This window comes from Bombyx mori, chromosome 1 (genome assembly GCF_030269925.1).
Source record: "Bombyx mori chromosome 1, ASM3026992v2".
Classification (NCBI taxonomy): domain Eukaryota; kingdom Metazoa; phylum Arthropoda; class Insecta; order Lepidoptera; family Bombycidae; genus Bombyx; species Bombyx mori.
The window spans coordinates 6588867-6858626 of NC_085107.1; the positions used below are offsets into that span (position 1 = coordinate 6588867).

The window sequence follows — 269760 nt, forward strand, 5'->3', positions numbered from 1 at the left end:
TTCAGCTCATTCAATCCCGATTCTGCAGGATAGCCGTCGAAGCACCATGGTTCCTGAGTAACGTGGATCTCCACGATGACCTGGAGCTCGACTCTCTCAGTAAGTATCTACAGTCGGCATCTATGGGTCTCTTACCACCCCCCTTTAGGACTGCAGTGCCCACAAGGGGGCGTTATCGCCCACTTTGAGAAAGGCTCACCATTTTGATAAAGCGGCACGACACGAGAACCCTCTCATCGTGGCCGCCGGTAACTACATTCCCGATCCTGCGGACTGAATGGAAAGCAGCCGCCGTCGCCCGAAACATGTTTTGTCGGATCCCCCGGATTCACTTTCGGTGCTTTTAGGCCTCTCAAGCACCGGTCCCTGTCCTCGTCGAGCTCGTCAATCACGACGAAAAGTTCGACGAGCGAGCTGACCCATAGTCACAGCCCACTGAGTTTCTCGTCGGATTCCGCGAAGCACTGCTCTTGCTAGGGCTAGTGTTAGCATATTCTCTTAGGTTGAGCCCGCGAGCTCACCTGCCCATCCGGGCGTACCTGAAATAGCCCCTTACGCTACCAGCGAATTTGTAGGACAAAAAAATCAATAATGTGTACAATTTTTCTAATGAAATTCAAACACAAATGACTTGGGTCATGAAAGAATAACGTCGTGTAATAAAAATATACTCGAAAAAAATATCATATTACGCGTAATTTCTAAATAATTGATACATGTAAGTCTCAAGTAATTGGGAAAATTCACGTTGTGATTTCTCTGGGTTTCGTTAACCTCTTAACACTGAGGACGCGAGCTTGGTCTATACAAAAAGATGAAAATCTTCATTTTAATAAATTTCTAATATTCATTAATAAAATTGTCATTTAATCACGTGCAAAACTCTGCTCGTGTGAAAGTATTGATGCTTATTATGCGTATTTCAACTCAATTTTGACACCGATACAAATTTTTAAGTCAAATTTCCCATTTTTATTTCGACTAACAATACTGCCGTTGCCTTAAAATTATAGAAACCTATTAAAATGAATTTAAGTTCCAAATTAATCAAATCTAAGTTAAAATTTTTTGATATGCAGACGTGATCAAAATTACAAAAAAAAAACATAAAAAAACCATAATGTTTATTGTTCACTTGCATTTGGAATATTACAAATGTAGTCCAAACGGGGTTTTAACGATAGGACGATTTACAAAACAACATTTATGAAACTTTTCTTATGAAATACGTACTCAACAAACTTTCTCGATTGACTTCCACGGTGAAGGAATAACAACATCGTGTAATAAAAATCAAACCAACAAATTATAAATTATAATATTAAAAAAAATATAAGTTGCGTAATTACTGGCGGTAGGGCTTCTTGTGAGTCGGCACGGGTAGGTACCACCACCCTGCCTATTTCAGCAGTGAAGCAGTAATGCGTTTCGGTTTGAAGGGTGGGGCAGCCGTTGTAACTATACTTGAGACCTTAGAACTTATATCACAAGGTGGGCGGCGTATTTACGTTTTAGATGTGTATGGGCTCCAGTAACCACTTAACACCACGTGAGCTATGAGATCGTCCACCCATCTAAGCAAAAAAAAACTTACAAAGTAAACGTCTGTCGGTTTAAACATAGCTAAATATTATGGATTATTTCGCAAACTCATTTGGCTTTGTTGTTAAGTAATACAAAATACCAATGAACAATAATTATAATGTTTAAATGATTTTGTAAATTTCAACAATAGCTTCGTTAAGTTTGTTTACAACACATGCTACTGATACTATAAGAACTGTAAATGATACATTGTTTTCAATAAAACCAAGGTTTCTGTTATATTAAGCTTTAATATTTTTTTTATCCACTTATGGTTCATCAAAACATCGTTTCTTCTGCAACTCAGTGTCTCAAACTACAATTTCTTTATATTTCAAAATAGTTACTCTTTAATGGTAGATTAATAGTACTGATGTGGTATGTTCAGCTTTTATTCTAAACTACTATAATCAAACGTGGCGGAATCCGTCTAATTTGAGAGAACGCGTTACAAACAAACGTGACCGCTTCATGTTTTTAATTAATCTTTCTACAAATCACGGCGGGTAATAGGTTACTTTGAGTTTTTATGGCCTCCAATGGATGTAACAACAAAAAAGACCGTGTTACTTGCTACTACGCCTTTTAGCCAAAAGTCTGGTTTACAAGTTAAAAAAATGTGAAAATCTTGCTGGGACTAATTAAAACATTTGCAATTCGTATTGACATTTAGAAAAAATAAGTAATTTCGAACTCCAGGATGAAAGATTGATTCCTGTTCCCTTTGTGTTTTGTACCGCTTTGATCTATGGAGAATGCTTTGAGGTTTTGTTTGAGGTCGTTGTCACTTTTTTACGATCGCACCGTCCTCCACGTGAGCAGAGTACATTCATACTATCTAGAACCACTGCGTTTATCCATAGGGCGTTTCCTGAGAACTTTTTTGCAACGTTTGTCATCCAGCTTCAGAATGAGCTTTAATCCTCAGTTTTTCCTGAGGATTATAATCTATCTTTCTTTTAATGAGGATTGCAGAGAGTAGTCTGAGTAAGCAATAGTTTAGCCTTACCAGGGGACATTGCTCTCGTCCACGAGCGACGATAGCCACTCACCAGCATGTTGTCCGTATACTCGGCACCCTACAATGGCAACAAAACAAAAATAAAAAAAAATATCGCCGCGCTATTCGCATTACCTAAACTATTATTATTTTTTATGTAAGTTTGAAAATAACGATGGCAAGCCTCTCTCGCTTTTTGCACAAATTTAGAACCGGATCAGAACCGATTTTTTTATTATGCTATTAAACCAAAAGACACAAGAAGCTATAAATTCTTTTAAAAAAATTTAAGCTACATGTAGTGTCATGGTTTTTATGTTAAGGCACATTATGTTAAGGACAAACTACCAAATCATTGAATATCGCTGAAAAGAAATGGCCAACCGAACATTTAACCTTACCTGACTTAGGTTCTGACTTTATTGGTTAGGACCTGGCTTAATTGGTTTTGACGGTAATGAAAAACTGATGGATTAAGATGTACCACATTGTTGAAATTCACTGTTTTTTTCATTAATTCAGTACTTCGACTTTAATGGCCGCCGCATAAAGACTGACAAATAAACAAACAGGCCGTATGAAATTACAAGAAATCTTCTTTTTTCCAATTTGACTAAGAAAACCTTTAATATTCCTTTGGGAGGGAATCGAAATTATACTATTAAAACCCTATAGTTATTAGTACCACAATAGATAGTACAACCAGTAAAGATCGAATTGAGGAAAATATGAATAAAAAATAGAAATTATCTTCTTTATGGACAGACGGATTTAGTGCACTAGATTAGTTAGCCATTAGACTTATTGTACAAATATTTTCGGCATATCCGGTTTCGTGAAAAGGTAGACGTACTAAAGGTAGAAATGGGTAGACTAAATATATTCTACTTTTCTGACACAGAAAAAGTAAACGATGCATCTTTCTCTTCGTTCTCAAAAAAAAAACTTGATCTATGCTGACAATTGTGTCAAAGTATAGATACACTTCAACAAATACTGTTTCAATCTGGAGCCTCAACATGACATTCATTACCACTCCCAGTTAAATCCGCCTCACCCGTATCCTCTTGAATTAGTAATCGACAAATTGTTTCAAAATCAACAACTATAATAATTAATATACCACTTTGATATTAATGGTAAAAATAAGTAGCTGGGCCCATGATAATTTAAAAGGCTGCCGTGGTTTCCACTATTCTGCTTATTATTAGCCTGCGAAATAATAATATATTTCGGTTTGAAGGGTGTGTCGATGTGCTCACCAATGTAACTGAGACTTTAATCGTATGGATATTGAGATGCAAGCTCTTCACCCGATTTCCGCTAATTGATAAACAAGTGATTACAATTGACAAAACCAACTTTGACCAGTGAGAGTTCCGCGTGCTGCACAACAACATAATTTACAGATGACACAAATAATAAACTTGGATTAACGAAGTCCGTCAATCTAAATTTAATTTGACGGCGTACATAGCTAGATGACGAGATAAAATTGCAACAGTCGTCTTTATAAATTATATCTATTGAGGAAAGACGATCTTTAACAAGATGTCACGTATCAGGAAGGAACAGTTTATGTCAGAAGACATTAATTATTTTCAACAATGCATGTACGTCAAAGTTTACTTTGCTAAGTATGCACATGATTACTTGTGAATCTGTTTAATAAGCACCTGTACTTTCAGTGGTTGAAATTAGACCAAATCTTTGGAAGTCGTCGTGGCCTAAAGTATAAGACGTCCGGTGCATTCGTATCGAGCGATGCAATGGTGTTCGAATCCCGGTATCAATTTTTATAATGAAATACGTACTTAGCAAATGTTCACGATTAACTTCCACGGTGAAGGAATAACATCTATATATATAAAAATGAATTGCTGTTCGTTAGTCTCGCTAAAACTCGAGAACGGCGGGACCGATTTGGCTATTTTGGTCTTGAATGATTTGTGGAAGTCCAGAGAAGGTTTGAAAGGTAAATAAATATGAAAATGCTCGGAATTAAATAATAATAATTTTTTTTTCCTTTGATGTGTCCCCCATCGGAAGGATTCCTTTTGTTTGTTTTAAGTTTATTTTATACAAAAGCTTAGGTCTTTTATTTATCGATTGAGGCACTACGAAGTCTGCCGGGTCAGCTAGTCGTGTAATAAAAATCAAATCCGCAAAATTATAACTTTTGTAATTACTGGTGGTACGACCTCTTGTGAGTCACAGGTAGGTACCACCACCCTGCCTATTTCAGCCGTGAAGCAGTAATGCGTTACGGTTTGATAGGTCGGGCAGCCGTTGTAACTATACTGAGATTTTAGAACTCATATCTCAAGGTGAGTGGCGGTATTTACGTTGTATTTGTCTATGGGCTCCGGTAACCACTTAACGCCAGGTGGGCTGTAAGCTAGAAAAACTATCTCTAGGCAATAAAAATAAAATAAAACATCTCGAGCTTTAGATTCATTTTATGTATTTTTTTCTATTGTTTTCTTGTGCATTTATATAGGTACGTATATAATTATCAAAACTGGTCACGCTACGCTGTGACTATCGTTGATTGCATGAAAATAATCGATTCGTTGAAACTACTCGCGCTCCACCTATCATGCTTAGATGATATTATGATAGAAACTTTTCCTCAAATGCCAACGAAATCCGAACCAAGTTTCATCACAATCGCTGAATGTTTTGAGAACGCATAGAAGACAAAAATATAAACATTCATGTTTACTAATATAAATGAAAACCTCAGAACTCTATAACCCCTTGCGTTATTAATAATTTTACTAATAATAATTATCCAGCGACGTAACACAGCCGTCCGCCGCGCCGCCAAGACCTGTGCGCTGGGGCCGCCCACCATTGGCAATTTTTGAAAAATATTGTGTAATCAAAAAGATTTTAAATAAATATAGAACATAAAACTACTAAAAAGAAAAACACGTTCAAAATGTAAATATATAATAATTAAGACTACTTTTACGGTTTGATCACGCGTTTAATGTTTTCATTTTACTATTTCTTTTCGAATAATTTACAGCGTATACGTACTAATTTACGGACTTTCTTGGTCTTATTATGGTCAAATGATACTTTAGTTAGTTAATCTAATCTTCAAAACGTTTTTGCCACGTTTTGTTTTTCGAATTTAATTCGAAGTTACAATGCTCATTCGCAAAAAAAAAATTCAATTGATATTAATCATCTTCTTCAGTTACGTAGCTAATTTTAGAATTTAAATGTGTGTATTTTCCATAGATCTAAAAAAGATAAGTTACTTAATTAAGCAATTGCAATTCAATTATAATGTGTGCGACATATTGGTTTTATCGTTTGCGGCCACACGCATTTTCGTCAAGAGTAGAAACATGTGTAGAGGGAACATGTAACTTCTATGAGGTTAAAATTGTTCTAATCGGCTATTTGGTTTTACTGGTGGTAGGACCGTGAGTCCGCGCGGGTAGGTACCACCACCCCGCATATTTCTGCCGTGAAGCAGTAATGCGTTACGGTTTGAAGGGTGGGGCAGCCGTTGTAACTATACTTGAGACTTTAGAACTTATCTCAAGGTGGGTGGCGCATTTACGTTGTAGATGTCTATGGGCTCCAGTAACCACTTAACATCAGGTGGGCTGTGAGCTCGTCCACCCATCAAAGGAAAAAAAAGAAAATTGGTTTAAGCGACATTTCTGCCACTTTACAAGTGACCCATTTAAAGTTTAAAATTTAGAAATCATGTACCAAAAAAAGTTCTTCGACTATATCAATTAAGTAAGCTTGAAGTTCAATTAAAAAAAATCGAGCTGTTGATGCTAAAACCAAATAAAACGCACCTTACGAGTATAATACAAAGGTCAATGTCGCGTATTAAGCGAAATGTCGCTTAAACCAAATAGCATTTCACCTCTCAATATAATACCTATCCAGTAGAGCATTTGAAGTAGAAATATCTAGAATATGATACTCATATTTAAACTACCTTAATAGATATACGTAATCGCGCGTGTTACGAATGCCAATAAAATCATTTCTGAGATATAATTACTGAATTATTTCTACATCAAAGATACTGATTAAAAACAGAAAAATGTTAACGAATTTACTTTAATATAATTATAACTTGAATGAACTTGTAGCAAGTAGGGCGTTGTGAGGTCACATAGGTCGGTAATGTGGGTACCACCATCTTAATATTCCTGCACTGTTGGTTCAGTATTCCAATGCAGTTAAGACTCATATCTCAAGATGGGCAGCGAAATTATATTCTGATATCCCAAGGTGGGCCGATAAACTATCAGTAACAAAATAATTCATTGAATAAACAGTGTGATTTTTTAAGTTACAAAACAGAATTTTTAGCATGTCATTTAATAATTAAAATGATAGAGTAAAATGTAACCTAGAATGATCCTTCTATTTATATAGGTCGTTAACGATTCTTAGGTCGTTTCGCGTGTTCATCGCCTTGACCGCCCTTTTTTGTTTTATTAACCATTGTTCTATTACACACTGATAGTTTAAATGCAAAATTGATAAATTAACGTCCAAAATACGACTGTGAAACTAAATAAGGCAGAAATTAACTTTAATTGATGTTATTAAAACTAAAATTAAACATAGGATATTGATCTTCCGAGTTAGACGTGACTGCCCTTTTGTTCATTACCTACATGACAAAAAAAATCAGAAAGCGTAGTTTTTTTTATATTATATTGATAATTGTACTGCTAGCCATGGTGATAATAAACAGTTATTTTATACTGGATACCTGAGATAATATTTTTTCTTGTTCCGCCAGAATCAGATGGAATGTAACAAAATATTTACTTTTTTCAAGTATTTGGGTTTTGTAACTTTTTGAAGTTATACTTCTTTAGGCGCGTTATGAAAAATTGATGAGAGTGAAGTTTTATGATGCGCGCGCACCGTGACACAAAATTAACAGAATGAAGTTGCCCACTAAATCGCTCATTACAATACGACCGACGTAACTTGGCGAGTCTGAATATAGCCGCAGGGGAACTTTCGCGCATGTACACTAATAAAAAAGAGTGTTATTAGCATTCATTTTTTAGTAACATAAATGACAAAATTCATATTAATACTAAATATTATTAAATTATTAACGTTAAATATTTATATTAATTATTTATAATATAAAAAAAGAAATAAATTTAATAAAAATAAAGTATAACTTCTTACGCGTGTACATAAGTACACGCACCCTTTTTTTTTCGTATAGCAACTAGTTGCACTAGATGGGCAGAAGAGCCTGCGGTACACCTCATATTGAATAAGTCATCATAGCTCACGGAAATCATCAACGGACACCGAAAACCTGAAGATTATTTCAAACCTCGTTTGAAGAGGGACTTGTAACTTAAGAAAAATATAACAGTTGGTCCCTGTCCATGTGGCAAAAGCATCGCAGGAATCAAAATTTAACGTAGGTAGCGGTTTTATTTCTTTGCTGCGTATGAGTTCACGGCAAACCTAGTGTTTTCAGGTGCAGACTGGACTCTGCTCTAGGGGTGTGTGGTGCAGTGATAACGACCAGATGAAATCATTACGGACGACGCCTGCAGAACACACGAATATAGTACCGTAACGATACAAGCTTACACTACAACAGTGGTTCCCAAACTTATTTTGTCTACTGTCCACTTTGAGAATAATTTATTTTTTAGCGCCCCGTATTTTCACCTACTTAAAAACCACTATAGCGAGAGCTCAGTCGGTGACTAAGAGTCCCCCTAGATGAAATTACAAATCGCCGCTCAAGCCTGTACACAACGCCTGGGTCACTAATTTTCTGCGTCTATTACCGCCCCCATTAGGCCTGCAGCGCCCACAAGGGTCGCTATTGTCCACTTTGGGAAAGGCTGCACTATAAGCATTAGACCGCCTTAAAGCATATAGCGTATCGGTCTAAGAGTGGTTATCATACTCCTTTTCAATAAGTCATGGAGAAACTCTAGTACGCACGAGCAACTAACAGATGTGCAAGGTGGAATTGGCCTTAATTAACCCAAAGCCTGCGACATTGCTTTGTTATTGCATTGTGGATTGCAAATTTTACGCAAAAGTAGAACGTAGAACTTAGACGCACTGCACTGGCTATCCAAAACACGATGGGAGGGACATTGGGAACTGGGGGTCTCCGTACACCTGAAGACTAGTCGTTAAAGAAACGGTAAGTCGCAGAACGACTTGCCTGTTTGAGGATCGGTGGCCACAGATATCGACTGCATAATAATAATCATGGCACAGATACTGATTAAGATCGACATAGGTTTTCAAAATCCATCAAAACACTTTCTTTTAAATTAAAAAAGAAAACTACGTTATAAGTCAACAACATCACGCTTTATTTCACATATTAAATTGTTAAGGCATTTCGGTAAAATATGAAAACAAGTACAGCCAATAATATCCTTTAAAACATCCATTTACTTCTAATACATCTAATATTCGGTTATAAATATAATATCTACAATTTGTAAAGCAGCAATTGAATATATTACAAATTATTTTACTAAACATTTGAACAATTTAAAAGTGTCAATAAGTTATAACAAACAAAATGACATTACAATGAGACATTTAATAAAAAGCGTATATTCATGGTAGTATATTTTCGAAACATCAAACTACTAATAATTTTAATATAAAATCCAGAACTCCATAATAAGTTTCACTGTAGCTTTAAATAATATTTTCATACACTATGTACTTTTTATTACAAAATTTATCTAATTAACATCGGTTCACCTTTATTTCGTCAAGTTAAGCAACGGACTTAAGAATTATATTAGTAAGGTTATTTGATATCTCAGATAATAAGGATAATGTAATGCAATAGTAATGAAAACTCAACTTTGAAATTTACAGTTTAAGAATCGATTGCATTTAAGGAACTAACAAAGGACGTTGACTAAAATGTCTTATGTTTTTACCATTCCAGTAGAATAATGGACTTTATCACAATAAACATATAGGGTATTGTATTCAATTATCAGCATCGAAGAGCAATAAATGGTTTCCCGAAATAATTTTCCCTACACCCGATATTTTGAAAATCGATTAAGTAAACCAGAGATACATTGAGCATGCGTTTTAGTAACGCTACTTTGGAAAATCGCGAATTGTATGTAATGCAGCGATATTAGGTTTGTTAGGAGTGCAGTAGGTACTTGTTATATTTTCAGAAAGACTAATCCTTTCTTTTCATTTTAAATCTTTCTTATTTTCAGTTTTTTTTTTTTTTAATTGTTTGACTGTGCTACTCTGTGCTACGCTTATTAACCGGCAAATGGAGAAAGTTTGCCGGTTAGTTAATGCGGGTACAGCAATACCTGACCATCGTAAACGGTTGTGATGTAAACGTAGGTACATGAATAAATAAACAAACGAAACAGATTATTAACGCACTTCACTCTGTACGATCTATGTTCGCTCGACAATAAAACCTAAGACAGTCTTTAAAATAATATTGCACTTTAGTTCATTCTTGCTGACGAAAGCAGGCACGAATCGAGACAGAATCAGACAGATAATTATTTAAAAAAAAAACGCAGTTAAGCTGCGACCTAAAACAACGACAACTGTAACATTTGAAAAAATCGATACAATAATCGATAATGTATATAAATATAATAAAATATTGCACTCGTTTCAATAAAGCATTATTCAAATGGTTTTCCTAAAAGTTCCGTAAATTTTAAATGTGTGTACGAGACGATAAACTTGACTGTAATTCGGCAGGTCAAGACTTGTTTTGCATTTCACTGATAGAACCGCGTATTCAGATTCGAACTATCGATGCATCTATTATTAATATCTAGAAAGGATTTCTTTTTTTTTTGTAAATAGCTATTATTGTTCCTTAGAAGTCTCATTAACTAATATTTCCAATCTGCACGACTGGCACGAATCAATGCCGAGTGTTATCGCTGAGGCAACATCGCCTTGTTTGGTTCGCGCCGGTTTTTTTCCGCGGAGCAAAAGTTTTAATTGTTCCTTCGACTGAGTTCGCGTGTTTACCACTTTATATCATCATTGTCTAATCGCCTTCATCCCCGGTACGCACAACTATCACGATTAGAACAATTTTAAATCAACATTAATTGCTTATTTAACGCAAACAACAGCGCAAACGATTCTGGTATACATTTTAAGGAACTAATAAAAAAATTATCGAATAAGACAATTTGAAAACGTAATTTTTATTTATTTTTCTTTGGTATAATTTATAAAATTTATTTGAATAGGTAGTACGATTTACGACACAATTTTCAGTCTCATTGATTATAATTTTTTTTAATGGAATGTTTAGTTGTGTAAGTTGTGTTCTATTAAATTAGCTGCACGAAGAATTCAAAGATTTATCAGATGAAACTTTTTTATGTAATGTTCTGGATTCTTTATTATTATTTCAAATCGTATTTAAAGTTCAGTAAAGACTACACGTTCGTATTTTACGAAGTGTCCGATATGTGTCGCAAACGCTTAGACGCGTTTGGACCTTAATTTTCAGGATCTATTCTTTATCCGATGATCTGAAACAAACATAATTAAATTAAATTTTAGGATGAGCCGGTCTGTATAATACCATTTTGAGGTTTAATTTTAAGTGACATGGAAAGCAACACGTAGAGGGGTACAATGCGATCCGTTGCTACACATTTTATTTATAATTTGCGTACAGTAGATTGGGGGAAATAGACGCCAGTCGGAATAGGAACAAATCTGGGATGTCACATTACGTTTAAGTTTTTGTTGAACTGAAAATGTCTTTTATTTAAGAATATTAAATAGTTTAATTTAGTCATCAAGGTTTTGTAACTCATTAAAGATATTAAAAAATTAGCTAAAGTTACGTAACAACTAAATATTGCCAGCCCTATAGAAAAACTCAATTGTTCCCTTATGCGACTCGATTCACCCTACTCTTGGGTGAATAGGGACAAGTAAGTTATTATGATTATTCTTTAGTAAACTATATCTTAATGCATTATAAATTTAAATTACCCGAACCATTATGATCTTCGTTTTATTACTATAGCTACAAAAAAAACGATAAAAACCAATGTCGAACTTAAAAAGTGTCCCGATTCTCCCCATTTTACAGTATTTAAAAAAAGTATTTTCGTCTGTATTACATGGCTTTATCGTATATTATAATGGCTGAATTCAAATTTAAAACTTAATGTATAATAGTATTATCGATTCATGAAAATGTAATACATTAACGTTCGCTCTTAACACATCAATCGCATGACACGTTTGTTTTGAAGTAAATGCTTGACGCATTATTTCCATAACCCAAAATTGACCATAACACGTTTAAAATAAAATACATCATATTGTTTTACGTAATTGCGATATAAAGATTTGTTATAAAATGTTTACAGCGGACGCGAAATCTAAAACGATGAGTCATGTTATTATTAAAATTATTACGAATTTCATTTGCAGCTAGCGATGTGTGAGCATTCTAAACGTGATCACAATACGAGAATTTTCCGCTGCACTGAACAAAACTTAAATGACTCAACGTCTTATTAATGCCAAATATTCTCGATACTAATCCCAAAAACAATATGTGCCGATAAGTCTACTATTAATAGAACAATTTGTTAAATTGTGTGCAAATTTTATTAGCCCTATTAGAGTTTCTATAATTATAAAATAAACTACGATAATCACAAGGGAGTAAAAATGTACTGAAATAAATGAATGTACAAAATTAAATTTAACTTAAAAGCGCTTTAACTTAAGCAAAAGGTAGGCAGCGGCTTGGCTCTGCCCCTGGGATTGCTGAAGTCCATGAGCGACGGTAACCATTCACAATCATATGGACCGTATGCTCGTCTGCCTATAAGGGTAATAAAAAAAAACGTAGCACGGATTAGTAAACTCTTAATTACCTTTAGATTCATCTACATTACAAATCGCGGTTTTATTAATTAAAAAATATCATTTTTTGTAAGTATCGATTATATAATAAAAACTAAACTTCTAAACGTTGACCATAAAAAAGAAAAAAAAAACCATAAAAATGAAAACAACATAAAGTTTAATCAGTGCCATTATCGACATCGAATTGGCCATGCATGGTCTTGTCACGGATATAATGCACTGCACACATTGTTGTGCAACACATTAAATACGTACCTTTATCAAGATCCGTACCAATACGTTTTACTCATGAACTTTAATGATTACAAAATAGAATTTTCTTCTCGCTTATTTAGATTCAGATCGAACTCGCCGAATTATTCCTTTGTAAATTATAAAAAAATATACCAAAAAGAAAAAAAGAAATGTATATGCATATGTCAAAGCGATGTATCAAATTTACAGACACAAAAATGTTCTAACCCTGTTATTTAAGTTCCACACCAGCATTGTTTATTTCTAAACAGTGTGCTTAGTGCGAGTTTTTTAACGTTCTCGACGGTGGCGAATTTGCAGTCTCGGCCGTCCTAGGCCCCAAGCCATCAGCCGCCCCTTTCTCAGTATCCACCATATAGACTACATAAATAAATTACTTCATTGCCTACTTTTAAATAGATTTAGAAATTTAGGGAAAAAAAAATAGCTTTATGCGGTATAGATTACACAATGCAGTGCAGTCCGCCCGCCATACGTTATAATAAGTTTTTTGACACGATTGGGACCGCCCCTAAATCTGGCAGCCCTAGGCCCGGGCCTTGGTGTAAATCCGCCACTGGTTCTCGATAACGTAAAGTTAACTAACAGCGCCCCTACCGGCAAACGTAAGCAAACGTTCCGACTCCATACAAATTTGAGTTAACTTTTACCCGATCGAGAACGTTAATAAACTCGCACAATGCACATAGGTCACATTTAGAATTGACAATATAATTTGCGACGCGTCACCACACCCTTATCGCACCATATATCACATCACTTAAACAGTTTAAAAGACATAAAAAGAAAAGTCTTATGCGACCGTTTCAAATAAAGGTAAACCAAATTTAGCATCGTTCCGATTTTAATATCGATGAAAAGAAAGAGCGTCACTAAAAAGAGACAAACGTATACATCTCTAGGATTTATTCTTCCAGAGAACGAGATAGAATACTTTTGAATGTTTTACATTACAATGTCAATGCGCAAAAAAAGTACAGTCGAGATCTGTAAGACAAAGAAAAAAGGACCCTATACGTATTAACATAAAAGCGATTTTGGCAAAACTTAGATCTGACTTTATGTTTCTGAAGCCGAAATCGATACTTACTGTTGCGAGGCAGAACGATGGCCTGATTGTCAGGTACGGTGCAGCAGTGCAAATTATTGTGAAACATGTACTGTACTGTCAAGTGCTTGTCCTCGCCAACGCACGGGTCATAGAAGCCTGGTAGTTCCGACTGCGCAAATGAAAAAAATACGTTAACATTGAGCTATAAAATAATTTATTAATCATCAAGCAAACTTGGTTGTTATTCAGACACGGTGCAGTTAATAGAATTTGATAGTTAATAACCGTGTTATTTTGACAATGTTACACAATTTATTTTAGTAGTACTATACTAAGTACTATACTAATATTTACAGGTCGAGGACCACATAAGGGCCCAAGTAGGAGACACGGGTAGGTATTGGTGTCCATAAGTTTTTTTTTATTGCTATTAGGGTGGACAAGCTCACCTGGTATTAAGTGGTTACTGGAGTCTATACTACACGTAAATGCGCCACCCACCTTGAGATATAAGTTCTAAGGTCTCAAGTATAGTTACAACGGCTGCCCCACCCTTCAAACCGAAACGCATTATTGCTTCAGGGCAGAAATAGGCAGGGTCCACCACCCGCGCGGACTCACAAGAGGTCCTACCACCAGTAATTATGCAAATTATAATTTTGTGGGTTTGATTTTTATAACACGATGCTATTCCTTCACCGTGGAAGTCAATCGTGAACATTTATTGAGTACGTATTTCATTAGAAAAATTGGTACCCGCCTAAGATTCGAACATCGTTGCATCGCTCGGCACGAATGCACCGGACGTCTTATCCTTTAGGCCAAGACGACTTCAATAGTTCAAGTGATAGTTACCACACAGCATCACGAGGGGACGCGGGAGGGGGATGGATTAAGTATAATCCTTTAACCATGGTATTTAAAAAAAAATACTATTATCAACTAATGCTCCGAATGACAATATCCCTGACAATAAAATTTTTAAATTAATGGTTAACTTCCGCACCTTGCTTGCCTCGAGAAGTTCAAGCCTTGAATCTTTGACCAAACATTGTACGGGTATTGTGACGTCGATGACATCGCTGTAAGGACTCGGCGATTCGGGAGATACACCGTCTCCTGTCTGTTCGGGTATCACGTGGCTCGATGTATCTGTGTATACAGTTAATTAATAAACAGGTGTGAAGGTAAAAAGCAACACGGCAGAATAGACAATTAATTTGTTAAGCTAAGCACGTCTATGTCGTTATCAGTTTTTTAATTCAGAGTCACGTAGGCATTCAACGCGCAGCCCTTACTCTGATGAACTCCGCTGCGATGGAAAGAGATCAATATACCCCGCACACTGCCTCTCTCAGAGGAGTCCATGGAGCATCAACATCAATCTATCGTTATACTGTTTGTTTATTTGAATGCTTAACACATCGCTTAAATTAGTTGTAGTCTGCCACATTCCGAAAATACTATCGAAACTTTTGAAAAATAAGGATGATTGATTATTAAAATTATAAATTTTCCAAGTTGGTGTGTTCGATCAAAACTGTTGTTGATTCTAGAATGTTCCGATCCTCAACATTTTCATATAAAATCAAAGATGCCGCTTGAAATTGATATTTATTGATTAATCATACGAATAATATAATTAAAAGTCAAGTTTTATCTCATAATAAACAAGGTGGAATAAAAAAAAATATGATAGGAGAAGTCCATTTTCTCTGCTTCACATTGTGGAATTAACCCTTGTAAATCAAAATACAATTTTATGTTCATTAAACTAATAACACAATTTGGATGACCAATTTTATTTCTGAATGAGCTAGTTTTTAATTTATTAACTCTCTGTCAGCCATAACATCAAAAATTTTAGCATCTTCAATCAAAGTAAGTAGTATTTGGATACTGATATCCTGCCAACATTACAACAAAAGAGATGGTTAGGGAGCATTGTTTTTAATTATGATTCATTTTCACTTTTAAACAAGTTCTTAGAAGAATTTAGGAGCACTACTACTAGTATTTAGTAATACAAAATTTCATAATAATAATTAACTTTAAATACGGTGCAACCTCGATATAACGAATTGGAAGGGAACAAGTAAATATTCATTATACCAAGAAATTGGGTGAACTGAGGTTGGTTATATTAAGGTTAGATTGGTCTACCATTTACCACCATTATGTGGTAAATGATAACACATTTTTATTTTATGAAATTACTGCATGTATTTCCTATTTAAAAACAATTAGATAGGTAACAATTTTTCTCAAACTTGTCGAGTCTGATTCACATAGTATCGGTCATATTGGTGGGAATTTTATAAAAAGTTTTTGGGTTGATAAAACTAGTTAATTACAACACTATTTTTACTAGTTTTACGACTTACTTTACTACTAGTATTTATACTTTTTAGAGTTAAAGATTCGTTATAGGTTGTTCGCAAGAAATTTTCAAGGTATTTTACATTGACTCTTATGGATAATTCAAGGGGATAACAATGTAATTGTTAAATCGAGGATGTCATTATATTACTGAGGTTCGTTATATTAAGTTTGCACTGTATTACGAAGATTCTCTAAATATTCACAAGGACTTGTCTAATGCCCGATTGTAACACGAATTTACTTTAGTTAAGTACTCCATACCTGCCGGTAGCTTTCCGTATAGAGCTTTTAATATGACGAGACCTTTCTTCTTATCTTCGTGGGACCGAATTCTGGAATAAGTTTCTCTCATCAGTTCTACAGTAGCGCGTGCTTGTCTTTGCATCTCCTGTAATCTGTAAGAATAGGTTTTTAGTTATGAAGTCGTCCTAGCCTAAAGGATAAGACGTCCGGTGCATTCGTATCTAGCGATGTACCGGTGTTCGAATCCCGCAGACGGGTACCAATTTTTCTAATGAAATACGTACTTAACAAATGTTCACGATTGACTTCCACGATGAAGGAATAACATCGTGTAATGAGAATCAATCCCGCAAAATTATAATTTGCGTAATTACTGATGGTAGGACCTATAGTGAGTCCGCACAGGTAGGTGCCACCACCCTACCTATTTCTGCCGTGAAGCAGTAATGCGTTTCGGTTTGAAGGGTGGGGCAGCCGTTGTAGCTGAGACCTTAGAACTCATATCTTTTTATTTTTTATTGCTTAGATGGTTGTACGAGCTCACAGCCCACCTGGTGTTAAGTGGTTACTGGAGCCCATAGACATCCACAATGTAAATACGCCACCCACCTTGAGATATAAGTTCTAAGGTCTCAAGTATAGTTACAACTATAGTTATATCTCAAGGTGGGTGGCGCATTTGCGTTATAAATTTATATGGGCTCCAGTAACCACTTAACACCAGGTGGGCTGTGAGCTGGTCCAACCATCTAAGCAATAAAAAAAGTTATAAATAACATACAAAAATATTAAGTCTCAATCTCAGTTTCCCTAATAGAGAATATTTTTTATATTTCCACAGCTATCGTAATACCGAAAGCCTAGGTATCTGTTAATAAATCATTTGAAGTTGTATCATTTCTTTAGGACTGCTAATAACGTGTTGGATATCTTAAAACGACTCACCTTTCAAAATTAGCTTCCATAGAACGTTGTCTCTCTCGTTCCTGACGCTCTCTTGCAATAGGATCCAGAACGATTTTTTTTAATATCATCCATGATACTAATGGAACTACAGTTGCGTAGAAAACTGGTGACGGCATCACTTCCTCACACAGATGGATTGGCACTACTATAGTTTGTGATGAACATGTCCACCTGTACACACAGAAAACTATTATTTTACATTACATTATCAAGCCATCAGTTTGAAGTGGTGTAATTAATTTTTATGTAAAACTAGCGACCCGCCCTCGCTTCGCTTCGGAAACATTAAATTTTATTATTGATAGTTGAGTCCCGCGATGTTACCCGCGGTTATTGTAATACCGCGGGTGACGCCGTGGGGTGAAGCTAGTCTTAAAAAAGTAGCCTAAGTTACTCCTTATATCATCAGCTACCTATCAGTGAAAGTCTCGTCAAAATCGGTCGAGCCATTCCAGAGATTAGCCGGAACAAACAGACAGACAGACAAAAATTGTAAAACATGTTATTTTGGTGTATGTACCGTATAATATATTCATATGCATGTAGTAAAAAGCGGTTATTTGAATATTACAAACAGACACTCCAATTCTATTGATATGTATAGATAACTTCATATTTAAATCGCTTACGATCTAGCTCATGGTTCATCTTGTGCCAAGTTCTTACTAAGAGTCCATAGGCCACTCATTAAAAAAAAGCCGCAATCCACCTTGAGGTTTGTCTCAAACGTATAGGATAACGACGGTCCCACGTCTAGAACATATTACTGCTGTGCCGCATTAATACGACTAGATTGTAGAACCTACCTATGGGGATTACACCCTACTACCAGTCATTACACCTGTTAAGTTCTGCTTTTTTGATCATTTTTATTATATAAGGTTATTCTTTCGTTATGGAAGTCATTCGTGAAAATAATATGTTAAGTATGTATTTCATGAGAAAAGTTTGTACCATGCCAGCAGGATTTGAACATCAGTATAGTCGATACATCACTTGATACAAGTGCATGAATTAATTTTGAATCCAAATTTATGCAAATATTATCATTCTGGCACGTAACTCGAAGCTTTCCACTGACAATAAGCTCCTAATCTACAAAATGATCCTGAAGCCAATATGGACGTATGGATTGCAACTGTGGGGAAGTGCATGCGACTCCAGTTTAAATATCATGCAAAGAATGCAGAATGGCATCTTAAGAACCATAGCAAACGTACCATGGTTTGTGACAAACACTGAGATCCATGAAGCCATGAACATGAGAACTGTTAAGGAAGAGATAAGGTTGACAGGGACTAAGTACAGAACTCGGCTGGAAAACCACCCAAATACCCTAGCTAATGAGTTGACAAAAGTCAGTTACATTAAACGACTGAAACGTCATGATATACAGGGAGTTGGTGACAGATAGTGATTAATGAGGAGTCTCCTGGTGAGGAGCCTCTTCGACGCGATGGCACACGCAACGGATCTGCTCATAGTCCAGGACTGATCGCAGATAGGCACATAAAAAAAAAAAAAAAAATTATCATTCAGCATTGGCTTGTTCAATTTAATAATTAAGCAGCATTATTAAGATCCTGTCAACACATTCTACTCTTATTTTGTAATATTTTGCTGTTGTATATTGATTATAATTTATATAAATATTAAAAAAAAAATCTAAGTGATCATCCAACACATCTTATTTTTCTGACAAATCTTAAAGATCTTTTTTTGTTTTGTGTTGCTATTTTAGTTGAATAGTATGTTTTTCCCAACCTTTTTGCTGGTAGCGTAAGGGCTATTCAAAACTCTGCACGGAGGGGTTAGCCATTTAAAGTGTGCACTTGGTAGCAAAACATACATATTCTAACACATACCTCAAATAAAAAATTAATTCTGTATTTTTATTATTTCTATTTATTTTTTAAGCATCATATTAAAGATCTTTACTTGACGACTCATGACTTACCTCAGCCTGTCTTATTAATTATATTTTAAACAAAAACAAATATAGAACTGAGTTTATATGTGGTTTGTTTGAACTGTTACTATATTTTTTCTAAGCCAATAAAAAACGTAATGGGGCGAATGAACGCAATGTAATAAATGTGTCTTGCTTGCATTTACTCGAAACTTAATACTGTTGCTGTTAAAACTTCAGTGAAAAGTGTTGTTCCAGATAAAGTTATTGTTTTTATTATCTGTATCTCATACTTTTAAATTTGGTTTTATTTCAGATGTATTTACTTGAGTTTGAGCATAACCCCGCTAGGAACACCCAACATAACTGCAGCTGACACACTACTGTTTTGTGACACTTTCTTTTCCGCACCATACTCAGCTATTGCACCAAATGTCCCAAATCTAAAACAATAAAATAGCAAAATTATTTCAAGTTTACGCAACCACTATTTACTTTATAATCACTTTGTTTCGCAATGCATCTTTATTGTTATTTAATATTCGCAATGGCATTGGTGCTACAAGAACATATTTTCACTCAAATGTAATAATATGATTTTGTTCACATTCATTCGGTATGTGACATAACTTACTTTACAGCCAGTCTCAGCTTCAAATCATGTTGGGGCAATTTCCTCATCACATTGAAAGATATAAATGAATGCGGATTGCCAATCTGGATTGCAGTGTTGCTGTGATATTTCTCCGAGTCCCTCACATAGATTGAAGTCATTGAAGAGCCTTGGTTTCCAGCTCGGTATGTCAAATAACCCACTGAGTGAGCATCTAACTGAAGAGCTAATGCTGGAATAAAATGAAAGGTAATTTTTGTTCTACTATATAATTTATATATAGCTCTACAATTTACATATCAATCAATTTATATAACTTTTTTTTATTTTAAGTAATATTTAAACTGTATTGCCTAAATGTTATACTTACTAGAAACAAAGCTAGGTGAAATTCCTCTTGATGTAAACTGTAACACTGTGCCACAATTTAGAAACATAAGTCTAGACAATGTACGAAATAATTTTACACCTAGTAAAGGACCATTTCCTATTCCACATTCAACTTCTGTCCAGCCTTTTTCTGAGCTAAGGTGCCTGTTACACATATTTATTGAACCAGTACCTGTAATATCAAGATATATTTGAAAAAAAAAATACCATTACACTTTGCTTTGAATAGCTTACTTTGTATAGATTTTTGATAAATTTTCATCTAATAATAATTTTATGACATTCTTGAATCTCTAATTTAATAAAAAAAATGCATTTTATTCAATAAAATAAATTTTATTATTCATAAATATTAAATATTATAGAAATTTACTAATGAAACATTACTCAAATGAGAATTATTCTGATCAGTATAGATTTAAAGAGAAAATTTATATTTTTATAACACTTAGAAGTTTTACCTATTCCATTCTGAGTTGATATGTTTCCTGACAGAGTCATTGTATTTCGAAGTGTTACTGGAGCATCAATGGATTGTTGAATTGTCATTCCTGACACTTCAATGTTAGGGATCACTGTAGTTTCTTCCCTGTTAATGAAATAGAAAGAAATAAAGTATTAGACATTCAAAATTAGGAAGGATTACCTGTTAATATTTTTTTGTCAGTTTTTCATTACTCTCACATACTCTCTTCAAGTGCCACTTAATTACTGAAGATTGGCACCCAGCTCTATAAAACTGCATGTGACTGATGTAAGTTAGATGTCTTCAACCATCTTCAAGCCACTAGACTGATATTTTGAAGCATGTTGTGAAATGCCATACCATATTTATATGACTATTTTGTTTGTGCATAATGACAACATTGCAAGGCAATATTTGTAGGGGAAAAAATAAAGATAATAAAATTAAAACATGCTCTCAACTACTAAAATTTAAAATTATTATAAAAGTTTGATTAAAGACCAGGTTCGCAAATAAACATACAAGCTTACATTATTTCATATTCATCATAATACTTTGTAAACATATCTGTGGCATTGATGGAGAGTGTGATTGTGCCACGAGGGTTGGCACTCTGCTGGAGCCTACGTTCCTCACGTTCCCGTTTTAACCTGTTAATACATAATACAATTATTTTTTATATTGAGCAATTTTGAATGAAATAACAATATATTGCAATGCCGATTTCTTCTAAAAATTTGTTAATTTTAAACAGACAGATAAAACAAAATGAGATTATTGTATTTCATCCATACAATGAAGTGTAAAAGAGCAAAGGAATTGGGAAACCCTAAGTCATGAGATTGTTTTGTATTTTAAAATTAGAATCATTATTTTTATTTTCTAAAATTAGGAGAAATAAATAAATCTAAATTGGTATATAATAGGTATCAAAATAATAATCTCATTTGATGAAAAACTTTAAGTACCTCTCATATTCTTCTCTTATTTCCCTAGGAGTGCGTGTGCGGAAAATAACCTCCCAACCATCTACTTCTAAACCTCGTTTTCCTGTTAGACATATTTTGATAAGATATTACTTTGTACCTCAGTAATGATTTATAAAGTAGATTACTATTAAATTTCTGTGAAAGATTTCAAATTTATTTTATAATTTACATACCTAGTGTATCATATATGGCCCTTTTGTGTGAATCAGATAAAACTTCATAAGCCTCTTTCACTTTGTTGAATATCTGCTCAGCCCATTTTTGTTTGTTGGGATCTGTGCTATGTTTGTCTGGATGAAACATTCGAGAGAAACGACGATATGCACTATTGATTTCTTCTAAAGAAGCCTGTTTAAAGAAAATTTTGGTGGATGCGGTTAACTTTGTTATTCCTTCGAACTGTTCCTGATACTTACTTTTAGATTTAAATTAGAAAGAAAAAAATACTGTTCTTAATTAACAAATTATGTATACTTATGGTGATTTTAAGTGAGGAGTGCAATCAAAATCTGGTCAGATTTTCCGATGCCACATTGAACTTTTGAACAACAATATTAAAAAGGGTGATACTATTCAGTGCTTAACCATTCCTTTTTTAATTTCTGCAATGATATGCTGCACTTGGTGCAACTTGCATCCATCTTAACCTAAAAGCTTTTCTACCAAATGACCCGGATGTTTATGAGAAAATAATAAGGTTTAGATAGCTGGGTAATCCATAAATATTATTTTTTTATAATTATCTTATTATATAATACGTAATTTCGATAAATATAATTTTTCCGAATCTCGACATGTGACGTAATATTTACCGTCTTTGATACATTTAGAAGCTGATAATAATTATCTTCAAGTAAAATGCTTTCGCCTTCTTCATCCATCTTGATAGGAATATTATAACAAAATTAATTTGAGTTTAATCAAAATATCAATCGATTAGTACAGTTTATTGGCTGATTTAGTTCTATTTGCCGCCGCAATGACATACTCTATGACAGACAGAGACGTCAGAGCTAGACTTATATCCAGGATTTCCTCATCCTCATCTTTTACAAAAATAAAACAGCTCAACGAAAGTACTCTATGGTTCAGATAAGACTTTTTTTATTGCATGAGTGGTCGAGCTGACAGCCCACCTGGTGTTAAGTGGTTACTGGAGCCCATACACATCTACAACGTAAATTCGCCACCCATCTTGAGATATAAGTTCTAAGGTCTCAGTATAGTTACAACGATTGCCCCACCCTTCAAACCGAAACGCATTACTGCTTCACGGTAGAAATAGGCGGGGTGGTGGTACCTACATGCGCGGACTCACAAGTGGTCCTACCACCAGTAATTACGCAAATTATAATTTTTACGGGTTTTATTTTTATTACACGATGTTATTCCTTCACCGTGGAAGTCAATCGTGAACATTTGCGAAGTACGTATTTCATTAGAAAATTTGGTACCCGCCTGGGATTCGAACACCGGTGCATCGCTTCAACACGAATGCACCGGACGTCTTATCCTTTAGGCCACAAATGTGGGAAAATGAAACAAATCTGCTGGACGTAGCTTCTCGGGTTTCTCCAAAAAGTCCACTGAAAAAATCTCAGTAAATGACCACTATTTTATTTCGATTAAATTTCATCCCATATCATCTCATTTAATTTAATTTCATCCCAGTTCATTAATGTTTCAAATTAATCATCTTCACTTCATTTCATTTCAGTTCATTTCACACCATTTCATCATTTTTCATAAAAATAAGAATATGAATTAAAATAAGACATGACTTATAGGTCTTAGTTACCAGGTCATAAAATCTATTAAAAAAAAATCTGTCCTCTTACGATATCATCATAGATTATACACATAATATATTCGAGAGATATCATAATAAAATGTGGAATAAATTCAATAAATTTCTCCAAGATGTGCCGTTAATTGTTATTGTTTTGAATGTCGAACTATAAATTATTAAGTTGTCGAGTCACAAAGTTAATACATAGGCGTTTTTATATCGAAGGTATATAAACATTTATTTATAATTTTTTTCCCGTTAAGTTAATCTTCGTAACTGTAAATAAAAAGTTTTTTCAATGTTTTAAAAATATGATATTATTACTAAAATGCTTTCAAAGTAAGCTTTTGCGTTCTGTTACAGTATGTTTGCTTTTATGGTAATTGGTTGTGTAGGTGGAATATGTTTTTGGAGTTCTTGTTAAACGGTGGCCAACTATTTAAGTCAGCTAAATATTTAGCGATGATCAGCACTAAGCGAACAAAACATAAAAAATATACCGATCTATCTGTAATTTTAGCTGTTCACCTGGATTACTATGCCAGATGAATCTACGTCCAATTATATTGTAATATTCTAAACTGGCTTTCGCCCGCCAGACGCATCACGCTCACGATTTATAATTTATAGTTTCCGTGAAAGTTTTTTAATCGATTGAATCCAATAAAAAGGTTGATATAGATTCAGGTAATTTCTATTCCAAATAAAAAGGAGGTAGATTTTTTTTTTATAACAAAACATACATTTCTGAGACCTTTAAATATAACATACATTGTTATACATAACATCTATATTATGGAATTTCAACAGAAAAAAGTAGATAAAAAATATTCCAGAATTGATGTTGATTCACATTAGTCAAGTTTAAATATTGTTAGTTAGTCCTTTTAATTACTGAAATCTATTTAAAATGCATTCACAACTGTAATTTTAGGGAAAGGTAACCACTTAACTTGAGGTGATTTATGTGCTTGTGCATCAGTAGCAATAAAAAAGTCTAAATTGATCACAGCATATTAAATTTCAATTGATACAAAATGCGAACATGGAAGTGATGAAATTAAAATATTTTAAACATAACACTTAGCTAATGCTTTTTGCAACTTATTATGACTAAAATAAATTAAAAAAAGAACAAGTTGATTAATTGTGTTGGTTTTGCTCAAATTGGTATTTCATGAAATATTACTCTTTATCATTGCCATGAGTGCAGTATGATATTTTGTTACTACCTGCCTTTTATTTTTATTTTTTCTTCTAATTCTTTATTGTACACACAGTTAATACAATACAATAATTGCGAAAACGTATAAAATGCTAACTCAACAATTGAGTTATCTACCAGCTAACCGCTCTTAAAGAGGGAGAGCTTTGCATAAGTGGGTAGAAAAGTACAATCTAATTAATAAGATTTTAAATAACTATAAATAAATAATAATAATAATAATAATAATAAAAATAACACTAATACATAATAAATCAGACTATACACATGCACAATTACACACATAAATAACATAAACATATACATACACATATATATATAAGTAATACTCACAATTACTTAATAAAGGCCTGCTGCCTTCTAAAGACAAACTTCTCAAATTAAACCCTTTTATTGACCATGCAGGTATAATACGAGGAGGAGGTAGACTATCAAACTCTCACTATGATTACAACACAAAGCACCCTATCTTACTAGACGAATCACTTCACATAACTAAAATATTAGTCACGCACTGTCACAAAATTCTTCTACATGCCGGACCACAGCTGTTGTTATCAACATCGTGACACAAATACTGGATAGTCAATGGTTGTAGTCTTTGTAGAAATATTACTCGAAATTGCATATCCTGCCTTAGATTTGCAGGCAAGACTTATCAGCCTATCATGGGAAACCTACCTCTATAAAGATTGCAAGCAGACTATCCTTTTAGTAATACAGCTGTGGACTATGCTGGTCCCATCATGATGGCGAACAAAAGGTCGAGGCTGTCAGTTGACAGAAGACATATATTGCCGTTTTTGTTTGCCTGGCAGTGAAAGCGATGCACATAGAACTCATCACTGACCTAAGTTCTTAAACGTTTCATTGCAGCAGAGGTAAGCCAGCTGTGATCCACTCCGACAAAGGAACTCATTTCATGGGTGTTCGCAATGAAATAGTTAGGTTGCTAAAAATCAATCTAACGATATTGTTTCATATGGTGCTGAAAACGAAATTAATTTTAAATTTAGTCCAGCCTACAGTTCACATTTTAACGGCGTAGCAGAATGGTCAGTTAAATCAATTAAAGAACAATTAACTCATGTATTGTCAATGGCTCATTTGGACTATGAAGAGATGAACACTGTATTGGTTCAAATTGAGGCAATACTAAATTCTAGACCTCTCACTCCAATTTCATCTGATCCATCAGATTTAGTTCCTATTACACCAGCGCATTTCTTGATTGGACGAATGCTCACTATATTACCTGCTTCCCAGGTCGATCATACTCCACTTCATATGCTTTCCAGATATAAAAGGATACAATTATTAAAAACACATTTTTGGAATCGATACTACAAGGAGTACATTTCAAAATTGCAGATCCGAAATAAATGGCATACAGATAGAGGACAACCACAATACATAACAATGTTTTTGCCTAATTTTAACTCTTTTTTTGTGATGTGTAAAATGTAAATAGTTTGTTTCTTTATAGATTTTTTTAACTGCTTATGAATAACTGTACCAAGTTTTGAGAATGTTCATATGGAAACATTTTATTATCTGTTTATCAGTTTGGTCATCATTAAGTTTGGGAATATGTATGTAGCTCTGCTTCCACTTTCTATTGATAGTTAGAGATCATCATTGCAATTTTGTAATTAATAAACAGACTTACAATACAATGCTAATACACTCAAATAAAACTATTGTCTCATAGTAATAATGTTTTTATTGTTTCTATTGTGTTTATTGCGATGGAACTAGACTAGTTTGAATATAATCATATGAAACATCTACAATCTACTAGGTCCCACTAGTATTTATAGTATCAGCATTTACATTTCAACTTTGAAATGCAAATCTAATCTTATCTACTGTCAACAGCAATTTCACATTTTCTCAAATAGATGTATTGCATCTTGTTCGCTGTTATGTCATTGTCTGTCATGACCATTTGAACATCATCATAAATTACGATTTAATGTTTTGTGCATATTTTAGTAATTTTAAATACAAAAGGGATTTTGTTGCAGGTATAGAGAGATAAGATGCCGTCAACCCACCTAAATCTCCGAGAAGATGACGTTGTCCGTTTGTCACTCGAGTTCCTCCATAACAGAGACCTTCACATCACACAGCTTTCCTTAGAAAGAGAAACCGGCGTAATAAACGGCAACTACGCAGATGACGTTTTGTTTTTGAGACAGCTAATCCTTGATGGACAATGGGATGATGTGTTGGAATTTATTCAACCGCTTAGTGCACTTAAAACGTTCGAAGCAAACAAGTTTAATTATGCTATATTGAGACACAAATACATAGAATTATTATGCATAAGGTCTGAAATTAAAGCCTATAACAACGTCGAGAACATTGTTGAAGAAGTTGTTAAGGTATTGAGTGAATTAGAAAAAATAGCCCCATCGAAAGAAGAATATTCCAATTTATGTTTGTTATTGACATTGCCGAGTATAACCGATCATGCTCAGTTTAAAAAATGGAATCCAAGCAATGCGCGTGTTCAATGTTTCAGAGAAGTATATCCGCTGGTCGAGCAGTTTTTGCCTTGCGATAAAAAATCATCGAGCGGCACCATATCAAAGTGCGCCAAGAATGATCGGCTAATGCAATTGTTAATCAAGGGAATATTGTATGAATCTTGCGTGAACTATTGCCAAGCTAAAGCAACTGGATCAAAGGAAGCACAGTCGAACGACGTTACGTTTTCAAGGCTCCTTGACGGCTCAGGATTTGATGAATCCGATTTGAGCTTACTGTCATGGCTACAGTCGATTCCAGCAGAAACGTTCAGTGTACCGTTCGAACAAAGAATGTTAAATGTTGATGTAGAAAAACTAGAACGGCCTTCATTGCACACGTCATGGACTGAACACATGCTCGTCACGCCTATTAAGCCGCGGACATTCCCACATTTGGCTATGCCGTTCAGACGGCCACGCTCAGCAGCGGACGCTATGACTAGGTCATTACGTCCACTTCCTGACGGTGCACCGAGACATCCCGCTCTCATGGCACTTTCGGCCATAGATTATGGTCCTTCGTCATCATGTTTTGCCGGATTTCATTTAACCGGAATAAAAGGCAGTAAGCTGATGAATACGTCTGTGGATAGGCTATTCGACAGTCCAACTGGGGACGGCATATTTGAAGACCTCAATGATACTCTGAAGCCTATCGCTGAGCAAGTGAAATTGTCCGAAGATAGTCCGCCCGCGAAACTAAATGAAGGTAGTAGCATCGGTGCGTCTAACGCCACGACACCTGAACACAGAGCCCAAGATTACTCTGCGTCAACGTCAGTTTCGAACACTGCGGCTTCGACTGAACGCTCATCGCTCGCGGAGCGTGCGCCGCCGAGAGTCGAGCATGCGGTCGTACACGCTACGGATGGTGATTTCAGACGCGACTTGCTTAAAGAATATCAAATACAAAAGCAACGCGAGTGTGACGACTACATCAGAAATCTCTGTTCGTCTGAATCGAGGCAACCGAAATCGTAAGTGCACTGTTATTAATAATATTATCACTACATCGTATAAAACAAAGTCGCTTTCTCTCTCCCTATATCCCTATGTATGCTTAAATCTTTAAAACAACGCAACGGATTTTGATGCGGTTTTTTTTAATAGATGAGTGATTGAAGAGGAAGGTTTATATGTATAATAACATCCGTTAAATAGTGGAGAAATCAATAATAAATTACAGTTCCCGAAGCGAAGCGAGGGCGGGTCGCTAGTGTTTAAGAATGGTCTTAATAGCGAACTGAATGTGAATTATATATGTTTTCTTAAACTCATTTTAGAATGGAGCAAGTAACCGATGCCCCAGCCGGATTTTCGACAGCTGCCAAGAGTCAACAACAATTCGCCAACAGACCGCCAATTGAGGAAAAGCCCAGGGAACAAATGCTTTACGGCAGGTAGATTAAGATTTTTAAATGTTTGCTTATTTTACGTCTACATTATGTGTAAAATCCACGTTAATCTATTTTCAGTTTGATAAAATTAAATTTGTCGCATTCAAATTCTTAGTCGCAAATTATAGCGGAACGATAAGAATGCATTATTTATTTTGATAACTGAATGATTACTTGTATGCACAGTGTACGTGGATAGCATCAAGCAATCATTTTCTTACGGTACGATGTGTCTTTCTCGGTACAGCGAGCAAGTAATTTGTTCTGTATCTTTTGGCGTGTTTTCTCTAACCAGCGTTTGCAATCTACTATGTAAACGAACCGTGCTATCTGTTCAATTAGATTCATCGTGAACTATCTTTGTAATCAGTTACGTGTTATATTTATTTTTTTATCTGAATAAGTGTTTTAATTACAGGAATCAGCGAAGTGAAATCAGTGAATCGTCAGACGTGGGAGAACCCTCTACGGTAAGCACTTTAGATGCACATTTGTTTTAGATTCGTAAATATAAACGAAGCGATTGATATGAAAGTAGCTAATTCCGATAAGTGGTATCCTAATTAACATTTTAATGAACATTTCATATGCATTTATTTGATGTAACTTAGTTACGTGTCTTCGCGCTGAATATGTATTAAATGACAGGTTTTGTAACGAGAATTAGCACCTTTCTCTTGAACACATGTTGCTTTGGAATATTTTAATTATTGTATATTGGTACAGTTTGAATGGTAAACCGAGCCCATAGACATAAAACAACGTGAATATACGCCCTCCAATCCCTACTGAGACAAAAGATCACAAGAACTGTGAAAGCTTGATTGCATTTATTAACATGTTAATGTATTGGAATAAGGGTGGTCTTGCCGTGCCAATAAATTGAGATTCAATGTTCCGTGGCATATCTACAGTTTTTTTTTCCATCGTTAACAGTTGTATGAACACATAAGACTGTTTAATATTGTTAAACAATGTTTTAACCATTTCTTCAAGAGTACATTTTTGATGACGTAAACTTAGAAATATACTAAGAAGAATTCGGTTATATTGACAGATCGGTCGGCTCGGTTTACGTTCAGTAGCGAAGTTTTGAGTTTAATTTCGAGTGAGCTTGTGCGATATCGTACACCTTAGGACCCTGCTGACTGCTTCGGATCGGCATTAAAAAACAATTTTTTTTATTAAATATATATTTTTCCCACTTGGGATTTGAAATTATTACAAGTAATTGATACACCTGACTGATTACCTTCTTTCAAATGATCAATTGAAACTGACCCCTTTTCAGATTTAGTGTTTGATTTAGTATGTGAATGGTAAAACAGTGCAATTGAAATGCAATGACTGAAGTCCTGCCATCTGTGTTGTCTTAATTGAAACTGAATCCTCTGGGTTTGCCGTTTTATTTGTTGAGAATTGCTTCTGCTGTATGATAATAGATGGCGTTAGTCGCACTGACAACTTTCATGTTCTCTTGTTGAGTTGATGAGATCTGAGATCCTCAGGAGCCTAACTTCCTCATGCTTCAAGCAAATGTTTAAAAAAAGTTCCACAAAAAGAAGCTACGGTTCCAGAAAATTCGAACCTTCGTTATTAAATACATTTATATAGGATAAAATCTGAATTGTAGATTAAAATAAAATAAAAACCATTTGATTTATCTATATTTAATAAGAAGTGTGAAGGAATAATGTCTTGATACAAAACTATAAATTCCCACTTAGATGGCTACGATGTAGTATCTTCCACATGTATTTAAAAAGTTTTTACCTATCATTTTTGAATTGAATGTTCTCTTCTTTACTATAACAGGAGGATTGTGACTTTTTATGCTGTCAAGTGGTTGTAAGAATTAAGTCACATAACAAATAATTATGCATTGATCGTACGTTGTGAATTAAAAACCTCTTCCTTATTTAAAGTTGGTTAAAACAGAGAAAGACCACAACAATTCTGCCAAGAGTGCAAATGATTAAGAAAAAAAAAAAAACAGATGACAGTATTATTGTTTAGGTGTCGTTAAACGGCTTCAAATAACTGATTAGTTTATTTTGTTTCGCGCAAAAACTATTCCAATAAGATTTTTACTGTCATTGCATATGTTGTTGTAGCTCAGGGCCCATAGACATCAAAAAGGGAATGTCGCTACCCAACGGTGGGAAATAAGGTCGAAATCCCAATTGAATTGTATGGCCGCTGTTCCGCCCTTCAAACCGGAATGCATGACTAATTTGCGGCTGCAATAGGTAGGGAAGGGTTAGTAGGTGGTCAGCACTAGTAACCAGTGCGTGCTCACAATACGCCCTACGACAAGTACGAGGTATTTTTGTGAAGGTAACATACACGCTTATGCCTCTGACGTAGAGATATATTCATTTATTTATTATATTAAACCAATAATCGGTTTAACTTTGCGCTTTAAAGAAGGGTGCCTATATTTTATCTTACTATATACAAATATTTATTTGTATTTTTTGATACCCGCTACCAGTAACCCGTATTACGTGAGCTTCCCTTTAAGGAACATTAATTATGTATCCCTAATAATGCGACACACCTAAGTAATATTTATTGTAATTAATACAAACTCGGCATTTGTTTTGTGTCATATTAATTAGTTTAGCCTTGTACTGGACAATGTCACGCCCACTACTCAGTCTATTAAATGTGAACATAAATAATTTAATAGGATAAAAATCTGTAATTTGTAGAGCAATTGATGAACGACCCGTTTAAGTAGTCATGTTGTGTACAGTCTTACTAACATATCGCTGAACTTACGCTGAAATATATTGGATAAAATATGATCTTTAATTATAAAATCTACATACATACATACATGACATTTAATGTTGTTTCCTTATGCGATAAAAATAAAATTCCTTTAAGCACATTGGGTTTGACTTTTGCTATCATCAGCTTCCGAGGCTGTAACAAATTACATTACTTACCCCCAAATTGGGGTACTGACAAAAACAAGATCTGTCGCTGCCTCATACCCAAAGGTTATAAGCATATCAATTATTATATTATATATGAATAAAGCCCATTTGTCAAATGTTGAAGCGGATATTTCTGACAACATACAAAGGCGACCCCAAGTGATGTGTAGATAACTCGACTGCTCTGTATGGTGCCGCGGTTTGCACACGTCCAATTTTCGTCCCACGGCTCCTTTAGTAATGCCGCGTTTTCATTATCTTCCAAATGGATAAATTGCTTTAAACGAATGCTTGTTTGTTGCAGTGTTCATGGTATGATGATTAATTACGGTCATGCGTGTGTACCAACATTACAATAAGATTTTTTTTAAAAGGATTCGAACGGGATTGAATTGCCTATGTGGAATAATTGAACACAATAATATGCACAGCTTTGATTTGGAAATTGCGGTTCTTGTCAGTTGAATGTGCTTAGAAAATGTAATATGCGTACCGATGATATGATATGATATAATTTATAATCTGAAGACACATAAAAGAAAATATATTCGTAATGCTCCATTTATATACTCGCCAATCGTAGGCGATTAAATGCGAATATGAGTACGTAAGCGGCCTATTCGGGTGTATTTTTATATAAGCCGCGAGTGATAATAAAAAAATATCGAATTGCAAGCGTTTTTCGTTGGGAGCTCAAACCCGCAACCCGTGGTTTCATGCATTTCAACAATGCATTTGAATACATCTTTTTGCCACTTACCTTGTGCTGCTGCTTTGGAATACAGTTCTCTCTACGGTGTGTTCCTAGTGCTAACAAATAACGTCTAATTAGTCTTTAGCTATCTGAATAACTGACTATCGGTACTGACTACGCTACGGGCTACCCTCAGACTGTAACCTTTTTTTATGTTTGAGAATTCACTGGTGGCCCGCAGGCCTTTCCAGTTTTACCAGGGTATGTGGGCGTGCGAAGGCTCAGCCAGAGATTATAACTTATGAGCGACAGGGACCTAGCTCATACTGTGAAAAAAAGGCGTATAACTTGGAGCAGTTGAAATAAGCTCGTTTCGAATTCTCGTATAAAGTAGACGTTCAAAAAGTATAATGAATGCCTGTGTAGGTCGTTCTAACGGTATCCTGCATCTGTTTAAAGAACAATGACATGGACTAGGACCAAAACATTCATATTCAATATTTTCTAGATGATACCTACGCAAAATATCCGATCTACTATTTGAAATGATATAAAGGATTGCTATAAGTATAGTTATTTGCCTATAATAATAATATGTATTCGTATTTATTTATAATTTTTATATTAGATAATTATATCTGAAAGCATTTCATTCTAAAAATAGAAATGGGTATAAATTATAATAATGTATTCATCGGAACCAATTACAATTTGATATGTTATTTTTGCAGTTGATTTTATGTTACACTATTGAATAATTTAAAAAGCCGAAGCTTTGACGTCTGATGATGATTTAATAAATTGATTTCTATTCATGATAAGGATCCGTTATTGCTTTCGCTTACATCTCAAGTATTTCCCTTCACTGTTCGTGGACAATCTTAGTCTAGTAGACTAGTCTGGCCATAAATAATGTTACAATTAAAAATAAACAAAATATTACATTTGAATTTGGTATCTGTCATTTTTATATGATTGCTCATTGAGTTTTCTCATTTTGGCGCCAATACATTGTACAATATTTTGCGATATTAAAATGGAGTGGGGTGACAAAGAGAACCGAATCGCTGTGATTGCATTACACAAAGTAGGTGTGGAGCCAAATGCAATTTCTAAAACTCTCCATACGCTTGGTATTAGTAAAATGTTTGTGTACCGGGCTATTAATAGGTGCAATGAGACCTCCTCTGTTTGTGACAGAAAAAGATCTGGCCGTCCACGTAGTGTTCGTACGAAAAAGGTAGTCAAAGCAGTAAGGGAAAGAATTCGAAGAAGTCCTGTCTGAAAGCAAAAGATTTTATCTCGGGAGAATAAGATAGCACCTAGAACCATGTCGCGTATTTTAAAAGATGACTTAGGACTTGCAGCCTCTAAGAGACGTACTGGTCATTTCTTAACTGATAATTTAAAAGAGAATAGGGTGGTAAAATCGAAACAACTACTGAAGCGGTACGCAAAGGGAGGTCATAGAAAAATTTTGTTTACGGATGAGATTTTTTTTACAATTGAGCAACATTTTAACAAACGAAATGACCGTATTTATGCTCAAAGCTCTAATGAAGCTTCCCAAATAGTCGACAGAGTGCAAAACGTGGGCACTATCCGACTTCAGTGATGGTTTGGTGAGGTATTAGCTATGAAGGAGTGACTGAGCCATACTTTTGTGAAAAAGGTATCAAAACATCGGCACTAGTGTATCAAGATACCATTCTTGAGAAGGTAGTGAAGCCCCTTAACAACATCATGTTCAATAATCAAGAATGGTCCTTCCAGTAAGACTCGTCGCCAGGTCACAAAGCTCGGTCTACGCAGTCTTGGTTGGAAACGAACGTTTCGGACTTCATCAGAGCTGAAGACTGGCCGTCGTCTAGTCCCGATCTTAATCCGCTGGATTATGATTTATGGTCAGTTTAGAGAGTACGGCTTGCTCTAAACGCCATGATAATTTGAAGTTCCTAAAACAATCCGTACGATTGGCAGTGAAAAATTTTCCCATGGAAAGAGTGCGTGCTTCTATTGATAACTGGCCTCAACCTTTATAGGACTGTATTGCAGCCAATGGAGACCACTTCGAATAAGCTTTTTATACTTTAAATTGTTTTATATTTATGTATTAAACTAACACACTGTAAAAGTAATAAATGTTATTTGCAATAGACATTTTTTTCCTTTGTCTCAGTATTTATGGCAAGACTAGGTATATATTTGACAATGTTATATATTTTTTATATCCGTTCTTATAATCTAATACATAAACCATGGTTCTCTTGAACTATTTACTTGGTTCGTATTGGTTATTTATTTATATTACTTTATCTTATTTTATCTATAATACTTCGCATTGGTTTATATTTTGCCTTAAATAATAATAAAATATCGAACGCATTTTTAAATCTTATACGATATCGTAACGTAATATGCATGTGAATAGTTCAGGAAAACATTAACTTTTACTGTTGACGAAACTCAAATTTTAACTGAAGTGAAATCTCAGAATTATTTATAATTGCTAGTACGTGCGAATTTATTAAAAACGTAGCGTTCGAACACATTAATGAGCTCAGGAAAGAAAAACTTACATTAAGAAACTTGGTCAAACGGTATTTTACTTTTAAGTCTAACAATTTTAATGTTAATCCGAGCTACGCCACTTGAGTGTTGTGACTCACCTTGGCTTTCACTGCACGATCTAGGAATGTGCAAATGTAATAAAAGAATAATCAGTTCGAATATGCACATAGATAATTTTAACAAAAAAAAAAAAAAAAAACAAATTTTTATACACATCCTTTTCACCGTAAATATTTTTTACCTCGATGCATTCAGTTTTATGTAGGAAAAGTAATTGCTAACCAACCAATCTCAAGCTTATAAAATAATTTAAGAATTTCTGTGGCTATTCAGTAAAATAAGTTATTAAGGTACTTAATGGTGCTCTTGAACAAAAAAAAAAAGAAAGTTATTTCGTTAACTTAAATTAAGTTTGCCGAAATAAGTTAAAAAAAGAGAAACTTAAATTCAATTCGGTTGACAATAGTTAGTTGATTTTTTATATCTATTCAACTTTGATTACGGACATTTTTGAGACAAATTAAACCTTGTTGAACTTTAAAATAAACCTTGTTGACATTAAATTAAAAGCTTATTAGTATCGCTTAATGTCGAATTCCAAGCATAAAGTGCTAACTACCAATCTACTAATACGAATAATGTATTATTTAATAAAATTTAAATGCTAATCATTTAGAATTTCTTTCACGCTCTTTATGATAACATCGAAACCATAAAACTCTTAGGGGACAATGGGATAATAAGACTGAGCGGGTAACGGGAGTTTACATTAATTGCTAATTTTGTAAATATGTTTGTTGCAATTACTGAAAAATTATTTACATTTGAAACAAATTAATGAATAGCGCTTAAAACGTAAACCATTTTAATATTCATATTCATCTCCGATGCCCTATTCGTACTCTTGACGCTTGCGAAGCCTTATAAGTCAACTCGCACAAGAGGCATTGATTGATGGATTAAAAATATTTACTTTGTTTGAAACGATCGCTTTATATGTACCTATATTATCTATTCACAAGTGTCATAATATAATTATTTAAAGCTTTAAGAATAGGCTGTGAAAATTATAAGCGTTTATATGTAGTTTAACGCTTCATTCGGAAATTATCTATTTCGTGAAGGTTTTGACATAACGGCGCGGCGCCGTGGTCGCCCGGTGTTATATCGAGATTGTCAAGGCCTTAGGTACAAACTAAAATCCACCAGAACTCGAGAAGGGCCAGTCCGCTAAAGTTCGTAAGTTGAAATAAACGATTGCTCAGAGAACAACGAACTGAAGTTTCTTTTGTGTGCTGTTGACAAATGATTGTAATTTAGCTAATGGATTTCATTATTAACAACGTGAACATCTTGAAATTTTAATACCGTTTTTTTGATTTTTCGTTCTAATTACGAACTCCATTACGGGTTCTATTATACGTAAAAAGGGAGTGATAAACAGAAAATCTTTCTGTAGAACCTTGGTCAGTGTCCTTTAAATTTCGACGAAGCTTTAGAGATAATCGGAATGTGACCAAACGTTCGATTTTTAAGGAATCAAAGTGTTCCTCCCTCTTCGTAATAACAAATACCGCATGCTTCACAGAATTACTGATACTGAGACACTATGGTCAATGAATATGTTTCAATTTATTAAAACCTAACGTGAGAAAGTATTGGGAAAAGATTAATAAGACACATTATGTTGGTTATTCGTCCAAATTTATTTTATCACCTTTACTGTATGCTCCTTCAGAAACAATAAACGTATGCCAATGAATAATCTAAAAATCCAAATATTTTTAAACGCTTTTTCTAGAATTTAGTTCAGCTTGCGTCGCAAATTCTCCTTTGTCTCCTACCGAATGAAAACGTATGGCTCGAAGTGGTAGTTTGAATTTAGGAAAAAGAAAGAAGTCGGCTGAAGCCATTTCTAGTATATAAATATATAATAGTGTTGTTGCTAGATGGTATTTGTTGAGTTTTGGTCAAAAATTATTTTGTAATTATTGACTTTTGCTACGACGCATTATAGTGATATAAAAACTAAGAATTTTAATTTCACAAAGTCAGCTTTTTTCGTCGATTTTCCTCTCTTAAACACCGCATAACGTTCAAATGATATTCTTAATTTCCTCGTTTGACCTTCGGCAAGAACTCCGAGTATACAATTCTGCGATAGTCAAAGAAAACCGTCAATATGACTAACTTTTGATCGACTTTGCCGAGGTTTTTTCGCTTTCGGTTCAGTTGGAGGGCGCCATTCCGAAGCTTGTTGACCAGTTTGCATGTCAAACGAATGTTGGATATGAATTGTCTCGTTCTAGCATGTCCTCAGCCGACTATTACGCTATTGAATTTTTAGAGAATATTCAGGTCTTTTAGGAGGGATTGGGAACATTTATCGTACTCAAGTGATTATTTGACAGTTGACGAAATTGACAGACAAATTTGTATGAGAATTTTCAGACCCTTTCGTTCACATTTGCGAAGTTAACTTCAGTTACAGACGTTGTTGGCCTACCAGAGCGTGGCAATTCTTACATTACATCTCGACTGCTTTTGAAAGCTTTGTATCCCTTATAAGCACGCGTTTTTGATAAAGTCGATACCGTAAACCTTCTGTAACATTTTCAGTGACTCCGAACACGAAATTGCATTAGCGCTGCAAAATTTATGACAAACCATATTCGATGTTTTTGTCTATTATGAAATTCGCAATACACACTATATATGACTTTTCTTTCTTAGCTGAGTAGACGAGCTACGGTCCTCCTTGTGTTAAGTGGCTACCGGAACTCATAGATATTTATAACGTAAATGCCACCACTAATCCTGAGACATGAGTTCTATGCCCCATCCTTCTAACCGAAACGCATTGTTGCTTCACGGCAGAAATAAGCAAGATGGCTCGGTGGTGGTGGTATCTAACTCGTGCGGACTCAAGACGTCCTACTACTGGTAAGATAGTACTAAAAACAGCAAGGTATTTACTTAATCTAAATAACAAATGCAACTCAAACTCGGTGCCAAAACGGAAAACAGTTATGGCAACCTAATAACAAGAAAAAAGTGAGTTTGGAACCATAAACGAATCATCCATTCCCAATACTTTTTGGACTTTATTTATTTCTGAATATCCAATATTCCATATCGCGTTACCTTAATTTAGTGAATCAGCTGAACTCAAAACATTATACAAGCTACGGCTATTTAAATAGAAACACGAGACTTTGAAATAGCCGGCGATGTTGATAGAACCTCCGTTATTTTGTCAATATTAATATCAGAGTAGTCACGAAACAAAAGTATAAACATGTACACATGACCAATTTCTATCATGTTCCATTCCAATATCGCGCTGATGTTTGTTTGTCCTAGAAATTGTGATATCCACTGATGTATCTCAATATAGAAAAACATATTGTTATTTTATTCGTATCTAGTTTCTATCATTTCGAAATTTATTTCATTCCTACGCGTATTTCCTATTTAGTAGTTTTCGTTGTAGACCCGGTTTATGAGTTTATTCACTAGTCACCGTTCAATAGATTTTCCTGTTATAAATTAAGTACTTACGTACATACTTAAGTGAGTACTCGTAATATGAAGAAAGTTGGAATCACCAATGTCACAGTTATATTTATAAAATTGATCGACTTTCTGGAATTGCTTGTTTCGATTTATGGTTATGTTTCGAGTAATTGAGTAAAGAAGATGAATTTATTCAAAGTTACTTTAAATTACAAATTTTAAGTTACTTTATCGATTTTTTGTCGATAATGAAAAGTAATAATTATAATATAAATCGAACATCCAAGTTATACTACTAACCAAAACATTTAAAGTAGTATATTACTAGGCATTAATTAAACCTGTTACAAGTAATACTTCTTATATAATTGACTTATTGAATTTACACGCATGGATTAAATGATTAGGCACACCTCATTATCAAATTAACGATACGGTTTTAATTACATCCAAATATTGTCACAAATTAATAGCTGTCCGTTTTTTCAAGTCACCTCCGACTGCTTAACCGACCTTCGTGTGAACTTGAAGTGACACCCACACACCGTTCGTTTTGTCGTTTATATTATTGACGGTGCTCGCTGCTGTATTGGATCATTATTTACATCTCTGTCAACTAAGTATATATGACAATGTAATTGTAGGACAAGACGAAAATTGCAGTCTCGTTGCTCGCGCGCATGCCTATGAGTCACCTCGGCAAGCGTTCTGCGCACAATGCCTTCCGAACAGTCCAGTCGCGTCGCGGCATACTTTGAGGACATACATGTCACTTGAACTCACGCAGGAATTGTTGTTACGAAATATTAAGCTTAAAATATTTTCATTTTCTAAAGTTGTGAATTAAAATTCATATATACCGAGGTGTGCAGGCGTTAAGTGAAGATGACTGCGGTGAAGAAAGTCATAGCGATGCGGCAACTGGACTCGATGTTCGGTAACTTGACTTTGGAAGGGGAAGGCAGGCATTCTCCACTCGTTAGCTCTGTGATTGAGCACGACCCTCGTTGTGATGTCCACGGCCGCTGCAGTACTCCTTATAGGTCGTCACTTTACCTCCACAGTAGGGAGTCAACACCTGGATATTTCAGAGACGCGATATCACCGACAAATGGGCTAATTATCAGGTCTGTAGGCTTTAATTATAAAAATAAAAATCTATCAAAGCATATATCGTTAATTAATTTGAATAATATAAAAAACACAGGCGGCGTGACTCTTGCAAATCGGGATCTCCTGCGCGCGACTTAGAGCATCCTTCGACGTTTCCGAGCATTCTTCGTCGAGACCGTCACAGTCCCTCCGTGACTCCCCCGCGAAGAGATACCCCGAGTCCTACACAAAAATATCACAGCAAGAGACACTCAATGGGATCATTCCCAAACTTGAGTCGGGGCAATATTTTCAATTACAACAGACGCGAATCTATATCCAGCAACGGAGTCCGAGAAATGAAGCGCGACTATGTTGGCTCAACAAATTCTTTACCTAGAAAGCACCGTGATCTGGCAGCCTCCACAAATTCTCTAATAAGAAAGAGTCGAGAACACATTGGGTCTATGAACTCTTTGTCCAGGAAAAGTTCAATAGATACCAAGAAGTCTTCAACAGACTCTCTAGATTTCTGGCACAATACATGGGATTCGGATAAAGACAACTTGGTCTCGTCTCCAGAGAATGACGACAGGTTTTCAACGGTCCACAACAATAAGGTAATTATTATAAACAAAAAGTCAGTATACAATACAATAATAATTTGACAGATGACCACATGCTAGTGTGATATCGTATTACCTCATCTATCGGTATAAACAGGTAGGTATTATGTTTGCTCTGGAAAATCGGAGTGCAAGATTAATTCATGCTCATTATTTTATGTTATGAATGATGTCACCTCTGAATCGGATCGTTATTATGTCGGATTTATCGAAAAGCCATAAAAATATCTAATGTCTTTTATCAGATTAATAGAAAATTATTACTTTTTAGAGACGGAAACCATATTAAGTGGTGTATTAACTTGCGAAATAACCGTTATGCGTCCACCATGCGTGACGACGGCACGCGAGAATATCTCGAAGAAATTACTAATTACATATTCGATGTTTCCTTGATTGTGAGCTACCATGAAGTTTATACAACACGATCACGCCATACGTGAATTAAATTTGTTTATTGCGTTCTAATTTACAATCCCTACGTATTACGTAAGGGTGAAAATAGAAATTTGCAAGAAGGCCTCCCTGGAAATGAATGTGGAACATTTTACTATGAAGTACGTTATCGGAATGACGTTTCTATCTATACTAATATATAAATCTACAGTGGTTTTTACGAATGTTCCGTTATAACTACTGAACCATGCATCCGATCGACTTGAAACTTGGTATCCATGTAGAAAATACATGTACTTTACTTTACTTTTTTTTTTATTGCTTAGATGGATGGACGAGCTCACAGCCCACCTGGTGTTAAGTTGTTACTGGAGCCCATAGACATCTACAACGTAAATGCGCCACCCACCTCGAGATATAACCTACACCAGTTGCGGGGGCGTTAATGATGAGAATTTTTGTGGGGGTGAGAAATAATAATGTTAGTTTTAAATGCACAGCGAAGCGGATGAGTACAGCTAGTATGACTACAAAATAGAGGGACGGTAAAAATATAAGTATTCAAATGTGAAAATTTGTCATATGCAAATAATTTCATCCAAAATGATCGAATCAGAAACGGTATATAAACGTTTCGCTGTACAAGGCTCGTCGATAGGACAGATCGGCGCATTTTCGCTCGCAGTGACCTACACGACCATAAATGGACAAGGAGCCGCCAACGGTTACCTGTATCAACAAAATAATGACAATATTTGCATTTTATCTCGAACGCTACTACGAGTAGGTACAACATCTGTGTAATTTTTCAGATACTTAAAATAATTGTTTTGTGTTAGTATAAAAGCTTGCGATTATTTGATTGTATTTTGTTAGAAAGACTCCGTACGTCGCGTATTAATGAAAAAAAAAACAATTAATATTAATATAATTAAGGCCGTTTCACTGTTTTTATTATCACCAAGGTTTTCTTTGTAATCTGATATAAAACAGTAATAGTAGTTATAACACCCGTATCGAATTATCGAGAACAACAATCGTTTTGTAACTCTCGGGCGTTGTATCATTTTCAAACTATGATCCGTAAACAACATCGTAACTATTCGTTAATTGATCAGTTCCAATTTTGTTCTGTAACCGGCAAATAGTGTTCGATCCCTGATAGAGCTACAGTTAATGAAACAATAATTAAGATATACGGATTTGTGTATATCTTTCTTCAATCTTTACGTCTAGACTAAAATATCAGAACTAGTATTGAAAGAAATGTGAGGAAGTGATCGTAAAGATTAAGAAATAATTAGAGAACGAATTAGATTTTTTTTTTTATTGTTTAGGTGGTTAGACGAGCTCACAGCTCACCTGGTGTTAAGTGGTTAATGGAGCCCATAGACATCTACAACGTAAATGCGCCACCCACCTTGAGATATAAGTTCTAAGGGTCTCGGTATAGTTACAACGGCTGCCCTACCCTTCAAACCGAAACGCATTACTGCTTCACGGCCGAAATAGGCAGGGTGGTGGTACCCACCCGCACGGACTCACAAGAGGTCCTACCACCAGTAAATTGTAATATAATAAAGTAATTTGAAAAGATTGAAACCGCAATGAACTTCATTGCTCCCTGTAGTTAATTTCGGTCGATCACGTTGCGAAGACGTTACATTGTTATTAAATATCAATTTATGAATGTACCATCGACCATGTGTCAATGTTTACCTCTCTGTACATTGTGAACGTATGTTTCGGATTTTTCGTCGAATACACCATGACTCACCATGAAGTCACAGGGTACTGTCATGTTTTAACATATTATTCGAATTACGTAACATTCTCTGTAACCGATGAAAAATGAGTTTCTGATCTGTAATTTTTTTTTTTCCAAACACGATGTTCAGTCATGACGTTTATTTTGTTATTAAAATAATAGTTGATAACTTTCCTTCTGCATCATCAACGATATTAATCGTATTAAGTAAATCAGTATTTTATTTTCGGCCGGAGCAGCTAATAGCGTTACCTAATACGTATTTTATCTTATCGGATAAAAGTAAAAATATAATAAGTTGATCTTCATAATAAATGAAGCATGGATACACAGTACCGCCGGATTCATTTCAAGAGTGTCTGTTTCGTTTGTCTCATTTATCATTTCGGTCATTCATCCGTGGCAGATCCACGCAAACTTCCACCTATTGTTTCTAAAACATTCATCACAATTTATGGCACCGACGTAAGTCTGAACAATGTTAAAAAAAATACGATTTTTTGTAGTACGTGCCGTGCTTCCACTGAACATAATTATTCGTTTTCAAGCGTAGGCAGAAATTAAGTTTATGATGAGTTTCTTCTGCCATAAACTTGTTTATTATTATGATCTATATAAGGCACGACCTTGAGTTCCTTCGTAACAAATATGGTGACTAATTATGTGTTTGAATTTTCCTGCGTTATTTCTAGAGTCGCGTGGGTCTAGTGGGCATTATTATGGTTTATTGTTTCGTTACGCGCATCCATAATCATAAAACGATAGATAACGCTTCATTAAATTACTTCGAATTGCGAAACGCCCCTTTTTTACGCCACAGTTTTAACTGTTGTGGCGTAAGAAAGAAGCGAAAGTTACCTGAGTTCGTTACGAATTTTACATTCACTCAGAAACACGCATTCAACAATTAATAAGTCATGGTGTCCAAATCAATGCTTCACGTACGTTCTGATGTTTCTGCAAACGATATTTCATGAGTGGAACGAAAATTTGATGTTCATGTACCAATGACTATTATTTTGCTATTATTTTTGATAAAATAGAAGTACTTTTAAACGTTTAAGATATTTCTGCAAATGTATATAGAAGTACATCTTTGAAGAAAATCTTATATTTTTTTTGGTCTTCATAACTAAACTTGATAAAGAATATTTTGTGTAAATAGTATGGTTAATAATCTCGTATAAGGCATACGGAATAATGAGCATGTACTCGTTTGACATATAAGAACCTTTCTTTACCAAAATCCCGAAAAAAAATCTCAATAATATGTTAATTTTTGGGGGATGTTACGTGATAATAGCTACGGAACGCAAGTGAAAAGATATAGATATACCAAAGATTACACATTCAGTACAAATTGAAATAATAATACAAATAGCTCGAATAGATAAATGTTTTGATTTGATTTCTGCTAAAACTTTTACTGGTGGTAGGACCTCTTTTGAGTCCGCGCGGGTGGGTACCACCACCCTGCCTATTTCTGCCGTGAAGCAGTAATGCGTTTCGGTTTGAAGGGTGGGGCAGCCGTTGTAACTATACTTGAGACTTTAGAACTTATATCTCAAGGTGGGTGGCGCATTTACGTCGTAAATGTCTATGGGCTCCAATAACCGCTTAACACCAGGTGGGCTGTGAGCTCGTCCACCCATCTAGCAATAAAAAAAACATTGATTGTGAAATGGCTAAGTGTAACTACGTGTATCTACAGAGCTGAATTGGGTACAACTGAAACAATTGATTGATTAAAATGCCATGATGAGTTTGAGTGAACCATGATCAGTATATACAGGGACGCGTATACGGTTATAATGAACGAATACACCAAAAAAGTCAGACAGTGAATCTTTAACGAAACTGATCTCATTGTAAAGACAAGTGATCTGTGTAATGACCGTGACGTGTATTTACATGTGCTCGGGGTTGGCAGCATTAATGCATTTCCTACCTATTTTAGAGGTGTCAGTTATGATTGATTTGTGCTTTCAAAGTTTAGTTAGTTAGCTAAGAAAAATAGAAGAGTATGGTCACTATAACCACTTATAACCAACGAAAGCCGGCTACACTCTAAAATTGCAAAAATCCGAGTGAATCGCGTTAAGCGAACGCATTGATTACGAATAAATAAATTAACATATCATTTTTTTTAAAGTCTTTACTGACTAATTCGCGTTTGTGCGGTTGCACCTCTTTTAAATGGTCATGTTGAAATTTTGTAGTTGTTGCTGTTGGGGTGCGGCTTTCGATTTAGTGGAAATAAGGAAAGGATTAATAGGTTGTGCGCGAATTAATTCATCAAATATTTGTAATTGTATTTGGGGTAGTAAAGCATGGTTAGGTTTCAGGTTAAGTATGCGAGTCTACACGCATCTATGTTGTAAACAATATATGTTAGATCCGTTAGGAATATAACGTCTTTTAGATATTTAACTTTATAATTTACCTAAGTTTAACTACAATACTACTCACACAAATAAGTACCTAAACAAGTAAATCTTGCTGTCGGTTTTGTGTCCGTGAGATATAGTGGCGTAGTGTGTTAAATGTGAGTGCGCATGGGCAACCCCTTTCACTTGTATTCGCATTGAGCGGATCGAGCGGAACGCTGGTGCCTTTCTCTCTGTTCTCATCTCTGTCTGACGTGTAGCGATGATGGTATCGTGCGGGTGGTGGGTTGGCGTATGGCGCTCGCAGGTCGCGCCGACAGTAGCGCGCAGTCTACATCCGCACGGAACGGACACCGCCGCGCTTGGATGCTCTACCGTGATTTGATATGAAGTCCAAACCGGCACACTACGTCGAAACGCCGTTCAGACCGTGGCCGCCGCTTTCCCGGACGCAGCCCAATTTTTACTTTCGACCACCTGATCCAATGGATATGAGAAATTTTAAAACGTCATCATCAAAAGGATCCACGTATTCAGACTTTTCTGCCCTTAGTGCGTACAGTGCAAAGTCGCGGGATTATTACTTCATGTCGCCGAGTTACCGATCTGCGGGGGCGCCGACGCCTAGTAATCATTCCGATCTCTACACTCGCGAACGGCCGCGTCATTTAAGGAATCCGAACCCATCACCACCGTGTCCTTGCCCTTGCAGCAGATCGCGGTCGTTGGAGGACGTGAGGACCGATATTGTCACTGAATGGGAAGACGATGACGAAAACGGGAATCGGATCGTTGCGCCGGCTACTAAATTCAATCGCACAACTTATAAGAACAACAACACGCCCATACAAAAGCAGAATTTTCTCACTCGACATTCGATGGAAAATCTTGCTGACCGACCACAACTATTACCGCCCAAACGGATTTCGGCCTTCCAGGTAATTGAACTAACTTTCTACGACAGAGTCGATTCATTGTGCGTTGACAACGTTGAAAACGATAACGTTGTTTTCGTCGTACTTTGAGATATATACATCGGTACTCGCAAACGGTTGTCGGATATATCCAATTTAAATACGCTTTCTAGGCTATTAAACGAGATTATTGCCAAGCGAAGTGAATAATTTGCGCGAGAAGCTTGTAGCGAAATTTGTTTAATAGTAGTATGTGTTTATAGGTGGTTTGATAAGTATTCCCGGAGCGTTGAACGCGGTTGTTGCGTTGTTGCTCGTTCAGCTCCGTTGATCCGCAACTTTCCGTCCTGTAACGGATGTTCGATACGTGTGTTTTAAAACACACAAACAATATATATTCGCGGCAATGTGTAAAGTATGTAATGCTGTGAATATAGGTCGTTGCTTTGGGCTGTTTTGTTGTGCCGTCAAGTCGGTGGAACCTTGTGCAATGCGAGTGTGAATTCTGTCGTGGAAACTGTAGCACGACACGATTAGGTTTTTTTTTGTTTCAAAAGAACGTTATGTAATCGCGAACGTTATATTTTTGTTTAAAAGTCATAATCATGATGACCCAGAAACTTGTATACTGTTCGAAGCCAGAGACCGCCCGTAAAACCGGATATATAACTCGAATAAAACTCGTTTATATAAAAAACACATTACTAGTAATTACTAGAATAGCTAATGATAGCAAAAACAAAGAATAAACTTCTCATTTATCGTAAAGTAAAAAGCAGTACGTAGTAGCAGTTTATCATCTATAACGTATTTCTTATGCAATTCGTAATCTCGCTCGGTGATATTAAATACACATTACTCGCTAGGATTTCTATTTAAATCTTATTATAATTGCTAATTAATTCTTATTTTATAGATGCCTATACAGATTAAATCACGAAATTAACAATCATAATATCTTACGCAACATCGCTTCATATACGAAGCTGCGTTTCTAATTTTTTAAAGAATAAAAATACACAATAACCTTATGAACATCGATTATATATCATAATAGAACAATAAAAAATACATCGACAGTTACGTATGTGAGATAAAAGTTTTTAGAAATAAACTCTTCGCATTTATATAGATGTTTGATTGTTGACGATTAAATGATATGATTCTTATACTAAGTATTTTAATGCGCCAATTAAAAAGTTACATATATAGTTCAGATTAGCCATGCAGCCGTTACAAATACCTAATTTTAATAAAAAATAATTTAATATAGTCGTCAATGTGTTACGCAAAAGGCCTTTCGAAACGCGCTCATTAATTTATTTTATATTAATAAAAGAAATACCTATTTTCAAACAATGAAAGTAAATATCATTACGGTTAAAGTACAAAACTTTCTTTTGTACGAAATACGAAGCACCGCACGAACGAAATTAAAAGTTACTATCTATTTGGACCGCTTCGAGTCGGATTGTATCGCTACGCCCTACTGCACCATTACCAAATGTAGCCTCTTTTTTTGTTTTGTTCTAGTAAGTATAGAATAATGAAACGCGTACTTACATACTTTCAATTTTATAACGGCTTGAAACAATTAATTTTGATTATCGCCATATTTCGTAGAAAGGTAAGTAAGTGATTCGTGAATTTGAATTTTAATTAAATAATGTAGGTATATCTCGTTTTATATCTATTTTAAAGTAATTTCATTCTTTAATTTCTTCGATGATAAAATAAGGGTGTGTTGGATATGTATATAATTCGTCAGCACCAAAATGTAGAAAATATTGTACCAGGCTTGGAGAATCATAGTCCCTCCGTAGACTCAGAATTTCCAGTTAAACGAACCGTGAGATTAGGATGATTTACATTCATAACGGCTCTTTTTTACACGGTGTCAAATAAAGCTAGTATTCGGGATATATGGGCATCTTCCAGTACTCTACGGGAGGTCAAACTTGCGCTTAGTAGAGCATAAATCTTTGTCCAGGCGTGAAGTTTCGCTTCGCTCTGTTAAGGACTCCCCAAGATTTTAGAAGACGATTAAATTCTGAACACCTCCCGAAATATGGGTACAAAATTGACGTTGAGTTGTGTTTTTGAGAAAACAAGCATTCTAACATATCAATAAAAAATCGTTTTCAGTAAATGCGAGAAATAAATGATTCGGACGAAATTAAAATATTCCATTAAGTGGAGTTGATATTTTCAAAGCATTAACTATATTTAATAAGTTATGTAAAATAAAATATTATGTATTTGCTAGTAGTAGTATTTTATAATCATATATTATGAATAATTAATTAGGTACCCGTATTTAAAGAAGCTGTCATGCAAAATTTAATTTTCATTTTACTAAAATACTTTGATTTAAATTTCCATTTTCTTAACAGCTTTCTTGTTTGTAGAAATCGTTGTGTTGACGTAAATGAGTGAATTTATTTTCAGTAATTAAACGTCATGCTAAAAGTAATGAAAAAACAAAATTAACGTTAATATACGAAAAAGAGAAACAAATGGAAAAAAATATGTATTAAACGTAAAATTGAGAGTAGACTCAACCTAAAATACATTAAATTAATTGAGTTAATATTTTAGGAATCACATTATTTGAAAGGGGCTTTAGGCGAAAATAACGAGTTTATTTCACAGTACTTACTTCATTGAATAGAAACGTATTGAGCTGAACGGAAATAATATATTATTTAATATGTAACTACTATTACGTGAACATCATTAAATAAACGTTTACATTCGAATCATCCGAATTAAATTGCTTATCATTGAAACTCTTACTTTTTCTACATGTAGATATTTTGTTTGAATACATATAGCGTATTTATCAGATTTACCAATTCAATTTGGAAGTGACTTTTAATTTTCAAGAGTTGTCATGAAAAATATTTTAGATACATTTTAAATTAAAATCCACTTGCCTGACAGCACGGCCATCCCAAAATGCAAGTTTAGAACACAGGTTTTGGCAATCCGAAAGCTGACAAATTCGTTAAAAGGTTTTTTTTTTGTATTTTTTCGCTCTCGTATCGAATCGCGTCCAATGTCTACACGCCGATGTATTTGTTTCTAACTTTAACATTGCAGTTATTGTTTTCGTGTTTGTCGTTGAACATCAAGCGCAGGCTACAATACGAAATAGAACATAAAATGAAATTTAAAATCGAATCAAAAAACTAAAAACATTAATTACATAACGAAACTATTTCATATTACATTACATTACGTGAAATCATGCTTCCAATCTTATTCGAATTTTAATTTCATTAATTTAATATCATGTATCTAATTTTTTTTCATTGTTCAAAACAACCCAAATATTAGTAATGAAATAAACCCCGTCGTACACGCAAAGTACAAACATAATAAAGTTAAGGCTTATAAGGAGTCTCCCTTACTTACACGATGACATGTCACGAATCTCATAACATCACATATTTCGTTAATAAAGCAGGCTTGGAAAGTTTCGTGAGATTCTCGTGAAATGTAATGTGATTTTGGGTTTTAAAATTAATTTACAATGAGTCAAAGCAGTGTAAAAGAAATAAATATAAATAAATATATGATTCAACAATCATGGCAAATAAAGAAGTCTTTGTTTTGGAAGTCCATCTATTTTATAACAGTAAACACAGTTTTTAATAGTAATAAATCATTGCTTCAAAATAGCACAAGACACAGTTTTCAGATTCACTAGTCTTATTAGAATCATACCGTGAATTTGCGGCATGAACGTAGAAAAAGGAAATTTGTGAAAAACGCCACCCACATTTTCAAATGCCTTTATGAAAGTTTCATTGTTTTAAAACAATGTAAATCTTACCTATATTGAATGGCTAATGAAAATATTAATAAATTTATGTTATCATCAAAGGTTATTACTAAACAATTTTGCTAAGATAAAAATATCGATTGACATTTATTGAAAAAACATGTTTAAAAAACCAGCTTCCGCGTACGTATCAACGCAACGAACGCAACACATTACGATAAAGTCGTTCTTGAATTCTGGCTCACCTAAATTTATTCATAAGACTGCTTAGACATCTTCGTTGGGCAAGTACCGCTCTGGGAAATACAAGTTGTAACAACCAATAACATCGATTTCCATAATTCAATGATACGGACCGACCATATAAAATTATTCATAAGAAAAAATAACTAGCCTATACTTTGTTTGAAGATTTATTTGCACAAGCAGTTTCGCCAGTCGGACCAAGTTATTTTTTTATTAGTTTTTACCAAACTTTGTGTACATTTTGTAAGGTCTCGGGCTCCGCATTTGCGATGCCGTTGCTGTGGTTGATAGAGACTGCAACGTGAATTATACTTGAGATGTTCAGACATGACACGTTTTTTTTATATTTGAATAGAAGCCTCCTTCAAACCTTCTCACTTATTACCGCGTATATTTTTTCTTATTGGAGAAAATATGCTGGCGATGCTATTGCATACAAACAAACGTACTCCCTTTGATTTTAATTTATGAACCTCTTTCTTAGATGCAGACAAGAAATGGCGGCCCACAATCATCTACTCCTGTCCCAGGTCCGACAGCTGTAGGGATTGAATCCAGTGATTCAAGACCGACTTTCAAGCCCGTGACAGTGCTTGAGGATTTGCAGGCGGTCCGGTGTGCCGAATTCCATCCCAACGGGAAGCTGTACGCTGTTGGGTCGAACACCAAAACGTTAAGGATATGTTCGTATCCGAAGATCGAGGATGTCAAGTAAGTTAATTATCCTGAGAAGTTTAACTAACAGCTGAGATTATCTTCTCACGGAGATGAGACCCAAAGTCATACAAATTACCGGATTGCAAGATACTGTCATATAGCTATTTGTGTAGGTATTGAAACGTAAATGTCAATGAATATATTATAAGTTGTCCGATGGTAATTAATACGTAAAATAGGTTATTAATTTGCATTGATACTTTGTGGCTACATTATCGATACTATAAGATAATAGATTTTTTGTGCATAGTGTGTACATCCTGAACCTCTAAGAAGGACATAGTCTGTCTTGATTTGTCAAACCTCATGGGATAAAAACAGTCTGTATAAAAATATCATATTGTTTGCAATGACCTTTCTATGGTTTATATGAAATGACGTGACAGTACGATATAATTATTATCATGGAAACCAATACAAGCGATGTTTACTAAAATGTCATGAAGCAGTCGTGCCATGTTCAAGACCCCATAACAGTTAATTACGACCGTTTGCTTATGAAAATGGCTTAACGTGACTAATAGAAAATGTTTCTAACAGAAAATATAGAAACAACACAACAAAAAACGACACGACATAGTCGTCGAAATTATTAGTCGAAATTTAATCGGATTCAAGGTTAACTATTTTATATAAAGATCCCATGATAGCACTGTAAAAATAAGATATTCAAAATAAAATAACACAAGGGACATGTTTATTTTGACGCGTAGTCTCGTGCCGCACTTAGTACAATAAGAAATAGACAAAGTAAAATAAATATTAATAATAAAATAAAATAGTCCATTCTTCTTCTTTGTCGTATCACTCTTGTCAGAGCGGTCGTGATTGTCAATTAGTATCATTGCTGTGGGCAGATGTTGTGCGCATCATGACCAATCGCCACTTCTTCCGGCTTGTGGTGAGCCTTGTACACTCATATAAACAACCGCCAACTGCCGATTTTACTTGGTCGGTTCATCGCATGGGCAACCTTCCACGCAGCTTGGTGCCTTCTACTTTACCTTGAAGGACAAGGCGCTCTATGGAGTAATTTCCTCGCCGGGAGATATGTCCAAAAAATCGTCCATTAGCAAATGTTTATATTAATCCCACATCTCAGAAGATGATCCTCAATGTCACACTAGCTGTTGGTGTATCCAAAGGAATAATTGCAAGTGAATAGTTGCACTAGAAACATCTAATTAAACTATATTGAGTTGCAAATACTAAATACTGATCATATAGGTACAAGTCATACGTCTAATAAGTGTAATATTTAATTAATGTGTAAAGAGTCCTTTTCACGGTGAAGAATAATACTCGTACAATGGTTAATCAATTTTACAGAGCTATCAAATTGGTAGTCGCTCAATTAAGTTTTAATTATATTTTTACACATTATACTTCGTTACATCTTATATTTTATGTTTTTTTCAAAATGATTTATTGTAAAAATAAACGATTTTTTTATCACTGTCCTCTTCACCACTAACTATTATGCTTTAAACCATACAACCAAAAACACAACCACGAATATTAAATAAAAAAGGGTAATATTCCATTAAACTGTGTAACAATATATCGTATCTATAAATGGTAGACACGATATCCGTTCTCGACTTAACGTGGTGTTTCTGGTTATAGTCACGGTGAGCAGTAGCACTCTGTGACCTTTCGAATCATGACCAAATATGCAATCGTGAACGAATTAATTTCGGCCATCTTTTATGTACACAGGACTTTTGTACATGCTATTTTTTGATGCTAAGATTAATTTTCACGATCACCTTATAAGAATTAGAAATATCATTAATTTAATTTTTGATCCGACTGAGGCTAAGCAGCTAGTAAAGAACATAGGCCATAATAAATACCATAAAGAGGAAAAATAAAACTAAAACAGGACAGATGATGTCGATTCGCGAGGAACCTTCTGTTTGCCGTGCAATATAAAAGAATTTTATGATTATTTTGACACAATTTTATATTAAATCAATTTGATATTTGGTTACTATGAAACTACTGCAAGACACGAATACTCGTAAGCACAGATTAAAAACTATTTCGTAATGTGTTTCGTAAAATGACCGTTCATTTTTAAGACCATAGACTAAGATCGTATGATTGGCTGTGTCAAACGTTAACATTTTAACGTGAAACGATTGTAATTAGTTTTCGTCGATAAACTGCTAAATCTGATAATAAATACTACATGTGAATTTGCATTTGAGTTCATTATTTTGTTGAGATTGTATTCTTAATATCGCATTGTTATTTATAGGCGGACTTCATAACAAAATCAAGTAATTTCGTCTGCGTCTCTGCCAATAAATGCGTATTATAAATTACTAATTAAGCATTCAAGGCTTAAAACGCTATGCTTGTGCCATTTGTATGTTTTAATCCCGTTTTTCGTAAATAAAACCTTAATCCGTATCGAATGAAGTCGTTGTGAAGCTAGGGACAAGATTAGGCTTGGCTTTGTGATGACCCATGTATCCCATCTAAATGTGGATTATATGTAAAGCTGGGCCCGAGAATCTTATATGATAATAGTCTGTTCGACTTTTAATCAGAAGATAGTATGGGTATGCGACGTGATGCGACATTATCTAGCTAATGCATTTTTTTTATTACTCGATTTTAGTGGTTTTTAGTGATTTTTAGATTCATTTTCCTCTGAGCTACAATTACAAACTAATAGTGTGTGTTGTGACTAGTAATATGAGGGTAATATCGAATGAAATAATTGCTTTACATGAGATAGGCCCCGAGCTCATCTACTTCTACGATGTAGAAACTGTTTTTAAATTATCTTTATCCATTCTTAGTAATCTTATCTGTTAAGTAATTTCGTTGACAAAACCTCTCGGATCTACATATAACGTCAGTCACATCGGAAACTTTTATTTCGTACACATGACCTTTTCATTTTCATTTCTAAGAGAGCACGTGTCGACATTAGTGTACAATAAGTCAAACCTGTTACTTACTATTCATGTCTCGAATGTAACTCGCGATATAAGGTTCTATGTACAATCAAAAGCGACGCGAAAGCAGTGACTAGTCGATCCGAGTACGATGACCCGTGCTTAAATTTGCAAACAATTACTATGCAGAGCGACATCTGTTGTATCTTTCCGTTATTTAATGAAAACCGTGGATTTCATCTAGGTAAATATTGCCTTTTATTAAATAAATATGCCGCGTTGCTTATAACAGAGCTAATATTTGTGGACAAACAGTTTTCATCAGTGAATGCAGCTTATAAAGTTTATATGAAAGTATGTCAGTCTCATTTGCTGTTTATTTTTTAAAATATGTTATAAAAATTATAACAATGTAGAACCGTCATAGAGGCTTTAATTGAAATTGTGTGATTGAGAACATCTCACGCAAATGATAATAAGTCAAACGTAAATGGAATTCTTTATGAATATGATGCGTAATGTGCAAAGTTTTGAAAGCTTAGTTTTAGATTATACTAGAAAGTGTCAAACGTTCGCTAGAGTCGAGCCACTCTTAATATGTTCTGTTACGAAATACTTCGCGAAATTATTATGTCTGCTGTGGTTTAATATCAACGGTCTTGAACTATAGTACTGCAACCTCCTAATGTACATTAGCGAGACGATTTGTATACTCAAGTAGACTTAAATTTAATTCATTGGTTTAAAAGTTCTCGTCTGTTCGTTTAGGTAAATAGCTTTACCCAAACAATTTACGTAATTAGATATGCTATAGGTATTTGTTATGTTTTTATTTGTATTTTAAGATAATTTTATTTCGATTAAATCTTTAATGTCCAGACATATCGGCATTTTCTGCGCATTTTAAATAAACAAACCGAATAGGCGTCAGCTTTGAAATGTCACGTTTGAGAATACAAATCTGAGAAAGTTATTTCGATATCAAAAAGTAATACGTTCGAGCACATATACTCATAATTATAAATTTGAATATCAGCAAGTCAAATTAATCGTAAAATAAACATAGCGCATTTTCGATTTGCACTTTGTAAAATTTAAACTTTGAAGTCGTCGTGGCCTAAATGATAAGACGTCCGGTGCATTCATATGTAGCGATGCATCGGTGTTCGAATCCCGCAGGCGGATACCAATTTTGTAATGAAATACGTACTTAACAAATGTTCACGATTGACTTCCACGGTGAAGGAATAACATCGTGTAATAAAAACCAAACCCGCAAAATTATTGTGCAGGACGAAATCGATTTTAAATAGTTTTATATAACAAATAGAATTAATATAGTTGATAAGTAATTACGTAACAAAAATGCATAATCTTAAATTATTTTATATGCAATATGTTTGTGTATCAGATCAGAGAATGTAAATAGACCAATAGGAACGATTTGTGGAGCGCTTTCACTACGGTAACATACAGATCAAGGGACCCCCGAAAGTGGCGCGTCGATAGCACGTCGCGAGATGGGGTACTGAAATAAATATAAAAGGATGGCCATTTACAGGCAAAACACAGTTCTCAGCAGATCATCAAGACAGAAACAGTTCTCAGAAGCTCTCCGACAAAGAAACATCAGCAAGACAGAAACAGTTACCAGCAGTTCTCCAATAGTACAGTTATCAGAAAACCACCAGTGAATCAGCTACCAGTGAACCAGACAGTTACCTGTGAAACCTCGCTACAGAAGCCGATACCCATCGAAAGAAACAGCCGTCTTCTACCAGCGCACAAACAGACAGCAGAAAATATTATCACACGACTCGGAAACAGCCATACAGACCGGGTCGTGTACATTTCATGGTCCATTCGAGCCGGATAGAGGACACATTTCATTATTCTCTCGAGCCGGGTAGAGGATACGTTTTGAAAAGGAAACTGGAACAATGCCGATAACGCGGTCAACAGGAAGAGGACGGATCGAAACAAAACAGTCGCCGCCCTCAGAAACCACAGCTACAACACAGAGCATGTGGACAGAAACAACCGCGAAAACCGTCATGAGTCTGGTAGCCCCCACAACAGAATCATCGTGCGCAACAGCCAACACGGAAGCCACGACGAAACTCGCAGAGAAACCTGGGAACTCAAAAACAGAGGCCGTCAAACAGTATATAGTCAAACAGAATGACGTGCCAACAAAACAGCGCGCCGGTACAGTCAAAACTGACCGGTCGCGAAACAGAAAAGAACAGAAGATAGCCAAAGCTAGAGAAGAGCTCGCCCGCCTACAAGTGGAATTGGCAGCCGCCCGACTGGCCACGCTCGAAGCTGGATCTGATGACGAAAACAGCGAATCAGAATACAGTAAGTCAGAACTCGATGAAAGAGTGGGCACGTGGCTGGAAACCCAACCCACAAAAACAGAAAATGACGACCAGCCTAATGAAAAACCGGCGGGAGCCTGCGACAAACAAGACTTCTCAGATCTAACCGCAGCAATAACACTCGCCGTCAAAGCCGCCCGCGAACCAAGATACACAGAGTTGCCATTCTTCAACGGCAATCACCAAGACTGGCTATCCTTTCGCGCAGCCTATCACGAGACAATGAACTCCTTTACAAAAACAGAAAATATAAACAGACTCAGAAGGAACCTGAAAGGAAGGGCAAAGGAAGCCGTTGACGGATTACTTATAACAAACGCTGATCCGTCCGACGTCATAAGAAGTCTAGAAGCGCGATTCGGAAGACCGGAAACGATAGCCATAACGGAGTTAGACACGCTACGAGCTCTGCCAAGACTAACAGAAACACCAAGAGACATTTGTATATTCTCCAGTAAGGTGACCAACGCCGTAGCTACGCTTCGTGCATTAAATTGCACACATTACTTATATAATCCGGAAACTACCAAAACAATGTTAGAAAAACTCACACCAACACTACGTTACCGATACTACGACTTCACCGCGATACAACCGAAGGAGGATCCGGATCTGATTAAATTTGAAAAATTCATGAAAAGAGAAGCCGAACTGTGCAGCCATTATGCACAGCCTGAACAGGCGGGGCACTACTCGCAGCCCGCACAACATAACAGACGCACACAAAACGTGCACATAGTCAGTGAGAAGCCATCACGAGCTAAATGTCCGTTATGTAGCAACACCGAACACACCACAACAGACTGCTACATATTCAAGAAGGCAGACTCAAACACAAGATGGGACATCGCTAAGAATAAACACCTGTGTTTCCGATGTCTACAGTATAAGAATAAAACCCACAACTGTAAACCGAAGACGTGTGGCATCAATAATTGCAAATATACTCACAACAAGATGCTACACTTTGACAGAAAAATTGAAAAAACAGACAACAGTGACAAGGAAACAACAGAGAACATTAATTCCGCTTGGACCGGAAAACAGAAACAGTCCTATTTGAAAATAATCCCAGTCCAAGTACAAGGACCGATAGGCACGGTTGATACATACGCGCTGCTCGACGATGGATCGACGGTGACACTCATAGACGAAATCATCTGCAAGAAGACTGGAATAACAGGACCAATCGATCCGTTACACATACAGGCGATTAACAACATAAAATCAACGGAAACAAGATCAAGAAGAGTCAACGTCACGCTCAGAGGCCTCAACAGTCGAAAAGAAATAATACAAGCGAGAACAATTAACGACCTACAAGTAACAGCACAAAAAATACCAAAGGAACAGATAGATGAGTATTCGCACCTACGAGACATCAGTGACATCATCACGTACGAGAACGCGAAACCTGGAATACTGATTGGCCAAGACAACTGGCACATGTTACTAGCTTCGAAAGTTAGACGAGGCAACAGGAATCAGCCAATAGCGTCACTGACACCTCTAGGCTGGGTATTGCATGGAGGTCGCACTCGTACCCTAGGCCACCATATAAACTACATAAATCATGCTAGCGAAACCCAGGAAGATGATAAAATAGAAAATCTGGTAAAACAGTATTTCGCTATGGATGCGCTATGCATCACACCAAGAAGACCAAAAACAGACCCAGAGGAACAGGCGCTTCGCATCCTCAATAGCAATACAGTCCACACAACAGATGGAAGATACGAAACTGCTCTGCTCTGGAAAATAGATAATGTCAGTCTACCAGACAACTACAATAACTCGTTAAAGCGACTGATAAATATAGAAAACAAACTCGATCGTAATCCGGAACTGAAACAAAAATACACAGAACAGATGGAAGCACTCGTCGCGAAAGGCTACGCAGAGCCCGCTCCAAAAACAAAAACAGAGAACAGAACGTGGTATCTACCTCACTTCGCCGTCGTGAACCCCCTGAAGCCGGAAAAACTCCGAGTCGTCCACGACGCCGCCGCCAGAACAAGAGGGGTAGCTTTAAATGATATGCTGCTTAAGGGACCGGACCTACTCCAATCACTACCAGGAGTGATAATGCGATTTAGACAGCATAATATAGCAGTAACAGCAGACATAAAGGAGATGTTCATGCAAGTGAAATTGAGACATGAAGACAGAGACGCGCTCCGCTATCTCTGGCGCAAAGATCGCCGAGATGACAAGCCCCCAGAAGAATACAGAATGACCTCGTTGATCTTTGGTGCGTCAAGTTCTCCTTCCACAGCAATATATGTAAAGAACTTGAACGCCCAGAAACATGAAGCCACGCACCCGGAGGCGGCAGCCGCAATACAGAACAAACACTACGTAGACGACTACTTGGACAGCTTTAAAACTTTAAAAGATGCAGTACGCATAACAACAGACGTTCGTCGAATACACGAAAAAGCTCATTTTGAATTAAAACAGTGGAAGTCAAACTCGCCGAGCCTACTTGAAACCCTTGGTGAAAACGAAAATGGAAATCAAGTGGAACTGTACAAGCCTGAAGAAAAAACTGAACGAGTACTCGGGCTCATATGGAAAACAGAAAAGGACGTGCTTACCTTCGACCTCAATCTGACAAGAATACCTCCACCGCTCGTCGAAGGCAAGACGCCGACCAAGAGAGAAGCACTAAAAGTCGTAATGTCGTTATTCGATCCGCTAGGCTTCGTGTCCCCAGTCACAAATAGAGCAAAACAACTTCTGCAAGAAGTGTGGCGGCGAGGAACATCATGGGACGATGAAATAGATAACGACCTGTCGACACACTGGCAGGCCTGGGTGAAGCAGCTGAGAAACCTGCACAATATAGCCATCCCAAGATGTTACTTAAACTACAGCGACACGACCACATTACAGCTACACGTCTTCACCGACGCAAGTGAATCCGCCTACGCTGCAGCACTATACTGGCGAACGATAAGTCCGAATAATAGAATCGACGTGTCACTGATTATGAGCAAAGCAAAGGTAGCGCCCCTGAAACTCACTACTATACCGAGACTGGAACTACAAGCCGCCGCTCTCGGAGCACGCCTCGCTGAAGCTGTAATAGCGGAACACGACAGAAAGCCGGATTCGAAGACCTTCTGGACCGACAGTAAGACAGTATTAACATGGATAAGAACGGGATCACGCTCGTACAAACCATACGTCGCCCACCGCCTGGCTGCTATAGAAGATAGTTCAACAGTAAACGAGTGGCGATGGGTACCCACGAAGCATAACGTGGCCGACGACGCAACTAGAGACGTGCCAATATCGTTCGACAACGAACACAGATGGTTCAGAGGACCGGAATTCCTACACCAGCAAGAAGAATCCTGGCCTACGGAATCAGCAACAGCAACAATAGAACCGACAGGCGAAGAAAAGATACATCACACGATCGCCTTCAACCTTAAAAACAGACTAACTGAAGGTTTACCAGACGTATCCCGGTTCTCGAATTGGGAAAGACTCCGATACACCACAGCCAGAGTCCTACAGTTTATACAACTTTGTAGGCGCAGAACAGAACAGGTACACCATAGAAAAAACAAAAGAAACAAAGAAGCAGACCCCGCGTGGGTCGAACGTAAACAACGAACAATGGTTTCGCCGAAATCCTTTAAAACCAAAACGGAAGATAGAAAATACCATCCGATCTCAGCTGAGACATTGAAAACGGCCGAGGAACTGCTTATGCGCGCGACACAGGAAGAAAGCTTCGCTCAAGAAATCAAGGACATCCAACAACGAGGAGGCGTGAACCAGAATAGCCGCCTCCACAAACTCAGTATTGTATATGAGAACGGATACCTACGAATACGAAGCCGTATCGAAGCAGCAGAACGAATACCAACAGAAATAAAGAGCCCGGTGATCCTGGACGGAAACCACCTCACAACTAAGTTGTGGATAAAATATATTCATCACAGATTACATCATGCTGGAGTCGAAGCTACAATTAACGAGTGTCGTCAGCAATACTGGATAGTGCGTATACGCCCAGTGACTCGCACCATAGTGAACAAATGCCTACAATGCAGAATGAAGACACAGATACCGTCGTACCCGAGGACCGGAGATCTACCACCGTGCCGTCTAGCCCATCACAAAAGACCATTCACTTTCACGGGAGTTGATTACTTCGGTCCGCTAACAGTCACAGTCGGACGAACCAACCAAAAGCGATACGTAGCAATATTCACTTGTCTAACAATACGAGCCATACATCTTGAAATAGCCGCATCACTAAACACCCACTCTGCGGTAATGGCGCTCCGAAGAATGATAGCACGACGAGGTTGTCCGACGCAGATATGGTCGGACAACGGCACCAACTTAAAAGGAGCAGACAGAGAACTACGCCGAGCCATCGACGGTGAAACCGCAAAGGAAGCAGCGAACAGAACGATCTCCTGGAGATTCATCCCACCCGGAGCACCGTTCATGGGAGGTGCCTGGGAAAGGATGGTGCGCTCGGTAAAGGTCGCGTTAACGGCAACACTCCATGAGCGAAGTCCGACGGAGGAAGTGCTCTCGACGTTATTAGCTGAAATAGAATATACGGTAAACAGTCGGCCTTTGACTCACGTTTCGGTCAGCGTGGACGACCCCGAAGCCCTAACCCCGAACCACTTACTACTAGGCGGGCCGGGGCGAGTACCAACACCAGGGACATTTGATGAAAGAGACACATTGACGCGAAACAGTTGGAGAGCAGCACAACGACTCGCTGACCTGTTCTGGACGAGGTGGGTTAGAGAGTATCTCCCCGAGCTGCAGCACCGGCGGGAGCCTCATGGCCGAGGCATCCCCGTGAAAAACGGAGATTTAGTCCAGCTTGTGGACAACAACTTGCCACGAAACACATGGGTGCGAGGAAAAGTGATCGCGACGTATCCAGGACCCGACAACGTGGTGCGCACCGTAGATATCAGAACCAAAGGGGGAGTTCTACGGAGACCAGTACGAAAACTAGTGATCCTGCCCATAGAAGACGACCATCCTGCACCGAGAAGAAATGCGACGGACTCGCACGGCGGGAGTAATGTGCAGGACGAAATCGATTTTAAATAGTTTTATATAACAAATAGAATTAATATAGTTGATAAGTAATTACGTAACAAAAATGCATAATCTTAAATTATTTTATATGCAATATGTTTGTGTATCAGATCAGAGAATGTAAATAGACCAATAGGAACGATTTGTGGAGCGCTTTCACTACGGTAACATACAGATCAAGGGACCCCCGAAAGTGGCGCGTCGATAGCACGTCGCGAGATGGGGTACTGAAATAAATATAAAAGGATGGCCATTTACAGGCAAAACACAGTTCTCAGCAGATCATCAAGACAGAAACAGTTCTCAGAAGCTCTCCGACAAAGAAACATCAGCAAGACAGAAACAGTTACCAGCAGTTCTCCAATAGTACAGTTATCAGAAAACCACCAGTGAATCAGCTACCAGTGAACCAGACAGTTACCTGTGAAACCTCGCTACAGAAGCCGAAACCCATCGAAAGAAACAGCCGTCTTCTACCAACGCACAAACAGACAGCAGAAAATATTATTACACGACTCGGAAACAGCCATACAGACCGGGTCGTGTACAATTATAATTTGCGTAATCACTGGTGGTAGGACCTTTTGTGAGTCCGCATGGGTAGGTACCACCACCCCGCCTATTTCCGCCGTGAAGCAGTAATGCGTTTCGGTTCGAAGGGTGGGGTAGCCGTTGTAACTGTACTGAGACCTTAGAACTTATATCTCGTGGGTGGCGCATTTACGTTGTAGATGTCTATGGGCTCCAGTAAAACTTAACACTAGACTTGCGCAAAACATCACTTCCCAATGTAATGTGATATGACATCACTTTTACAGACAGGTGATATTACTCGAAAACATTACACATCACTCTTAACATTACTCGGTGCGTTCAATAGATACTGTGACGACGAATACATTGTATCTATACACCCGAATCATTACTTAAGTGATGTGTATCAACACATCACTTAGGTAATGATTCGGGTGTGACATTACAGTAGTGTATTACAATACAAAGTATGAACTTTGCATTGTAATACACTGTTATATTACTTGACAGAGATTGACTTACTTAATAATATAATAATTTTATTTTTTACTTAATATAATTTATTGTGGGATGAACGGATTTCATATGGCGACTTAGACTGCAAATTGAGCTCGACAATAATGTTAATATACGAGAGCAGTAGATGCATTTTATAACACAAAAATTAATATGAAATATTACTAAACAATTACGAGCGACTAGCGATTTTACAAAAGTTGCGAATACAAAATTAAGTAAGTACTTGCGGGGAGCTACCGGCTGGCCGCATGAAAAATATAAACACAAATACCTATATTAAAATTCAGACGTACCATAGGTATAAAAATGTACCTAGCGGCCAGGACATACGGTTCAAAATCACTAGGAATAATTCCGTGTCGCTTGCTCATTTATTTTGCGTCGATCGGTCTGTCTCGCTCGCTCGGTTCCGTTCGTGTATTAAGCAACATTACACGACAAAGAAAGAAACATGTTGGGTGATAGTGTGATGTTTGTTTCCTTCGCGTAATGTGTGATGTTGCATTACATCGTAGAGTAATATTACCCGAGTAATATCACTCGCATTACTTACACATGTCTACTTAACACCAGGTGGGCTGTGAGCTCGTCCATCCATCTACACAATAAAATAAAAAAAACTACTGTCGGTAGGGCATCTTGTGAACCAGCGTTTGTAGGACCTACCTATTTCTGTTGTGCCGAATGCCTTTCGGCATAAAAGGTGGGGCAGCCGTTGAACTGTAAAATTGAGACTTAAAATCAATGTCTCACTTGTACTCACAGTTTGAAAAGATAAGATTGTTTCTTTTAATGCAAATATATAATAATAATCATACTATATTTTACTAGTTTGAAACAGGGTCCGGCTCGCTCCGTTACGGTTACTTGCGGTAATGAGTAGAAATTCTTCTAACTGAGCGTTATTTATGTACAACCGCGCTTTTATTTAATGGAAAAACACTTAGAGTAACACCAGCGTACATACCGTTTGCCCTCCATTAAGTACACGTATAATATTACAAAACAATTGATCTTCTTGCGTCTCCTTAATAAGTGCCTAAAATTCCGGAGCACGGCTAACAAAAGCTTTTCGGATTTGTATCACGGAACGACGTCACTAACTCTATGACAGAGAAATGCGGAACTGTAATGATGTCGTGATTACGTCAGAAATTTGTCACCTCTATGGGCGGACGAAAATTTAACAACAATGTTCGAATATTTGAAACGAATTGATTCGATTCACCACACTGTTTCAACAATATGTATTAAAAGCATATTATGTTTTTAATGTTATAAAACAAAACGCGCAGTTCTAAATTCTAGAATAGTGTTTTTATTATAATAAAATATTGATAACTTAATATCTAATCACAGTAATATAATGTTTGACCTTAGAGCATTTTACTATCAAGTAAATTGAATTCAAGTGTTACGTCTTTTGACCTTTATGAATCTTATTAACTAAGACATCTCAAGGCAGACTCAAGGAGTAATCTAAGAACGTAATCTCAAAAATTTCATTCTGTTCAAGTTTTTATTTTATAACCCAGAGCAGATCCATCACTCAAATTACGTTGGCCTTTAATTTTAAAGAAATGTTTTGTATGTCATGTATTATTTATCATCAAACAGTATTTGAATGGGACTCTATGGTTTGATTCCTTAATATATTATGTATTTTTGTACTATGTTTTCTAGAAATACGTCCCGCTAAATACAATATATCTCGTTTAAGCAACTAAATATTTTTTAAACACATAATTACGAAGACCATGTGTAACAATATTTTATCCAGAACAGCCCTCTGAGTTTCTCGCCGGATCTTCTCAGTGGGCTGCGTGGTGGTGGATCGGTGGTAGATTCTGCGAAGCCCTGCTCTTGCTAGGGTCAGTGTTAGCAACACCTCCGTTTTGAGCCCCGAGAGCTCACCTACACGCTAGGGTAACGCTGATATAGCCTCTCTAGGCTATCAGCATGAACAGAAAAAAATTGCTAATAATATATCGAGTAACATAAAACGATACTACCGTTCCATTGTTATAAGCGCCTGTCGCCGTGGCACAGAAATGTTTTTTTTGTGAGCCCTGAATGGGGTGAGGCTCGACATATGCTCCTATGTTTTTAAGACAACGTTGTAGAAGTTTAATTTTCAGACTTTCAATTCCTAAATGAAGTCAACATTGGTGCAGCAGGTTTTGCGTGAAATGAATCAACGAGGAAACAAACAGACACAAAACGTACCAAAACGGTGTTGTTAAAGCTTAATACGTTGAACGCCATCATGGACACCGTTTTTCCGACAGAATACTGTCGCCCAGGGCCGCACCAATATATAAAACATAATTCAGAAATCGGCGCGTTTTTTTTTTGCCAAAATTGGGGAACAACAGACCTATGAAGATGTCCAAACCTTTTCCTAGCGCGGCGGACACGCTATGACCGTTGCGGCTCATTAGCTTAACAAAGCATTTGGTCTTGCGCTCAATCTGTCAATAATCTGTATATTAATACGTGAAGCAAAAACTTTGTACCCATTTTTACGAAAATTGCGCGGACGGAGCAGTGTAAAATTTCCCACACTTATAGATAATCTAGAGAAGGAGTGTAGAATGCTAATGTTTTTTTAAAATGATGCATAAAAAATATATTAAATCAATAAAAAAAAACATTACACACACTACCATGTATTTGACACAACACATACATAAAAATATACTCTTTGCTCATTGTCAATTGTCAAACTTTTGTTATTATTTAAAGTCTGTGGTCAAATTGAGAATAGATTAATAAATAATATTTATCTATAGTGTAGTCTTGGCGAAATCTGTGGTTATATAATTACCTATATTATAGAAGAATAATAGTGTTTGATAATAGAACCACAATAGGTAATGTTTAAACGTAAAATTTCAATTAATTATAGTCGAATTTCAACAACTGCGGGACTACTAGTAGTATGAAATATAGTATGAAGATTTTGCTAATTAAGTCAATAAATTTATTCAGGGACAACAGCGCTCCCACAGCGCCGACGGTGCTTCTCAAAAGAACCAAACACCACAAGGGGAGTATTTACTGCCTCGCATGGAGTCCCGCTGGTGATCTACTAGCCACAGGCTCTAATGATAAAACCGTAAAATTAATGGCGTTCAACACGCACGCTTGCAATTTGGAAGGACAAGAGGTATGTTATTTCTAACATAATGATTCTCTAATTTATTATCTTGAGTTTGCTGACTGCATCTGTAACATGTTGTATTTTCCTTTTCAACAATCTGCTACGCACGACCTGTTTAGTTGCGAAGTAATTAGTGGAAGATGCCGTTCTTGACATGCTAATTAAATAATTGCGAACATGTCTCGCACTGAATCATAAGTTCTCTCTTAATGACGTTAAGGGCGACGGATGTTTATATTGAATTTAATTGAAAGATAATACAAACATGATTTATTTATTCAGAACAATTCTGTTATATGGAAATATTATGTTTTATACCCCAACGAAGAAGTAAAGAAGGAAAACGTCATATTTTCTACCATCCACTTCTACCGCTTAATTCGTACTCCCAATTTGATATTCCACAACGTGCTTTTTTTTTATTGCTTAGATGGGTGGACGAGCTCACAGCCCACCTGGTGTTAAGTGGTTACTGGAACCCATAGACATCCACAACGTAAATGCGCCACCCACCTTGAGATACAAGTTCTAAGGTCTCAAGTATAGTTACAGAGATCATTACCGCCACGAACCATCAAACTAATTAATCTGAACTCAACATTAAAACCACTAACGTTCTACTTCTGTCGTGAAATGTACCAATTTCGACAGTTAAAAAAAGTCGGTTCCTATCGCGTAAATGAGTTTTCGAGCATATGTAGGTACCTACTAGGGATGTGCGCGGGCAATTCATAATTATCGTCTTCAATAATACCACCGCTCGTCCACCCAACAAATATATTCATAAATATCGCATTGACTGTAACGACGTGGTCACAACTTAAATGATATACCCAGCGCGTCCAATCAGAAGCGAACGATTTATTTAATGGAGATCAATCGCCATAGTTAAAAGCGATAAATCGATTCACGTACAGACCGAAATAATTGTAAATACATGATTCTGTTTATGTCGTAACGTGCGAATCGGAGTGCGTCACTAAAATGATGATAACATAATTTGCACTAGATGATGACCGAGCTTTGCTCGTTTTTTTTTATAACGCCATCATGTTGTGTCTTTAAAGCGGTTAGTTGCCCTCAATTAAGAAAAATAGTATTATTATTCGCCAATAGATGTCGGGAAGAGTTGATTATTGAAAACACAAATAAAACAACATTTTCTGAAAATAAATCGTAGCTAGATCGATTTATCGCCCCCGAAATCCCCTGTATACTAAATTTTATGAAAATCGTTGGATCCGTTTCCGAGATTCAGATTATATATGTATTAATATACAATAATTGCTCGTTTAAAGGTATAAGATGAAACATACTATGCACAGTAAAGTGAAACATTCCATAAATATCCGCATTTCACGAACTATGTCATGTTCTATCACTTGTGCCTTCGACTGTACCAGACTCGTTCAATCAGTTTTAATTAAAAACGTACCTTGATGCAGTCGAGTTAATCATCACGTGTTGACGTCACGAATGCGGCGTGAATATCGAGCAAACGTCATTCGAACGATAATCAATTTTGGTGTTGTCACCGATCAATACAATTTTATCAGATGAAATGGTTAACGGCAAACGTTCCATTTTTTATTAAATCTCACAACGCCTTTGTAATTAATTATATGTTAAAATAAAACTAATAAAATATATTTAATGTTATAAAAACAAACTAATAAATGTGTGTGGTTGAAAGTAAAAAAAAAAAACGCTTCAAAAGAAAACTGAAATACCAATTTATTTCAGGTTTTATTTTATCCTATTGGTTCTAGTTAGAATATTAGAGCGAAATTAAAAATATGTAGTATGGTTATGGTTCTTTTATGCATATGCAAATTTTTTTGTTCGTTGTCTTTATTGAAAATGACTTCAAAGATTCCTTTACATACAAATTAACATACCAAGCCAATAAACGCACATTAGGTCAAAATAATATTTTTCATCAGTCCTTGATATGTGGGCTAATTTGCGAGTTAATCGGACATATTTAGTTTAAAAATATGTTGACTAATTTTGTTACATAGATAAACAAAAATATCGACTCATCCGCAGAACAAAGTCCGATGTGATCATAGAGCAAAAACGAGTTATATAGCTAGGCGCAATAAGGGATACGAACTCTACGGACGTGTGTTTTTGGAATTTTTGTATCTCATTTAGTTTCGGAAATATATAATTGAATAACGTTCTATCTGTCGTTAGCTCCGCATAAAAACGTACGGAGTGATCAAGCGTCGGCCCGCACGGAGCGGCCGCACTGTTCGTTCGTCAGTCCGGCCGCTGTTCGTTGGACTTGTTGGAGAGAGGGCGTCTTTGTGTCAAACGCTTAGGTTTTTACTGTTTGATTTTAAATTAATAATGTAACACGTATTTTGCTCGATAAAAAATATTTTTAGACATGTCACGATCACGGAAAATGTTGAATATACTTAAGGCTGATACAGAAGACCCTGACCTTAGTTCATCATTTTCTAATGTAGCCGCTGTTTATATGGAGAAACATATAAATAATATTAAGTTGCCAACTTTTCAGTTGTATTATTTCATAATTCACACGCTATTAAGTTCTAAATTAAAAAATATTATCTATATTGCTTTTTTGTTTCAATAAGTGCTTGTAGTCGATCGATGTTTTTATAAGACGTTTTTTGACGAATAGGTAATGAAACGCATTTTTAATGCAAAAACACAATTGGCGTAATGCATATTCACAGGAGTAATCAATCTTTCTATAATAATTAACTGTTAAAAATAAAAGCGTTATGAAATATTAGGACGATATTTTACGAACACTATTGAACCTCTAAGCGTTCTATGGGACATTTTTTAACGAACTCTGTGACGCGATTTGTTGGTTCGTTAGTAAGATGAGACGTTGTTACTGGGATAATGAAATCAGTTAGGACGTTAATCGTGTAAAAAAGTTGTTAAATATAACGATTTTTTATTTAAATTTTGTTAAATTATTTCTGAATAATTAAATTGTTTTGCAAAACACATAAATATAAATAGTATTTTATAAATTGTCATAAAAATATGAGTTTTTTTAAATTTTAAGTTGTAAATGATGATGATACCTGTAAGACATACAAACGTCACCTTTGCCTCCTGGTCCAGTAGACATCAGTCAGGTACTAGCTGATGTATTGGAAAAATGCTACATGAAGATAGTGGGACCAAGGAAATTACCTGCGACAGCTCAGTACCTAATCTCGTGCCTGATGTATCTGCCTTGGATGCTTACAGCAACCAACCTAGTATATTTTCTTTGAAAGTGCCTTTAAGTTACGCAAATTTACCACATATACAGCTTGAAGATTTAGAAGATCACCACAGATGTACTCCGTTCAATTTAGAACTGTCAGTACCAGCACTCATGCAATCTCCTACTAATATCCATTCGATCTGCAACACCGTATTCTGCCCTAATCATGTATCATGACCATGAAAAATACAACACTAAAGCCATAAAAGAACGCCAGTATCGTGACATTGTCAACTCAAACTTCAATCTAAGTTTTCATACTCCCAAAAAGGATTAGTGCGAGGAATGTCACGTTTTTCGATTGAATAAAAATCCAACTGACCAAGAGAAAGAAGCTTTTCAATAACCAGACAAATAAGAAGGCAAGGCATTTAAAAGGCCTAGATAAAAAAGATGCTGAGGAGTCAAACGGAAACATGGCTACTCCTGTTTGATTTTGAAAAGTTTTACAGTGTCCTCTAAGCAATATAAATATATTTAACTATAACAGAAAGCTATCTTCTTTTAACTTTACGGATTTTGATATGGGTAAAAAGAAGGCCATTTGCTATTTGTGGGATGAATCTGTGGAAAAACGTGGAGCAAACGAGGTAAGCAGTTGCCTCTTAAATTTTATACAGACTAATGTTGAACAAGGGACCAAGGAGTTCCGCTTTTGGTCAGACAATTGTGCTGGCCAAAATTGTAATCGCTTTGTATATTCATTATACATTTATGCCGCAAAAAGTTCAACATATACATTACACACCGGTTTTTACAGAAAGGGCATACCCAAAATGAGGGGGACAGTATCCACTCTGTCATCAAGAGAGCTTCTCAAACCAAAACTATATATACCCCTCATTAATGGCGTTTATTAGTAAGATGGGCCAAGAATGAAGGAGAACCCTATGTTGTTCGAAACGTAACCCAGGATGACGTATTCGACTTTAAAAGTCTTGTTAATATTAAGGTTTGGATCAAAGACATTAAGGGCAAGAAGATTAACTGGAATAACATCCCAACAAATTTGTTTTTTAAATATGATCTAATTCAACCTGACTATAATATTTTAGTAATTCGTAGTAATACGAGGAACTCGGTACAAGCTGAACTAAAAGCTGCATATTCTGGACCTATTATGATTCCTGCTGCGAAGTATAAAGATTTAATGGATATGTGCCGCTCAGAACTTATTCCCTTAGAGGAACTTCATACTTTAACTCTTTGCCACATCACATAACTGTTACTGCTTCTGAAGAATCGGATGATAATCTATCGGAATAATTTTATCTAGTGTCTGCTTCCTCTTTTTAGAGCTGAATTCTTCCTACTAATTTAGCGAAGCAATGTTAATTATAATATTTAATGTTTGTCTACATGCCATTTCATTGCTATTAAGTATGTGCACCTGTTATAAGTCTAGGTTATTATGTAAGACTGATTGATTAATTATGAAGGCTGATTATTATAGATTAGTGATTAGTAGATTAGTTCTACGATTAGTGAGTAGATAGTTTACTGGTGGTAGGACCTCTTGTGAGTCCGCACGGGTAGGTACCACCACCCCGCCTATTTCTGTCGTGAAGCAGTAATGCGTTTCGGTTTGAAGGGTGGGGCAGCCGTTGTAACTATACTGAGATCTTAGAACTTATATCTCAAGGTGGGTGGCGCATTTACGTTGTAGATGTCTATGGGCTCCAGTAATCACTTAAGACCAGGTGGGCTGTGAGCTCGTCCACCCATCTAAGCAAAAAAAAAAACTTTGAGACTGCTGATTTTAATGTTGTTATTATAAAAAAAAATAAGTTTTATTATCTTCGTCCGCGTCTGCGTCCTGCAATGTTCTAATTGATACATGAACCTGTAAGTTTTTTTGTAATTTTTAGTGTTATGATTGCTGTTTATGATGATTCTTTATACCAGTTTTGAGATTTTTTCACTTAATAAACGATTTTAAATAATTACTATCTTTTTTATTTAGTTATATAGGAGGGCAGTGATGATATGAGGAACGTTATGTGTAAATATTTCAAGGTTGTTATTTACGTAGGACTCATTAGTAGTTAGTAATTCCAAAGAAAACCGACTCATGTTAATATAGAACGTCATTTAATTTACATGTGTCCATAAAACAACGTGTAACGTTCACTAAGGACCCTCGCTGTTTTGCCATAAAACGTCTTATGTTAATATAGAACTCACTATCTCCAGAAATAAAAGAATAACAGTTATAAACTACACAGTATTTAACAAAGCTGAGACGTAGTAACAACATACCAAAAAATTTAAACAACAAGTCGCACCCTTTAAAAGTTACACAAGTCAACAACTTCTTTAACCTCTACTGAAAACTATCAATCCTACAGATAGGACTATATTCTGCGGATGAGTCGATATATATTAAGCCAAAAAGGATTTTAAAAACATTGGTACTAAAATTGGACAAATAAAAAGACCACAAAAACGTATCCAGTGCAGTGATGGGCAAAAAGTAATCAGATTAATAATTACAAATTACAGTTACATTGTAATTGGTAATTGAGATACTTTGTAACAGGTTACTTACGTAACTGATTACAGCGAGTACTTATTGTAATCAGTTATAAAGTAATTCGATTATAAGTTAATCTAATTACATTAACTGTAACAGATTACTTATGTATTTGAAACAAGTTACTTATAATTACTGATAATTGATCACATAACTATTCTGTTATGTTATGTTAGGTAACCTTATAAAAAATGTCCTACTAATAACTTTTTTGACAAACACAAAAATGAAACACATTTTATATACTTTTTTTATAATCTTTTATCATTTTACGTTATTTTCTTTAAATTAATCATTGGCAGATTAAATTAAATAACATTATTTTGCTGATTTATAATTTAAATTACTTTTAATATGACTCTTTTTTTCAAACATTTCGTCTGACAGGCGGTTGGTTGGCTTTCGGACAATTAATCATAGTAGCGTACGAAAACAAAAAAAAGTCAAAAAGAAAAAGCAAACTCGTCCCCCACTCCGCACACCTTCCTGTCTAGTTCACGATCAAGTGAACCTTACCTATTTATGTTTATTGAAGTACATAAAACCTACCTATCTAAAAAATCGATGTATGATATATATAAATATGAGTTTTTAATTACAAGTGTTATATCCAAAGTAATTACGATTTATGATGTAATTGATTACTATGTAATTAGGTTAGATTGTAATTTAGTTATATTGCAATTAAATACATAGTATTCAATTACTTTCACATCAAAAGTAACTCTAATTACAATGTAACTGATTACTATATAATCAGATTACATTGTAATTAAATTCTTTTGTAGTTTAATTACTAATTAGATTACAAAAGTAACTAGTTACGCCCATCACTGATCCAGTGTAAATTAACTTTGGTCACGTCATGTTGCAAGGAATCAGCTTATTCTCTATTTTGTGACGTCACGAGATAATGAACCAAACTTATAAAGCTTTTCGGTCTAGTCAGCATTACGTACATAACTTCTTGGAAAAACATTTTAGTTAATCTGATAATTTAATCAGTTCTGAAAATTGCTGGTAAAAATAAAAGGATAGTTCAATTATATTGTCATTGTCGTTAAAGGTACAACTATATATCATAATGTCTTTTTGTATATTGCTTTGCGTAAAAATGGTTCTATATATAACATTTTTCAATTTTTAAAATAGATAATCCCAATTCAACGCTAGGTTACATTGATTTTTATAATGTACATAATTATGTATACAAAACATTAATAATAATAGTCTTGAAGTATTGTTTGAAACTAGATTAAGGACACACATATGTTTTAGAACGGTAGGAAATTGTTTGGGTCTGAGTTACTGAATTTCGTAGATATGAATTACGTGTACTCATGACTTTATGGATTTGTATTTTGACAACTGACGGCTTACAAGATGTTAAACGGTTTTTCAACGCGAATGAACGAACTTATAGATAAAATAGTCACAATTACATATTATGCTTTAGTGCAATAGATAATCGCATCGATTAGTACCGACTGCGTGTCCCTTAGCGGCAGAAATGGGGCAAGTTGGTGGTACGTTTCAATGCAGTGCAATATTCCGTGTAAGCAGCAACCACGTACTCGTATCTTTTAAAAAATCATCGGAAATATTTGACCCCTACTACTACTACTACCGCACTACCCGAACTACTTGGATTCTAATAGTAAGAAATATACAGTACTATCTGGCCCGGCAAACGTTGTTTTGCCATATAAATTATTTATAGGAAAGATAAATAACCTAGGAACGAATTCTCGAATCCACCTGAAGGTATACAGAAAATTTCATTAAGCCCTTTAAGAGGAGTTCAGTAACAAAAACACGTACAAAAGAAATATTAAATTAAATTAAGATAGTAATTATTTCAGAATTCATCCAATAGTTTCAGAGATTATCTCTTAAAAAGATATATCTATACTAATATATAAATCTACAGTGGTTTTTACGGATATTCCGTTACTTATGTACTGAACCATGCATCCGATTGACTTGAAACTTTGTATCCATGTAGAAAATACACGTACTTAATGGATAGGTTAATATTTATGTGACTGTTGGACTCCATAATAATAATAATGATAATAAATAATAATGTTAATTTTAAATGCCCAGCGAAGCGGGCGAGTACGGCTATTTGTATATAAAATATTCAACTTCTGACATAAGTATAGTAGATAAATTTATATCTCGCAATATATCGTAAAGTTTTTCGCGCGTAATGCATCCTGGATACCGAATAGCGTGCGATTAACGTGTAACATGTATCTATTCCAGAAATTTTGAATTTTATTTTAATATTCATGCATCGATATCATTAGGTGGAATTGACGGTACACGACGGTACTGTCCGCGACGTGTGTTTCATCGAGGACACGACAAACAAGACCAGTCTGCTGGTGAGCGGCGGAGCCGGCGACTGCAAGATATACGTCACCGATTGCATCATAGGGAAGACCTTCCAGGTATGTTAATTAATTAAATTAAATTAATCGATTAATAACGGGATTAAATAATTTAGAACAAATATTTTGAGCTAAAACCGTCATTTTTATTTTGAATCGAATGCGACGAAGTAGTCGTCGTGGCCTAAAGGCTAAGACGTCCGGTGTATTCGTGTTGAGCGATGCAACGATGTTCGAATCCTGCAGTCGGATACCAATTTTTCTAATGAAATACGCACTTAACAAATGTTTCACGATTGACTTCCACCGTGAAGGAATAACATCGTGTAATAAAATTCGGATTCGAAAAATTATAATTTGCGTAATTATTGGTGGTAGGACCTCTTGTGATCCCGCAGGAGTACGTACCACCGCCCTGCCTATTTCTGCCGGGAAGCAGTAATGCGTTTCGGCTTGAAGGGTGGGGCAGTCGTTGTTACTATACTGAGATCTTAGAACTCGTATCTCAAGGTGGGTTTGCAGCATTTACTCTGTAGATATCTATGGGCTCCGGTAACCACTTAACAACAGGTGGGCTGTGAGCTCGTCCACCCATCTATGCAATAAAAAAATAATAAATAGAGAATTGTACTCTCAACACATAGTCCGCGATACCATCCACGCAGTCGAGGATATAGGCAGGACTGGCCCAGGATAATCCAGGAGAATGTTATTAGTGGATGCCACGACCTTCACCGTTGACTATAGCGATGAGTAATATGCTTGTGGATACAATCGTGCATTTCTGATTGAATAGTACAGTCTTTTTTTTGACATCGTTTCTCAAGATGGCTGTCGGGATTCCCCGTAGTAATGCCGTTTATAGGTCCGGATGACCACTCAACACCAGATAGTTCGTGTATTCGTCAGTCTATTTAGAGCAGAACTTAAATTGGATAAGACTTAATTATCGTAGCCGATAACTCAAGGCGAATAGAGTTCGCGCAGAACTCCCGAACCCATCTCGATCCCGAATAATGGGCAAGGGATGGGACAAAGACGAAGTCTTAGCTGGCCTGATCAATTTAAAGTTTTCTACTTGAGTTTGTTGGTAAAGAGTTTTTTTTTTGTTTTTGATCCTCTGTCATATCAAGAGTCAAGTAATATGAAGTTCAAAGATTGTGAATTAAAAAAAAAAAACGCGCAAAATCGATAAATAGTGCTCCTTAGTTATTAAAGGAGTAACAGTAAAATAAACATTATCTACGATCAAAAATGTTTACAATGCAAATCAACATTTTGCCGACTAATTAATAACATGAAATTCTAAGCTATTTAGATTAGCTGAATGAGCTGAACTCGTTAAACTGCGGTCTCATTATTTACACGAGAGGTATTTGTGAGATAATAGACGTATGTTTTTAACTTGGAAATTTATTTATTGATAATATTATCAATTGATAATTATTTATTAGTTTTCGTTTGTGAATGGCTCGAACTGATAATTTTTACTGCTTTCGAAAGCGAATGAGCAAACAAAACACCTGATAGTGACTGATCGTGATCATCGTTGCTCATGGTTAATTGACATCAGCATTACCAAACTATAGCCTGGTGGTAAGGAATATTTAGTACTTAAAAATGACGTTTGGCCAGCGTTCAGAAAACACTGCGCAGAGGTTTATTCGGATTATTATTGTTATACCTAAGTCATCTTTGGCCAATAGCGGTACTGATATATCATACAGACAATACTATAAAAATTAAAATATTTAGTATCGCATTACATTAAAGCCCTAACTAAAAATCGTATAACACGAACGTTCGGGAAGGTTCGATCACAGTGGGTATGGTTGGAGGTATATACACGCCCGAACGAACGCGGCGCGAATGATATCTTGTTACCTAATATAAGATTTTGATTTCGGAGAATGTAATAACCGTGCCTTTGCATATATATTTATTATCAAATTACAGTTTTTATTTTGGCTTTTAAACCCCTGCTTGTCATATTGACATTAAAACTTATAAACCTTGTAACCTAGGAACTTTCACCATTGTCTGTGACATTGGCAAGTGCTAACACATGTTATAGAGCAGCCGACGGCCTCTTTGCAACATCTTCATATAGTTTAATCTGTTCCTCTCCTTGTTTTTTTGTGTCCGTCTGTAAGTAATCCTGGGATATACAAGTCATCACTGCCAAAGCATTACAAGGGGAGCTGTAATATTTTAAAAGGAGAAACAAGTAAAACCTTTTTTTAAAACATCTGTAAATCCATTTGCGAATACGGTTCCCAGGACGAAATCCATTTGATTCGTTTCCGTTCTGCTGTGGGGGAAATTATTTGATTTCTTCAATGAAATATTGAACGGCGCTGACAAATTATGCACTCGGTTTAAAAAATGAAATCGTGTTTCTCACAACGTGAGCTAACGATAATATACAATATACAATATAAATATACAATATTTATGTGGATTTATTTCGAATGAAAGACTGCAATCGAATTAATACCGTACTAATTTCGTAACATTAAACATGGCTATCGATTCTATGAGCTAATCGCTATACAAACTGTTTAATATAAACTTACTTCGAGAATATATAAGTAGTTGGAAAATAAGTTTTTTTTTTTTTTTCCTACCTAAGCTGAGAGCCTTGAGAGGCTATATCAGCGTAACCCTAACTTTTGTAGGTGAGCTCACGGGGCTCAAACCTGATGACGTTGCTAACACGAACCCTAGCAAGAGCCGTGCTTCGCAGAATCTACCACCGGATCGGAAACGCGACCCACTGAGAAGATCCGGCGAGAAACTCAGTGGGCTGTGTCTGAGAGTTAATTTACTCGTCGAGCGAAAATAAGTTCCAAACGAATGCAATTTTATGTGAAACCAAGTTACGGTAGTTCGATTGCCTTAATTATAACAGCTTAGAAATTACTGATATATTCTAATTCTAACTGAATCAGTACCGCAGTACATCAAGCAAACGTTTGTGTGAAGAATGGTTTGTTTGCTTGTGGTCTGAGTGTTTAATATCCACATGATTACCTTTTACCGTATACACATAAGTATGTATATCAGTCTCTCGTTCCCATAGTACCGGGAATCCTAGTTTGGGACCCGGTAACCAGCTGTGATTTGTGCCTGACTATTTATTTACTCTGCAATTTTTCATACCAGTGTATTTGTTTCTTTTGCACATACCAACATTTCTAACTCCCAACTGTGCGACAACTGTGAGCAATGTGTGTACATGCTATTAATAAACCATCTAAATACTTGGAACTTGCAATTTGAAAACGCATGTAGTGTGCACGGATTTTTCCTACCTATTGTTAGTAACTAGGGGTGTACGAATATCGTTCGAATCGAATCGAATATGGATTTTCAATTGTTTTCGCGTTTCAGCGATTTTTCTAACACTAGCCTTAGTAAGAGCAGTGCTTGCTGTATCTACCACCGAATCGGAATCGCGACCCGCTGGGAAGGTCCGGGGAAATGCGCAGTGGGCTGAGTCTATGAGTTAGTTTTCACGACGAACCCTTCATAGCATTCGACGGGTACGACGAGAACGGTGACCGGTGCTTGGAATCTCTAAAAGCACTGATAGCAGATTGTGGGAGAATCCAAAATGACACGCTTGGGGCGACGGTGACTGTTTACCGTTTGGTCTTCTGGCTCAGGTATGTAGTTTCCGGCGACCACGGCCACTTATCGGCTCTAGTTTTAGGTCGTCGTGAAGAGCTTTATTCCTCACGTATCACGTTGCTCCGACGGCAAAATGGGACTGAATGACCTGTAGGGTGCTTATGTGTGCGGTCCGCGTGAGCGAACACTACACATGCACATGTCATGTTCGAACGTATGCAAATTTTGTAGAGAGTCACCTTATTTCGAAGGGACGATTTATTTACAAATTGTCGGATATAGTTGTTTGAGTAGGAATGCGGTGTCTTGTATTTTTGTTCCGCGGAAGACGCGCTTGCGTTCAGGGTTGAGGTGGAGGGTTGCCTTTATAAAATACAACTTAGATGTCGACTTTAATGGCATTCACGTGGTGTGTGAGTTCCGATAATCACTTAACACCAGGAGATAGAACATGACTCGTTAACGAATAAAAACAATGTGTTGACATTACGATTTTGCCACTGAATACAAAAAATATCCAAGACGATTCTAGTCTAAGATCTCACGTTTATTGTATTATAACATAAATGTATTTTCGTATTAATATAGCCGTATAGTATTTGTTTAGGTTAAATAAAGACAATGGGTCTCACTTTCTGAATTATCAGATGTTTTTCTTGTCCATTTGCCGTTGCTTTGTCGGCTACGAAAAACCTGACCGTAATCCGTGTAACTGATGTTTTGAGGTCACAGTTGAATAGACTCAAGAAGGTACAATGATCGTAATAAATACTCGTCCGAAAAACAAGTAATGTACTCGTAGATTGTATAGAAATAATACATGCTTTCATCTACGCGCTCAGGATATTCGCACAGATTGCATCCATTCCATTTCTAATATTGAGTTTTGAGGGGCGCACGTATTTCGGAATTTGCAGTCGGTATGTAATCACGGGTAGTGTGCGTCATGATCCGGTGGTTTGCTTTAACCGATTTTCGTATCGGCATGTGTATGAGATGCCAACTTTGCACACATATAGGTACACATATCTCTAGAATAATAAAGATTCATTTTGTAGGCGAAAATAAAGCGATATTATCAACATGACGTTCTTATTTAAAATGTAATTTAAATGCTTACGTAATCAATGCGACAGTTTCCATTAAATTATTGCTTTTAAAATGACGAATCAGCTTTCTTGTTCCCGTCTGCCTTTTTAGGTGGCATGTATACTGGTAAATGTGATATGTATTGATGATTACAACAACAACAATAATAATAATAATTACTGGCAACAAATCTGACACGGTCATCCGGCCCCAAATTAGGATGTCCAGTGTTATGGCTACCAGAAACTGATTTACATACTTATGTACGGTTACATATACATATATTTGCAATAAGCACCTAGACAAAGAGCAAACCTATTCATCACACGAATGTTTGACCGATTTGGGAATCGAACCTACGGCCCTTGACGCAACAGTCGCCGCTGACTACTGCACCACTGAGTCGGTGACACTATTACACTAAACTAAACATTATATTTAATTCGTTTTAATACCACTTTTTTTAATCTTTTGCTGTCTCAGTGGCAAAACATTCAATTCACTTGAGAGTAACCTTCATATAAGTCGAATTGGAAACGAATAGATTTATTTCCCGCACTCTCGATTGATCTATAAGAATTTTAATCATATTTTTAGTACGCGTCTTACGCTGTCGTACGAGAAATGACGAGATCAAATAGTTTTCAAAGCTCGTACAAGCATAGATGGGGCGGTACGTATATAAATTAGCCAATCTCACGAGCTCACGTAACCTTATTCAAAGTCTCACTCTGATATAAGAGCGAAGTAATGTAAATGTAAATGTGTCAAGAGATTTGTGTATTTTAAAATAAATAAATAAAAACTATTCTAACTATTCGTATCATCACAGTACAATATAACAGCTTTAGTCTTAGATTATCTTAATTTCGTAGGAATGCGGTGGTAGGACCTCTTGGGAGTCCGCACGGGTAGGTACCACCACCCTGCCTATTTTCGCCGTGAAGCAGTAATGCGTTTCGGTTCGAAGGGTGGGGTAGCCGTTGTAACTATACTGAGATCTTAGAACTTATATCTCGAGGTGGGTGGCGCATTTACGTTGTAGATGTCTATGGGCTCCAGTAACCACTTAACACTAGGTGGGCTGTGAGCTCGTCCATCCATCTAAGAAATAAAAAAAAAAAAAAAAAATTGCAGTAGGTATGAATCTCCATTGGAAACTCGCGCGATATAAGGTACCTTGTATAGGCATTCCATACCTCATCGACAACGAATGTCGAGCGAGATCTGTTTGTGACGCCTGACTCAATTATCATGCACTTTACCGATGCGCAACCACTCTCGTTTCCGCGCTGCTTTTTTTAGTAGTAGTGATTCACAATAAATAACGAACAGCTTACAATGCAACTGTTACTAGTAAATAAAACATAGAAAGATGCTCGTTTGACGTCGCCATTGTCGAGACTTGTATTCTTAGTTCGAATTTTTAACGTTTTCGATAGCGTAATAGTTAACTTATATTTGTATGCAATTAAAACAGCGCTCCTAGCGGCAAACCTAGTTAAATGTTCCAAATCCATACTTTTTTTTATTGCCCTTGTAGGCAGACGAGCATACGGCGCACCTGATGGTGAGTGGTTACCGTCGCCCATGGACTTCAGCAATTTCAGGGGCAGAGCTAAGCCGCTGCCTACCGCTTAATACTCTCCACAAGTCTCGTTTGAAGAAGGACATGTCATAGCGCTCGGGAAACACCGTGGAGGGGAGCTCATTCCATAGCCGGATGGTACGTGGCAAAAAAGACCTCTGGAAACGCACTGGATGACCGCAGTGGTTCCAGGTAGTATGGATGAAGTCTACTCCGGTGACGGGCGGTGCGATGGTAAAAATTTGAGTTAACTTTTACGCTATCGAGTACGTTAAAAAACTCATACTAAGCACACTGAACTATAATACAACTCGGGTTTTATGTATGTATGTGTGTTAAGTGTTTCTTCTATATTGTAGTTATTTTTGTATTTCAAATGTGATGGACATTTCGAAAATAAGGAAATACGAACACGAATGATTCTTGAAAGTGTTGTAAAATCTACTTTACGTTTTATTATTTATCTTTTGTTCTACTTTTGAAATGTTTTTTTTTTATCATTCCATGAACTTCTACATTTATTGATTCTTTAAAACAACGTACATTAGGTGTCATTATATTACGTATTCAGAAGTCGTCGTTTGTGGATCACAATCGCGCGATTATAATGCAGTATGTGTCCTCTAAACTAGCCTTATGTAATCTCAACAACACTTTCGTTCTTTCTTAAGGCAATTCATTAAGCAATTCAATATTAATAAAGTTGAAAGAAATGGGCAAATATTGTCTCATATCAGCTTTTATTGTTTAAAACCTTTAAATTTATTAAATTTGAGACTAGACTGTATGTTAATACTTTAAGTTTTGAATGCAGAACCCGCATTTCACACGTCTATGTACTCCAAGCTTTAACGCGTTAGTGACGGTTTTTATGTGTACAAAACTGTTCTGGCGAGGTTTATACTAGAAAGAAAAAAAAAAGAAGACACACCGTTAAATATGTAAGCGAATGACAAAGTTACACTGCGGTGTAATCCCGCGTGAACCTTCTCTAATATCTGTACGGTCAGCAAATCAAAGGCAAACTTTTCGTTTACTGATTTTAATTTTTTTTTGTTTTTTTTTTTTTACACAGGCTCTAAGCGGCCATTCTGGACACGTTTTATCGCTGTATAACTGGGGTGGTGCTATGTTCGTGTCTGGCAGTCAGGATAAGACAGTGCGTTTCTGGGATCTCCGCACCGGGGGTTGTGTCAACATAATATCCCCACCAGCGGGTCAGCCTAGTAAGGTAATGTTACTGCTTTAAATTTTTAAGTGTAAAATGCGCTTAAGTGTCAGAAATTGGTGTATGTTGGTAATCCAATAATTCTTCTATAAATTCAAATAGATTTGAAATTAAACAGTAAATTTTGAAATGCTTAAATCCTCCAAATCCATATCCATCCTTTAAATCCATACCTAATAATATCGTTTTTTCTCTTATTGTTTAGCGAATGTGTTCACGTTTAGTAGTGGCCGCAATTATTAGGCACTCACGCCAATTCCGAAAAAAACTTAAAAGTAAAAATCCTTTGTTTTCATTTAAAACTTCATAGTAAATAACCTTTACCTGAAAAATACAGCTCCATTTACCCGTAGTATTCCATGACACATTTAGATAATTGACACATAGCTGTATTAGCGTTTGGCCAAAGTCTAAATTAATTGGGCTTCCATTTAAAAAATAATCGCCTTGTGAATAAGAGTTGCAGGAGTTATTATTGAGAGAAAAAAAAAAACAGCTAAAAGATGGTTACCTAAAAGTAATGTAAATACACTTGTCATTGTAGTAAAAGTAAAACGAGGCATTTTATTTTATATGAACACAGATGTCCCAGTAGTCAGTAGCGCTTTTACGCCTATTCGTTTATGTTCGAATAAGCCTTGTGGAGTTTTATCTACTAGAGTTGACATTCGAAATGTATTAACAACATTGAAATAGAATAAAAAAATCGAAGATTAACTTCGTTTAACTTCATTTCGGTTTTTGACTTCAACATCCTTCTCAATAATCTATTTTTACAGTATCCAATTGTTTAATTCGCTATCTGTAAACTTCACTAGCTGAAAGTAAAATAATAATTGTCTCTGTGTTTACGCTATCTGCAATGGATTCATCGGATTAATATTATTGAACGTAATTGAGAGCGCATCGATATAGTCCCGTCCCTTTCCTCTCTTATATAAATGTCATTATAAAGTCGAGTTTGAATCGTGCGCATCAAAATTGTGCGATCGCGAAAAATAGTAGTGAATATTGAGTGCAGCTAATTAATTACTTAAACAACTGAAAGTGTTCATCACGATAAAAAAAGGAAGACAGGACACAGACCTACGGTGAGTTCCTAACAAATTACCAAGTATCATATCGATTGCGCTCTAAATCTATAAACTAAAGAACCAAGCCCAAACAATCTGATTTTTATTTTGTGGAACTAGCGATGATCTATGATCGTACGAGCGAGTTATTTTCCTGTGGTTAATTTATCGCTAAAACAATCTAGAATTCTTAATTGAAGCACTTCTGTCTTCGATCTCATATCTCAAAGTCGAATCGGGAACTTGAACTTCGATATCAGCAGCGATTATGTTTTGCGGGTACTTTAAAATAAACGGTGCGCGTGCAACTTTGTGCACGTGAATGAAGTGAAACTTCTTATTCAATGTGTAGTATTGTGGTTTTCGTTATTTTTCATCTTTAAATGAGATTGTTCCTGTAATTAGCGAATGCTGAATGAATATATAAAGACTCATTAAATACTGCATTAAAATATTGGACGCTACCCGTTGCTAACGCTCGCGCATGTGTTTGATTGCCATGCATTCACTCATGCTCTGTCTCTTTCTAGTATGGTAGCGTTAAACTTTTAACGCAACCTTGTTGAAAATAGCATTAGAAGTTTCACTTCAAAAAAAAATACGATTCTAAGGGTTATTTTATTTTCGTGTATAGGGTTCAGCGGTCGCGTCACTCGCGGTCGACCCGAGCGGGCGGCTGCTGGTGTGCGGACACGATGACGGAACTTGCGCGCTACACGACGTACGGGGTTCGAGGGCCCTGCAGCGTTTCACGCCGCACTCGAGCGACGTCCGTAGCGTTCGTTTCTCTCCCGGCGCGTACTATCTGCTGACTGCCGGCTACGACGGCAGGGTCGTGCTTGCCGATTTGCAAGGTAACAATCTATATATATATATATATATATATATATATATATATTAATTAGAAGTTGTCGTGGCCTAATGAATAAGACTCCCGGTGCATTCGTGTTGAGCGATGTACCGGTGTTTGAATCTCAGGCGGGTACCAATTTTTCTAATGAAATACGTACTCAACAAATGCTCACGATTGACTTCCACGGTGAAGGAAAAACATCGTGTAGTAAAAACCAAACTCGCAACATTATGATTTGCGTAATTACTGGTGGTAGGACTTCTTTTGAGTCCGCACGAGTAGGTACCAACACTCTGCCTATTTCTGCCGTGAAGCAGTAACGTGTTTCGGTTTGAAGAGTAAGGCAGACGTTATAACTGATTCACGGCAGAAATAAGTGGGGTGGCACCTACCCGCGCGGACTCACAAGAGGTCCTATCACCACTAAACTATGTAATCATGTAATTAATAATTATGTTATTATTATGTAATTTATTTGAGAAATATGTGAATGTACGTGTTTGAATGTTGATGGGTCGTTTTGTATCGCAGGCGATTTGACTTGTCCGTTGCCAAGCGTGCCCGTCGCTCGACATCCGGACAAAGTGATCTCGGCCCGATGGCATCCCGACGACTTCTCGTTTCTATCGACCTCGGCCGACAAGACGGCCGTGCTGTGGACCATACCGCCGGTCTAATAACGATACGATTATTAACATCGGAGCTGACACTACGGGTTTCTCGAATCGTAGCGAGAGTATCGTGTGCGTTCATTTTCCGGAAAACGTATCGTACGATCGCCCACTCATATTACGATAGACGATAAACATGACGTCGATCCGATATTCTCGTATGTAAACATTCGTGAAACTCGGCTTGTGTAAAACAGCCCTTTTAGGATCTTATAAAGAATAATAAAGAAGTTGCTTGTAAAACAATGAAAATTAGTTAATCTCGAAAGCAAAGGTGCCGTTGGTTGATAATTTGATATAAGCAATCATTACAAAAAAAAGTGGCTTTAAAAAAATTTCTATTTCGTGTTAAATTTGATTGGTATAAAGTTTATCGATGTTTACGAAAACGCTTTAAAATCTTACTTTCTTCTTTTTTTTTCATCACCCTTTAGTAGTCGTATGTATTTTCATTTATACTTCCTTCCAAATCGACGTTTTTTCCATTACACTAAATAAAGGTTTCTAGATTATCTGATTGGAAAATTGGTGATGTATCGTAATAATATGAGGTGAATTTTCGAAAAATGACGATGAGTGTAGGTACATTAAATTATCGTGTGCAGTTTGCTTGTCGATTTAATTTGTGTCGTGCCTCGAATGATGCGGTCACGAATCTTTGTTTACGAATAGTTCGATGCTTTAGGGCTGCATCGAATTGCATACGATTACGTTGCTAAAGTCGTTGATCAAAGAATATTCTATTCAACGGGAAATATTGACTAGAGCCCGGCGCTCACAGAGTTTTGTTTGCTTACTTAAAAGCCCAATTATTATCCGGCAAATAAAAAAAAAATTCCACCAATAACCATCATAGTCTTGTAACGTTAGCTCGCACCAAACACAACTGCACTTATCACCGTCTTACACTATTTTCGCATGAATTAAGATATTTAAATTCTTCAGAGCAACTAATAATATTATTTCGAATAAACGGATCCAGACTTTTAAAACAAAAAAAAAAAATCTATTCATATTCATTCCACTACATAAGAAAACGCATTTTAGCTTAACAGTTAATAAAGCGCCCTTAAAAGTTTTTAAACGAACGAACCACGATTAAAGTTTTTTCATAAAGAAAATTGCACTTTGCAATTCAATTTGTTTCATAAGGAGCCGTAATATTCCAGTTTGTAAAATCTACTTTCAAGACTAATGCGAGTTCATTAACTACTCGTCTGCAGATGAAAGAAGATTCTCGGAGGGCTAAGCTGTATTCACTTTGAGGGGCAAAACTTAAAAAAAAGCTTTAAATCTTTTCTATCTCGTCTATTTACATATGTGGACTGTTAAATAATACAAGTGATGATTGTCACAAAACTTAATTATACGTAAATAATTGTATGCGTGTTATTATATATCTGTATCTAAACAACATTTTTTTTTCTTTTTCAATTTCATAGTTGTACTTGTTTGAGCGCGCATTGTAAACGAAATTTAGCAGTATGTTATCCCACAGAAGATATTATGTGTGTTTTCAATACACATAATGTTTTTTCATGATGCACGTGCGGTAACATCAAAGAAGTACAACTTCTGACGTTCGTGTCACAAAAAAAAAATAGATTAATTTTATTTCTTTTATGATTTAATTATTATAATTATTTATTTAGTGTACTAATTATTTTTAACATTAAGTAATTGATGAATAGTGTACATTAAGATTTTAAAAAAATTCACAAATATAGTTTTTACCTGAATTAATCGAAGGTATCTCGAAGGAGACATGAGACAATAGAAATAGTTGACACCATTTTATCTGTAGTGTTGTTTCTTTTTCCGAGTATAAAAATCGTATCATTCGATGATATGATAGTTTTATCTGAAAGATTTAAAATATTATTTTCACAAACACTGACCTTAATCGATTAATAATTATTTACATTTATCATAATATATTATCGAATGACTTTGTTTTCGATCCGAAGACTTTTGTTGTTTACAACAAAGAGATTTTTAATTCTGTATTGATTTAGCCATGACATTTTTTTTTAAATTTTAAAATAACGTTATTTAATGTGACTTTTTAATTCTAATTGTATCGATCAAAAGAGAATGTGATTAGTATTCGACACTCGGTTTTCAGTTCGGGTGTAATATGTTACTGTCCCTTAGATTTAAAAAAAAAATAATTATAATGATTTGTGTGACCTTTCTTCTCCACTTAATTTTCGATTAAGGTGAAAAGTAAATTAATCGATACGTAATTAATTATTTTCATGAACAAAACACCGATGTTGACTTGACGTACCCTCGTAGTTTTTAAGAACTCCACTGGTGAATGTAATTAATGTAAATCTTAGTGAATATAACGTTACTTAATTATAATTAAAATTTAATTAGGCCACGCGAGACACTGCGCAAATGTTTACGATAAATACGCATTGTCTATATATATATATAAAATATGTTTTTTTTTGTGCTTCTTTATTATTTAAATTATACTTAATAGTGTCCTGTTAAGAAAAAAATGATGTTGTATTTATTGTTCGTTTTGTGCTTTGTCTGCTTTGAATAATGATGTTATGTATTAAAATTTTATTTACTGAATATTAAATATAAATTAAATTTTTGTATGTAATAACGAAAGTAAATCGTTCAGATAGCATGAGTGTAACGATCGAAATATGTAATTTTATAATGTTGTTAAAACCGAATTTCTTTAACAAATTTGTATCCATTATCAATTAAGAATATTAATCATTTTTATTTACGATATTGTTTTTCATTTCGTTACAAATCCTAACTTTTATATGGGACTTTGGTGTTTCGTGTGAAACTCTTCTCCTAAAAATGAATAGTATTTTTTCATTTTTTTTAATTGCTTAGATGGGTGCACGAACTCACAGCCCACCTGGTGTTAAGTGGTTACTAGAGTCTATGGACATCTACAACGTAAATGCGCCACCCACCTTGAGATATAAGTTCTAAAGTCTCAGTATAGTTACAACGGAGTAGTCTAACAGTTTTGACTGCCACTTGCCTAATTTAGTAGCAGTAGTGGCCTAAGAGGCTATGCGATGGTGTAATTGAACCGACTATACTTGGATGGGTACCAGTTTTGTTTTTTTCGTAATAATTTCACTGTGCTTAGTGCGAGTTTTTTAAAATTCTCGATCGCGTAAAAGTTAACTCAAATTTGTATTGAGTTAGAACAATGCTCCTATCGACAAACGAAGAGAAGCTGTCCCGACTCCATACAAACTTGAGTTAACTTTAACGCGATCGAGAAGTTAAAAGGCTCGCACTAAGGACAGTGAACATTTTTATTCACGAAACATTCTCACGATAAACAACAAAGCCGTGAAGCGTCTGGGCGTGATCGCGCCTGTTGTACTCGTATTGAGCGATCCGACTACGCCTTTGTTCAAGTCGCGTAGGCGATTTTCTTAAGTAAAAGTTCTTCTTTCTTTAAAATATGATACCCTCGAACAGCGTCTGCGATAAAAATAAAACTACCTTTACGATAACTTTTTTTTTTCCTACCTATGCTGATAGCCTTGAGAGGCTATTTCAGCTTCACCCTAACGTTTGTAGGTGAGCTCGCGGGGCTCAACCGGAGAGTTGCTAACACTGACCCTAGCAAGAGCAGTGCTTCGCAGAATCTACCACCGGATCGGAAACGCGACCCACTGAGAAGATCCGGCGAGAAACTCAGTGAGCTGTCTATGGGTTAGTTCGCTCGTCGAGCCCTTCGTCGCAAGCGACGGGTTCGACGAGGACTGTGACCGATGCTTGTGGTGCCTAAAAGCACCGTTAATGGATCAGGAGGATCCGTAATGACGTGCTTTGGGCGACGTCGACGGTTTACCATTCGGTCTACTGGGTCGGGTATGTAGTTTCCAGCGGCTACGATGAGAGGGTTCTCATGTCGTTACGATAACCGTAAAGTAGGTATTCGAACGAAACCTTGGAATTAATTAATGAAAATAAAAATAAATATTGGCAATCATAGGGACATCCGATAGAAGTGAAAACTTGTAACTTAGAGTTTTTGTATTAAAATTTTTGTAATTTCATTCTATTTACAATCATCAACATTAATCTGATTTTCGCATCTATTGATACTTCGAGCAACAATTTCATTATAGACATGTTCATATTATGGTCTATTTATTATTCAAATACATTACGGGCTGTATTAGATCATGACAAAATATAAATACAATTTAATTGAAATAACAATTAATATTCAAATACTTTTTACAAAACCTTTTGAATTTTACTTGTAAAGATATAAATAGTCCTAATGTTGCAGTTGTATTTAGCTACAGATTTATTGCTATTACGCATCTCGGTGACACGAACTCACAAGATTTCACCCATCCAAAAAACGCTAATGCGCAGAGCATACGGTAAGGTATTTACGATGTGTTATAAGTGTATACGTAATATTAGCATGTCGGTGACGCGAACCCATAAGATTTTTTCCTACCAAAAAGTGCTCAACGCGGCTAGAGATGTTTTCACTTAGAAAAACGCGAGATTAAGCCTTAAAAAGTTTTTTTAATTACATAGGTACAAGAGTACCTCATCTGTAAAAACGAAACCTGTGCAAATGAGAATTTAGCATATTGTGAGTCCGCACGGGTAGGTATCGTCATCTTGATTGCTAAAAAGCGTTTTTTGCATTACGAACAGTGGAGAACGATGTCCCAAGGCGATGGTATTCGTAACTCTTTCGTCGTGCAATCTGTTCTGCTATGGAATGCACTTCCTCACGAGATCAGGACTATTACTAACCGTTGCACGTTTATGTTAAGGGTTCGGCGAATGTTGTTGGAAAAGTTAGCGGAATCATCATGAACTTATTAAGATGAAGTTATTTGTTAAAGAAATTTATTAATATATTCCTTTTAATACTATATAACTATTGTATGGATGTATGTATGGATGTATGTATGTATGTATATACTTTTTGTAACTTAATATAAATTTCATTGCACCTACCACTATCCACTCTGCACTACCTTTGGTTGACTGGCAGAGAATGCCTTAGGCATTAAGTCCGCCAATGTAAATTTTACATGAAGTGTAATAAATAAATAAATAAATAAATATTCATATCATGATATCTACATGCTGCTGTAAACGCTTAAGTCAGATGGTGAGTTTGTACAGATACGAAGAAAAAGCGGAAACCGCTCAGTCGAAATAGTTGAAAACTTGCCTACTGAACCCCTAGTTTCTGAACAATAAAAATAAATAAGTTTCATTACTTATTGTACAGTTATTGAAGGAATATGGAATGCAAGTCTGGAAATGATTCAAGAGTGTCTCAAAATGACACTACGTTTATTATTCAAATTGATTGAATGACGATTCACCCACGGTCATCCGTTAAAGGAAATGAATATTAAAGGGACCAATGTATTCATTAGTTACGGTAAAACACTTGAAGTTCCCTGTTGTTTCTTTTATCAGGTTTGTCGATTACGTCATTTGTGTGTCGTCAACTACTTTCTTTTTCACAACAAAGAATAATGAATAAGCCCACCTCTGAGTCTCATTTGTTTAATGTATCGTAACACCCCTCGGACGCCGTATTGTATCGTGCCAGAAATACAGGGCGGTGGTAATGGTGCGCGCTCAACAAGTCACAAGACGCCTTGCCATCTAATCAGTACCTAAACGTTTTTTTTAATGAAAACGTATTTAGCGTCGTTGTGATCCGAAAGTCGATGAAACGAAAAAGCGACAGTAAAAAGAGACAAACACATAAATTCATAAGATTTAACGTGGGAGAAAATGAGATAGGAAACATTATACGGTGTTTCTTATATTCGTGGTTCTATTTGTGCTCTGCTTCGTACTTAATATTCGTTCTTAATACATTCTAAATAAATCTATGTAATATTACATTAAATTTACATTTATAATAATTATCAAAATTTGTATCACTATTATCATTACTAAAACCTACAATTATCCTCTTCCCGAAATTTTATATTCGTCTGATTATCTTGAAGTCAAAGTTTTTGAAAGGTTCACTTCTACCACGTGTAAATTGCACACATTTTTATTATTAGGGGTTAAAGTATGAAATTGCCGATTTGTACTGAAAAATTGAAATTAGTTTTTTTTTTCATTTAACATATTTATTTAATCAAAATATCTACCATTATTATCTATGAATTGCTGCCATCTAATAGAAAGGTAATTTATGCCTTTGCTATAGAACTCTGGTCATCTAGATACTACAAACTGTGTGAAAGCATTTTGTACTGCTTCCTGGGAAGAAAACTTTATCACGTTGAAAATTGTCCAAATCACGAAAACAATGGTAGTCCGTTGGAGCAAGGTCTAGCGAATACAGAGGTTGACGAATGGTTTCTAATTGCAGTTCTTCTAGAGTTAAAAGGGTTTCTCGTGCTTTATGAGGTCTCGCGTTATCATGGAGCAATATTGGTGAAGATCGATTCATGGCTCGGGGCTGTTTCACTGCAAGTTTTGCTATAATTGTTCGGAGTTCGGCACAGTAGACACCTGTCATTATTGCTTGACCAGATCGGAGAAAGCTATAGGAATAACACCATGCTGAGACCACCAAAGTTACCTTTTTATTGGTAAGCTTTGCTTTAGGACATTGTTGTGGCGTTTGACCTGGGGTCAGCCATTGCACTTTCGCTTACGGTTATCGTAAACAATCCACTCCTTATCACATGTCACAGTTCAATCTAATATTCCTTCATTTTTGTATCGATTCAACAAGACAACACAAGTTTCAACACGCGTTTCTTTCTGCAGATCAATCAAATCATGTGGCTCCCTTTTTTCATAATTTTTTATTTTATTGAGTTAATGAGTTAATATTGTTGGTAAGGTAACATTAAAACATGCCGCTAACTCCTAGGTAGTTTGCCTCGGATCGGCTTCCACCATACCTTACAAATCAAAATTTCCATCACGAAAGCGTTTAAACCAAAATCGCACGGTGCGTTCATTAACAGTCCCCTCTCCAAACACAGAACTGATATTGCGAGTTGTTTCTGCAGTGTTAGTTCCGCGTTGGAACTCGTATTCAAAAGTCTCGAATATTGGAATATACATCTTTCTTGTCTAAGCTGAATGAAAAAAACAATTGAAAGTAGATAATCGAATGATGCACATTTTTTAAAAGAAGAACCTCATAGGTACCGTTTGAAAAAAGTTTCACTCAAAAATCTCAATTCATGAGGGTTCTATGTCAATTCGAAATATATACCTATTACAATAAAACGGCAATTTCATACTTTAACCCCTATTATTGTTGTTGCTTCCAACCACTTGCAATTGTATTTTCGAATTCACTGGGTAATACAAATATAATATTTTTTTAATCTACGGAAGCTGTTATTTAGTAATTTAACTTTTTTTAAAATATATCGCTTGTTATCTGAGCCTAAAGCGTAGTCTGGTAGGAACGTCCCATTAATGTTAATTCAACGCTTTTGTGTAAAAAAATTAATCAATTTAATAAATTTACTGTCTTTTCCCTGCGTCATCGCTTCATATTTATTAATCTTTGTTAAGGACATAGTAGGGCGACAATGCTGAGGGTGATTTTTTTTAAATACATCGGTGTATGGGTGTAATAACCTACTAGGAATTTTCTGTGTGCCTCGTTTGGTAGTTGAGGAGTAAGTACCAACTGAATAGCGAAGTAAAAAAATCCGCACTGGAATTTACAAATCTATACTTTTATTTTAAATTAATATATTTTTCCTAATACAACCACACGTATTCATAACAATACGTACCATAGTATATATCGCTCCAAATCTAACAATATATAAGTAAAAATATTCTGGGTTAAAATTATAAAAATATTTACAAAACAAAACAGTCAAGGGTTCCGTGCGACAAAATTACAAGAAGGGTTTTATGTCGTGAATAATTAACACTCCGTTCCACTCGTTCTCAATGTTTACATTGGAGTGTGTACGAAAGTGCCCCATAATAATACAATGCCTGCTAGGCTTTTTATAACGTGGAAGTCATAAAAAACGGTTATATTTTTATGACACCATTCAAGCCCTCAGCAATGCTTCATTAGTTTAATTCGCGATGACTGACGAGAAATATTTCAATATACAAAATAAAGAAAATAAACACCGAATGCTCATGAACACTCCGCAGAATAACTAATTCAGTAAATTTTAATTTTATTTCAGAGAATGGAAAAAACACATAAACGCTTTTATGTAGTTATTCGTTTTTTTAATTGTAATTTAGACGAGTAATCATTTAATGAAGCCCAAGCACTAGTTACCGAGACCTCTTCAACTCGTATTTCAAGCAGCAATTGCAAGCAGCAAAATGGAATTTCAAAATAAATTTTATTTATATAACCATTCCATTTTCAATTACTTACATTTTAAAAGGATTTCGATTTCTTTTGTTAAATGTAACTTCAAAGTCAACTTTTAGCGACGTTTCAATTTTATTATGTTCTAAATGCTTTGTATTATTCCGTAGGTCTGCGAATTGCGAGATTTAATTCAATTTTCAGTCTACAGGAGAACGTTCAATCAATTTCGCTTACGTTACGTGAACGTTTTCAATATTTAATACGAGAAAAACATTATTTTTTAATTTGCGGATATACATTTTGAGGAAGTCTTAGTTCAAAAATTTGTTCTTTCATTAACTTTTCCATAAATATTACAAATTGTTTAATCGTAATGATTTGGTTTAGGACCACTTGATTCAAATTGGTTCCAGACAAACACCTGGTGGCCGCAGTAAAACTTACCTCATTTGCAGGGCGATTTATCTGCTCTATTATAGTTGTCTCTAGATGAAATGAAACAACGAATACATAGATAGACACATTTATTTTTAGCAGTGACAAATATAAATAGCATAGATATTTAATACTAATAAATCAGCACTTAAGACAAAGTAAGATGTAGGAAAAGGGTAACACAAACTTACACACTAGATCTAAGAATATGAGTTACATGATTACTGAACACGCAGGTATCCGTCAAATTAGTTTTGAAAATAAGAAAAAAATACCAAAAAATTGCAGTTACTTAACAAAAATATTAATTGTATTAGATTAATAAAATTGCAATTCAGTATAAAGCATTTCTGTTGCCGTTCAACTCGAAAAGCTATTTGGAGGCTCATGTAGCATGCCTTAATATGTTGCAATAAATCGCCAATGTTCGAAAATCAATCAGTAAAATGAATTCAAATTTCACAACATATTTATGTGTTTTTATTGTTAAGTTCACAATGGCATTTCAAAGAGTGACGGAAGGCTCATGTACCACGCCTTAATATGTTGCAATAAATTGCCAATGTTCAAAAATCAATCCAGAAAATGAATTCAAATTTCGCAGCACATATGTGTTTCTATTGTTAAATCCACAATGGCATTTCGACGCTCGATGATTATTCTGTTGTGCATAGGAGAAGAGAAGTCGAAGATTCCTAGTCTGACAATGCTTCGAGTAGAATGAATGCGCCATGATTCGTAAAGGAATTCAATTAAATATTGACAATTTAACAGCACTTGCAGCATGACAGTATTTCAGTATTTTGTTGGAAAAATCTTTGTCCTACGCACATCGAGAAGTTACATAAAATTTGTCATTACGATATACATATATTTAAATTATCTACTTGGGTTTAATAAAATAGTTAACAGATACATAGTAAAGCAAGAACTATATCTTTATATGGCAAAACATGATAAAAATACTTAATGATAATAAAATTATTCACATTGATAAAACCGAAAATCTAGTAGCATAACAAGTATTAGATTATACAAGGGTACCTATTACACAATTGGTCAGCACCACTAGTTTTAATTACCAAAAATAATTCAGCAGGTGATGCAGATAAGGTAACATTTTGAAATCATTAATCGGAATTTCTTAATTTTTAACACACAAGTAATCAATACGAAACAGCTCTAAAAGCCATCAAAGGATTCTTTTGTTTTTACTGTTACTTCACAGGGTAAGCGGCGACTTCGTTCTGCCTCTAGCAAGCTGCTTTCAGACTACGCTATACTATAGTGCCATATAGTATAGCAGCCTATACTTAGCCAATAATATATAGTACAGTACAGTGTGAACGTGTCCATAACTAAGTATGTATTTTGTACCGCATGTTTCATGGGGAGTGCTCTGAGGAATTGTTCGAGATGATACCAACGTCTCGTTTTTACCATCGCACCGCCCGCCACCGGAGTAGAGTTCATCCATACTACCTGGAGCCACTGCGGCCATCCACAGTGCGTTTCCAGAGATCTTTTTTGCCACGTACCATCCGGCTATGGAATGAGCTCCCCTCCACGGTGTTTCCCGAGCGCTATGACATGTCCTTCTTCAAACGAGGCTTGTGGAGAGTATTAAGCGGTAGGCAGCGGCTTGGCTCTGTCCTTGGCATTGCTGAAGTCCATGGGCGACGGTAACAACTCACCATCAGATGGGCCGTATGCTCGTCTGCCTACAAAGGCAATAAAAAAAAAATGTATGGTGTGCGATATTGTTGTGCTATGAGCTATATACTATATGCTATTATATTATAGCGTAGTCTGAAAGCGGCTGCATTGCTGACGTTCACGAGTGACTGTAACCATTGTAGGCCACTATCAGGTCAACCGTATGCTCATCTGCCTACCAGGGCAAAAAAAACTTATCACAGAAAAATATCAGAAAACTCTGTAATATTTATGTATAATCAAATAGTGTAAGAGTTTTGTTGTTTTTTTGTTTGATACATTATTCTATTCAATTTTAATATAAACTTTTTTTCAGGAAGGTCGTCAGTATCTGCTTTGGATGGCCTGGCGATAGGTAGTTAACGTTTTAGTTTTGGCAATTAAAAGCAGTGGTGTGTAAGCGATCTAAATCCTAATCTAACAATGAAAGTTAACAATTTCTTACACTTAGCATACGAGTATAGTGTTATATTCAGGAAAATAGTTTCCCAAACGTCCACTTATTTATGAAAAACCAATATATATTTAAAGGGTTCACTGTATACATAAAACATTGAATAATGAACCTCAATCATCTATACTTCCCACTGATGAAATTTGTGAGATCTTTGAAATTGAATATCGATTTTATCGATACTTTTAAATTGTCTTTATGAATTTTAATATAGACGTTATGATTGCAATAATATAATGTTCGAAATTAAAATGTGAACCCGTTCAGTATTAGGTCCATTATACATAGTCGGTCGTAAACTATTTAACAATTTTAGTGCCTTAAAATTGTCTCTTAGTGCAGGATGACAGTACAGTTCATTAATACTGGAGACTGAAATAATTAGGTTTCGAAAGTTCCTACTAAAAAGTAAAAGTGTTCGTTGTACAAAAATTGTTAGAAGAATTAATTCGTTATTAGAAATATACCTTTACACTTTCCCTTCTTAAATGTTGAAATGGCAAACGCACTATTTGATTTTGAAAAAAAAAAAAAAAGGTAATGTTATCCAAAATTTTTACATTGAAATTATGTTCAAAATTTTAAACAATATGACCGACTTGGCACTTCACAAACACTTCTTACAAATTATCCTTACCACAGACTTGACTAGCTTCGCTTTACCCTGTTTCTCTCCCGGCGTAATCGCCTTAAAGACATTCATGCCTACTAACAACATTCCTGTATTTCCTCTACATCAACGTTTGATTTCCGTCTGCGCTATGTCAAAGCTCAGTAATGAAATTCGTTTTCAGTGCTTGAAAAAATTGTTGGAATTTTATTAATTTCTTCCTTAATTTTAAAGGTGTTAAAATTTAAATGATCTTGTTAGGTTCTCTCTCGCGTTTCCGTAGTAAAATTTTATTAGTAACACTACAAAAGCTTTTTTTTAATTGATAACCTTATAAAAGTGTAGTTGGTAGCAGCTACATTTCCCGTGAACACAAGTATGACGAAATATGCAATAATCGTTCTACCCTTTCTCACGTGTCCTTGTTTACTGTCCAAGTTATTTGATAGAATGAAGGATATGTAAATTGTGCTTTACCTTCAAATCGACAAAGATTTGATTTGCCGCTAAAATGTTTACAGGATATTTATTAAGCAAGACAATCATATTGAATTTGTTTACGTTGTTGTGAGAAGCAAATTTTGACAAGTGATTAATTAGCTATATGGTGGAAGAATATTGAGAAGTATACGATAGCTCTAACGATAAACTACTGAAGCTGTTATATATAAAAAAAACGTTTATTCTGACATAAAGTTAGCTTTAAATCATTAGTGTGGGGGAGAAACGAAAAATAACGTGATAAACCAACATAAAAGTGAAATATCTGACTGAGTTATGTTCGTATAAAATCAATAAGCCTTAAAACGCCTACTATAAATAGTCGCTTTGATATCTAAGAAAATAATCTTGTTGTGTCTGTACAAGAGATAGACGATTTATTTTTCGTTTTGTAAACATTCCTTTCACAAGAAATATGTTGTGCGAACAAAATTTTGTTATTACATTTAACGACAGTCTGAAGTTAAGCAAAGAAATGTGTTAGTAATCTAATGTAAATTATTTCAGCTTACTATTGTGTGTATATTATGATTAATGAAATTAATAGCTGACCGAATATTTATTATATGCTATTTATTCTAAATCGAAAGTGTCAAGACTACTATTGACGATTATATAGATTTAGATAAATTGATTGATTCCAATATTATATACTATATATTTTTTTGTCTTTTTTTCTTCCACTATATCTAAACATACAATAGTTTTCTAATTTACTAAAAATACATGTACCTACTTAATCTTTATTATCTTACTATTCACGTATGGGCTATTCCAAAGAATTTATCCACCTACAACAGCACTGTAAATAATCCGTTCGTGTATGAGATGTAAAATTAACTATGTATTCCCGAAACGTTAATAAGCTAACTATATATACTGAAATTTTTATAATTTTAGAAAATTCAAATTTCGTTAACTAGCAATGTAACGCGAAGGTAGACTCGGCGGTCTCTCTAAAACTGGGTAAGCCGGGTTATGTTTACGGCCTAAAAAAAGTAAGACATGAAATGGCGCGTTATATAAACTTATTTTTATGATTGACGGATTACTGGTAGCCCGGAGGCCGTTCCAGTTTTACCAGGACAGGTGGGCGAGCAAAGGCTCAGCCAGAAGGGGTGAGATTTGCTAACAACTGCCCGAGCGCCTCCGAAGGAGACCTAGCAACTCAAGAGCAACTGTTTCGCGAATGAATCTACTACCGGATCGGAATCGCGAGCCACTGAGAAGATTCGGTGAGAAACTCAGCGGGCTGATGCATGGGTTAGGTTGCACGTCGAACTCTTTGCCGAGTTCAACGGGTACGGTTACCGGGGTCCCTAAGCCTGCCCCTAGTGTTAGAGCTGAAGGCGTCACATATAAACTAAACTTCATCAGTATTCATGGACTAATACAGCTGTTATTACTTTTACATTTTAGTGAGAACTGAATCTTAAAACAAAATATATCATAATATGATTTTAATTTTCAATTTTTTTACGGCACGATCTTAAATACGATCTTCGGGGAGCACTAATAGGAGGTGCGTGCCTTGGATTATACCCTCAGCTCTAGAAGGAAGATTCTGAGCACTGCTGATTTTGAATTATTTGTTTCATAGCGCGGAATGCTAACATAATTTAAAAAAAACGTAATTTCTGGTTTAAGCCTATGTCTATTCGTATTCCGGAGCAGTTTGAACAAGCCTGATATAAAAATGATAAAAGAATTGAAAAACGTCTACCGAACATTCCAAAAGGAGCAATTGCCCGAAAAAATGTATTTGCGGCGGTCTTATTTAAGGAGCACACACATATATTGTATCGACGAATATACATTGATTTGTGTATAAAATTTACTTAAGAAACCTAAAAGATTATCAGTTTTTTTAACTTAATACCAGGGAATTATTGAGGATCAGAAGACACGAGTGATATACATCACTTATAGCTCCTGTCACTCCATACCTATAACTTCCACATCGTTCATTAACAGTTCCAACATAAGATGGAAATCTTAATTTCCCTACCGAGTTCTACCTCTGGTTCCTGTCTTGCGTACTGGTTACCAGCTAATATTGTTTAGAGCTTGCTTAGTGTTGTCGCAAAATAATCCATACGTTTCGGTTTGAATGGCCAGATAAATGTTCTAATGCGTTTGAAACCTCCATTTAACGTATCAAGGTTGTCGGCGATGTCCGCACTGTCTTGTCTAAGGGCTCCATCACACCAACCGAACCTCAAACTTATCTACTAATCTAAGCTATTAAAAAGAGTTACATAATATAATAAGAATTGTAGTAATCTATTATTATTTTTTTGGATTTTCTTTTTTTTTCTCAACTACATTATCATATTTCGATTATTATTGAATGAATAGGTAATAACTACGAATAATATCGAGTCCTGTTCATAGCCTAACGATGTCTCGATTGTGTTCTGACGACAGAAGATTGTCGTACGAAACGGCTCTGGAGTCCTATATCCGGGCACATCCGGCTGTTTCCTTTTTCCTTTCGCTTACTCATATCCTATTCTGCTGTCCTTTAACTCAACCCACAACGACATTTTAACAAACTTGTTTTTTTTTCTTTCTTTCATGAAAACACACGTTTTTTGTTCGCCGAGCCCGTAAATTTGTGAGGAGCATTAAGAATGTTTTATTAAATACCTTCAAAGTACGTAATTTGATAGGCAGACTAATGATATATCTCACGTTTAAAAGAAATATTTACGACTAGCGACCCGCCCTTGCTTCGCTTCGGAAACATTAAATTTTATTATTAATAGGTAGCTTGAGTCTCGCGACGTTACCCACGGTTATTATCATACCGCGAGTGACGCCGCGGGGTGAAGCTAGTCTAAAAAAGTAGCTTAAGTTACTCTTTATATCATCAGCTACCTATCAGCGAAAGTCTCGTCAAAATCGGTCGAGCCGTTCCAGAGATTAGCCGGAACAAACAGACAGACAAAAATTGTAAAAAATGTTATTTTGGTGGTGTATGTATCGTATATATATTCATACGCATGCAGTAAGAAGCGGTTATTTCAATATTACAAACAGACACTCCAATTTTATTTATATGTATGTAAAGATTATTAAATTGATTCGTATTCGAAGAATTAGATTTTATGTTGTTAGTTCTTGAGACACGTTTACGGCGATCGATCAGGTCCTGGATGCGATTTAAACGCATGTGTCCTTTATCTCATCAGTGGCGGGCGGTACTCCGGCGACGGACAATTTGCGGCGCGCGCGCGTCACCGGCCGGTAGTACTGCTCGCTGCGCCGCCGTCAGCGTTCCGGCACCGGAGTAGCCGTCTCGAGCTCCATCCAAAGCGAACTGATCACCCGGGTATCTGCGCAAAAATAACTTATTATAATAAATTTACACTAGTGGTCCCCGCAGTAGTCGAAATTAAATTATAGTTAATTGAAATTGAATATGCAATTTCGAAAAGGGCACATGTCGCATATTTTGTCAAATACGTGTTTTCATATACATGTAGTTTTGAGGCTTACCTACACCTATTTTATAATAATTCCAGTAATTTTCAATTGCTAATTAACACTAAAATATATCTCAAAAGTTAATATTTTAAATATTACACTGCTTTAGAAAATAATCAGTTTTTTTTCATTTCCTGAACATTTTACATTTTTAGAGATGTGCCCTTTTCGAAATTGCATATTCAATTAAAAGCTCTTGCGTCCGCGCAATTTTCGTAAAAAGGGGTACACAGTTTTTGCTTCACGTATTATTATATAGATATCGTCGCTGTCAAACCAAAATCTGCTATGTGCAAAAAATCTATTTTGAATTAACGAGTAAAAACATTTTCGTATAAAACTTTATATGAAGGTGAATTTTTAATAATTATATCAAATGAAAGCTATAGATAAATGTTAAAGCTATAGACACATAAAAGTTTTTTTATACGGTAGATAGGGCTGTGAACTATACGAAAAGGTCAAAAAGTAAAAATCTCAAAAAGTGCACTTAGCAGATTTTGGTTTGATTACGACGATATACAACTTATTATATCGATATATATTATATATATTATTATATCGATGCATTTGATGTTCTGTGATAGTAAAACGCTTCATAAAACAGGATCACAAATTGCTGCGAACAGAAATTGATCAGCGAGCTTCTGTTAATCAATATCCCGACGCGTTGATACGTACATACACTCGTACAGCGAGAGAAACCGGCAGAGTGTGAAAACTACGCCCGAAGCAAACCGAAATGGACCAATTCGATTTCCATAGCAATCTAGTAAATTCACACGTAGCTCTGATAAATAAATACTTCTTCAGACTTCACATAAGAAACTTCAAATAAGGTATAAAATTGATAACTTATTAGTTTTGATACATAAACACACACTCGTAATAAAAAAAGCGAGTTTTTTTGCTTCCACACGAACTACTTTGCTTTAGGGGTACATATTTCCCTAGATGTATCCTGTATATCTCAATAAGGGAAGTCGTATGTTATTGCAGTCAGTGTTGCTAAATGTAGAAAATCCAAAATTGTTATTAACGACATGTACATAATATGTATGTATACATTTTTATAAATTTTCAAAATTCTTTAATTAATAAACCGTTTAAAAGCGATAGGTGTGTATGATATAGTAGCAAACGAATATACAATTATTCATGCTTGTCTTGTAAAAAAATGCTAATTAACTAAATTAATTTGTAGGCCGTCGTGGCCTAAAGGATAAGACCGGTTCGGTCCGGTGCATGTAGCGATGCACCGGTGTTCGAATCCCGCAGGCGGGTACCAATTTTTCTAATGAAATACGTACTAAACAAATGTTCACGATTGACTTCCACGGTGAAGGAATAGCATCGTGTAATAAAAATCACACCCGCAAAAATTATAATTTGCGTAATCACTGGTGGTAGGACCTCTTGGGAGTCCGCACGGGTAGGTACCACCACCCCGCCTATTTCCGCCGTGAAGCAGTAATGCGTTTCGGTTCGAAGGGTGGGGGTAGCCGTTGTAACTATACTGTGACCTTAGAACTTATATCTCGAGGTGGGTGGCGCATTTACTCTGTAGATGTCTATGGGCTTCAGTAACCACTTAACACCAGGTGGGCTGTGAGCTCGTCTATCCATCTAAGCAATAAAAAAAGAAACATTGTATCGTATCTACTACAATGCTAGACTTAAATGTGTATTAAGAACTTATGTATGCAAAATCGTCCAAAGGGTTATTCGTATCGGTACACGACCCCGGTACGAGGCCGGGATTACCTTAGGAATAAGTTTTAATAACCGCGAAACTAAGTTTGATTATATTATTATCCCTATTCAGTTCTGATTATTTCCACCGAAAAGCAAGCGTATGTTCTACTTTGACAAATTAAACTTCCTTCTTTTCAATTTATTATTTAAAAAAAAAACCACAAATAAAAAGAAATTATAGAACATAGATGAGCCGCAACCAGAGTGGTAAATCACCACAGACAATAAAGAATATAGGTATTTTCATGTTCCTGACGAAAATTATTATTAATCTATTAATGAGTTATTGAGGAAATATAAAACAAAACAATAAAGCCAGAATTCTACACAAAACGAAATTCTTTTAAAAGACGAAAAGTCTATTATTAGTAAAAAACGAATTCTATAAATTTTCAGCTGACATTGAGAGCGCGTCATTTACTGGTATTTGCGCGTATTTCATAAAACGAATGTGATCTTCCGATAATAAACCGAGGGCAATGCGTTTTGACGGGGTTCCATTTAATATTATGATAAATAGTTCAAAGATAGTATGTATATGTTTTAAAAATGTTGGTGGCAATCCATCTTATTGTATAAATTCAACAAATTCTAGAATGCTATTTACAAAATCATCCAATTGAGATGTTTATCAATGGAGCTGTCAGTATGAAAGTTTTGTGTGATAGTGTTAAGTATAAGGCAATGCATAAATTTTTATTCACAATTTAAGCTTTCTTACTTTACATTGTTAACATAAAATGAAAATCATCAGGAATTTTGCGCATTATGATAATGGCTTGGTTATCAGTTCTATGTTTGATTTGACATAATATCCGCTTTTTCTTATATAAAACTGCTTCTATAATAAGTACGCTCCACTCACCCAACAACGATCCACTACGCACATTTATCTTACACACACGTATATCAGAATTTCTAGAATATCTGTCTATACCCAGTATGTCTTCCACTAAGGGATTCAATTTGTTTTGCCCTTGTATGTAGACGACCGTACGGCCTATCTAATGGTGAGTGATTACAGTCGCCCATAGACTTCAGCCATGCTAGGGACACAGCCAAGCCACTGCCTACCATTAAATATTCTCCACAAGCCTCATTTGAAGAAGGAAATATCATAGCGCTCGGGAAACACCGCGGAGGAGAGCTCTTTCTAAAGCCGGATGGTACGTGGCGAAAAAGATCTCTGGAAACGCACTGTGCATGTACGTAGTGGCTCCAGATAGTATTAATGAACTCTACTCTGGTGGCGGGCAGTGCGATGGTAAAAACGAAATGATGGGATCAATTCAAAACTTTAACTAAGAGATTCACTGGTCATTGAGATTGCGATCTTACGTTAGAACGATCCCCTTAGGACAGGTGGCTACATTGACAATCTGTTGTCTATGAGCTCTTTACACTAGGTGAACTATGAGCTCGTTCATCCATCTACTCAATAAATAAACAAATATTAAGATATTATTTCGGATCGATACCACAAGATTCCGGAACGAACTAATATCAGCCCATTTTGCTTGAAGAAGCTGTTTTAAAGGTGGTTTAATGAAGAACCTCCGCAGTAGCCTGAGATGTGATGTTTCCTATAAATACACCGAGCGCTCGAAGCCAGATGGGCTTTATCTGCCTCCCAAGAAAATAAATAAAAAAAGTTTAGAATAAAGTTTTTTTTTATGTTCATGCAAGTTGTAGTACATAAGAACAATGCCGGTTGGAGTATAAATTTCTTAATACTAGTCATCGCTCAATTATCGAGATACGACCATAACCATTTATTCGACCTGATATCGATATTTTGATGAAAAAGCTGACAAAAAACTCTTATAAAAAACACAAAGTTCATCAATCTTTGCTAAAAAAAGAAAATCCTTTAACAAACCGAAGAAAAAATTGTTACCTAATTGCTTGTGGTCTTTTCTTGTTTATATACAGAATTTAATTCCGGCATTGAAAATGAACAAACTGTGGAATATCACGTAATCACATTATGAGTTCCGTTGTGTATTCATTCAGTCCTCCCCCAATGTTAGAAATCGATAACAATCATTAAGCCTAGTCATCGGCCGTTAAGTGCGTTGCGAAAGCTGTTATAATTAGTTTCGTCATGCAGAATTACGTTTAGCTCATAAACAGCGTTGTGATTTCATTATTTTTTAATAATATGAAAAATCTTAACCGGACTTCGGCGTGTGCGGATTAGAATCACTGACTTCGGAGGCGACTGAACAAATCATTAACGTGCTCTGTTTAAAAAAATAGAAACAGAAACATATTTATAGCACACAACTCTGTTTGATTTATTAGAATATTTATCTTGGGAAAAAAATAGAATTTGCTATGAAAATCTCAATTCGTAAATATGCCTAAAAACAGTTGTACTCGTGATTTACTGTTTGTGAAGAATTCGAAGCAAAGGAAATTAAAAAGCGTATGTAATAAATGAGAATCAAACCGCAAAGTTATGAGGTTTTTGTAATCGTACCACATTAAGGTTATCATTCGACAAAATTTATCTACCTATTTAACTGCCTTACCTTTACGTTAGTTGGACTACCTGTGTTCATTAATCATGTTAACATTTTTTGGAAACATAATGTGTTTCTTTAATTGGCTCATGTTTGTGAAAACATCCTCTGTACCTTGTGTCTAGTTAAATGCTGTTGAAACATTGTTGATTAAATAAATAAATAAATAAAAGTGAATTATATTATAACGCTATACATGTAACGCTGGTCGAGATGAGATTTCCTAGCATTGTCGCTAACAATCGTTTGGATCTTATAATCCATTTAACAATTTTACTCTCTTATTCTTCATCACCAAATCATTTTTCTCTTAGTTTTTGTTATTAAGTACACAAAATAAGAGAATGTTTTTTGTGTCCACTTTTGGTACCATATTCATGCGTGTACATTGTGGATAGATTGAGTGAAAGTTGTGGTCGATATTCAGTATTCATGTCAAATAAATATAAAGCGCAACCTGGATAATATGATTATAAATGATAAAACTATTTCAATACAGAAATAAAATGTTCTAAATCTCGCCTATGATTTGGTGAGATTTGAGCAAATTCCAACAAATATTACAAAAGCAACGACGAACCGAAACGAACCTAAGAAAATTTTGAAAAGCCTTTGTTAGTAGTTTCGGAGAATGGCCACCGGATTCAATCCACTAAGTAAGTACATTATACTACACGCAGTTTTAGTAACAACTTCTTCTTTTCCTTCTTAGTGGTGGTAGGACCTCTTGTGAGTCCGCGCGGGTGGGTACCACCACCCTGCTTATTTCTGCCGTGAAGCAGTAATGCGTTTCGGTTTGAAGGGTGGGGCAGCCGTTGTAACTATACTTGAGACCTTAGAACTTATATCTCAAGGTGGGTGGCGCATTTAGGCTGTAGATGTCTATAAAAAAAAAAAAACTACAACTTAACGTACGACGTAACTTGAGCGGTTCTGAGACGCGTACAGCATCCGTACATATCTACATTGACAGAATCGATTACGTATTCTGTATTGTATAGAACGGATCATTAAATACAAGCTGGCTTTCACAGCTATATGTGTATATATATATCTTGACTGTTAATACGCCAAGCGATACGCGATAACCGATCCCAATATCTAATTCCGATCATGATACCTTTGAATATTGGGGCAGAAGATCTTGCATAACAATACTGTGTAGAACAATGAAACTGATGATAATAGTATGTAACTTCACGTTCCGGGGTTTACTACTAAGTTCTAACATTTAGTCATCATGTGTAATTTTTTTATTGCCTTCGCAGGGAGACGAGAATAAGTGGCTGCTGTTGCTCATGATAACATCAAAGCTACGGGTCTGGCACGGGTCATGAATCTCTAAATAGGAATTGCAGATCAGTGTATGGTTTCCAGGCAGTAGGGGAGAATTCCGTGGTGGTAGATGATACCAAAACCAAATAATGGATGGGACCATCACAAACAATTCCTGAGATAACAAATTAAAAATAAGAGAAACAAACAGATAACAAAGTCCCTCCTGTTTCCGAACCACATCCGTTAATCCAAAGTTTGATACATTCGGTATAGCATATTATCAACCCGCATGGCTGGAAACCACATCCCTCTTGTAATAAATTAACATCAGATGAGCCGTGAACTATTACCGGAGCTATAGACATGAAAATCTCACTTACGTTATGTTTTATAACCATTCAATACTTAAATTTTTGCGGGCTTGATTATTTAGATTATCAATATACAATGTTCTTCCTTTACTGTGGGAGTCGATTGTCAGCACGTGCCAATTCTTAGAAAAATTAGAACATGCTAATCTGAAAGCTAAATAGCCGTAAAGCACACCATATTCCACCATTTATCACTGGTGGTAGGACCTCTTGTGAGTCCGCACGGGTAGGTACCACCACCCCGCCTATTTCTGCCGTGAAGCAGTAATGCGTTTCTGTTTGAAGGGTGGGGTAGCCGTTGTAACTATACTGAGACCTTAGAACTTATATCTCAAGGTGGGTGGCGCATTTACATTATGCCTGGTAATGCATTTACATTATGGGTCTATGGGCTCCAGTAACCACTTAACACCAGGTGGGCTGTGAGCTCGTCCACCCATCTAAGAAATTTAAAAAAAAAAAACACCTTTAATCTGTACTTTATTTTCATTAGCATAAGTTTTTTAGTTCAAACATAATTTATTTGGATATATTTTTCAAAGTGAAAATCTTACTATAAGTACATATAATACACCAAGGATTACAAAATTTATTAATATTTTAATGATACCTCAACCATTAAATCTTGAAATTCCCCAAAAATCTAAATTCATGTTGAAGTTATAATATGTATATAAATGTATATTTCAATAACATCGCTTAAATAATTAGGTACAGTGCTATATTTTTTTTTTTTTATGATTGAAAGTTTACTGGTGGCCCGAAGGCCTTTCCAGTTTCACCAGGACAGGTGGGCGAGCAAAGGCTCAGCCAAGAGGGGTGGGATTTGCTAACAACTGCCCGAGCGCCTCCGAAGGAGACCTAACAACTCAAGAGCAATTGTTTCGCGAATGAATCTACTACCGGATCGGAATCGCGACCCGCTGAGAAGATCCGGCGAGAAACTCAGCGGGCTGATGCATGGGTTAGGTTGCACGTCGACCTCTTTGTCGAGTTCGACGAGTACGGTTACCGGGGTCCCTAAGCCTGCCCCTAGTATTAGAGCTGAAGGCATCTAATGCAAAGGTTATTGGATCTGATGGATCCGTAAGGACGTGTCTAGGGCGTCGACGGTGACTGGCTCCTGCATGATCAGGATTCGGGGAGTAGTCAGCGGCGGCAACGATAAGGCGATTATCATGACGCATAGCCTTATCGAAGTATCGTTCCGACGCTGACTTCATGTATTTCCGAATTGATTCGAGGCCCAGGTCGTCGTGTAGGTCAACGTTCCTCACGAACCACGGAGCCCCGACAGCTAACCTGCAAAAGCGGGATTGTAGGGATTGGAGGGTGTCTATGTGTGTGCGGGCCGCGTGAGCGAACACCACACTCGCGTAAGTCATGACGGGCCTTATGCAAGTTTTGTAAAGTGTCACCTTGTTCCGAAGGGACATTTTACTCCGCTTACAGATCATGGGGTAGAGTCTACCGAGAATAAACGCGGCACGGTCACGGACTGATTTTATATGCGGGCGGAATGTCATCGATGCATCCAGGGTAACGCCCAGGTACTTGACCTTCCTGGCCCAGGGTATGGGTTGTCTAAAGAGAGTAATCGGGGGTGTGAGATTCCTCCTCCTAATCCGGGAGGAAATCCGTGTGGAGCTTCCCCTCTGAAATAGCACCGCAGTACTTTTCGCTGGGTTGATGTCTATGCGCCATTTTCGGAACCACTGTCCTAGGGCTAGGGCTGCGCTCTGAAGCTTCTTCGCGATTAGGGACTTATTTCTACTAGAATAGTAAACAGTCGTGTCGTCGGCGAATAAAGCTAAATGGGTCGGCGGCGACCGGGGAATATCGTTGACGAATAAGCTAAATAGGAGGGGTGAGAGGACAGAGCCTTGCGGGACTCCAGCTGTGAGAGGTCGTGGGGAGGAGCGGGTTCCCTCGACTCGATATCGAAAAGAGCGGTTCGACAAGAAGTCCCGTATGATGAGCACGAGACTATCCGGCACGCCCATGTTGAATAGTTTGAAAATCAAACCATTGTGCCAGACTTTGTCGAACGCTTTTGCGACGTCGAAGAAGAGAGCTCCTGTGTATAACGGTTTTGGTCGATTAAGCCCCACAAGAATGTGCTCCGTGAGCCGGTGCACCTGTTGAACGCATGAGTGATTTGTACGGAATCCGAATTGTTCATCGATAAGAATGCCCTTGGATGAGACGAAGTCTCTGAGGCGTTTGTAGAGCAGACGCTCATACAGTTTGCCTAGAGACATGAGGAGGCTAATCGGGCGGTAGCTCGTCGGATGATTTTTTGGTTTACCGGGTTTATGTATGCCGATAACGTCCGCTTCTTTCCACACCGCGGGAAAGATACAGTTCGCCATAGCGGCATTGAAAATAGATGCCAACATCACGATGAGTTGGACGGGTAGAAGTTTAATAACGCGGTTGGATATACCGTCGGAACCGGGAGCCTTGCGAGGACGTAGGTCTTTGATCAAGTCTTTAACTTCCATCGGGGTGACGGGTGGTAACGCATCAGAGGGTGGCAAGGAGGCTCTGCGTTCTACCTCACTGTCTACTAATTCTACATGAACAGGGTCCACGGATTGAGTGCTGGGCGTGCACTGGGTTTGCAATGTATCGGCCAGCAGCTCTGCTTTTTCGTCATCATCGAACGCCGCGAGTCGGCCTGAGGGGCCTACGAGGGGGGGCATAGTTACTACCGTATCCGATTTGAGAGTACGAGCTAAGCGGTAGTAAGACCTTTGAGAGGGCGCGAGTCCTTCTAAGAAATCAGACCATCTGGCATCTCGGACTTCGGTGATGCGTGACTTTACGTCGCGTTGTAGGGCACGCATTCGAATACGATTTTCCGCGGTAGGATACCTATCGTACGCACGGATCGAGGCGTTCTTAGCTCTAAGGAGCTCCCTAATATCGTCGGGCAATTTGAAGCGGTGAAGGAAGTCCTCCGCTACAACTTGCTTCGATGACCTATCTAATGTCGAGGTGATGTGTGACGTTACGATGTCTATGGCTTCAGCGGTATCCTGAGGAGACGGGATAGAGTCCGGACTAAACGGAAGCGATGGTGGATCAGATTCAGCCAGGCTGATGCCCAGCGTGTGCCAATCCACCACAGTCCTCGTGACGGGAACGGAATCGGGAGCGCGACCGAGCTTCATAACGACGGGACGGTGGTCTGAATCTAACTCTGAAACTACTTCGATCGAGTGTAAGCGCAGAGTTACGTTTTTTAATAACGCTATGTCGAGTATATCCGGGCGATGCGCGATATTTAGCGGGTAGTGAGTCGGGGTTAGCGGAGCGACGATATCGAAGGCGAGATCATCGACTAACGCGTCAAGCCGCCTGCCATTCGGGGTTGTGGTGTGTGAGTTCCACCTGATGTGTTTACAATTTAGGTCGCCCGCCAGAATGACAGAGCTCCCCATACCGAGCAGCGCCTCGATATCACTGCTTAGAACGATCTTATCCGGTGGAAGATAAACGGACGCGATAACGATCGGCGCGTGTCCCGTCAGTGAGATTCGGCACACTGATGCTTCGATATTAGCGAGCGCGGGAGGATCGAGCGGGACGCAATGCAGGGCTCTTCTATAGTAAATGACGGTACCACCACCACGGGCAGAGAGCCTGTCGTTCCTGACCATGTTATAGTTCGCGATTTTAGGGTCACGGCGCGCGGGCTTAAGTAGGGTCTCCTGCACTAAAAAGATATCAATTTGGTGGTCACGCAAAAAGTCAGAAACCTGATCACGTTGATTTGCGAGACCGTAAGCGTTAAAAAATCCTATCGTTACGGATAGGGGCTTTATTCTACTTATATACGCCATTGATTACCGGCGGAGTGAGGGGAGGACGTACGTATTTAATGACGCGTATACGTCGGCGTATTCCTGCACAACGGCGATAAAGTGTTGTGCAGTGGAGGCAGCGCGAATGGCGTCGCCCAAAGCGTTAACGCGCTCAAAGTTGATCGACTGAAAGAAGTCGATCGCTAAAGCGAGATTGTCGGACGCGGTCGGAGGGCAAGTCGCGGGAGAGGGACGAGTCGCGGGGGCGGGACGAATCGCGGAGGAGGGAGTTGTAGCCGTGTTCGTGTACGGCAGCGGTTTTGCCCAGGCCGAGACACTGGGCACCGCCGCCGGAACGAACGCTGGCTTAGCCTGCGACGCAGAGGGTGCCGAGGCTTTGATGTCTGGGCCGGAAGCTCGGAGGCGGTTTTGGCGGGCGACGCGGCGATTTATTTTAGGGGCTCGGGGGCAACCACGGTAATTCGCGGGGTGACCCTGTGTTCGACACAGGACGCAGCTAGGCGGTTCCGTCGCGGTTTTTTGGTCGCGAGCGCAGAGGGCCGTGGCGTGATCGCCCAAACACTTAACACATCGGGGGCGCGCGTGACAGTTACGGGAAGAGTGCCCGTACAATTGACAGTTATGGCACTGGCTAGGAGTGCCTTTTTTATGGGGGGCTTCGACAGCGATACCAGAGAGCCTACAGACGGTCTGTGTGTTAAAGATTTTCTTACCCTCGGGGGTAGGCTGGAGAGCGACTAGAACCATATTATATGGCTCCCTACCGCGACCGGTGTGCATACGGTGCACAGAATTCACTGGTAGGCCTTGTTCTAACAGGTCGGCTTTTACGAGCTCTACATCTAACTCTTTAGGGATTCCGCGTATTACAACGCGGAGTTCGCGCTCCTCCTGGAGCGTATACGTATGGAAACTTATACGCTCCTTACGGAGGTAAGAAGAGAGGGCCCTATGGTCGTCGGGTGTTTGAACCTTAATTTGAATGCCGTTCGCGAGGTTACGGGCATTCGTGAAATTTATATTTTTGGCCTTAAGGGCCAGGCAAACTCGATCCCAAGCTGCCTTCTCCTGAAGGATAACCGGGGGAGGGGTTTGGGTTTTATTTTGTGCCACCGGACGCGGCGACGGAGTGGCACGGGCTGGGGGCGCAACGGGAGTCTGAGGGCGGGGGCGCGACGCGTTCACGGCTTTGCTAATTTTAGCGGCCGCGGGAGCTCGAGACTCCGCGGCACGCTTCTTACCCTTCTGTACCAGGGTGAATCCATCCGTCGATGAGGCGGGGGCGAGGTCGACCTCCATGTCCGAGTCAGAGTCGGAGCACGAGGAGGCGGGTGCAGGCGACCTACGAGCAAGTGTAGGTGTTTTAGAGGGCGCGACGGAGGCCGCGGATGATCGCTCAGCTGAAACGATGGTCACGGCGGACGACGCAGCAGCTTTTCTCGCCAGTATAGGCGACACGGGAGCGGCAGGCACGACAGAGGCTGCGGTGCTCAATGCAGAAGCTCTGCACGCAGGTACAGGCGACGCAGGAGCAGCGAGCGCGGCGGAGTCCTCGAGAGGGCTCGCAGTGTGATTGGCCTTGAAGGCCAAAAACTCCGAGGCGAGCTGTGGGTGGCGAAGTCGGAGGAATTCCGCGAATACAGCGTCCATGATCGCTGAGTACCCAGGTGGGGCGGCCCCGGGTCTTGAAAACACTCGCCTTGCGGCGAGGCCCCAACTTCTCGGACCTGAGCGGTTCTATTGAACACAGGTGGCAATGCGGCGCGATTACTACAGGACAAAGAAAAAGCACAACAAAACAGAAATTACGAAAAGAAACAAAACAAATAAATACTTGCAGGAAACCACTTTGTCGGCAGATGTACCACGAACACAGAAACAACAAAAGGAAACAAAACAAATAAAAACTTCCAGAAAGAGCACTTAGTCGGCAGATGTACCACAAACACAGGCCGCGCGAACAATGGCCGGGCTAACAAAAGCCGGGCGAACAAAGACCGGGCGATCGAGTGGACGATGAGCACGTCCGCACGTGACGGGTGCCTCTATCGGAATGGACAGTGCTATATGTGAAGGCTCCCAAACTACGATTAATGGGCTTATCTTATCTTAAGTTAGAATTAAACTGAATACAGAATTACTTCCAAAGGATGACAGTGTAGCATAATTGACAAAGCTGACAAATTATTTGAGATTCGATTAGTTTTATGATAATATCTTAGATTACGAACAAACTTAATACATCTGTGACCGTGATTTCATTTATATAAATGGAAATTCAACGATTCTTGTTGTTTGATCTACGACTTCTACATATTATCGTAGCGAGATAAGAGAAAGAGTTTAAGTGTGATGCTCAGTCGAACAAACAAATTTTTTAAATATATACATATAGGCAATAAAATTAAAATTCATACCTTTCTTTTCATGAGTTTGTTTTTGCGCCTCAACTTAAATCATACTTCTTAGTGATGTCGTTGATGTTTCTAAACAACTTATAATATTTTCTTTACATTTTGCAACATGTCAAAAATTTTCAAATGTAGAAAAAGTATATTCGGAGTCATTAAAAAAATAAAATTCGACAACCGCTTAATATCAGGCGAGTTTCGTCTTCAATCAGCAAGCACTGCGTCTCCGTTAAAATAAAATATGTATTTTTAGACGACGACATTTTTTTTAAACGACCGTGAAACGTGCCCTTGCTTCTTCTAAAAGTATTCAAATCTTCTTGTTATGTTGAGAAATAATAGGGATTGACTAAGTAAACACGAAGTTAATTGCAGTTAGAAATTTTGAGCAAAGCTCTAATAAGAAAATTGCTATTGGCTTGTAATTCTAGTAAACTTTTATACAACTTTAAATTTTAGGAGAATAAAATATGTGCACCGTATTTAATTTAATAGATTGCTTGTTTAATGCGAAGGTTATTTTTTTTTTACGTTCATAAAACCATTTTATATTTGCTATAAATCTTTGGAGTAGTTGATACAATAATTTAAATCTTTATTTATAAGTATGTATTCTCTTTACGCCCGTCTTAAACTAATAGATCTATACAAATGACTATTATTTTTATGACGAAAGAACAATTCCGGTGGTCTTTTTCAGCAGCAATACCAACTTTTATTTGCTTAGGACTTCGTAAAGGCATTTTCTTAAGGTTTTCTCTTTATAATTAGGAAAACATTCGTAGTGAGTTCGCTAAAGATGTTCGAGTACCAAAAATGATTTTATTTTACCGCTGACTTAATGATGAGATAAATGGACCTCTATTTAATTATTTGAAGTACAAGTAATACATATGTACGCGTTACATGTAGATTGTTTTAAAGTGAAATATTTTTATACCAAAAATAGGATAGACGCTCCTAAGCGTTCCAATGCCACCAGCAGTGACAGCTCTAAAACCAGTGATTATGCACGTGTATAATTTCGAGGGTCCGTTCCTTCTTAGAGATATTTTGCGGACAAAAGACCCCGAAAACAAAAGTAACTAATTAAAATTCACTGAATATTAAACAAGTAATTTACATGAGCTTCAAAGACAAGAGAGTATATTCTACTTTGAATGTGTTTGTATATTTATTTGTTGAAAGAGCGCAGCCATTTTTGTATATTAATTAAGAAGCATAAAAGTATCATCGAATTTTAATTAAAAACTCATCGGTTAAGGACGACCTAAATTTTTATTATATGTTCGGTTTTCATTTATTTTACATATGTTCATATTATAACGGTTGTGCTTAATGTAAAAAATCAAAATGTGTGTTACCTTTTAAAGATGATCGTTTAAGTTTTTAATTAGTTATTCTAGATTGACTAAAGTTCAGAATTAGCTTATAAATATTCAGCAGCTGCTTTTCATACAAGCTCTGCAATTAAAGTTGACAGCTAAATGTAGACCCAAATGAAGATGTTTGCTCGAACTATATTAAAACTTATCGGACCAGACTTTTGAAATGCTGACTGGTAGTTTCGAGTGATTTTACAGTTGTTTAACCTTAAGACGAGTTCAAGTCCATAAATAATGGGTACCTACTTAATAGTAATAGAAAACACATAAAAAAATCGACTAAATTTTTAAATACGCTTTTATTAGCTTCAGACGTATGTATGTAATGGTATCTTTGAACATGATTTTGACCCGCTTGAAAACGTCGGACTAACTCGAAATTTGGTATACTTATTCAGAACCGATGACAATTCAATATTAAAAATAAAAATATTGAAAAAATTGAAATTCAACTACAAAAAAGATAAATCAATAATAGTTTAAAAAAACTAACAAAATACGCTTTTACAGAAAATGAAACTAAACAATAGAAAATTATTTTTAATAAATTTGAATGAAAAATAGTGTAAGTAAAAATGATTTTATTGTAAAAAAAAGCGTGGGGTGCATGGTATAAGCAGTTATAAATATTGTATGAACAGATATGAGTAGAAGGGTTACTTTGATAATATCCTGAAAAGCTCCCCAAGTTTTTTTACAATAAAATCATTTTTTCTTACACTACTTTTAATTCAAATTTATTAAAATTTATTTTCTATTTTTTAGTTGGATTTTCTATAAAAGCGTATTTTGTTAGTTTGTTTTTTTTTAATTTATGAAAAGTATAACAACAAAATAGCACGGAGAACGGATACCGCGGGTTCTTAGGTAGTGGATCAACACTGCCTTATAACTTCCGGATAATGCGATGGTTTTCTTGACGTCCCCTGTCCCCTCTACGCGGGAAAGCTCAGGCCGTAGCTTAACATCACGTGAATAAAAATATTGACAATTTATTAGAAAGGTAATACTAAAATTGAGAGTTTTATGTTATTTGTAGAACCCAACTTAAAATATCAGTCTCGGTAGCGACATTCATATTGACATAGTAAATAGACACATCTTCACCTGTTCAAAGCTCTAACAACCGAGAGATCTTGAACATGAAATAAAGAAAACAATGTTTCCTGACATCCGTTTGATTTTTTTATTTTTTTTATTGCTTAGATGTGTGGACGAGCTCACAGCCCACCTGGTGTTAAGTGGTTACTGGAGCCCATAGACATCCACAATGTAAATGCGCCACCCACCTTGAGATATAAGTTCTAAGGTCTCAGTAAGTTACAACGGCTGCCCCACCCTTCAAACCGAAACGCATTACTGCTTCACGACAGAAATAGGCAGGGTAGTGGTACCTACCCGCGCGGACTCACAAGAGGTTCTACCACCAGTAAAAATGATTCATTATATTAATTAACAATTAATTATTAAACAAAACTGACTCAATGACGATTACACGAACTAATTATTCACGAGCCTAGTAGGCTAATTGCCAAAATTTTCGCATCTAGTAAATTCGTTGGTTTGTTTACGTCTATTGATATTGTTTTAGCGTTGCCTCGGTATTATCTAGTTTTCGTTCAGTCTAATCGTGGTCATGAATCATTAGTGTACGTCTTAGCTTTGTTGAATATGCCTTATTAACTCTTCTATTTCTATTCTATTATTTATCATATAAATTTATATGACAAAATGATTTTTACCATTTAACCAGTTTATTTTCTTTTTTAATGATTTAATGATTCTCATAACTGTTTGTTATTTTGGAAAACTAAAGCCACCTCAGTTTGTTAGTAAATTAGTGTATTAATAATTAAGCACGATTATTTAGGGTGTTCTATTTTTTATTTATACAAACAGGTCCATGGTCTACAATTTCCACTACCGCTTCTCTATTATTTGTACATTTTACTGTGCAGTTGGGTGAACGAGATATGAACCAACTGATTTCTTTATTAATCAAAATGCTTTCTTATCGGATCCGTGACTCAAAAGCAGCTAACCGCTAAGAGCGACTAAATGCGTTTGGAAAGATCTGATGAAGTATCAGAGTTTAATTAGATACCTGGTTTTTCCTCAGCAACAGTTTCTTCCTCGGCAATGGGTTCATTAGCCTCTTCAATGCAGCTCTGTTCGTCCGGAAACTGAACATGTTTCTTCACAGCTGATCGACTTGGTTTGGATAACACAGACGCTGTTGACAAAGAAAAAATTTTTAGTCAAATCAATTCAATTTTTTTTTATTCAACATAGATGAAAGTACATACTTGTTGAACGTCAAAAGAACTACCGCTAATTCACAAAAACTAGCCTCTGGCAAGAAACTTAGCGAGCATGTCTTTTTATTTAATATTCATTTTTACAATGAGTATAATAACGTAACGATTATTGCAATATTGAATACTGAATGAAGTCGAATATTTTTCAATTTAATTACAATTTTTCACACAGTGAATGTATAACTTCACTAACACCTTGATAGAGTTAGACTCTAAATAACTACTAGTGATGTACGAACCGGTTTGAACTTAATTTCGTCTTTTGTAACAGCTGTTATGCATATAAACGCATATACTCGTATGCATCGCAATCATTCGACGTTGACATAAATAGAAGCCCGCATTCGGATCATTGTTTGTTTTAACTGTAAACGTCATTCAGTGAAGCACGAGGATTTCCTGCTCGGGGTTCGGGTTTTTGTTTTGTTTTTTATTTTATTTAGTCACCATACGTACCACGACGTACCGTGATGTAGCTATGTTATGATATGTTTCAGCTGCGAAGCAATCATGCGTTGCAACATCCGCTAAGTAATAGAATTATCGACCTCATGTCTGAAAATTAGTGATGCCATAGTATAGTGTGATATCACTTAAGCGACCTCCAAGACTCAATCATAATTCATGAGTTATCGTTTGAATATTATAGGTAATTTTCCACGTCTTTACGAATCCATCAGATAACCCTTGCATTAGACGCCTTCCGCTCTAAATCTAGGAGTAGAGACCAGCCCTTTGAGTTTCTCGCCGAAGTAGCGGGTCGCGATGTCGATCCGGTAGGAGATTCATTCGCGAAGCAACTGTTCTTGAATTGTTAGGTCTTCCTTGGAGGCGCTCGGGAAGCTGTTAGCAAATTCCGTTCCTTCTGGCTGAGCCCTTGCTCGCCCACCTGTCCTTGTGAAACTGGAAAGGCCTCCGGGCTACCAGTAAACCCTCGATCATAAAAAAAAGGTAATTTGAATTACTTGTGTTCTGTCTGTATCATAAGATTTGGTAGACAATTTATGAAAATAAATGTCATCCTTTATTGTTAACGGAGCTTACTGGCTAGCTTTATATTGAGCTATGGAGATTGCAAAAATTGTGAGAAGAATGAAAAACAGAAAAAAAACCTTTTTTTATTGCCATTTTAGGCAGACGAGCTTACGGCCTACCTGATGGTTAACTCTTAACGAATTTATTAACACTGAAAATTAGCAAAGTTGTACGTATAACTTTACCTAAATCTTCTGTCGAAGAAACATAAGACTAGCGAAAACTTTTAAATTGAGATTCAATAAAGTTTCAACACGAGGAAATTCCATTTGTCGGTCCTTTTTACTTTCTTTCTCGGGTCCCCACCCGACCACTTGTTCAAAATTAAATAATACCTAAATGTTTAATTATCTAAAAGTGAATCTTGTTTAAGTGACAAGTTTGGCATTAATTCGAAGAAAGAAAGGAAGATGGAAGTATGAGGTTATTTTAAGTAGGTATCACGGACCGACTTCTGTATTAAAGCAATTAATAATAATACAAAGTCGTGTACTAATCTTCTTCTATCACGTTAAATACGTGTGGGTTAAAACGACTTTTTATACAGGCGTTGCTAGAATTTAGTTAGTAGTTAGTAGAATCAGTTCGAAAGTGTAGCAGATTGGTGGCCAATAGAAGCAAACAGAACAGAAATGCTGTGAGTTAGAGCTTAAGAGAAGTTTATTCAGGCCAATGGAGATCGTTTTGAATTAATTTTACAGATATTAGAATCTTTAATAATATAATATTAATGCGTAAACTATGTTTAACATAGCAACACCAAGTATAACATAACATATACGAATATGTGATGAAAGGTTCTGTTACGTTTTTTTCCTTATATATTTGCATTATTTTGGCGGTTTGTTGGAAGAAAGCTCTTGATTGACTATCTTTGTATGTATATTTACATCGGGATCTGTTATCAGAATATTTATAATAAATTAAAATATATCCACAAATAAAATTTAATAAATTTCATTATTAATATGAAACAATAAGTTCGTGTTATTTTCCGAGTCTGGTCAATCTAATTAACTTACCTAATTTACTATTTACCTGCGCTACAGGAAAAAAAAACGTTCGAAGCATTGAATGTCTATATATTACGTGAAGGAAAAATTTTGTATCCCTTTTTAAGAAAATTGCGGGGACGGAGGAGTATGAAATTTTCCACACTTATAGAAAATATAGAGAAAAAGTGCACAATGCTAATATTTTTTTTAAAATAATGCATAAAAGATACATTAAATCAATTAAGAAAACATTACACACACTACATACCATGTATTTGACGCACACACGCATGCATACTATTTATTGTCAAACTTTTGTTCTTGACGTCTGTTGTCAAATTGAGAATAGATTAAATATTGTTTGTCTTTGTAAATATTTTTTATAGTGTAGTCTTGGCGAAATTTGTGATTATAGAAGTATAAATTACAATCATAATTGTGTACAAACTTACAATTCCAATTAATAATAGTCGAATTTCGACTACTGCGGGACCTCTAGTAGAATTTTAATATAAGTCCATATTAAGAATCGTCATCACTTCAACAAATAGTCGATTCTGATATCGCTGAGATTTTAAGTTGTCATCGTATATTAGCAACTCGTTTTGTCACATTTTCGTGGACGTACAAGATATCTCGAATGAATTTCAATATGGAAGTTCGAAGGCAACAAACGGAATTCCTATAATATTTCTTTCAATGGGTATCTGAGTTGTGTTTACCTCCTGCATGATTTCTCTAGCAGTTTCCGTTGTTCCAAAGTTAAAAGTAACCACAGAGCACGTCATTAAATTATTTCATAAAATATCTCACTAGCTAGCTATCTAGTTTAATTTTACCGTTACCGATGCAATACTGCGTGCAGTTCAGTTTGATAATCGGCTAATAACATAATCATAGATCACTGACAACCAACGGTGTCAAGCTTTTGTTTTGTCGTCAGGAAGATAAAACTTCAATTTTTCTAGCTATTTCGGTTTGAAGGGTGGGGCAGCCGTCGTTACTATACTTGAGACCTTAGAACTTGTATCTCAAGGTGGATGGCGCATTTACGTTGTGGATGTCTATGGGTTCCAGTAACCACTTAACTTCAGGTGGGCTGTGAGCGCGTCCACCCATCTAAGCAATAAAAAAAAAACATGTGAGTAAACGTTGTTTTTACTAGTTTTGAGACTTGATACATCACCACGTGAAAGTCACTAGCTACCTTGAGACATTTGTAAAGACGGTTGTCCTATCCTTCAAACTAAACTCACAACTGCTTACCGGCAGAAATCAATAGAATGATGGTACATAACCGTGTCGAAACTCCAGACGGAAATCAATTTTTGTGGCATTTTTTATAGTACATATACACGTAGCTTTGTGTTCGGTAATATGACACTTTCACGGCTCAACCTCAAAAAAATCTTCCGACAATTATCCAATTTTCAGATACCACAAAAATAAATCTATTATTAATACGCGAAGTAAAAACTTAGTACCCCTTTTTACGAAAATTGTGCAGACGGAGGAGTATCATATTTCCCACACTTTAGAGAATATAGAGAAGGGCAGATGTTATTTTTTTTTTAAATTATACGTAAAAAATACATTAAATCAATAATAAAAACATTACACACACTATCATGTATTTGACCCACACACGCGCATGCATACTATTTCTTTAATGTCAAAATTTTCTTATTGTTTAAAAACTGTGGTCAAATTGAGAATAGATTAAATATTGTTTGTTTTTATTAATACTTGTCTAAAGCGTAGTCTTTGCGAAATCTGTGATTATAGAAGTACCTATATAGTCTTTGTCAATAGAATCATTACGTACAAAATTATAATTTCAATTAATTATAGTTGAATTTCGATTACCGGGGGACCACTAGTTGACATAATTATGTATCCGTTGTTCTTATATGGCCCAAATAGCGATAAGCGGACTATATAAAAAAAATAAAAGTTTATACTTAAGTGTAGTTATCAGAATAAATATTGAAAACATCAATTCTACAAGTAATGCTTAGTTCTGTTATAATTTTATTCGTTTTATAAGTACAAGTTTCTGCTTCACAGACTCCTATTGCGAACAGCACATCAAGAACGATTGACATTAATACGCATTCCTCTTATTCGCTCGATTGAAATGGATTCTTTTTATTTATTTTTTATTGCTTAGATGAATGGACGAGGTCAAAGCCCACCTGTTGTTAAATAGTTAACGGTTAAAGACAGCGTTAACGCCGCCACATATCTTGGGGCATGAGTTCTGAGTCTCAAGTTTTTACAGTACACCGGTTGCCCTACTCTTCAAACCGAGACGCGTTATATACTGTTTCACAGCAGAAATATTTGGGGAGGTAGTATCTACATGCGGTGCGGCTTCACAAGGCGGCTTACTATCAGTAAAAACTTTTATACTTAAATGTCAGAATTTTAATGTTGCTTAAGAATTATAATACCCACATATAGATTATAATAACAAAAGTCGATCGATGTATAGGCTCAGATTTGATGTCTATTAAGTTGAATTGAAATATCATTCGGTATAGCATAAATAATATTGGAATATGTTTATGTATTTGTATGTTTAATTCATGTTTGAACGATACTACAGTTATTTCCTCTGGATTACCTTCGGTGTTCCGATAGATACCTAATACTTTAGGCATTGAGTCCACCGATGTGTACACAAAAACATTTGTAATAATGAGTGGGTGTGTGTGTGCGTGTGCGTGTGTGCGTGTGCGTGTGCGTGTGCGTGTGCTTGTGCGTGCGTGCGTGTGCGTGTGCGTGCGTGTGCGTGTGCGTGTGCGTGTGCGTGCGCGTGCGTGCGTGCGTGCGTGCGTGTGTGTGTGTGTGTGTGTGTGTGTTAATTCCGTAATTTATTACGTTCGACTTCGAAATAGAGAATATTGACAACTAAACGCTTCCCGTTCTAATGTAAGTAACGCAATTTGTCGAATTTCGTACATTTACCTTTAACATTTTCGCGAACAACCTTTTCAACGTTCCGCTGTATATATTTTCAAGAGGCCCTTACTACAGTTCTGCATTTAGTTCGATAATCAATCGAAAACGAAAGAATGGAAAGTTTTTAGGAAAAGATTAGTAGACAGTTATATTTTTTTATTGATAAATGACTAGTGTAACTATAATTTCATGTGATAAGTGTTATGTTTTCGGTATTTATTAACATTTACATATACTTAGTATATAGTAAGCATTTGTTCAATATTTTGAATGTGTTTTTCAAAAATAATTTTACATTTTTTCTTCTTACATCTTCGATTAATGTTGTTGTAATGAAATAATATTTAAACCATCTACTCCATTGTCTGGCCAAGCTATTTCACAAATGAATTGAAAAAAACAGATAGTTAAAATACCTTAACAAAGGAGGCATATTAAGCAGGTATGATTTGTATTAAAATTTCACTAAAAAATTTCAATGTTCAATTATTCTGAATTATGATATTTCAAGTTGAATCAGATAAAACAAAAAACAATTGTGTGCGTCCCTAAGAATTGAATTATTGATTTCCCATAAATAATAAAACATGATGACCTAAACGCTATGACGAACGCTGAATTCATAAATAGCCATAAGTGAATAACAAATCAAATACAAATTACGTTCGAGACAGCACGGATACATCTCGAAGTCTGTTGTTAATTTCAGATGAAACTGCTAAGAAATTTTCCGTCCGTGACAACTCGTCATAGAGGTGCCTTTTGTAAATAAATCACAAAGGACCCAAAGGTCGTTAGTTGCCAATTAACTGTGATTGCTGTTTCATTGTCTCTCATATTCAATATTAGTGCAGAATAAATGGGTTAGAATTGATTGAGCGTGGAAAGGATGAGTGACGAGCATCACTTGTGTTTGCTCTCATTTAAGGCGTGACGTAGGATCCCCTCGAATTGTTTATTTCACGAGCCAAGGTTTATTGAATTAAGATAAAACGACACTCGCTTCCGAAGGTTATTGTGTGCTGCATTATAATAGTATTATGTACATACATACAGTCGGTGTTAAATTTTCTCTATATGGTTGAAAATTTTGATTATTTACTGCAGTCATCCGAAGTTATTTGTGAGTGCTTATGAGTCATAAACAGTAAGGTGCTGTCGTTTCGAGAAGTACAATAACCGTATTTCTATTGCAGCTGAAACACCAACCTCACGCCTCTATGCGGATAGCACTTAATAATTTTTAAATAACAATTTACCACGCGCTGTCCGTGAACTTTGTAGGCAGCGGCTTGGCTCTGTCCCCGGCATTGCTGACGTCCATGGGCGACGGTAACCAATCACCATCAGGTGGGCCATATGCTCGTCTGCCTATAAGGCTAATAAAGAATAAAATTGAGCTTAAAAAAACTAAAAAAATACGTGGGGAGCTTTTCAGGATATTATTAAAATAACCCTTCTACTCATATCTGTTCATAAAATATTTATAACTGCTGATACCATGCACCCCACGCTATTTTTACAATAAAATCATTAGTTGGATTTTCTATAAAAGCGTATTTTGTTACTTTTTTAAACTATGATTTATGTTTCATTTTTTAGTTGAATTTCCTATTTTTCAATATTTTTTTTAAGTATTGAATTGTCATCGGTCCTTAATAAGTATGCCAAATTTCGAGTTAATCCGACGTTTTGAAGGGGATCAAAATCATGTTCAAAGATTCCATTACATAACAACATACATACGTCTGAAGCTAATAAAAGCGTATTAAAAAAAGAACTCCACACGCATAGCACCAGACGGGCATCTCTATAAATAGCTCGAGCCTTCCAAATACCGAATTCGTTCGCAAAAGTTTTATATCCAGTGTAAAAGAGGTTAGCGTATCATCAGCGGGACGAGGTTGGCGTGTTGATTAATAATCCTTCGCTCTTTGAGCTCGAAACTCAAACAAGCGCCGGGGTTTTTGCGTTCCACCCTGTTCATTATACCCTTATTTATTAATGAAAGTTTTTGCACGGACTCGGTGAATAGCTACCGTGAAACGTAATCGAGCGTGAACAAATGAATAAGAAATGAAATTATAATTATTGACATTAGTGATTAGTATATTCAACATAATTTTTATCAGGGACGGCTCCTCTGTTGGTTAATTTTTAGTATTAAATATAATAAATATTATTATTATTATTTATACTTTATTTCAGTTTTTTTTTAAACCATAACATTTTGTTAGTAAGAATTACTTATAATCTATGTTAGTAACTTACTGGTGGTAGGACCTCTTGGGAGTCCGCACGGGTAGGTACCACCACCCCGCCTATTTCCGCCGTGAAGCAGTAATGCGTTTCGGTTCGAAGGGTGGGGTAGCCGTTGTAACTATACTGAGACCTTAGAACTTATATCTCAAGGTGGGTGGCGCTTTTACGTTGTAGATGTCTATGGGCTCCAGTAACCACTTAACACCAGGTGGGCTGTGAACTCGTCCACCCATCTAAGCAATAAAAATCAAAAAAACCTAACATATAAATTTTATATCATTACATTTGTTTTTTTTCCTTCCAAGTGCCTGCTGCAAAGGCTATTAATTAGCAGTTCCTCGATCTTGCTCGTTAGGATTTTCAGAAGACTGTTGCCACTGTCTCTGACTCGACGCAATAACAATATAATATAATATGATTAGGTGGATTATGGAGTTCCTGTTTATTAACACATTGACTGCCGTGTAGGTCACCGGTGACCGACATGGCGCACTGAATTAATTATGTCAATTTCTTTTACTAAGCGCCTGATTGCCTAACTTTGCCTTTTGTTTTTAATGTATGTTTTAGTATTTCAAGTCTCTTAGAAATGTATTTATTCCCAGTACCTTCGGATTCGTCTTTCGTAGAGGCTACTAGATATTCCGTCGGCTTAGCATAATGATCGAAAAGAGAAATCGAAATAATTACTTCAGCGCGCCACGTAGGGCACCAGTGACCTATACGGCAGTCAACGTTTTAAAACACATTAGCCTAATAAAGGATATTGTTAGTATAGTAGTGAATGTTTACATCAAACTTTCAAACAGTGCTCGCTCTGTTTAATATAAAATTAAAACGTTTAAAATTAATTATCTCTTAACAGATTAAAATTTTGCTTTCATTAACCGTGCGTATGATTAGCTTTAGTGTAAGTTTAAATATTGTTCAACGAAAGTTATAAAATTGTTGATACGTTAATGAGCATACGGGTATATCTATAGCATACTAATTGTTATCAGTTATAGACCTGGAACAAGTATACCCCAATACCGGATGGATAAACTGCTGAAATCCGTGAAACGAAGGAAAAATTTTTTGGAACGAAGTTCCTTATGGGACGATGCGGAGGGGGTACCCTATCCGCAAAAAACGTCCGTAACGTAAGACTTTTATTAGTAATGCACACAGTGTACGACTTAACTTTGTAATAACGTACAAAAATAACATATTTTTTTATTATAATATATTTTTTATAAATCATTCTGAATAAAATAAAGTTGATAACTTTGTAAAGTTGTTTTTGTTATTTTTATTAATAAAAAAATCATAGTAAAAAATGTATACCCGAATAATTATTTTCTTTATACCTCGACCATTACTTTATACCCACGACACCACACATATTATATTTTTTTTTGTTTGCACTTACTTATGGTTTTAGTGGGAGCCTCGGAGAATTCTTCAGGGTCACATCGGCTTGGGGTAGGTCTTCCGGCGGAGCGTCGACGGCCACTAGGCGCGGAGCTAGTGGTCGTTGTTTGCTGATTGGTGGCCGTGTACTGCACGGTAGCCATCTGTATAATAATAATTTTTTTTTTTTTTTCAAATTTTCTCATCTTTTTTTTCCTACTTAAGCTGAGAGCCTTCAGAGGCTATTTTGGCGTAACCTTAACTAGTAGGTGAGCTTACGGGGCTCAAACCTAACGGCGTTTCTAACACGAACCCTAGCAAGGGCCGTGCTTCGCAGAATCTACCACCGGATCGGAAACGCGACCCACTAAGAAGATCCGGTGAGAAACTCAGTGGGCTGTGTCTGAGGGTTAAATTTCTCATCGGTCGTTGATTGTGATTTCAAGAAGAAACTAAGCTGTTTATACAATATGTAAGTTTTTGTGCTCACTTTTACTTACTAGCATAAACTGTAAATTCGAGATGTTTGACTCGGTATTTCAGAAACATCGCAGTATCATAGTAAGGTACAGTATCAAAGGCGACTAAAGGATTTATCGGAAAATGGGTAGCAGGGTTCTCTAAGTATTACACTGCGTACTGCGATCGCCGGCTGGGATTTACTAGTGGTAGAGCCGGTTTTAAGCCCACCCAAACAGGCACCAAGCTCTTGCTTATTTCTGCCGCGAGCAGTTACGCGTTTCAGTTTGAAGAGTGCATCACCCATATAGAATTCAGACTTCGAGTTCATGTCTTAAGTTGGGTAGCGACGTTCACACTTGGTGGTCGTGAGCACTCGTCCATATAAGTCACAAAAATAAATAAATATATTATATTCAAATAACGAACCGAGTCTAGTGACTAAGAAACTGTTTTTTTTATTACCTCAAATCACATAGTATAAAACAAAGTCGCTTTCTCTGTCCCTATGTATGCTTAAATCTTTAAAACTACGCAACAGATTTTGATGCGGTTTTTTTAATAGATAGAGTGATCGAAGAGGAAGGTTTATATGTATCATAACATCCATTAAATAGTGGAGAAATCAATAATAAATTACAGTTTCCGAAGCGAAGCGAGGGCGGGTCGCTAGTAAATTATAAATAAATTAAACACCCGAAGAAAGTTCAAATTATGTTAAAATGTTAAAGTTAAATGAAAGCATTGGAATATGCAACAGTAAATATGACTAGTCAAAGTTTTCTAGTTATCTAGTTTTAACTAAGAAAAACTTTGTTAGAACAAAATGTATTATTCTAATTCACTAACATTATGTGTGACGCCAATATACTCCGACTGTTCAATGATTTACCCCAACAAATGTCGCGTAATATGCGATCTTCAGGGAATGCAATGTGCTCATTCTACACACAAATCTAACAAGCTCAAGTACCAGCTTATTGAAGTTCGCTCAATATTGAATTTGTGACAAATGTGATATTTCGAAATTTAATATCATTCAGAAATATGAAATATCAAGAAATTCCATTTACTTCTTGTTCATCACAATGGAGTTGTTTCCTTCATAAATACTTAGTATATTTCAACTGAACTGCAATTTATAATAGAGTTGATATTGTCTTTTTTTCTTGCATTATTTTTGCATTTCCGTTAAAAATTATTCCAAGTAAATGTTATTTAAAAAAAAATACATTCTTGCCTAAAAGCGAAAAACAAGTCAACAACTTCCTCGTTAGAGACAGCCAACGATCTTGAATTCTTATTGAAAAACCATCTTAGCTGATCGGCGTATCTTGAAGCGAATACTCCCATTGTAATTTATTTGAATAAATCAATCATCATCATCATCATCATTATCCTGCCCTTCTCCCAGTCACCTGGGGTCGGCGCAACATGTTTTCTCCTTCCATACTCTTCAATCATATACCATTTCTTCGCTCACTCCCCTCCTACCCATATCGTCTTTCACACAATCCATCCATTTCTTCTTAGGTCTACCTCTTCCTCTAAATAATAATAAATAAATCAATATTATGGGCAATTAATCGTAGCATATTTTAAAATATTTCCTATCACATCATGTAAATATATAAGCACTATGTGCATTACGCGCACATATATCAATTTTGTGGTATTATTATTATCAAACAATACATTTTCTTATCTTAGATATTTTACAGATGCAAATTCACCTAGCGTTTTCCCCAACACACCATGAACGTGTCAAAACAATTATAAAATACATCTCAGGTAAACATCAGCACTATACATGAAGGAAACTTAGCAAAAACCGTGGCTCCAACTACATTATACTTATTATATTTGGAATTGATTAGTACTATTTGTGAAAAGCAGAATGTTTAAATACTAAATCTTTAGCAACCGGTTTTATAGGGTGACGTGATAAACTAATATTTAAATTAGGCTCAAACATAAAAACAAAACAAAAATAGCTGTTCAAGTTCAGGTACATTCGAAAACCAAAATTACTTCTGTTGCATTTTATAAAGACGCACGTAGCGTTTACTCGTATTTATCAGAGCTACGTGTGAATTTACTTGATTGCTATGGAAATCGAATTGGTCCATTTCGGTTTGCTTCGGGCGTAGTTTTCACACTCTGCCGGTTTCTCTCGCTGTACGAGTGTATGTACGTATCAACGCGTCGGGATATTGATTAACAGAACCGCGCTGATCAATTTCTGTTCGCAGCAATTTCTGATCCTGTTTCATGAAGCGTCAGTATTCACTATTTTTTTATTTATTGCTTAGATGGGTGGATGAGCTCACAGCCCACCTGGTGTTAAGTGGTTACTGGAGCCCATAGACATCTACAACGTAAATGCGCCACCCACCTTGCGATATAAGTTCTAAGGTCTCAGTATAGTTACAACGGCTGCCCCACCCTTCAAACCGAAACGCATTACCTACTGCTTCACGCAGAAATAGGCAGTGTGGTGGTACCTACCCGCGCGGACTCACAAGAGGTCCTACCACCAGTAAGAACATAATAATACTATGACCATCGCTGAACACGAAACGCATCGATTTCTTTAAACGACCCCCTCGGCGCTTTTTGTGCATTAATGGCATCGTTATAATATTAATGTCATACAAAATCTTTCCATGAATAGTACAATACCTACTGTTATAATTAAAAACCATAATTGTACACTTGAATAATAATTTGGATCTTGGCATTTTCAGATGAGAATTGTGTTCTCCCTTTACCTCTGATCTTTGTTGAGCGTACTCGTGATATCAAAATGGAGTGCGGAGTGGAAAGCTGTAGCAATATGATAGTATTGCATGTATTAAATGTGAAGCCAGCAATTTATGAAATTCCATCCGCTCGGTGTCAGCGGAATGTTTGTGTAACCGCCTCCGAAAAACTTCACAGTTTAAAATGCTGTACTATCAATACATATATGAAGTATCACACAGCATAGTAATAAATATCTCATGTAATAGAAAAAAAAACAATGTTTACAGTTTTTAATGATATTTATGACAAGATCACGTATACTGACGTGCTTGTGCAGCTTTAGAAAATTTTAACCTAATGAGATAAAAGACGCGCGAACGCATAAAACCTAAGCAAGCAAACCTAAAACACTATTATAATTGGTAAGTGTTTAAAAATATAATATAGAATTTTTAGCGTATAAGCTTAAACTTTTTGGAATGGTATTGTTATAAAACAAGTTTAAAATACAAAGTATAAATTATCATAACAAATTTATTAAAATCCGAAATTCTTACCCTGTCGTTATAGTCGTAGGTAGCGGTGCCTCTTCCCTCGAGGTACTCTTGAAATTGCGAAATGACACAAACCATGGCGTACAGCTGAAACAAAAAGTATCATTAGAAGTTGAAATAATTATTTCGCTCTAGTGTCGAATACAACGTTTTTTTTTTCCGAAATAAAAAGTTATTTTACACAATCAAAACCCTTTAAATTATACAACAATGAAAGTTAGAGAGTGTCGCGCCCTCATTTCCATAATACACGTCGCCCCATCCTTCAAATAGCTCGGGTTCTACCTATCTACCTGTTATATAAATTTAAGATTCGTCGATTATTAAATAAACGCGAATACGTAGCGCTGTTGTTATCCCTCATTGTCAGTAGGGCTGTGACACGTCCAAAATAAAGACCTAAAAATAGTAAGGCTAAGACGGAAACGATCGTCGTCAATCCCGCCACAGAACCCTGACCTAGCTCCAACGAATTACGTAAAGATCAAACACATTCTTTGAAGTCGTTCCATATCATATTTGTACCCAATTTCACGCTTGTTTGGGTTTCCGCCCCGTCATTAATTATGTGTCTGTAACTTATACATAATTTAGCATTTCGTCGAAAGGACGAACCAAGGATGAAATGGGGTATTTAACCAAATTAGTAAGATGAATAGGCTTTTTGTCAAGAACACTGAATAATATCTTTACTCGGATTATGGACGATCTTCACTATGATAAATGACTAGAGTATTATCATTCGTATAATTGAGAAGCATTGTTTTGTATTTGTAATTCAGTTAATTCTAATTTAATAAGAGGGAATTTAGAATTTAGCATTATTATTGGCCTAAGTGTAGCCAATGCATGTAAGCCAACATGAAATCTTAAAATTTAAAAACTTAAAACTATATATTTCTCGACATTAGAGGTCGGATAATCATGATATATGAGACCATTTTATTATAGATTGTTTTTTTTTCAAAATTATGTCGAGTCGACGCTATAGTCTAGAAGAGATTCCGTGATTTGTTTTTTTTTATACTTAAGCTTCTTCTATAGTAAAATGCACATCCACGTATCGCATCTTGGGTATAAATCAAATCAATATCTCCAGGTTTAAACAAAGAAAGGTGAAATTTAGTTTTCATTTTATTTCCGTCTACAAAGATACTTAAGGATCAACGAAAAGGTTGTACATGTATATGTATACAATATTGTATCGGCAAAGTAAAGGTTTCGCTATCCGATGAACCGACCCACCATCTAAGATTCTTTCACCTTGGAGCGCTCCCTAAATAAAATTTCATATTTTTCCTCAATGAATATTCAATTGTGTGTGAAGGGGTTTTTTGGGTATTTATTTCAAAGTATGCGAAGGTTAATTATGTTTATCCGCTCGGTATTGTATGGATTCCTAGGATTTGAATTGATTAATCTGAATTGTAGAAATGCTTATCTGTGATCCATTGAGCGCTTCAAGATTGATGTTGGCTTATAAAATGAAATGAAAAAACTTTAAGCAAACATCAGTTCTACATCCATTTTATAGGTACCTACAGTGTTAGCTTTAGGTATACATAACTTCACAAATCTCTAAAATAAAAGCTGGCAGGCGAAAAAGTGAGAATATTAAATAATTTTAAATTAAAAACGCGTTTGCCACAAACAAAATATGTACTTTAAATTTTGAAACAGCGCGACGAGAAAAGATGTGATTAAAATGCGTTATATAATTTTGTAGACTTACGCCTTACTGTGCTCTAAAATGTAGGTGGTAGTAGATAAACTACCTGTGAAAGTATTTTGAAATTACAGCTTCCAGCTATCCACAAAATTCGTAAACGCTATTAGAAAAAAAAACATCGTCTGGCGGTATAGGTAAATATGTACTGATCGTGTGTTTTCGAAAGACTTCTATGATGAAGAGATAATTTCTTCGTATAATATTTGAAGTCGTCGTGGCCTAAAGGATAAGACGTCCGGTGCATTCGTATGAAGCGATGCACCAGTGTTCGAATCCCGCAGGCGGGTACCAATTTTTCTAATGAAATACGTACTCAACAAATGTTCACGATTGACTTCCACGGTGAAGGAATAACATCGTGTAATAAAAATCAAACCCGAAAAATTCTAATTTGCGTAATCACTGGTGGTAGGACCTCTTGTGAGTCCGCACGGGTAGGTACCACCACCCCGCCTATTTCCGCCGTGAAGCAGTAATGCGTTTCGGTTCGAAGGGTGGGGTAGCCGTTGAAACTATACTGAGACCTTAGAACTTATATCTCGAGGTGGGTGGCGCATTTACGTTGTAGATGTCTACGGGCTCCAGTAACCACTTAACATCAGGTGGGCTGTGAGCTCGTCCATCCATCTAAGCAATAAAAAAAATATATATATAAATTTGCAAAGTTTTATGTTTGCGTAAATCTATATGGCTCCAAACCCATTCTGCCTATTTTATATCTCAATACAGTCATCTGTTCCTTTTTGAGGTATCTGTTATTCAATTTGACTGAAATGTTCGACCTTATGTCTCAATTTAGGTCATAGCATTCACGTCATGATGTCTACGAAATTCTATTAAGTACTTAATTCTAGATAAAAAAAGATCATCTCATTCAAACCCCAATACTATCGTGCTTAGACTTTGTATAGGATTACTTGTGGTAATTAAGTGAATTTAAATGAATCTTATTTTTCACCTTACCACTAGTAATTATGTTGAATGAATTTAAAACACGACATATTATTCACGAGCAACGGACAGGTAAATAATTGCTTCGAAAAATTAATGGGTTCTCTCGAATAGAGCTACGGAATTAGTATTTCGCTTGCTTCACGGGAATGGAAGTTTTTAATGATAGTTCTTGTTTTTACTACTAGCTAAAATACTGTACTGTAGATACGTGCTCGATTCTTCATCAAATTAGTGTCTTTGTTACAGACATTTTACGGTAGATATGTTCTTTTTTTTAAGAAAGATGAACGAGCCAAGCCATCTGCTATTAAGTGGTTTCCGAAACCGATAGGTAGCGTGCTTCCAGCCACCTTCGATTGTATGGGATATAAGTTGTCTTACTCTTCAAATCGAAAGCATAAGTTCCTTGAAGCAAAAATATTCAGGACTTTGGTATCCATCTGTGCGGATTTACAGGATCCATACTATCAAAAAATGCAAAATGGTGATCGCAGTATACCGGGACAAAACTGCTGCTGCATGGCCATTCTCCTGTGAATTATTTAGTTGCCTTTTATGACTTCTACGGGATTGATTGGGGTGGTGCCATTCTAGGCCTTCACGCACTTTATTTCCATCATACAAGAGAAAATCATTTTGCTCATGGAGCACATATTTTTAACTTTAAGTTTATTTAGCTGTCACCATTTTAAAAGCGTACAGCTACGTTGTACAAAAGTAATTTCATAGTAGACGTCTAAGTCAATAATTTTTTAAATTAATCTTTCATCAAGAAAAATATACTTCCTTTAAATTAACTTTATGTTCCCTTTTGATGTCGTCCGCTACCAATATTACTGAAGTTGATCGGATTATTACTTTTTAAACTGGTTATCTGGAATATCGCAATTGGTTTCTTATTTCTAAAAATGCGATTTATTTACTTACCTGCATGAAATTTTCTTGGAACTAATGGATTGATCGACCGTCGTTTGCGTTACAGTCGTCAGTATGAAGCAATGTTTTTAACGATTAATGAGTTTACTTTCTTACTGATGGACTTATGTAAGAACTCTAGTAGCTGTCATGATGCCTCCTACCACAAAGTATATATGGGCGCAAACGTTACTGTTAGCAATAATTAACATAATAATATATAGTTTAGTTTATTATATGTTATTGTTTATTTATTATTAGCAAGATGAAACTGTTATTCTACCATATTTAATAAAAAAAATTAGCAGACGCTGTTTTTATGTGAAAATGTTCGGAATACGTTTAATGTTTATATTATTGTTTAAAAACACAAATGACTGTGTAAATAATTAAATATGAATAAAACACAAATATTAATAATAATTTATATTATAATTAACAGTAATAATTTAATTAAGTATTGTAATTGTTATGCAATGATGTTGTTGGCGTCATCTATCATTAGGCTGGATAATAACAATGTTAGTTTATATTAGTTAAAAGTAATTTATGTAAAATAAATTAATGTCAGAGTCATGTAAAAATAACTAAAATATGTATTGTGAATATTAAGCCAACACAAAATGGCTAATTGTGTAAGAACCAAGACGTAGCTTTTTGTAATAAAATAGTAATATTAAAGTTTTATAGAATTGTATTGTATTTTGATTGTGAAAGACCTTATGTGTGTATACCCTGGCGTAACGCCGACATATACGTGTTTTTCGTTGTATAGATTGGCACATTTATTTTCACAGTAAAAAAATGACTTTAATCTCAAGCCTCCATGTTACTATTGCACGTTAAGGTGTCTACAGTAATAAATTAAAAAATGAGGTAATAAACGAAATGTGTGGGAAACCAATTTTTAAAATTGTTCGCGTGAGGAGGGTTTGGAGTGTTGGGGCAGGGCGGTCGCCCACATGCGAGGTGCGTAAATGACCCGGGTAGTCCGATGATAGGTTCCGTAACAGAAAAAATAGAATACGTTTCTTGTGGAATAACATATTTAGGACAGATTCATCCCTTTGGAGTCTTTGAGACTGATTTTCACTTCATCGAAAACTAAAATCGATATAGCACTATTAAAATATAAAAAAATTTTTTCATTGGCGTAGATAGCCTTACTAATCACACATTAAATGGGTTTTGAAGTTCTATGTAGGTGTTTCTACTATATTTATATATATTAGTTCATATTATTTATTAATTTACATTGTACACCTACGCAATATTTAATATTATATCATATTTAATTACGTATTCTATAACACACTCTCATACAGTACACAAATACGCTAAACAATCATACATTCACAACACTACTCAAAATTATATTATTTACACCAGCATAGTCGGGCGCAACCGCTAGTATGCGGCAAAGACCCCGACTATGTATAACTGCGTACGTACTGGTCGTCGCCTGCGCCACGACTCGGCCGCCGCTCGCGGCCAGTCGGGTTTGATCAACGCTACGCTAAGACTGTGTCACTCCTCGACTTACGCGTACTCTGTTGCTTCGTTACGATTTATTGCTTTCGTCTATTTTGTATTATTGTGTTTGAACTTGCTACCGCTTTATCTGTGCCTTCTGTACTCTGTAATTTCTCCTTCTTAATATTGTTATACCGTCTGTGATTGGAAATAAACTGTCCATCCAATTACGGACTCGTTATTGTGCCGCCCGGCACTGGTGACCTTACCACCACCAACGACGACCACCAAACTGGTGGCCCGACGTGATCCATACGTCATAACGTGAATGCTTTTGTCCATTCGTTTTTGTGTCAGTTTTAATTAAATTGGATTAACAGCTATTCAATTTTTCAAAGATTTGAAATGGGAATCGGAAGCAACCCATGCGAACTTCCAAAATTTTGCATCACTACTAGTGACTGTTTACTTTTTCCTAGTAGGTAGTAGTGGTAGTAGTAGTAGTGTAGCCCGTTTCGATGAATAGCATTTCTTAGGTATTTAGATAATCAGTTTCGAAGATTGAAACCAATAGAAGAACTGTGAATTAATATGTAAATCATTATTCAAAAATTGATAAATGCAATAGAATGTTGTAATGTGGTAGAGTTAACATTGTTATTTATATTTTGACATTCAACAAGTGTGTTATACTGACATCTAAGTTGAAATAAATGATTTTGAATTGGAATTTGAATTTGAATAATCTCTCTCTCTCTCTCTCTCTCTCTCTCTCTCTCTCTCTCTCTCTCTCTCTCTCTCTCTCTCTGTCTCTTCATTACCTTCTGTATTCTTTTTTTTTCTACCTAAGCTGGTAGTCTTGAGAGACTATGCCAGCGTATCCTATAGAGTAGGTGGGCTCACGGGACTTTAACCTGACGACGCTGCTAGTCTTTTACTGGTGGTAGGACCTCTTATGAGTCCGCACGGGTAGGTACCACCACCCTGCCTATTTCTGCCGTGAAGCAGTAATGCTTTTCGGCTTGAAGGGCGGGGCAGCCGTTGTACTATTAAAAGTGAGACCTTAGAATTCATGACCCAATGTGGGTGGCGGTATTTACGTTGTAAATGCCTACGGGCTCCGGTAACCACTTAACTCCAAGTGAGCCGTGAGCTCGTCCACTCATCTAAACAATTATAATAGTCTGATTTATTACAATGGATAGGATGATAAAGAGACCGCCTTATTGTGATCGTATTCATAGTATTGCACAAAGGAGATTGTGGAATATTATCTTGTAAATTGGTTTTAAAACAATTTACAAGATAATATTGCGGTAATTTTAAAATAGAAAAAGATCGTGTTTCAATTGAGAAATAGACCCAATTTTTAAGGTCAATGGAAAACGATATATGTATTTATGTTTGGAAAATCATAATTTTCGTAAAAAAAAACAGGTTAAAATTATATTTATTATACACTTATATCTATATTTATTTACCTTACATACTTTTATTATACTTACCATAGACTTATACTGTTAATTAATAGTCAACTATAACTAAATAGTTAATTAATAATAGTTTCAATTAAAATGAAATTATTTAATAGAGAAACGCTCCAATCATACTGATTATTTAACTTACTTTGCAATTAAAATATCATATATTTTAATATCATTAACCACCTTTTACAGATTAGTATATAATAATTATACACATTATGTTAGTTATGTGGTTCCAGTAACCACTTAACACCAGGTGGGCTGTGAGCTCGTCCACCCATCTAAGCAATAAAAAAAAAAAAAAAAAAAAAAAATGCTCTTGGTATTGTCGGTCTCTACAATAAATAAATCAAAAATAAGTCAGTCACTCCACCGATCTCAAAAGAAAATGTTTGTTTGCTGTTGTCTCAAATTATAAATAGGTTTTTATGATATCACATGCTGAAATCTTAAACATAAATATATGAGACATTAACTCAATATTGAATACGTAATAAAACTTAATAATAACTTTGGGGCAATATATTTTTATATAGCCGTAGTAAACTTAACAATAGCAGACATCGTTAGCTCTGAAGAGAACATTATTACGATGAAGAAGAAAATGAAATTTTGAAGGTTTAGTTTCATATGCCAAACGCGTGAGAGATCATGCAAGCCCGACGGTGGAAATTCAACTGAAATAAGAACAAAGAAAGTTTGTTTTGCACATTTTAAAAGACGATTTGTTTTAGCGCGATTCGTGAAAGCTACAGACAGAGAGAGAGAAAGAGAGAGGGGGGGGAGAACATATCAGTACCCTTGGGACATAATTTTCTTAAACTGACCGATATTTTTTTGGTATAATATCAGTGACTAATATGATTATTAAAATGTCCGTTAAACAAATGGTAACAAGGGCCAAGAGAGCGAAATTTGTATTTACAAAAGCACGAAATAAATTTTTTTTAAGAGTAAAAGTATTGCGTAAGGAAAAATGTTTTATTAATCAAAGACGACGTTTGGCGACCTGTTTAGTCGAATGAATCGCTGGAATCTAGAAGAGGATACACATCGACGCTTTTGTTCGACAAATATTAGCTGAATTAAGGAAATCTATGTTAGATTTGTGCTATTCATCGGAAATTATTTCATATGTTTCACATTCGTCTATAGTTTTCATTTAATAAAAGTAATATATATAAGTACGAAGTCATTGAATTTTTTTAATCATAAAGTCGACTCGCATTCTCAAAGCTTCAGCCCGAGCTTTCTGCCAGCTTACGCTAATTAAAATAGCGTTACCAAATTCCTAAGACGCTTATTGCCCGTCTTAAGATATAAGGAAATAAAGGCTTATTTTATGTTCTTCGAATTACGAAGCATGAAACTTTAATTTTCTCGAAGTCGAGGAAATCCAATCAGATTTCGCACAAACATCTCTCGGCGAATTTATCTTTATTACTACTACGGTATTCCTACAGAAATCGCTTGACGTTTTATAGCGTTACGTTTAAAATAAAATTATTTTACGTCTGCCTTTATACACGAGTAATAACAGTGCAGTGTTGATGGGCTACGAATGTCATGCAAGTCATGTGTATTTTCGTAATCTATATACTTATGTTAATACGTGAAGCAAAAACTTTGTACCCCTTTTTATGAAAATTGCGCGGACGAAGGAGTATGAAATTTCTCACACTTATAGAGAATATAGAGAAGGAGTGCAGAATGCTAATATTTTTTTTTAAATAATGCATAAAAGATATCTATATATTAATACGTGAAGCAAAAACTTTGTATCCCTTTTTACAAAAATTTCGCGGACGGAGGAGTATGAAATTTTCCACACTTATAGAGAATATAGAGAAGTAGTGCACAACGCTAATATTTTTTTTAAATAATGCATAAAATATACATCAAATCAATAAAGAAAACATTACACACACTATATACCATGTATTGGATGCACACATGCATGCATACTATTTATTGTCAAACTTTTGTTCTTGACGTATGTTGTCAAATTGAGAATAGATTAAATATTGTTTGTTTTTGTTAATATTTTTTATAACATTCCAATTGATTATAGTCGAATTTCGACTACTGCGGGACCTCTAGTATTAAATCAATAAACAAAACATTACACACACTGCCATGTATTTGACACAACACATACATAAAAATATACTCTTTGTTTACTGTCAATTGGGAAACTTTTGTTATTGCTTAAAGACTGTGGTCGAATCGAAAATAGATTAATATTGTTTGTCTTTACTATTATTGATCTATAGTGCAGTTTTGGCGTATACTGTGATTATATTATCGAAGTATTGGTATTTGACAATAGAACCATAATAATTTTTAAATTTATAATTTCAATTAATTTTAGTCGAATCTCGACTACTGCAGGGCCACTAGTAAAGTTGAAAAGTCAAACAATACTTTATTTGTGCAACACTGTGTAAGTACACCAGGATGTAGAAGCAGTAAACAGGCGAGCTATAAAACTAAAGGTGATTACATCGTAACAAAGTCATTCTGTTTCATTGTTTTCACACCTTGTCGATTATTTTTATAGCGTGTAGCTTAACTCTGTATTGCCAATATTGTTGTTGCTTCATGAAGAAACTAAATGATGACCGAGCTTTGCTCTATTTTTTTTTGAAAACGCCATCTTGTTGTGTCTTTAAAGCGGTCAGTCAGTTGCCCTCAATTAAGAAAAATAGTATTATTATTCGCCAATAGATGTCGGGAAGAGTTGATTATTGAAAACACGAATAAAACAACATTTTCTGAAAATAAATCGTAGCTAGATCGATTTATCGCCCCCGAAATCCCCTGTATACTAAATTTTATGAAAAACGTTGGAGCCGTTTCCGAGATTCAGATTATATACATACATATTAATATACAAGAATTGCTCGTTTAAAGTTATTAGATTATCATGTGACAAAACATTTAAAAATCCGGTCTTTGAAGCATTTAAATGTTTTTTCGGTTCTATAAGGTCTTTAGCCAAGATTTTTAAAATACTTTTAAAAAGTTTACGTTAAAAATTACGTTTTTCAAATAGAAATTTTGTTTCAATTCATTTAATATGCAACATTTTTTTCTGAACACATATTTATTAAGAACTAGCATTCTCATTCTGATAGATGGTGGCATTCACGTTGCAAATTTCTATGGGCTCCAGTAACCTAAGCAATAAAAAAAGCTAAATTAACATTCGCATTCTTCTTTTGCTAACTTCCTTAGACGGGTTCTTTTTATTGCGATTGAAGAAGTACAAACAAGACGTGCGGCCCATCTGCTTATGTAATTATATATATTTAATTATTTATATTTACTTTTATTTATGTAAAATGATTTATTTTTATTTTTATTTTATTTTATTTCAACTTCGCCCTTAGATATCAATAATGCCAGGGGGCATCGCAGTTCTGTCTTCCTCGGAAATGTATTTGATATATTGGTTAATTAAGTTTAGTGAAAGGAATCCACAAGGTAAGGCGAAATACGAGCAGTAACCTCAAGTAGTCCGAAGACGCGTATCTTTTGATATCGTTTTGACTATTGCCGCTTAAAATACCTTTAATTCAAGTTCAAGAAGAACTAGTAACGTCTTAAATATTAATCTTAGGTATTAAAAACTACAAGTATCTTTTTGATAATATTTTAAGTCCTTTAATTGTTTTTTAAAAGTGTGCTCGGTGTTCGTTAGTACTTCATTACGTTGTCATGGCAACCTTAAAGGATCCTCTCATTATTGTGTATTATCGCTTTTACCTTATTTAACAAACATTTCCATTAGGCCGATAAATACAGGATATTTATTTAAATTTAATCATTGCCTTTTTCTGTACACATCCGTAAGAACATTACGAAATGCTTAATTAAGAAAAGGAGTTGAAAACTCAAGGTTTGATTGAAATAGCTATGTTTGATAGAAGATTTTAACAAAACTCAGCTATGACGGCTACAAGTAGGTAGTACTCATAAGTACTGTTCATGGAACTTTCTAGTAAATTTAAGCATAAATTGAGCTGATTGATAAAATAACAATAGTCTTGAGCCTCAACAGCTTGTAGATTCTAATTCATCATCTTTGACATGTGCAGCTATTTGTGAGATTTGACGCCTAGCTTGCGTGTTTGTGTCATTTTACAACGTACAAACAATTCGACATCGCGAACGTAATACTAATAAAACACAGTAAAATTTTAGCTCATAAAACCTTGTTAGAATACTCCGCGCATTTTGCTTGTTGCAATCTGTTAGTCTGTTACTCTTGTTGGAGCTAGTGTTGACAAGTTCTCTCAAATTCTGTGAGTTCACTTACCCGTCCACCCGTGGTTGGACCTTTAGGCTACCAATGATTAAGTAGAGAGAAAAAAATGCAATCTTTTCGTAAAGATCTCGATCACGGGAAACATCTGTTCAGCTTAGACTCACCCTATACATTCGCAAAATGCCCATCAGAAAGGATGACGTCAATCAGTGTCCCACCATTCGTAAAATAGGGTGGCAAATGTCGGTCACTCGGAACGATAAATTCATAGGGATGCGGCTGAATAAATCTACAAAGATCTTGCTACTGTTTTGTTGTATAAACTGTCATTATTCTAGAAATTAGGCAAATTTAGTTGACTCGACATTATTCTATTTGGAACGCTTAACTAAGCCTTCGGTAGGTAGGCCAGTACGGCAAAGGTTAGGCCCACATTGCAGTAATTTAATTCTGTATAGTGGATGGAGCACAGTAACCCAATTAGTGTGAACGCTAGTGGTTTAATCTATCACACAACCAGATCTCTGCTAAATATGCAAACTTACTGCCGAAAACTTGAATTTATTGCTTGATTACTTACTGTATTAAAGTTTTTATAAGCTCTTTCATTATCTCACATCTTACCTTTATAACAGAAAAATAGTACTGTTCTAGTTTTATTGATTATATATACCGCTTGCCCTTTTACCCTTTCCAAGTGCTATTTCGCTCAGGGATGTGACGCTTGGGTGATGATCCGGAGATCGAATGAGAGATGAACCCACGCCGCAAAAAAATACTACTTTGCACCAGTTTTATAAATTACCAGCTTAATTTCTTGCATAATTATTTTTGGTTAAATTTTGTGCTTTATTAGTACCTATTTACTGAACATGCATATAGTTTAAATTATTTACAGACGTTCCTCTTAAATTTTTAACCGATTGGACGGTCTGTTTTTATTTCTTTATATTTTATTTCATAGATGGTTGGACGAGCTCACAGTCCTCCTGGTGTTATGTGGTTACCGGAGCCCATAGACATCTACAACGTAAATGCCGCCACCCACCTTGAGATAAGAGTTCTTAGGTCTCAATATACTTACAACGCATTACTGCTTCATGGCAGAAATAGGTAGGTTATATGTAGTAGTAGGTATATATGGTACGTGCAGTAGATAGAAATTATTATTACACAACAAACAAAAATGGTTGTTTGATATGTGAATTCTCGGACTTTGTTTTGTACTTTATGAATACATATTATTGAAATCAATATTGAGATTGCACAAAGAAAAAAATGTTTATTTTTGCGATGTTGCATGTGAGCTGACCTTAACGTATTTGTGTCTTTATTGTTTATTAATTTGTATATGTACATCAATTGCATGAGTCAAAAAACAATGTTTTACAGAATTTCTTTGTATTATGTATTTACGGAAAACCTCTTGAAAATTGGTTGATTAATGTAAATCTGTCACTTCGACTTAAGAACAACTCTTTGTTAATGGATGAGTTGGTAAGAACATTTCTGACCTAGCAATCGCAACACACAATTTGCAATTACGGCACGCTACACACCACATGTAGATCTTACATTTTTCCACGAGTAAAGATTCTGCAAATGCTCGACAAAGTATGGCGCATTCATCGAATGACAAACATGTCGTGTGTCATGCCGCCACCCAAGGTAAGTACGACACGACATGTCCGAGAAGCTACGAACGATAAATCGAAAGAAAACGGATGCCGTGTTGAATATTGCCGCTGAAAGTTGAAACGTTTCGTGAAACAAATTTTATTTCGCGTTTGAAATTTATGTTTTAGAGTTTCGTCATGAGGTGCATTAACTGATTTCGAAAACCTGCCCCACAATATAGATAAAGATTTACTTCATATAAATTATTCGCGGTTTTAAAAAAACCGCAAAACAAACCACTTCGAGTAGTATTGTTGATCGAAGACTTCGATAAAGCGGCACGACACGAGAACCCTCTCATCGTGGCCGCTGGTAACTACATTCCCGTTCCTGCGGAAAGAACGGAAAGCAGTCGACGTCGCCCCAAACACGTCATTTCGGATCCTCCCGATCCAATAACGGTGCTTTTAGGTACCCCAAGCACCGGTCACCGTTCTCGTCGAACCCGTCGCTTGCGACGAAGGGCTCGACGAGTAAATTAACCCTCATACACAGCCCACTGAGTTTCTCGCCGGATCTTCTCAGTGGGTCGCGTTTCCGATCCGATGGTAGATTCTGCGAAGCACGGCTCTTGCTAGGGTTCGTGTTAGCAACGTCGTCAGGTTTGAGCCCCGTGAGCTCACCTACTAGTTAAGGTTCCGCTGAAGTAGCCTCTCAAGGCTATCTATCAGCTTAGGTAGGAAAAAAAAAAAAACAAAAAAAGAAAACTTTTTTATTTAGAATTTAAAACACCATAAACTTCTACAGATTATAAAAATAGGATGAATCGATTCAGATGTGTTTGAAATGAGTTCGAAGAGATTCTCATTATTTCACACGATCTACTTTTTTATGAAATGAACAAACTAATTTCATGGGGGAAAATGTCTATTGATTGCATTTAGTTTATTATTGGTGGCGGGAAAGCTCGTTTAACTATACCTATAGTTTTTAGGAGGATTCCCTTTTCTTAAACGAAGATCCGTCACGCCTATCGTCACAAATTCATTGCAGTTTTTTCGTTCCTTCATTTTTTAAATGAGTCTATTTATAAAAGTCTTCTTAATGACTCTTTAAGCGTATTTACTAACTGAATGTCTAATCAATGTAGGATATACTACTACTATTTTAAAAAATACAATTTTAATTTACCCAAATGTCTGTAATGTTTTATGCAGGTTTACGATATAACCTATGAGGAGCAATGGTGAACTGTCATGTTTCTATAGCGCACTGCATGCAATCGATACATTTAACTAATCAAAATTTAAAAACTTGTGTGTCATTTCGTTACAATCAGTTTCAAGCATTGAAAACAGAATATTTACTATTCTTCATCTGTAACATTGGAAAATAAATCCAATAGAATGTTACTTTTAATATTCAAAATTGAAACGAGTTGGTCATATATAAAATTAGTGTTATGACAAAACGCTATTGCGATGATAGCTTTCTAAAGAAATCGTGAATTTGAGACGAATATTTTATAATTTATCTGTGTCTGAGAGAGACAGTGAGATATCATCATCATACCTATTTTTAATTATCTTTATCTCTATATATAAAAATGAATTGCTGTTCGTTAGTCTCGCTAAAACTCGAGAACGGCTAGACCGATTTGGCTAATTTTGATCTTGAATGATTTGTAGAAGTCCAGAGAAGGTTTAAAAGGTTTAAAATAAATATGAAAATGCTCGGAATTAAATAAGAATAACATTTTTGTTTTTCCTATGATGTCCCCCCCATCGAACGGATTCCTTTTGTTTGTTTTACAAAAGTTTAGGTCTTTTATTTATCGATTGAGGCACTACGAAGTCTGCCGGGTCAGCTAGTTTAAAATAAAAATAGCTGAAGTTTTGGAAACGTTTACGAAATATCAACAATTCGTAACGAGTATTTAAGAGAAATATATTTAATTATATTACACATGGTACAAAAGGCTTATGTGTAACATGCTAAGAAATTATTCGAGTTTAGACAAGAAGTTGTTTTTAGGTACAACGTACATATGATGAGCGAACATTATATTCTGTATTTTATCTCGCATGTGTGACTGTTTTATTACACGTGTACATTGTCGTGTCTCGACAGTTAGGGACACAGGACTTTCAAGGACTTTTAAAGGACCTTTAAAGGATCTTTTTAGTACAGGTTTCATATTTTACGTTGATTTTCTTATATTAATTCTCTTGGAACATACATTTTGTTCCAAATTTATATTTTGCGACAAAAATTCTAGCATACCACCTATGACTCCCGCAATGCCTGAATAATAGGTTCAACATGAACACATCCGCGCACCTAGGTCATTTGGAAAAACATAGTACAATATAGTTCGCGGAACGCAGGAACATTACCAAACTGTTTATGTTGGTTGGGATTAAACTGTAAAATTATATTGACTCTGAAGATTTGTATTTCGCTTAAATTGTTGTTGTTTACCAAGCAGTTTGTACCAGACCACAGGATAAGGAAGTATTATTTCAATGTTGCTCAACGTTGTTGTCCCGAGATATTAGATGGTTAAAATTTTATTAATTCTGTGTTTACGATCTCTATTAAGAATGCTATATGGAATATGTAGAAATTTCTCTACGTGATCGAATCCGAAATGAGGAGATCCGTAGAAGAACGAAGGTTGCTGACATAGCCCGTGAAATTAGTGAACTGAAGTAGCAATGGGCCGGCCACATAGCACGAAGAGAGGACGGTCGATGGGACAGAAAGATCCTGGAGTGGCGACCACGTACTGGCAAACGCAGTGTGGGACGGCCACCTACTAGATGGACCGACGACCTAGTAAAAAGCGCTGGGTCTCGTTGGATGCAGGTGGCAATGGACCGGTCGCACTGGAAATCTATTGGAGAGGCCTATGTTCAGCAGTGGACGGCGATAGGCTGAAATGATGATGATGATGATGATTAGGAATGCATTGATGGGAATTTTTTAAGTAATTAACCTACTTTTTACGGAACAAGGGTATATTTTGAAGTCGTCGTGGCCTAAGGGATAAGACGTCTGGTGCATTCGTGTTGAGCGATGCACCCGGTGTTCGAATCTCAGGCGGGTACCAATTTTTCTAATGAAATACGTACTCAACAAATGTTCACGATTGATTTCCACGCTGAAGGAATAACATCGTGTAATAAAAATCAAACCCGCAAAAATTATAATTTGCGTAATTACTGGTGATAGGACCTCTTGTGAGTCCGCGCGGGTGGGTACCACCACCCTTCCTATTTCTGCCGTGAAGCAGTAATGCGTTTCGGTTTGAAGGGTGGGGCAGCCGTTGTAACTTACTTGAGACCTTAGAACTTATATCTCAAGGTGAGTGGCGCATTTACGTTGTGGATGTCTATGGGCTCCAGTAACCACTTAACACCAGGTGGGCTGTGAGCTCGTCTACCCATCTAAGCAATAAAAAAAAACACAGATTTCGCCAAGACTACACTTTAGACAAATATTAATAAAGACAAACAATATTTAATATCTTCTCAATTTGATCACAGACTTTAGATACCAAAAATTTGACAATCAACAAATATGTATGCATGTTTGTGTTTGTGTCAAATACATGGTAGCGTGTGTAATGTGTTTTTTATGTGATTTAATGTATTTTTTATGCATATTTAAAAAAAAGATTAGCATTCGGCACTCCTTCTCTATATTCTCTATAAGTGTGGTAAATTTCGTACTCCTGCGTCCGCGCAATTTCCGTAAAAAGGGGTACAAAGTTTTTACTTCACGTATTAATAAATAACTAGAGGTCCCGCAGTAGTCGAAATTTGACTATAATTAATTGGAATTGTAAGTTTGTACACTATTATGATTGTATTTTCAACGCCAAGACTACACTACAGAAAAATATTAATAAAGCCAACAATATTTAATATGTATTTAATCTATTCTCAATTTGACCACAGACGTCAAGAAGAAAAGTTTGACAATAAATAAATAGCATGCATGCGTCTGCGTGTCAAATACATGGTAGTGTGTGTAATGTTTTCTTTATTGATTTAATGTATCTTTTAAGCATTATTTAAAAAAAATATTTGCTTTGTGCACTTCTTCTCTATATTCATACTCCTCCGTCTGCGCAATTTTCATAAAAAGGGGTACAAAGTTTTTGTTTCACGTATTAATAAATAATATGCCGCTATAGAAGATATAAACTTTAGGTTTGCTTTGTAGCGAAACGTTAAGAATATAACGTTAGTAATAACGGAAAGAAAACTTGTTTTATCTGTACAAAGCTAAAATGTTGCTTATTTTTAACCGCTTAGAGCACCACAGGGACTATTTTGAAGCATATCAAAGTATAAAGTTCTATGTTTATTTCGAACATAAAAACAATTTTTACAGGTACATTTTTACTTTATTTTGTTTTAATGTACCTAAATGAAGATTGCGCAAAATAATTTAAGTAAATTAGGTTTTTATTTTAGAGCGGTGTGCCGACTGATGGTATCTCGCAATCTGGCGTTAACTTTTGACATCTAACTTACGAGAGAAATTACGCTTTGCATTGGACATTGTAATTGCTATCTGAACCTCAATTGCTCGAAATGCTGAAAACACATCACTCCCCGAGATTTTCTATTAATGTAATAAATATTTATACCACGTTCTAAAATAACATCACCCCTCTATTCCCGTAGGTGTCGTAGACCTGAGGGATTCTCCACATAATAGATGACAGCGTTCTCTGAGTTTATTAGCAATGTACTGCGATTGTCAACTGGAATTTCTGGTAGTAAGATTTACCGTATGTCCGCGTACCATCATCCAGCCCATTTCTGCCGCGAAGCAATGGCGCGTTCCGGTTTTAAGAGTGGGTAAAACATTATGTAATTAAATTGAAATTGAATACTGGAGGTAGAACGTATTGTGAGTTCGCACAGGTTGGTACCATCACCCTGACTATTTCTGCCGTGAAGCAGTAAACCATTTCGGTTCCGGTTCGGCAGCCATTGTTCTGCTAAAACTGAGACCTTATAACTCATATCTCAAGATTGGTGGCGGCATTTACGTTGTTGTCTAAGGGCTCCGGTAACCCCTTAACATCAGGTTTTTACTGGTGGTAGGACCTCTTGTGAGTCCGCACGGTAGGTACCACCGCCCCGCCTATTTCTGCCGTGAAGCAGTAATACGTTTCGGTTTGAAGAGTGGGGCAGCCGTTGTAACTATACTGAGACCTTAGAACTTATATCTCAAGGTGTGTGGCGCATTTACATTGTAGATGTCTATTGGTTATAGTATCCATTTAACACCAGGTGGGCTGTGAGCTCGTCCACACACCTAGGCAATAAAAATAAAATAAAAAAAGGGTGGACCGTGAGAACGTTTATTCAATTAATCAATAATAATAAAATATTATTTATGTTATAACGCCTGTCGCCTCTAATAACTACTTTACGCCCCGAGGGCCGTGGGTTTCATATTCCATCCACGCAATAAGAAATCATTTAGTTTTCAGTTATGAAACTCGTCATTGCATTCTCGAGAAATTGTGAAATTATATTTTGTGCTCGAACTAAATTATATACATATAAATAAATAAATTATTTATACCAATTTAGAGAGTTAAAATATCATTAATTTTCAAGCTTATGTGTTTAACGTATAGTTAAATAATGTAGGTGTAGTAAAATACTTTTGTACATAATAAAGTGAAAATATTAGGTTTTTTTCCTTTGTTTCTCATTATTCTCACATTTTAAAAGTTTTTATTTGATTTACATTTGGAACAGAACAATAAAGTTCTTAGTTAAGAAAATGTAAACTTTCTCATGCTTATAATATTAGAATATCATAATAAATAATTATAATATTAATTTATATTTCAATATATATCTTTGGAATTAATCTGTTCATATAATCTAATCCTCCTGCATACAATAATAAGCTTAATTTCAGTTAATGTTTGTTGCGCGTATTATAAACTTGGCCAACAGCATTATTGTTGTGATGCCCACGGACTCCGCCAAATAACATATAGCGGATATATAGATAAGCATAACTAAATTTTAAATGTTTTGATTTGAAAATATTCCCGAGATATGGTAGGCAAAAATCATTGAGGAAATTTTTATCTTTGAGAGCAGTATCCGTCGAGATTATACAAATTCGTACGGCAATAGGATGTCAATATTTGTATTCATCTTTTCGAATTGTAATTGATTCAGAAGTATATTGAACATGTAAAACGTACGAGGTCAAGGAACTTGATTAATAATCACAAATTTTATATTGTCTTATCGTTAATAACAGGTATGGGCAACCTTTGACATGTTGAAGACCAAACTTTAGCGTGCAAATACGCTCGCGGGCTGCGTTTAAAAGTCCTTAGTGCATTTTAAAGTAGTGATAATATTTTTTGCGATAGATATTAGACATGAAATAATAAGACAATGTTATTATAGTGCAATTTATTAAAATAACAAAATGTAATTTCAAAAAATGGTACATTACATTAAGTAATTAAATCGTTAAATTTCCAATTGTCACAAACTACGAATGTTGACTACGAAACTACGAATGGATACACCGAAATCAATGAGATTTGATGTTTGTCGCCTCACTGTCACCCCCGTGAGTGTAAGTACCCAATGTAATATCTATATATTAATACGTGAAGCAAAAACTTTGTATCCCTTTTTACGAAAATTGCGCGGACGGAGGAGTATGAAATTTTCCACACTTATAGAGAATATAGAGAAGAAGTGCACAATGCTAATATTTTTTTTAAATAAGGCATAAAAGATACATTAAATCAATAAAGAAAACATTACACACACTACATACCATGTATTTGACGCACACACGCATGCATACTATTTATTGTCAAAATTTTGTTCTTGACGTCGGTAGTCAAATTGAGAAAAGATTAAATATTGTTTGTCTTTATTAATATTTTTTATAGTGTAGCCTTGGAGAAATTTGTGATTATAGAAGTATAAAATACAATCATAATAGTGTACAAACTTACAATTCCAATTAATTATAGTCGAATTTCGACTACTGCGGGACCTCTAATTTTTCTAATTGGACTTTTTCAAAATGTCTCGCGGGCCGGATCATACCTTACATCGAGCCGGTTGTTGCCCATATATGGCTTAAAACTATCTCTTCCCGGCTATCTTGTACGAAGATAATTTGTTTCGCATAAAGTATGGTGGTTTTTTTTTTAATTGGCTTTAAATGTATCGAATGTTCTGATTTATAAGAAAATGATACGTAAATTTTAGAGATGCAAAAACTATATATAAATTATGTCGTATTGATATAATATTGTATTAGTCGTGGTAATATACTTCCTTTTTAAATAATAGCAACATTTCTTAATAAAAAATGGTGAGTGGTTGTACTAGAACCCATAAAAATTATATTACGTTAGATGATATCAGAGTACCGACATACACCTGTTACTTCATTATATATCTGAATTGTATAGTAATTACGAACATAACATTTTTTGCGGGTATGATTTTTATTACAAGGTTTTCTTTCATTAGAAAAACTGGTATCTGCCTACTGGAGTGGAAACTGCGACAGGATCGCATCGTATGTTACGAGTACGTCGTCTTATCATTTACCTCGATGACATACGACTAAGATTATCGAAAGCAAATGTAATTGATATAACACATTGTGGTCATAATAAACTACAGAATATGCACTAAAAATGCCTTGAGCGCGTCCACTAATTTAGTTCATAAAAAATAAAACTTACGGAACACACTTCTACAGTATTCCGAGGGGGTTTGGTTTTTATTAGACGATTACTATAATCCGGAGGAATTCATTGTCACGGGAAGCCCGCTGAGTTTCTCGCCGGTTCTTCTCAGCGGGTCGCAATTCCGATCCGGTAGTAAATTGATTCGCGAAGCAGTTGCTCTTGAGTTGTTAGGTCTTCTTTGGAGGCGCTCGGGCAGCTGTTAGCAAATCCCACCCCTCCAGGCTAAGTTTTTGCTCGCCCACCTGTCTTGGTGAAACTGAAAGGCCTGCGGGCCACCAGAAGCCCTTCAATCATAAAAAAAAAGTTACCGGTAAGGTAGGAAACGTTGTTACAAAAGGTGGCCTAACCGATTATTCAAATGATCATAGATTATACAGAATATCATAGATGATAGATGAATATCATAGATTATACAGAAATAGAAGCTGATACATTACTACCCCAGCACCGAGCTCACTACATTTGGATATCGTATACGTAGATAAGGATTCAGTTCGTGCATAGATTTGTCGGTAAATAGTTTCTTATCTGCAACATTCGTGGATTATAGTTAGTTAAAGTCGCAATATTCTGAGAATATAATGCCGACTCGAATTTTGAATCCGAATAGACCTTTAAATCCTCTTACGTAGTTAATTTGTAAGAGATTGGCTTTACAGAGCAAGCGTTTCGATAGCTCTGATTTATAAATTTTATCATTTTTGTGGTTCGTCAATGTACAGATATTAATTCTATTTTTAATTTTCATTACCAGTTAGGTAATACTTTAGTATTTTCAGGCTTTCGAGACTCGTGAACAAAATTGTACATTGAATTTAGAATGAAAAAAAAAATAGGCATGGGAATATGCTGCTAATTTAGCTTTGAATCAACGACACTGAATTTTGCGTTAGATCTAAGTGCCTGTTCCAATGCGTCATCCAAAAAAAAGATAGCTTGCATTAATAATTATTTATAGTATTTAAATTAGAGAGTAATGAGCTCACCACTACTTACAGATTAGCGGTTTTATAAACTTTCAAGTGGTGGATTTCAACTTCAAACTTAATTTCGAGGAGCTTTGTTGCTTGAGATTACTAGTGCTAAAGTTCGATTGAATATTTTAGTTTTTGCATGTTTACGTGAAATGTTAATTTGCAGTTTCAATTCTGTTAGATACCAGCTGTTTTACTTCTCAAGCTGAAACGCTTGACTACCAACTACTACTTTAATCAAATTGATTACCAACTGACAACTTTAAAAAAATTATAGTCTTTCTGTTGTTGTTGTTGTAGTCCTAGGACAGCTCGCTGGTACATAGGATCTTCATAAGTTGTATCCCTGACTTGATTCTGTCTTGCGCTTGCTTTTTGACATCACTCCAGGTCATGCCAGTAGTCCTCATCTCACTCTCGACGGTGCGTTGCCAAGTGTGTACAAGACGACCAGATCTTCCTGCCACTCAGTTGCCACTCAAACGCAACTGATGCTGTGTTGACTCCGCCGTATACTGTGTCCTATCCAACGCCATTTCCGACGGGCAATGTCTTGCGCGATGGCGGTTTGGTCACATTTAGTCCGAAGGTCTTTATTAGAGATAGTAACTGGCGAGAATGTGGAGTATCGACTTCAAGCACATAATTACAACTTCCTGAGCCAAGACCCAGACCCATAATCGATTTTCAGATAAATATAAAAATACAGTAAAAAAATGTGATCTCATTTACGTGATGATATTCAAGCGTAAACGAAGGAGTAGGTTTCACGCATGCCACGCCGTACAATATACATAGATACACTGAGCTAGAATAGTCGGAAAAAAAATTGGGAAGATTGTTAATAATTCCGGCGAAATTCTGTTGCTATTCAACTTATTTTGGGACATTTTTATTTAGGCCTTCGCTACTCAAAGATATAACTAAAAGTTCTTTGACGGTTTAATTTCGAGTTCTTTATGGTCATAATATTATTTTCGATTTATAAATTAACATTACAGTTTTCCTAGTCGCGGACGACTAAACTGTAATTCGTCGAGATCTGTGATATTGTGGTAGCTAGAGCTAGCTAGGGATTGCTAGAGTAAAATAACGTGAGATTAATTCGTAAAAGTATATTAATAGTCTTTATTCAGAAATTGTTTTGATTCCTTTCGTCCTTTTCAAATGTGATTTTTTATTTACACAAAATAATTTACGAAATCAGTAAAACCAGTTTGTGAAATGTTTTAATGCTAATATTATTAATCTATTACATAAAGATAAAGCAACTAAATACCGTTTTCTTCTTTGCTTATGAAATATTTTTCTTTTTATTATTTAGTAGCAACCAGCGCTTGTGTTATTCCAATTCCAATTTGTATTTCATCAAAATATCAAGAGCATAACAAATGAATCTAAATCTTCCGTTAAGGCGACCGCTACCTACTGTAGTTAAAATGACAATAAGCTGTTAAGTGAAGTATAATAGCAAAAGAAAACTATATTTTCTAGTTTGATTTGAATTCAAAATTCAGAGCACGTTTCGAAATCCTCGGTATTTAGTTTGTGCATTGCACACTTTAAGTGAATTGGAGTTTCTAGAAAAAGGAACAGTTTACTGAGAGATTTAAAAGAGATCAGGTTGGATCCCGGATCAGCGCCTCTTTTCTCTTTGGATAGACAATCGCTTTACTGAAATCGATCAGACAGATATTCCCTTCAGTCGGAAACCTATTTGTGATTCTCGATTTTGGACGAAAATCAGCGACATCTGACATCTATTATCGAAGCTTTGCTTTGAGTAATACTTATTGCAAAGCCCATTTCATACGAAATTCCAATTAAAACGTTGAACGCTTTTGGGCCTACCGGTGGGGCTATGCCATTCGGGCCCAGCCAAAATCAGGAAATCAGTAATTTTGATCAATTCGAGATATTCATTCTAAAATTTATAAAATGTATAATTTGCACGGAAGATAAAAATAGCGACTTTTATGTTATATATTATTATAAGACATTTTAAAAGGCCATAAACCTTGTTAAATCCAAAAGTTTCTGTTGGATTTGAAAACCACGCCGCTCGGTTCGGCTAAAGGGCCATGCGGCTCAATTCCATACGCGTTTTGTTTGATAGCTGCAATCTGTGGCTTGTAGGAAGCGTTTACGTTAAAACCCTCACGCGGCTTACGGGTGACCCTCATGGTCCGAATGGTTCAGTAAGATAAGGCTCACCGGCGAGCACCGTGGCCTGAATGAAAATACTCGATTTTTCATATGGCGTTCAACGTGTCTATAATAATATAATATAATCTATACTAATATATAAATCTTCAGTGGTTTTTACGGATGTTCCGTTATAACTACTGAACCGTGCATCCGATTGACTTGAAACTTGGTATCCATGTAGAAAATACATGTACTTAATGGGTAAGTTAATATTTATATGAGTGTTGGACTCCCTATATCAGTTGCGGGGGCGTTAATGACGAGAATCTTTGTGGGGGTGAGAAATAATAATGTTCATTTTAAATGGCCAGCGAAGCGGACGGGTACAGCTAGTTTTAAAATATAGTTAACTGACTTCAAATAAAATCAAGGGCGAGCTTTTCAGTTCGGCTGCAGGTATTTTTTTTGTCAATTGATTTATAATTGCTCTATAAGGTCAGGCACCTAAGGTTACACGTGCCAGCTTAAATTAACGTAGAGAAAGGTGTAATAATATCATTTATTTTGGATTTTATTCGAAACATTTTTAAGTCGATAAAAATATTTAGTTGTTTAATTTCAGCTAAACAAAGGTCTGTGAAATGTAATTAAATGGTTTGATGAAACGCATTGTAACATGGGTACTCAAAACATTAGGTTGATGAAGTGTAAGCTTTTTTGTTGTCCCTTAAAAAGTGATTTCGCTTTGTGGAGATCGACGAACTAATTAGAATCCACGAATCTCATTAACTCTATGGGCGAATTTAAAGGGACTTTGACGGGTGCTTTCGTCTAAAGAACTGTAACATTTGATATTGGGTTTTACCCGATCCATCCGTTAATTTGTTCGCAGAATTAGATAAAATATAAATTTCTTAGTTTAGTTACTTCAATAAACACATAATATTTCTTTTCTTGAGTAATTAGGTACTAAATGTATAATGCATTATAAAGATGGTACGTAATTATTTTCTAAATGAATGAATTTTACTGGTGGTAAGACATCTTATGAGACCGCACGGGTAGGTACTACCACCCTGACTATTTCTGCCGTGAAGCAGTAATGCGTTTCGGCTTGAAGGGTGGGGCAGCCGTTGTAACTATACTGAGACCTTAGAACTTACATTTCAAGGTGGGTAGCGCATTTACGTTGTAGATGTATATGGGCTCCAGTAACCACTTAGCATCAGGTGGGCTGTGAGCTCGTCCACCCATCTAAGCAATAAAAAAAAGAATGAGGCAGAAAGATTTCATGAAGGTTCGATAAAATCTCATTAGTTCAAATAAATCTATAGCCGTTCAGGGTCAATTTTTATAGCGTGGAAATAATATTATGAGCTCTAATAAAATATCAAAACGATTTATTCATGGGATTCTCCTTGGAACGCTTTCAGACTTCATCTCAATGGAGTTAAGTAAATCTCTTGTAAATATCACCTGTTTAGTTTTGATTTACGCTATTACTATGATGGTAATATTATAGTTACCTTAAACATTTTATTTAATTGTCTACTATATTAGTTCAACTAAATGTGAAATAAAATTTTCGAATATGTCAAAAAGTGGTAAGATAATATTAAGCTGGAATGTACCTACATTTTTAATTTTGCATGGTCGTGGCCTAAAGGATAAGACGTCCGGTGCATTCGTGTTGAGCGATGCACCGATGTTCGAATACCAGGCGGGTACCAATTTTTCTAATGAAATACGTACTCAACAAATTTTCACGATTGACTTCCACGGTGAAGGAATAACATCGTGTAATAAAAATAAAAAACCCTCAAAATTATAATTTGCATAATTACTGGCAGGACCTCTTGTGAGTCCGGGCAGGTAGGTACCACTACCCTGCCTATTTCTGCCGTGAAGCAGTAATGCGTTATGGTTTGAAGGGTAGGACAGCAGTTGTAACTATACTTGAGACTTCAGAACTTATATCTCAAGGTGGGTGGAGCATTTACATCGTAGATGTCTATGGGCTCCAGTAACCACTTAACACCTGGTTGTGTGTGAGCTCGTCCACTAACGAAAGCAATTTAAAAACAAAATATTGCATGGAATTAAAGGGAATTTGACGGGTACTTTCGTCTAAAGAACTGTAACATTTGATATTGGGTTTTACACGATCCATCCGTTAATTTGTTCGCAGAATTAGATAAAATATAAATTTCTTAGTTTAGTTACTTCAATAAACACATAATATTTCTTTTCTTGAGTAATTAGGTACTAAATCTATAATGCATTATAAAGATGGTACGTAATTATTTTCTAAATGAATGAATTTTACTGGTGGTAAGACATCTTATGAGACCGCACGGGTAGGTACTACCACCCTGACTATTTCTGCCGTGAAGCAGTAATGCGTTTCGGCTTGAAGGGTGGGGCAGCCGTTGTAACTATACTGAGACCTTAGAACTTACATTTCAAGGTGGGTAGCGCATTTACGTTGTAGATGTCTATGGGCTCCAGTAACCACTTAACATCAGGTGGGCTGTGAGCTCGTCCACCCATCAAAGCAAAAAAAAAAAAAAAAGAGACAGAAAGATTTCATGAAGGTTCGATAAAATCACATTAGTTCAAATAAATCTATAGCCGTTCAAGATCAATTTTTATAGCGTGGAAATAATATTATGAGCTCTAATAAAATATCAAAACGATTTATTCATGGGATTCTCCTTGGAACGCTTTCAGACTTCATCTCAATGGAGTTAAGTAAATCTCTTGTAAATATCACCTGTTTAGTCTTCATTTATACTATTGCTACCTTACACATCTTATTTAATTGTCTACTATATTAGTTCAACTAAATGTGAAATAAAATTTTCGAATATGTCAAAAAGTGGTAAGATAATATTAAGCTGGAATGTACCTACATTTTTAATTTTGCATGGTCGTGGCCTAAAGGATAAGACGTCCGGTGCATTCGTGTTGAGCGTTGCACCGGTGTTCGAATACCAGGCGGGTACCAATTTTTCTAATGAAATACGTACTCAACAAATTTTCACGATTGACTTCCACGGTGAAGGAATAACATCGTGTAATAAAAATAAAAAACCCTCAAAATTATAATTTGCATAATTACTGGCAGGACCTCTTGTGAGTCCGGGCAGGTAGGTACCACTACCCTGCCTATTTCTGCCGTGAAGCAGTAATGCGTTATGGTTTGAAGGGTAGGACAGCAGTTGTAACTATACTTGAGACTTCAGAACTTATATCTCAAGGTGGGTGGAGCATTTACATCGTAGATGTCTATGGGCTCCAGTAACCACTTAACACCTGGTTGTGTGTGAGCTCGTCCACTAACGAAAGCAATTTAAAAACAAAATATTGCATGGAATTAAAGGGAATTTGACGGGTACTTTCGTCTAAAGAACTGTAACATTTGATATTGGGTTTTACACGATCCATCCGTTAATTTGTTCGCAGAATTAGATAAAATATAAATTTCTTAGTTTAGTTACTTCAATAAACACATAATATTTCTTTTCTTGAGTAATTAGGTACTAAATCTATAATGCATTATAAAGATGGTACGTAATTATTTTCTAAATGAATGAATTTTACTGGTGGTAAGACATCTTATGAGACCGCACGGGTAGGTACTACCACCCTGACTATTTCTGCCGTGAAGCAGTAATGCGTTTCGGCTTGAAGGGTGGGGCAGCCGTTGTAACTATACTGAGACCTTAGAACTTACATTTCAAGGTGGGTAGCGCATTTATGTTGTAGATGTCTATGGGCTCCAGTAACCACTTAACATCAGGTGGGCTGTGAGCTCGTCCACCCATCAAAGCAAAAAAAAAAAAAAAGAGACAGAAAGATTTCATGAAGGTTCGATAAAATCACATTAGTTCAAATAAATCTATAGCCGTTCAAGATCAATTTTTATAGCGTGGAAATAATATTATGAGCTCTAATAAAATATCAAAACGATTTATTCATGGGATTCTCCTTGGAACGCTTTCAGACTTCATCTCAATGGAGTTAAGTAAATCTCTTGTAAATATCACCTGTTTAGTCTTCATTTATACTATTGCTACCTTACACATCTTATTTAATTGTCTACTATATTAGTTCAACTAAATGTGAAATAAAATTTTCGAATATGTCAAAAAGTGGTAAGATAATATTAAGCTGGAATGTACCTACATTTTTAATTTTGCATGGTCGTGGCCTAAAGGATAAGACGTCCGGTGCATTCGTGTTGAGCGTTGCACCGGTGTTCGAATACCAGGCGGGTACCAATTTTTCTAATGAAATACGTACTCAACAAATTTTCACGATTGACTTCCACGGTGAAGGAATAACATCGTGTAATAAAAATAAAAAACCCTCAAAATTATAATTTGCATAATTACTGGCAGGACCTCTTGTGAGTCCGGGCAGGTAGGTACCACTACCCTGCCTATTTCTGCCGTGAAGCAGTAATGCGTTATGGTTTGAAGGGTAGGACAGCAGTTGTAACTATACTTGAGACTTCAGAACTTATATCTCAAGGTGGATGGAGCATTTACATCGTAGATGTCTATGGGCTCCAGTAACCACTTAACACCTGGTTGTGTGTGAGCTCGTCCACTAACGAAAGCAATTTAAAAACAAAATATTGCATGGAATTAAAGGGAATTTGACGGGTACTTTCGTCTAAAGAACTGTAACATTTGATATTGGGTTTTACACGATCCATCCGTTAATTTGTTCGCAGAATTAGATAAAATATAAATTTCTTAGTTTAGTTACTTCAATAAACACATAATATTTCTTTTCTTGAGTAATTAGGTACTAAATCTATAATGCATTATAAAGATGGTACGTAATTATTTTCTAAATGAATGAATTTTACTGGTGGTAAGACATCTTATGAGACCGCACGGGTAGGTACTACCACCCTGACTATTTCTGCCGTGAAGCAGTAATGCGTTTCGGCTTGAAGGGTGGGGCAGCCGTTGTAACTATACTGAGACCTTAGAACTTACATTTCAAGGTGGGTAGCGCATTTATGTTGTAGATGTCTATGGGCTCCAGTAACCACTTAACATCAGGTGGGCTGTGAGCTCGTCCACCCATCAAAGCAAAAAAAAAAAAAAAGAGACAGAAAGATTTCATGAAGGTTCGATAAAATCACATTAGTTCAAATAAATCTATAGCCGTTCAAGATCAATTTTTATAGCGTGGAAATAATATTATGAGCTCTAATAAAATATCAAAACGATTTATTCATGGGATTCTCCTTGGAACGCTTTCAGACTTCATCTCAATGGAGTTAAGTAAATCTCTTGTAAATATCACCTGTTTAGTCTTCATTTATACTATTGCTACCTTACACATCTTATTTAATTGTCTACTATATTAGTTCAACTAAATGTGAAATAAAATTTTCGAATATGTCAAAAAGTGGTAAGATAATATTAAGCTGGAATGTACCTACATTTTTAATTTTGCATGGTCGTGGCCTAAAGGATAAGACGTCCGGTGCATTCGTGTTGAGCGTTGCACCGGTGTTCGAATACCAGGCGGGTACCAATTTTTCTAATGAAATACGTACTCAACAAATTTTCACGATTGACTTCCACGGTGAAGGAATAACATCGTGTAATAAAAATAAAAAACCCTCAAAATTATAATTTGCATAATTACTGGTAGGACCTCTTGTGAGTCTGGGCAGGTAGGTACCACTACCCTGCCTATTTCTACCGTGAAGCAGTGATGCGTTTCGGTTTAAGGGTGGGGCAGCCTTTGTAACTATATTTGAGACCTCAGGACTTATATCTCATGGTGGGTGGAGCATTTACGTCGTAGATGTCTATGGGCTCCAGTAACCACTTAACACCTGGTTGTGTGTGAGCTCGTCCACTCACGAAAGCAATTTAAAAAAAATATTGCATGAACTAAGCATTCTGTCTGAAATCATTTGAATGAGTTGCCCGTTTTACGATTTTATTAGTATTTCAATTTGTTTAATAGACTTTTACGTTTTTCGAAAAGTAAAAACGTAAAAAGGTTTACAAGAGAAAGGATCGAAACCGTTCCGAATTCTTCGCTCATCCCAGTGAGATGAGCAGCATTCATAAAATTTATTATCCAACCCACCCAGTAATAAATCTGTCTTGTTTGTTAATACAAATGACAAGAGAGATATCGATACAATATTTCATGAAGAAATATCGGACCGGCTCCTCTGTCTTAGCATTGATTAACAAACTATAGTCTTATGATGGATGAGCTCTAGGCCCATCTGATTTTAAGATGTTGACTTAGACATCAACAACATAAATGCTGCTACCTACAAGATTACTATAATCTGGAGGAATTGTTACGGGAAAGGTAGGATATGTTGTATCAAAAGGTGGCCTAGAAAATTTTTCAAATTATCAAAAAAAATTTAAGCTTATACATTACTAGCCCCAGTACTAAGCTGACTACTCAACTAGGAAGTGAATGGTAATAATGTAGGTTACTAAGCAGGCTATAATTATAATATCTGAAAATTCTCTTAATTTTACAAATTATAATAACGTTTACCATTTGAAGAAACAAATTCGACGAACTTCTAATAGAATTCTTAACGACACAGATTATACTATGGATAAATGAGTTTAGATTGAACTTTGAAGGATCTAAATCTTACATGAAATTTCCAACTAAATAGTGCTTTAAATGACAATGTACTAAATAGGTACATTTGAAAAAGGAACTTGCAAAACCGATTACATTATTCACAAATGTCGTTAACTACCGGGACGGTACATTAGTGGATTGGTCCCTGGTTGTGTTTTGCTTACTTAATATTCAGAGTGAGCAGGCTTCCTTTAAGTTAAGTGATGAAGTGGTCGAGAGTATTTACATATGCATGTTACAACGTTTGCAGGTAGGCAAATTACGGATGTCCACATCTACGGATGTTTCTTTTTAATTACGACTTTAGAGGCTAAATTTTCAAACCGTGTATTTCGATTGGGGCAACTGAAGACCAGTCGTTGAACGTTAGAGAAGACCTGAGAATAGCAATGAACGTCTATAGATTAATGACGATTAATTATATTGATTTTGAATGGAATTCATCTTAAGATTTATATTGTAAAACTTTTATTTTGTAATTTAATTATATGTTAATGAGTTATCAGTACCTATGTAATCAGCAGTTGATTAGTAATATCTCGATTGTACATAAAGTAAACATGAGACAGAGATCTAGTAACATAATTCATTAATAATGTTTTTTTCCATTAATATTCTGTTTTCTCGCTCAATTTGGGACATAAATTTTATCCGCACGTATAAAATACGTGGGTGAAATATAAAAAAAAATTATACACACTTTCGAATTTTCAGAACAATGTATGTATGGAACGTATCTTTTAGACCTTTTTGATTTGAAATCTCTGTTCTATTATATGTTTTATTAACCTTTACTCATGTTATATGAAGACAAGTAATTCTTAGAAGTAAATTAAATCAGACAGAAAAGCTATCGAAATAAAATTTGTCTAAAATATGAACTGAAAAAAAAAGCTTGGTACCTTTTCGATTCTGCCCACACTGAAATTTAATTAGGGACGTGAGTTTTTTAAGTAAACCATTTATTACATCTACATCTACATCTTTTACTGGTGGTAGGATCACTTGTGAGTCTGCGCGGGTAGGTACCACTACCCTGCCTAATTCTGCCGTGAAGCAGTAATGCGTTTCGGTTTAAAGGGTGGGGCAGCCGTTGTAAATAAACGGAGACTTTAGAACTGACATCTCAAGGTGGGTGCCGCATTTACGTCGTAGATGTCTATGGGCTCCATTAACCACTTAACACTAGGTGGGCTGTAAGCTCGTCCACCCATCTAAGCAATAAAAAAATAATACAAAAAATAATTTTCTTCGTTCAGCTTCATGTAATAAATTGCAGGTAGCAATTAAGCTAACAGGATACACTAAACGCTTCGTTATTATTATTGTTCGTCTTGAGAGACGCGAACTGAATTGTGTCGTATCTGAACTTTGCCCCACCGCGAGGCTTCGAAGTTAAGACAGTCAAATTCTAATTAGCACAATAAATATGAGACTATTAACAATACGTATGATCGAGAGCTATTTCACGTATACATCTCTGTAAATTGAACCAATTAATTACTTCGAGAATGTGTGCTTCCATTCCGCTGAATTACAGAACTTCCTGAAGCCTACATTGGTTGCTTTTGTTAGCTATGTTCCTAATGATTTGAAGAGGGGATATCCAAAATTGAATACAGTTACAACAGTAGGTTAAATTATTATTTGTTTACTAATAGAATGATGAAAACCGTGAACTGTGTTTGGGTGAGTAATGCAACTTTGACATTAAAAATTTTTAAAGTCAGCATAGTTGTTACGTTGATGTTGCTTTACACTTAACTAATTTTCCATGTAGAGATGTTGCGTTCGAGATTTATATTTGGAACAGAGTATAGTAAAATATGTGTTATTGAAGAATATATTGAAAAAAATTTATCTATGATTCAAATTAAAGTATACAATGCGTTTTATTTTATTTGGAGAATTTATATTTTTGTTATTAAATGTTTTTGTTACTATAGATGATTATTGTGTAATGGCAAGGTTAGTAGTATATACACCATTTGAATATGCGTAACAATAAATACATATATATATATATATATACACGCTAGGTGCTATCTTATATTTACAAAAATAACATTGTTCCTCCAAAATGTGCGGAGCATATTTTGCCTGTTCGCGAAAATGTTCTCCGAAGGTCCTTACGTAATTGTGGGAAATATTAAGCGAATAAGTTTGTGAAAAGTGTTGCCAGAAATTTCGGCTGTGTCGGCTCCCGGGGGAACATGTGACGACGAGTGACGTAGGTAAGTCTCTTGAAACTTTGTCAAGACTCGTTAATACTCAGAAGAACTTGTAATTATTTTAGCCGCGTACTCACTTATTTTTCCCATTAATAATGGTCAATAGTTCTTGACTTGGTTAATAAATCGTTTATTTGAAAGCGAAATTGCTGAACAAGGACAAAGTCTGGACAAAACTACGGTTTGTTTTTCAAGCTGTACAACATGGGCGTGCCAGATAGTCTTGTGCTCATCATACGAGACCTCTTGTCGAGCCGTTTGGTATTGAGTGGAGGGAACCCACTCTCGTTCCCATCAATTAACGGCCGTATCCCCACAAGGCTACGCTCTCTCCACCTTATTATTTAGTTTGTATGTCATCGGAGACCCAGATAGCTAGCTCTCTTCGCCGATGACACGGCTATCTACTACTCGTATAGCAAGCGGTCGTTAATTCATCAGCATCCACCATAGCATAGTGGCACCGAAGGTGGTGGCTTCGACATCAACGCTACGAAAAGTATAGCCCCGAGTTTCAAAAGGGGTACCTTCCAATACAACTTCGGGTATCCCACTCCGTATAGGCGTGGTAGCACCAACGCCATTTGCCCCATCACCCTCTTCAGCCAGCCCATATCGTAGGCCTCGAAGTCCAAGTACATAGACGTCATAGGTACGTCGATAGAGGGATGACAGTCCACCCCCATATAGAGACGGTACGCGACAGAGCCGCTTTCCTACTCGGACAGCTCTATCAGATGACTTGCAAGCGAAGTAAATTGTCCCTTCGTAACAAGGTGACACTCTACAAAACATGCATAATTCCGTCATGACCTTCGCCACCACGTTCTCACGGCCCGCATGCACATAAATTATCTCCAGGTTATCCAATTCTGTTTCCGTAGGATAGCCGTTGGAACACCGAGGTACGTGAAAAATGTCAACCTTTACGACGATCTAAATTTAAAGCCGATACGAAGTATTTTGAGGTAGCGACAGAATGCTACTTCGATAAAGCGGCGCAACACGAAACCCCTCATTTCGTGGCCGCCGGAAACTACATATCCGCTCCAGATGACCAAACAGTCATCATTCCGGATACTTCCGATCCAGTATTGGGGATTTGAGCATTCCAAGCAACGACTACCATTCTCGTGAAAAATAACGCACAGATACAGTCTACCGAGTTAATGGCCAGATCTTCTCAGTAAGTTCGATCAGGAAGTAGGTTCAGCACTACTTTTACTAGAACCAGTGTTAGCAACGTCGCTAGCATAGTTAGGCAAAAATAAAAAAAAGGAGTGCGAAGACTTTACGAGCTATCTACATAAATATGAACTCACTAAAAATACAAGTATTTGAAACATAGACTATCCTGTGCACTATCCTATATTAATTGCAGACAAGTTGAATTATTTACGTTTTTCAAGTGTAAAATATTTGAATGAGAGCTTTTGCTTAATTCTTTTGTTTACGACATCCTTTAAATTTTACAGTTTCTATGTAATATTTGTGAACGTGTTTGCTGTAGTTTGCGGCTCAGACGCTTGCTGCGAATGGGATTGCGGTTTTGCCCCGAGCATTTCGTTAAATTGAAAACGGACCGAGGACTACGACAAGTGAACTTAAATTAAGCAGAAGGTATAATACGTTGTATTAACAATGCTATAACGATTTTTTTGTACCGGGTTTTTATTAAGAGAACTGTTTATGTGATTTTATGCAAATTCATGACCTTCTTAACATAATGGCTATGAGTAGCATACCTGTTTGACATAATTATTTATTTTTAAACAGCCTTTATAATCATCATATCGACGCTTGAAAGGCAAACGTGACTAAGCGACAATAACTGCTTTATACATAAATGATAGGCAATAACCATATTCGATGCGCAAAAAAATATATATTTCTAGGTCTATTAAAATCATTTCAATCCTACAGCTAGATTCGTTAAATATAATTTTTTTCAGGTATTTCAACTTTAAATTAGTCTACTGTAAAGTTCACGAATTGTCGCTTAGTCACGTTTGCCTTTCAAGCGTCGATATATAATAAAAAGCTGTCCCCAGATATACAAACTAAATATGTATATATCAGCTCAGAGCTCGATACATAATAAAATAATACTCACATTGAGCACGATGATGAAGAAGTCGAGTGTGAAGAGAAACGACGTTATTGGATTAAAGTCCATCTGTAAAAGAAGAAAATTTTCATTCACATTGAAATAACCCAAACAAAGAATACAAAATAATAAACGGCCTTATAAAAACAATTTCGTTTATCAAATACGTGAAGATCTTTAAGTCATTTTTTTATTACTTATTACGCTTCGAAGTTTACAATAATTTGAGCCGCACCTATCTTCTTATAGCTAGAAACCTTTCTTGAAGTGACAAAAACTTTAAAATGTTCAGTCATTCAAACATGCAACAAGAGGTGAATCTCTATGGAATAAACGACATAGAAATATTTATAGCACAAATAAAATAACAAGCATTACAAAGAAAAGTTATTTGTACATGTATGTATTGGAAGAAGAACATTTAAGTTGTAAAATACACAGTCTAACGAAACTAAACTCACCAAGAAGTTGGAGATGCGTAGTAAGTTTGTACAAGAAATATCTATTTATTCTGTTTACGAAATCTAGAAATTGCGTGTGGAGTATTTTCATTAAAATTATTGTATATAATTAATGGAGAAATTTGCCCTGAAATATTTCAATAGATTGAGATTTCAAGTAGTAGTACTTAAGTTGTCAGTGAACGAATAATTGACACCGAAGACAGTTGTAAAATTGATATTTTATGAGAATCGAATTGAAATTTGCACTTTATGAAGAGAAGCCGGAATGAAAGATTTTGGTCTAGTTAATTAAAAATGTCAATGAGTCATGTGGATGTGTTAAAATACGTAAGAGTAACAATCCGCAATATGTAGTAGAAGGCCAGGTTGTTTTTGTTCCCCTTGGAGTCAATTTGTTTTATATCACAATAATTATTTAATTATTACTTAATTTCTGTAAAATAATTTGATATCTCACTGAGTACACTCTAGTAATTTTACTTAGGTACTACATATTTTCATTATCTACCTGCGGAAGTAGAGAGTTTAGTTAATAACCTTTTTGTTACTACTGTAATCTAATACTAACTGTAATCTATTTTCAAGTTAATAATCTATAATTATCTTTACAAGATTTTAATAATTAGGCTACTAGTTTTAAACCTTCTGTTCATATTTTGTGTTATTCGTCGTAGTCTCAAGTGGTTAGTTTAAATCTTGATTTAGCAGTATTTGTCTACCTTAAAAGATATCTTTACTATGTTGACGTAATATTAATATTCTAATGTAAAACAAGTATTTAAGGCAGTACGTCTGTAGTCAATAAAGAAGGAAGGTTAAAGAAATAGAAGGTAAAAGTGAAGAAAAGCAAGTCTTGACGACCAGATAGATAATATATTATATCGTAAATATAGTGTCATTCATACTACAGATGGTAGAGGTAAGAAGTACAATCCCTATATAAAGTTGTCTGTCGAAAAATGACCAATTAAGATGGCGCCACTGTAGCAAAAGGTGTAAAAAAAATTGTTTTATCTCATTTTTAAACTCAGCAAGCACCCTCGATTCCCTTTACAACTTTCAACAAATTCATATTATAATACTGATTGCTACGCTGGCGCTATGTTGATGGGTTCTTAGTTGTAACTTGCTGTAAGTAGTTACAGCCGGAAACTTTTTCAACTTGTTCCCATTTAAGATGGACTTCTTACTCCTACCTTCTATATTTAATAGACACACACACCGTTGTCCATAACCAACTGACACTAATCGTTTATTGTAAGTAAAAAAAGCCATAGGCATTCTGATGTTGATGAAACTACACTGGTGCTTAAATATGTGTGTGTATAAGCTTAAAAAAATTGTAATTTTTAACGTGTTGTGAATCAATCGTTCAATGTGCGTTCAACGAACAGACCGTGAATTACGTACAGATTAATTACAGACTTTTGGGTTTTTATGTCAGCATTTTAATCTTTTAAACAGTAAATAATATTTTGTGGAGATCATTTTTTTTTACTAATTCAGGGTTTCATTCTGATTTTCGATCACACTAGATGATAATAAATTCAACGGATGCTAAGAAACTCCTCACTTTAGTGTCTAAGATAATTCAGAATATAACTAGAGGGATTCGTTAAATTCATTGTAAATAAGAGAGTGAAATTATTGTTTGTTATGTTGTATTGGTTTGTTAACATTGTCCATTGTTGTCCACGAGTGTCCATAGATATAATGTAGTTTTTGGCGTATATGACTTTGAAAGTGATTGTTGCGATACGTTATCAAGCTTCAAGCTTATTACTTACCGCATCCTCAGTCGTATTGAATTCGGCCATCGAAAGCTAATGAAAAAATGAAACAAAATATTATAAGCTACGAAAATGGAAATGAATTTTAAAATGATTGAATTCGACGATTTTACTTTATTTTATTTCATTTTTTAATATACTGAATTAAACAATACAAAGGGAACACAGTAGCTGTTATAGGGAGTGGCCTGACTATGCCCTTGGCATTGCTGAAGATCGCGGGCGAGGGTTACACCCTTCAAAAAATTGGACAAGCTTAGACTGTACATAATTTTTACGAGAGAAGTAAAACACATGGCATTTTATGATCATCACTGATAACTATATAGCCACGGAAAATACAACTGATAAAGTTCAGTATTCAAAACAATTTTCAATTGTCTCTTTCCAAGCGCAGCGCATACATTACTTCTTTGTATTATAAAACACTAGGATTCTGCTGGTCACTACACGATAATCGTTTTAAGATGACATTATTGGTTACAGCATTCCTTGTAAATTGCAATGTGGTATTTAAAAAATGACATACGCGAGTGACGGTTGCTACTTACCGTCATCTCGTTCATTTCGTCTTCTGGTATTGCAAGCTAATGAAAAAAATAAAACAAAACATTATATTAGCGATGAAAGAAAAACAAAACGATCTAAAAAATATATAGATTTCTTAATGCATAACACTATTTTGTGGCTTTATTATAAAATTATTTACAAAATTAATGCTAAAAGCTCAACAATGTACGCTTGCATTTCATAAACTGGCTTTCTAATCTGTTGAAATATAAAAAAATACAATTACAAATCGATCAATAATAATACGACACTATAAAATTTCAAGTATAAAAAAAAAATGTGACGTCCTTAAGTCGAGTAGAAGCGGATATAAAACCACTTTTCTAAGTCTTCGTTGTAAAACGTGAAGCGCATGCAGTAGATGCTTGTAAAGAGTTTAGTTTTTTTTCTCGTCGAGAAAACTCATAGAGCAGTTCATATCATTAGCAGCGCGCAATAAAATTGTTGGGAACTTCGTGAAATATCCGTCTATCAAACATTGTAAATGGTTGTTAGAAAGTTTTCTAGTTGATTTTCAACATGTGCTATATCAATATATTTTTAAACGACTGTTACATGATAACAGTTAAAGAAATAAACAATGAGAAATATAAAAACAAAATTACTAACAAACATATATAAGAATGCTATGCTTTCGTTTTTAACAAACGACAAAACAACACGACAAAATCTTTCAACGTAATTATTAATGACTGAAGGATATTAAAACTCAAGGTTTTTAATAATAAATTAGAGATTGTATTGAAAAATTTATAATTTAGATCTCTATATCCAGTTTTAGAGCGGGAAGGGGGTTTCGAATGTATTATATTTAGCACCGAATCAAAATAACGGTTGGCAGCGGCTTGGCTCGGCCCATTGCTGAAGACATGAAAGTTCATGGGCATTGCTGAAGTTCATGGGCGACGGTAACCACTCACCATCAGGTGGGCCGTATGCTGCCAGTCTGCATACAAGGGCATTAAAAAATAAAAATAAATTAACGACCCATTGAACAACGGGCTGATGCTATGGAGTAAGTGTCACGTTGACACTTTTACGGGCTCTACAAGTATGGATCACCTCGGTAGGGTGGTTTTAGGAAGCGGGGGACGGGGTTGGGTGGCTCACGTGCTTTGACTCGATTTTTCAAAATGAACGATTAGCCGAGAAGTCTCTTCATCCGTGTCGTATAATTTCAAACGCTGTGAAATTTTGTCGGACGTATTCACGGCCTGTGTTTTTTTATTGCTTCGATGGGTGAACGAGCTCACGGTTCGCCTGGTACGAAGCGGTTACCAGAGCTCATAGACATCAACAAAGTAAATACCGTCACTCACTCTTACTGGTAGGTACAACCGTCGCGTTCTAAAGCGGTCTAGCCCTTAATAATCATTTAACAATGTCGTGACTTAGCGCTCGTAACGCTCATAATCATTCAAGTGACATTAGATTTCTAAAACAAAAAACAGATCGATCGAGGTTTGAATAATAGCTTTATACAGTGAATTGACAAGCGCATCGATAAAAGTCAACGGCACGATCCATTACTCAAAATTCACTCGAGTTTGTTTTTATTACACACCCTTCTTCGGTGGACTGTTGTGCCGCAATAAAACTGATTAAACTATATTATTACACGTCAACATGTTTATTAGTAATAAAAATAATCTTTTGTACCCCCCCCCCCCTTCCCTATCCACATAGCTTGGGTTACAGCACAATAAAGGCGGTTTGGCCGAAACGGTTTCGTTCTGTTCAATCGTAAAACGAACGTTCGCGCAGTCGTCTTTGTGATTTGAAACGCGGAAAGCGTGTTACGGCTCGTTAATCAATCGTTGATGATCAAATATCCGTTGTTGTGAAATTAACACCGCACTAGAGCCCTCGATCTTTTTTTTTTTTTTTTTTTTTATTGCTTAGATGAGTGGACGAGCCCACAGCCCACCTGGTGTTAAGTGGTTACTGGAGCCCATAGACATCTACAACGTAAATGCGCCACTCACCTTGAGATATAAGTTCTAAGGTCTCAATTATAGTTACAACGGCTGCCCCACCCTTCAAACCGAAACGCATTACTGCTTCACGGCAGAAATAGGTAGGGTGGTGGTACCTACCCGTGCGGACTCACAAGAGGTCCTACCACCAGTAAAATCTATCTAGAGTTTAATCATTTTTATTGGAGTTGTTCACAATATTTCTTCACTTGGACTTTTCATAGCATAGCATAGTTCAATCGATTTTATTATGTTGTATCACAATTATTGATATTCAGTTCAGCGTTTTCAAAATAATCAGTCAATTCTATTAAACTTTATTCATATCGAATCAATCTGCAATCGCTTGAAGAAAAATAAAATGTAATCAAAAATAAAGTGCTACTTAAGCCGTAAAGCTCAATTGCTGATTGAAACAAAAAAACCGAGAATACGTAATACGGAAAGAGTATGTTATTCCAATATAAATCATAATGTTTCGTGTAAAAAACATTCTGAGTATTTTAAACTTGTTTTTTTTATGTCGTTTTTGAAGTCGTCGTGGCCTAAAGGATAACGCGTTCGGTGCATTCGTATCTGGCGATGCAACGGTGTTCGAATCTCACAGGCGGGTACCAGTTTTTCTAATGAAATAAGTTCCTACTTAACAGATATTCACGATTGACTTTCACGGTTAAGGAATAATATCGTGGAATAAAAATCTAATCCGCAAAATTATAAATTGCGTAATTACTGGTGGTAGGACCTCTTGGGAGTCCGCACGGGTAGGTTCCACCACCCCGCCTATTTCTGCCGTGAAGCAGTAATGCGTTTCGGTTTGAAGGGTGGGGAAGCCGTTGTAACTATATTGAGACCTTAGAAATCATATTATTATCTCAAGGTGGGTGGCGCATTTACGTTGTAAATTTCTATGGGCTTTAACTACCAGGTGGGCTGCAAGCTCGTTCACCCATCGAAGCAATAAAAAAAATATAATTATCAATCATATTCATTTTGAACAAACTATACTGTAAACTACATTTTGTCTTTTTAGCAAATTCAAAGGTATCTTAAATTGGTTGTACATAATTTAAACATAGGGCATGTAGACGAACTTATTTCATTGCGAAAATGTATCGCGATATATAACTTGTATAAATAATTATTGATGGTTTTTCAGCGTTGCAAATCTCTGGGATATCATAGGAATGGTGTCCTTTTTCATTTACAGACCTGCATCTGTTGAAAGTATACGACCTATATATGGTACTAGGTGATGGGATCCATTTACATACGTATGATATAGATGTATGGGACCCATAAATAAGGTAAGTAGATGGTGAAGTCATATATAATAAAAAAATATGGTAATTAAGTATATTTAATCGCGATTAGACTTTGCTATTTGATTGGTCTTGCTACTAAATTATATATTTATTGGTGTTACGCAATAAGACTTGGAGCACATATCTCAATGTATTATGTTGTGATGATTATGGAATCTGGTAACCATTTAACATCGAGAGTGTCGTGAGCTAGGCCATGAAAAAAGTAAATATACATAAAAGTGTCTTGTTAAAATTTTAGGATGGAATAACGACAAAAATATATTTATATCCTCATAATCTAAGAACAAAAGAAAACATTCTGGGCCCGTAATTTATCAATCAGTATCCCTTTATTATGTGAATGAAAGTACCGACCGTATAGACCGAACAATATAATTTTATGAAGCTCGCATTGTTCCATATTTATTTTGAATCATCTATCTATCTATATGTATATAAATGAATTGCTGTTCGTTAGTCTCGCTAAAACTCGAGAACGACTGGACCGATTTCACTAATTTTGGTGTCGAATTATTTGTGAAAGTCCAGAGAAATGCTCGGAATTAAATAAAAATAACAATTGTTTTCCCTTTGTCCATGTTGTTTGTTTTATAATAAGTTTATTTTACACAAAAGCTTAGGTCTTTTATTTCGATTGAGGCACTACGAAGTCTGCCGGGCCAACTAGCTTATTCATAAATTATTTTTCGTAAAGAACCCGCATAGTGTATTTAATAAACTCTATGGACTAGATACTACTAACCCATATTTCAATAGTGAATTCTTTGAAGCGCTGGTAAAGGAACCAACCACACGCAAATTCCAATGAATAGTTTTATTTAACAACTACCGTATTTAGTGTTTCTCGTATGTATACAGAAACAATCAAATTACATTTTACATTTATTTTGAAAATAATATATTATGTAAGATTTGTATCAATTTATTTGTATTCATTAAGCCCAATATTTCAGAAAAGTATCAATGTGGTACCTTATAAAGGCAACAGAAAGCAGAAACTGCAACAGAAGATGACCACAAATAAAATATTTATAATACATTTTCAAATTGTCATTGATAAGCTGCCAATTATGAACAGTAAGGCAAATAATAAACGAAGCAACACCTATTATAAATCAAAGTTAATATTGTTTTTGTCGGTCTACGGAAATAGATCCAAATCAAAGCTATAAATAATAAATGCCTTCCGTTCTATGTCAGATGATATAAGAAATACCCAAGATGAGTTTTCCACAATTGTGAGAATAAGTTGATAAGCCTTGTTATTTTTTGCTTTTGATGAGAGAACTCTTTGAACACGGTTTTTTCATGAAATACCATGAAATTATATAAGAAAATCATTTGTTAATCTGCATTTCACATTCATTCAGTATCGTTGTAGTGATTAATAATAATTGGTTTAATAACCTTTTGGCATCATTCCAGACTCTTACTCCAGCACTAAAATATCCGTTTAATTAATCAACAATATTTCGCGAAACAATTTATATCCAGCTATCAAAATTTCCAACCTGCACAGTTTGCTCTGGTAATTTAACGAAATTCAAAACTCGTGTTCATTTAATACACAGTTTATTATCATAGTACAAACTCTCTTTCTATATTTCTGACTATAAGGAAAGAAATTTTCAAAATAACTCTTTTATAGAAAATTATGTACTAGATCTCATAGAAGATCCTCTGTTTTAAAAACCTTGGGTTAGAGAACCAGTCAGAGTTTTACGTATTCAACCTCAGTTTTTTTACATAAACGATGGCAAATTAATTGGCTTTAATTTAATTGCCTATCTGGTGTTCAGTTGTTACTGGAATCCATGGGCGTCACAAAGTGCATACCGACACCTGCCTTGATATAAGGGTTAAAATCTTAATTGCATTTTATAGCTACTGTTCCACCCTACAATACTTCGGAGCAGAAATAGGCAGGGTGGTGTTACCTACTTTCATTAAAAAAAGAGTGGATAGTTATCATGGTATGGGCATATTATGGTATGCAAGTAGACGGTAAAGTGACGACGGGCGTCCTAAAAAGACTTGGATGGATTTACGAGAATGGGTTGCAGAGATGACGTATGATAGGCATATGAATGGCAATAGGGGACATGTCTCACATAGTGGGATACGAGTAAGAAGAAAGTGTTACCTACCGCACGAGCCTTTTAATACACCTTACCACCATTAATGTTTAAATATGCTTTTACATAATTTTTGACGTAGGTACTCTTCATTTGTCTCATCGGGAAATATTGGATTGCCGTTGATTTTTTTTATATATTTACTTCCACGGTTAAGGAATAACATCGTGTAATAAAAATCAAACCCGCAAAATTATAATTTGCGTAATTAATGGTGGTAGGAGGACCTCTTGTGAGTCTGCATGGGTAAGTACCACCACCCCGCTTATTTCTGCCGTGACGCAGTAATGCGTTGCGGCTTGAAGGGTAGGGCAGTCGTTGTAACTATACTGGGACCTTAGAACTTACATTTCAAGGTGGGTGGCGCATTTACGTTGTAAATGTCTATAGCCTCCAGTAACCACTTAACACCAGGTGGGCTACGAGCTCTTCCACCCTCGTCCACCATCTAATCAATAAAAAAAAGCATCCATTTTAGGGCGGAACTTTTTTTTTGCCACGTGGCTTAAATCCGGTTTCCATTGTTTTTAGGACACGCGATTTTTGTGATTACTTTATAGCTAATTAAATTATTAATCTAGCCAAATGGATGTACTGTATGGATGAAGCTATTTTTTCCCATTATTCGTCCTTAGTAACTTTATCTCATTTTCTTTGCCTCTTCCGTAATTTCTAAATTGATAACAGATGGTGGTAAAGCGTGCTTGTAATTAGCGGAATGGTCATAATTATTACCTTATTGACTAGAATGGTCAATCAAGACTTATGTATCATTCGTTCTGATGTACCAAAGGGTGAGCTAAAATTTGTAAAGCAAGATATCCTACGCAACTACGTATGCAAAAAATGTTGTTTTTTCTCATATGAAATAGTAATTTCAGTTCTTTTTTATAAATTTTATTATTATTGTTATAAAAAATACACTTTTCATGGCAAAAGTCCTGTCGAAAGTCTTTTACGCAAATTGAAGTCATATCTTAAAAAAAAGCGAATTACTTCCGTCAACATTTGTGATAATACCTACAGTTTTAAAAAAAATGATAACATTCTTTTGAATATTCCAAAAGTACGTAATTGAATTAATGAAAACTCATTCGTCATTATGTCAGTATTTTATTCGTGTTAAGAAAACTATAAAGTCAAAACATTGATACTTACTGTTTGAAGGTAGAAGAGATACACCACATTGATAACTTCAACGAGTGTTTCCAGGCCCATTGATAGGATCCACGGGAGAAGCATAAACTTGAGGTCCTATGAACAAAGTAAGTTAAATAAATCAGTGATTCTTCGTGCTTTTTTTTGTTACTGTTCCACATATGCTCAATTCAAAAATTATCTTTCATGTTTTCGAATTTAAATCAATCCAACCAGATATAAAATAATGCGACTCAATAAAGACATTAATAAAAAGAAGAAATGCGAATTAAAAAACCTTTCCTTCTCTAAAGTAGGTTATAAAGAAGTGTTTATTTGTCAAACATTTACTTAAGTAAAACTTTTGATTACGTACGTAATTATTTAATTTAATAGACGATTTTCAGGCCGAACGACATTGGCAAGCTAGATCCTAATATGCTGCATATCTCAGTTGGACGATAAAAGATTTTGATTTTTAAACTAACCTCAATTTAAATTTTTTTTTTTTGAGAAACATCTATTATTAGGTAAACGAATTTACTTTAAAAAAGTCCAATACAATAGATGAAGAGAGGTAACAAGTACATGAGAAAAACCAAAAATCGTTGGCAAATTCGCTGGCGGGTACCAATTTCTCTAATGAAATACGTACTCAACAAATGTTCACGATTGACTTCCACGGTGAAGGAATAACACCGTGCAATAAAAATCAAACCTGCAAAATTATAATTTGCGTAATTACTGGTGGTAGGACCTCTTGTGAGTCCGCACGGGTAGGTACCACCGCCCCGCTTATTTCTGCCGTGAAGCAGTAATGCGTTTCGGTTTGAAGGGTGGGGCAGCCGTTGTGACTATACTGAGACCTTGGAACTATATCTCAAAGTGTGTGGCGCATTTACGTTGTAGATGTCTATGGGCTCCAGTAACCACTTAACATCAGGTGGGCTGTGAGCTCGTCCACACATCTAACCAATAAAAATTTAGGGTGAAGCAAAACTAGTCTTTTTCACGAATATGCGCCATAAAAGACTTTTTTTTTTGTTCGTGAATTTTCTATAATATTTATAATACTCGTGTGCACTGCATACTTTGAATAGATTAATAAAATTAAGAACTAAGTCGTTAGTGGTAGAGCTATGACACGACACAAGATATTTCACAGATGCCTGAATCCCGCCAACGCCTTTTTCATGACAAGTTCTACCGTAGACAGTCGGTCTGCCGAGAAACTTATAATACACCCGCGCGGTGGAAGATCTTCCCTTTATCGTTTACCCCGAAAGTCAAAAGGTGTTCTTATATCCGACATCGGTTAAGCTAGTACATATACGTCATTATTCAACAGACTGTCCCCTCTGTGTAGAATGAAATTAAGGCGCTTATAACTTTTCGACTTCTGAACAGTTTTTAGTCGAATTTTCGTTAAACGAACAGTTAATTTACAAGGTGTGTGGCGCATTTACGTTGTATGGGCTCCAGTAACCACTTAACACCAGGTGGGCTGTGAGCTCGTCCACACATCTAAGCAATAAAAATAAAAAAAGCTTTTTATGGAACTAAATGTTCATTAAGAACGCGAATTGACATACATCTTTCAGCGAGAGTTCTACTAAGGTAACTTATTTTAGAATTGAAAATTGATTTCGGAATAGCTTTATTAATTCTGTTTTAGAGAAAGGACTAGGCCGTTAAACTTTAACGAGGCTGAAAGGAAGCACCCGGATTGAAAGGCGCAATCTCTTTAATTTTAAATGCGGTTTCTAAGAATACCTACTAATCCTTAGTATCACTTTCAAATAGGGACGGGTCTTTTAAAGATTTATTAATAGTCTTAAATTTTCCTAGTAAAAAACGTACTTACATGCTGATTGGCGGCTCATATCGGCGACTGATTTTGTTCACATTTTTACAACAAAAACTGAAGTATTAAACTTAACATTTTTTTTAAACAGCCTGTCATATATTGTACTATATTTTGACATATGATAGGTGATTATTATATGCAATCACGTCCTTTAACTTTATTAAATAAAAATAATCTCCTTTAAAGCATACTCCATTAGCGCTAATGCATACATTCATTCCATTGTTGAGAGCACCTTACAAATCTATCCTATTCGATGGCTTTTTGCATCATCGTGACAGTGCACTTTACTTCATGAAGACGCTTTCATTTCTAGCCGCTTTTCATTCTAGAGATGCACCGAGAAATATTTCAAGAAAATCAAAATTGGCTAATAGTTTATTTGGGAACTTAATGTAATTGAAGTCAAAAACTGGCAAAAAGTGAACTAAATCATCTTGAATGATGAACGATCATTCGCGTATTTCAGTTTCACTGAGAGCATGCTCGTTGCAATTTTATTTATTTCACAAGAAATCATTAAAATTAAATCACTAATGAAATGTCCGCTAAAAAAAATATGGAAAATATTCGAATATAATCCACCTCCATTAGAAGGTATGTTTTTTTACAGAATAGCGACAATATCCACACCGATACAGCCTCGCCGGGATCATTAATGTGGGAAAAATTTTGTACGTTAAAATCATATCCGATGATAAAATAAACTTGGGGTGGTTCGCTGTAGTTGAAACCTAATTTTCACCTCATACTCCCATTATTGTTCCGCAATAAATTTGTTAGCGAACTCGAGTAAGCTGCAATGAAGGGTGCTTTGCTAAAATTTACTCCTATTTTGGATTTTCATCTTGGTACATGTTAAGAGCATTTTTGTTGTTCGTAAAAAAATACAACATAAGGTATTAGATTTAAAATTATTATTACATCAACAACAAGATTAACAGTTCAGAATACTACAGCTGGAATGACAAACATAAAAGCTAAAAAAAGTGGTCACCCAGAATATTGCTCAACGACAACCGGACCACCTTGAAAATTTATTGTGGTGGCAAGATAGAAGGGAAAAGACCCCCCGGCCGGTCACCAAGCCGTTGATCAGGTCAAGTAATAGCGCTCACTGGATTCTCTGTTACAACCGCCTTGAGAGAAGCCGAAAACCGAACCCAATGGAAGATGATTGTGCAAAGAGCCACAAAGGCCTTTCAAGGACTCGACCTTCAGCAATGAAGTTTGCGACTAAGAAGACGAAGAAGAAGACAAAAGCATAATTTAATTTGCTTAGAATACCACATTTACGATAGTCACGATGAATTGGGCGAGCGCTAAAAGTAAATGGCAGCCAGTGATTTGGATTTGAGGTCGTAGGCACCTATCGCTAATGGCCGATAAAAGGATTTATGAGCTACGTTTGATGCGAGGTAAAACTATACGTAGGTACGCTATACGACAAAAAGCCGAGTAAAATATGAGCCACACTAATATTTGTATAGCGCACAATCGATAGACATTTTCCGAAGGACGTCGACGAAAAGAATGATTCTTTGTTGATCGTCTGAAGTTGGCAAGGAACTCTGATGGCCGCTGTGACTCGGTAGGGTATCTCCTATTATTTACATTATTATTACTCAGCTTTTTATGTCTGGTGAAGTCACTGGCGGTCGGAATTGTGTAGCAAATAACGACGAATAATGGAAATTTTTAAACCGACATGATTTTGTTATAAAATATGTAATGCGTCCATTTGTTATGATTGATGTATTCCGAGTTTATTCAAATTGCTTATTAAAACCCAATAAATATTCTTTCATTCGTTACGATCGAAGTATTGTCAGAAAATGTGATTTTATGGAAATTCTCGTCTAGAGAAAACATAATTTTGTGTTTATACATTGTGAGATATCGAGTATTTCAATGTGTTGATTTAGTCTTTGATATTGCTTACATATCCCACGCGATGAACAATTATTTTTGATTTGAAACCAGCGATCAAATTTGAGGCCAATAGAAAGAAAGCCCTTTGTTCATTTTTTTTTTATTTTGTTTAAAATATATATTAGAAATATAGCTCAGGAAGATGGAAGTCATCTAATTCCTTATCATGAGCAGTTATTGAAGTTCATTGATACGATGTCTTGATTCAATCTTTCTTGCAACATTACATTGATGTCTCAGCTGCATTCGAATTTCGGTTATCCAGTTTTTCACGCGCTATTTCTTCCGATAGAAATATGCAGCGCGTTGTATACAAATTTTATCGTTACCAGAGCTATTCATTTATTCTTCGTCTTTAGTTTTATTAATAAAATGTTTACCTTATACACTCCCAATATTAGCATCACGCATGAGATGAGCCCCATCGTGCTGCAGGCCAACAGCGTTATGTTCAGTGACACGGTAACTAGAACAAAAGGGAACGGTAATTTAAATAATTAGATCGGTTATTAAAAATACGTATTTTAAAAAAACAATGAAATGTGTTTATAACAACAATAAGTAATAGTTTAAAAAAACTAACAAAATACGCTTTTATAGAAAATCCAACAAAAAAATAGAAAATATTTATTTTTCATTTTTTTAGTTGAATTTAAATTTTTTCAATTTTTTTTTTAAATATTGAATTGTCATCGTTCATTAATAAGTATACCAAATTTCGAGTTAATCCGACGTTTTGAAGGGGGTCAAAATCATGTTCAAAGATTCCGTTACAAACATACATACATACGTCTGAAGCTAATAATAAAAAAGCGTATTAAAATAGTTGGAAGTTCCGCCTAAATATCTCAAGGAAATTACGCAAGCTGTTTATTTTTCAATTGTACAGTAGCTACAGTAGGGACCAACATCCTATCTAAATCTGTCGCGAAGTATGCTATCTGGTTTGAACTGATAGCCATTATACAATAATATACAATTGAAACATCGACCTCATATCTAAAAACTGGTGACGGATTTCATACCGTGATGTTTTCGTAAGGCTTCGTTAAGTATTCGAAATTGTCATTTACCTTTGTCTAAATTAAAATGTAAACATTAAACATTGTATCAAGCATTGGTAATTGTGAGCTTTAAAAGACCAATTACAACAACTAAATTCTGAAGTCTTTGTCGAATGTAAACTATAATAGCTGCTGCAATAATAACACTTAGAGACATTCAAAAGCTCTATTTTAAACAGACATTTTCTCAGATGTATTTATGATGTCCCCATTAAAATTGGTTCGACTAACTCGAGGCCAATAGATATCACAATATACTTGCCGCTGCCCATTTATAGACAGTCGAAAGTGTCATTTGTATTATCTGACAGTCTGCACCCCTCCGAAACTGGAACGAATAACTGTTTCGCGGCATTAATACGCAATATGGCGGTGCCTAACCGCGTGGGCTTACATTACGTCCTAATTGTAGTAATTACGCATATTGTTTACATTTTTGCTAACTTGATTTTTATAATACGATGTTACTCCATGTATCGTAGACAGGCACTAAGCAATCCCTCCGTAAATTTCCATCAACCAGAGTGTCGAATTCCCATACCGAGAAAAATCCTGGGAAAAGACAGGCAGTACGTAAGAAAAGTTAGGATCAGGTTGGAGATTTTGAGGCCAGCAAAATCGAAATTTGATATTCGCATCTCTTGCGTGTGCAGCTCTCATGTTATGTGTTAACACGGCCACGGGCACCTTAAATTCCTTCCGTAAACGATATTTTCCATTGTATTTTATCCACCGAGAAAAAAAAAATTATGCAATCAGTTGTTTTTCTTATTGTCTCTGCAGGCGGATGAGTATACGGCCTATATGAAGGTAAGTAGTAGTCACCGCTATAGACAAAAGCGATGCCAAGGCACAGCTGAGATGCTGCTGCTATGCTAATATATATGTATATTTAAATTACTAAAAAATTTTTTATCTATTAAAATTTACATTTACCATATTCGTTGGGAAAGCGTGTTCGCTCATTATTTTGAATTAAACGCGAGTAACGAACCTCTTGTCAGCTGAATGTAATTTACATATTATATCGTAGCAGGGTATTAGCTCAGAGAAACTCTCGACAAAATTCAGAAAGAAACGAGGTGGGTCGTTTTGAAAATTCAAATTATCTGATTGTACTTAAAAAGTTATTAAACGTAATTATCATATTGCGTTACGATTAGAATAACGAATATTCTGAATTTAGAATTTTTAAACAATTTATACAATTTTCAGTTTGTGAATACGTTCGCTGATGTATTAATTTATTACCATTTATTATATACCTACACACTGTTAGTGCTACCTTAAAGTTTGTCTTAAGGATACCCTAGTTAAACGACACATGTATATCACATATAGATAATAGCGTTGCTTTTGACAGTTTAATTGATTCCGAAGGAGGATATAATGAGATTTGAGTAATCATTATTGCGAGAAACTTCCAACAATAAGGTCTTTGCCACGCAACCAAGTCGGAGCGATGTATTGTTTAGGTTCTCTAGCATTAAAACGAACAACCGGTACGAGAGTGAAACATTATATGGGTGAAATGCCGTTTGACGTCACACTTCTTTACCGTGTCTTCAATAAAAAGTAGAATCTTAATACGCTAGCTACGGTTCAGGGTAAATATTTATTCTTTACTTACTCCTCCGCTTTCTGTTTTAGGTTTGAGTATATATATATTTGAGTATATAATATAAGTTAAACAATATATTGAAAATACACAAAGCTCTACCATTTTCTTGTTTTTTCTTAGAATTATTTAGCTATTCGTAATTTTCGCTCACGTTATACTAGTCACTGGTGTATTATTTGATTGACCATGTTTCTTTTTTTAACTGACGATAGACAACTGACACCTACGGAAGTCTATTGGAATTCACTGGATCAATATCTAATCATTAAGAAAACACTAGATTGTAAAAAAATATATTTCTTATTTCAAAACTTTAAACATTAAATTATGTTGTTTTTATGGCAATATCTTAATACTCGTACATATACAGCATATTACAAGTGGTTTTTTCAACGTTTTGAATTATACAATGAAATGCCTGTATCATAAAAGTAATTATCCACACTAATAGTTAAATCTGTGTGTCTTAAGCAAGTCTAGAATTAACTTTGATTTATTCCGTAAGTACGTGGTGCAATAAAATTACAATGTAGAAGGCTTTATCTTGAAAGACGAAGTCAGATTTCAGTTAAACATATCCCAAGGCAACGACTACAAAATGTACACCGCGACGAGTCTATTAAAACAACTAAAGGCGGTATGATATTGGAGTAAAAATAAATTGCAAATTTTATTGAGATTATTGTACTGAGACTTAAAACTAAATACCTTATTAAATGTATTGAAATCGCGAGCGGTGTCTGAGCAGCAAACATGAACAAGTGCTTGAAACGGAAATTAACTATATTTCAATAGAACGACATAGCAGCTCGCATCGGAAACAGTAGGTTTTCCAGGTCACTCCACACGATCCTATTGTGCTCTACTCGTTGAAGCTTGACCACAAATGAAAGTTTTTTCTACCTTACCGCTCTCATCGACTGTGGAACTTTTGCAATATGAATCGAATACAAAAACCGATTTATTTATTATATACAAATCTTACTTGTACGTTTTAATGATGCATACAATTCCATTTAAATTCCCCAATGACCAATGTTAAATACGTTTATTACTTGAGGAAGAAAAAACCTCGAAAAAGTCACGTTTCATTTAGAATTGTAAAATAACAGCCAATTGTTAAAAAAAATGTTATGGTTTTAAATCTCCAAGTTGTTACTACAAAGATGTTTAGTTTGTTATTCACACCTATTCGGATGTTTAGTGATATGCTGACAGATTTATTGAAACCAATTTTCAAACCGTCGAGCTATTTTTAAGGATCTTTCAAAATATTGTATAACAAAGATGTCTTAAAGTTATGAGCACGACTAAGGCAAAATTGTTTAAGTCAAAAAAAAAAGGAATTTATGATACTCTTATTAAAGAAAAAGCTAGCTTTGGTTGGTCGTATTTTCGCCTGTTTTACGCCTAGACAGCTTCCTTACAGTATGATTCATTTGAAAAGGAGAATTTGAATACCAATTTAAAATAACGTCGAAAACCAATTTCCGAGATATTCAAAATTTTCTGTTTCGTGGCTGAGGCCGGTTTAAAGTTATTCAAAAGAATTTAAAGATTTAAATTTTGTTCAAAGAATAAAAAGTTTGTTTTGCGGCTTCAGATTAATTAAGAACTTCGTTAGGCACGAGCCGTCAGGGTCGGTTTTCTTTACTTTGTGTAGTTATATTTTGAGATAAGCTGATCCATTAACTACTCGTATGGTTCATATTAAGATTTCTTTGTTTTAGTAATATTATATAAAACTTAAAATATTAACTTTTTTTAAAGAATAATAATAAAAATGTCGTTATAAAATTATGATCAATATGTAGCAGTAACTACATAGGCTTCACTTAAGAAGACCTGGAGATTTCTTTTTTATATTAATATGTTAGGTCTTTACCTACGAATTGCCGTTTAGTATAGCGAAAGTTACAGTCTTCTATCTTTATTATCTATCTTTATTATTCTTTACCTTTATTCTATCTTTATCTTTATTCTATCTTTATTATTAGTATCTTTTATTAGTATCAATCAAAATATGCACCCATGGTATTGATGCATTTTTCCCAGCGCAGTGGTAATCTTTTAATGCTCTTCTTGAAGATGTAAAGTGTACGGGAGTCAATAAACTCTTCAAAGGCATCTTGTACTGCCTTTCGGGTATTGAATTTATTTCTTGCTAAGAAGTTGTCCATACTAAAAACTAGTCTAAAAAGTCTATCGGCGCGAGATATGATGAGTTTGACGGATAACACAAAACTTTTAAGTCTAGCTCTTGTGGCGACGGTCTACGACGGTCAGAGATGGTCTGTTGTACCCTGTGAGGTCGAGTGGTGACGCATAGGACTGGGAATGAGCGATTAACCAAGGCTGGCCGGAGATTCTTAAGCTTTTCCATCACTGTATCCAGCTCCTCATAATGCACATTCGTAATAATGCTAATGGTATTTGGTAAGAAGCTGTGATGAATTAAGCCATATACCACCACCATCACACAGTGACCACGACTTTTTAGGGGTAAGTTATCATTTGAGGCGTTGCCTAGGTACTGAACCAGAGTCTAACCAACATGACGAGCGCTTCCGTAGTCAAAAAGGATCCAATTTACAACGCAAGTAACAACGCGGTACAAAATTCCATCACTTCCGCGTCTGTTAAGGAACGCGAGGCGTACTTTAACGCTATCGTCGTGCTGGCGATCATTCAATATGCGCGGTGCCCACTTATCAAGCTTTTTTATCTTGCCAATTTGACGTAAATGAACCAATATTGCTTTCATACTATCGATAGAAGCTGCTGCTAACTCACCAGTAAATTGAGTGTCGTCAGCTTCCACCTTTAATTCGTCGTTGTTGACTTTAGTTTTCGGATAACGGCGGGGCTCATTTTTTAGATCTAAATTTACGTGTCGGAAGCGTTCAAACCAATAATGAGTGTTGGGCGTTAATTTGTAGTACTAACTCCGTCCACATTAAAGTGCGGCATTGCTACCGTGATGGAACTCGTATTCCATAATGACTCGTGTCCATATTGATGAAAAAGACACGAATGTAGTGACGACTGAACTCTAATAAATGAATTACTGAACTTGGAAATAGAATCCCATGTTTTTAAATAAAATTCATTTGAATTTAGAATTTATTGCCATACATAAATTACATTTCAAATGGCCAGTAGTGTAAAACGGTAACTACGTAGGTGACGACACATTACACTACATTCTATATTAGAACTTTAAAAAACAACAATTCAGAATTTTCTTAATTATTTCAGAAACGATTAATTCGGACACTTTTAAATTTGTATTGTAAAAAAATAAAAAGAAACGCGTGTGCTTTGATGTCACCGCCATTAGGTACGAATGTGCGAGAAAAATACCGAGACTCATCATTTCCTCATGCTGAATTTAATCGGAACGTTTTTTGTTTTTACTTAATAAATTTTAATGCTGGCGATTTTAATTCTGGCGATTTTGTTTCAAATAACACTTTTAATAACACGCTCACGGTTCAGATGATTATTCATTGATTGTTAAATTATCAAGAGCCCTTAGACGGCACAAATTGAATACCGCTGCCTAATTTAAGACATGACGTCAAAATATTTTATCCCACAAACTTTTTCGTTTTGTAGTCCAATTACGCATGTTGGTGGTATTTACCCGTTTCACAACACACTTTACGTTAGCAGTAAGAATTTCTTTCGTAACATAGCAATGTGACCCGTGTCACGTCGATACAAAGTGAATGTTTGACGAATTTCTCTCAGAAAAATTCTATTTTTAAAAGAGCATTGGTCAAACAAAATGAATAGCATTTTATGTAGAAATCAGGCATGTCGTGCGAGGGAATTGGCTCTTTTTACTCGCAAAGGTATATTTCAATTTACAAAATCGGCTCAGAACAGAGCCAAGTTATATAATAAAGATGGTAGGTTTAGTTCTGCTATTGTGTTCGGATTTCATAAGCCCAAATTATATTACAATATTCATTGCAATGTTTTTGTGATTTACAAAGATAAGAATTGATTTCGATGCAATTTATTTTGATCTTCATCGTTGCTCAAGGACAACGAAATGTTCTTGTTTGACCTCTGTGTTCCAAAAAGTATTTAAGAGCATTGTTCAAATAGGACTATATAGCTGTGAGTATAAGTAGAAAAGCCGTATAAAGTTTCCAGAACGATCATCGATTACCGATACAAATCGGTAAATTGTTAGATTGCTTGGTGTGTTCTATGACAATACGCCAAGCAAGCATGTTATATAAGTTTTTCGATTTGCGCACACGTGTTGGTGACTGCTTTTAATCCAATAACTGGGCTGTAATACTATGTTACGAGAAATAGGTGACTTTACGTTTATCGAGATTAAACAATATCAAATGATATTGGACAAACGTTATTGGTTCCCTGTTCATTGTCTTATGAATGACTGAGGGTCTTTTTATTCTGGTCTCGGTCTCTTTTTTTGACTTGAGAATGGTTCGCCAGATAATTGCTGAAAATTGGAGCTGTGGAGGGAACTAAAACTTAGGGAAGGACTAAGGAAGCATTATACCCCGCTATCCTTGCTTCTCTTACCTTCCACGTAGTAAGTTCTCGTCGCACTAAGCGTTTGATATATTTAAAAATCCTTCTGTATAGAAGTGGCAAAAAGATGGGTCTGCACTATGCGTTGTGCATACGCTGATACATTTATACGACAATCAAGCATACATTTTTACATTTAACAATAACACCTATCCTTTAATAATACATTTAATGTGGAGATTTTTAAACTAAAAAACGGCAAATACAATTTCCAACTAGTGTTTTGGCGTCTCGTAAACATTATAGTTTGTGTTCTAATTATTGGAACGAAGTTCCTTATGGGACGATGCGGAGGAGTACCCTAACCGTGAAAAAACGTCCGTAACGTAAGATGTTTATTAGTAATGCATACAGTGTAAGACTTAACTTTGTAATAACGTACAAAAAATAACATATTTTTTTATCATCCATTGACCACGATCTCAGAGCGTTCGTTTGCGCAAACAACCGTGAATGAAGTGTACCACAATAAGTTACCGAATGACCGTGGGTTGTTGCGAAACCTCCAGTTTTATTTTTTTTTATACCTCGAATAGAACTTAAAATTAATATTTTTATAATAAGAAACTTCGTTTCTATCCGGTGTCACACGACACCACACATTTTTTTTTAGAGAAAACGATATTTTCTTACGAATTCAATAAATGAGAGAAGAATGTTGTTAACGTAATTTATTTCTTTTCTCAAAGGCAATATTTCATTGTGTTAATGATTTCCATTGTATTAATATAATTATGCATAGGAATTTTTTTCAAGGACTTCACAATGAAAATCTTCAATAACCTGAACACGTTATTGGAGTTTACTCCTTTAGAATCGATTTACATATATAGGCCCGGGGTATGAAAATTATGGGGACCAAAATCGTACTAGCATGTCACACGAAATGCGTTATGCGCCTGCGCCGGCAGTCCGCCACAAAGCCTCGTACTGATCGCGCGTTTCTCTCATTATTGTATTTTCATATATTTGTTAGTCGTTTGTTTTGTGTCTCGTTAATTTGTTAATAATCTGTAGTGTATCGTGTTGTCGTAATATAGAACTATTTCTCGTATTGTTTCGTTTAATTTTTTATATCCAGTAAACTCCAGTCGTGCGTCGGAGCGGACACACACACTTTTTTTTTTTAACACAGTTCACGAAAAACTAATTATATGATTTCTACAAGGCCCGTTTTAGCTGAAATTAATTTCGTTTTTCAAATAATAATAAATACAGTCCGTAATAAACTAAAAGTAATTCTCATTTAATATTTTAAATTCGAACTTTATTTCAATAAATGTACTTCGGTTTTTTTGCTATTCATTTGACAGATTAATTTTTGTTAATAAAGATAATATATTAGCTTATGTGGAAGGCATTGGGGAAGGTCCAGCAGTGGGCAGATAAAGGCCGATGATGATGATGATTAGCTTAGAAATTATAATCAGTTTAATAAGTATTAGTTTAGTAATTATAATAGCTTAAAAAAACCCATTGAATTATTTAGATGCCAGCATACGATAGTTTTATTAGGAGACTAGCTGTACCCGTCCGCTTTGCTGGGCATTTAAAATTAACATTATTATTTCTCACCCCCACAAAGATTCTCATCATTAACTCCCCAGGAACTGGTGTAGGGAGTCCAACACTATTATAATATAATATTATGATATAATATAATATTAGCCTATCTATTAAGTACGTGTATTTTCTACGTGGATACTAAGTTTCAAGTCAATCGGATGCATGGTTCAGTAGTTATAACGAAACATCCGTAAAAACTACTGTAGATTTATATATTAGTATAGAAGAGTGCTGCCCTCATATAGACTCTCTTTCAATGGATTTTTTTGGTCAATTGTTAGACAAACGTAATCACATATACCTGTAAATTTGTTCGATCAGCGAAGTAGTCGAATCATACAAAATCCCATCACTACTTATATGTACTGAAGCAGCGCCTAGGCTATAGTCCTCGCATTGACTGATTACTCTCCAATAGGTAGGTCGCATGCTCATACAGTGCTATTAATTTTTTATGTATAATTGTCGAAATAGCCTTAGCAGCAGCTGTCTGATAAGATGTATATAAGTTAAAATATACTTTATGCTGTATACAACAAAGAGAATCGAAATTAATTTACAGACTAAGTAATCTTTAACACTTACAGTGGTTAAATTCTGACGTGTTCACCTCGCGTATAACATTGTACAAAGACAAAGACGTTTGTAAGACCGCCTACTAATTGAAGATCCCTAACATTTATAATTATGTAAATTAATTAATATTTCACTGAGAAATGTATCTTTGGTTAGGAAACCTTGAACGTCGTACAACTAGCTAAATGTTTATAGGAGCTTGTTTTGAATCAAAACATTCATAGTCGAATTTAGAATAAATTACGAACGATAGAAGTTCAAAGAATTAATATTATACTTAATACAGAACACTTTATAACATCAGCGTGGATATCAAATTAAATAGTTAAGTTAATTTTGAGTCCATAAAGTAACTGCGATCCTAATATAGCAGAGCTTAAATTGACCATAAAACACGGCAGAAGTTGGCGACAGCCCTCGTTAAAACGAGAAACAATTTCATTGTAAAGGGATTTAAGCTTAGCCCTCAAAAGTACATATGCACATAAAGCTCGAAGAAAGCTGCGTCCGCTTTGATAAACTTTAGTACCAGATTTAACCATACTAATTAGTATACATAATACATGTAGGATCTTTTATATTATTGTTTGTATTTTGTTTAATTCTAGTAAATCCCGTTTACGAATCGTTATGAATAACGCTAAAGATATGAATTATGTCGATTTCACGAGTCAACTCGCACATTGTCAATTTTTTTCCTACGTATTCGCTGCTAGCCGAGAATGAATCCAGGGAATCCGACAAGACATGTATGGGTGACGCGACGGCGGCTTTGTGTTGCCCCGTCGCTTCGGTCCGAATATGATTGTCTTTTTTTTATTGCTTAGATCGGTGGACGAGCTCACTACTCACCTGATGTTAAGTGGTTACTGGAGCCCATAGACATCTACAACGTAAATGCGCCACCCACCTTGAGATATAAGTTCTAAGGTCTCAGCTTAGTTACAACGGCTGCTCCCCCTTCAAACCGAAACGCATTCTGCTTCACGGCAGAAATAGGCGGGGTGGTGGTACATGCCCGTGCGGACTCATAAGAGGTTCTACCAACAGTAAAGATCGTTGTCTATCGTGAATGGTTCAACACTAGAAACTTTCCTTCATATGCCACCCAACAAATAAATATTCAGAAATGTATTATATTTTAGAAGATAATTAAGACAGCCGGTGAAATAAGCGAGCATTTTCAGAATATAAAATAAAATTACATGTGTTTAATAAATTAAACATGTGTTTAATGCTGAGTAAATACCTTATTGTCTTAAAGCAGTCATCTTGAAAACATTGAATATTATTTTGAGCGAAGAAAGTCACTGTCGCTAATTTTGTCCAGGTTTTTGTAATTATGTACAAAGTTGCTTTTGTGGGAGTGACGTCATTTAATTTTAGTTCGACAATATCAATTAGATAAAATATTTGAAATTTTATAAGAAAGGCGCCAAATTCGTGCCTTTTTTTTAAAGAAGTTTATGACCTGGTAACTGAGACCTTTAAGTCATGTCTTATTTTAATTTATATTTATAATATTTTTATGAAATAGGATGATATGGGATGAAATATAATCTCAGTAAAATGGTGGTCATTTACTTTTTTTTTTTTTTTTTATTGCTTGTATGTGTGGACGAGCTCACAGCCCACCTGGTGTTAAGTGGTTACTGGAGCCCATAGACATCTACAACGTAAATGCGCCACACACCTTGAGATATAGTTCTAAGGTCTCAGTATAGTCACAACGGCTGCCCCACCCTTCAAACTGAAACGCATTACTGCTTCACGGCAGAAATAGGCGGGGCGGTGGTACCCACCCGTGCGGACTCACAAGAGGTCCTACCACCAGTAAAGATTTTTTCTCAGTACCGTAAAATGGGGCGATTAGGGACAAATTTCAACTTTATGAGCAATTTTAAGGTAGTTGTTGATGTATATAATGCTATATCAGGATCAAAATGATTGAGTCTTGGGGGCATCTTTGTTGTCTAATTTAAAATTATGCAACTAGCATTCCAGTTTAAGCAAAAAATGCAAAAATATGTGTAATCCCTATTTACCCGAAAATTGCGGTTAATTGGGACGAAATGAGAAATTTGCTAGGGCTGGCACTACTTTTATTTTTATATATAGTTTTAATTAATTTATTTATTTAGTTGCACCAACAAAGTGATCATCAATAAAAAAAATTGAAAAACTGACAAAAGTACATGGCAGATATCACCTCAATTATAGGTGCAATCGACAGTGCAGTAACAACAATATATATATATGTCAGCACACGTCAGGGATGGCTGAGCGGTAGGTTCCGTCATCGCTCGTATTCGATTGAACTCAGTTTAGTCAATAAGACTTTTCAATAATAATTATTGAAACTCAACACACACAACTTTCACAATGACAGGGTAAACCGACAGTTTCGTTGCATATACCGACAGACCGACTGACCGACTGACTGACTGACAGAGACTCACTGACTGAGACGGACGGAATTACTGTCTGACACGGAACGCCACGACTCTGTCCACGTACCGCCATTTTATACTGTGGCGTTACGTAGTCTACCCTTCGTTTTGTGATATTTATCAAAACAACATTTCATCATTTAAAATAATAATCAAAACCACCGTCTTAATATTACTAAAAGTCGTTATCCACGACAACTAAAAGTCGTTATCCACGACATATATATATATTTATACATATATAGTGGGCTTTCTTAGAAACGGTTTATATTTCTCCGTTCTTGGTAAGTACTTAGGGGCTGATATTTCTATCTGGGTTAAGAGAGTAGGTGTGTCGGTTATTCCATGGATTAATCAGATGAATACTCACCCCCACTCTGAACAAATATTAAATATTTTATTATGTATTACTTAGACATTTTTGTCCACCTTGAGATTTCATTGATCTTGTTACATATCTCTGCAAAATCGACTTACTTATATTAAATTGCTTATCTATTTCAAATAAAGACTTATTCTCAATTTCGCTTCGATAAACCAGATTTTTACCAACAAATTTAAAAAATATTGTTATAACTACATAGACAACCCTACAAACCGGTACCTATTTATACTTAGGTCGTTTCCATTTCACGTATTCTCATCCCAATTGACCCCTTTTTCGTTGTTATTTGTACCTAACACGTCCCCAATATCCCCAAAAACAACAGATTTTTACATGTATTTTTATTTAATCAAATACATTAAAACCAATAACAACTGAGACTTACCTTTAATATATATGTTGGTTCAAACACTAAATAACGTTTATAAATCATAGTCGTCTTCTATTATTATCAAATAAATAAAAGAGAGCAAAGTTTCTAGCACTAAAATAATTACCACCACAGGAAGTTAATTTCAAACGCGATTTTTTATAAGTTAGCAGCTATTACCATGCATATTCAGAGTTGTTTTGTGAACTTTCAACATTCTACTATTAAACTACAAAAAAATGGAAGATTTTGCAACGAATATAAAACTTATATTGAGCGTCGAAAGATTTTCCCGGTTTTTTCCCGATTCGCCTTTCAATCCCTAATCGCCCCATTTTACCGGTACTAAGATTTTTTCAGTGGACTTTTTGGAGGATCCCGAGAAGTTGCGTCCAGCGGCTTTGTTTCATTTTCCCACATTTGTGCACTTTCACAGATATTAAACAGTTAATAAACCACCATTATTACACATTTAAACCCGAAGAAACACTAAATAGACAAAATAAACCAAATCACACAACTTCATTCCTCGCGTTCCCGCCAAAAAGTTCCAAATTCGTGATTGAGTGAAGAGTGCACAGATAATATAAAGAATAGGGATATGCGTTTCGTTTCACGCTGTGAAGATCTTGAACGTATATACGTACAGCAATGTAAGTGAGCCTTGAGACAGATTGCTCAGCTACGTCAATACAACACATTTTCAAGCTTTGTGAAACCAGAATCGTTGATTATGTTTCAATTCAAAGCAAGTGGAATACTATGAATACTAATACTAGAAGAAAAAAAAAAACTGAAACAAGCGAAAATAAACTTTCAATTTAAGTTGATTTAATACAAACGATATTCGATACATGAAAAATACGCTATGATACCAAATAAAGTGCTTCGCTCTGTGCTATTCGTACTTTAAAATATTAACCGACCACGGTTTTCGTGTTTTAAAACGACCGACGTGCGAGGTATTGTGTTACTTAATTTATTGAAGCCTGTTCCTGAACGAGGAAATGTGAATATCTTCGTCATCAATTGTTTATGGTGAAAAATGAGAAATCGAATTTTACCGGAAGCCTCCTAGCTTCCGTATGCTTATGTTTCACGTAAATTTTTTGTGTATGATATGAATCTATTCAAAAAACTATTATTTCTTTTAAATTTGTGTTCCCGTTTGTAAATTGGCGTATAATAATATGCGACCGTAGGTAGTATTCTTTATAGAAATCAATAATGTTTAAGGTACACGATCTTCTAAATCGAGAGATTGGTTTATATTCTGATCTGTGAAATGATAATATTAATAAAAAAAAAAAAAATACGTTAGTTATACCCAAATCCAAACAAGGTTCGTGCAAAAATGGAAGCTATCGCGCTGAAACGCGCACACAGACAGCCAAAGACTCTGTTACATTTTTAAGTGTGCAGATTTATATTAGCTTTATAGCCTATATCTATGTATTAATACGTGAAGCAAAAACTTTGTACCCCTTTTTATGAAAATTGCACGAAGAGGAGTATGAAATTTCCCACACTTACTAACACATAACAGCTAAATGCTTCACACTTTACCGAATATTTTCATTATAAGAGACGGCATTTGTCATCGCGGTTTTATATCGCAATCTAAGCTTCGAAATAGACAATAAATTTAATGACGAAGTAGGTAGTTTAGATCTTTGGAACATTTTTTACTGATGGTTTGTAAGTCCCACGATTAGGCACCATGCCTTTTAATTAAAGACTCGGAACAACTGTTAAACCTTATCTAATCCCAATTCCAAACCCAATCGAATCAATAAAACAATCTCACTTTCCTGAGCGTTATGACATGACCCTCTTCAAATGGCTTTTCCGTCCATAAGCTCACCATCAGGTGGGTCGTATGCTAATGTACCTACAAAAGCACTAAAAAAAAGAGAAATAATACGGTAAATACAACAGAAGTCCCTTTTACTGGCTTCTCTATAAAGCTAGTTTTAGAATGCAATTTAAAATTTAAACTCACTCGGTGTTATCTTATCCGGTTCCAGGAAACTCTCAGATTCTGGTTCCATCAGGTCGCCGTTGAGGTATCTCTGTTCCATGTCTATAAAATGTCCCATTGTGACTATCGTGATGGAGAAGTATATCTGGTGGAGAAAAATGTTAAGTCAAAAAATTAATTGGAAAACTATAAACGAAGCTCAATAATATTAAACCACACGGCCAATAAAATAAAAAGTATCGACTGCCGAGTTTTCAATGCTCCGCGGTTTAATCTCTGCATTGATGACAAATAATACTGGCTGATAAATTTTTGAATAATCATAATTTGAAAACTAAAAAGACCAAAAGAGCGATCCATGATTCTGGCACTTAAAAGAACGTATGATGCTGAAATAAGACAAATATATTTAATGATAAACGTTATAGCAATGCAATTATGAAACATCAACTTTCAAGGGGTCTTTGTATCTCTACTACTTGGTTGTGACTTTAATAAAATAGTATTTAATTAAGAATTATGTCTTCTTCTTTTAAAAAAACGACGAATTCTCCAGTAAAAAGAGTGCTGTCAATTATGTGGCTGCCCTATCATTCAGTTTCAAATAAATTATGAAGCGAAAAAATATTATTCGCTATCTTTACGCGCCTCTCTACCACGCTTTATACTGTATCGTTATATCAGATTAATGAAGGTATAAAAAGGTTTTTAGAAGTAATAATTTGGTTCCTATGATCGCGAACATCTTTGTTGAATCATAATGTGAATGGATCAAGAGAATGTGGACAGTTTTAGACTTATTTTGAATGTTTATATGTACATTAAATATTGTATCGGAAATTGCCCATCATATTAAATAAATCAAGAAATTTTCATTACCTATAATAATATTTAACGGTTTTCAAAGTTGTACCCTACAAAGGTTTTCAAAGGTGTTCAAAGGGTTGATCTGATGGTAAGAGATAACCATATTTTATAAAAGCAATTGGTAGAGGAATAGCTAATCTATAGGCTATAGCCGAGGAATCTTGTCTTGAAAATCTTCTCCATATGCTTCTCAATGTCATTTGTCATAGCACATCGGGAAATCGGTGGAGAGAAGTTAATAGATTTTTGAAAAGCCATTGCGGATGACGCGGTGTTTCTATATAGTAGGGAAGAACTCTGTTCTGGTAACAAATTATGGTGGTAAGGATATGGTAAGATCACCGCAAAATATTCTTCGGATGTATGCTCAAAATAAGTTATCAATGTTATTGTTGGTTAATAACATAAAATATCGCTATATTAATCAAAACCTATCTATTATGCTAATGTAATTATTTGGTATGTATATGTACGCTATTGTATCCTACTTAAATTTAATAAGAAAACAAAAGTGGGGATATAAATTTCCCACAAAAAAAACATATTACCCAAGCGCCACGTAATTTATTACAAGCCGTTCTATTTCGAGAAGCATAATACTATAAAAGCATATATGTATACATTTAGTTTGTAGTGCCTGCACGGCACAAAGGTGTGACGCCATGGTTTAGGCGAGCCAATGCTTCGACAAACACAAGGGTCGGTACATCTTGAATATTCAAGCGCACTAAACACTTTAGTCTTTACTACCAGGGTAGCCCGTTACGCCTTAAATTCTGTCAATATCGATAAACGAATACCTATTTCACAATCTATCTAAAAATATCTATTTATGATAAATTAACACAAGAGCAAATACTGACTGCCAAATATCTAATAGAAAAGAGTGAAAAAAATAGACTCAGGGCTATGTCCTTGAATCATTACAAAACTATGAAAGCTTTTTACTAATGCCTCATTTGAATAGCCTATTTAATATAAGATAGTAAATAAATTTTATTAACCCTGCCGCGTAGGTCACCGGTGCTCTACGCGGCGCACTGAAGTTATTACGTCGATTTCTGTGACTAAGCGCCTGGATTGCCTAACTTTGCCTTCTTTTGGTTTATATTTTAGTTATGAAGTCTCTTAGATTAGAAATAGATTCATTCTCAGTATCTTCGGATTCGTCTTTCCCAGAGTCTACTAGATATTCCGGCGGAATTACTAGATATAATATCGCCGGAATATCTACTAGATATTCCGGCGTCAACGTGCTAAGCATAATATAAGATGTATTTACCATAGTATATATAGCGGCAGCATAGCAACCTCGGCGGAGGCTTCGCCAGCAGCAACACGACTGGATGATTGGCATTTTGTCAATGACCTGTGACAGAAAACTATAGTTACACAATTTTCCATAAAATATAAAGGAAGTAATATAAGAAGTATTGCAAAAGCAGACGAACAATTAGCATTTAAATGAACAATTGTTGAATAGCATTTAATTATGTATTCACAGTGGAACAATCAAACTGCCTATTTCTGCCATGAAGCAGTAATGCGTTTCGGTTTGAAGGGTGAGGCAGCCGTTGTAACTATACTTGAGACCTACAAACTATCTCAAGGTGGGTGCGCATTAACGTCGAAGCTGTCTATGGGCTCCAGTAACCACTTAACACCAGGTGGGCTGTGAGCTCGTCCAGCCACATAAGCAATAATTTAATTAAAAAAAATATCGTTAAACCATAATTATGGCTATTTATAAGTATACGTAACGTTATGACCTTCCCATTATGTATACTTAAATGATCAATCTGTGTTGACTTTATACATCTAAAAAATCTCTAGGATGCCATTATCCGGTTATATTAAAATTTTATTGCTTGGTAAAACGTAATTGTGTTAAATCCTCTGAAAAAGTTTCAGCGGTTAAAACTTTGACATTCAGCGATCGTGTTTCAACGTTCAGAATTTTATTGAATTTGAAATTCAAATAAGTGACGAAAAAGGACAGCGGCTGGTCGTCATTTTGAAATATTCAATTTTAATTTTGCAATTTTTGCAATAAATTGTACATATATCTATGAGTTTTTTATATTTTTTCTTTGGGTATAAATCAATCTAATTAATGTACATTCTAGTACACATTCAGGATACTCCATCGAATGTCAAATACTTGTCCGAAGACGTATTTCATAATGAATTGTTGGGAACGAGCAATCGCAATTCTTGAGCTAACCGACTACCAAGTTTAGCGGCACCACAAGCCTTTGTACGGAACTTTTCTCGTTGAAAACTTCTATAGGGGAATATCCATACTTAGCTCCGGTGCTATCATTAGCTTATTATACGCCCCATTTGCGTTTACGTTTTTTTTTTATTCCTACTTGTGGAGTATTATTTTTACATATATTTAGTTTTACATAGCCTAATTGATATTAAGTATCAAGATAATGAAAACTTCTATAGGGGAATATCCATACTTAGCTCCGGTGCTATCATTAGCTTATTATACGCCCCATTTGCGTTTAGGTTTTTTTTTTATTCCTACTTGTGGAGTATTATTTTTACATTTATTTAGTCCTACATAGCCTAATTGATATTAAGTATCAAGATTATAGTTCGTACCAAACCTTTACGAGCGGGTATCGACATGCTGCATGTAGCTGCTAAAAAGCAATATTGTAGTTTGTAATAGGCGCCATTGTAATCCATATTCGAGGACGTAAGCCACATTTGTGTTGTCGCCTCTCAGATTTTCTTACTAATCCTACACGACACAGCGCGAAAACAGCAAATCAAAATGTATATTTTACTTTGGGCCTATTAAAATAAAGCGTAGTTAAACTCTAATTTGTAAACGTGCGATATTTGTAAAGCTTGTTTGTTGTGACATTGAGATTTTCCATCAAAACGAACAAAGGCCGGTGCGGAATTAATTCTTGTTCAGGTAGCCGAGATCGTCTGGACTTAAGGGAATCACACCTTATACAAATTAATAAATTATGAACTCGTCGCACGGAGGTTTACTTGGGTCCGTTTCTGTGAGAGGCGAAAGTGACGCTGTCGCAGATAATGTCGGAGTATTTGAAAACAATCGAATTGTTCAAATTTTACGTTTAACTAGCGACCCGCCCTCGCTTCGCTTTTTTTTTATCTTTTTATTGCCATTGTAGGCAGACGAGCATACGGCCCACCTGATGGTAAGTGGTCACCGTCGCTCATTGACGTCAGCAATACCAAGGGCAGAGCCAAGCCGCTGCCTTCAAGCTTCGTTTGAAGAAGGACATGTCATAGCGCTCGGAAAACACCGTGGAGGGGAGTTCATTCTAAAGCCGGATGGTACGTGGCAAAAAAGATCTTTGGAAACGCACTGTCGATGAACGCAGCGGTTCCAGATAATATGGATGAACTCTGCTCTGATGGCGGGAGGTGCGATGATAAAAAGGAGATGAGGGGATCCTCTCGAATAATTCCTCAGAGCATTCCCCGTGGACCATACGGTATAAAACACAGAGAGAACTGAAGTCCCTCCGCAGAGCCAGAGATTCCAAGCGATCCGCGAGAGCAGGACTATCGACCATCCGAACAGCCCGTTTCTGTATGGAGTCAAACGGAAGTAGCTGGTATTTGGGAGCCCCGGCCCAGAGGTGAGAGCAGTACTCCACGCGAGGTCGGACCTGCGCTTTATAAAGCGCAAGTCTCTGTCCAGGCGTGAAATACCGCTTCGCTTTGTTGAGGACTCCCAACATTTGAGAGGCTAATTTGGCTTTACCTTCCAAATGACTTCGAAACTGGACATCGCTCGAAATATCGACCCCCAGAATCCCGATACTCGCGGAAAGCTGCGGGGATACTCCTTGAAATTCCGGCGCCATGACAAAAGGGTCCTTCTTCGCAGTGAACGCGCAAACCTTCGGAACCTTCAAACCTTCGCTTCGGAAACGTTAAATTTTATTATTGATAGCTGAGTCCCGCGATTATTGTTGTACCGCAGGTGAACCCGCGGGGCGAAGCTAGTCTAAAAAAGTAGCCTAAGTTACTCCTTATATCATCAGCTACCTATCAGTGAAAGTCTCGTCAAAATCGGTCCAGCCGTTCCAGATATTAGCCGGAACAAACAGACAGACAGACAAAAATTGTAAAAAAAAATATTTTGGTGTATGTACCGTATATATATTCATATGCATGTAGTAAAAAGCGTTTATTTCAATATTACAAACAGACACTCCAATTTTATTTATATGTATAGATTGTATTCTAGACGAATGTTTACGTTCAAATAAAATGATGAAAAACTGCTATATCCACTTATTTTTAAGCAATTTCGGTAGCTCATATGACTTGAAACCTTAAATTTATACTAATAGAACGATAATTCGCTTGAGACGTCTAAGCTAATTTAATATTCTTTCTTTTCATAACAGGTCACAATGGCTACGATTTACGGCCTCTTTAAATGCACAGAATAATTTCATATTCAACTCGCAGAGCAATCGAATATTTAATTTTAGGCACTCGAATCTAGGGTTGTCACATAAAGAGATGCGCCTGAAGAGTTTTATTAATCATTTGTACGACGTTCTTAATCTGTTTATTAGAAATTCTGAATTCAATTAAAAACTGGAAATAATCAACCTAAAAATATGTTTCTCACAATCTTAAAATTAGATATTAAGATATTCGTTTGGAATAACTCTACAATAAAGTTCACTTCAAGTGCTGAAAGTAAGCAAACTTAGTTATTATCTCGTGCATAATTTTTTGATTTTATAATGCCTTAAATACGCATTATGAGATCTTAACGGCTAAGTAACTTGACGAAGCGTTGTTATGAATTTTTTATGAGTGTTTCTTGTAAGTACTACATCTCTGGAGCTCAAAACAAATTTAACAGTATTAATAATTGATTGATAAAAGTAGAAGTAGTTACGATGAAGATAAGAACTTATTAATTTATAAGCATTGTGATTTATAAATTAATAAGTTATTATTAATTTATAAATCACTTATCATATAATTAGTTATTATTAATTTATAAATCACTAATATCAATCAATCAACAATCAATAATAACTTATTAATTTATAAATCACAATTTAAATTGATTTATCACCTTCACACTACACCTAACAAGCTTCATCTCTGCACTCCCCTAAGGTAGACTGATAGAGAATACCTATGGCATTAAGTCTGCCTTTATACTTTCTAGTATAAGAAGTTATAAATAAATAAATAAATTTAACTTATACATACTGGAAATTAAGCACCTACACAAATTTTAGACCGTTAACGGATCCGTAAATACAATTTTTTCGATATGTAAACGAACTCATAGTCCATTTTATGTCAAGAATTTCTCGCACTCTATAGACATCGCAACGTGGATTGCGCTACACACGAATATCGATTTAATGTCGACTTCATGAACAAGTTTATAATCACATGTTTAAAAACAAAACATCATTATAAGCATGACAACTCATCCGGGCTTTTTTCACAATAAGACTGGGGCAAAGGTAAAATCGACTGAATAATCTAAATAAAACGTGTACTCACGAATGAAATTCAATACCAGCCCCATCAATAGGGTATAGGAGAGGAAAAAAAGGTATAAGAGATCCATTATACTTTAGTCAACAAAGAAATTCGCTGCACTGGGCTGCTGCCTCACTTAAATTCTGAAGACTACAATATGCTTTCATCTGTCGAACCTCTATTGAAACCAGCTAACATCAATATAGCTTAGCTAGATCCGAAAGCTTCATAATGTTTGCAGCTTTAATCTTCTGAAGGCATCTTTAAGCGGCCGCGACGAAGACCTTACGAGCACCAGATAATAGGAAAATAGACGCTCAATAGAGTTCCTGTTGAGGATGCTTGAAGTATTATCGATCGAAACCTGAACAAAAATGTATGTAACAAAAGTAATATTATTGTGACTGCGTTCAGTGTGCTTAGTGCGAGTTTTTTAACGTTCACGATAGCGTAAAAGTTAACTCAAATTTGTATGGATTTGGAACATTTACCTAGGTTTGCCGCTAGGGGCGCTGTTTTAACATCATACAAATATAAGTTAACTATTACGCTATCGAGAACGTTGAAAACTTTTTTTAATTACTGGTGGTAGGAACTCTTGTGAGTCCGCACGGGTAGGTACCACCTCCCTGCCTATTTCAGCCGTGAAGCAGTAATGCGTTTCGGTTTGAAGGGTGGGGCAGCCGTTGTAACTATACTGAGACCTTAGAACTTATATCTCAAGGTGCCCAATTTTGTATGCAGTTGGAACAGCACCTCTAGCGGCAAACATAGGCAAACGATCCCATTCCATACAAATATGAGCTAACTTTTACGCTATCGAGAACGTTAAAAACTTCACACTAAGCACACAGGACTACCGCGAGCGACCTTGTACGGTGAACCGATCCATAGTAATAGTGTAACAGTTTCCACAACCGTTCTAAAGTATCTGAAGAAAATGACAAAATTCTGAAAATTTTCTGTGTTTCACATTCATTTTTACTTATATTTTTTCTCATTTTTATTATATTTAGATCGAGATTGATAATCGAAGCCCGTTACGACGCCGCTTTTGAAATCAAATTATAAACAAAATCAATGAAAATCTCATAGTATTATCGGAATTTCCAAAGAGAAATACATTTTTCTTTTTCATCTTCCCGCTTCGTAACTGAAACATTATCGGTACATTTTGGGGAACACGGGATCTAATTAAATGAGACAGAGCTTCGGCGTATCTCTGTGTTAGTGAAAGAGACACGAAACGCCGGGGCCTTCGCGAGAATAATGTTCGGATTTTTTTAAATTAAGTACTGAACGAAGTGATGTTGTTCGTTAGTTTCATTTTAGATACAGAATTAAATTTATTCATTGTCATTAGTTAGTTGAGCGCGCATGTTAACCTTTAATAACGTTTTTACTATCGCACCGCCTGCCACCAGAGTAGAGTTCATCTGTACTATCTGGAGCCACTGCGATCATCCACAGTGCGTTTCCAGAGATCGTTTTTGCCACGTACCATCCGTCTTTGGAATTGACAGAGTATCCCGAACGCTATGACTTGTCCTTCTTTAAACAAGGCTTGTGGAGAGTACTCAACGGTAGGCAGCGGCTTGGCTCTATGTTCAGTAGTGGGCAGATAAAGGCTGATGATTATGATGATGATGAACAAGCTCATCGCGGTACTGACGTCGAGTGCTTCTTGGATCACATAAAAACCTTGTGGTGAATGCTGTTAACTTGAGACTTGAAGTCTGTATCGATTGTATAAAAAATACGAAAATTATAATTTTTGTTGGTTTGATATTTAAACCAAAATATTTAAACGATATTATTCATTTATCCTGGAAGTCCTATTCGTAAACATGATATGAGTATTTATTTCATTACAAAAATTTGTATCCGAGTTCCGAATTAGAACATCGGTATCGCTTCACTCGCTATGAGTACACCTGGTGACTAATGCTCTAATGCATATATTTCTAAAGAGAAGAAATTTTTTCTTAGCCAAATATATCTTATTTATAAAACATCTTTAAATATTCGTTCTAGTGGTAACTAACTCTGTTATCATTGAAATTATACGTTTTTTAACTGTATTATGTAAACTTTTTCCGCCTATCATTTAAAACCTATATAATTTTTTTAAGGCTAACCTATTAAAGGTTTGTTAAAATAAAAATTAAAGCGCGTAAGAGCTTGATTTAAAAAATTTTTTTTTTATCAATTTTACGGAAAAAAATGTCGAATAATTATGGATAGATATAATATAATCATGATACATTTATAAGCATCAACAATATGAAGCTATGAAGATCGTTCACCTATGAGTAATATCAAAGGAAGTTTGAAAGTAGCCCCGGTAATCAACAAATTAAAGAGCGGACGGTTAGCGTGGTATGGACATGTGATGCCTGGAGAGAAGATGCATGTGGCTAGGAGATTTATGGAAATGGTAGTGCAAGGTAGAGGGGGAAGAGGTCGACCGAAGAAGACATGGACGATATGAGAGAGAGAGGAGTGAGTGTTGAGATGACGGTTGATAGAAGAGAATGGAAGAGAAAAAATAGCCGTGCCGACTCCACTTAGTGGAATAAGGTGGAGAAAAAGAAGAAGAAGAAGATCATTCACCTGCGCGGTTAAGTACGAAAATCACCCAATTATGTACTTAGGATGGATTTAATATGATTCAATCTCAGCGGTGTCATCGATATTGCAATATCTATGAACTAAGGCTGAACACCAGCTAGGCGATCTTGTTTGCTTAGTTCAACTAAGAGAGAAGACGAACTTCTTCGGAATACGTTGATCATTGTACGAGCCAATTTGAGAGAGTTAATTGGCCAATTAATACACTGTGAGAAAACAATGTAGGGAGACTGACTGCGAAATGCTACGAAATGCTACGAATTGCTACGAATGGCACTACGATGATGCATGATAACAATAGAATGCCGTGTCTGATGTTCTGAAACTAAACTATTCTGAATAGCAATTTTTAAAAGCGCGTTTACGGAAATATGCACTGCATACAAAGTTAGGGTGCTATTAAAAACTCGCTTGCAAGCAAAGCATGAAATAAATACTCCGTTTGAAAAGTTGCTGTTGATGTTTTAATTTTATTTGCATGCTGTTTGTGCTCCATTCGTAAAAAACTTCATTAAGTTTTCCTTTTTTAACTTAATTAACTAATATTTTATTATTTCTCGTCATTTAGTTTCTTTATATTTTTATAGTATACACGTGACAATATGCTGATACTGCGAAATGCTAATCAATGTTAATTCAATGACATTTAAGTTCAACGGTCATTAGGTACTACGATTTATCCTGTGTTACGGGTAACAAAAGAACACTCATGAGATCCTGACAAGTATAATATGCAGATCTCTTACGCCACTCTTTAACTAAAATTCAGTTAGAAACCCAATCCGCCCCAGCGGAAAATAACTCAATCAATAGTCAATAGAACAACGAAACGATAGAAATTAAAATGGCACGTCATAAATGATAATAAAATATGAAGTTCTTATGCTAATTTCATTAAATTTATTTCATTTTTGAAGTGAAACTTCCTTATCGGCGTTGGAAAAAAATTTACCGTCACATTTTTCGGTTACGCGTCACATTTTTCCGTTACGCGCCATCTTTTTTGTATTCATGTCTATGATAATAAAATCCTTTTGTTTAAACTTTATCTAATTTAACTTTTTTGTATTCATGTCTATGATAATAAAATCCTTTTGTTTAAACTTTATCTAATTTAACTTTATTTAACCAATTTCTAGAAAGTTGCATGTAGATCATTTTTCGAAAAATAAGGCCATAAACAAGTTTCACTTCTTACGTGTGTACACTAGTACACGCACACATTTTTTTTTTTAAATCCTCCTAGATTTCTTTGAAATTTTACATATTTTCAGCAGTTGATAATTTTTTAATAACAACTTATAGAGCTAAAATGAGTGAGTTCCTTAACATCCAAATTAAACGCTGCTTTTAATAACACCAGTGCGAGTACGAATGCCATTGCTTTGTAAAGTGAAACCTTGCTTTGATTTGTTTATAGTTCTTCTCGTCTGTGAGCAATTTCATTGCTCGCACTGACACTACAAAGACTGAGGAATACTATCTTCTTTTATTAAACATTCGCTTCTAAGAATATTAAGTTTCTCATTAGCGTTAGCACGAGTTTATTCTTAGCTCAGCTCTCGCTAAATAAATAGCAAAAGTACAGAAAGCTGTGAACATTTAATGAACTAATTTTAACATGTATAGAGCAGCGAAGTTTTCTTTGAACGAGCTTAGCTAGTCCGAATTCAACGTATAAAGAGTGAAAAGTTAAACTAAGTAGCAACGTATTGCAATTTTACATCAAATCTCTGAATCGAAAACGAAATTTCTGCTACAAACTTTAAGAGTAGTGGGATAGAGTAGGGGGAATTGTTATTTTTTCGTCTCGGGTATGTTTTTCTTAAGTCTGGTAACCGATATCGAATCACCGGTCAATCAAAATTAGATTCCTAATTCATTTACGAATAGTCGACCAATAACTAAAATAGTTTAGACAAAATTTCTTCCCACCAAATGTGTATTTATCAGCAAATAAAATCGAATTTTGCTCAAATATATAGAGAGTGAAATCTATATCATTAAAGCAAATTGGGAAAACGAAAAATGACGCATTTGTACCAATTGTAAAATCAACGGAAAGTGTGATGTTAATTAAAGTAATAATTTTTAATTTATTGTACACAAAGTTATTTTATTATTTGGTGGAAGATCGATAGATTCACAGTTGAGAAATTGAATTCCCAACACACATAAAATGTATATTTATGTTCAATAAATAGATTGGTTCAGGATCCGACTGATGCATGACCACGACCACTTTGTCAAGAGTGTACGAATAGGAAGAAGAAGAAATAGATTGGGTTGGAAGCTCTTTGAAAAATCGAAACGCCAAGTCTTGAATCAATTTCCATTAATGCCGTGATATTGTTTACATGACGGGCATTGTTTAATGTTTTATGAAAATTCTATGAGCCTTACGGAAAATGTGACACGTTGTTAAAAGCAATTTTGTTTATTTTATAATGCTTTCTTTAATAAAGACATGAAATGTTTGAGGTTTAAAAATGAATAGTTTTAGCGATTACCGTTTAGGACTCTAAAATCACACAAAACCAAAACATGATAAATACGCTAAAATACTTTAAGATATATCAAACATAGTATCTCAATATAGTAGTTTTTTCATTTTTCGCGATTTATAGACATGATTAAAACTTCTTTTACGGTATAATTTCTCGTTTTTTATACATACATAGCGATTAGAATGTCTATAAATTCAGTACATAGTATATTATGTCAAATTAGATTCTGTCAAGATTAATTAATGCATAATAATTATTTAGGTTCATCTTCTGTTTATCTAACGTTAATCTGTTGAAATTATTTTAATGTTCTCAATATAAACGATCAATTTGTTTTGATTTCATAACTAAGCGTGTTCTTGCTTCAGCAAACACCGAATTATAATTACTAGTAATTTTAACTTTGTTCAACTTAATTTTCCGAGAATAAATTAATTAGTTTAAAATATTCAAAATATTTGGGAAAGGTATTTCAATAAAACGAACATTATTTAAATGCCTACTGGATTGGTAAATGGCTGATCTGAAAAGCTCCGAACCGTGAAAATGATACTCGTAACTTTAAGGATTGGCAAAAATTCTTTTAAAGCTTTCGTTCATGGCCGTTTTGAGCGTTTGTTGTCAAGTTCCAATGACATTGTCGTACTCTACAACTAAGTGTAGTACGTGACTTGTCGTAAGAACCAAAGACGAGTCTTCGCGCAGATGGAACCGTTGTGGACCTGATCTATGACGAACCACGTCATGATCAAACCGGAAGAGAAAACTAGATCATTCAATAGACCCAGCCCTTATAAACTGGCAGCAGTTATTACAGATATCTCGTGTTATGTCTGACTGAGATGCTCTTTGGACCTAAGGTACTTAATCCATCTATTTCCCTTTACTAGCTGCAATGAAGCACACACACTGTACACACTGTCCTTCACATCGAAGAGACAGTGTGTACTCGTCTTGATTCAGGGCCTGACTTATCACTGCTATCAGTCGCCAATTTTGGCCAACTTCAAGTCATGACAGCTGCGCCGCTTTATGGAAGAAGACACCGCTGACTGAGTCCTTATCCACTTACAATTACTGCATCTAGTGTGACGCAGTTGGCGAGTGGAAGCGAGCTGTAATTAGGGATGGGACCCCCTGGTGCGTGCTGAAGGTATAAGAGAAGTTCTGGATGTGTTTTAAGACCAGCCACTGTGCCGCGTCAATTTGTATTTTGTTCTTGTAGTTGACAGCTTGTTTGAAACAAATCTTGATGTGTAAAGTTGTCGGGACCATGATTTTTTTTATTGCTTAGATAGGAGGATGAGCTCACAGCCCACCTGGTGTTAAGTGGTTACTGGAGCCCATAGACATCTACAACGTAAATGCGCCACCCACCTTGAGATATAAGTTCTAATGTCTCAGTATAGTCTCTCAGGTCTTCCTCCCACCCTTCAAACCGAAACGCATTACTGCTTCACGGCAGAAATAGGAGGGGTGGTGATACCTACCCGTGCGGACTCACAAGAAGTCCTACCACTACTTCTGTCAGTATTATTTCAACTTGGGCTTTCTTATTTGGAAATATACCTATATGTTAGGAATCATATATTAATTTATAATCCAACTTAAATTGGAAAAGAAAATTGACTTGGATTAAGAAAATATTCATAGATATGTAGGTCCCCATATTCATCACGCTAATATCATCGGTCTAAATAATTCATACATAAAATATTAAAGCTATTTATTGACGCATAAAATATCGTGACTAATAAATTTTCATAAATAAGAATCTCTGAGAAACTTTCTTTGAAGTCCCTTAAGTATTGTGAACCTTTTCAACTTAAAGGATCAAAATTGAAAAAGTATGATTTGTTATAAATTTACGTATGTTCTGTATTTTAATCGACCTTAACATAAATTGAAAGTTTTTACAGAAAATACAATTTTATCTTTATTAGTTTGTTTTAAATCATTCAATATAGATTGGGTAAGACAACCAGTCTTGTCGCCAAGAGCGTTCAGTTCTGGACGACCATCAGGTGGATACCCTCAGACACAGCCCACTGAGTTTCTCGCCGGATCTTCTCAGTGGGTTGCGTTTCCGATCTGATGGTAGATTCTGCAAAGCACGGCTCTTGCTAGGGTTCGTGTTAGCAACGTCGTCAGGTTTGAACCCCGTGAGCTCACCTACTATTTAAGGTTCCACTGAAATAGCCTCTCAAGGCTATCAGCTTAGGTAGGAAAAAAATATCTGATCGACCATCAGGTGGATAAGAAACAACAAAAAAAAATCGTAGTGTGACAATCGATTGAAAAAAGAATATAGATCAACGTAATATTCATCAACTTCAAAGGGGAGGACTGCAACTTGAAAATTTGCAACGTATTAATGATCATAAATTTTATTAATTTTCCTTTAGACCACCTGCTTGTTACTAACGCATATTTTTTAAAGTTTTAAACCCAAATTGATTAATTGTTTTGTATGGTTGAGGTTTAGTGGGTCGGTGAAGGGATAAGGATGGTGGCGATAGTCACATTGCGATGGAAACCAGCTTCAGTACCCATCATAACTTGAAGAAAAAAATAGTGCAGCGAAGTAAATCAAGTACAGTCGAGCACGGTTCTAAGCATTTTGCGACTACTTTAATATCGCCGTTTAGTCGTCGTCTGCGAAATTTATTGTAAAAAGTTATATGGTCGCACCGTGAAAATATTTCAATTAATTTATCTTACACAAACGTCTTTAGAACACCTAAGATTTTCAAAGCCTCGTTTGGTCTCGGCGAGTTCTCTAATGTTGTCTGTATGAAATTGAGAATCTCCACGGGACAATTATTCAAAAATATTCCTCGAAGAAGATAAAATTTATTCATACCGAGAGAAATGCTTCAACTATTCTAAGAGTGATTGCGTATTTACATACTGAACACACGATGTACGACCACGAAGAGTTTTCTTTAACTACACTTTTATAAGGTCAAAACCTGTATTTTACTGTACAAGAAAATAAAATGTAGACGTCACCCAAGAGTACGGAGATTGTGCATTAACATCGCTAAGTCTAGAAATCCCAGTCTTAAAAGGTCTCCTGTTGTATAATGGTAGCGTGAGCAGGGCTCACAGCCATAAGGTAAAAATAAATTGTGCTTGAATTTTCAGACGTTGCAAAGGAATTTTTATTTATTCCGAGACGAGAATACCTACATACGTATGTATTTTATTTAAAACGAAACTCTGAATGCTCAAATGAATTTTATTTTTCAAGTCTTTCCCGAATCTACGACACATGTAACACCATATATGTATATATATATTTATAGGTTAGCTACAGCATGAATACGTTTTGATTTACGCTATAAACGTTCTACAAACGACCGATTTTGCGACATTAATCCTTCGATTGCAATTGGACAAGATAAACAAAGCCGTAACTTTTGAGTAAGCTGTATAAAGCAGAATTGAATCTTGGATGATGGCATACTAAATGTCCCACGAAATAAATCACAAGATTCGAAAAAGTTTATTGCTTTTAATTTAAATAAACTACAAGCTCACGGTCCATCCTATATAAAGTGGTAATTTGGGTCTATAGAAATCACACGGATGCCGCCACCTACCTCAAGAAATGAAATCGAGATCTGAATTGTACAATGCAGGTACTGTCCCTCCTAACCCGAAGCATGATTGCTTCAATCAAATAGTACGCTTCTTTGCGGGATTACAATACTCCCAGGAATTACTGCACATTTTTATAATTATTGGCACGGCTGTTGTAGGTACAGTACAATTGAGACTTGGATCTCATTAAGGTGGGTTAGCATTAACCTTCGGATATCTATAGCCTTCTATAACAACTTTACACCAAGTTTTGAAAGCCGTAATTTTTAAAGTATAAATTCTTTACGTCCGTTGAAAGTAAAATTTAACTCGGGAAAGATTCGTTACGGCTAGAGAGAAAAGATACAATTTAGGAAGAGCGAGAGTGAGAAAATAGACAGAACGTCTCGCGTGCCACTCGCTCTTACACACAGCAATCCCTATTACAAGAAAAAATTGATTTATGGATGAAAAATAAAGTAAAGCAAGATTCTACACACCGCAAAAGAAGTTTCAGTTCTTTCATGTGTACCAAGTGGCACGAGCACCATTTTTTTATTATGCTAAAATACCCGACGTGGCATTTGTGACAAATAAAAAGTGTCACACTCCATATTCCCAGGATAGAAAGGCTCGTGTCACTCTGTAGTCCATATTTATCGACTACTAAGTACTATGGCAGCGGTCACCGAAGCAACATTTGTAACGCGCATACGTAGCTTTTATGCGACGGTAGGTGAAAAATCCATTCTGGAAACGATTTACGTAAATCCATTGATAATAAGTCTTCACATGAAGAAACGTGTCTCTACGCCAAATTTTAGTGAATCAGATGGTTATATTTGAGTTCATTACATTACCTTGTCGATGTTGTCGATGTTCGACTGTTGCTCAGTTTTTTTGGTTAAAGACAGTTCTTATTTCATCTCTGAGTGTATATTTGTTCGTGTCTTTATAGGGATATTTTTTCCGCCGTCCATCAAACGAAAATCCTTTCTAAACTTCGATATTTTTTTATAATTATACAATCTAGTGATTTTGTTTATATTATTTTAGTGAAACAGTTCTAATTTTAATTAAAAAAATAAGCGTTTTCTTACACAGTTAAGCAGAGCAAACTAATAAATGATCGGTAAATAATTAATCTCAAACAACGATCTCCCTAAGATCAAATAAACAGCTATCGATTCAGATAGATGCCTACGAAACGAGCGTGACTTATGTGAGAAAATTGACAACAACACCATATCGATCTCATAGTTAGAGTTGAGGCTTACTGTGATATTATCTTACGTTCGAACATGAGAAACTATTTAGCTTCGAGAAATTTTCGTGAAAATCCACACTCATAGTATTTTATTATATTTTTTTAATTACCGTCGTAGACAGAAGCGCATACGGGACACCTGATGGAGTGTTACCGTCTCTCATTGACGTCAGCATTGCCAGAGGTAGAGCCAAGCCCCTGTCAACTTTTAAGTACTCTCCGCAAATCTCATTTGAAGAAGGACACGTCATAGAGCTCAGGAAAAACCATGAAGGCATGTACATTTCAGAGCAAAATGCTACGACCTTTGGTAGTCGTTGGCAAATAAATATAGTAGAAACACCTACACGACCTCTATAGAACTCTACTCCAGGCGTGCGGGTGGGAGGTGAGGTGGTAAAAACGAAATGATAGGGTCATTTCAAACAAATTCTCAGAGTCCTTCCTATGGAATATACGGTACAAAACACAGAACGAATTTCCTCCGTAGACGCTCCAAACGATCTGTTAGAATGCGTTTATAGACAATCTGACTGTATGGAGTCAAATGGAAGTAGCTGGTATCTGGGATCCTCAGCCCAGACGTGAGATTGGTACTTTACACAAGGCGAGCTTGTGCTATATAAAGTAAAAGCGTTTGTCCAGGCATGAAGTACTGCTTCGCTCTTTTGAGGATTCCCAGTATTTTTGACGCCAAGTTGGTTTTGCCCCAAATGACTCCGGTATTGGACATCACTCGAAACGTCGACCTCAAGTATCCCAATAACCGTGAAAGGTTGCCGGGGTACTTTTTGTAATAGTGGCACCATAACAAAAGGGTCCTTCTCCAGAGTATTAGTAGAATAATGAAAGAATCAAATATTTTGGTTACTAACAAATTTAACAACTAGCGATGTGTTTGATTACTTTCAAAAATCTATTATAATTCCATTGGGTTTCCATGTTCCATGAAATTGTGGATATATTATTTTTTAAATAAATTAACAAAATCATTGAATATAGTAAGTAATATTTAAATTGATATAAGAATGAGTGAACAAGGCGCGAGGTGAATCGAATCGAACGGACCTATTTCCACACATTGGGATACTTTTTCCTTTCACCGCGACTCATAAATACAAAGAAAATACAGAAGTAAGTATAAGCCTTTGTGTCTCCGATTCAAAGTTTCGCTTCATTTGAGACGCCTCCTCGATTTCACAAACGACGCCAACAAAACAATTACCGTAATGTATATTTTTATCGCATATCGATGTCGATAATGCGATTGTTTTAATACTTATAGACGCTGTTATTAATTTACGTATTATTCAACGAGTATGAAGTGTCTACTGTATACTTTAGTTGAATTTGAACCCGTTTTCTGTAATATTTAAAAAAATTGTAATCTAGAATTTTTAGGAGCCAGAGGTACGTGCGTAACATAAGAAGAAGCGCAAGCTCTTCTCATAGTCAGGAGGAAATCGCCGGACTTCCGCCCTTCACTGGGGATGGAGGGCGGGGCATGTCGGAGTCGAACCGACTAAAACCTCCTGTCTCTCAACAACCAACGTCCAAGCCTCGCATGAGCCAAACTCATGAAAAGGCAAAGGGGGGAAAGTGAAGCGTTTAGTGCGGAGCACATCTCTCCCATCACCCTCCCCCTCGGGACGCCGGACTGGCGGTCGTCGGCGCCACGACCACCAGCCCTCTCGGTCGGCAGGCTATCCGAAGCCCGCCTAGATGGCGCCGGTTAGAATGGTCTATCCTACGGAATACCCCGCTGGGTCAGAACCAGCGTGGGTTGAGGATAGCCGGCCTTCCATCACCCGGATGCTCATGCATAAAACGCGTGCAGAGCAGCTTGCACGTCGTCTTCTTAGGCCCCCTTCGCCGGTCCCCAGGCCGACATGTGAGGGGACCCGAAACACTTAGAGGGCCAGGGCTTGGGCGATATCCGCCTCCCTGGCCCCCGCTCGACGGCGGCGGGCCTGTGCGTCTTTCACGCGCCCCGCCGCCTCCTTCTAATAGAAAAGTCCAATAATTTGTGTGTAAAAAATATCCAATAATGACTCTTTTGGGCAATCATACAGCTATGCTTGAAATAAAACCGAAGCACTGTAACAGTTTGATGATTGAATTATTGGAATGTCCGTGATCCGTAGCGCCTCCGAACAATTTAACCGACCGTTGAACTTTACTTCAACTACCAGCCGCCCAAATACTTCACAAAGTTTTCGCTCACACGGTCCTGGCACGGTCATTACGATATCCATAAGACATATTAGTAAACTACCTTTTTCCCGCGACTGCATCCGCGTGGAATAGTTCACAAATAATGCTTCATTTTAGAACAAATTTGGTTAACATAAAAACGTTATAGTGAGCCGCCAACCTTAACATATAGACATAAGCTGTCGCGGACTTTTTTTTAAAATCTTTTAAAGGGATACAATTCTGTCATACATTATTTTACCAAAACTTTAACCGGTTCTGCAGGGCACGCAGCGTAAGCTCTCAAAAGGTAAAAATAACGCCGATTTTGAAACATTATTTATTGGTGCTACGCTTGTATTAGTCTTAGCGTAATGTTATTAAACCTTTATATAGCCTTCCTCGATAATTGGGCTATCTAACACTTAAAGATTTTTTCAAATCGGACCAGTACTTCCTTCCTTAGCGCGTTCAAACAAACAAACCTTTCAGCTTTATAATATTAGTATAGATTATAATCTATAAAACAATTATTTGGTACAGAAGTTTCAAGGTTTCTCAGCTTGAACGTTTGTGAAATTAGTTCAATTAGAACACTCCTCCGGCATATGGGTACAGTGTGTTGAGTAATAGCTGTGGAATTATACGCGGGAGTGACATAATAGGTTGAGGGGAACGCCCTTTGAAGAATTTGGAAATCAATAGTTACTGTGAAACCGAAATGCAAAAGAAACGAAACACGGCCCGACGTAGCCTTAACGTCAAAGAGTTAATTGAAAAGAGCTAAATGTAACTATTATACCCTAAGAAACATTTTAAAACCGATCTCATTCGTACTTTCTTGGGATTTATTTTGTAATTGATTATGAACTAAAAATCGAAAGAAATTACGCATCATTTTCTATTAATAACTATTAACGAGCATTAGTGCTATTGATATACATACGAGTATAGTTGATAATTTTTATTCATAAAATTGACATTAACGAAACATGAGAGAAAATGTAATACCCAAAAAGATTCTAAATCTTGAGAGACCAGTGTGATTTTGGTCGAATTTCGATCGTAAGGCGAGCAGTAGTATCTTTTAAAAGGGAAAGGAATTGAAAGGGGGAAGCGAGCGTTTGAAATTACCGTCTACCTCTTTTCAGGCCCCTACACACGTAGTATATGGTCGAGGGGTGCCCCTATATCTACGCCATGTATTTATCGCTGGGACGCCTAATCTTTTAAGTCTCAATTTATTATATTTAATTTAAATGGACCGCATATGTAACCACAATGAGTGAATTAAAGTTTGGCTATTTTCAAGAGAACGATGAGAGCTTATCAACAGCGCCTGAAAAGCTTATCACGAAAATTCGGTAACGTAAATATTATATCATACATAATTCGATTTTTTATCTCTATTTCAAGAAATTAGCATCAGGTTATTAGTACGAAGATGGAGTTTCATGGAGATAATTATTTACTGATACGTGGTTACTGATACTGTTATCTTTTATTATTTTATTATTATTATTAGGCAGTTGAATATTTGTCAGTAAATAAATAAATAAATAAATATTTACTAACAATCACGCCACGTTAACTGGTCCCGTGCTAAGCTCGTAAAGAACTTATGTTACAGTTACCAGATAACGGAAATAAATGTAAGATTTTTATTATACACATACATATATTTAATATACATCCATAACCCTGGAAAAGACATTTATATTTATCATATAAATATCTTCCCTTGGCGGGATTCGAACCCGCGACCCCCTTGTGTAGTGACCATGTCACTTACCACTACACCAGACGGGCGTTTTTGTTACAAATGGATGGATTTTTTGTTACAAATAGATAATCTAAAGTGAATTTATTTGAAATTTCAAAACCTTTTTCAGTTGTATACATGTATGTATATACATATATGCTGGTCATTGCTTATAATATTTTATTGTAGTAATTAATCTATTTTGACATCTTCGTTCGGTCATTGGATTAGGCTGTAAAAGATTTGAGAATTAGTGACCCATAATTGTTGTATTATATGAGAATATGAGGATATAATAACTGCGGATTGCTGAAAATATAATTTTTTTAAATTTACCATGTATACAAATAACAATTATAGAATTCATATTGAAATACAAAAGCTAAATTTAAGCCTATCAAAACGTAACATTGAAATGTTCTAAAATGAGGTGTCAAACATATACCTAAGTTTCATACTTCAGTGGTTTCAAATATAAATTGACAGCTTTGATTTAATAGCTGGAGTTGAAAGTGGTCCAATAATTGTCTGATTTGACCCGGGAAACTTCTGAACCACTAATATTCACTTTGATATTCGATAACTGGCAAACAACATTTAAAAAAATGTTTTAATTAAGTGTAAACCTAAGTAAAGACCGCGAAACAATGGTTCTGATTTGGAAATAACTGCCCTTAGACCTTTTCGTTAATTAAAGACAAACGAACATTGTTATTATAATTATATAGATGTAGATTTATTTAAGAATTGTTTATTTTCTTCTTAATTATGACAATCGGATTACACAGGAGACAAATATCTTATAAATAAATAAAAAATATTTCTCAACCGCACTAATCTTACACTTTATGATTGAAAGTATTAGTATTTTAGTTATTTCTCCGACACTGAGATCAATTTGTTTCCAATGTGCAACAAATATTTGACACCTTTTTTAGATTTGAAATAATTTTAAAAATGTGAATTAACATAATGCATGTGATGCGAGCAATGAGAAGTATGACTGAATATTTTGATTTTCCTGTCTATTTTGCTATTTTTTTGTTTTACGAAGAAATTTCCTTTAGTACATCGTTATGTTTTTTACACACTTCAGAAATATAGAGTGTTTATCTCATCAAAGTATGTCAAAGCTATGCGATTTTGCGATTTAGAACCTATTTTTATGCGAACTTTATTAAATATGTAGTTTGTTATCGGTATATACTTAAATTACAATTTAAAAACGCTTGTAACAGCCCTGAAATATCATGAGCTCAGTGAATTCTGTTCCGTAAAAACAGTAAAACCCATCTAAGAATCCGTTAAATAACAGTGTGTCAAAAAAAGATTCACTCAACGAAAAAAAAAAATCGAATGAATTAGTGGTGGTAGGACCTCTTGTGAGTCCGCACGGGTAGGTACCATCACCCCCGCCTATTTCTGCCGTGAAGCAATAATGCGTTTCGGTTTGAAGGGTGGAGCAGCCTTGTAACTAGACTGAGACCTTAGAACAGATATCTCAAGGTGGGTGGCGCATTTACGTCGTAGATGTCTATGGGCTCCAGTAACCACTTAACACCAGGTGGGCTGTGAGCTCATCCACCCATCTAAGCAATAAAAAAAAATTAAAAAATGTTTTCTTAATTTAACTTTAGCCTCAAAATGTGTTATTGTTCGTCTAATACAAATATATATTTTTTGAGTTTCCTAAGTTTTAACGAGTGACCGTACCACAGCGTTCCGGCCTCTTTGAGACTAGTCGACCCGTAAAATCGCGGTTATATTCCCGTCAATTAAGAAACTTCACAACAATGGGCGACTGGAGCCAAAAAAATCCTTATTCTTCGAATCAATAAAACTTTAGCGGAAGTCGTGTCCGCAATTTATTATTATTATTAAGTACTGGCTCGGTGATCTAATTTCGACAATAAAAAAAAACATAGTAATGTCAACAGTTTTTCGCAGGATTATTAAGTAAGCTTCTGTATTTGTATCAAACTATCAAGCTAGTTCCATAGTGGGTACCCCTTGATGCTACTATATCTAATTTGAAAACATTCACTTTTCAAAATCAGACCCATTATTGGTAGTGTTTTAATAGAACCTTAATTAATAGTTTTGAAGTAAGCTCTATTGTAGGTGTGTGGGGACATAAATGATTTAAAAAAATCTGTGCTTTGCGTGTCATACTCGTAGGAGATTTTTTTTATTGCCTTTGTAGGCAGACGAGCATACGGCCCACCTGATGGTGAGTGGTTACCGTCGCCCATGGACTTCAGCAATGCCAGGGGCAGAGCCAAGCCGCTGCCTACCAGCCAAGCCGCTGCCTACGAGAATATGAGATAGGAGCAATAGGAAATTTCCATAAATTCAGCTTTAGATATCGCTAAAGGCTAGGTGTGTTTCGAAGCCTGAGTTAAAACTCCATTTAGAATTAATTATGTTACGAAATAAAAAAAAAAATGGTTTTTAAGATTTTAAGCTCTCATTGTGTTTTATTAAAAATAAAAAAAGATGTGGTGTCGTGCGACACCAGGTAGGAACGAAGTTCCTTCGGCTAATGTAGAATCGACACAATTTGCAAAAAAAAATTGTGCTCAATTTTATGTAGGTTTTCTTGATTTTTCTCTTAAAATTTGCTGATTAATTTTTATTTAAGTACAGGAAAGTATTTAGGAAATTCAGTATTTTAGGAAATAAAATAAAAATTACGTAAAATAAAAAAAAAACGTAATTCAAATTACCAATTATAATAACAAAATATGTCTCTTTATTTTTGATTGACAACATAAAATTACATAGAAATAGAAATAATTACAAAATAGAGAGAGAGAAGGGATGAGAGAACGAAAAGAAAGAAGGAGAAAGAGAAAGGTATTATACACTACTCGCTTGTATATACGACTGTCGCGCCTGCGCACGTCTCATTTAACGGTTTTATTCCACGGACTTTTTCTTACGGTTTTACTATCACATTTTTTTCAGTTCGGTCGCGCAGCAAAATCCCTATCTCCTCCAAGCCTGCCGTAAGGAACTTCGTTCCAAAACTTCGTTCCAAAAACGTACATTCTAAAACCTATTGAATTATCCAGCATCTGGAAACTATTGGGAACTTGATATAACAAATTTGCTAAGAATTTCAGACAACGTTCTTAGAGCACATTGCACTAGTTTGCTCTAGCTGTAGATTATTAAGATGCAATATTAGACTTCAGAGGTATCGAATATACATTAATTTATTGGAAACTATCACATTTGTTGTTCCATAATTAATTTATGCGCTAACGTATTATACCTTAGGTAATTGTATTTTTACTTCAAAAGTTCTTTCTTGCTTATAGCTTGTCCTTAAGCATTCACGAACGATATTCAAATAAGTGTAGATATTAAAAGAGAATCTTCTGCTTAGACATAGACATAAAGAACGACTTATCAAATCTCTATATTTTATAGTTTATCAAGGTGAATAGCGTCGTTTATCGTATGATATTTACGGGTTCATGTTTTCACTTTATATCTTCAGCTGGTTTATCTTTCTACATAGATAAAAAAATTCTAGTAAAAAAAGAAAGAAACAAGCCACTATTATTAATTAAAATTGAAAAATCCGCCATTAGCGGTTCGATAACATGTCAGAAACATTAAACCGCTTTTAATTCACACCGAATCTTTCAGTTAGAACTAGAGATAGACTACGAGTAATCTGAAGCCGTAAAATTTTAATAAACATTAAGATTTTGAGGACACGTACCGTATTCGCAATGAATCGTAATTAATCGAATGAAATATATTCTGTGACACGTGAGCATCGTGCTGGTGGAATTCTGTAAATGTGACATGTCACTTCGACAAGTTGCACAATCTGTCATCGCCAGCCATCGACTGACGCATCATTCGTCTTCAACTCCAATACGCATACTGTTTATAAGCTTATATGACAACAAAATACTCGTAGTATGTACAGCTAACCAAATTTAAAAAAATCATTTATTTTCTATGTTCAACAGTAATTTTAAAGCGGGTAAACATTCGTGTTCGACGAGGAGGTTTATTTGCTTTTTGTCTAGGCATTTAATATATATTTACGAGTTTATATGTTTATACGTATGTATATGTATATCACGGAATTCTATTTAGATTTTATATTTTATGTAGTAAGTAGTCCTATACCAGATGAATGTAGTCCCATGTTATGTATTTTATATCCGTACTGAGCTCTTACCATACGTAAGTACCATTGTTATGGATTAAATCGGGCTTAATTATAATATAATTTAGTCGATATTCTTCTCTTCAATCAAAGAAATATATAATAAAACAAACAGCAAAGAGGGAAAATGAAATGTTTTCACCATTCCCGTGTCCTTATTTGACTGGCACTGCCAGTTTGCACGACATTTTAGAAAACAATTTCTGACTGCGGTGCTTTTTTTTTGGTTATATAATTTTGAACAAACCAGATTATCAATTATTAAAGTAAATTTATTAGGGTATTAGTAAGACATTATATAGAGCCTAATCTCATCACTATTCGCCGTCCAACTCCAGTAAAATTATATGTTAATTATAATTACAGGATTATTACGGTGGTTTACAGCAATTATTCGACTTGAGCATTAAGGATCTGAGTTCCTTATCGGTTACTTTTAGTAGTGAAACTATATTTTAAATCGGATAATCTAATATTTGTCATGTCGATCTTAATGAGTCCTCAGTAGATGGTAGTGGTCATTAAGCAGTAGGCAAGTGAAAATTAATTAGAGTACATCATCTATAAACTAGCTAAAAAAATAATGTAATATAAATAATATAAAATAAAAATATAGTCTACATAGCAAAAATATTACTTAACCTTTAATTCAAATGCGAAATTAATTTAAGCAACACACATCTCTAGTAAATAATTCTAGTTAAAAACGTAGCACACGTTTCAAGGCGTGCAAAATTTATATATTTTGACCCACATTCTTAGTTTATTCCATATCGTATCCCCGTGTGTGAATTTTTTAAAGCCAGACTCGTAAGTACCTATGTCGCAGTTGGTTTCAACCAAAGTGGGCTGGAGAGTTGAAGCTAATTACCAACATCAAAGATTTAAGCAACCGCATTGTATGAGTTTCGAAATATTTACGTAATTATTTGAGGTGTTTAATGTTTATTGTCCGTGTTAATTAAATTAAATGTGGTTTTAATTTAAAACATATCAAATAAAAACTCTACATACAAAAGTTCTGTTTGAAATGTACGCGTTAATGAAAGCGAAAAATTCAAAGTTTATACATGTTATTCGTATTTATTTTAATCTAGAGATTTAAGGACTGCGCCCGTATATTAAGGAACAAAGGCAGGCGTGAAATTAAACGAGAAAGAATGATGACAGTCCTAAAAGAGTCCATTTACTTGAATGATGACAAAAGCGCGTGTTTTAAATTGTTTTTTATTTCTATTCTTGTAAGTTTCTAAATATAGATTAGCTAGTTGTTTTTTTTTTGATTAATTTCGATATTAACCAATACAAGAACAAAGGCTTTTGCGGTAAGAACCCAATTAAAACGGTTAGTATGGTAAATATTCATAACGAGACTAGTTTTTTCCGGCGTAACTGTCCAGAAGACCTGGCCGACGGATAAGGCAGTCCATTGACACCATAATGTTAGGGCCGTGCTTAATTTGCGGCAATCAGTCGAAATTGTAGTTTTCTTTGCTAGATCGGAGTTTCTTCCTTCAAAACGGAGTTCATTATTGTGACGCTGTACATAGGACACCATTGTCTACTAGTGCGAACTTATAACATGATATTCCGTTAGTATATGAGAGAATCATTAGGTATAAGTAATATAAAGCGGTAGGTAACAATACAATACTGAATACACTCCGAAGTTGTGATGAAAAGTATCCGTTCTAAGTTGCGAAATGCATGGTCCCATTTCTGTAGCTTCTGATTTATGGCAGGCCAAACCATTACCTACATAAGACCTATTGGCTTGAAAGTCAAGTAAGCCGTTAATCACAATGATGCATGTCTTATGAATCGAAGACACTGCGTAAAAGAAAAGTAGAGATGTTGTTTTTAATCTGTATGGTAATCACTAATAGGTATTGGAAGCAAAAAAATAATTAATTTTATATCGCCTTGTTCAACTATTTAAATGATATTCGCCGTAAATTTTTTAAATAATTTGAAAATCTATAGTATTCCAAATTATTTTTCTTTCTTTCAAAATATTTGTCACTTAGTCGTTTCGTACGAATTTTAAAAGCTGTCGATCATTTCTACTCATTATAATAATTATTACTGTAGTAAAACAAATGTCTTTATGAAAAATAAAATATGCAGGCATAAAGAAAGGAAAGTTTTTTACTCTTTTCAGTAAAAACAAAAAGTGCTTCCATAAGATTTATAATCTACAATAATATAAAATACAAAACATACAAAATAATAAATACGATTACGGTAGTCGTATATTTTTTCTATTTCATGATTTCCGACTTCTCTAAAACTGTCAGTTTTCGTGGTCACGTGTGACGTATGTTATTTATCGACATTCGGATTTTGTGCTAGTTGCCGCTTATTTAATAAATATAGACAAATACGTTTATTTCGGAAAATGAAAACAAAAAAAGCGAGTTCTATCTACGTGTCTACGTAACCCGAAACCCCAAAAATAATTTCTTTTTCAGAAAGGCGAAATTAATGGTGGCCCAATTGCCTTTTCAGTTTCACCAGGACACGTGGGCGAGCACGTGCCCAGCGAGGAGACGCACGACTTCGTAACAGCTGCCCGAGCACCTCCGAAGGAGACCTAACGGCTAAAGGGCAGTTGCTTCGCGAATGCTTCTACTACCGCATCGGAATCGCGAGCAGCTGAGAAGATTCGACGAGAAACTCAGCGGGCTGATTTATGGCTTAGGTTTTACGTCGAACTCTTTTTGGAGTTCGATGAGTTCGGTTACCAGAGTACTAAGCCTGCTCCTAATATTAGAGCTGCAGGTGTCTAACGACAGTGTTACTGGATCGGATGGATCCGTAAGGACGTGACTAAGGTGATAACGGTGACTGGCTCCTAAGTGAGTCGGAGTGTTCAGCGGCGGCAACAATGAGGCAATTACCACGCCACTTATCGAAGTACCGTTCCGACACTGACTTCAAGAGTTTCAAGATGGATTCGAGGCCCATACCTTCATGGAGATCGTTTTTCCTCACGAATCATGGTGCTCCGACGGCTATCTTAAAAAAAACGGCATTGAAGAGTAACCAGGTGGATGCGGTAACACCACACTCAGGTATGTCAAAGTAAATTGTAAAGTGTCATTGCTTCGTAAAGGGTCACCTTGTTGCGAAGGGACATTTTACTCCGCTTGCAAATCATGAAATATGAAGTCTGTCGAGCATAATCGTAGTGCGGTTGCGAATGAACTTTATGTGTGTGTAGAATGTCATAGGTGAATTCAGGATGATTCTCAGATGCTTGGCCTTCCTGGCTCAGGGTATTGATTGAACGAAGAGGTGATCGGTGAGGTAAAAATATATTATAACATGAGCTTAAATTATAAAAATAAAAAACAAATATTAAGTAGATAAGTTCCACAGCTTCGGTCACCGTTAGCAGTTCAGAACCCGTCCATTAGTCTGTTGGTTTTAGACTCGGCTAAGTGATACTTGTTAGCCTATAAGAAATAAAATTCTCATCTCAAAAGCATCGTCTCAAAATTGAAAATCAATGAACTAAAAAAGCTACGCGTGCTATCCGAAACCTTAAACATTTTTTTTAATCAGTCGATAAATTTTAATAGGCAGATTAACATTATTAAAAAAACGTTTAAGATGAATGAGGCATCTGGTTAAGGAATTTAACGAACGAAAATAATAGGGTGAGCGAAAAGTTGGGAAAAAAACCAAGTGACCGACTTAGTAAATTTGCGAAGTCCTTTTACTTGTATTTTATTAAATATGTGGAGAAAAAAATTTGCACCATGCAATGTAAGCTCAAATTTAACGAAACGAAATGTTATTTTTTAAGTCGATTGAAAATAAAAATGGATTAATAGTATAATATACCAAAATTATTAATTTGAACGCAGCACAGCTCGCAAACTTCGCTCAGCGGGATGCAAATTCAAAAAAAATCCTCAAGCTTAGGTTCAACATAAAATATTTTTAATAGGTACAGGTAAACGAAATGAAACGGAAAAACATCAAAAGCATTCGCTTGAATATAAGATAATAAAAATAAAAAACGGGCGAAGTGGAAAAATAATAATTTAATCAAACAATGGAAGGAACATCAACTTTTAATTAACTCATATCTTACCTTTTCTAACTGGAGCGAAGGTCAGGTCGCACTGACTCAGCTTTACAGAACATGCCAACCACTAAACTCGTTGGTAGACCCGAAATGTTTAAGGAATTTCATCTTAATGATTAAAAAATACTCAAAGAATCAAGATAAAATTTTAATCAAAGAAAATAGTAAATAGTTTAAGTTAGTGAAAAGTAGTTCGGAGTTGTCGAGAAAAGCGCGTATCTCGTCGAAGTGAATGTCAGAGCGAGCGCGTTCATCCCTCGCCATACGCGACGCAAGACTGTTGGCCGATCCACGTTTTCGCGATCTGCTAGGATAGTCTACTGTAAGCGTCCGTGTCGCTAGTGACGTGCGCTCTCCCGCCGTTTCACCAATATCCCTCACCGCTTCACCTGTCACCGAATTGCGTCTAAACGTGTAGATTACTTCCAGAGTGTGTTTAACTTAAACTCGAACCTGTTAAAATCGATTTTCTTTTTGTCACAAAGCCCTACCTACCTACCCTTGATTTTTAAACGACTTTTGGATATTCAAATTGTGTCATCCCGATTCTCTAATACCTTGAATTGCACTTATTTTATTGCTTACCATCTTATATTCACCTGAAAACGATAAATTTTTCTAAACTTAATTAATCGATAAAAGTTACATAATATCATGTTATTGGGTGGGCAATTTGTTAAAGTAATTTAATTTCAATATGAGTTTTTTATGTTCCAAACGTTTGTTGAAGATTGTCTTAAGATTTTGATAAAACTTTGCACAAAGACACCTGGATATAATGGTAAATGATATGACCCGGGCAACTCCGGATATTTGTGCTAGATAATATTTGCTACAGTGTGCTCGTTGATTTGAGAGTTTACGTATCAACGAATCCAGAAATCGACAAAGCACTATTTATCCCGCATAAATGCATTATACATATTTAAGTTCTAATGAATAATTACATATTGAACTCGGATGACAATGCGCGTCTAGTTCTTAAAATAATCTATGTTCATAGTGATTAAGAAACTGAACAGCAAGGTTGTTTTCAATAAATTTCGATAAGTATAGAATTTATTTATACATACATCGATGTTTTCCCTTCCCTAGTCGTAGCGCAGGGTCGCCCGCCCCTCATTCGTACCGCCCTTCTTAACATTTCATTGTATGTACACATACAAGACAGCTAGTCTTAGATGTTTCGAATCATTCATTAATCAAAATAAATCCTAATTTAAAAATAAAAAGCTTTTCAAAGGATTTTTAGAGGATAAGGGTGTGCATCTATATCATATAGTATATCGCTTCGATGGCTTAGTGGTAAGTGGCTTTCATTATAGTAAAATTTGTCTGGCTTCGATTTCATAACCAATCTGCGTACATTTGTTTTTATTTTGTATGTGTGCATCGAGTATTATATACGGGAAACGGAAGAAACGCCGAATTAGTTCGCTGAATGTGTTATTATTTTAGACATTCGCAACCTTTGCAGATATAGTTGTTTAACATCGTTTTTATTTTTAAATGATTTTCCGATATTGCAGCTCCGCGATTACGGATAGATCGGTAAAATCGTGGTAGAATCCTATGAAATATTAATATTAATAATGAATTAAAATTTTACAAAAATATTGTCTACGTAATACATATTTGAGCAATTATTTAATTTGGTTATTCGAACTAATTCCTAGAAACAAAGAGTACAGGAGCCACTCTCGAAAACGCCAATAGACAACAGTACTGACAGCTTCTAAAGCGAAATTAATAGAACTTCACTTTCGGGAAATGTGTTTTACCGTATTTTGGTATTTCAAGTAATTAATGATTGGAAATCAGTGGGCGTGCACGATGTAAATCTAAGCTAAAACTCTGAGCGCATCCAACTGTTGTTTCAGGAATTAATCATAACATAAAAACAAGAAAACAACGCGTATTTTTATTTACAGATACTGAGTATCGCAGCTAGTATTGATCCTTTATATAAAATTGATAAGTGACTCCATCAATTTGTCTTGCACTAGTGTTTTATGCCCTTTAAGATTCGGGAACGAATAGTATGAACTTATGAAAACACAATCAAAAACTACTGGTCAAAACTTAACTTTGAAGGTTCAACGTCCGTCATTGTCATACATTCACTACATCACAGTTACTATATCTCCTCCCGCGCTCGCTAATATCGAAGCATCAGTGTGCCGAATCTCACTGACGGGACACGCGCCGATCGTTATCGCGTCCGTTTATCTTCCACCGGATAAGATCGTTCTAAGCAGTGATATCGAGGCGCTGCTCGGTATGGGGAGCTCTGTCATTCTGGCGGGCGACCTAAATTGTAAACACATCAGGTGGAACTCACACACCACAACCCCGAATGGCAGGCGGCTTGACGCGTTAGTCGATGATCTCGCCTTCGATATCGTCGCTCCGCTAACCCCGACTCACTACCCGCTAAATATCGCGCATCGCCCGGATATACTCGACATAGCGTTATTAAAAAACGTAACTCTGCGCTTACACTCGATCGAAGTAGTTTCAGAGTTAGATTCAGACCACCGTCCCGTCGTTATGAAGCTCGGTCGCGCTCCCGATTCCGTTCCCGTCACGAGGACTGTGGTGGATTGGCACACGCTGGGCATCAGCCTGGCTGAATCTGATCCACCATCGCTCCCGTTTAACCCGGACTCTATCCCGTCTCCTCAGGATACCGCTGAAGCCATAGACATCTTAACGTCACACATCACCTCGACATTAGATAGGTCATCGAAACAAGTTGTAGCGGAGGACTTCCTTCACCGCTTCAAATTGTCCGACGATATTAGGGAACTTCTTAGAGCTAAGAACGCCTCGATACGCGCCTACGACAGGTATCCTACCGCGGAAAATCGTATTCGAATGCGTGCCCTACAACGCGACGTAAAGTCTCGCATCGCCGAAGTCCGAGATGCCAGATGGTCTGACTTCTTAGAAGGACTCGCGCCCTCCCAAAGGTCTTACTACCGCTTAGCTCGTACTCTCAAATCGGATACGGTAGTAACTATGCCCCCCCTCGTAGGCCCCTCAGGCCGACTCGCGGCGCTCGATGATGACGAAAAAGCAGAGCTGCTGGCCGATACATTGCAAACCCAGTGCACGCCCAGCACTCAATCCGTGGACCCTGTTCATGTAGAATTAGTAGACAGTGAGGTAGAACGCAGAGCCTCCTTGCCACCCTCTGATGCGTTACCACCCGTCACCCCGATGGAAGTTAAAGACTTGATCAAAGACCTACGTCCTCGCAAGGCTCCCGGTTCCGACGGTATATCCAACCGCGTTATTAAACTTCTACCCGTCCAACTCATCGTGATGTTGGCATCTATTTTCAATGCCGCTATGGCGAACTGTATCTTTCCCGCGGTGTGGAAAGAAGCGGACGTTATCGGCATACATAAACCCGGTAAACCAAAAAATCATCCGACGAGCTACCGCCCGATTAGCCTCCTCATGTCTCTAGGCAAACTGTATGAGCGTCTGCTCTACAAACGCCTCAGAGACTTCGTCTCATCCAAGGGCATTCTTATCGATGAACAATTCGGATTCCGTACAAATCACTCATGCGTTCAACAGGTGCACCGCCTCACGGAGCACATTCTTGTGGGGCTTAATCGACCAAAACCGTTATACACGGGAGCTCTCTTCTTCGACGTCGCAAAAGCGTTCGACAAAGTCTGGCACAATGGTTTGATTTTCAAACTATTCGACATGGGCGTGCCGGATAGTCTCGTGCTCATCATACGGGACTTCTTGTCGAACCGCTCTTTTCGATATCGAGTCGAGGGAACCCGCTCCTCCCCACGACCTCTCACAGCTGGAGTCCCGCAAGGCTCTGTCCTCTCACCCCTCCTATTTAGCTTATTCGTCAACGATATTCCCCGGTCGCCGCCGACCCATTTAGCTTTATTCGCCGACGACACGACTGTTTACTATTCTAGTAGAAATAAGTCCCTAATCGCGAAGAAGCTTCAGAGCGCAGCCCTAGCCCTAGGACAGTGGTTCCGAAAATGGCGCATAGACATCAACCCAGCGAAAAGTACTGCGGTGCTATTTCAGAGGGGAAGCTCCACACGGATTTCCTCCCGGATTAGGAGGAGGAATCTCACACCCCCGATTACTCTCTTTAGACAACCCATACCCTGGGCCAGGAAGGTCAAGTACCTGGGCGTTACCCTGGATGCATCGATGACATTCCGCCCGCATATAAAATCAGTCCGTGACCGTGCCGCGTTTATTCTCGGTAGACTCTACCCCATGATCTGTAAGCGGAGTAAAATGTCCCTTCGGAACAAGGTGACACTTTACAAAACTTGCATAAGGCCCGTCATGACTTACGCGAGTGTGGTGTTCGCTCACGCGGCCCGCACACACATAGACACCCTCCAATCCCTACAATCCCGCTTTTGCAGGTTAGCTGTCGGGGCTCCGTGGTTCGTGAGGAACGTTGACCTACACGACGACCTGGGCCTCGAATCAATTCGGAAATACATGAAGTCAGCGTCGGAACGATACTTCGATAAGGCTATGCGTCATGATAATCGCCTTATCGTTGCCGCCGCTGACTACTCCCCGAATCCTGATCATGCAGGAGCCAGTCACCGTCGACGCCCTAGACACGTCCTTACGGATCCATCAGATCCAATAACCTTCGCATTAGATGCCTTCAGCTCTAATACTAGGGGCAGGCTTAGGGACCCCGGTAACCGTACTCGTCGAACTCGACAAAGAGGTCGACGTGCAACCTAACCCATGCATCAGCCCGCTGAGTTTCTCGCCGGATCTTCTCAGCGGGTCGCGATTCCGATCCGGTAGTAGATTCATTCGCGAAACAATTGCTCTTGAGTTGTTAGGTCTCCTTCGGAGGCGCTCGGGCAGTTGTTAGCAAATCCCACCCCTCTTGGCTGAGCCTTTGCTCGCCCACCTGTCCTGGTGAAACTGGAAAGGCCTTCGGGCCACCAGTAAACTTTCAATCATAAAAAAAAAAAAAAAAAAAGTTACTATATCTATTCATATAAATAAAATTGGAGTGTCTCTTTGTAATATTGAAATAACCGCTTTTCACTACATGCATATGAATATGTAGGTATACGGTACTTACACCAAAATAACATTTTTTACAATTTTTGTCTGTCTGTCTGTTTGTTCCGGCTAATATCTGGAACGCCCGGACCGATTTTGACGGGACTTTCACTGATAGGTAGCTGATGATATAAGGAGTAGCTGAGGCTACTTTTTTTAGACTAGCTTCGCCCCGCGGCATCACCCGCGATACGACAATAACCGCGGGTAACATCGCGGGACTCAACTATTCAATAATAAAATTTAATGTTTCCGAAGCGAAGCAAGGGCGGGTCGCTAATTTACAGTAAACTTTCTTGCATGCTTTACGTCATTACTTTGACAGAACTTGTAAGGTAGACGTAACTTGGCAGCCGTTTCCATAAAATAGCTCGTCTGTTTTTGTAGCTAATAAAAAATAAATTAAAGCCGTATAAGTACCTAAAAGCGTCAAAACCAAGCAACCAATTGATGCATCAATAAAAACTAGAGACCGTAAAATGCAATTTATGAAGCTAGGCGCGACAAATAATTCAATCTGCCTCGAATCAACGGTTCTTATGCTGCGACATAAATATACAATCGGGCTCGATTCGCAAAAAACTGTGGGATATTTAAAAACAAGTTTGAACGAAGAGAACGAGACGAGATAAAGACGGTAGCAGGAAAACTATGGACAAGGAAAGCCCTAAACTGAGTTGAGTGGAAAGAAATGAAGGAGATCTTTGCTAGAGTTGGGAAAACAAACGAAGTTGATGTCATTGACTCCTTGACCTCCAGAGTCCTTAAATTAAGTTTATTATTTGTAAATATAATTTTTGCGTCTGAATAAAAGCTTTTATTATTATTATTATTATTTGAACGAAGCTGTGGTCGATTAAGGGGAACTTCTTGTGCCTTACTCTTTACGGATTTATTTTTTGAAAGTTTTTTATTTATTTAATGCTTAGTTGGGTGGACAAGCTCACAGCCTACCTGGTGTTCAGTGGTCACTGGAGCCCATAGACATCGACAACGTAAATGCGCCACCCACCTTGAGATATACCTATAGTTCTAAGGTCTCAGTATAGTTACAAGGACTACCCCACCCTTCAAACCGAAACGCATTACTGCTTCACGGCAGAAATAGGCAGGGTAGTGGTACCCACCCGTGCGGACTCACAAGTGGTCCTACCACCAGTAATTACGCAAATTATAATTTTGCGGGTTTGATTTTTATTACATGAGGTTATTCCCTCACCGGTGGAAGTCAATCGTGAACATTTGTTAAGTACGTATTTCATTAGAAAAATTGGTACCCGCTTGGGGGATTCGAACACCGTTGCATCGCTAGATACGAATGCACCGGACGTCTTATCCTTTAGGCCCACTTCTATAGTCGATGCTTAAACCGACTCCATCTGATAGAATATCATGCTGGTAGCCAGAGCGCCTTATAGTATTATCGTGGTATCCATACTTTACTAACAGGAAGGTGGAGGGAGGTTGTGAGTCCATCCAGGTTTTAAGAAGCAGTCTTACACGAGTAGGTATATGTACCGCGCAGTTAGACTGATTGGCGGAATATTAATTAAGCAACATAACTCACCCATTGTACTATTGAACGAAGGTTTGGTCAATGTTAAATCAAATATTTATAAATTTGAATAATTACTGACGTGCGTTACAGCGCGTAGTTTCGCAAAGCCGCACTACCAGCCAGCCTTATTCTGACAGGAAATATTTATTTGAAGCACGCATTACTATTAAAACTCGGACGTATTAACGGGCTTCGGCAACCATTTAATATCGGACCGTGAGCTCGTTCACCAGGCTGTGCATTAAAAAGAGCCCTTTTTAAAAACCCGACCTAATACCTAGATGTACGTAATTTTCATATTAAGACCACGGGTCTCGCTTATTCTGGCTTGTTTCTCCTTTTATAGGAAATCGTTACGCGGACGGCGCAAATATAGAGCTCTTAGAGTCTTTCGAAATTCGGAAATGATTTTGTTTCTCTCGGTGGAAAATTTGTAAATTCATTTGTTGGGTATTTGATTGAATCATGTTTTCCTCCTTTAATAAAATATTCCGAGACGCAGCATAAATTTTCCGAGTAAGATTAAAATATAAGCTTGACTGGATGTTCTAGTAAATCCGTAGCAGATTTTGTAGTTTGTAATGTATTATAATTACTACACTATCTAGACAACCGCCTACACTACTAGACAACTAACGGCCCTCTATTTATTCTATAGTAACAATAAAATAAATACACATAATTTTTTTTATTGGTCAGATGGATGTACGAGCTCACAGCCTACCTGATATTAGGTGATTACTGGAGCCCATAGACATCTACAACACCACCCACCTTGAGATATAATTTCTAAGGTATCAGTATAGTTAAAACGGCTGCCCCACCCTTCAAACCGAAACGCATTACTGCTTCACGGCAGAAATAGGCAGGGCGGTGGTACCTACCCGTGCGGACTCACAAGAGGTTCTACCACCAGTAATTATGCAAACCATAATTTTGCTGGTTTGATTTTTATTAGACGATTATTTATTCCTTCACCGTGGAAGTCAATCATGAACGTTTGTTAAGTACGTATTTCATTAGAAAAATTGGTACCCGCCTGCGGGATTCGAACACCGTCGCATCGCTAGATACGAATGCACCGGACGTCTTATACTTTAGGCCACGACGACATCAAATAATTAATCTCATTATAATTACCATAAAAAATCGAACGATTATTTTTGAATTGAAAACTTCCTTAGCATCCTTGATATTCGAAAGTCGATGAAAGGAAAAAGCGACAGTAAAAAGTAGACACATTAATTCATAACATTTAGCGTGGGAAAAAATGAGATTGAAAACATTGTACAGTGTTATTACTTATATTCGTGGTTCTCTTTGTGCTCTGATTCGTACTTAATACATTCTGAATAAATCTATGTAATATATACGCATGAAATGTAAAATAATTATCAAACTTTGTATCACTATGGTCATTACTAAAATCTTCAATAATTATCCTCTTCCCGAAATTTTACATTCGTCTCATTACCTTCAAGTCAAAGGTGGCTTGAAGGTTTCACTTCTATCACGTGTGAATTGTACACATTGACGCTTGAAAGGCAAACGTGACTAAGCGACAATAACTGCTTTGTACATAAATGATAGGCAATAACCATATTCGATGCGCAAAAAAGAAATATATTTCTAGGTCTATTAAAATCGTTTCAATCCGATAGCTAGATTCGTCAAAATAGATTTTTTTTCAGGTATTTCAACTTTAAATTAGTCTACTGTAAAGTTCATGCATTATCGCTTAGTCACGTTTGCCTTTCAAACGTCGACATGTTTTTTTTTTTTTCTAACGGCAATTAATCATTTACGATCTATTGTTTCAAAAGTGATAGTTAATTAAATAAAATTTTGTCTCTTGAAGATGTCCAAAAAATCAGGATGAGTAATAATGGAATATAATGTTATAGCCTATTTCATTTTCTGATTACGGTAAGTCACGTTGACCGAACTAATCTCCGCGTTCTGTCTTATCGGTATTTGCATGAAAAGTCAATTAGATAAAACAACCCACAGCTATGGCTGCCGCGTAAGTAACGTGTGTTTGAACTAGCGATAAAGTTGCCATCAGAAATAGGTCGCGATGCGGAGCAAATATTAATAAAATTTCCACAGACGGGTGAACGATCTAACGGTATACCTGCTGTTAAATGGCTAACGAAACTCGTGTTCATCACATTATATATTATACTAACTGATCCGGCAGACTTCGTAGTGCCTCATTCGATAAATAAAATATCTAAACTTTTGTATAAAATAAACTTAACTTTTGAAGTCGTCGTGGCCTAACGGATAATACGTCCGGTGCATTCGTGTTGAGCGATGCACCGATGTTCGAATCTCAGGCGGGTAATTTTTCTAATGAAATACGTACTCAACAAATGTTCACGATTGACTTCCATAAAGGAATAACATCGTGTAATAAAAATGAAACCCGCAAAATTATAATTTGCGTAATTACTGGTGGTAGGACCACTTGTGATTCCGCGCGGGTAGGTACCACCGCCCTGCCTATTTCTACCGTGATGCGTTTCGATTTGAAGGGTGGGGCAGCCGTTTTAAATATACTGATACCTTAGAAATTATATCTCAAGGTGGGTGGCGCATTTACGTTGTGGATGTCTATGGGCTCCAGTAACCACTTAAAACCAGGTGGGCTGTGAGCTCGTCCACCTATCTAAGAAATAAAAAATAAAAACTTAAAACAAACAAAAGGAATCCGTCCGACGGGGGACACATCAAAGGAAAAACAAAATAGTTATTTTTATTTAATTCCGGACATTTTCATATTTATCTACCTTTTAAACCTTCTCTGGACTTCCACAAATAATTTAAGACCAAAATTAGCCAAATCGGTCCAGCCATTCTCGAGTTTTAGCGAGACTAATGAACAGCAATTCATTTATATATGTATATACTTATATATACCTAGTCTTGCCGTAAATACTGAGATAAAGGAAAAAAATATATATTGCAAATAACATTTATTACTTTTACAGAGTGTTAGTTTAATACATAAATATAAAACAATTTAAAGTAGCAGGATTTCTTCGAATTCTTTCTCTTACTGCTTTGACCACCTTTTTCGTTCGAACACTACGTGGACGGCCAGATCTGTTTCTGTCACAAACAGAGGAGGTCTCATTGCACCTATTAATAGCCCGGTACGCAAACATTTTACTAATACCAAGCGTATGGAGAGTTTTAAAAATTGCATTTGGCTCCATACCTACTTTGTGTAATGCAATCACAGAAATTCGGTTCTCTTTATCACCCCACTCCATTTTAATATCGCAAAATATTGTACAATGTATTCCCAATGAGCAATTATATAAAAATGACAGATTCCAAATTCAAATGTAATATTTTGTTTATTTTTAATTGTAACAGTATTTATGGCCAGACTAAGTATATATAGATTATGCCCGCCTTAGCAGTAATAGCACAGAAGTCCCTTAAATTAATAACCTTTGTACATAATTTGTGCACGACTGTTGTGCAAAAAACTGAAGTATCTTACTGTTGAGCATCACCAAAAGTGAAAATTAGAATGTTTGACAACCCTCGTCGTGGTAAACGCACTTCTTGTTTTCCACGATGATAAGTGTTGCCTGCCTGTAAATAATCAAAAAATACGATTTGAGGGCTTTTCAACCAATGGCACTGTGGATACCCCTTTGAACGCTTTTATTCGTGCTTAAGTGCTATCTTGTGTCGTATATTGATAGAAGCAGCTTAACAAGCCGTTCTCGATAATATTAAATTCAATAAAATATGACTCGTTTTGTCTGAAATGATGAAATGATAACCACGACCACTCTGCCAAGAGTGCAAACGATTGAGGAGAAGAGGAAGAATTTTAATTCAAGATACGTAATTAAATATGCAGCATGTGACCTTACAATAAGACGAATGCAAATTATTTTCTGTCTCGAAAGACAGAATAATCTGCATTCGCAATTATTATTAAATATAACGAACCGCATTGCTTAAAAAATGTATTAATTAATAAGCAAAATATGCTAAAAATCTTACATGCCAAATAAAAATTGTCTAGCTTATCAAAAACTAAGATATTGATAGTGCATAACTATTGAAATGAATTATGTAAATAATTTTTTTTTATTATACCTACTTTTTAATGATTTCTAAATGATGTATACTTCTGAAAAAAATTCCTTTCGAGATTAAACGCAAATTGTTTTTGACTACATTTTATTGGGAAAATCATTTTTTTAATTAAATCCTATTAAAGACTGAATACCTGAATTATTCTGATTCCATATAAAACTTTTATGAAGTATTTTCAAATCGATATTTATTTTCTCTCTAGCCTATTTTAGCAGATTAATGTATTCGATTCTGCTTGATTTGAAAATTAATACTGTGAATTTCCGATTAATCATTTTAAAGCTTAGGCACACAATCTCCAGTTCAATCGCCTAGCCAAATATGGCGAGGTGTTAAGTGGTAATCAAGAACGCTTGAATGGGTTCGCTCATCCAACCAAATAATTAACATCACAGCACCTAAATCCGTATCTCCAATACGTTCATCATTAATACCCGTATGTCACGTTTGATTACTTAAGTAATATAAATTCGTATTTATTCTACTGCAATTATATAATTCTGAACGACAAAACAAGGCTTCCGTTCAAGAACACCGTAAAATGAGAATACAACAATAAATTTATTTTCGGGGTATTGTCGGAACAATGCCTACTATACAATAGGTTTCCTCAAACAAAATGTTCTTGACAAAGAATTGAACGTAAGCACCTTATGAACAGGCTTGTAAAAAAGTAGAAATACAACAATAAAACGCAACAGTCAAATGTTTTTACGCTTAAAATTTGGTTCAGTTATGTAATTATAATTTAGGTAATAATATTTTTTCAAATGTACCAACTGAAAATAATAATTTTTCAAATGTACCAATTGAAATACCCATACCCATGTGGCTAAAATGCTCAGTCATATAGGTAAGTAAGTCATTTAAGCGAGCTTAATGACTATTAACCTCGCCTAAAAGAACTTGCAAATGTGTGAAGTACCAGCGAGAAAATCGCAGGAGCCAAAGTCGACCACGGCTTACTTCTTCATGAAAGAAACGGAATTTTAAACTATGATTTTAGAGGTTATTTAATTATAACTAAAGTCAAAGTAGACGTACATTCCTATATTATTTTATTTTTTACTTTTAATCTAAGTTTTCGTCAAAAAATAATTAAAGAACAACGCCATAATATAATATCATAATATTATATAAAATAACAACCAGAATATATCTCGGCTAATACAAAAGATAAATTAAAATTACGTAGGTACTGCGAAACACGTGCTGTGCTCAGTAGGAGCAGTACGGCAGAAATAGGCAGGGTGGTGGTACCTACCTACGCGGACTCACAAGAGATCCTACCACCGGTAAACTTCGTAAGAGCTTACTTAAAATGTCGATCAATGTTATAAAAAATTTGCAATTCGAATGTTACCTTTGCGTAACGCCAATGAAGTCGAAGTTTGATTTTACCACTCTATTCATTGTTTAATTATATATCAGTTGAATAACATCTGCATCTCTGATAAGCTGTAAATCCAAAATCAAATTTTAAAATACGTGATACGGTTCTAGGTGCTATGTTCATTTCGGTGGATATAATGTTTTTCACGGTTATGATTATCTTTTCAGTACAAATACTAAGTCGACCGCTAATTGCCTAGTATTGAAACGTTCTAACAATACCGTATTTTACACTAAGCGAAATTGAAGAAACACAACAATTTTTAATTGTTTCATTTATGACTAATCTAATTATATCTAATAAATGAATAAAAATAATAATAATTTAGGTAAAGCTACTTATAAATAGAAAATTTGCGTTAGCTCACCGCCAGTTGGCAGCGTTCCCAGAAGGCTGGCAGCATTTCCACGCTGGATAGCAATGCTAATTCTATGTGCAAAATACGTACCGGCCTTCTGGTCTCCCGAGGCCTCAAATAGTTTTTTTAAGGTCCTTAAAAAAGCTTTTAAATTGTTTCATTTTGAAATGTGACCATTAATTTTCTACTGTAACAATATTTGTGATTAGACTGAATGTATGTTACACAAGAGAATGATTTAAATTATTTCAAAGGTAGAAATTCTATAACAGTGCGCAGCATAAAAAACTCAAGATATGACAAGATATAATTATTGCACGCCGTTCATTAATAAAACCATTAGACTTTTGTTTATCACAAGACAAAAATTTTACAATTCGATCTCGGACCATTTATTTTACTTGTTATTACCATTCGTAGCAGCACTAATCGAAGGCTATCAAACTATAGTTGTAGGCGTTGTCGCCCTCTAAAAATGTTTAACATTGCGGGAATGAATAGAAAACCTTTATTGATTGAAATACACCGCAGTCCACAAACCAATCCGATGTAAATGAAAAACATCGACCGTCCAGTTTGAGGTGCCCGCGTTCCCACAGTAAATAAATTCAACTCCATACATCATTCCACAAAAAAAAGAAGGTATTTTACAGATTTTTATATGTTGAAGCATAGAGCAAATTTTCCTCTTTTGCACTCACCGGATTTCCTTTTGCCTTCATTTTCTTTGTGAACACACATTAATACTTTAATTTATTTTCAGGTGATACCCAATTATTATTTTTTATAAGTAAATTAAACCAAATGATTGCTTCCTTACATGTGCTCATGAAATTGAAGAGTTTTCCTTGTTGATCGTTTTTACACTTGTTGTATTTGGCATCTTTCCGGTAAACGAAGAGAGGTGGCACTTAGCATATAGTAGTACATAGTTACTGATATGACAGCACCAAAAATTGTTTCGGACGATTCAAATTTGACTAATCATAGCACGCCATTTAAGAAGATTTCAATAAAGCTGAGTTGCGAGCTACACCACATTGAAAGAACGCGGGACGTGCCAGTTACCGAACGCTACTATTATGTTGCTGGTTAATGAAATTTTAATTTACGTAAGCTACAAGTATTTGTGGTTAGTTAGTCGTCGTGGCCTAAAGGATACGATGTCCGGTGTGTTCGTATCTAGCGATGCACCGGTGTTCGATTCCCGCAGGCGGGTACCAATGATATACATACTTAACAAATGCTCACGCTCGACTTTCACGGTGAAGGAAAAACATCGTGTAATAAAAATCAAACCCGCAAAATTATGGTTTGCTTAATTATTGGTGGTAGGACCTCATGTGAGTCCGCACGCGTTGGTACCACCACCCCGCCTATTGCCGTAAAGCAGTAATGCGTTTCGGCTTGAAGGGTGAGGGCAGCCGTTGTAACTATACTGAGACCTTAGAACTTATATCTCAAGGTGGGTACCGCATTTACGTTGTAAATGTCTATGAGCTCCAGTAACCACTTCACACCATGTGGGCTGTGAGCTCGTCCACCCATTTAAGCAATAATTAAAAAAATAATTAATAAATGAATAATATGGTTTTCGCTATGTTAAACCAGTTGTCTACTTTGACTTCGGTAACGCACTCTTCACACCCTGTAATATTGTCGATATAGAAGATACCAGGATACTAATAATCGATCCACCTAAGCCACTACTACGAGTTGGACGTCATTATTTCACATAAAACAAAATGGAAATCTTTGGAGGAGGCCTTTACCTGAGAGGGATCCATACATATATTATATAAACTAAATATACAAAAAAAAAGTAATTGCATGGAATAAAGGGCTTCTTTATTTTTATTGATTTATTTCACATTAGTTTTATACCTACCTTTGACTTTAAATCCTATTTTGGTTTATAATAGAAGGTGCTATGAATCCGCTTTGTAACAACTGTCTTGCCTGCGCTATAGGGATTGTGTAGTGTTTACGGATTATAATGATGACAGCTACGAATTATCACCAGGTAGGCGGTGAGGTTAATATACCAATTTACGCACATTGGATTGTTTAACGCTTAATTTGTTTAAATGTTCAGAGGTGGTAGACAAATATTTAAAAAAACCTATTAGGAATAGAGCAATTTTGGGCTCTTACGAGTACCTACCATCCGTGAAAGTACCGTCATCCTGTCTTTTACCGCTCAGTAGTTTTCCGTTCAGATTTGAATGGCGCGAACTGTAATATAGATATGACTTCTACTTCATCTTACCATCAACCTCGACTTCGATTTAAGGCTGGTCGTGGCTTTCCCTTTGTAACTATCATAAGTCCCAGTAACGACAGCACTAAAGAGACTGTAACTTTGCCCACCTAGAGCAATGAAAGAAATTACTCCTCCTCGCGTCGTTTCCTCATTGCTGAGGGTCGTGACCATTATAATTCGACATGATTTTACTCCTTGTGATGTCCCGCCAGCGCCTCCGATCATTGGCCGCATGAAGGGCGCCGTGGAATGGGATCTCTAGTGTGGTACGGATTTGGTCGAACCACCTTGTCGGACTGCGCCCGCGCGGTCTCTTTCCCTCGATCTTCCCTGTCACGAATAGTCTTTCTAAGCTATTAAAAAATTACTACATCATGTAAATAGGCATATTTAGCAAACAGAAAATAGATAAAATGTATTTTCTCAGAGCTTCGGTCTGTTATATCTAATAACTATTCACGATTAGTTCTACATAGAATTCTTACATTGAAGCAACGACTGTCTGGTTGACTTAGCTATGAATACAAATCCATACATTACCAATTCGATTACTTAAAGCACAAACTTTCTAGCTCACAACACTAATATTTGGTTTCTGAACACAATGAACGTTATAGTTTGATAACAGTTGTTGTGCACACAATTTTGTATTTCGCAAAATCACCTAACATTTTCAGGTCAGTACGATCGCAACAATGTACTTGTCGAAGTATCTTTTCTTAATTTTTTGCTTGCTTAGCTTCTCATATAACATTGTGAGTATCTTTAAATATTTTGATAAATGGCAAAAGTATTCGACACAATCAATCTAAGCGTAGTTACAGGAAAATTTATGACTGTTTGTTCGGTAACATATTTCCATTTTCCTCGATTGTTGAAATGTGTTGTTGTTTGTCAGATTAATAAATTCTATAGTTGAGTCTACTAATCTATGTCTTATATAACAATTAATATAAATAATTAAGATAAATGAAAGGCAATACAAAACATTCACGTACGACAGAGTCACTATCGTAATAAAATTATATTGTAAAGAAAATGTATTGTTGTCTTCCTTATCCGGAAGTTTTACGCTTTAATACGATTTCGGCAATTATCTATGAGTTTCATATCCATGATGTAAAATTTACTTCATTATTAATAGACAAAAGCTGCATATTTACTTAAGTCAGAACGAATATTTTTGGATAGCTATTTCATTAACACGTTTCACTTAATCTAATAACGAAGCCTTTGTAACACCTGAGAAATATAGCAAAAATTATTTTTCGTTTTGTTAGTGGCTGTATTTCAAGGGTCGTGTACACGATGTATGTACGTTCTTTCATTTTTGTAAATGCTTTTAGATTGCATTGGCCATAGATTATACACTTAATATATTCGAGGCATTGGCACTTAGGACGGAAAGGTCAGTTCAGTGATTACGAAATCGTTTGACAGCTTTAGCGTTTTTTTATATCGCCCTTGATAAGCAGGCCTTACTAAGAAATCAAATAGGTATAATATTTACTAACAATCACGCCACGTTAACTGGTCCCGTGGTAAGTTCGTAAAGAACTTGTGTTACAGGTACCAGATAACGGAAATAAATGTAAGTTTTTTTTTATACACATACATATATTTAATATACATTCATAACCCTGGAAAATACATTTTATATTTATCATAAAAATATTTTCCCTTGGCGGGATTCGAACCCGCGACCCCCTTGTGTAGTGACCATGTCACTTACAACTACACCAGACAGCCGTATACTCACTTGACTCGAAAACTACAAATAAAATTTATTCAGACTGTTAACCATAAAAAGTCAACATAATGGGCGTTCCTAGTGCCTATTATCTTATGTTAAAATAAAATAAAATAAACTTTTACTATGCTAAAGTAAATTAAAATTCCACAAAGCTTTTCACATTCAAAGTGCCGTTTCAAAAGGGACAGCGAAATGTAATCGCTGTGCACATTAATTAAATGGAGCCTGGATGCGTTCACAAGCAATTGGTTTTCAATTAAACTCGTATTTTAAAAGAAGCCTTATTCGATGCGGTTTTATGGACGGGCAGAATTTAATTTCACAGCAGTTAGGTTACCAATAAAAGTGTTAACGGAGGCAATCAAGTAACGTAACTGATAATAATAAGTCACGTTACCTTAAATTATTTGGTGAAAAATTATATTCGTTATGATGAGGCAATTGTCATGGTTATATACATCGGTCGATACCCAATTATTACATTATCGATGGGCATTTCAAAATATTACATAATATCAACCTGGTCGTTTTTACTAAATAAATTTTCCTGAAATGTAAAACTAACAAATTCTTATATTATGATTTTTTTTGTATTTGTTGTTTAAATCCAAAAGTTGAATAAATTATAATCGCTGCAAGCTGTTCTTCTGAATCTCTCTTATATATGAATATATGTAAAATAAAATAACTGCTATCCTTTTACGCTCATAGAGGAATATTTAATTATATGTGACTTGGATGTAACGTCGAAATGTGACAAGGATGAATCGATACCCATTAACCAGATGGAGAATTTGTTAAGGGCGCGAACCCCTACAGGAAATGTTGAAGAGGCAACATCTATTTGGATTTTTACACCCGTCAAGATGCACACTGAGCATTGGACTTGGGTATACTCGTATAGATTACAGTAGGATGTCAATTCTGCTTATTCTTATTATTAATTTAATAAATTGTCAAAGTTAACCAAAGGATCCGACTTGTTACTAATAATTTATAAAAAAAATAGGAGCTTTTCTTTTTTTTCTTTAATTTTTTTTTCTTTTTTTTTAGTAATGTTTTGATAGTCTTGTCTTCGCTTGTGCGTCTAATACAATCATTTGTATTAGACGCACAAGCGAACTTACGTAATATAAAATAGAATATTTCTAATTTTCAGACATGCAAGATAGTTTTGCCACACAAACTGCGCTATTTGGAAAACATGTTGAACTCCGAAGTTGTAGCTAAAGCTACGAAGATTAGGCAACGGATCGAAGGCAACCCTAACATGGTGGACACTGAGAAAAATTGGCCGATGTTGCTAGCTAAATATCAATCAAAAGATAGTCTATTAAATGAAATGCCTTTCAATATACCTGGAAACAAATTCAACAAACATAACCGATATTTGTAATTCGTTAAAAACAACGATGATTAAGAAAATTTAACCAACAATAAAAATGTGATAATTTTATTAAAATAAATACAAGATTAATAGATTCTTAGTTGTAATTAAACTACTGTATTATTGTTGATTATGTAACTGAACTTCAAGTAGAAACCGAAAGAATATTATTTTAATAAAATTTAATTTGTCATTTCTCTATTTAGTTAGGTACCTAACTACTTTTATCAGTAGGTATGATTTAAAGAATAGCGATTTGACTCAAATAATAAACACATTCTGTAACATCTACCAAAAAATAGTCTTGAACATTTTATGGCATTGAACTTGAAAGGGTATCTTTCTTTGTTTGTACCCACAAGTTTCCGTAGACACTATGTTTTCGTTTGCAGGCAAGACTTTTAGACAAAATGAAAATTTACTACTATTCTTGTAGTTATGTACTACAAAGATTACGGTTTTTTTTTCGTAAGTAATAGGTACATATTTAAGTGAAATTCCGTTGTAATGAGGCCTGTAATTACAAGACAAAAATAATTCAATTGATAAAGAAAACAAAACTAAAAGAACTTTTTATCTTCGTTTTTTTTAATTCAACTTAGTATTATGAATTACACTATAATATATAGTTTTGTCGAGCTTAACTGCTTCTTTTGATTTTATTACAGTATTTTTTATTTGCTTTGTTGTCTTTCGTCAATTTACTGTTATGTCACTTCGAACGGTACTGTTTGTTTTAAAAACCAACATCGGTGTTAATTAAAATATGTATATGTACATAATGTATACTGTAAACATGTATGAATAATTGAATAAATGTACATTTTTACTTAGGTTTTTCTGTTATCAAGACTATATTGTAGCAAAGATTGAAAATTAACTTAATTAACTAAGGTCTGATTACGGGCAAGTAAACCTTATTATTTATCGTGCGGGACTGCCCGTATAAGCTCGAGGGACACCATGCATTCAGGCTGGTCAGGCTGTGTAATATAATATAAGGAACGATGCAGTAAGTAATATTGTAGTTGCTTGCGATGAAATTAATTTACAGGAATTGATTAAAAGTTATTCATTGTTTTTTTGTTTATTGGATATATGACTGAACGGGCTCATATTCCACTCAAGCCTCAATTCTATTGTTTAACTTCTGTCCCACACTTCATGTCGGAAAGCATAGGCGCTTAGTGGCAGACGTAGATAGTAGTACCTATCTGCCCGTTTGGACTTACAATAACCCCTAACATATCGCAAATTAGAAAGTATGATTCTTATTACACGATGTTATTCTTTCACCAGGAAATTCCTTCATGAATTCCGGTTTAGTACGTAAGGATTTATTTTAATCAAACGAAACCCTTTTATTTAAGTGATATGGTTTGCTGTTGTTAAATTGATTTGTTAAGTTTGGGTCATATTTACCCCGTCGGTCAAATGATTGCTGTATGTATAAAGACTTTTGGTTCAATTTCCGATAGATAGAGGTGTTTTTGTTAAAGATGTTTAATATTCTGGGTCTGGATGTAATTGTCTTGTTTTTGTTTCCGATACAATGTGAACCCATGAACACGATGAAAACCTTCGCTTAAAGCTGTTGAGTGTTGTATCTTTATACTTTACGCCTGCTACTAATGACCTCTACAAAGTTTAAATCTTATAAGTATAATAGTACGTACTTACCTGATTTAAGCTTGGTTTGAAAAATACAAAATTTTGTCTGCATTTGTCAACAAGATTAACCCCAATAAACAAACCTAATGTATGCTCTACTAAGAACAAGGTGAATTAGAGGTTAGGAGGAAAAAGAGGAGCGAAATATCCTTAAAATAGATTTAAATATTACCTAATTATCAAAAATGTTGTGGTAATAATCTTGCACACGTAGTCAACTGCAGTACATTTTTATTATTTTATCTTGTATTTACTTTGGTTGGAATGACAGATACTCGTGAACGCAAGAAAAAAAAAAGAAGGACAGAAACCTTATACGACCATTTTGCAGTATGAGAAATAACAAGGCACATAAAAAAACCATTAGCGCAATTTGATATGGCGCTTAGGATCATAATAATAATCATTAAGTCGTATTACTGGTATATCTATGCACCGCAATTGGAAGGCGGAGTTATTTATCTGATAGTGAAATAGATACCGTCTCCAAAGTTTTGAATTTTATAACTTTGTGTTTTGAAAGTCGCTTATTCGCCTACCTTAGGGATCGGTGCAAACAACAAAGGGAACTTGAATGAAAATTTTATTTGTGCTAGAAAATATCCAACGTAATAAAAAACTGCGACAGTAACAATTTTGTAGGTCCAGTTACGCCTTATTTAAGTTCAAGTCACGTTCGCGTGATACCAGACCCCCAGTTACGTTTATAGAGGTCATTTAAAATTATTGTCCTAAAGATACTGCTTTATTACTTAAGATACAGGCAGATAAACAATTCAATTACGATGATTACGGATACCAGCGGGCCGGAGTACCGAACCTTGGAAACACAATATTTACTGCATGGATTATATTTTCATACGGAATATTAAAATGGTCTGAATCTATGAAACGAACTTTTGCGAAACGAATATTCTTAATTTAACGTTAATGAGCGTATTACAGGGATTTGTGTTTTGTAACTTAAAAAAACTACATCTAGCAGAGTTGTGGTCCCAAAAAGGACGTTACTTCTGTGATCTATATCTATACTAATATAAAGAGGAAAGATTTGTTTGTTTGTTTGTATTGAATAGGCTCCGAAACTACTGAACCGATTTGAAAAATTCCTTCACTGTTTAGAAGCTAAACTATTCCCGAGTGACTAGGGCTATAATCTTTTTTGAAAAAAAAAATAGGGATCCTTACTAAAACTCTAATAATGTAACCCAAGGTGTAAAAAAAATACCTAAAATATTCTTTACATCGCGTGCCCTGCGAAAACTATTGATGATAGAATAAAATAATGTACTACGACTTTGTAGAAAACATTATTATTTACAACAAGTGTCGGGACAGCATATGTCTAACTATTATAGGTATGCCACAATAAGTGTTCTTATATTTGAGTCGTCTATTATCAAAGGTGGCAATCTGTACATTTGGACAAAAATTTTTTATTGATATGTCAATACAGATTTATTTGAATATAATCGTCTCCTTCAAAGAATACGGTTCAAAACCTGCATTAAATAAAGGTTAATAGTTAACCTGTTATTTATCTAAGATGTCGTTCCGAAGAGTTTTGTGACTGCCAATGGAATACAAAGTCAATAATTCGTTTTTCTGATTTACCAATCATTGTCCAAAAGTCAGATTGCCGCCTTTGATAATAGTCGACTCATTTAAAAAAATATTATAATACAACGTCAAATATCGTTGAATTTTTTTTTAAAGACCCGAGCGGAGCCGGAGCGGGCCGCTAGTCGTGAGATATAATTAAGTAGGTACCTACTGTGAAATATATCCAAATACTATTTAAAAAGTTTTAGCAAAACTTGTCAGGAATTATTTTAATTAACAAATATTACCTTTTTTTATCAGACGGATGAGCGAGCTCCAAGTTTATCTGATATTAATCAGATACCTACCAATAACGTACATAACTGCCGCCACTCACCTAGAGAGATATGATCTTAGTTCTATAGTACGACTGGCCCACCATGCAATCTGGAACGCAGTACGCTTCGCGGCAGTAATTGGCAGGGTGATGGTACCTACCCGTGCGGGCTCACAACACACCCAACCACTAGTACCTACACAGTTTTTGACAAACTATAATTGTGAACATGCGGGGTAGAAATAAAAAAAAAAGATTCAACTTTTCTCGCGATACAGTCGTGCATCTTGCTTAAGGGTGGTATAGCTGACATACAATACAATGTAGACTTTAATATCATGGCTAGTGGGATTTTTTTTTATTATATCTAATCTTTGGTCGCTTACGGCGCTAATCCAACTACGCGCGATCGACTAGATGAGTTCTACCTAATCCATTAGTCATAGCAAGAGCATTGCTTCGCTGAATTTACCACCGGATTGGAGTCGCGACCCAATGAGAAAATCCGGCGAAAAATTCAGCGCGATGCCGTCTGCGTGAGCGAGCACTACACTTACTTAAGCTTTGATATTATTCGCATATTGCGTTCAAATTCCCTTACTCGGCTTCAGCTGGACATCTGAGATATTCTTCAGGGAATTTGAGAAGAATCCGTAACGTCGGGGAGGGTCTTGGCTGTATTAAAGCCTATGAAATGCGGTAGCACTAATTACCACAGGTGAGCCCTGGCCGCGCCTGCCTCCGATGTTAATTATTTTAAAAATGTCGTAAATAAAAATAGATAAATACTTACCCACGGCCTAAAGTTGCTAGTGTTATTTTCCAAGTTTATATTTTACGCCGGTGACCGTTGTAACAATAAAAACGATCTGCTGTGAAACTACTGCGACTTTCTCTGTTTCATTGGTACGACTATAATCCTACAGAATTAATGGGAGAGGCCAGGCAAGAGTCTTATACCAATACCAATTTCCATAAATCACTACATAATGAGTGTGTTCTAGTTGAATGGCAAATAATTAGAGACCCTCCTAAAAATTCTCAATTTCGGGAATAAGTTCGTGTTCTTATATCATAAAATATATTAAGTAAAAGAAAACGCATCATTCAGCATTTATTTTCACCTTTTTTTTTTAAAGGTAAACTCGTTTCGTTTTATTTATGAAATTATAATAATATAACTACACAATTTTCGAATGTGTAATACATCTAAAGTAACAATAAGTTTTGTATTAGAATTGAATTGTTTTCACCCTTCATACTCTATTATAAGTTAGAGTATACATTATGTATACTCTGAGGTTAGGTACACTTTAATATTGGTAAAAAAAAAGGAAAACTTTCAAAATGCATGGACAGATTAGCGTTATAAAAAAGTTTTTATGCGTAGTGTTGTTTATTATCAATCTCTTTTTCGAATCGTATCAAAATTTATTCTATAGTTATGAAAATGCGCATTTACATACTATTGAGTTCAAAAAAATGACTAATTTTCAGGAATAAAAGAAACAACGTTTTTTTAGAGTTTAATATGGGGTTATTATTTGCTTATAAAAATGCCCGACATTTGAATACTTCAGTTTTTGGGGGGATCACGCATGGCTAGTCGCATAAAAATAGATTAATCACGTCGGGGACTCGCGAATGCCTATGAGAATACGTACAGAGATGGCTGGTGATTGTAATATGTCGCATTAAACAAAAATGCAACGTGATTAACAATTGACGGGCATTGTAAGCTGCCGCTAGAAATATAACTATAATTTGACTTATCAAATGAATATTGTCCTTTCTCTATATTATTGTAGTAATTTACTACGTTTTCAGTTTCGGCAAAGATTCCTTTACGATTTAAGGAGCATGACAATCTCAGCGACTCAATACATTACGATTCTCGACTTAAGAATCATAAGCTCGACGCTTAGACCCTAATTTTTATATGCGTTAATATAACTTATAAAAGAATAATAACATTGAAATAATATTATGCAATGTTCAAATTGAAATCGAGGAGCAGCATATATTTCCTATTAATGTCGAGTATTGCCCTTCGTTCCCAATTCTCGGTCCGAATTCCGCGTGCTCGCCTACCACTATGATGGAACCGGAATAGTCCCTTGAAACTACCGTCGATTACGTAAGAAAAATAGTTCCCAATCACGATTGCTTGTAATTTGCTTATAAAATCGTACATGCATTGTACAAAAAATATATATTAAAAAAAAAAAAAAAAACTATGAAGCATTAGTAAATACACGCTTGATTTTGTATTAAAAAAAAAGATATTAGCGCTCGTCTCTACAAAAGCAAAAGAAAGCGGTACCCCCAGCCAGACTTATTACAGAGTATAAAGTGTAAAATTATCATGATGACTTGTCGGTGATATGTTCAGTGGAGCATTTAAATCTATGAACGCTCCGCATTTCATTGAATAGATACACGAGTATATCACGTTCGCTGTTTTTATTAACAAAACGAAAAATGATTCAAGTTTGCGTGTTGTAAATATACGAAACGAGTTATGTCAGTAATACATTAATAAGCAACTTGAACTATAACAATTAACATCTATAATGTACTCTAACATAAATAAATTGACTATTCGTTCTTAAGATTTAAATGCTCAAGCGATAAGTGTATTATTTGATTAAAAAACTACCTTCAAAATTTGAAGTTTTTTATTTTTTGTATGCACGACTTTGTGGACTACATAAAAAAAATAAAAAAGTTCAAGTTTGTTGTCTATTATATCGTGTTATATTTTATAAGAGACAAATATATATATTTCTTGTGTTCAAAAGTTATAGAGCACCTCGATGCGGTCGTACAATGATCTTAGTACAATTATCGATACTCATTCGTCTTTTAAAAAAATGTATATTTTTGTTCATGTTAAATTGCATTGCGTCTATATTATAATCGTACCGAAATCAATGTAGGCCGACATGTATAATGTTAATTAAATATTCAATCATCTTTATATCATAAAATAGTTATTGAGATTTACAAACATTATATACTATATAAAACTAACATTAATATTTAGACAAAATAATTTAATTATCTTATGTAAAAGCTAATTGTACTCTTCAATTACATAATTATGTTGAGATGAATATTTAAATGATTGATTTTTCGTACATGAATTTCATAAATATCACAGGAATTCAGGGGTTTAATACAGGGCTGGCTGTATTTTATTGGAAGATGGGTACTTTTGAAAAAAAAAATCTATTAATATTATTGTAAAAACATTCTATATCCCATCTTATACGTCTGGAACCAGCCCTGGCCAAACTATCGGCGAAAAAAGGCTTTATCTATTAACATAAACTTATATTATGTCACGAGATATACATATGAAAACAATTATACATACAAAAGTATATCACCTTCATTACAATAAACATTGAAAACATACGCATCTTTATGATCTAAAAGCTACAAAATATGTCATTATATTAAGCAATGCTAATTATACATACAAATCACTGTCATCTCATAAAACTTTTGTTAAACAGCCAAAATTCATAATTTTCCTACAGAAATTATTTCACAATATACACAGTTAAATTCTACACAGATATACAACAACAACAAAAAATACACATATTTATATAGTGTTATCGATTTTACACAAAACGTACTAATTTACAATCAATTGATATGTAACATTATGTACAAATAGACATATAAAACTAGGAAGACTATCAATTAAATAAATAGTACATAGTAAAACATTTCATATACTAACTTAAAGCTAAGCGTTATACACAAGGATGCCAACAATACAGATAATATTATTAAAACAAACAACAGATGGTTACTTAATTGAATGTGGTCCAACCTTTTGGAACGCTAGATGTCGCTTCTTGTTGGCTAGTTCCCGCATTAAAATCTAACAGACCGAATCGACTGAAATCGAGCCCGTATTCATGTAAGAGAGCACTATCCGTGGATGATTTGATTGGCTCGTTTTTCTGATTTTTATCTCGTAATTTTAACGGATCGAAATCTTCGAGGTCTGTCGGCGAATCGTCCAGTTTAATGAGATCAGTATCTGAGCCACACGGCTGAAAAAGAAATACGTGAGTTAAACACAAAAGCGTCACAGCCCCATGTTAAATTTCGATCTTGCCACCTACTTCGTTTGTTAGTATTTCAAAATTCGATTCGTCGCTTTTCTATACATTTCAACTACATTAAGTGTCTTTAAGATCTAATAAAATTATCAAACAAGTAAGGCCGTGTATATATATATGTCTCAGCCGACTGACTACGTGTAGTATGAATCATTGCGCTTTCGTTATAATCTATCTGTTTCATACACATAATTGGATTTTAAGAACGGCAACACCGAAAAATGTAAAAAAATGGAATCTTCAGAAATAAAATCTCTTATATCCCACTCATTTACTTAATTATAATTCTGCGAAATATAAATTCGTTTTAAAATAAATATCAAGTGAAACTTTATAAGTAGGTACTGATTCAGATCATATCACAGAATAGTACATCAATATATACAATACGAGCGTCTACATATAAACAGACATGCTAATTACAGAAGCGTGCTAAGAGAAATTTAGCTGCATACATTACATACATACAAACGTGCGTAACATATGAAATGACATAAATAACAAGAAATTATGCATAGATAGGTAATATCGATTATAGGAATAGTGCTTACGATAACAATTCACGGGTGTTTTTTTATTAGGAACTCATTTTTATGCAGTACATGTTGGTTCACAAACTTTGATCTAATTTACCAGTCAATATTATTGTACTTTTTTCTAAACGGTGCCTTACATTTAAAATTTATTACCTTTCAATGCGAACGTGGCTATTTAGAATAGCAAACGTTCTTTTGACCGGTGATTTAAATCTCCAACTTGTTGTGCCTGTATGTTGCTATCGACTGTGATAAACATTTTTTTTTTCATAATTACACTAGGACACTTATCATTACATCTTATTGTAAATAAAGGCGATTTTTATTTGCTTATTGTACTTTATTTATTTTATATAATGACAGTTTATTGTATACGATCGAAAATATGTGTATAATCAGAGATGGTATAAGAGGTTGTGATGACACAGAAGAAACATTTAGAGTTGGGCTCCTTATGGCACACTTGGTCATTCTAAAAGCACATAACGTGGATAGTAGCAGTCTATTAGCTCCTTGCCTTTATATCAGCTGAATTAAAAGAAAGAGCGGTGAGGGTTTGTAAGTTATCGGAAGGAATAAAGGGACAAATTTACACAATGTTAGAAGTATATTAAATTCGTAATCACTAAATCAATAAAAATATAACATTCACTTTTTAAGTAAACATATCCATGTTTTGTTAGTGCACATTTTCCCGAGCCGTTTTCAGGACACGGCCATTCCGTCTTTCACGATGAGATACAATATCGATATTATAACAAATGTGCATATCACAATTACCTCTATTATTCTCTTTTTGTTTGCGGGAATGTCATGGCCGGACCTGGCCCTGTGTTGGCTCGGTCTGGCCACAGAGGGCGCTACTCTAGGCGGCACGTTACCGTTACACGGCTGCGTGCTCTGTACCGCCGCCTTCCTCTGATTAGACGACAGCGTCAGTTTCAGTTTGGCCTTGTCGTTGCCCTCACTGAAGCAAATGGAGCTAGTGTGGAGGTCTGTAGTCGTTCTCACATCGTTTTTCGTGATGTTACTGACAAAATGCGCATTGTACTGTGGAGCGGGCGTGGCTCGCGGCGGCGGCGTCGGAGCGTCAGACAGATCTATTAATTTCCTCGTGGAAATTATCGGATAACGGACTGGGAGTTGGGGACGTTCCGGTAACCGGGGTGGGAGGCATGGTGACAGTGTTTTCTGCAAAACAAAATTAAATAATGTGCCACGGTGCTCCTGGGAGCGTACATGCTTCTAACATTCACGACGTCACTAACAAAGGTACAACTGTCTAAATATGAAAACGGTGTTTGAAGCTTATGAATAGAGGCTTTATATATAACAAATAATAAATCGATGACGTGTGATCGTGACGTTCCTTCTTCAAACTTCAGATTCTTGTCGTTTGTGTTTGAAAAAGGTAGCTACATACAAACGTGGTGTTATCAATACTTTCGGCAATACAATCGATACGTTTAGATTTTATTAGAAAAACCGCTTCATGTTATTGATGTAAAAAAAAAGAGTATTTTGCCGAAACCAATGATGACGTCTACTAACAAAGCATAACGTAACAGAACGAGACAAGCGGACCAACACGCTACAACGATATCTATACATATGTGACGAGGGTACATTTTCGCTTAAGACTTACTGCCTTATCGGGTAGACTAATTTCAGTGTTGCGCGAACTGTTCGGGAAGCTGTCGCGTCGTTGTGCGCTCTTGTTCACGAAAAGGTACTCCATTTCGGTGAGTAGGTCGAGGGTGAGGGCGGGCGGGGGCTCGCGGGGCGGGGGGAGATCGTGCGATGGAGAATCAGATGAATCCGACGACACGGGCGTGGCCGAACCACACGAGTACCTGCCGTCCGTGGTAAAGTATTCGTGGTGAACAAAAACAATTTCCAGCATGCTTATTAATAAATAAAATAAAATATAATAAAAAGCCTTTGATTTCTTGCTTTGACATGGTACAGTTTTAAAGAAAAAAACAGCGTGCATGCAGAATTTGTCACTAGTTCAATTTTGTAGCCTCCTTATTAGAACATAAAAAATTGTTATAAAAAATACTGGTCGGAGTTTGATAGCGTAGGTAATAACTAAGTGACCACTATGTTAATGCAACATTGTATGTTATTTGTAGTACTTTTTTATTTTTATTGCTTAGATGGGTGGACGAGCTCACAGCCCACCCGGTGTTAAGTGGTTACTGGAGCCCATAGACATCTATCTATAACGTAAATGCGCCACCCAGCATGAGATATAAGTTCTAAGATCTCAGTATAGTTACACCGGCTGCCCTAGCCTTCAGACCGAAACACATTACTATTTGTAGTACATCAATATCTTATCGAATTAGTAGTGGCGCATACATTGTTTACGGAGTGGTTATAGATTACTCGTTTGTAATGCATATAATGCACTAAATATGTTTTCGCCTCTATTTATTTATAAAATTGTATACTGCAGAAGGGGTAAACTGGTTATTGGCATGTTTACACTCAAGTTTCTCCCTGGTATTCGCTCAACGGGCGTCGCTAATTTTAATAGATAGCTCTATTCCAATTTATTTTTGTTACTTAGATGGGTGGACGAGCTCACAGACCACCTAGTGTTAAGTGGTTACTGGAGCCCATAGATATTTACAACGTAAATGCGCCACCCACCTTGAGATATAAGTTCTAAGGTCTCAAGTATAGTTACAACGGCTGCCCCACCCTTCAAACCGAAACGCATTACTTCTTTACGGCAGAAATAGGTAGGGTGGTGGTACCTACCCGTGCGGACTCACAAGAGGTCCTACCACCAGTGATTACGAAGATTATAATTTTGTGGGTTTGATTTTTATTACACGATGTTATTCCTTCACCGTGGATGTCAATCGTGAACATTTGTTGAGTACGTATTTCATTAGAAAAATTGGTACCAGCCTGAGATTCGAATACCGGTGCATCGCTCAGCACGAATGCCCCGGACATCTTATCCTTTAGGCCACGACGACTTCAAAAGCGAAATGATTAGAAAGCGACGATTAAGCGTAATGTCGTTTAATCCAAATAGCTTTTCACCCCTCGATTTATTTTTTATTAATTTTACCTGCTCTCATCTGTTGTGTTGATAGAAGACGGTCGAGATCCCGATTTAGGGATTTTATTTTTGAGACCTCTGACGGCGGATTTCATGTTTTTGCCTCCCTGGCGTACCTGTTGCATAGATAAAAAAATTAATACAAATTAATACGTGTGTTTGTTTTTTATACGCGTCAAGTATGTACGTGTTAAAACATTGTAACATTTTTACAACAATACGCATGTCTCATCTCATTTTGGTGGTACGGTTAGTGTGTGGATGGACATAGGAAACGATAACCGACCTCTGTACACGTGTGAATAATTTTTTTTTTCGTCCAGTAATTTAACATTCCAAAGTAGGTTTAGTTTTTATTCAATTTTCTTTTTCAATTCTAAACATGTTTAATTTGCACGTATATTTTTATAAATTATGTAAAAAAAACACAACTGTATTAAATTAATGTGTAAGATTCATTTTCCCACCAAAACCACGTGTTAAACGCATGCAACATCTACATTAATTAATTAAAATCAATAACGTGACCCAGTGCATACAGAGCTTTACTTTAAAAACGTTCGATATTCGCAACTTAGTGGAGTTCACACTTATAAAGCGATACTTGTGAATTGTTTCGCACTCCCCAAAAGAATCCATGACAGTATTACGTATAACTTCGTAATGAACAACATAACATACTATATATGATTAAATAATATTTTTGTATATTATACTATAAATAATTACGATTTATTAATGCCTATACGATACTTGGATAAAGCATAATATAAAATTACGTGAATACATCTTACGCATCGGATATATACCATGGTTATTCTCTTTTAAAATATAATATACAGATACGAGGTACGCTTAATAATTTTGAAATAAACAGATACAAATACAGAAACAGATATCTAATACAAATCTAATATGTAGGGAGCATTACAATAAGTACTTAAACAAAATAAATTACAGTACATTTTGACAAATACAACTATATAGTATATAATTAGAAACATGCACAAATATAAATATTGGTAATAATAAATGACATAAAAAAATAATAAGACAAAAACAACTACCGTGTACCAAATACAAATAAGTATGAACTACATCAACAATTATAAATAAATAATTATCTGACGCATATTGTATATATCGGCGCAATATTGCTATTTAGTTAACTAAGACTAGTTAAAGTTAACGGTGTTCTTAATATTGATATTGTTCGTTAACTATTATAAGTTCAACGCGCGTAAGCAATTATTTAAGACGGTACTTATTCAAGAGAATTCATGTCTAAGCTACCCGCCCTTTCTACTATAAATACGAGTGACTATTGTCGCTAAATACCCTCCGGTCATCGTTCTCGTCGAACCCATCGTTTGCGACGAAGGGCTCGGCGAGTAAATAAACCCACAGACCCAGCCCACTGAGTTTCTCGCCAGATCTTCTCAGTGGGTCGCGATTCCGATCCGGTGGTAGATTCTGCGAAGCACTGCTCTTGCTAAGGTTAATGTTAGCAACGTCGTCAGGCTTGAGCTCCGTGAGCTCACTTAGTTAGGTTACGCTGACATAGCCTCTCAAGGCTATCAGCTTAGATAGGAAAATAAATAAATAACGCAAAATACATTCCGGTTCGAGCAGTCGAACGGAGCGGAGCTCTCTGTTTTAATTGTTGCACACTTGGAATTTAATAAATGGAATTCATTGGAAAAGTTAGATCACTGTCACTATGAAAGGCAATGACAATAACGATCAGAATGACGTCAGCGGTGCTGACGTCACCCTTTGTAATAACAACACGGTGCCACTCGTAATATACAACATTTTAGAAGAACGTATCATACTGGGAACGAAACGGTAAATAAAAGCAAATCTGGTGGTACTAGTTTAATCATATTAATTAATAGCCTGGATTCTAGTTCTGTAACATAATCTTCATTTATTACTGTAACTTTTTATAGGTATAATTATAATATAATATAATAGAATATTATAATATAATAGAGAGAATTGAAATGGAATAAAACGAAATAGATTAATCTCAAATTGATTTAGAACGAAATTGAATGAAATTAAATGTTATTAAACAAGATGAGATAAAATGTAACATTGTTCCATTGAAATTGTGGGAATTCATTGAGGCTTATATTGATTTTTAGAAGAACCAGTGAAACAACTTCCGGTCTCATTTAGTCACATTTTTCCATGCTTGTACACTTGTACAAACATTGTTCAAACATGAAAGAACACGAAATAATCAATTCACACAACAATAATACAATATGCGTCGACATTTCACATACGTAACGATAGCACTCCACCAAGTGGTGAATACACAAGACGAACATACAACATCGGTGTTCATTAGACGATCAATTGCACGTGAACTCACCGTTTTGACGGCCGATTGAACAGCTGGGTTCGCCTGCAAATATTCACATTTTAAAGCGATAGATTTCTTCTTTTCTTTTGTCCGATATTTAAAGCATGCATGCGTTTAGGGTTGCCATTTTAAACATTAAAATAATAAAACGAAAAGAATGAATGGTATTGTTTTGAAAACGCTCATTGCTGTCGAAAGCCGTCCAAACCCTGAGCTTTTCTTTTTTTCCCTTACAACGAAGACGAAACAAGAAACGCAATCTTAAAATTCCACAATATTATCGAATTGGTTCATTTTCATTCAAATTATGTTAAATGGATAAACACAACCGAGAGTATTTTATACGTTCATATCGTCGACGTTCAATGTTAAAAAAAATAATGGCAGCCCCGTTGAATAAGTGTGTTAGTAATAAAAGTTAACATTGTTAATTTTAGGAACATTAACATATACGTCTACTAATCTTGAATTATTAAAAAGTAAAATTCATTAGCTTCTTTAATTACTTACTAACCATGAGTGATTTATTATAGATACTTAAACGTACAATACACAAATTATTTTTAAATCTTACATATTTTCGAAAAATATATGCAGATTTTCGCGAATGACGACAATAAAAATAATGGTAGAATGAAATTAAGCCCGCGATGTAAAGAATGTACATACTGGTGGTAGGTGCTCAAAGCTTTCACTGGTCCATTTTGAAGAATAGCGTAGCATACACGAGAAACTTCGACATGACCTCATATTTCAATAATTGTAATTGAACGGAAAAAAAATTGATGCATCGCCCACATTGGCTATGCTACGTCCTTCTGTAAGGAGTCGACGTCGACCTAAATACGTCAATACGGATCCTCTCGATCCATTAACGGTGTTTTTAGGTAATCCAAGCGCTGGTCACAGTCCACGCCGAACCCGTCGCTTGCGACGAAGGGCTCGACGAGTAAATTAACCCATAGACAGCCCACTGAGTTTCTCGTCATATCTTCTCAGTGGGTCGCGATTCCGATCCGGTGGTAGATTCTGCGAAGCACTGCTCTTGTTAGGGTCAGTGTTAGCAACACTCCCGGTTTGAGCCTCGAGAGCTCACCTACGCGTAAGGCGAAGCTGAAATTGCCTCTGCTATCAGCACAGGTAAAAAAAGTCCTCCATTATGTGAAACAGTATGTTCGATGCCTCTTTGTCACACTTTACTTCTTTTTTAACTTCTAATTCTTTAATAACTAAATAAACGGTTTTTTACGTAGGCAATATTATACTATAATTTTTTAGTTAATTTATTTTTAATTAAACGAATGTTTCGATTAGCACGCAGATGAGTGTAATTTTTTTTTGTGTACATACTTAAGAGATGCAATAGAACAAAGTATTCTTTTTATTTTACGAGGGCTGCACTAAAAGTATCGGGAATGGAATATTTCCACTGTTCCTGTCATATTAAAATCTTTTTAATTGAAAACTCCTTGGTTTTAAAAATCGAATACCATTTATTTATTTAAAAAAAGATTCTCGGTCTTGTCACGAGGTTTTGTCAAACTTGTTTAGTCGTTAAGAAAATGGAATTGACTCGAGAAAATTCAAGAGCGATGATTTATTATGAATTTCGAAGTGGTTTACCACAAAAACAGTGTGTTGACCGGATGATTTCTGCATTTGGTGATGAAGCCCCATCCAAAACCACAATTTATCGCTGGTTTGCTGAGTTTCAACGTGGACGTGTCAAGCTCAGTGATGATCCCCGTCAAGGTCGTCCAAAAACTGCAGTCACCCAAGAAAACGTTGATGCTGTGCGTAAGCTGATTGAGGAAGATCGACATGTGACATACCGCGAAATTCAGGCAACTTTAGACATTGGCATGAGTTAAATACAAATAATCTTGCATGAACAATTAGGTGTAAAAAAGTTGTTTTCCCGATGGATACCGCATTCGCTCTGTGAAGAGCAAAAAGCGGCTCGCGTTACTTAGTGCGTCAGAACTCTCGAAAGATTCCACGCAGGATCCTCAAATGCTGTATACAACATTGTATCAGGTGACGAATCCTGGATATACGCGTACGAACCCGAAACAAAAAAACAGTCACGAGTTTGGGTGTTCGAAAATGAGTTAAAGCCAACAAAAACTGTTCGTTCACGGAGTGTTGTAAAAAAATGGTGGCCACGTTTGTCTCCAAAACAGGCCATGTTACGACTATTCCTCTTGAGGGACAAAGAACGGTTAATGCAGAATGGTATGCTAGCATTTCTTTGCCACAGGTCGTTTCTGAACTCCGTAAAGAGAACTGCAACCGCCGCATCATCCTCCATCACGACAATGCGAGTTTTCACACCGCGCACAGAACAAAAGAGTTTTTAGAGCAAGAAAACATAGAATTATTAGACCATCCGCCGTACAGCCCCGACCTAAGCCCTAATGATTTCTATACTTTCCCTAAAATAAAGAATAAATTGCGTGGACAGAAATTTTCATCACCTGAAGAAGCTGTGGACGCCTACAAAACGGCCATTTTGGAGACCCCAACTTCCGAATGGAATGGTTGCTTCAATGATTGGTTTCATCGTATGGAAAAATGTGTCAAATTTCGCGGAGAATACTTCGAAAAGCAATAAATACATTTTTAAATAGTAACGTTGTGTCACTTCGTTAATTCCCGAAATTTTCAGTGCCGCCCTCGTATTTTCTACATGATACCAAGTTTCAAGTCAATCGGATGCACGGTTCAGTAGCTATAACGGAACATCCGTAAAAACCACTGTAGATTTATATATTAGTGTAGATGTATATATTATGATATTCAATTTTTAACATGTATAGAAAATTAAATACTCTTAAACATAATATATACATTCAAATAAATAATACAAATCTTATATTCATAATCAACGTAATTGAAGTAGTGGGTTTTTAATGTAACGTTTATCATTTATTCGTTACGGAATAACAGATTCATTTATAAACAACATAAATGATGCGATAAAGAACATAACATTTCGTGTTATCTACTGACGTTAATTAACATTTTCATGTGGGAATATTGTAATTTTATACATCCGTATCTATTTGTGTTATTCATCTCATTGAACAGATAATAATCTGAACGAAAATTTAATAGTTTATCTAGACTAGAGTTTAACCCCTTTTTATTTGAAAAGTAATTTAATTTTTTTGTCTTAGAGATTCTTTTAACTTTTTATCTTAGATTATTCTTTTAAATTATATAATGCGCGTTTTTTTATATAACTTTATTAAACACATACAGAAAATAGCCTTATTTGTATCACAATATGGCGTCCGAGTCTATGACTCAAAACACCAGTGGTTAGGGTTGTAGAGTGAGAATCGCGTGCAAGAATAATCGCGTCGTGTAGGATCTATCTCTGTGGTCTATAATCTGTCAAATCGTGCATTTACAGAACTAGCGGAACAATGACTGAATGACGCGATGACGTAGAGGTTAGAGTCCCGAATGCTAAGCTGAGGCTAGTAAGTTATATCTATACAAGTACGAGTCATTACTAAAACGGGAACGATACTCTCCCGGACATGCTCGATAAACGTTGACCGCCCCATAATTTACTACATTATTTCCGGTAGTTATTCATCATGATAACTTCGTCCATTATTGCAAATTATTAGCATAAATTATTTTTATTAATAGCGTTAATTAACATTTATGGACAACATTATAACTACATGCAACCTTTACCATTTTAATTAAAATTAACAAAAACAACACTCTGGTATGTTTATTTTAAATATGCGATTAGTTAAACGAAAATCAATCCCAAAGCACTAACATAAAATCTTGTTGTTTCTCAGCCCGTATTAGGCGACAAAATGACAAATAGTGACGTCATTGCACCATAAACATATTGAACAGTACCTTATCTTTGACGGTTTTGAAGAAAGCTCCACCTTCTTTCTTGACCGTCTTGGCCCAATCTCTGTACTGTTGCTTTAGTTTCTGACCACTACCCGTGTTCAATTTATCCGCGTACGCGTTGCATTCTACTTCGAACTCATCGTTGAAACCCCGTCCGGAATTGAGCAAATCCAATCTTTCGTCTATAAACTGACGAATAAGATATACATATTTCTTTTTAGTGTTTTTTTTTGGGCGATATTTTATGAATTTTATGGTGTTATTTAATAGGTAGTGTATTTGTAACGTTCTTGAAAATAGGGGCTTAATTGTTTTTTTGCTACAATATGTATCAATGCGAACTTACCTGTTGGAATATTTGGGATTGTAGTATTTTTCTAAGGAATGGCTGCATGTTTTTCCTCGTTTTCACAAAAGCTTCTGGATTGAATGTAATCAGTTGACCATTTTCAATTCTAGAAAAAATATATATTATGCATTCTGATGATCATCACAATGTCAAATGCGCGTTCATATTTACAGCCAATTTACCCATAATTAAACGGATTTGTTCTACATTACCAGTAAAGCATTTTGTGTGTAAATTATAGATATTACCAATCTTATTTAAAAGGTTCTTGATAATCAGTGATTATGTAAAGTTGGTTTTACATAATAAAAAAATTTTTTTTTTCAACACAAAAGCACTACAAGATTATTTTTTAATATACAAACTTTGGTATGTTTAAAAGCGAATTAATAATACTCAAATCACTAACTTGATCGCATCGCGGTACCCGCCGATTAAACAGACAAGGGCGCGTAAAAATGCTCTTGAAACAGCATCTCCAAGAGCGTTTTTGTCGCTCAAAGCCTTCTTTAAACTCGAAATCTGAAAATAAACACATAAATTTTATCCACTATCCTCTAAGCCGTTTATTTAGTTAGAAAATCTATTTTGCCTATAAAATGGCACATACGGGCAACAATGAAATTTAATGATACCTAAGACTTTTGTTCGAATTGCATTTTGTGATAATGTCACAAATTTTAAATCTTAAAATAAACGATTAGAGCTACATGAGCTACTAAAATAGGCATTTTTAATTTTTATTGTTTATTAACTATGATTAAAAAAAACGAATATGCTAACACCGACTCCACACATTGGCCCCAACGTTGTTACCAACATTAAGCGGTTAATTTGGTGAAGTGTCCACACGTTGGCTGTTATACTAGGTCCTTTCCGTCAGAGCCTACGTGAAGATGTGCGATACCGGAATTGAAATTGCTCTAAGCGCTTTCACAGTACTGAGTGCATATTATAATTAATATTTGTTATTAAAAAAAAAGAAAGAGCCACGACAAAGGAGATGGTGGATGACATCGCGACATGCACAGTCGACGCATGTTGCAACAGGACTGAGCAAAGCGCCAACATGTGGACGGATCCCGAACGTTGGCACAGATTCCTTTGATTAAACCGACACTCGACGGCCAACTACCGACGATCGCTCGAACGTTGGAGCCAATGCTATTTTCTAGCTCCACACGTTAGGCGAGTGACGTTGGGGCCCATGCTAGGGCCAATGTGTGGAGCCGGCGTAATGGATTTTCATTTTGTTTTATGTTGATCTTTTATCATTGTCTTTGAGTAATGATTCTTCCGTAAAACTAGGGGTGCCGTCGTCTCTTCATCATAGACATTAATTGAACAAATCAAACACACTTCATCTTTTGGGGGGCAAACATAAAGCAACATCTCTCTTAACGCGATGTATAACTAATCACTGGAAGTGCAAACCAAAAAACTATTGCACAGGTATACATTTAATACAGAGCGCTTACGTTTTGTTTATATTGTTCAGAAGACGAGACTTACATGCTCAAGAAAAATCTTTATTGTACGTTTAGTGTAAACAATATCGCACGGAAATTACTTACCAACTCAGGGGGAAGAGTCTCCAAGTCGTTGAAAGGAGATCTAAGCTCATTCGCGTCTACATCTAAAATCACAACGTCACCTATCTCAGACATCCTAACATTCTGAAACAAAATTAAAAAATAATAAGAATACATGACGATCGCAGTTATATTTTTCTCTATCCCACAATAAATATAATATTTAAAAATATATGAATTATACGGCCCAAATCTCATAAAAACTTTACAGCAATATTTGAAAACTTAACATTTCCAACGAAAATTTCTTTGAGGGATTTAATTGACGAAGCCTTTGCCAAAACGTTCGATTAAAAAAGCAGTAAAATTTTATTTGGGCAACACTATAAATACATTATTTACCTCCATAACGCTTCTAGGAACTCCAATCAGAAATGGCATCGGCGCCAGCATGTAATCGACCAAATGCTTCGGTAATATTGGAATGAAAATATGTTGCCATGACATCGGGAACAGAGTCGCGTTAGCCGCTTGGACACAAGCCGACAGACGCGATGGTTTCGATGCTACGATGGCCACTCGACGTTCGTGTAACAATGCTGCCCACAGACCCGCCATGCATTTTGTATCGACCGCACTGAAGTATTCTGTTAGGTTGCACTGAAAGATGAGATCAAGACGATAAGACGATGGTAGAAAGGCATAAAGCCTGTACGCAGGGCCAGATTTAAACTTAATGCCGCTCCTGGGCACCAGAAAAAAATCCGCTTTAATACTGGAATTTTACTTAAACTATAGTTTATAGGTTTATAGTATTTAGGTTCGTTTTAAAAATGAAAACAATGAATATTAGATATAGCCTAATAAGGTATGTACATGCATAATTGTTATAAGCTTAAAATTAGCATAGCGAGAAAAATGCCCTAGTTGAATTAATATCTGTGTAAATAATAAATTTTATTCATTTTATTAACTATTAACTCGAACACATTAAATTATTCACTAAAAACATCCCATTATTAAGCATAACAATATATTGAATAATTAAGTGTTTTTAAACTAATATTTGGAAAGTTATCTTTTTATCTATAGAACTATTGGACTTATTCAAGTCTTTTTGTGATAAAGATAAGTTTAGGGTTGTCACGTAAATATTAAAGTAGTGACTTCGACGACTAATTTTATTTACTTGTTTTATAGTATATTAATTCCGCTTCCCGCACAATAAAAAAGATGTAATGTGTTCCTTGTAGGATCTAAAACTAATTACCTTAGAATATTGCAATACTTTTTTTTTCCCTACCTAAACTGAATCCGCTTAACTAGTAGGTGAGCTCACGGGACTCAAACCTGACGACGTTGCTAACACGAACCCTAGCAAGAGCCGTGCTTCGCAGAATCTACCACCGGATCGGAAACGCGACCCACTGAGAAGATTCGGCGAGAAATTCAGTAGGCTGTGTCTGAGGGTTAATTACTTAGGATTTCGACACAATGGATGATAAAATATTTGTGGTATCGAAATTACGGACAGTCTTCCTGGGCTCATGAAAGCAAAATTATTACACAAACGTATTATAGATAGTAAATACTCAGATCCTTTAGCGTAAAAAGATTATTGACAAACAGCGGGACACCTATATTAAAATATATAAATAGTATTTTGGAAACCATCACAGTTTTGGATTAATGAATTAAGCCAAATAAAAAAATTAGACGCATGATGTATGTACGTTACTGCAATCTTTAAAAGACAATTTACACTGATCGCGAGATAGCCACTATGAGACTACCAGTTAATCAATATTTAGCTGATACATTTTTTTATAACATTCTCGGACAGGATAATTAAAATAATACATATTATAATACTGGGAGCATACGAGTGATGCCCACACCGCTTAGGATGGACCGAGAGTGCAGATAATAAATTATCGTTATTATTTCTAAACGCTTCAATTGATACGAACTACTATCTCACATATTTATTTGCCTAAAATAATGATGACGTGTCAATTTTATGTTTATGTTGTCAATTGAAAGTTTAATGTCATTTATCTGTATAGACCTTAAATAGTATAGATTCCTGAGAGCTTCTTTAACCAGCAAAAACCTCCATTAAATTTGTACGTTCTCATTGTTGTTTGCACTAATTCGTGCACTTGTACTATGTAAAGTTAAAGTATGGTACTGTGTAACTCATTATTTATTGACTAACCGTCAAAGGAGACGGAAAATCGTGGGCCAAAAATGTAATAACTTGGAATGTAGTCTAAAAAATTTGTCATATTTTTTTATATAAGAATATAAAAAATCACCTCAATCCTCTTTCTGGGACCGGAGAAAAATGAGAAAGTTAGTTTTTGTCGGTATAACGGTGTGATCGATTTAATTAATCGATTACAGGATTCTAAAAATAAAAACATTGCACTAGGTAATTAATGCAAAGTAATTAAATGAGCGATTTATACTTGTTGTATACAAGTGCGGTATGCGCCGGATTTAATTGCGATTATATACATAAATGAAGAAAAAGTCTATTATTACTTAGCAAAGTAATATGATTATCGATTTCAAATCGATTAAAATCGATTGTATTTTTGATGACAGCTTTGACAGTAAGCTGACATGACGTTTGTTCATAGATTATACAATTATTTTTTGGCGCTTGTTGGTTTTTTCTGCTCTACTCGTTTTGTATCTTCGACGCATTTTGAGTGTGTATCTATCGGGCTGTTTTTATATTTTCAACGATCACTGCTTTATTATTACGGATTCCAACTCTGCCAGCCTTGTACGACAATTGCTTCTATACTGGACACCGAAGATCGCTCACACGTTTGACTTGAAATTGTTGCATTGGATACTGTTGAAATTATGGATCGCTGTGTGAATTGTGGGATAGCAATTCCATATTACATACCTGATATATATCATTGATATTCATTCATAATATGACATTTAAAAGATTATCTAATGGATATAATAAACATTTACTTATGCTTAAATAAGTTATTATTCAGCTCTTTTAAAGAGATTGTAACATAACCTAACTTTTACTAAATCTTTATTAACTCGGCTCTCAGATTGAGAAAACGTTTATAATTTTCAGCAAAGTACTGATAAATCTGAATCTATTAATTCATATTAGTTTCATCACGTTACATTCGGGCCCAAAAATGTATGTAATCGTTTCAGTCTCCATTACGTATGTAACAAGAATATACTGAAGCGTACGCATAAATAACGCACGCTTGAATGCAAAACGACTGTTTCGTAGCCCGCCTCCTATTTGCCAGTTTAATAAATAGATCGCAAGGTTGTTATTGGAGTCCTCTGTAAAATGCAACCACCTTGACCTGATTGGTTATATTTAGATACATGCGAATGAATGAACTGAGGTTCTATTAGCTATTGTGTGTCGTCTTTAGACATTGTATCTGTATTGTGAATCGTTTGAACTAAATCGCAAGATTTATTTACGTCATTAATACAAAAATCGATCAATTAATTAATAAACGTTTCACTGTATCATGCATTTGCGTTCCTATAACAAAGCCGATTGCATACATATTTGATTAATAATAAAAACGAAATTACTTTAAACAGCAATTTTACAACAAAACGCGTGTATTTTTTTGAATTTAAGGTATTATTATTAAGATAACGATGTAATGAAAGCAGCATAACGATTTAAATCTTAATCCTACGAAAAATCTATCGGTTCGTTTATAGCAGGGGTTCTCAAACTTATTTTGTCTACTTTGAGAATAAATTATTTTTTTGCACCCCCTTTTTTTAATGTAGTTAAAAAGCACTATAGCTCATTCGGTGTCTAAGAGAAATCCTCTCTAAGAGAAGACCTCCTAGATGAAATCACAAATCGCCTCCCAAACCTCTACACAGAACGCCCCTATTTTTTTTCTGGATGTCTTACCACCCCCTTTAGGCCTGCAGCGCCCACAAGGGGGCGTTATCGCCCACTTTGGGAAAGACTGGTTTATAGCATACATGTTAACACATATATCGGTAACTTTTGAAGTAAAAAATAGTAGTATTTTAGATAATAAGCATATTTAGAAAATACTAAAGATCTACAAAAATATATTACTATTAGATTAAAAGGCAACCTGAGTGATGATATTGTTTGAAAAAAAAAAGCTCATTTAATGAATATTTCTAAATAATTGCTTTATATAGCGAGTGTTGTGCAAAAACTACTGAATTTCAATAAACCACTTTGTGGCTTAATTTGTGTCATTTCATCGCAACCCTACTACAGTTCAATATAATACATGACTATTGAGTGTTGAGATGGAATTTCCATTGAACATGATCTGTATTGTACAGTCATCGTTTAAGACCCACAAGGTATTTAATTAAATGTTCTGTGTCACACTGCTATCTTAGTTATTTAAATGTAATCTATTTAACATCGTTAACATTACTTAGATCTGAATGTTGTTTGGAATGTTAGGTTTATCTCAACACTGTCCTTTTGAAGACGTTTAGTGAGTTCAACTTCCAACCTCCAACAATAATAATTTTGGTACCTAGATGTAATAATAATTACTCACATTGTCTGGGATACTTGGCAGCTTGTTGCTGTCAGGGCACTGACATGTAAATACACTGTGACCGGCATTGTATATAACCTTGAGGGTATGTCCCGGCATTGGAGGTCGTATCCGACACGCTTCCAGGAACGAATGCAGTTGATCCCGCTCCGGACTGTTTATTATATTCGCTATGCAATTTAATAATCTGTAAAGAAGGTTACAATATAGGTGCGCTGCTACAAATTATGCGGCTTGTTTTAAAACATTTTTATTTATTTAATTCGGTTAGAATATAGAGCCATATACTTATAGAGTATACTTCATTGCAAAGAAAAACAAATATATTTGTACATTACAAAAAACTCTGAAGATAACAAATGCATAGCAGTCTTATTGCTAAAAGACGTTTCTTGCAAATAACTATTCAGCCCATTAAAATATTGTGAAAAACACGATATTAGGTATGTTACATTGCTATTTGTCATAATTGACCAAGAATTAAATCAAATATCAGCATTTAAATACCAAAATTACTACACTACGGTGGTAGGACTTCATGTGAGTCCGCACGGGTAGGTACCAGCGCCCTGCCTATTTCTGCCGTGAAGCAGTAATGTGTTTCGGTTTGAAGGGTGGGGCAGCCGTCTTAACTATACTGAGACCTTAGAACTTATATCTTAAGGTGGGTGGCGCATTTACGTTGTAGATGTCTATGGTCTCCAGTAACCACTTAACACCAGCTGGGCTGTGAGCTCGTCCACCAATCAAAGTAATAAAAAAAGGAAAAAAAAAAACTTTTACTGATCATGTCTTTCAGTCTTTGTTTAAAAATAAAGTTAAATATAATCAATTTCATGCTTCTAAGAATATTTCACACAATTAAGAACATATTTCTTAATAAAATATAAATTTATCAATATCTTTGCTAGATACCATACACAGACAATTAGGTGGTTTATTATAAGCTTCCACAAGCCTGTCAATATATAATTTAAACTATGATGTTATAAAGAAGCAGCCTAACCATGGCATCATCATATAATATGTGACAATAATATGTACTATATTATAATTACATCCAACATGTTATTAGTGCTACTAAAAAATAAACTTGTAAGCTATAGAAATTCTTTAGCTAGCCCCTCCTGGCTGAGTCTTTGCTCGCTCACCTGTCTTGATGAAACCGGAAGGCTTCCGGGCCACCAGTAATACCTCATTCATAAAAAAAACCTTTAGCTAAGTTTTAATAATATTATCCTTATCTATTTTCTATCTATAGTGATTGGTTAGTATAAATGATAAGAGATGAAATGTAGAGTGCATGGAAACCTACCCCTAGGGATTGATTTACAAAGAAACACACCGAGCATTATGAGGTCACATAGTAAAAAGGAGAGAAATAACGCAATTTGATTTCCTTAATAAATAATATTACATTAAAATTTAGATTGCTACTTTTATTAGCCAGTTCAAATTGTGTGAAATATGCTGTTTCAAAATAGTTCGCAATTGCAAAAAATATGGTTCATAAGCATATTTTATTGCTAAAGAATAAATTTGTACAAAGCACAGCAGTAATAATCTAATTCAATCAAATGATTTCCAATTACCGATTGACTGATTTTTAATTTTATAGTAAGGAATGTTGCGTGGACCCTGAGATTAGTACAGATCTAATTACCTATAGCACAAAGTTGCCATTTAAATGTAATTGAAATTGAGAATGTAACGTTACACATGGTGAGCAGAAACATGATAGGGTATCTATGAACTGCAGTGATTATTATTATGTTAAGTGGTTTCACTGGAGTTGATGTCTGAAAATATTTTCTTTTTATTTATCTTTGGTTTAATATTTTCTTTTTGTATGCACATAATTATGTGCAAAAGACTAAACTATTTTAGTGGTTCTAATGGAATGAGAGAACGATTTTATTTACATGCAAGATTTATTCAATCAACCATCAAGGTCTTGCATCAACCTGAGATACAGTATGTAGCTACACACTAGTCTTTGGACCTATTTTAAACTTATCATTGCAAGGATCAAAATTTTGATTTGATAAAACAAGCCTTTTCGATAAAAAATTACACATATTGTAAGAAAGCCATTTAAAAAATATTTCATATCCAGATTTAAAGTCAATCAGTATGTTTTCATTATGAAACAAATTTAGTATAATTTTGTGGCAAATGCCCCTTACTCTTATTTTAATGCAAGCATTCAAAATACCAAATGTCTTAGTTAGTTCCAATTCGCTTTAAGTATATGTCCAGATGCTTATTTAGCATGTTTTAGTGACTACTTACTTGTAAAATATATCATGCCAAGGCAGATGTGATAAGATCACTAAAGCAGTGTTGGCTTTAGGGTCATATCGGCAAAAACAAAATGTATACTTGGAATCCATTGATGTCAACACAAATGAATAGTGTTGAGCAAAAGAGCTGAAATCAACAAAAATCCATAATACATGTCATGCAAATTATTTTTGGACATAAATTCAAGTTAATTTTTGCAATTTTTGCAATAAAATTGATGTTAACATGTTTTATTGTTTTTTATTACATTGTATTGTTTGTACTAGATAATTTAGGGTGTAAGCTAACCATTTCCAAAAATGAGCTGATAATTCTGATATAATCACATCAATGATTGCAATTGAAACTTATTTGTTAATGTAAAAACAATTAAATTAAACAGGGTCAAGTCTCATTCAATAAGTAATATTAACTTCACAAAATTTTATTATTTAATAAAATGTCAATTATTAATGCTTATTTTAGCATACCATTTCCTGTTTATGTTCAAATAGTATATTTCTACCAATGACAGCTCTAACAATGCTTAGCTTCCCACAAATATTTTTAATTTCACAATATCTTTTATCAAAAAATAAAGATTTAGTCAAATGACTGAATTGATGCATGTTTGATTTTATCAGTAGCACCTAAAAGTACTTACTTTTCTAATGAACACGGAAAGGTAAATTTTGGAATACTCTTAATCTCTTCTTCATTTTTATATGATTCTGGGTACTTGAATAACACATATGGTTCCTTTAAATGATCACCAGGCGATACTTCACAGAATAACTCAAATAAAAATTTTACAGTTTCTCTGAAAATGAAAAAATACCATTGTAATGAATTAAGCTTCCCAATCTGTGGGCTGTAAGATAATGTAAATAAAAATAATTTACTTAAATGAAATATTATATCTAGTGTTTTAAATTAAATTTGATTTAAAGAAATACTGATTTATTAAAATTTCCCATTATTTAAAGTAATTATATATTAATGCATTTTATAATATTGTGTGCTATAAAACTTCACAAGATAACATGACTTTAGCTTTAGGATTTACTTTAGCTTTTCATTTTTACACTTTAGATGATAATTATCACAGAATAATAAAAAACAGAATAATAAAAAATAGAATAATTACTGAGTTACAGAAGTAAATTTTGACTCAAAATCAATGAATGGAAGTTTTTCTGTACAGGAAACCATAACGATATCCAAGTTTATATTTTTTGCAAATAGATAGTTACAATAATTCAAACTAGTATGTAAATAAAATTGAAAGCAAGATGGAGTGATTGTGCACCTCCTCCTAATAGAACTAAGCCTGGATCTCGAACTGAACGATTGTTATTATTTTCAATTGGTTTGAAGTACGTACACAAAGGGGACGAGTTGTTAAGCGAATTGCTCACAATTACCTTACTCTGGAACCCATGTCTCGACGTGGACTGGAAATTTTGATTACATTTTAAGAAATAAACTGACAACAACTTGTTTGAAAATTCACTTATCATGAAACATCGCAAGCCATAGAAGACTACTTCAGGTTCGTGAATATCATTTCTTGATGATTTTATATATATTTCCAAACTGTTACGAAAGACTCGTTTCGATCTTACTCAGTGTCTATGTTTCGTGTTTCGCAGAGTTCGCAGTTCACACTTCACAGAACAGTCCACAGATTAAATACTTGATAAATAGACATTTGAAATGATTTTGACAGCACAACTGCCAGCTCGTCTCTCAAGTGCTCTCAAGTCAAGCAAGGACAAATATCTTTTATCTTTTTTTTTTATTGCTTAGATGGGTGGACGAGCTCACAGCCTACCTGATGTTAAGTGGTTACTGGACATCTACGACGTAAATGCGCCACCCACCTTGAGATATAAGTTCTAAGGTTTCGAGTATAGTTACAACGGCTGTCCCGCCCTTCAAACCGAAACGCATAACTGCTTCACGGTAGAAATAAGCGGGGCGGTGGTACCTAGCCGCGCGGACTCACAAGAGGTCCTACCACCAGTTTTCATTCGAGTTTTCACCAATTTGCTAACTCTGATTTGACAGTTGACATAACGATTTTTTTATACCGTACTACACACTAAAGTATAGGATGGTACTACATCATCAAATACCATGGAGTTAATAAGTACGGTACCTACAAAATACATGAGACACCATGGAGGATAGAACTAAGGAGTACCACCTTGTATAAAAGGAAAAGTTGCAATATTTTAAGGAAATATAATAATATGATGTCATAAATCGTCGCCATTTTTCCACTGTGAACATTAATGTTTCGAAGGTGCTGTCAGTGCTTTGATCATGTGATCACTTTTACCGTGCCTAACCTCGTTTTAATAAATCTGTTATTAGGTTAATACACATTAAATTAATTGAGAAACAATATTTTCTTTTACTAAAAGTGTACTTACTTTTAATAAGCTATTAATTCAACTAACAACTAACTTGAATCTTAAATTTTTAAATACAACTAAATCTAATTATTATTTTTTTGTTGAGGTTTAAAAAATTCTCAAATACATTGATAGCAGTATACTGTACTGCGTTTCGTTTTAAAGAGTGACTAGTATAGCTAAATAAAGGATAATATAAAGGAAGCGTTCTTCAGTACACTAAATTGACGTCACAACTTACAGTGCTCGCAGTGCATATCGTATCATAGCCGAATTGTGCTAGTATATGGCGCTGTTTTTTTAATCTTTCCACTTGTACTATGGCGCCACCTTAATTGGTTCCCTTTCAGCGAATACTTTTTAATATACTGAGATTGTATTACTTAATTGTATCCTCCATAACATAGAAACAGTCATAAATCTTGCCTAAACCATTACTTCTTGATTGAAGTAGTGAACAGGACATTGATAAATATACATAGGTATTCAAAATACAAATAAGACTCAAGATAAAGCTCTTGTTTACAGGTTTAGGAATTTCAATAACTGATAATCATGTTGGCCTCTGTTTTAAATGCCGCTATGAGGAACTGCATCTTTTCCGCGATGTAGAAAGAAGTGGACGTTACCGGCAAACACAAACCTGGAAAAACCAAAAACGAATCCATAAACTGGCGCTCGAATAGCCTCTTCCCAGCGATAGGTAAAGTGTACAAACGACTGATATGTAAACGCTTCTGTAGTTTTATCACCTTAGAAGGCATAAACGAAAAGCTCAGATTCCGCGCCAAGCATTCATGCATCAAAAAAGTGCAACAATCCCTAATTAACTTGAGTATATTTATGTATTAAATAAACCATTTATTTAAGGCAGATATTGTATATAAGTATATAATATGTACTTAAGTTCAGTTAATTTATTAATTGTTTCGGTAATTCATTTATGCGTGTCATAGATAATATCCATCGAAAACGATTGAAAATGACTTAACGACGTCGCCATTTTGTTGTCACTAGTATCGAGTGAGACGCCGCGCCGCATTGTTCATATGTCGAGCGGAGTTATTTTCGTCTGTTTTTCTTGACAAAATGAAAATCAAATACTACTTAATTAGATTAGCTTACTGAAAAAGCTACTAATAAGACGCCAGAGTATTGTCTGTTTGGCATGGCAAAATTTTGTTGCGTCTAACCAATGATGTTATTAGCATCATTGCGTATAACAATGTGTTCTCAAGATTTAATATTATTTTTCCAAGAATTTCAATGAGGCTTCCATTTAATAAGGACAATATTCGATGATTCATTTTAAAATAATATTACAGTATTTTAGTTTTATCTTTCAGCTCTAGTTTTTTAATTGCCCAAGATAGGCAATTATTGAAATTATGATTTTAGACCTATAAATAAAATAAAATAAGCGTATTTACTAATTAAAACATTTACTGCTTTTTTTCATGAATAGCTTCGACAATCTTTGTTATTTACATTTCACTTTAGTCATATCTGTCGGCCTAATCAATGTTGACAAATATCGGAGTTATGAAGCATGATACGTCACTATTGTAAAACAGCATCCATGAAGTAGCAAACCTATTCAAAAGTAAATGACTGGACGTATCCTAGTGTCACTTACTCTGAATTAACGCGACCTACATCAAAGTAGCGTGTGTAGTAATAATAATAGTTTAATTCGCTCAATCTTCTATACTTAATATTATAAAGAGGAAAGATTTGTTTGTTTGTTTGTTTCGAATAGGCTCCGAAACTACTGGACCGATTTGAAAAATTCTTTTTCCATTAGAAGCCGACATTGTCCCTGATGAACATAGGCTACTTTTTTAATATTTTTTTTATATTTTTTTTTTTTGTTTCTAGTGTGTTTTAATGTTTCCGAAGCGAAGCGAGGGCGGGTTGCTAGTTTGTTAATAATCTTCATTACTAATCATTCTAGTAGGGGACGAGCATTACATAGTAAATAAAGTATTATTTTTTTATGTTTTCATTATTTGTCTATGTATTATTCACGCGTTAAAGTTTCACTTTTCGAATTATTCATGATTACTACACATCCATACTGAGGCATACTGTATTGACCATAGAGTTACTATTCTAACTGGAGTGCTTACTTCGTTTGACATAATAACTAAAAATATACTTTATCTCTATGGCTTAAAGTTTATTTTTAAATAGCAAAAGATGTAAGGAAAAACGGTCTGAAAAGAGAATGATTATTAAGTGGTGGTGTCCCTCTCGCACATTTTACAAACAAAAAGCAGTGTTGCTAGCTTAGGGGATTTTCCGTAAAATCTCGGAATTTGGACCCCCGTCTTAGTTATCAAAAATGGCTTTTAGTGGTTAGTGGATTTTTTAGTAGCTTGGGCGTTGTTGAAAATTATCGAAAAGGTTAAAATCAATCCACTTTACAGGATTTTAAACATTTTATGACAATAATATATCTAAATACATATTATTTAAACGATGTGACTTAAACTTAACTAGAAAATGTTGCGACAATTTAGAATTTCCATCAACGTCAATAATTAAATTGGTTCAAAATAAACGTACAAAGTTATGGTGAAATTAGTTTCTGATGATGACAATTTATTAAAATAAATTATATAAGAAGTATTGATTATATGATATATATTGATTTTTAATAGAACATCATGTATTAATAAAGCTCATTAACAAAAAAAATATTGTTCTATATTAATAAGAACTCTGTTTAATGGAAAATGTAATGGTAGGTACGTAGATTTCTGATGGTTTTCATGTTGAATTTGGTGGGAAGCCAGATTAATTGTTGGCATCACCGAAAAAGAGCTATGAATGGATTAAAAGAAAAATGGCGTCTATTTACGTTTGTAGTGCGAAGTTAAAATGGCACTGATACAGCTTGTGGCTTGTTTTTTTTCGAAAATCGTGAAACTTTCCGTGTAATCATGGTGAACACTTTTAATGTAAGTGGTTTTAAGCGAGAATCCTCTCCAGTTTGTGGAATATCCTTCCATATGTCAGATTCATTGATAAATTTTTACTAGTGTGAGCATATATTTTTAAAATGTGAGATATTTTTTCTCATTATAATATTTAATACCATTTGTCTTGTAAATTGTACTTAATCTATGTCATATACTAAATTTGAAAAAACAATCGTGAAAACTATAATTTTGCAATGTATTTTTTATATTATAAGAGCCATCACGTAGTATTTTTTGAACTTTTTTTATTGTATTGAATAGCGTCGCACGCAAGCATGTATATCATTTGCCTGACGTTAAGCCAACGAGGAGGATCTTCTAGTAAATATGACGTTGGAATTTCTGGAAAATGTTCTATATAAAGGTCAAACAAGAAGAATCAAGTACTCAAACGCAAGAAATAAAAAATACCCCGAGAAAAGCAAAATTACGACAAGATGTTAAGGTATTGAAACAAAAACTTAAAAGCCGCGAAATAGTGATTGTAAATATAAAGTCGATTTTAGATTTATTAAAGAAAAATGGCGATTTTTAATTGAATTGAAATTTAAATTGCGAAATTTTAATGATACTCATGGTCCACTTAGATATTGATTAAAATAAATTATGTATTTCGTTGAAAAAAAAGAATTTACTTAAAATAGAGGAAATGTTATATTATAAGACTACAGAAAATTAACTGAACTTAATAATAATAATATAACCAATATTTTGTAAATAGACATCAAGTACTATGTGTATTGTGTTATGTGTATTGACTTGTCATTTAAGAGTTATTTAATTGTCTACATATAACAAATAAATGAATTTCAGTTCATTTCATTTTATTACCCATTGTGTTTTATTTCCTAAAATGTAACTAGTAGACTTAATATACACGTGTCATGAAAATAGCACAGAAGTAAAAATACAAGCAATTTTAAATCAATTGAAGATGTGAATGTAGGAAAAGAGCACCCGATACGCGCAGACCATGTGTGTTGCAATGTCTCACTTAGTGTGTCAAATATTAATTTGCACGGCCCACTTAGCCAGTACATTAAAGTAGGAATTGCGTAATTAAGTTCAGTATTCGGACGTTAAACATGAGTTTGAGGAAGTTTAAGTAATAGAACTGAGGTAATGATGTTTGTAATAAAACTCAGTGCTAGATTTTCGACAACGCAGCAACTTCCAAAAAAAACCGTCGAAAAAAAGTCACCATGACGACGAAGCAATGTTTAGAATTGAATTTACATAAATAAAACGTTGCAAGCACGTGTTTTGTATTTACATAGGGTTACACAGAATTACTTAAGGTAAATTCAAAACTGATGCATGTGTATAATTGTGTCCTATAAATACATTTTATATGGTCACCACATTAGACAAGGACACCGCGACCAAAAAGTATTCTCTTTCGAGACCGATTTCTCGGCATTAGACAGCACTCCAGTTGTAGGTACTTATTAACTCCATGGTATTGACTGACTCGGTGGCGCAGCGCAGTAACGCAGTAGTTAGTAGAGCTCTGACTGTTGCACCGAGGGTCATGGGTTCGACAACATTATGTGATGAACAGGTTTGTTTTTTCTGGGTGTTTAATTATCTATTAAAGTAATAGGTTGGGGAAAAAGTTCCTTCACATTTTTAAAAAAAAATCACAACTTCTTTAATATAGTTTATTTAAATTTAAATAAAGTAGGGTGACTTTGGCGGGAACGCGAGGTGTCAAGTTGTGCGATTTGTTTTATTTTGTTTATTTAGTGTTTCTTCAGGTTTAAATGTGTAATAGTTGTTTATTAACCGTTTAATATCTGTGAAAGTGCACAAATGTGGGAAAATGAAACAAAGCCGTTGGACGTCGCTTCTCGGGATCCTCCAAAAAGTCCACTGAAAAAATCTCAGTAAACGACCACCATTTTACTGAGATTATATTTCATCCCATATCATCTCAACTCATTTCATTTCATAGTATCATAATTCTTAAAATAAATCAGTAGACGAGCTCACGGCCCACCCGGTATTAAGTGGTTACCGGAGCCCATAGACATCCACAACGTAAATGCGCCACCCACCTTGAGATATGAGTTCTAAGATATTAGTATAGTTACAACGGCTGCCCTACCCTTCAAACCGAAACGCATTACTGCTTCACGGCAGAAATAGGCAGGGTGGTGGTACCCACCCCACAAAAGGTTCTACCACCAGTAAATTTCGGGGCTTCTGATCAAAATACCGCGACAATTGATTTTGGCAGTCTTCTCGTGATGTTAACCTGACAATGCGT

The 269760-nt window shown here is 35.6% G+C and overlaps 4 protein-coding genes and 1 long non-coding RNA gene across 10 annotated transcripts; 2 read left to right on the forward strand and 3 right to left on the reverse strand.

Annotated features, from left to right (window-relative positions):
* Positions 1-10889: 10889 nt before the first annotated feature.
* On the reverse strand, positions 10890-22711 carry DnaJ-17 (dnaJ homolog subfamily C member 11-like). Its single transcript, NM_001281894.1, has 13 exons — positions 22576-22711; positions 21937-22111; positions 21743-21824; positions 21305-21424; positions 20770-20897; positions 20289-20480; positions 19940-20150; positions 19632-19748; positions 17376-17567; positions 16449-16582; positions 14812-14957; positions 13845-13974; positions 10890-11136 (listed from the first exon to the last, which is right to left on the reverse strand). Exons 1-13 carry the CDS (start codon positions 22642-22644, stop codon positions 11111-11113), a joined length of 1722 nt encoding a protein of 573 aa, NP_001268823.1. The 5' UTR covers positions 22645-22711; the 3' UTR covers positions 10890-11110.
* An 870-nt stretch (positions 22712-23581) lies between these two features.
* LOC101744420 (WD repeat-containing protein 47) lies at positions 23582-86045 on the forward strand. The gene is made up of 10 exons (XM_004929760.3): positions 23582-23777; positions 26805-28288; positions 28595-28711; positions 29127-29178; positions 50135-50361; positions 64793-64970; positions 73072-73215; positions 80541-80696; positions 82401-82620; positions 83151-86045. Exons 2-10 carry the CDS (start codon positions 26820-26822, stop codon positions 83294-83296), a joined length of 2709 nt encoding a protein of 902 aa, XP_004929817.1. The 5' UTR covers positions 23582-23777; positions 26805-26819; the 3' UTR covers positions 83297-86045.
* Positions 86046-92126: 6081 nt separating this feature from the next.
* On the reverse strand, positions 92127-218180 carry LOC105842162 (uncharacterized). Its single transcript, XM_012693510.4, has 10 exons — positions 217853-218180; positions 191373-191459; positions 189245-189368; positions 175016-175101; positions 170858-170953; positions 161443-161505; positions 127107-127190; positions 123365-123509; positions 114484-114612; positions 92127-98673 (listed from the first exon to the last, which is right to left on the reverse strand). Exons 2-10 carry the CDS (start codon positions 191445-191447, stop codon positions 98609-98611), a joined length of 867 nt encoding a protein of 288 aa, XP_012548964.2. The 5' UTR covers positions 191448-191459; positions 217853-218180; the 3' UTR covers positions 92127-98608.
* Positions 218181-240433: 22253 nt separating this feature from the next.
* LOC101744713 (DENN domain-containing protein 1A) lies at positions 240434-264125 on the reverse strand. 6 transcript variants are annotated; one of them, XM_012693495.4, is made up of 14 exons: positions 263512-264125; positions 262752-262907; positions 262097-262234; positions 259805-259991; positions 255630-255887; positions 255270-255371; positions 254105-254217; positions 253693-253801; positions 253347-253535; positions 249468-249500; positions 247094-247200; positions 245651-245858; positions 244786-245196; positions 240434-243400 (listed from the first exon to the last, which is right to left on the reverse strand). In XM_012693495.4, exons 1-14 carry the CDS (start codon positions 263526-263528, stop codon positions 243155-243157), a joined length of 2274 nt encoding a protein of 757 aa, XP_012548949.2. In that variant the 5' UTR covers positions 263529-264125; the 3' UTR covers positions 240434-243154. The 6 variants fall into 6 exon arrangements, with proteins under 6 accessions (XP_012548949.2, XP_021206043.2, XP_062527404.1 ...); XM_021350368.3 differs by lacking the exon at positions 263512-264125 and adding an exon at positions 263235-263326; XM_062671420.1 differs by lacking the exon at positions 249468-249500 and having other exon boundaries at positions 263512-264124.
* Positions 264126-266612: 2487 nt separating this feature from the next.
* LOC134198863 (uncharacterized) lies at positions 266613-268321 on the forward strand. The gene is made up of 2 exons (XR_009973114.1): positions 266613-267470; positions 267753-268321. It is a non-coding gene; the product is annotated as an uncharacterized LOC134198863 (long non-coding RNA).
* Positions 268322-269760: the final 1439 nt, after the last annotated feature.

What these genes read in the sequence shown, in the direction of transcription:
- DnaJ-17 (NM_001281894.1), bottom strand. Translation starts at nt 22,644, where the DNA reads ATGGATGAAGAAGGCGAAAGCATTTTACTTGAAGATAATTATTATCAG. An exon ending in TATGATGAATATGAAATAAT is followed by an intron (nt 20,898 to 21,304) that starts GTAAGCTTGTAT and finishes TTTCATTAACAG; the next exon opens with GGAAGAAACTACAGTGATCC. An exon ending in AACTTCTCGAGGCAAGCAAG is followed by an intron (nt 13,975 to 14,811) that starts GTGCGGAAGTTA and finishes TCATTTGCGCAG; the next exon opens with TCGGAACTACCAGGCTTCTA.
- LOC101744420 (XM_004929760.3), top strand. Translation starts at nt 26,820, where the DNA reads ATGCCGTCAACCCACCTAAATCTCCGAGAAGATGACGTTGTCCGTTTG. An exon ending in GAACAAATGCTTTACGGCAG is followed by an intron (nt 28,712 to 29,126) that starts GTAGATTAAGAT and finishes TTTTAATTACAG; the next exon opens with GAATCAGCGAAGTGAAATCA. An exon ending in CGTGCTTGCCGATTTGCAAG is followed by an intron (nt 82,621 to 83,150) that starts GTAACAATCTAT and finishes TTTGTATCGCAG; the next exon opens with GCGATTTGACTTGTCCGTTG.
- LOC105842162 (XM_012693510.4), bottom strand. Translation starts at nt 191,447, where the DNA reads ATGCCAATCATCCAGTCGTGTTGCTGCTGGCGAAGCCTCCGCCGAGGT. An exon ending in CTGCCGCTATATATACTATG is followed by an intron (nt 189,369 to 191,372) that starts GTAAATACATCT and finishes TTTCTCCACCAG; the next exon opens with ATATACTTCTCCATCACGAT. An exon ending in CCTACGACTATAACGACAGG is followed by an intron (nt 123,510 to 127,106) that starts GTAAGAATTTCG and finishes ATTATTATACAG; the next exon opens with ATGGCTACCGTGCAGTACAC.
- LOC101744713 (XM_021350368.3), bottom strand. Translation starts at nt 263,299, where the DNA reads ATGGTTTCCTGTACAGAAAAACTTCCATTCATTGATTTTGAGTCAAAA. An exon ending in TTAGTCTACCCGATAAGGCA is followed by an intron (nt 245,197 to 245,650) that starts GTAAGTCTTAAG and finishes TTTGTTTTGCAG; the next exon opens with AAAACACTGTCACCATGCCT. An exon ending in ACAAAAAGAGAATAATAGAG is followed by an intron (nt 243,401 to 244,785) that starts GTAATTGTGATA and finishes TTTCTTTTTCAG; the next exon opens with CCGTGTGGCTCAGATACTGA.